Source organism: Manis pentadactyla, chromosome 13 (genome assembly GCF_030020395.1).
Source record: "Manis pentadactyla isolate mManPen7 chromosome 13, mManPen7.hap1, whole genome shotgun sequence".
Lineage (NCBI taxonomy): Eukaryota > Metazoa > Chordata > Mammalia > Pholidota > Manidae > Manis > Manis pentadactyla.
The window spans coordinates 94,403,959-94,630,584 of record NC_080031.1 but is presented as its reverse complement, the minus strand read 5'-3'; the positions used below and the strand labels follow the sequence as shown (position 1 = coordinate 94,630,584).

At 38.3% G+C, this 226,626-nt stretch overlaps 5 protein-coding genes across 9 annotated transcripts; 3 read left to right on the top strand and 2 right to left on the bottom strand.

Annotated features, from left to right (window-relative positions):
• The first annotated feature begins 20,536 nt into the window (after positions 1-20,536).
• Positions 20,537-60,780, top strand: ZCCHC10 (zinc finger CCHC-type containing 10). 2 transcript variants are annotated; one of them, XM_036907040.2, is made up of 4 exons: positions 20,537-20,664; positions 34,591-34,755; positions 36,161-36,202; positions 58,956-60,780. In XM_036907040.2, the coding sequence occupies exons 1-4, from the start codon at positions 20,624-20,626 to the stop codon at positions 59,221-59,223; spliced, it is 516 nt and encodes a 171-aa protein (XP_036762935.1). In that variant the 5' UTR covers positions 20,537-20,623; the 3' UTR covers positions 59,224-60,780. The 2 variants fall into 2 exon arrangements, with proteins under 2 accessions (XP_036762935.1, XP_036762936.1); XM_036907041.2 differs by having other exon boundaries at positions 20,588-20,664; positions 34,535-34,755.
• An 11,347-nt stretch (positions 60,781-72,127) lies between these two features.
• On the top strand, positions 72,128-164,575 carry AFF4 (ALF transcription elongation factor 4). Of its 4 annotated transcripts, XM_057490861.1 has the most exons (22): positions 72,128-72,476; positions 103,466-103,557; positions 104,026-104,152; positions 106,250-107,044; positions 108,367-108,411; positions 112,030-112,116; positions 135,630-135,666; positions 137,030-137,075; positions 139,194-139,248; positions 139,698-139,735; positions 140,143-140,305; positions 140,934-141,851; positions 144,792-144,880; positions 145,474-145,714; positions 150,720-150,814; positions 151,419-151,482; positions 151,599-151,735; positions 151,997-152,068; positions 153,544-153,637; positions 154,445-154,488; positions 155,741-155,961; positions 158,883-164,575. In XM_057490861.1, exons 3-22 carry the CDS (start codon positions 104,030-104,032, stop codon positions 159,008-159,010), a joined length of 3,492 nt encoding a protein of 1,163 aa, XP_057346844.1. In that variant the 5' UTR covers positions 72,128-72,476; positions 103,466-103,557; positions 104,026-104,029; the 3' UTR covers positions 159,011-164,575. The 4 variants fall into 4 exon arrangements, with proteins under 4 accessions (XP_057346844.1, XP_057346846.1, XP_036762937.1 ...); XM_036907042.2 differs by lacking the exon at positions 103,466-103,557 and having other exon boundaries at positions 72,129-72,476; XM_057490862.1 differs by lacking the exon at positions 103,466-103,557 and having other exon boundaries at positions 72,131-72,287.
• Positions 164,576-165,146: 571 nt separating this feature from the next.
• On the bottom strand, positions 165,147-173,536 carry LEAP2 (liver enriched antimicrobial peptide 2). Its single transcript, XM_036907046.2, has 4 exons — positions 173,399-173,536; positions 166,081-166,158; positions 165,741-165,880; positions 165,147-165,425 (listed from the first exon to the last, which is right to left on the bottom strand). Exons 2-4 carry the CDS (start codon positions 166,135-166,137, stop codon positions 165,389-165,391), a joined length of 234 nt encoding a protein of 77 aa, XP_036762941.1. The 5' UTR covers positions 166,138-166,158; positions 173,399-173,536; the 3' UTR covers positions 165,147-165,388.
• On the bottom strand, positions 172,589-173,558 carry LOC118923343 (cytochrome b-c1 complex subunit 8). The gene is made up of 2 exons (XM_036907045.2): positions 173,399-173,558; positions 172,589-172,789 (listed from the first exon to the last, which is right to left on the bottom strand). The coding sequence occupies exons 1-2, from the start codon at positions 173,550-173,552 to the stop codon at positions 172,695-172,697; spliced, it is 249 nt and encodes an 82-aa protein (XP_036762940.1). The 5' UTR covers positions 173,553-173,558; the 3' UTR covers positions 172,589-172,694.
• A 2,341-nt stretch (positions 173,559-175,899) lies between these two features.
• GDF9 (growth differentiation factor 9) lies at positions 175,900-178,851 on the top strand. The gene is made up of 2 exons (XM_036907036.2): positions 175,900-176,303; positions 177,524-178,851. The coding sequence occupies exons 1-2, from the start codon at positions 175,922-175,924 to the stop codon at positions 178,486-178,488; spliced, it is 1,347 nt and encodes a 448-aa protein (XP_036762931.1). The 5' UTR covers positions 175,900-175,921; the 3' UTR covers positions 178,489-178,851.
• Positions 178,852-226,626: the final 47,775 nt, after the last annotated feature.

Genomic DNA, 226,626 nt, shown 5'->3' with positions numbered 1-226,626 from the left:
TAAGTAGCGGGATTACATGAAGCTAATGAATCTTAAATTTAAGGGTCCCCCACTTGCAGGGGCACCTGGGAGAACAGGGAGTCAATGAAGAGTTACGTCGTGCTCAAGTGCAGAGGGGAAGCCAGCTTGCGAACAGGAAACAATGTAAACAAGCATTTTTGATAAATTATTTAAAGGTAAGAAGAAGAGGAATTTGAATCTCCAAGTCCCCAGTACTTTGTGATTTCTTGTTTTAAATATTTACTTTGTAGTTTGTTAAGAGCCTTCCAAAACTTTATAAACTTAACACCCCCCACCCACCACGTCCCCCAACCTGAATCCAACCGGTCTGGAGGGTAGCTAAACATGTAAAATGGATCCCAGTACAAGGTGGCAAGCGTTACGTGCACCGAATCGTAGAGACTAGGAGGACCACCCAGTAGAGCGAAAGTCTGCTTTCAAGTTTTAAAACTATCAATAAGAGAGGTACTCTGAGGAGAACTACAGAAGTTTTGCATAGCTGGAGAGTAGACTGAGTTGAAGATTTCCATCACAGAGCTAAAACAATTTCATTGGACCATTTAATGGATGAGCAAAGAAAGTACATTTTTCAAATCTCTGCATTCCGAAAGAGGCACCTTAGTCCCTTGGCGCAATTCCAAAACCCAGATTGTTTGCCCTTAAACTTGCAAATGACCACACAGACCTGACATTTCTTTCCTAAACCAAACCTGTTTGTCTTCAAGGTTTTTTTGCCACAGGGTTGTTACAGCATGAAAAAGCGGATGAAAAAAGAACAAGGATGAACAGATCCTTGCGCACCATGTTCAAAGCAGCATTATTCACAATAGCCAAAAGGTGGAAACGATCCAAGTGTTCATTGGTGTATGAATGGATTTTTAACGTTGTATATGCATACAAAGGAATATTAAGCAGGCTTTAAAAGCGTTAAAGAACCAAATTCCAAGACGTGCTGCAACATGGAGGAACTTTGAAAACATTATGCTAAGTGAAAGAAGCCAGACTTGAAAGGACCAATTTTGTATGATCCAGGTATATGAGGCACTTGGAATAGGTAAATTCATATACACAGAAAGTAAAACAGTGGTTACCAGGTGTAAGTCCGGGGAGAGGAAATCCCGGGGCAAAATACCTCTAAAACCAAAATCAGTCAAAGGTAGAAATAAAATTTTAAATCTGTTTATTGCTTACAAACTGCAGTCCAGGATCTTTTCTCTTCCCTACTGGATCAGAAGTAAAACCAGCCCTCCCCCTCACCTCTCAGGTACAGATAAGCCCTCCATTGCCCAGGTAAACACCCATTGATATGGAGATGAACTTCTCTCCATTCCTGAGGAATGAAGCAAATGCACTAAAGCCGTACTTCTTTCCACCTCTGAACGTCTGTTGATATGCAGATGTACTAAAGCATCTAGATATTCTGTAAATATTACAATTTTACCCACACCAGGGGCTTGCAGGTACAGGGGAATGGAGAGTTATTGTTTAATGAGTACAGCATTTCAGTTTGGAATGATGAAAAAGTTCTGGAGATGGACAGTGTTGATGGTTGCACCATAATGTGAATGTACCTAATGCATTTAAAAATGGATAAAATGATAAATTTTATCATGTCCATTTACCACAATAAAAAAGTAAAAAAAGTTAGGTTGACCTTGACCTTCCTGTTTCTATCTCCTTTTCTCCTACATAGGAGGATGTCAATAACATTCCAAGGGCAGTATTGGCCTGAATGACAAAGAATCCTTTTGTCATTTATCTGTGTCTGGGTTATTAAGCACTAGGCAAATATAGAGAGGCCAGGCTGCCCCAGGCTGAAGTGTCTAATCTACCTTAAGATCACTATATCTGGGTTATGGATTCTGTCTCTGCCTTCCTTCTAGTGGATCCATCCAGCCTTTATAAAGCTAAACTGGCAAATCACATTCCTGTGTTTTTATGTTCCAGCTTCATACCTACCTGTCTTATTTGCCTTGTGGTATTGCTTTTAGATTAAAGTATCTTCAGCCCTATCCATCTTTTTGAGAAGGATTTGTCCTTCTCAAAACATAAGTCACAGAAAGTACTCATCCTGCTATAAATAGTTTCCTGGATCATCAAACTTATAGCTGGAGAGTCTATTCTGGGATATTTAAATAAATGAAGTCAGAAAAAGTTATTTAAGAATTCTGAATAATCTAAACTGACAAGTTTCCGAGAATCATAATTGTGAAGCAATAAAGTTGCCAGAAAATTTAACACTGACAGTGATGCCGGGGTTCTTGTTCACAAAGCCTAAGAATGAGCTTCACAAACACTCAAGGTAGGGGAGCAAGGTACAGGCTTTTATTTAGAGATAAAGTGAAAGGACAGAGCTCCCGGCTCACGCCAGGAGGGGACAAGAGAGTCCTTAGGGGTGTGGACTTACTAAGTTGTCCCAGAATATTTAGAATTAACACAAGTAACTTCCTGCTCTGATGATTTCTCCCTGAGACACCAGCATCTTGGTCTAGGGGCATATGAAACAAGGCCACTTGCTCAGCCCCCAAGGTGATCTGAGGTATTGTTTGCTAAAGAGTAAGTTAAGAATTTCTAACATTTTAACTTCTTGGGTATTAAAATGCAATCTTATCTTTAAGGTGGAATCCTTCTTGCCTTTTACTGTGTTGTTTATGCCTGGGCCTACTTGCTAAATTAGTTGCCCAGTTTGCAAAATAACCTCATCAGATCTGAAGGAGGAAAGACAGCACATAGGCCTGGGCCTTTTAGCTTGTTAAAGTGAATCTTACACATGATTGTAAATGATTAACATAATATAAACATGTGCTACTCTTCTATATTTGGGGAATATTAACTGATCTCACTGAAGAATGACTCTAGAGGTGAACGTTTAACACAGAGTTTTAGTAGGGGGTTTCCTTGCATGTAGTTACATTGGTCTGACTGCAAATATCCTGCCTTGCTTTTTCCGGAGGCCCTCACCCTATCTGCCTACGCCCACGGCCCCTGTCTCAACAGCAGTTCTTTTGATTCAGCACTACATCTTGAGTATTTTACAAGAAAGAAGTTGTTAAGTGCCTTTCTCTGGTACAATGATTAAATTTAGTTCTAAGCTATCAGGAAGGTTTTTTGTGTGTTTTGAATATGCAGTGTTCATAGGTTGTACCCCATGAGACTAAAAGTTCTGTCAGTTGAGAATTCATAGTCTTCCTTGGTAAGCATCCAAGGTAATCCTGTCCTACGCTCTGGAGCAGCTTCTACAATTCTTTGCTTTACAGGGAAGTCATAAGCTCAGATAATGGTGTTTTCTGGTCTCCCTGATATCACAGTGAGTGGATCAGTGTCCTTAGTCAAACCAACACTCCTTCCTGAGACTCTAAAACTAGTAACTCAATAATAATGGTAATTACCTCATGTCTAGCTCCTACCTTAATGCTAAACATTGTGCTGAGTGATTTCGATATCATAATTCATTTAGTCTTCATAGCAAACCCATCAATGATGTGGGTGTTATTTTCCAGTTTTAAAAGTGAGAGAACTGAAACCTGATGAGGTTAAGGAACTTGCTCAAGATCACACAGTTTTTTAAAAGTCCTACTTCAACACTGGTCTACAGCTATACCTCTGCTTTCTCTAGACCCATGTCTCTTGTAAAGGCTCACTAAAGTAAATATGACAAAAACACAAAAGAGAAAATTCATCTGGAGTTATTCACTGTTGACATTTTGGAATACTTTCCTTTCAGTATTTTTGTCATATGTGATGGTTGGATTTGGTTGTGCCTTTTTTAACATTGGTTAAACCAGCCCTTCTCAAACTGTATTCCACAGGACAGAATTCTATGAGATATTAATAGGTTAATATTACCACTTTAAAGGCTCTGAGAAGTCCTATAGAAAACCTACTTAACTTTAATCATAAATACAAGTAAAAATATAAGCAGTATTGGCTAAAGAGTAATGGAGCACAATTTAGTCTCCTGTTTTTTTCTAATCATAATGCTTTTCTGGTATAAAAACTACCATTACACCTCTTGGAGCACTAAATTATGCTTTCTATCTTTATCTTGCATCTACCTACCACTTCAGCATTTTATTTTAAAAAAAAAAGAAAGAAGGGAGAAATGTGGGATTCACATATAAATCAAGTATAAAAATCAAATGAATAATAACATCTGACTTGATTGTTTATAGTTCATGATGTGTGATCAAAACCGAAAGTTTCTGTGATATGACTGCCCTTGCACTGTTCACCATGTAAGAACTTATTCACCATGTAAGAACTTGTTTGTTAGGCTTCAGAAGATTGGAGACTGTTGACAGTTAGGCTTGGGGTTGATTAATGATTGTGCATTGAGTCCCCTATACAGAATTTTATTGTTGTTAACAACCATTTGATGAGAGATGCCCTCTCAAAAAAAAAAAAAAAAAAAAACTGGTTAGATGTCTCACCACATTCAGGATGTCCAAACGGGAGTAGAGTGGAGAGTGAGGAGAATTTTGTTTTAATGTGTATTTTTTGATTAAACACCTTAAAAATAGGGAGGAGAGGAGGTACCTGATCTCACCTCAAACTTGGCGGGGAGTGGTTTTCAGTAGGATCACTCAGAATTTTCATAAGTCCCCTGCAGGGGCATATTGAATGGCAGATGGTCTGGAATCTGAGTCTTCTCTGACAAATCTGAGGCTGAGCAGCGGCACCTGGGTGAACTGGCTGGGTAGTGGGTGGGTATTGGCTATGTTGGGTATCCTGCACTCTAAGAATTTCTCTTGTGACAAAGACAGGTGAGTGCTGTCCATTGACAACATGAGTGCCATGATCGAGCGAGAACTGACGTGGAGTCTTTTAGCACCGGACCAAGATGGAGCTTGGAGGGGTGAAAGACCTTTGCCAAGAGAAGACAGAGAAGGTAGAAAGGCCAGAGGAAGACGAGGGCATCACCCACATCAGAGAACTTCAGGGAGAAACCCCCAACAGTGGAGGCAGGGATGAGGGGGCTTTGAGGTTGACCCTCTTTTGGACACCCCAATGCCCTTCCTATGACTACCAAACCCAGACCACTGGTTCACCATGGTATTGGCCAAACGGGAACTTTCCTGTCACCCTCTCTTTCTCTCCCTTCTCCACATGCTCTAAAACTAGAGAGGCAGACGCTTGGGAGAGTGGCAGGAGGGAGTGGGAAGGAGGGGGGAGGGGAAGGCCAGCTGGAGCCCCCTTCCTGGACCAGCCTCCCTACTGTGCGAAACGGGAGGAGGCAGAGGCTCTAAACCAAAGTTGAAATCATTTAAATAATTTTGTATTTAAGTTGGAAATACAGGTTTTTAATAGTAAAGCTGAGATTGTGCTTGTGACCTAAACTGACTGGAATATCTTGTATCACTTAAGAAAGACTAGAGGCAGGACCATGGAAAATACAATCATTTGGAACATACAGAAGATATGTTGTTCAAATGGCTAAATATTTTCTTTTGGATCAATATGCAAAGGGTTATTGTTTTGATTTGTAGAAATCTCAGGTTCAAAAATCAGGATGGCAGCTGGTATTTAAACATCCTTGGGTCCTTATATCTCTTAATCTAAAGTGTTTTAAATAATGCATTCATAGTGTTGTGTGTGTGTGTGTTGTTTATTTTCATGTTTATTCCATGACTTGGACGGTAAGATATTCGAGATATCAATGGAAAATTCACCCTAATTAACAAAATCCTAATTTTACTTTTTAATCTTTTATTAAACCGTCAAAACATGAAAAAAAAAAACTACCATTACAGTATACTTTTAACTCCAAATTGGCTGAAATCCTAGGGTCCTTCCTCACTTTACCAGGCTTGTCTTGTGTACATAGTAGCACTATGATCTCACACTAAGGTCCCTCCCCATAGCCCCATGTTTTTGTGTTTTTTGCCCTTATTTTGGCTGATAGCACTGAAACAAATGACTTGCAATAATATTATCAATTCCAGCCCTTTCCTTCTTTATAATTTTTAAATGCTAGGTGAGCTTTGCACTGATTTCCCCAGGCCACACAAGCTGATAAGGATCGTGGAAATTTTACCCCTTCATCTAAGTTCCTTGATAACCAATAATTCTCTTAACCTGACTCCTGATTTTCTTATCAGCTTCACCCTCTCCTCAAGCGGCCTCAGACTCAGCTCTCTTCTACCTGGAGCAGCTGACATTTCAACTCCGCCCGCAAGTCCTGCCTGTTGGTCTGGTCGCTGAGAGCAGAAATGTGGCTCTGACCTGCTCAGCCCAGCTCTGTTCTGGCTTCTCCAGTTCCTCAGTGGAGAGAGACCCCTGCAGGGAGCTATCCTGCCTACAAAGTAGCAGCTGCCATTGCATTTCTAAAAACTACAAAACTTTCTTTACCATCTTTTTAACTATCAAATTCACAGGAGTCAGTGCATGCTGTGCTCGTTTCCCTCCAGCTACAGCTCATTTGTCACAGGACAGAGTGTTCTTTTCTTCTTGCTCAAACACTCAACAATTATTTTAAAAGGCTGTGTGGTCTTTGGTAATAATTCATTTTTTAGGTTTCCTGATTAAAGAGGAATCTGAAGTGTGAATATTTGTAATTTGATAAAGAATCAGTGTTTAATTGAAAAATGTTAACTATCAGCAAGTTCATGTGGCATTCTGCCCATACATTGCTTCACAACCAAAGGAGGATCATATATTTTCTTGTTGACATGTAGTTAACGTTCAAATGCAATGTGAGTTCAACATCTAAATATATCACAGACAATTACAGTCTGGCTCTTGAATGCCAGCAGAGCAAGCCCTGCCTCTGAGGAGAGTGACTAACATGTTTTCCTGGTGGTGACACCAGAATCCATCCCTGTGGCCAAAGGCCAAAGGCGGTGGCAGCTGAAACAACAGCGATGATCCAAGTTCACCAGAGGCGTCAGAGGTTCTCTTCTAGACAAGACAAAGATGAGCCTGGAAAACATGACCAGAAAAAGCTTCCACTGTGGACAAACTGTGAAACTAAAAGCTTAATAAGAACTCTATGTGTTCTTGAAATGCTTTGAAAGAATAAGGTACTCAGCAGAGAGTAGAAATGTAGTTTATTAACTCTTTCTTCAAAACTGGATGACTGGCCCTTTTAAGAATACTAGTTAGTCTATTAAATATGGACATATTTTGTGTCATTTCCACTAAAAGCATAAGTTTATTTTTGTAGAAAGTGCAGTGACCCTACAGCAGAATATCCTTACTGGATTCAGCAGTCCATGCCGGAAAGCAGAGCTGAAGATCTATCTTTTTTTATTCCAATAGTATTAGCACATTTTGTGAGTAGTCAGGATACACATACTCATCTTTGACATGTCTATGTAACCCCTAAATGAGATGAGGTTCAGGGGCCCAAGAAAACCCCACGGGCTAAAAAGATCTCTTCCAGGCCGTTAGAAAGCCTGTGGAGTGCCTAAAATAACTCCTAATGTGAGGCATTTAATGTTCTTTCCTAGGACTTCTGTAAGTAGAGTCCCCTTCCAAAGGGAGAGGAACACAGTGGCAATCTGGCATCTCCACATAAATGAACAGAAAGTACAAATGGATGAATGAGCTCTCCCCCGAAGCACATCTTTCTCCCTCTCTCCTGTCTCTCTCTCTCTCTCTCTCTCTCTCTCTCTCTCTCACACACACACACACACACTCACTCAGCATGTATTTTTCAGATTCCTTGGGTAAGTGTCTTTCTCTAGAATTTTCAGAGGAGTTTCCTAAAGCAGGCAACACATTTTCGCTCCAGTATTTGAGAGTTGCTCCTGCTTATGAGGCAGAGCTGGCCACTTGCCACTCCTCTGTAAGAAGTATCTCTTAACTAAAGGTGTCTTGCTGGTAGTAGAGCACCTGTGAGAACTTAAAGAGGAAACACAGTGTAATGAACCAGTAATAATTATAACTGTGATACTCGCGCTAGAGAAGACAAAGATAAACAGAAATAAAAGTCTGGAAACAAACCCAAATATGAGAATTCACTATATGATACATGCCATTTCAACCAAGTAAGAGAGAGTGATGTTGGGACATTAGCTAACCATTTTGGGGGAAAATTTAGATCCCTACCCCAACCATATGCAAGAATATATTCCTTAAATTTCAAATATTTAAAGGTTTACAAGTTAAATTTCAAAAATAAAACCGTATAATTACCAGCAAATAAAGGTGAACATATACATACATGTTTATACAAACACGTGCGCACCCACCCACACATACATATAATGAACTTTTGGAACATAACACCAAAGCACAAAAGAGTAAAAACAAAGACATAAAAATGAGTGCAAGAAAAAATAAGCAAAATGAAAGGCAATAAAAACGAAGTTAAGAAAAATTACCAAAAATTGGAAATAAGGCAAAAAAGATTACTGCTTCCTCTTTCAATATCATACTAAAATATTGTCTAACAAATCTAACTGCAGATCCTATGATTCTCTAGGAAAATGTAATTTTGTTTGACTTGGCATTGTCTATTGTTTAGGACACAGACACTGTAAAATAAGATGTTAACTTAGAGAAGATTGCTCAATTGCCAGTAGTGTTTGTATGGGAGAGATGCAAATGATTTCTGTGTGGTAGAAGAAATTATTCCAGAGATTATCCTTTTATTGCCCTGAGAAAAATAACAAGTTTTGTATTTCCAATTTCAGCATTCTTTCATTTCAATCTCTTAAATTCTCCATTGAATCAGCTGTACTCTTCTCTTGGTCCCCTCATTAATGAGTTAAATAAATCACTGACATATCCCTACTATATATATTTGCATGTTTTTAACTTCTTTTAAATTTCTACTTCATCCAGGAAAAGCTAAATATAGAATTACTATGATCCAGTAATTCTTATTCTAGGTATATACCAAAAGGAATTGAAAGCAAAGTCTCAAATGGATACTGTCTTGAGAGTGGGTTTCAGCCCCAGGCAAGTTCACTCTTGATTTGGTGACACAGAAAAATAACAATGGAAAGTTCTTGGAGTGAAAGGGTTTATGCATGCTATCCTATCTACCTCAGGGCAAGTCTGCAGGCAGCAAGCCAGTCTCTGCCTCTGGGCATCTCCACCCCGGCAGTTGCCTCAGTCTTTGCCGTAGGCGCTGCCACCATCCAGCCTCTGCTATCCTGCAGCCCTACTGTCCAGAGCACTAGGCGGAGCCCTTCATAGGGTCAGAAATAACCTGTTGCCCACACATGTGCAGGGGCAAGCAGAATGGGGTCATTTTCTCTACACTCCACCCCTCCAGGATTCCTGCCTCACAGTCTACACACCCTCAATCTTCGGTTATGGTCCCAGTGCAAGAAAGCTGGAACATTGTAACCAGATACCACAATGTAACTCCAGGGACAAGAAATCCTGGGGTAAAATACCTCTAAAACTGAAATCAGTCAAAAGGAGAAATTAAGTTTAAAGCCCGTTTATTGCTTACAAATGGCAGTCCAGTGCCATTCTATTTCCTGCTCCCACAGAAGCAAGCAAGACCTCCCCCCAATCTCTCAGGTTCAGATAAACCCTCCGTTGCACAGGTAATTACCCACTGATATGGAGATCAACTACTTCTCAAATATTATAATTTTACCCACACACAATAACAACAGAGGTTACAACGATATTCAACTAACAAAAATTATGATCAGATAACAGAAATTATAATAACCCTCAAGGCTGAGGAGACCTGTTGCCACCAAGTGGTCTTTCCAGCTGTATTCAAACCAGTTCTACTCAGATAAGTTTGTGACTCACACTCTGTGCACATACAGCAAGCAGCAATTTTTGCTAGGGTGTGTGCCCAGTCCAACAGACACAAGGGGAGATTAACCTTAAGGGCAATGACACATGTTTTAGTGATACCACATAGGCAAATCTTGTTCATCAGGGCTGCAATAGAGGGGACGGCAGCATTCAGAGGTGGCATGACTCCACTCAGTTCTCTGTAACCCAAGGTCGCACACCAAGAGCCATCTGGCTCTGTCACTGGCCACACCAAGGAGCCAAAAGAACCATGGGCGGGCCTTACAATACCCACCTTCTCCAGCCTCTGGAGGGCTTCTCCCAACCTCTCCAGCAGAAAGTCTTGTAGACACACAGGCCAGTCTTGTGACTTTGTCTTCAGCTTCCATTTCTTGGTCCTCAGCTTCCTAAACCATTGCTCTGGCTTCAGTTGTTACCACAGATCCAGTAAGATTTTATTTGACTTCCCATCCAATTTCTCTCTCTCTGCTCCTGCCCCTATTAAATCAACCCGCAGCTCTGTCCTCATGACCTTCATGGAGACCTTTAAATTCTTCTTCTGAGTAGCAAACCATATGTTCTTCCATGCTTTCATTGCTTCAGCCTGTCCCAAGTCTGCTACCATATGCATAACCTCACTTACGGGCTGCTCTAAGTAAGAAGCAAGAATAGCACTAAGGACCCAAAGGGGGATGTGGGAGCCATTTGAAGCACCACATTTCTCATCCCTGCAGTAAAAGGCTCCTCATCTGGCCATAATTCTGTGGACTATAAATGGCATTTTTCATGCCTAACTCCCATAACACCGTTGGAGCTCAGCATACATCTGTCATCTAGCAAGGAAAGATGGTAAATCATCCTGACTGGGCCATACATCATGATGGCCATAAGCCAATTGAGGAGGAAGTGATTTCCTGGTATCTGATGTGCATTTTGTAATTGCTGCCTTAAGGCAGAATGAACTCTCAGGGAAGCCAGTTTTCCCACCTCTAATCCAGACAAAACGATTCCATCCCCCCCTACATTCCAAAGAAGCAGAAGCCAAGCTGATATCGACTCCAAGGGCTTCTGCCAAAGCCATGAGTCCAAATCCACCAGCTCAGCCTGAGTATGGGGGCAAAGTGTAGTATGCTCCATGACCTGGGGAGGGAGCTGCACCTCTCCCAGGGGGACCCACAGTTGCTGTATCTTTATTTTCTTGACTACAACTGGGTGGGTTTTCAATAGTAGAGAGTTTGGTGCCTCCAGCACCAACCCTTCATTCTTCCCTGGCTCTTCTTCCATTTCCAGGGCCGACAGCACCTTTCTCTCCATTCCCCCAAGTGCCTCCTCTGCTACGCCCTTTACCTTTTCTACAGTGCCTTGCAACACTGCTAGCTCAGTCTTCAACAGCTCTCTTACCTTCACCTAATACCTCACAGCTGGCATTCTCATGGCACCTCTTCTTGTGCTTCTTGCAGGAGTACATCTCCTTTTCCCTCTGGCCTTTCTTAACACTGTGAGAAGTAGCAAACTCTTAGTTCCCTCCACCTTGCGGGCACTCTGTTTCCTTAAGGAAGCCCCTGCTTTGCTGAGGGCCAACTCTAATGCCTCAAGCACCACCTCCACCTCTTTCCAGTCTTGGGGTGAGGCCCAGTCCACTAGAAGGCAAGCCACCTCAGACCACATGTCCATTGGGGGACACTAGAATGTCTCCCCATCCACAGAGGCAGGCCACTGAAGCACCCCTCCCATAAGGACAGCCTGTCCCTTTCTTTGGTGTATAGCAAATCTTGCTGACATTGCCAGTTGTCTCATCAATGGGTTTCAACCCTGGGCAAGTTCACTCTTGATTTTGTGAGACTGAAAAATGCAAATGGAACATTCTTGGCGTGAAAGGGTTTATACCCAGGTTTATTCTCATGGTGGCAGGTCAGGTGCTAGAATTCCACCTGTCTCAAGGCAAGTCTGCAGCAGCAAGCCAAGTCTCTGCCTCCATGCCTCTCCACCCTTGCAGCCCTCTCAGTCTCTGTCCTAGGCACTGCCACCACTCCAGCCTCTGCTCTCCTGCAGCCCTGCAGCCCAGAGCACTGGGTGGAGCTCTTTATGTAGTCACTAATAACATGTTGCCCACACATGTGCAGTGGGCAAGCCGACCTAGGTCAGGTGAGAATCCTGGCCATAGGAACTTTCATTTTCTTTACAGATACTTAGTTCACCAATGTTTATTGCAACATTATTCACAGTAATCAAAACACAGAGATAAGCAAAGTGAAGTGTCCATCAATAGATGAATGGATAAACACAATGTAGTACATACATGAAATGGAATATTAACCATGAAAAAGTAATGAAATTCTGCTACATGTTACATGAGTGAATCTTTAAACATTGTTGTCTTGCCTGAGGGTGTCAGCCCCAGGAAAATTCACTATGGATTCAGTAAGACTGAGATATGATAATGGAAGTTCTTGGGGTAAAAGGGTTTACACCCAGCTTAATTCTCCCAATGGTAGAGCACTAGAATCACGTCTGCATTCAGCAGTCTGCAGCTCCGCAATCCACCTCCATCTCTGCCTCCACCCAGAGCACTGGGCAGAGCTCTTTATATAGTGAGTGTCAGTACTAGCTTATTGCCTACAGGTGTGGAAGCAGTAGCCTAGCAGTAGGCCAATTACATTATCAAGTAGTTTAGGGACAGGTGAGGATCCTGGCCATAGGAACTTCCATTTTCCCCATAATTATGCTAAGTGAAATAAGCCAGACACGAAAGGACAGATATAGGGAAACTATACACTCAACCTGCCACCATGAGAATAAAGCTTGGTATAAACCCTCTTACCCACAATGTCCCATTGTTGTTATTTGGTCTCACCGAACCCAGAGTGAACTTGCCCTGCAGCAATCTCCTCAGGTGCGACAGTATGATTCCACATTTGAGTTACCTAGAATAAGCAAATTCATAGAACATAGAATAAAGGTTACCATGGGTGGGGGTGGGTGAAATCTGGAATTATTTTTTAATGGTACAGAGCTTCTGTTTGGGATGATGAAAAAGTTCTGGCAGTGGATAATGGTGATGTTTGCACAATATTGTGAATATAGTTAATGCCACACAATTTTATGCTTGAAAATGGTTAAACTATACATTTTAGGTTATATGTTTGTTTTTTTTTTTTTTTTTTAGATAATTATTTTTTATTGAAGGGTAGTTGACACACAGTATTACATTACATTAGTTTCAGGTGTACAACACAGTGATTCAACATTTATATACATGATAATTCTAAGTAATATGTTAACATACTTTATAAAATTATTCTTTGACAACTTGGGGAAAAATATTCTTAATATGTATGACATCAAAGAGGTAATATTCTTCATATATATAGTCATCATAAGTCAATCAGAAAAAAATGGACCAAAGATTAGAAGACAACTTCACTAAAAAATAAATACAAATGGCAAATTAACATAGAATGTTCAACTCCACTTGGATAATTAAAACAATAATGCTGACTAACACAACAATGAAATTCCACTTTTTCATACCATATTGGAAAAAATGAAAAATTGCATTTCCTAGTACTGGCAAATGTGTAAGGGTAATTATGATCTGATTTGGTCCTTGTCTTGCCAATAGGGTTTAGCCCCCGACAAGTTCGCTATGGATTCAGTGTGACCAAAGAAATGACAGTAGAATGTTTTTTGGGGGTGAAAGGGTTTATTACCCGGCTTGTTCTCCCAGCGGTAGGTCGAGCACTAGCATCTCTGCCCCCCAGAGCACTGCGCCGAACTCTCTATATAGCGCAATAATAGCTTATTGCCTACCGGTGTGGAAGCGGTAGCCTAGCAACAGGCCAGTTACATCATCAGATGGTTTAAGTTCAGTGAGGATCCTGGTCATAGGAACCCCAACTTCCCCCCAGTCCTCCTAGAGAGCATTTTGGGAAAAATGTACAAAGTCTGTGACAATAGTCCTATTTCAAAGAATGTATCCTTAAAAAATGATGGGCAAGCATGGGGTATTCAAGAGGGAGTATAGTAGACTACTTAATAAAGGCTCTGCAGCACTGCAACCCTGGGCTTGAATACCACTTCCACCATGAATTACCTGAGTGGCTTTAGGCAAGTGGCTTAATAATTTATAACCCTTAGTTTCCTTGCTTGAAAATGGGGAAAATAATAGGACCTACCTCATAGAATTGATGAGACAATTAAATAAGACAGTTACTGTGAACAGTATATTGCCTGACACACTGCAATTGCTCAAGAAATATTAGAGATGGTTGTTATTGTTGTTATTCTAACAGGGTATTGCATGAGATTTTTTTCCCTGTTGTCCCAGAATTGGTGATTAGGGCCCCCAGGTGAAAACAAAATGTGCTGACTAACCCACATCCTTAAGAAAATTGCCAGTAATTGGAGCCAGGCAGCTCCCCCAAGAGGGTAGACAGAAACAGCTCAGATGTTTCCAGCCTCCTCCTCACTGCCAAGACCCCAACCCTTCAATCCGTGGAGAAGTAGGAAGCAGTGAAAGGGAGATGGTGATTTGCTTTGTGAGGAGTGCAGAACTACTTAATCATGGAAAAGCATTTCCTCTTCCCAGTATGAGAGGGGTGGAAGGTGCTGTCTCTCTGGGGAAGACAAATGAGAAGGGAGGTTCTTGTAAAGACCAGAGAGAGGTGCCTACAAGAAGGGGAGATGCCCATTGTCTTGCCAATGGGTTTCAGCCCCGGACAAGTGCGCTATGGATTCAGTGTGACAGCAAAACATTCTTGGGGTGAAAGGGTTATATCCAACTTTATTTCCAGGTAGCAGGTCAGTCACTAAAATCATGTTCACTCAGAGCAAGTCTGCATGTAGCAAGCTGGTCTCTGCCTCTGGGCCCCTCTGTCTACACAGCCTTCCCACACAGTCGTCCCGCACAGCCGTCCTCTGGGCCTCTCTGCGCAGTCGTCCCACGCACCCGTCCTCTGGGCCTTTCTGCATAGTAGTCCCACACAGCCGTTCTCGGGGCCTCTGTCCTTGGCGCTGCCACCACTCCAGCCTCTGCTCTGCTCTCCTGCAACCTTGCGGCCCTGCCACTGTGTCACACCCAGAGCACTGGATAGAGCTCTTTATATAGAGTCAACAGCCATGTATTGCCCACAGGTGTGCAGTGAACTAGTCAACCACGGCCAGGTGAGAATCCTGGCCACAGGAAGTCTCAGTTTATCCACACCCATTCTATGCCTTAGTTGGCTGCTGCTGAGGCAGTATGCCAATTTCATCCTCTGAACAAAAGAGAGACAAATATGAACAAAGGAGAAGAAAAGCAGAGAGGGCTGGCTAGAAGGGACCAAGAGAAGAAAGTAGTCCTCTAGCTGGGCAGCTGCATCTAGGGAGGTCTCTCCCTGTGCACTAGGATGGAACCTCAACCTGGATGGGGGAGGATTCTTGACCAATCAAGAGAGAATTAATGAACAGGTCAGACGTGTGTAGGTAAGGAAGAAATTCATTAAAGCAAGAGTACTAGTAAATGGCAGCAGTCATGCCAGCAGTAGAGAGCAGGGACGAGCAGAAGAGGAAAGGAAAGTTCATTGAACTCCTCCTCTGCATAGGGCAAATTCCTTGCCAACTCCTGAAGCCAGGGTCACCTGTCATCCAGTGTCCACCTGAATCTGCACAGTGTGGGAACTAAGCCCCTACCACCCCAGGATTTGGGGGAGCCGCAGAGCACTGGATTAAGTGAGATTATGTTCTGAGAACTTGCCAAAGGCAACAAAGGTAATTTAGGCAGGTTACTAAAGAGCATGACTGCACAGCTGCAGTCTCGTCTGGGTCACCCAGGTAATGGGAACTTGCAAGCTCAAATCAGAGATCTCAGCAGCACTTGCCTGCTTGTCCGAAGTAGGACAGAGAGGGAGAAGACGTGTGCTTAAGTCTAGAAAAATGAATGAAATAGCAAAGTAACAAAGACACTTACCACTGGAAGAGCTCAGAGACAAAATGCAGTAAATTGAGCAATGAGAAGGCTTTATTTAAGGCAAAATACACCCTCGAAGAAAGAGGAGTGCAGAGAGGAGGCACAATTAAAGGCTTAGGACTCCTGTGTTATGGATTTTAAGAATAGGGCAAAGGGCCAAGTGGTCATAGGCTTGACATGTGGTCTCATGATGTCTACCTCTGGTGAGAGACATGTCATCATCCTTAGTCCTCTAGGTATTATGTAAAATAAACAACACAAGGAATTTATTGATCCTGTTCTTCTCCAAGATAGTGGTTACCCTCAAGCAATGGAAACATACCATCTAGGACCGCTTGTCCTGCCTTAAGATAGGGTTCAGTTGTTGGATAATAACCATAAAATATTCAAGGAATCTTACCTCCTAACTCCCTGGTTTTTAAAATGGAATCTTAGTCTTAAGATGGAAACCCTCCTGTTCTTACTATACTATTTATATCTCTGTATTTTTCATCATAGGCAGGAAAAACTAATCATGATTCTTGTCCCATGTCCCTGTTCTACCTCAGTCTCTTGTGACAAGGAAATCTATCTTCCCCTGATCCACTGTACACTGGAATAGGTGGCTGAACTTGGACTATCTTACCAAACCTTACCCAAAAAAACTGCTGGCTAGGAGAAGGGACTCCTGCAGTAAGAGGCAGCAGTTGGGAAGGGAGTGGTCAAACCAGAGCTGGAATCTCCCTCATTAGGGAACTGTGGAGTGGGAGGCCCTGTGTAAGCCTTTGAGGACCCCTATACTGGACACTTGACACACAGAGGCCCAGCAGCATAGACTAGAGAAGCAGGGACAGCCAACAAAGACAGCATTACAGACACACTCAGACAAGTATGAAACCTTTTGAGTTTTCTATTATTTCTAGCTGAAAGTATTTTAATATACTTTCTCTGTAGACCAAATTTCTCTCTCTTCATGTGCTGGCTGCTCCTCAGCTCAGAATGTACCTGCTTTAAGCCCAGCCCTATACAGAGATGAAAACTGAAGGCCTTCAATTATAATATAAAATTCTCAGGTAAGAGACCCTAATTGGTCAAGCTTGGATGAGTCGAGCTGACTCAGTCAAGTACAGCTGAGCATAGTCACGACTCCCAGTCTCTCCATGAGCTAGAAAGGTGCCCCAACAGATGGTGGTGTGCCCTAGAACACAGGAGAGCTGAGGAATCTAGGCTGAAATAAACATGCATATGGCGGGTATTTACTATACTCGCTTTTCAGAGAGTTTCACAGAGTGATGTGCAGGGACCGTGAGTTTTGGAAACAGCAGAGGGAACTTAGTCTGAGAGGAAGTAAGGAAGGTCATTGATTGCCAGAGAGAGAGAGAGGTCATGTCATCTACAATGTGACTACCTTCCACTGCAGCCCCCAAATCCTCAATAAAATCCCAAGATGCTTGGTGTGATGGGATTTCTGGTGGGTACAAGGGGGACACAACTTCAAATTGAGGCAGGATGTGGGGCAGGGACCAAGACAGAGAACCCTAAAGGATTGAACCGCTCAACGTGTAATCTTTGAATTACCCCACACTGGCTATTTGAGCCAAGTTAACCCAATTCCATAAGTGCCCTGAAGCCCCTAGGTTACATTTGGGTTACAATTTTGATGACAAAAAAAAAAAAAAGGAAACCACAAAGATTTCACCAACAGCTGCCTGATGAAATAACCTGTGATTTAATCCAACCAAGTACAGGGTAAAATCCTGATCCTTCACAGGATGGGTTTTCTGTGCTATTTCCCTGTCTGCAGTTGGGCTGGTGAAGTGGAAACCTAAGGAGTTTCAAAGCTCTTAAATGTTCCTTAGACTCTGAGACTTCCACTTTATATATGGTCTTTGTGCACCAGCTGGTCTATATATATATACCTTGAGGTCTTAAAGTTCTTACGTGGTGGGAACAGGGATTTGTGTGACCTCCAGCCCACATTAAGTCAGATTTGGCTTTGAAGTAGCATAGGAGAGTGGCAAGTACCTTGAAAAAAAAATGTCAAAAACAGAATGAGTAACTTGAAATATTACTAAAGGCTCTTAAAAATTGCTATTTCAATTTTATTGGAACACTAAACGGTTGGAAAGAGGGAGGAGGAATTTTTCTGAAGGAACATCGGATATCATTGAGACTCCTTGGACTATTAGGTCTACAAAAAGGATTCATGGTAATTTACCAGTATCATTATTACAGTGCCATTATTTAATTTTGAACAAAGGTTTGTGTCTTCTTCTGCATTAAGGAAAGTTCTCACATTTAGCTCCATTGGAATTAAATTGTGACAGCTCGCCCACTGTGGAGCCATTTTCTTGACCTGTGCAGTACCCCTGCTCTTCACCACTCCTACAACACGAGTAGGTATGACCCAGGCTGACTCATTTACATCTCCGCCTCCCACTGATCCACAAAGACTGAACCATAATAGATAGGCAGACGAGCACATGGTGCTCTTCCTAGAGGTTCATCTCTTGCAGCTGGAGGGGAACTTCCTCTCTCTTTTCTCTGTCTTGACTTTACCTAAGCCCTGTGTTCCTGGAAAAATTGAAATGGTTAAGAAATGCTGTCCACCCTTTATGTTCTGGCTTACTGTAAAAAAAATCACCTTTCCTCATGTGACTTAGATAAGACTCACAGATGACCTCCTTGTTTACTTATGATAAGGCTAGACACAGACTCTCCAAATTCCCATTCACTGTCTCATAAGTGATAATGTGAACTGTCTGTCCCCCTGAAACTAGCTAGACACAAACATTTCCTGTTCAGCTGACAGACTAAGACCCCCAATTACAGAAACAATTCAGCTGTAAAATCACCTCACTTAGAAGCCATCTATTCCCTATAAAAATCTCCAGACAAAACTTTCCTGCCAAGACACTGTGATCTCAGATCTGGGGTGCTCTCCCTATTACAACAGCCTAAGTAAACTCAGTTTGCTTATTTGTTTGGTTTTTGTTTTTGACCGGTTATGGAATTGTAAGGATGTGTCCCCAAGTTCCAGTGGTCATATTCCCAGACACAGAGGGAGGCTGGAAGGAATGAGGTCTCTACTCAGAGGAAGGTAGAGACTAGCTGATCTTGGCAAAAGGCATTACATCCCTGGTTCTGGGCCTACATTTCTAGAGCTGACCTGCTGTGCACCTACTAGTATCCATCCCTTAAATGCCCTTTTTTATAAGGGTTACTTTGTTTTTGGTTTCTGTCACTTGCAATCTGAGTAGCCTAATAAATGCACCACATTTAAAACTCACCTTCCAAGTGCAGTAAGTATCCTCATTAAAGATGCTGGGGATTACATAGATCAATGGAACAGAATAGAGAGCCAAGATACAAACCCACACGTATATGGCCGATTAATATACAATAAAGGAGCCATGAATATACAATGGGGAAATGACAGCCTCTACAACAGCTGGTGTTGGCAAAACTGGACAGCTACATGCAAGAGAATGAAACTGGATTATTGTCTAATTCCATACACACAAGTAAACTCAAAATGGATCAAAGACCTGAATGTAAGTCATGAAACCATAAAACTCTTAGAAGAAAACACAGGCAAAAATCTCCTGAATATAAACATGAGAAACTTTTTTCCTGAACACATCTCCTCAGGCAAGGGAAACAAAAGCAAAAATGAACATATGGGACTACATCAAACTAAAAGCTTCTATACAGCAAAGGGAACCATCAACAGAACAAAAAGGCATCCTACAGTATGGGAGAATATATTTGTAAATGACATATCCAACAAGGGTTAACATCCAAAATATATAAAGAACTCACATGCCTCAACACCCAAAAAGCAAATAACATGGTTAAAAAATGGGTGGAGGATCTGAACAGACAATTCTCCAGTGAAGAAATTCAGATGGCCAACAGACACATGAAAAGATGCTCCACATCACTAATCATCAGGGAAATGCAAATTAAAACCACAATGAGATATCACCTCACACCATTTAGGATAGCCAACATCCAAAAGACAAGAAACAACAAATGCTGGCAAGAATGTGGAGAAAGGGGAATTCTCCTACACTGTTGATGGGAATGTAAATTAGTTCAATCATTGTGGAAAGCAATCTGGAGGTTCCTCAAAAAACTACAAATAGAAATACCATTTGACCCAGGAATTTTACTCCTAGGAATTTACCCTAAGAATGCAAGATCCCAGTTTCAAAAAGACAGATGCAACCCTATATTTATCACAGCACTATTTACAATAGCCAAGAAATGGAAGCAACCTAAGTGTCCATCAGTAGATGAACGGATAAAGAAGATATGGTACATATACACAATGGAATATTATTCAGCCATAAGAGGAAAGATTGATTCTGAATTCCAGGCAAAGTATGTATTTCAAAAAGCTATTATATATTTCAAAGAATGTGGATTTAAGAGAATAAAATCTCCATGATCTGACACTAAATTTTAAAAAATATACTAAAATAATATTTGTATAATCTTTTTTCAGTGGCAAAACAGCTTTTCTATATAGTCTTGGTTTTTGTAACGTCCCTATGAAATGTATAAATAGAAATAACATATATTTGCACTTTACGTTTGCTGAAGTCAGTCTTTCAATAAATGGTGACAATCTTGTTCAACTCATTCCTTTTTAAATTTTGCTCTTTCAGACTTGTTTCCTGAACACTGCAGTTTTATTTTATTATGAAGTTCTTCATTTCCTCATTCAAGAATGTTCTTTCCTGCCTCTCCGTGCAATATACGTGTACCCATGCTACAAAACCCTGCTCAGACCGGAACACGGCCTCACTCGCCTTCCTCAGGCTTAGAGACCCACACCAGCTACGCAACACCTCAGACCCCACCCACTGCCTGCACCCGCGGGGCAGGCTGGCTCCGCCCACTCATGCAGCGCCAGCGTTCGGAGTCCCCGCCCCTCCGAGGAATTTCCCAAAGCCCAGCACTGCAGAAATCAGCTGCGCTAAGATGGCGACTCCCATGCATCGGCTCATAGCCCGGAGACAGGCGTAAGTGGAGGGCCGGTGGGGCGGCGGGGCGGCGGGGCGGGCTGGGGGCGGGGAAAAGCGCGTCAGCCGGTGGGTGAGCGGGCGCGGGGATGCGCGCCGCGTGTACCATCCTCGGTGTGGACAAGCAGGGTGGCTGTTTTTCTCATGCGTTGCCTGCTCCCTAGGGGCTCGGCCCGGGCGATACGTTTGGTGCTCCTGGGTTAGCAGTTTCGAGGAAGACAGCTGCGTAAAGTCAGCGGGGCGTGACTTAGGGGGATCCGAAGAGGGTCTCGCGTTTGGTTCCCGCTTAAGGGAATCCCAGGAGTTGGTCACTCAGGTTCATACCGTTTGTCCGCCCAGCCTCCCATCGCACGCGTATCCTGGGGAAGCTTGAACCCCTGAGCCGGCACCCCCAACTCGCCGAAGTAAATCTTCAGCCACCTGTGCAGCCCGCAGCCCAGCTGGCTTTCCCTGCCGCCTTCCCATCACCTTCTCTAGGAACAGCCTCGACTGTATCGCCGACTTTTCTCCCAAGCCATCTTTTCACTTTGTGCTCATGCTGTTAAGTCAGTATTAATTTATTCATTACCTACCCCTCTGTGCCGGAATTTGATTATAAAGAAAAAGAAATGTTCAAGACAGAATCCCTGATTTCAGGGAGCTTACATGGCAGTGGTGGAAAGAGTCGATAATCTAAACATTTTAAGTAATAAATCGGTGATAAGAGCTTTGAAGGAAGTAAGAGATGATGGAAAGAAAGGCCCAGATGATGTTAGTTGGACAGGAAAAGCATCTCTGAAGAGGTGGCATTTCAACAGTCTTTGAAAGTGTGCCAGTGTTGAGCATATTTGGAGAAAGAGCATCCAGGCAGCGGCATAACTGTGTTGCGACAGTGAAGAATTTACTTTTTAAGAACTGAGAGATGGCTGTTGTGGCCAATGAGGGAGAGAGAGCGAGCGGCACAAGAGGTTTGTTGTGCACAGATGATGCAAGGAGTTATCCTAGATGCCCAGGTCTCCTAAAGCCTTTTTTTCCTACCAGCCTGCACACCCAAACATCTGCCGCTTTTTCATTCTCTCAGCATTTCATGCCATCACCATTTGCATATCTGTAATATATCACTCACAGTCAGCTCATGTATATGTTCATATTTCTTTTTATATATATTTTTTATTCTAAAATACAGGTTCCTTCTTTTCTTCTGTACATTACACTCTGCCTCTCACGCCGATGAGAAGAGTTCCTTGAGCATAAGGATAAAGACAGGAGTCAGTGGAGGAAGTCGGTGGAGGGATAAGGATTGGAGGCAGTTCTGAGATCAGTAGAGTGATGATACTACTCAGTAGGTGTGCTAAATGATGTTACCAGGTCCACTTCCTCTCAGGTTTGCCCTTTTGGGTGTTAGTTTCTCGCTCAGGGTTCACTCCTTTGTCCCAAGATGGCTGCAGTATTTGGGTCCTTTATATCCTCTCAGCTGCAAGTTGACGGCACCTCATTGGTCTAGATTGGGTTACATACCCAACTCTGAACCATGTTTATAGGATTGTGAGGCTCTGATTGACTTAGATCTCGTTCTCTTTGAAGCACAGTTCAATGGATCTTCATAGATCAATGATAAACTGGGTGGGTAGGTCAGAGGAGGTAATGAATGCTAGATTGGCAAAACCAATTTTTAAATTGTAATTACATCTACTTATGTAAGTAGACTGTAGATTCTTGACACTCTGAGGTCATTTGTTCTATTAAACCCTCCACTGGATTCCATTACTGTCTCTTCAATATCTAGGGTAATCATCTAATTTAGGCCTGAAGACCTCCAATAAGGATATACTTACCTCCCGACGTAGGGTTTTTATATTGTTGAAATCTACCAAGAAGTTTATGTTGAGCTGAAAGAAAAAGAATATGAAACTAAACCCTGCTTCCTTCTAATTTCCCAGCCTTTGATCTAAACTGTGATTTCAGTTAGTTAAAATTCTTAAGTGTTTTCCACTTGAATTGCCATCAACTTGAGCTTCCCCTCTCTTTTACTTGTATTGGTTTTCTGGACTTAAACTTTTATCCTTGTTAAATTTCATCATGTTAGATTCAACAGAGTTCCAGCCTATCCAGATGTTTTTGGATTCTGATTCAGTCATCTCTTGTATTAGCTACCCTCTCAGCTTTGTGTCGGTTGCAGGTTTCATAAAAATGCACATCTGTGTCCTCATCCAAGTCATTTATAAAAATGTTGAACAAGACCAAACTGAGGACCAAACCCCACAGGCCATCACTGGATCCCTCTCTATATATTTACTTCAACCCATCAAACAGTACTCTTTATCCATGATCAACCGATCTACCTAATTATTCTGTTTTATTCACAAGGATACTGTGAGAGACTTTCCAAGATGCCTTATTGAAATACAAATACCGAAAAGGCAATAAGGGTGTTAGTGTGAGGTGATTTGGTACCTAGTGATGGTAGCTTTTCTTTCTGAGTGGATTTAATAAATCCAGCCAAAATTTGCCTGGAATGGATTATCAAATTCACTGGTCTAGTTTAGGAATCTACCAGTCTCCCCTCTCTTTGAAAATCAAAACAGCATTTGCCTGCTTCCAGTCTTTGAGCACCACTCCTGTTTGCCAAGTCCTCAGATGCCCAGCAGCAGTACAGCAGTCTCACCTGGAAAATCTCTGGTGTGTTGGGGAGCAATCACCTGGGCCTTCTGACTTAAACATACTCAGATCAGATCAGAGGGCTCTGTTACCCACCCTTCAACGATCTTGGGCTTCAGTGCTTCTCTTCTTATTCTGCATATAATTGTGTTTTGAGTTAAGACTGAAGTGAAATAAAAACCGTCCTGCTGTTCCCTTAGCCTGTGACATGACAGCATAGGTGGCCTATTTGCCTTGCAGCCAGAAAGTGAGCCTATCCCTTTTTTGATTCTTTGTGCATTAACTATAACTGAAACACAAAGCAATTTTTGATGTACTTGATATTTTTTACTAATGTCAGCTTATTTGGCCAGGAGACTGAGATATATCTCATAAAAGCCTTAACCACTCTTCTGTACTTAGTTCTATGTGTTCCTTTGAAAAATATCCTTTAGAATTTGTTTAATGATTTTACATGCAATCTATGTTCCTTATTAAAAGGTTAAAAAATACAGATAAGGAAAAAAGTATAATTCTACCTCAAAGATAATCATTGTTTACATTTTAGTGTACGGCCTCATGGTATATTCTTCATAGATATATAATAAGTTTTGACCATTTCTTTTGTTGCTTTATAGTTAGGTTTACTCTTACAAACCACATTGTACTTCCTATATTTAAGCAACTAAATTTTTGTATATATTTGTTGTTATCTCTGGGTCAGCTGGTATGAACAATTTTTAAAAGTCAAGTTTATTGAGGTTTAATTTACATATAATAAGATTTATCCTTTTTAATGTACAGTCTGTGCATTCTTACAAATACATAGAGTCATGTAACTACCACCAAAATCAAGATACAGAACTCCATCCCTGCAAGTCTGGGAAGAGGAAATCTTAGGGCAAAATACCTCTAAAACCGAAATCAATCAAAAGGAGAAATAAAGTTTAAAATCTGTTTAATGCTTACAATCTGCAGTCTGGGGCCATCTCTCTCTCTTACTCCAGCAGAAGCAAGCAAAGACCTCCCCCTAACCTCTCGGTTGCCCAGGTGATTATCCACTGATATGAAGATGAACTTCTCTCCACCCATGAGGATATGCAAATGCACTATAGCCAGGCGAGATGTTTCGGAAATATTACAGTTTTACCGACAATCACCTAAAATATTTCTTCGTGACTGATCTTCAGCCTCTGGCAACCACTGCTCTTCTGTTGCTGTAATTTTTACCTTTTCCAGAATGTCATGTGAATAGAATCAGTCTGTAGCCTTTTGAGTCCAGCTGCTTTCACTTAGATAATGACTTTGAGATCTATCCAGGTTCTTGCATGTATCAATAGCACACATTTTCTTTCTTTTTTTTTTGCTGATAGTACTCCATTGTATGGATGTACCAGTTTGTTTATCCACTTACCAGATGAAGGACATTTTGATTGTTTCCAGTTTGGGGTTATTATGAAGAAAATGTATATTATAGGCCTTTGTGTAAATTCCTAAAAGGGGATTACTGGATCACATGGCAAGTTTATATTTAACTTTATTAGAAACTGCCAAACCATTTTCTGAAGTTCATCTTTTTTGCATATTGCTATCCAGTTGTTTCAGTACCAGTGGTTGAGAAGATGTTCTTCCCTGAATTTCTTTTGCACCTTTGTCAAAAAACAGCTCTTCGTGTATGTGTGTGGGTTTGTTTTAGATTCTGTTCTGTTTCATTGATATATTTGTTTATGTAACCCACTCTGTTGTGGTTAACTGTAGCTTCATAGTAAGACTTGAAATAAGGTGCTGTTAGTCTTCTAATTTTGCTCTTTTTTCACTGTTGTTTTGACTGTATTAGATTCTTTGTGTTTTCATATGAATCTTAGGATCAATTTTTGTGAAAGAGCCTGCTGAGATTTCATTTGGGATTGCACTGAGTCTATAGATCAACTTTTGAAGAATTGACATCTTAACTATTGGTTTTCTGACCCATGAATATGTACATCTCTCCATTTTTTTGGTCTGTCTTTAATTTTTCTCACCAATGTTTTATAGTTCATTATAGAGGTTTTGGACATCTTTCATCAGATCTATCCCTAAGTATTATAATAGTATTTTGTTAAGTTTCAATTTCCAATTGTTTGTTGCTAGTATATAGAAATAAACTGACTTTTTATGTTGCCCTTGTATCCGGCAACCTTGCTAAATTCATTTATTAGTTCTAGTAGCTCTATTTTGGATTCTTAGAGTTTTCTAGGTAGATAATCATTATCTCTTTTGTGTTTTTTTTTTTTTTTTGGTATGTATGTTTTTAAGAATTTTGTTGCATTTTATCAAATGGCCCTTCAGAAAGTTTGTGCAACTTAACAGTTCTTACGAGCAGTTAAGAATGGGTATTTTACCATTTATAGAATGCCATTCTCCATCTTTGCCAACAGTAGGCTTGAAAAACAACTTTGCCAATATGACAGACGTGTCCTAATATTTTAGATGTTAAAGGAGATCATTTTGCATAAAAAGCCCGTACCATTAAAAACAGTTCCTTAAGCTTTAGCTTAGGATATAAAAATGGATTATTATTTGAATAGGGTATCTGTGTGAGTAGAAAGAAATGCTAATCTTGTTTATTTTGAAATTATAAGTCTGTCGCACTCAACATTCTATATGGAAGATACTGTGTTCTATTTATAACAACAAAAAATATAACAAAAAAAAATGCAGGTGGGTAATGTTTTTAATGGCTGGGATCCAAGTTACAAATTTCTTAATATTGGGAGAACAACCTGTGAGTTGGAGACTTATACTATTTTTTAAACTTTTTTTATTATTGTGAAATATAACACATGTACAAAGGAATTCAAACAACATACATATGCCACTTAATAAATAATCATAAAGGGAGCATCCCCTGTAACCCCGCCCCCGGATCAAGTAATTAAAACCTGCCGTTATACCAGAGGCTCCCAAGGCCCTTCAACAATCACAGACTCTTCCCTCCTTCCTCAAAGTAACTGCTATCCTAACATTTATGGTAATTACCTCGTTTGTCTTTGTGCTTTCACCATCTAACTATGCACTAGAATTTAATTTTGCATGTCTTTGAACTTTATGCAAAATCAGACAATTTGGATTCTTTTGAATTTGGCTTCTTATACCTAAACTCCATATAAGTTAAAATAAGCTATAGTTTGTTCATTTTTATTACTATGAAGTATGCCACTGTATTCTATACCACAACTTCTCCATTCTACTTTGATATTTTTTCCAATTTTTAGGATATTGCAAATCATGCTGTTAAGAATATTCTTATAGTTCTTCCTCTTCCCTTCTTGAACAGGTCAAATCTAAAGCCATTAGGTGGTGCAGAGCAGGGTAGGCACCCATGCAGAGGGGTGACCTGGCATTGGGGTATTAGAGCTGAAGGGGTGTAGGGAGGGCATCCACATAGGTGCTTGTACAGTGCGTAGGAAGGTCCAGTACAGGGTGTCAGATACAAAACAGGGTGAGGGGGGTGTCTGTACAGGGAGGCAATTTTGCATAAGTTGTCACTCTTGTGAGAATATCTACATGTGGTGGGGAAATTTAATTTGGTATACAGTGTCACAGCCTAAGTAGAAAGAGAAATGTGTTCATGTGAGGGGGACTGGCCTGGCAGTGGGAGTCAGCCCAAGCCGGGTGTGGAGCATGTCCACATGGGGATGAAGGTGGCTAGTGAAGGGCAAAGTATCAGATCGTTAGTAAAGAGGGCATTTTTGGGGGGGAAGGGGTAACAGTGGCAGCAAGTGGGCAATTGGTTACATAAGAAGAACTGACCAAAGAAATAAATCTCTTAAGGATGGTGGGAGCCAGGTTTCTCACTGAAGAAGGAAGTATGGAAAAGGAAAAAATAGAGCAAACCCTGTGAATTTGGATTGGAATTAAATGTATCTATGTGAACTTATGGTTTTCAAAATTTATAATTAAATGTAGATATAAATGTATATATTTGATAAATAGATAGAACTCTGTGTACGTGTGTGTGTTCTCTAGTTCTGTCCACTCAGAATACCTGGGCAGCAGCATTCCAGGAATAGTGAGCACATGTGTGCTCTGATCTGGACCCTAAATCAGCTCCTGCAGGCTGATTTTAGGCTGGGACTGCAAAAGTAGATGAGCCTGGGATTACTTGTTATGCCAGAAAGAAAGGAAATCTTCAGAGAGTGAAGGAGCCACGTCAAAAGAACACAGAATCTAGCTTGAAAGAATTCCCACTGACCAAAATCTAGGACAGTTTGAGCATCAAAATTACTCATGGTAATGGATTATAATTCACTGAATAAAATAGAAAAATTAGTTCTTACTGATAGATGAATAAATGAACCAAACATTTAACATGCAAGATATTTATGTACTTTGAAATACCAACCCACAAAGTACTTACTAATGGCTATATTAGTTATCAATTACAGTTATGTAACAAATTACCCCAGAACTTAGTGGTTTCTGGCAATTAACATTATCTCACAGTTTCTGAGGGGCAGGAATTCAGGAGTGACTTAGCTGAGTGGTTCTGACTAGATTCTCCTGTGTGGCTGTGGTCAGCATGTTGCCAGGGGCTGCAGTCATCTGAAGATTTGACCAGGGGTGGACCATGTGCTCCCATGATGGCTCATTCACAGGGCTATCAAAACCACACTGAAACCACAAAAGACCCCGAATAGCCAAAGCAATCCTGATAAAGAAGAATAAAGCAGGGGGTATCTCACTTCCCAACTTCAAACTCTACTACAAAACAACAGTAATCAAGACAATTTGGTACTGGCACAAGAACAGATCCATAGACCAGTGGAACAGAATAGAGAGTCCAGATATTAACCCAAGCACATATAATCAACTAATATATGATAAAGGAGCCATGGCTATACAATGGGGGAAATGACAGCCTCTTCAACAGCTGGTGTTGGCAAAACTGGACAGCTACATGTAAGAGAATGAAACTGGATCATTGTCTAACCCCATACACAAAAGTAGACTCAAAATGGATCCAAAACCTGAATGTAAGTCATGAAACCATAAAACTCTTAGGAAAAAAAATAGACAAAAATCTCTTGGACATAAACACGAGCAACTTCTTCATGAACAGATCTCCCTGGGCAAGGGAAACAAAAGCAAAGATGAACACATGGGACTATATCAAACTAAAAAGCTTCTGTACAGCCAAGGACACCATCAGTGGAACAAAAAGATCCTACAGTATGAGAGAATATATTCATAAATGACATATCTGATAAGGGGTTGACATCCAAAATACATAAAGAGCTCACACACCTCAACAAACAGAAAGCAAATCATCCAATTAAAAAATGGGCAGAGGATCTGAAGACACAATCTCCAAAGAGAAATTCAGATGGCCAGCAGGCACATGAAAAAATGCTCCATACTGCTAATCATCAGAGAAATGCAAATTAAAACCACAATGAAATATCACCTCACACCAGTTAGGATGGCCAACATCCAAAAAACAAGAAACAACAAATGTTGGCGAGGATGTGGAGAAAGGGGAACCCTCCTACACTGCTGTTGGGAATGTAAAGTAGTTCAACCATTGTGGAAAGCAGTATGGAGGTTCCTCAAAAAACTAAAAATAAAAATACCATTTGACCTGGGAATTCCACTCCTAGGAAGTTACCCAAAGAAAACAGGATCCCAGATTCAAAAAGACATATGCATCCCTATGTTTATCACAGCACTATTTAGAATAGCCAAGATATGGAAGCAACCTAAGTGCCCATCAGTAGATGAGTGAATAAAGAAGATGTGGTACATATACACAATGGAATATTATTCAGCCATAAGAAGAAAGCAAATCCTACCATTTGCAACAACATGGATGGAGCTAGAGGGTATTATGCTCAGTGAAATAAGCCAGGCAGAGAAAGACAGGTACCAAATGATTTCACTCATCTGTGGAATATAAGAACAAAGAAAAAACTGGAGGAACAAAACAGCAGCAGACTCACAGAAGCCAAGAATGGACTAACAGTTACCAAAGGGAAAGGGACTGGGGAGGATGGGTGGGAAGGGAGGGATAAGGGGGAAAAGGGCATTAAGATTAGCCTGTATAATGTAGGTGGCGGGGGGTGGGCATGGGGAAGGCAGTATAACACAGGAGACAAGTAGTGATTCTATAGCATTTTACTGCGCTGATGGACAGTGACTGTAATGGGGTATGTGGTGGGGACTTGATAATGGAGGGAGTCTAGTAACCATAATGTTCCTCGTGTAATTGTACATTAATGATACAAAAAAAAAAAAACCGCACACACTAAGTCAGTCCCTCACATCTGCCTCCGTAGAGGCTGCTTGAGTGTTTTCAGGACATAACCCAATCTTCAAAGTAACACTCCATCCCTCGCTTTACTCTGCTGGAAAACAGGTCATGGAGTCGGCTAATACATTACCACATGAGTGAGCTTGGAAGCAAATCCTCCAACTCAGATTGAAGCACATTCTACAAAATAACTGGCCTGTGATCTTCAAAAACAGTTAAGGTCATGAAAACCAAGACATAACTTGAGGAACTCTTTCAGACAGGAGACTAAAGAGACATGACAACAAATGCATTAATGCCAAATTGGATTTTGCTCAGAAGACCATTATTAGGACATTTTATGAAACTTAAATGGGATCTGAAGATGAAATAGTAGGAATGTATCAACACTAATTTCTTTAAATTGTTATATGGGAGAATGTTCTAGTTTATAGAAAGTATGCAGTAAAGTATTCTGGGTTGATGAGTTATCAGGTTGGCAACTTATAAATGGTTCTAGAAGAATAGCTTTTTGAATTGTACTTACAACTTTTCTATATGATTGTGATTGTTTCAAAAATTTTAAAGCTATATAAAGGAAAGCAATATTCTTAAACATTTTACCTGATATAGTTGTACATGGATTTCTATTGTATAAATACCTACAAGTGAAATTGTTGAACAACAGAGTATGCATCTCTTCAACTATAATAATTTTTGTTTAATGGTTGTATCAGTTTGCATTTGCATCAACAATGGATGAGTGTTCCTCCATATGCATTCTTGCTAACATTAGCTATTGCCAGTTTCTTAGTTTAGTCTTTCCGGTGGGTATCTAGTGGTATCTTATTGGGGTTTTATTTTGCTTTTCTTTGATTAGTAATGAGCACCTTTTCATACATTTACTGTCAATTTCTGTTTCCTAGTCACATTTTTGTATGGTCTGTCCATTTTCCACATTTTTAAAAATTGAAGTATCCTTATATACAATCTTATGTTGGTTTCACATGTACAATACAGTGGTTCAACAGTTACCCATGTTAGTAAATCCTCACCCTCTCTAGTGCGGTTACTGTCTCTCAATGTAGAAAGATGTTACAGAACATTGACTATATTCTCCATGCTGTACTACCTCCTATGACAAACATATTGTGATTGCAAATTATTGTGCTCCTTTATCCCTTCCCCTCCCCCTACCTGAAGCACTCCCCCTTGGTAACCACTAGTCCCTTCTCAGTGTCTATGAGTCTACTGCTGTTTTGTCCCTTCAATTTTACTTTGTTTTTATACTCCACAAATAAGTGAAATCATATGGTATTTGTTTTTTTCTGCCTTGCTTATTTCACAGAACATAATACCCTCTAGATCCATCCAGGTTCTTGCAAATGGCAGAATTTCTTTTCTTTTTATGGCTGAATATTATTCCATTGTGTACATGTACATCTTTATCCATTCATCTATTGATGGACACTTAGATTGTTTCTGTAGCTTGGCTATTGCAAATAGTGAGGCAATACACATAGGGGTGCATATGTCTTTTTGAATCAGGGATTTTGTTTCATCAGGTAAATTCCTAAAGTGGGATTACTGGATCAAATGGTATTTCTGTTTTTAGTTTTTTGAGGAACCTCCATACTGCTTTCCACAGTGATTGTACCAGTTTACATTCCCACCAACAGTGTAGGAGGGTTTGCATTTCTCTGTATCCTCGCTAACATTTGTTATTTCTTGTCTTTTGGATAGTGGACATTCTAAATGGTGTGAGGTGATATCTCGTTGTGGTTTTGATTTGCATTTTGCTGGTAATTAGCGATGTGAAGCATCTTTTTATGTGTCTGTTGGCCATTTGTATTTCTTCTTTGGAGAAATGCCCTTCAGGTCCTCCACCCATTTTTGAATTGGGTTATTTATTTTTGGGGTGTTGAGCAGTATGAGTTCTTTATGTATTTTGGATGTTAACCAAAATATGTAAAGAATTTTCTTAATTTATGACAGTTAAGATGAGTCATTTACAAATATATTCTCCCATACTGTCAGGTGCCTTTTTGTTCTGCTGATGGTATCCTTTGCTGTACAGAAGCTTTTTAGTTTCATGTAGTCCCACGTGTTCATGTTTGATTTTGTTTCCCTTACTCAGGGAGATGTGTCCAGGAAAAAGTTACTCATACTTATGTTCAAGAGGTTTTCGCCTATGTCTTCTAAGAGTTTATGGTTTCATGACTTACATTCAGGTCTTTGATCCATTTTGAGTTTACTTTTGTGTATGGAATTAGACAATAATCCAGTTTCATTCTCTTACATGTAGCTGTCCAGTTTCCCAACACTGGTTGTTAAAGAGTCTGTCTTTTCCCCCATTGTATATTCATGGCTCCTTTATCTTGTATTAATTGACCAAATGTGCATGGATTTATTTCTGGGCTCTCTATTCTGTTCCATTGATCTAGGGATCTGTTCTTGTGCCAGTACTGTTTTGATACTGTGGCATTGTAGTAGAGATTGAAGTCAGGGAGCGTAATCCCCCCCTGCTTTGTTCTTCCTCTGCAGGATTTCTTTGGCTATTGGGGTCTTTTGTGGTTCCATCTGAATTTTAGAACTATTTGTTGAACAACTAGTTCATTGAAGAATGCTGCTGGTATTTTGATAGTATTTGCAAATTTGGTAGGGATTGCATTGACTCTGTGAATTGCTTTGGGCAGGATGGCCATTTTGACAATATTAATTCTTCCTGTCCATGAGTGTAGGATAGATTTTCATTTATTGGTGTCTGCTTTAATTTCTCTCATGAGTATCTTGTAGTTTTCAGAGTATAGGTCTTTCACCTCCTTGGTGAGGTTTATTCCTAGGTATTTTATTCTTTTTGGTGCAATTGTAAATGGCATTGTTTTCCTGATTCTGCTTTCTGCTAGTTTGTTGTCAGTATATAGGAAGGCAACAGATTTCTGTGTATTAATTTTGAATCCTACAACTTTGCAGAGTTCAGTTATTAATTCTAATTCCACTTCATCTTATTTTTGTTAACCCATTTTCTTACTGATTTGTTAAAGTTCTTTGTATATTCTGGAGATGAGACTGTTGGTTATATATTGCAAATATCTTTCACTTTTTGGCTTCCCTTTTACTTTTTTCATAGTACATTTTGACAAACAGAAATTCTTAATTTGAGTATAATCTATCAATCTTTTCCTTTATGTTAGTGTTTTTCTTTCTCTCCCTCTCTCTTTTTTTTTAAAGAATTCCTAACTCAAATATGTCACTTTTTTAATACTATCTTCTAAGACCTTTTTTGTTTGTCTAGTTCTGTAATCAGGTTTGCATATAATGGAGAGTAGAGGTTATATATTATTTTTATATATGCATAGCCAGTTTTCCTACACCATTTATAATTTCTTTTTTCCCCCATTGCTCTCTAGTGCCATGATTATCATAAATTAAGTATTTGGTTATACATATAGTCTAATTCTGTACATTGTATTCTGTTCTTTTTGCTTATTTGTATATCTTTGCTCCAGTCTCACATTCTTGATTATTATAGTTTTATCATAAGTCACTGTGTTTCAATCTAAGTCTTCTCTTATTCCTTTGCAAGGATATTTTGGCTATTCTTGGCCTTTTGAATTTCCATATATATGTTAGAATAAGTTTGTTAAGTTCTACACCAAACAAACAAACAAACAAACAAACAAACAGAAACCTGTTGGTATATCTTTCTATTTAGCTATTTATTTAGATGTTTAATTTCTCTCAGTAATATTTGTTCTCTGCATAGAAGTGTTGCTCATATTTTCTTCAATTTGTTTCTAGGTATTTGGTATTTTTCAGGCTGTTATAAATATCACTTTAAAAATTTTCATTTTTAACTGTTTTTATTATATAAAAAATCAACTGACTTTTATGTGTTGACCTTATATCTAATACAGGGTTCAGCAATCCATAGTCCACTGAATCCTACCTGCTGACTGTTCTCATAGGCTTGCAAGCTAAGAATGTTATTTACATCTGTATATACATGATGGGTTTATGATACAGAACACTAACTTTGAACCTCAGTCAAGTGAAATGTTATCCTCCAGAAAAAAATTCCTTTCTTTTCATTAGTAAACCTCTTTTATATAAAATACTTTAATTAATAAAATATTTGTGGAAATTTATTGTCTCTCATATAGGAGCTACATAATATCATTAATTTTGCCTCTGAGTCTGAAAAATCTAAAATATTTACTGTCTGACTTTTTATAGGCAAAGTTTGCTGGTGCAAGTCAAAAGCCTTGCTAAACTTGATTATGAATTCTAATTACATCAAAATATTTCATCTGTAGATTCTTTGTGATTTGCCATGTACATAATCTGTCAATGAGGAATGGCTATTTTATTTCTTCCTTTCCAACTCTGTCATCTATTTTTCTTTGCTTGCTGCATCCTAATCCAATTTCAGGGATTGAGATTTTTCTTAGTCTTCTGGTGGCTAGAAGCTGGGTTGCACTCCATATATAGTTGGTTTATTCTTAGGGTGTATGTAGCCCATCAGAGTCCTAACTCTGGAAAAACAATTAGTCTCCCTAGCTTGTTATAAGTGAGGCTTATCCTGTTGAGTTGGGTGGACACCCCCAGCACAAGAGTTGACCTAAACGTAGGGATGACCACTCTGGATTTCCATCTTTTTCCATATCTAAGCTTGGTTATTGTTTACCCCCCTTGTATGTTCTTTGATGCCTCAAGCAGATTGTTAAAATTTTTTGGCCACCTTTTCTAGTTCTGAGCTGAAGAGTTGGTCTGAGTTACTTAGGTTGCCGTTACTGGAATAGAATTGAGGAATGAAGATTGGAATTCACTTTTATCTAACTCCAAATCCATGTTCTTAACCACTTACTATACTGCCTTGTGATGAAATCTCACATAAACAATTTTAAGTGTAAAATGGTGTTTATTTTTGAGATGGACCTTAAAAATTAACATCATTTTATGTTTCATATTGTTTATGTTTTTCAGGGCAGAAAATGTCAAGTCAAAATTTTAAGGCCCATGTTCTATTTTTTGCTCTGCAGTGAAGCAAATAAGCAACATGTAAGATGTCAGAAATGCTTGGAATTCGGACATTGGACTTATGAATGCACAGGAAAAAGAAAATACCTACATAGGCCTTCAAGAACAGCAGAACTAAAGAAAGCTTTAAAAGAAAAAGAAAACAGGTTGTTATTATTACAACAAAGGTAAGTTTACATGTGGTAGCCAAAGGAATATTTTTAATTTATATTTATGGAATTTATTAAGGGACTTAATGTCTCGTGGTTATCTAGATTTAGATCATAATACTAGCCAGTGTTTAATGAGTGCTATTTGCCAGACATTTTACTAAGCTCTTTACAAGTATTAGCTTATTTAATTGTTATATCTATACCATTAAGGTAAGTACCATTATTATCCCCATTTTACATAGGAAGACGCTGAGGCATAGAGAGGTTCAGTAACTGGCTCATTGTCACACAGCTAGCAAGTGGAAAAAAAGTGTTAAACCATTCAGCCTGTCTCCAGAATCCATGCTGTTAACCATTTTGCTTTATTGCTTTAGCTGCCAGTGAAATACAATAGAATACTGTGAGGTAGGTTATATGAGCTGTCAACCTTAAAAACAAAATGGCCAGTTATTTTACCAGCAAAATGAGTTTATTCAGGAATAGCAGAAGAATTGCAATTTAGGACAAGCTGCCAGTGGCAAACCATGGGCAAGTCCAAAGAATGAAGCAGAGGGCTTGCTTTTATAGAGAACTGGAGAAAACTGGGAGGGGCCGTTTAAGATGAAAATCCACTGCAGGAGAGTAAAACTTCAGATTTCTCTTTGGCTGCGTGTGGCAGTTTCTCACTGGCTGTTGCTGGTGAAAAATTTCCTTCCTCCTGCCTGGGGGGGTTGTGGGTGTTAGTAAAGTAGGCTTCTTCCTGATGAGGAATGTTGGGTCTGTAATTGATGAGGAATAGTACATGGGAGCTCCCCCTTCGAGGGGAGCTTGTTATTTGGCAGAAATAGAGTAGCAAACCATTTGTGTATTTCATTCAAAAATTGCCAGACTTCCTTCTTTATAAATAATGTGAGGGAGCACAGTCTTGAAGAGTTAAGGGCCTAGTTTTTAAACAGTAAATGACTGAACATGTAGGGGACATGCAGAAAAAGAAATGGTTATTTTAAATTAAAGGCTGTTTTTTTAATATGAAATGGACATTCATAATATGACTCTGGAAAGTTATTACAGCTGTTGTTGTCATAATATTTTCTTTATTCTGTTGTTCAGTAAGTGGTTCATTTAGCCATATCAACCTAAGTTAAAAACTAAAAAAGAATCAAATTGGTGCATTCAGTCATCTTAACTATTAACTTACTTACCTGGCTTTAAAGATACAGTTGATAGTATCTGGCTTAACTGTCAGTTACATTGACTGCATGTACCACAACCTACAGGAAACATTGCATGTGGTTATAACATACACTGGACTCTGAGTACATGTTATGAAAGACAAAGTGTTTCATTGATGTAGAAGTTTTGGGGATAGTAGAAGGGTTTGTCTGAGCTGTGTATAATCAGTCCATTAACAGGCGCCTTTTTCTTCCCTCATGTTTATCAGCGTTGGAGAAACTAAAGTAGAAAGAAAGTCCAAGAAAAAAAGGTATGTGTGGCTTTAGGAGTATCATGTACGTAATCTGTAATACTAGTTGGAGGGATGGGGAGAGGGATTTTAAAATAATAGTTCTAAGATTTGAATCTGAAGTCTCCTGTTTGCAGTTCATGATTAAATATCATCCTGTTTTCTGATGTTTGTCTCTTTACCGGTCTGGAATTTATGCCTTTATTTCTTCTTTTATATATATATATATATATATTTTTTTTTTTATTAAAGTATTGTTAATATACAATCTTACATTGCTTTCCAACGTACATCACAGTGGTTCAACAGTTCCTGTGATCGGCTTATATTGTGATTGCAAATAACTGTGCTCTTTATCCCCCTCCCCTTTGGTAACCACTAGTCCCTTCTCAGTGTCTATGAGTCTACTGCTGTTTTGGCCCCTCTGTTTTGCTTTTTTTCTATTTTATTTTATTTCATTTTTAGAAATAGCTAAGTGTTTATTAAAGGTAATATGTAAATTGTTATATTCATACAATAGATTATAATAAGCATTGAAGATAACTGAACTTCTACCATAGATTAGTGGAAAAAAGGATATGGAAGAAAATACATACAATATAATGTGTTGTTTTTTTTAATTGAGGTATAATTGATATATAATCACATGAGCAGCATTGCGGTTACTAGATTCCCCCCATTATCAACTCCCCACCACATACCCCATTAGAATCACTGCCATCAGCATTGTAAGATACTATAGAGTCACTACTTATCTTCTCTGTGCTATACTTCCTTCCCAGTGCCCCGACTATATTACATGTGCTATTCATAATGCCCTTAATTACTTTATCCCTCCCTTCCCACCCACCCTGCCGAGAGCCTTTCTCTTTGGTAACTGTTAGTCCATTCTTGGCTTCTGTGAGTCTGCTGCTGTTTTGTTCCTTCAGTTTTTGCTTTGTTGTTATACTCTACAGATGAATGAAATTATTTGGTATTCGTCTTTCTCTGCCTGGTTTATTTCACTGAGCATAATACCCTCTAGCTCCATCCATGTTGTTGCAAATGGTAGGATTTGCTTTCTTCTTATGGCTGAATAATATTCCATTGTGTATATGTACCACATCTTCTTTATTCATTCATCTACTGATGGGCATTTAGGTTGCTTCCATATCTTGGCTATTGTAAATAGTGCTGTGATAAACAGGGATGCATATGACTTTTTGAATCTGGGATCCTGTTTTCTTTGGGTAAATTCTTAGGAGTAGAATTTCCAGGTCAAATGGTATTTCTATTTTTAGTTTTTTGAGGAACCTCCACAATGGTTGAACTAATTTACATTCCCACCAGCAGTGTAGGAGGGTTCCCCTTTCTCCATATCCTCACCAGCACTTGTTGTTTGTCTTTTGGATGTTGGCCATCCTAAGTGGTGTGAGGTGATATCTCACTGCAGTTTTAATTTGCATTTCTCTGATGGTTAGCAATGTGGAGCATCTTTTCATGTGCCTGCTGGCCATCTGAATTTCTTCACTGGAGAAGTGTCTCTTCAGATCCCCTGCCCATTTTTTTATCAAGTTATTTGTTTTTTGGGTGTCGAGGCATGTGAGCTATTTATGTAATTTGGATGTCAGCCCCCTTTCAGATATGTCATTTATGAATATATTCTCCCATACTGTAGGATGCCTTTTTGTTCTATTGATGGTGTTCTTTGTTGTACAGAAGCTTTTTAGTTTGATATAGTCCCACTTGTTCATTTTTGCTTTTGTTTTCCTTGCCCGAGGAGATATGTTCAGGAAAAACTTGCTCATGTTTATATTCAAGAGAGTTTTGCCTATGTTTTCTTCTAAAAGTTCTATGGTTTCATGATTTACATTCAGGTCTTTTGATCCATTTCGAGTTTACTTTTGTATATGGAGTTAAGACAGTAATCCAGTTTCATTCTCTTATATGTAGCTGTCCAGTTTTGCCAATACCAGATGTTGAAGAGGCTGTCATTTCCCCACTGTATGTCCATGGCTCCTTTATCATATATTAATTGGCCATATATGTGTGGGTTTATATCTGGTCTCTCTATTCTGTTCCATTGATCTGTGGGTCTGTTCTAGTTCCAGTACCAAATTTTCTTGATTACTGTGGCATTGTAGTAGAGCTTGAAGTTGGGGAACGTAATCCCCCCTGCTTTATTTTTCTTTCTCAGGGTTGCTTTGGCTATTCAGGGTCTTTTGTGGTTCCATATGAATTTTAGAACTTTTTGTTTCAATTTGTTGAAGAATGCTGTTAGTATTTTGGTAGGGATTGCATTGAATCTGTAGATTGCTCTAGGCAGAATGGCCATTTTGACAATATTAATTCTTCCTAGCCAAGAGCATGGGATGAATTTCCATTTATTAGTGTCCTATTTAATTTCTTTCGAGTGTCTTGTAATTTTCAGGGCATAGGTCTTTCACTTCCTTGGTTAGGTTTATTCATAGGTATTTTATTCTCTTTGAGGCAATTGTGAATGGAATTGTTTTCCTGATTTCTCTTTCTACTAGTTCATCATTAATGTATAGGAATGCAACGGATTTCTGTGTATTAATTTTGTATCCTGCAACTTGGATGAATTCAGATATTAGTTCTAGGATTTGTTTTGTTTTGTTTTGTTATCATTAATCTACAATTAAATGAAGAACTTTATGTTTACTAGGCTCTCCCCTACACCAAGTCCTCCCCACAAACCCCATTACAGTCACTGTCCATCAGTGTAGTAAGATGCTGTAGAATCACTACTTGTCTTCTCTGTGTTGCACAGCCCTCCCCTTTCCCCCACCCCCCACATTATACATGCTAATCATAATACCCCCTTACTTCTTCCCCACCCTTATCCCTGCCTACCCTCCTGTTCTCCCCAGTCCCTTCCCTTTGGTAACTGTTAGTCCCTTCTTGGGTTCTGTGATTCTGATGCTGTTTTGTTCCTTCAGTTTTTCCTTTGTTCTTATACTCCGCAGATGATTGAAATCATTTGGTATTTGTGTTTCTCTGCTTGGCTTATTTCACTGAGCATAATACCCTCTAGCTCCATCCATGTTGTTGCAAATGGTAGGATTTGCTTTCTTCTTATGGCTGAATAATATTCCATTGTGTATATGTACCACATCTTCTTTATTCATTCATCTACTGATGGGCACTTAGGTTGCTTCCATATCTTGGCTATTGTAAATAGTGCAGCGATAAACATAGGGGTTCATCTGTCTTTTTCGAACTGGAATGCTGCATTCTTAGGGTAAATTCCTAGAAGTGGAATTCCTGCATCAAATGAAGTCTATTTTGAGCATTCTGAGGAACCTCCATACTGCTTTCCACAATGGTTGAACTAATTTACATTCCCACCCAGCAGTGTAGGAGGGTTCCTCTTTCTCCACAACCTCGCCAACATTTGTTGTTATTTGTCTTTTGGATGGTAGCCATCCTTACTGGTGTGAGGTGATACCTCATTGTAGTTTTAATTTGCATTTCTCTGATAATTAGTGATGTGGAGCATCTTTTCATGTGTCTGTTGGCCATCTGAATTTCTTCTTTGGAGAACTGTCTGTTCAGCTCCTCTGCCCATTTTTTAATTGGATTATTTGCTTTTTGTTTGTTGAGGTGCGTGAGCTCTATATATTTTGGATGTCAAGCCTTTATTGGATCTGTCATTTAAAAATATATTCTCCAATACTGTAGGGTACCTTTTTGTTCTATTGATGGTGTCCTTTGTTGTATAGAAGCTTTTCAGCTTGATGTAGTCCTACTTGTTCATTTTTGCTTTTGTTTCCCTTGCCCGGGAGATATGTTCAAGAAGAGGTCACTCATGTTTATGTCTAAGAGGTTTTTGCCTATGTTTTTTTCTAAGAGTTTTATGGTTTTATGACTTACATTCAGGTCTTTGATTCATTTCGAATTTACTTTTGTGTATGGGGTTAGACAGTGATCCAGTTTTATTCGTTTACATGTAGCTGTCAGTTTTGCCAGCACCATCTGTTAAAGAGACTGTCATTTCCCCATTATATGTCCATGGCTCCTTTATTGAGTATTAATTGACCATATATGTTTGGGTTAATGTCTGGAGTCTCTAATCTGTTCCATTGGTCTGTGGCTCTGCTCTTGTGCCAGTACCAAATTGTCTTGATTATTATGGCTTTGTAGTAGAGCTTGAAGTTGGGGAGTGAGATCCCCCCCACTTTATTCTTCTTTCTCAGGATTGCTTTGGCTATTCGGGGTCTTTGGTGTTTCCATATGAATTTTTGAACTATTTGTTCCAGTTCGCTAAAGAATGTTGTTGGTAATTTGATAGGGATTGCATCAAATCTGTATATTGCTTTCGGCAGGATGGCCATTTTGACGATATTAATTCTTCCTAGCCAAGAGCATGGGATGAGTTTCCATTTGTTAGTGTCCCCTTTAATTTCTCTTAAGAGTGTCTTCTAGTTTTCAGGGTATAGATCTTTCACTTCTTTGGTTAGGTTTATTCCTAGGTATTTTATTCTTTTTGATGCAATTGTGAATGGAATTGTTTTCCTGATTTCTCTTTCTATTAGTTCATTGTTAGTGAATAGGAAAGCCACAGATTTCTGTGTGTTAATTTTGTATCCTGCAACTTTGCTGTATTCCAATATCAGTTCTAGTAGTTTTGGGGTGGAGTCTTTAGGGTTTTTTATGTACAATATCATGTCATCTGCAAATAGTGACAGTTTAACTTCTTCTTTACCAATCTGGATTCCTTGTATTTCTTTGTTTTGTCTAATTTGCCATGACTAGGATCTCCAGTACTATGTTGAATAACAGTGGGGATAGTGGGCATCCCTGTCTTGTTCCCAGTCGCAGAGGAAAAGCTTTCAGCTTCTTGCTGTTCAGTATGTTGTTAGCTGTGGGTTTATCATATATGGCCTTTATTATGTTGAGGTTCTTGCCCTCTATACCCATTTTGTTGAGAGTTTTTATCATGAATGGATGTTGAATTTTGTTGAATGCTTTTTCAGCATCTATGGAGATGATCATGTGGTTTTTGTCCTTCTTTTTGTTTATGTGGTGGATGATGTTGATGGATTTTCAAATGTTGTACCATCCTTGCATCTCTGAGATGAATCCCACTTGGTTGTGGTGTATGATCCTTTTGATATATTTTTTGAATTCGGTTTGCTAATATTTTATTGAGTATTTTTGCATCTACGTTCATCAGGGATATTGGTCTGTAATTTTCTTTTTTGGTGGGGTCTTTGCCTGGTTTTGGTATTAGGGTGATGTTGGCTTCATAGAATGAGTTTGGGAGTATTCCCTCCTCTTCTATTTTTTGGAAAACTTTAAGGAGAATGCGTGTTATGTCTTCTCTGTATGTCTGATAAAATTCCAGCATAAATCCGTCTGTCCTGGGGGTTTTGTTCTTGGGTAGTTTTTTGATTACCGTTTCAATTTCTTTGCTCATAATTGGTTTGTTTAACTTTTGTGTTTCTTCCTTGGTCAGTCTTGGAAGGTTGTATTTTCTAGGAAGTTGTCCATTTCTTCTAGGTTTCCCAGCTTATTAGCATATAGGTTTTGATAGTAGTCTTTAATAATTCTTTGTATTTCTGTAGAGTCTGTCATGATTTATCCATTCTTGTTTCTGATTCTGTTGATGGGTATTGATTCTCTTTTTCTCTTAATAAGTCTGGCTAGAGGCTTATCTATTTTGTTTATTTTCTCAAAGAACCACCTCTTGGTTTCATTGATTTTTTCTATTGTTTTATTCTTCTCAATTTAGTTTATTTATTCTCTGATCTTAATTATGTCCCTCCTGCTGACTTTAGGCCACATTTGTTCTTCTTTTTCCCGTTTCGATAATTGTGATGTTAGACTATTCATTTGGGATTGTTCTTCCTTCTTTAAGTATGCCTGGACTGCTATATACTTTCCTCTTAAGACTGCTTTTGCTGCGTACCACAGAAGTTGGGGCTCTGTGTTGTTGTTGTCATTTGTTTCCATATATTCCTTGATCTCTATTTTAATTTGTTCATTGATCCATTGATTATATAGGAGCATGTTGTTAAGCCTCCATGTGTTTGTGAGCCTTTTTGTTTTCTTTGTAGAATTTATTTCTAGTTTTATACATTTGTGGTCTGAAAAGTTGGTTGGTAGGTTTTCAATTTTTATGAATTTACTGAGGCTCTTTTTGTGGCACAGTATGTGGTCTTTTCTGGATAATATTCCATGTGCCCTTGAGAAGAATGTGTATCCTGTTGCTTTTGGATGTAGAGTTCTATAGATGTCTATTAGGTCCATCTGTTCTAGTGTGTTGTTCAGTGCCTCCGTGTCCTTATTTATTTTCTATCTGGTGGATCTATCCTTTGGGGTGAGTGGCGTGTTGAAGTCCTCTAAAATGAATGCATTGCATTCTATTTCCTCCTTTAGTTCTGTTAGTATTTGTTTCACATATGCTGGTGCTCCTGTGTTGGGTGCATATATATTTATAGTGGTTATATCCTCTTGTTGGACTGAGCCCTTCATCGTTATGTAATGTCCTTTATCTCTTGTTACTTTCTTTGTTTTGAAGTCTATTTTGTCTGATACTAGTACTGCAATACCTGCCTTCTTCTCCCTTTTATTTTCATGAAATATCTTTTCCATCCCTTGACTTTTAGTCTGTGCATGTCTTTGGGTTTGAGGTGAGTCTCTTGTAAGCAGCATATAGATGGGTCTTGCTTTTTCATCTATTCTATTCCTCTGTGTCTTTTGATTGGTGCATTCAGTCCGTTTACATTTAGGGTGGCTATTGAAAGATATGTACTTATTGCCATTGCAGGCTTTAGATTCATGGTTACCAGAGGTTCAAGGTTAGCTTCTTTAGTATCTTACTGTCTAACTTAAGTTGCTTATTGAGCTGTTATAAACACTGTCTGGTGATTCTTTATTTCTCTCCCTTCTTATTCCTCCTCCTCTATTCTTTATATGTTGGTTGTTTTATTCTGTACTCTTTTGTGTTTCCTTTAACTGCTTTTCTGGGTAGTTGATTTTATTTTTTGCCTTTAGTTAGTATTTGGTTGGTCTGTTTTCTGTACTGTGATTTTATTTTCTCTGGTGACATCTGTTTAGTCTTAGGAGTGCTCCCGTCTAGAACAGTCCCTCTAGAATACCCTGTAGAGGTGGTTTGTGGGAGGCAAATTCCCTCAACTTTTGCTTGTCTGGGAAGTTTAATCCCTCCTTCATATTTAAATGATAATCGTGCTGGATACAGTAGTCTTGGTTCAAGGCCCTTCTGTTTCATTGCATTAAATATATCATGCAATTCTCTTCTGGCTGTAAGGTTTCTCTTGAGAAGTCTGATGATAGCCTGATGGGTTTTCCTTTGTAGGTGACCTTATTTCTCTCTCTAGCTGCCTTTAAAACTCTTTCCTTGTCCTTGATCTTTGCCATTTTAATTATTATGTGTCTTGGTGTTGTCCTCCTTGGGTCCCTTCTGTTGGGAGTTCTGTGTATTTCTGTCGTCTGATCGATTATTTCCTCCCCCAGTTTGGGGAAGTTTTCAGCAATTATTTCTTTCAAGACACTTTCCATCCCTTTTGCCTTTTCTTCTTCTTCTGGTACCCCTATAATGCGGATATTGTTCCTTTTGGATTGGTCACACAGTTCTCTTAATATTGTTTCATTCCTGGAGATCCTTTTATCTCTCTCTGCGTCAGCTTCTATGCGTTCCTTTTCTCTGGTTTCTATTCCATCAATGGCCTCTTGCATCTCATCCATTCTGCTTATAAATCCTTCCAGAGATTGTTTCATTTCTGTAATCTCCCTCCGGATGTCATCCCTTAGCTCTTATATATTTCTCTGTAGCTCCGTCAGCAAGGTTATGACCTTTATTTTGAATTCTTTTTCAGGAAGACTGGTTAGGTCTATCTCCTTCTCAGGAGTTGACTCTGTGATTTTGGTCTGTCTCAAATTCTGCCTTTTCATGGCGATAGAGATAGTTTGCGGAGCTGGTGTGAGTGACGGCTGGGAGAATATCCCTTTTTATTGGTTTGTGGCCTTCCTCTTCTGGGAGAACAGCGACCTCTAGCGGCATGTACTGGGAAGCTGCGCACAGACGGGGCTTCTGATTCTTGCCCGGCCTCTATGGAGTTTAGCTCTGCAGTTGCTGTGGGAGTGGCCTGCCTCCGGCTGCTGTCCTGATATGGCAGACCGTGTTGGAGGGGAAACAGCCGGGAGGCTTTTTATCTCCATGAGTGGCCTCTGAGGTGCGCTGCTGCCCAGGGGGTTGGGGTGCCCCACGTTCCCCAGGATTCCCAGCTGCTGGGCTAAGTGACCCAGGATGCTTCCGTCCAGCTGTGGGGTCCCTGTCTCTTTAAGACTTCCAAAAAGCACTTGCTTTCTTTGTCCCTGGGGTGTTGGCTGTGGGGACCCACTCACAGGTCTTACTGTCTTGTTTCCTTTGTTTTCAGCACCCTATGCATGCACTGTGTCTGCGCTCTAGTGCGAATGGCTATGGCTGGGTGTTCAACAGTCCTGGGCTCCCTCTCCCTCCCCGCTCTGACTCCTCTCCTCCCACCGGGAGCTGGGGTGAGGGGCGCTCGGGTCCCACTGGGCCGTGGCTTGTATCTTACACCCTTTGCGAGGTGCTGGGTTCTCGCAGGTGTGTATGTAGTCTGGCTGTTGTCCTATGTCTTCTGGTCTCTCTTTTAGGAAGAGTTGTATTTGTTGTATTTTCAAACATACATGTGGTTTTGGGAGGAGATTTCCACTGCTCTGCTCACGCCCCCATCTTGTCCCCATGTAGTTCTAGTATTTTTGTAGTGGATTCTTTAGCATTTTTTATGTACAATATCATGTCATCTGCAAACAGTGGCAGTTTAACTTCTTCCTTACTAATTTGGATGCCTTTTATTTCTTTGTGTTGTCTGATTGCCATGTCTAGGACCTCCAGTACTATATTGAATAAAAGTGGTGAGAGTGGGCATCCTTGTCCCTGATCTTAGAGGAAAACTTTCAGCTTTTCAGTGTTAACTATGATGTTTGCTGTGGATTTGTCATATATGCCTTTATTATGTTGAGGTACTTGCCCTCTATACCCATTTTGTTGAGAGTTTTTATCATGAATGGGTGATGAATTTTTTTTTTTATATAGTAAATGTACAGTTACTTGAACAACATTATGGTTACTAGACTCCTCCTATTATCAATTCCCCCCCAACAAACCCCATTACAGTCACTGTCCATCAGCCTAGTAAGATGTTATAGAATCATTACTTGTCTTCTCTGTGTATACTGCCTTTCCCCTGTCCCCCCCTGCTACATTACTTGTGCTAATTGTAATGTCCCATTTCCCTCCTTATCCCTCCCTTCCCACCCATCCTCCCCAGTCCCTTTCCCTTTGGCAACTGTTAGTCCATTCTTGGGATCTGTGAGTCTGCTGCTGTTTTGTTCCTTCAGTTTTTTCTTTGTTGTTTTACTCCACAGATGAGTGAAATCATTTGATACTTGTCTTTCTCTGCCTGGCTTATTTCATTGAGCATCATGCCCTCAGGCTCCATCCGAATGGGTGATGAATTTTGTCAAGTGCTTTTTCAGCATCTATGGAGATGATCATGTGATTTTTGTCCTTCTTTTGATTGATATAGTGGATGATGTTGATGGATTTTCTAATGTTGTACTTTCTTGCATCCCTGGGATGAATCCCACTTGATCCTGATGTGTGATCTTTTTGATGTATTTTTTAATCCAGTTTGCTAATATTTTGGTGAGTATTTTTGCATCTATGTTCTTCAGTGTTACGGGTCTGCAGTTTTGTTTTTTTGTGGTGTCTTTGCCTGGTTTTGGTATTAGAGTGATGCTGGCTTGTAGCATGAGTTTGGAAGTATTTCTCCATCTTCTATTTTTTGGAAAATTTTAAGGAGAATGGGTATTATGTCTTCCCTAAATGTTTGATAAAATTAAGTGGTGAAGCCATCTGGTGTGGTGGTTTTGTTCTCGGGTAACTTTTTGATTACCGATTCAATTTTGTTGCATGTAATTGGTCTGTTTAGATTTCTGTTTCTTCCTGGGTCAGCCTTGGAAGATTGTATTTTTCTAGAAAGTTGTCCATTTCTTCTACATTATCCAGTTTGTTAATATGTAATTTTTCATAGTATTCTCTAATAATTCTTTGTATTTCTGTGGTGTCCATAGTGATTTCTCCTTTCTCATTTGTGATTCTATTTATGTGTGTAGACTCTCTTTTTTTCTTGATAATTCTGGCTTGGGGTTTATCTATTTTGTTTTATTTTCTCAAGGAAACAGCTCTTTGTTTTATTGATTTTTTCAGTTGTTTTATTCTTCTCAATTTTACTTATTTGTTCTCTGATTTTTATTATGTTCCTCCTTCTACTCTTCTACTGATTTATTATGTTCCTCCTTCTACTCTTCTACTGACTTTAGGCCTCATTTGTTCTTCTTTTTACAGTTTCAATAATTGTGAATTTAGACTGTTCCTTTGGGATTGTTATTGTTCTTCCATCTTTAAATAGGCCTGGATTGCTATATATTTTCCTCCTATAACTGACTTCATTGCATCCCTCAGAAGTTGGGGCATTGAGTTGTTTATTTAATTTGTCTCCATATATTGCTTGATCTGTTTTAATTTGGTCATCGATCCATTGATTATTTAGGAGCATGTTGTTAAGCCTCCATGTGTTTGTGAGACTTTTTGTTTTCTTTGTAAAATTTATTTCTAGTTTCATACCTTTGTGATCTGAGAAGTTTGTTGGTACAATTTCAATATTTCTGAAATTGCTGAGGCTCTTTTTGTGGCCTAGTATGTGATGTATTGTTGAAAATGTTCCATGTGCACTTGAGAAGAATGTGTGTGATTACTTTTGGGTGGAATGTTCTGTAGATGTCTGTTAGGTCCATCTGTTCTAATGTGTTGTTCTGTGCCTCTGTCTCCTTGCTTATTTTCTGCCTGGTTGATCTGTCCTTTGGAGTGAGTTGAATGTTGAAGTCTTCAAAAGTGAATTCATTGCATTCTATTTCCCCTTTTAATTCTGTTAGTATTTGTTGTACATATTTGGGTGCTCCTATGTTAGGTGCATAGATATTTATAATGGTTATATCCTCTTTTTGGAATGACCCTTTTATCATTATATAATGTCCTTCTTTGTCTCTTGTTACTTTCTTTGTTTTGAAGTCTCTTTTATCTGATATAAGTATAGCAACTCCTGCTTTTTTCTTCCTGTTGTTTGCATGTAATATATTTTTCCTTCGCTTCACTTTTAGTCTGTGTATGTCTTTGGGTTTGAAGTGAGCTTCTTGCTTTTTTCTCCCTATTGTTTGCATGAAATATCTTTTTCCATTCCTTCACTTTTAGTCTCTGTATGTCTTTCGGTTTGAAGTGAGTCTCTTGTAGGCAGCATATAGATGGGTCCTGCTTTTTATCCATTCTGTAACTCTATGTCTTTTGATTGGTGCATTCAGTACATTGACATTTAGGGTGATTATCAATAGATACGTACTTGTTGCCATTGCAGGCTTTGGATTCATGGTTCCAAAGGTTCAAGTGCAGCTTCTTTACTATCTAGCAGTCTACCTTAACTCACTTATTACACTATTATAAACACAGTCTGAAGATTCTTTTTCTCCTCCTTCTTTTTCTATCTCCTCCTCTCTTTATATGTTAGGTGTCATATTCTGTACTCTTTGTGTATCCCTTGACTGATTTTGTGGGTAACTGATTGAATTTTGCATTTGCTTAGTAATTAATTGTTCTATTTCCTTTACTGTGGTTTTATGTTCCCTGGTGCCAACTATTTTGCCTTAGGCACACTTCCATCTAGAGCAGTCCCTTTAAAATACACTGTAGATATGCAACGACATGGATGGAGCTAGAGGGTATTATGCTCAGTGAAATAAGCCAGGCGGAGAAAGACAAGTGTCAAATGATTTCATTCAATCTGTGGAGTATAACAACAAAGAAAAAACTGAAGGAACAAAGCAGAAGCAGACTCACAGATCCCAAGAATGGACTAACAGTTACCAAAGGGAAAAGGATTGGGGAGGATAGGTGAGAAGAGAGGGATAAGAGAGGAAAGGGGGCATTACAATTACCGTGTATAATGTAGGCAGTGAGGACATGGGGAAGGCAGCATAACACAGAGAAGAGAAGTAGTGATTCTGTAGCATCTTACTACGCTGATGGACAGTGACTGTAATGGGGTATGTGGTGGGGACTTGATAATAGGGGGAGTCTAGTAACCATAATGATGTTCATATAATTGTACATTAATGATAGCAAAATTTTAAAAAATACACTCTAGAGATGGTTTGTGGGACGTAAATTCCCTCAATTTTTGCTTATCTGGGAATTATTTTAATCCCTCCTCAAATTTAAATGATAATCTTGCTGGGTAGAGAATTCTTGGTTCAAGGTGCTTCTGTTTCATTGCATTGAATATATCATGCCACTCCCTGCTGGCTTTTAACATTTTTGCTGAGAAGTCTGATGATAGCCTGATGGGTTTACCTTTGTAGCTGATCTTTTTTCTCTTTCTGGATGCTTTTAATACTCTGTCCTTGTCCTTGATCTTTGCCATTTTAATTATTATATGTCTTGGTGTTGTCTTCCTTGGGTCCCTTGTTTATGGAGATCTGTGGACTTCCATGGGCTGAGAAACTATTTCCTTCCTCATTCTGGGGATGTTTTTTCAGCAATTATTTCTTCAAAGCCACTTTCTATCCCTTTTTCTCTCTCTTCTTCTTCTGGTACCCCCATTATGTTAATATTGTTCTGTTTGGATTGGTCACACCGTTCTTCTTAGTATTCTTTCATTCCTAGAGATCCTTTTTTCTTTCTCTGCATCAGCTTCTTTTTTTTTTTTTTTTTAATAATTATTTTTTATTGAAGGGTAGTTGACACACAGTATTACATTACATGAGTTTCAAGTGTACAACACAGTGGTAGAACATTTATATACATAATTCTAGGTTCCAGCTATCACCGTATCAAGCTGTTACAATATCTTGGCTATATTCCTTATGCTATACATTACATCCCGGTTACTAATTTATTTTACCATTGGAAGTCTGTCCTTTTTTTTTTTTTCTTTTTTTTTCTTTTTTTTTTGTGAGGGCATCTCTCATATTTATTGATCAAATGGTTGTTAACGACAATAAAATTCTGTATAGGGGAGTCAATGCTCAATGCACAATCATTATTCCACCCCAAGCCTAATTTTTGTCAGTCTCCAATCTTCTGAGGCATAACAAACAAGTTTTTACATGTAGAACAAATTCTTACATAATGAATAAGTTACATAGTGAACAGTACAAGGGCAGTCATCACAGAAACTTTCGGTTTTGCTCATGAATTATGAACTATAAACAGTCAGTTCAAATATGAATACTCATTTGGTTTTTATACTTGATTTATATGTGGATACCACATTTCTCTCTTTATTATTATTATTTTTAATAAGATGCTGAAGTGGTAGGTAGATACAAGATAAAGGTAGAAAACATAGTTTAGTGTTGTAAGAGAGCACATGTAGATGATCAGGTGTGTGCCTGTAGACTATGTGTTAATCCAAGCTAGACCAGGGCAATAAAACATCCACGTATGCAGAAGATTTCTCTCAGAACGGGGGGGTGAGGTTCTAAGCCTCACCTCTGTTGATCCCCAATTTCTCACCTGATGGCCCCCCTGCGACTGTGCCTGTCTTAGGTTGTTCCTCCCTTGAGGAATCTTACCCGTCTCTGGCTAACCAGTCATCTTCCGGGGCCATACAGGGAAATGTGAAGTTGGTAAGTGAGAGAGAAGCCTTATTGTTTGAAAAAGTTAGCTTTTTACTTCTTTGCATATTTATGCCCTGTGGCTTCTATGCCCAGCATTTGTCTTGAGGTATCTTTACCACTTGGAAGAATTATGATACTCGGTAAATTTGATATGAGGCACGAATTCTATTTAAGGGTTGTAATTAGGAAGGAAGAAGAAAAGCTATAGAAGTAGCAGGCGGAAGAAAACATGGGAAGATTGATTATTTCTTTGATATATCTTCTTGTAGAGTAACTTCAGCATGTATAGGTTTTAATCTACTACTTAAATTGCACACACACATTAACATAATAGGAGTATAGTTACATAACCAAAGCATATCTGTAATTACCAGCCATCTGCAGTGAAACCAAGAAAACCAGTTAGGCACCTTAGGCATTTGTGAAAACTTATCTATGATATGGTGGATATTGTCCAAATGAACTTGAACAGTCTGAGGGAAATCAGACAAATTAAAACAACCCATTCCTGGGGACTGTTCACATGCCATATGTTCTTTTAACAATAAATAGTTTGTAGTTGTAAGACTTTGGAGCGCTACAATTTGCACTTCTCCAAATTCTTGGTTGAGTTCCAACAGTATAGATCCAGTCCAATTTTGTTGTTTTACTGTATGCACAGGCCAGCTTAGATATCTCCTTTCTCATTCCCATGGCAGGTCCAGGAACTGGTGGGATGAGTGCATCTACAGCTGTAGCAGTGCGTGGATCTTTGTTGGGGTTTTTTGATGATCATCTTCTGGCATGAGTCTTCCAGAGGGTGCTGATGTTGGAAGTTCTCTTTCATATCGTATCTTAGTTCATTTTCGGGGTAGCCCAATTAGGCTTTGATCCTCTGTATAAACACAAACAGACCCTTTGCCTACACTTTTATATGCCCTTTATACCCTTGTGTAGAACTCGTTGGAGGTTACCACACAGGAGCTGCCCTTTTTTTTTTTTTTTTTTTTTGCTATCACTAATCTACACTTACATGACTAATATTATGTTTACTAGGCTCTCCCCTATACCAGGTCTCCCCTATAAACCCCTTTACAGTCACTGTCCATCAGCATAGCAAAAAGTTGTAGAATCACTACTTGCCTTCTCTGTGTTGTACAGCCCTCCCTTTTCTCCTACCCCCCCATGCATGTTAATCTTAATACCCCCCTACTTCTCCCCCCCTTATCCCTCCCTACCCACCCATCCTCCCCAGTCCCTTTCCCTTTGGTACCTGTTAGTCCATTCTTGAGTTCTGTGATTCTGCTGCTGTTTTGTTCCTTCAGTTTTTCCTTTGTTCTTATATTCCACAGATAAGTGAAATCATTTGGTATTTCTCTTTCTCCGCTTGGCTTGTTTCACTGAGCATAATACCCTCCAGCTCCATCCATGTTGCTGCAAATGATTGGATTTGCCCTTTTCTTATAGCTGAGTAGTATTCCATTGTGTATATGTACCACATCTTCTTTATCCATTCATCTATTGATGGACATTTAGGTTGCTTCCAATTCTTGGCTATTGTAAATAGTGCTGCAATAAACATAGGGGTGCATCTGTCTTTCTCAAACTTGATTGCTGCATTCTTACGGTAAATTCCTAGGAGTGCAATTCCTGGGTCAAATGGTAAGTCTGTTTTGAGCATTTTGATGTACCTCCATACTGCTTTCCACAATGGTTGAACTAACTTACATTCCCACCAGCAGTGTAGGAGGGTTCCCCTTTCTCCACAGCCTCGCCAACATTTGTTGTTCTCTGTCTTTTGGATGGCAGCCATCCTTACTGGTGTGAGGTGATACCTCATTGTAGTTTTAATTTGCATTTCTCTGATAATTAGCGATGTGGAGCATCTTTTCATGTGTCTGTTGGCCATCTGTATTTCTTTTTTGGAGAACTGTCTGTTCAGTTCCTCTGCCCATTTTTTAATTGGGTTATTTGTTTTTTGTTTGTTGAGGCGTGTGAGCTCCTTATATATTCTGGACGTCAAGCCTTTATCGGATGTGTCATTTTCAAATATATTCTCCCATACTGTAGGGATCCTTCTTGTTCTATTGATGGTGTCTTTTGCTGTACAGAAGCTTTTCAGCTTAATATAGTCCCACTTACTCATTTTTGCTGTTGTTTTCCTTGCCCGGGTAGATATGTTCAAGAAGAGGTCACTCATGTTTATGTCTAAGAGGTTTTTGCCTATGTTTTCTTCCAAGAGTTTAATGGTTTCATGACTTACATTCAGGTCTTTGATCCATTTTGAGTTTACTTTTGTATATGGGGTTAGACAATGGTCCAGTTTCATTCTCCTACATGTAGCTGTCCAGTTTTGCCAGCACCACCTGTTGAAGAGACTGTCATTTTGCCATTGTATGTCCATGGCTCCTTTATCAAATATTAATTGACCATATATGTCTGGGTTAATGTCTGGATTGTCTAGTCTGTTCCATTGGTCTGTGGCTCTGCTCTTGTGCCAGTACCAAATTGTCTTGATTACTATGGCTTTATAGTAGAGCTTGAAGTTGGGGAGTGAGATGCCCCCTACTTTATTCTTCTTTCTCAGGATTGCTTTGGCTATTCGGGGTCTTTGGTGTTTCCATATGAATTTTTGAATTATTTGTTCCAGTTCATTGAAGAATGTTGCTGGTAGTTTCATAGGGATTGCATCAAATCTGTATATTGCTTTGGGCAGGATGGCCATTTTGACGATATTAATTCTTCCTAGCCACGAGCATGGGATGAGTTTCCATCTGTTAGTGTCCCCTTTAATTTCTCTTAAGAGTGACTTGTAGTTTTCAGAGTATAAGTCTTTCACTTCCTTGGTTAGGTTTATTCCTAGGTATTTTATTTTTTTTTTGATGCAATTGTGAATGGAGTTGTTTTCCTGATTTCTCTCTCTGTTGGTTCATTGTTAGTATATAGGAAAGCCACAGATTTCTGTGTGTTGATTTTGTATCCTGCAACTTTGCTGTATTCCGATATCAGTTCTAGTAGTTTTGGGGTGGAGTCTTTAGGGTTTTTTATGTACAGTATCATGTCATCTGCAAATAGTGACAGTTTAACTTCTTCTTTACCAATCTGGATTCCTTGTATTTCTTTATTCTGTCTGATTGCCGTGGCTAGGACCTCCAGCACTATGTTAAACAACAGTGGAGAGAGTGGGCATCCCTGTCTAGTTCCCGATCTCAGAGGAAATGCTTTCAGCTTCTCGCTGTTCAATATAATGTTGGCTGTGGGTTTATCATAGATGGCCTTTATTATGTTGAGGTACTTGCCCTCTATTCCCATTTTGCTGAGAGTTTTTAACATGAATGGATGTTGAACTTTGTCAAATGCTTTTTCAGCATCTATGGAGATGATCATGTGGTTTTTGTCTTTCTTTTTGTTGATGTGGTGGATGATGTTGATGGACTTTCGAATGTTGTACCATCCTTGCATCCCTGGAATGAATCCCACTTGGTCATGGTGTATGATCCTTTTGATGTATTTTTGAATTCGGTTTGCTAATATTTTGTTGAGTATTTTTGCATCTACGTTCATTAGGGATATTGGTCTGTAGTTTTCTTTTTTGGTGGGGTCTTTGCCTGGTTTTGGTATTAGGGTGATGTTAGCTTCATAGAATGAGTTTGGGAGTATCCCCTCCTCCTCTATTTTTTGGAAGACTTTAAGGAGAATGGGTATTATGTCTTCCCTGTATGTCTGATAAAATTCCGAGGTAAATCCATCTGGCCCGGGGGTTTTGTTCTTTGGTAGTTTTTTGATTACCTCTTCAATTTCGTTGCTGGTAATTGGTCTGTTTAGATTTTCTGTTTCTTCCTGGGTCAATCTTGGAAGGTTATATTTTTCTAGGAAGTTGTCCATTTCTCCTAGGTTTCCCAGCTTGTTAGCATATAGGTTTTCATAGTATTCTCCAATAATTCTTTGCATTTCCGTGGGGTCCGTCGTGATTTTTCCTTTCTCGTTTCTGATACTGTTGATTTGTGTTGACTCTCTTTTCTTCTTAATAAGTCTGGCTAGAGGTTTATCTATTTTGTTTATTTTCTCGAAGAACCAGCTCTTGGTTTCATTGATTTTTGCTATTGTTTTATTCTTCTCAATTTTATTTATTTCTTCTCTGATCTTTATTATGTCCCTCCTTCTGCTGACCTTAGGCCTCATCTGTTCTTCTTTTTCCAATTTCGATAATTGTGACATTAGACCATTCATTTGGGATTGCTCTTCCTTTTTTAAATATGCTTGGATTGCTATATACTTTCCTCTTAAGACTGCTTTTGCTGTGTCCCACAGAAGTTGGGGCTTAGTGTTGTTGTTGTCATTTGTTTCCATATATTGCTGGATCTCCATTTTGATTTGGTCATTGATCCATTGATTATTTAGGAGCGTGTTGTTAAGCCTCCATGTGTTCGTGAGCCTCTTTGCTTTCTTTGTACAGTTTATTTCTAGTTTTATGCCTTTGTGGTCTGAAAAGTTGGTTGGTAGGATTTCAATCTTTTGGAATTTTCTGAGGCTCTTTTTGTGGCCTAGTATGTGGTCTATTCTGGAGAATGTTCCATGTGCACTTGAGAAGAATGTATATCCCGCTGCTTTTGGATGTAGAGTTCTATAGATGTCTATTAGGTACATCTGCTCTACTGTGTTGTTCAGTGCTTCCGTGTCCTTACTTATTTTCTGCCCAGTGGATCTATCCTTTGGGGTGAGTGGTGTGTTGAAGTCTCCTAGAATGAATGCATTGCAGTCTATATCCCCCTTTAGTTCTGTTAGTATTTGTTTCACATATGCTGGTGCTCCTGTGTTGGGTGCATATATATTTAGAATGGTTATATCCTCTTGTTTGACTGAGCCCTTTATCATTATGTAGTGTCCTTCTTTATCTCTTGTTACTTTCTTTGTTTTGAAGTCTATTTTGTCTGATATTAGTACTGCAACCCCTGCTTTCTTCTCACTGTTGTTTGCTTGAAATATGTTTTTCCATCCCTTGACTTTTAGTCTGTACATGTCTTTGGGTTTGAGGTGAGTTTCTTGTAAGCAGCATATAGATGGGTCTTGCTTTTTTATCCATTCTATTACTCTGTGTCTTTTGATTGGTGCATTCAGTCCATTTACATTTAGGGTGACTATTGAAAGATATGTACTTATTGCCATTGCAGGCTTTAAATTCGTGGTTACCAAAGGTTCAAGGTTAGCCTCTTTAGTATCTTACTGCCTAACTTAGCTCGCTTATTGAGCTGTTATATACACTGTCTGGAGATTCTTTTCTTCTCTCCCTTCCTGTTCCTCCTCCTCGATTCTTCATATGTTGGGTGTTTTGTGCTGTGCTCTTTCTAGGAGTGCTCCCATCTAGAGCAGTCCCTGTAAGATGTTCTGTAGAGGTGGTTTGTGGAAAGCAAATTCCCTCAGCTTTTGTTTGTCTGGGAATTGTTTAATCCCACCGTCATATTTGAATGATAGTCGTGCTGGATACAGTATCCTTGGTTCAAGGCCCTTCTGTTTCATTGTATTAAATATATCATGCCATTCTCTTCTGGCCTGTAGGGTTTCTGTTGAGAAATCTGACGTTAGCCTGATGGGTTTCCCTTTATAGGTGACCTTTTTCTCTCTAGCTGCCTTTAACACTCTTTCCTTGTCCTTGATCTTTGCCATTTTAATTATTATGTGTCTTGGTGTTGCCCTTCTTGGATCCTTTCTGTTGGGGGTTCTGTGTATTTCCGTGGTCTGTTTGCTTACTTCCTCCCCCAGTGTGGGGAAGTTTTCAGCAATTATTTCTTCTAAGATACTTTCCATCTCTTTGCCTCTCTCTTCTTCTTCTGGGACCCCTATAATACGGATATTGCTCCTTTTAGATTGGTCACACAGTTCTCTTAATATTGTTTCATTCCTGGAGATCCTTTTGTCTCTCTCTATGTCAGCTGCCATGCGTTCCTGTTCTCTGATTTCAATTCCATCAATGGCCCCTTGCATTCTATCCATTCTGCTTATAAACCCTTCCAGAGTTTGTTTCATTTCTGCGATCTCCTTTCTGGCATCTGTGATCTCTTTCCGGACTTCATCCCATTTTTCTTGCGTATTTCTCTGCATCTCTGTCAGCATGTTTATGATTCTTATTTTGAATTCTTTGTCAGGAAGACTGGTTAGGTCTGTCTCCTTCTCTGGTGTTGTCTCTGTGATCTTTGTCTGCCTGTAGCTTTGCCTTTTCATGGTGATAGGAATAGTCTGCAGTACTGGGACGAGTGACGGCTGGAAGGACTTCCTTTCTTGTTGGTTTGTGGCCCTCCTCTCCTGGGAGAACAGCGGCCTCTAGTGGCTTGTGCTGCGCAGCTGCGCGCAGACAGGGTTTCTGCTTCCTGCCCGGCTGCTATGGAGTTAATCTCCGCTGTTGCTGTGGGCGTGGCCTGGCTCGGGCAGCTACTCCAAAGTGGTGGAGTCGCGTTGGAGCAGGAGCTGCTGGGAGGCTATTTATCTCCGTAAGGGGCCTCCCTGCTCCCTGCAGCCCAGGGGTTAGGGTGCCCAGAGGTCCCGGATTCCCTACCTCTGGATTAAGTGGCCCGCCCTGCCCCTTTAAGACTTCCAAAAAGCACCCGCCAAAACAAAACAACGACCACAAAAAAAAACAAGAAAAAAAATTTTTTTAATTAAAAAAAAAAAAATTTTTAATTAAAAAAAAAAAAAGGTGGTCGTTCGTTTTTCTTTATTCTCCGGTGCCAGCCTCAGGCCTCTGCTCACCGGTCTTTCTGCCCTGTTTCCCTAATATTGGGGTCCCTGTCCCTTTAAGACTTCCAAACAGCGCTCGCCAAAACAAAGCAGCAAAAAAGCAAAAAAAAAAAAAAATGGTCGCGCGCTTTTCTTATGTCCTCTGTCGCCCAGCCTCCAGTGCCTGCTCACTGTTCTTGCTGCCCTGTGTTCCCAGTATCGAGGGCCCTGCACTCTGGCCCGGATGGCTGGGGCTGGGTGTTCGGCAGCCCTGGGCTCCGTCTCCCTCCCGCTCTGCCTGCTCTTCTCCCGCCGGGAGCTGGGGGGAGGGGCGCTTGGCTCCCGCGGGGCCGGGGCTTGTATCTTACCCCCTTCGCGAGGCGCTGGGTTCTCTCAGGTGTGGATGTGGTCTGGATATTGTCCTGTGTCCTCTGGTCTTTATTCTAGGAAGGGTTGTCTTTGTTATATTTTCATAGATATATGTTGTTTTGGGAGGAGATTTCCGCTGCTCTACTCACGCCGCCATCTTCCGCCCTCCCTGCATCAGCTTCTTTTTATTCCTGTTCTCTAATTTCTTTTCCATTTACTCTCTCCTCTACCTCATCAAATCTGCTTTTAAATCCCTCCATTGTTTGTTTCATATCAGTTACTGCATTTTTTAAGGTGTCTGTCTCCCTCCTGAATTTGTCCCTTAGCTTTTGAATATTTTTCTGTAGCTCCATTAGCATGCTTATGACTTTTATTTTGAATTATGTTTTGGGACAACCGATGATTTAACTTTCACCAGCCTTCTTTCTGGTGTTTGAGGGATTTTGAATTGAACAAGGTTCTTCTGCCTTTTTATAGTCCTGTGGGAGTGATTGCAGGCAAGTGGCACAGGTGTCAGGTGGGAGGACAAAGTCCCCTCCTGCTTCCCGGTTGCAGTACCTGTCTCCGCTGTCTGTGCCAGTTAACTGCATGTAGGGAGCAGCCTCTGGGTTAATCCCCTAAGCTGCCAAGGGCGGGAAGGCCCTTGGGATGTCCTAGGGTGATGGCAGGGGTCACAGGCAGGCGGTGCATGTGTTTGGAGGGAGGGCAAAGCCCTTTTGTGCTTCCTGCTTGCCATGCCTGTATCTGCTGTCTGGGACGTTTGGCTGTGGGAAGGGAGAAGCTTCTGCGTTAAGCTGTGTAGTTGCTGTAGGCAGGGCTGCCCTCCCGCTGGTCTGCAGCAATGGTGGGGACAGCTGGTTTGTAGACAGGCACCAACGGGGAGGAAGGAACAGCAGGCTGCTTATCGTGGTGAGGAACCTTGGGGCTGCATTGCCAACCAGGGGGTTCAGCACCTGAAGCTCCTGAAAGTTCCCAACCTGCTGGGCTGAGTGTGCCGAGACTATTTTGTCCACCTGTTCCTTCTTCTAACCCCTTGCCCCTTTAGCAGCCTTCTGACTATTGAGAAGTCTTTCAAAGTGCCTGCTTTTCTTTTGTCCCAGAGCAGGTGGTTGTGGGAACCTGTTGTTAGTCTTAGTGTCTGACTTCGGTTTTTAGCCCCTCTACTCTCCAGAGCACCATGCAGTGTGGGTCTGTGTTCCCAGAGTAGATTTCTAGGGCTGGGTATTTAGCAGTCCTGTGCTACCACTCCCTCCCTGATCTGATTTTTTTCCTCCTGCTGGTGAGCTAGGGTGGGGGGAGTGCTTCGGTCCCACTGGGTCGTGGCTTTTTTCTTTACCCTTTTCCGTGAGATGTTGGCTTCTCACAGATGTAGCCTGGCTGGTGTACTGTTACTTCTGGTCACTCTTTTAGGAATAGTTGTATTTGCTATATTTTCAAAATATATGTGGTTTTGGGAGAAGATTTCCACCACACTTCTCATGCTATCATATTTTTTCCTCCCCGTTTTGCTGTGTTTTTATACTCCACAAATAAGTGAAATCATATGGTATTTGTCTCTCTCTGCCTGGTATTTGACAGAGCCTAATACCGTCTAGATCCATCCATGTTGTTGCAAATGGCAGGATTTCTTTTCTTTTTATGGCTGAAATAATATTCCATTTTATATATGTATCATATTTCCTTTATCCATTCATCTGTTGATGGACACTTAGGTTGCTTCCATAGATTGGCTGTTGCAAATAGTGAGGAATACATACAGGGGTGCATATATCTTTTTGAATCAGGGATTATGTTTTCTTCGGGTAAATTCCTAGGAGTGGAATTACTGGGTCAAATCATTTCTTGTTTTTCTCCAACTTCTAGAATCCTTATACCTGGAAATAGTAAATAATGTTTCTTGGCTTAGAATAGGAAATGTTATTAGATTGGCAAGAAGTTACTGACCAGTTATATCTGGTTAGTAGTGAAATGTCAGCTTCCCTTTGTCTGATAGGTCGAAGAGTGTAACCAGTTCCAGTAGCAGTAGCAGTGACACTTCAGCCAGTGATTCTTCATCAGAGAGTGAAGAAACATCCGCCTCGTCCTCCTCGGATGACAGTGACAGCGATGCAAGCCACTCCAGCTCATCATCTTCAGCCTCTTCCACAAGCTCCTCCTCATCCTCTGACTCAGACTCGGATTCCAGCTCTTCCAGTGCCGGCAGTGCCAGCACAGACAGCACCTCTGAGGATGAACCACCGAGAAAGAAGAAAAACAAATAGAACTGCTGCATCCTGAGGGACTAAAGACGTTAATGTGTTTCTCAAAAGGGAATTTAGAATATATTAAGGCCAAATAGGTTAACTGGTCAAATTTTCTAGAGTTCAAAAGTTTTCCATTGTAAAGGCATAAAGACTATTAATAATGGATCATACCAATAAGCCTTTTTTTATTGTAAGGGTGAATCTTGTTTTTCATTTGTATCTTTAAGGTGTACCTCTAAAACTTAGAGCTGAAATCCAGAAAATATGTTTTTTGTGATGAAATTTATCTTTTCTCCCTGTGAAATAAATGCCATACTTTGTTAATATGTTAGTGCCATGCATCAGACATGTTTTCAGGAAAATGCGTCAAGTATCTGGCTGTGAATTTCTAATTCTTTGGGCTGTGTATTATTATGTAAGATTTCATACATTGTTATGATAAGTTGAGGCGTTTTCCTATTGTTAAAAAATGTGCTCTGTTTTTGTTTATGTTCAGCAAGTTATTCTGACTTGTCCTAAATGAAAAGTTCAAGGAACCTGTTCATATATTTATACCTTTTGGATGGTACAAGTTTCAACTCACTGTGTTGTGTCATTCATTTTATTCTGGTTCTTAGAGTTACCCTCTCTGAGGAAAATCATTCTAGAGGAACCTAAAAAGGAACAAACTTCTGAAATACTACTTAGGAGTCTATAATCTTGGTGACTTTTGATAAGTTCAGTGTCAAAAAAGATAACAGTCACTTAAAAGGCTAAATTAAGTAAAAGTAATATAAATGTCTGTATCCTATAAAAGATACCATTCAACAAGAAAAAGAAGGTAGAAGATGAGGTAATTTTTGCAGAAAATTTCGGTGATGTCAGTTGCCTTTTATTGAGATTTTTTTTTAATTTCATAAAGATTTCCTTTTCCCATTTTTTCAATTGCAGTATGACAGTTTATATGGTAACTGGTCATATGTGACAGTATACTACCTAAATATGAGTAATGGGTTAATCTGGTATGTTTACATAGTTGAAATCTGGTGTGTATACATAGTATACACAGTTGAAATCTAGCATGAAAAGTTAAACACTGCACAATATTTCTTATAAGTAAAATACTTTGCTGTGGTGAAATTATTTGGATTAACATCACAGTATTCTGTGATGTCTTTTAAACTTTTTGGAAAGCTATTGTAGAAAAGTCTTGATTTGGGTTAAATACAGGTTTTTAAAATTAGATGTCTTTTTTTTATATTTTTATGGGAAAGTAGGAAATTACTTTAGAAGAAAATGGGCTTCTATTTAAATGTTGAAATATATGTATGTTGTGAGTTTCAGGAGCCTATAATTACCTGTAAGGTTTATGCAACCATCTGCTTTTAGTGACTGTAAATTAACTCTCAAAACATTTCAAAGGCTTCATACATAAAGTATCAATTGACAGGTAAACTTAATAAATTACTAATTGAACACATTTTACAATGTTTGCTGCCTCTATTACGGTCCTTTTTGCAGTTAAAGAACTTGGAAGAGAATAAAATGTGTACATAGGTTGCATTACTTGTAATTAAATAAAACCCATAGTTTGTGCTCACTGCTTAAGCTTCTATTATCTCCTTGCTAGCTTAATTTATGCCAGTTCTTACTCCTTTTTAGGGCAAAGACATTTAAACTAATTCTGATTATTTCTTTTTAGTACAACTGTTAAAAAGTGTGGTTGGAGAAGTAGAGGGCAGGAAGTGTATTCTAGTCAGACAGTTCACTTAAAAAAGCAGCATCAAAAAAAAAAAAAGCAGCATTAATGGCTGAGTAGAGACTAACTTGCAAAGTTTTCCCCCTTCCTGTCTGGAAGCGGAGTCCCCAGCAAATGTAGTAAATGTATTGTTTCTCAGCTGCAGCCATATCAAGAGGAGTCGTTAGATCATGGGTTTACATTCCACAAAAATTTCATTTTATGGCTGTCAATGTTGCAATTTTGTCCGAGAAGCAAAATACAGCATTAGGTTACAAGTTAACACTAAAAATGGAAAAAAATGCAGAGAAGGTGTACTTCATAGTCATGCTTTTTTTTGTCAGTTATTTTGGCCTTTTATTTTGAACTAATTGCAGATTTACAGAAAAGTTGCCAAAATCTTAAGGTTTCCAAATATACCTCACCTAGCTTTGCCTAATGTTAGTGTCTTACATAACCATAGTACAAAGATCAATACTAAAGAAATTGGTACTTGGTAAAAAACACCATTAATCAAACCAAGAACCACTTTCAGTTTTCACCAATTTTCCCACTGTCCTTTTTCTATTCCAGAATATTGCTCAGAAAATGCATGTAGTTAACTTCTGAGTCTGCTACTGTCCGTAACAGTTCCTTAGTTTTCCCTTGTCTTTCATACCCTTAACACTTCTGATAAGTAGTGATCAGTTATTTTGTCTAATGTTCCTCAATTTGGGTTTGTCTGGTGTTTTCGTATGGAACTGAGGTTTTGGTTTTGGAAGAGTATCACAGAAATGAAGTTATGTCCTCAGTCCATAATGTCACAGAATTCCTGACATCTGTGTCTTATTGGTGATGCTGACTTTGATCATTTGGTGAATTTCACAATTCAGAGCTATTTTAAATAGAGTTGGCCATTATTTGAAAAATGTTACCAGCTTTGATGTTATAAAAACAAACTCATACACTGATGGCAGGAGAATTCTACCAGGCTTTGTTCTTGCCCAAACTCCACCAGCACCCTGTAATAATTAACAAAGGTGGTTTCTGTCAGATTTTTCCATTGCAAAGTTACTGTCTTTCCCTTTTTAGTTAGTAGATATCCTAGGAGAGTTACTCTGAGACTATGCAAATTGATTCTCCTCACATTTACCCTAGTTTTAAAGGTTCCAAACTACAATTACTAATGGTGCAGTCTTGCAAATGGTGAATTTCTATTTCCCTCTATACTTCTACACTACTTAGTATTCTATTAGGAAGAGCTGTCTCTTCTTCCCCTTTTATTTAATTATTATACTGTGGATGCACAGATGTTCATTTTGTTCTGTGGGTTAAGATCCAGTTATATTGTTCCATTGCTCAAATTATTCCTCCTTCAGAGAGCTCCTTCAGGTTGGCTCCTTTGTTCTTTCAACAAAGCCTCATCCTTTTTTAGCATACATGTATTTAGCATATTAAATATATGTGTACTTAGTATGTATATATATAATATAGCTAGACCCTGGATTATGATGCCTTAATTGGAAGAAATGCCAAAGCAATATTTCAAATTGTGTTTTTGTATGCTGTCCTGCAGGTTTTTACACCCTGTGAAAGTTGTGACATAAAAAGATTTAGGGGTGTGTGTGTGTGTGCATGTTTGTGTGTGCTAAAGAGGGAGAAAGGTGTTATGAAAAAGGAAGTGAGGAAGGAAAGCCAATGTACCTGGGCGGCAGACATTCTCAGATGAGTTTTCAGAGAGGGAAAAGACAGAAGTTGAGGACCTATGCCAATGTACATTAAAAGTCTTATGTACCTCCAAGGGTACTTTTGTGTGCTATTCAAGGTAATTGGTATTATCAGCTACAAGCATTCATAGAACACCTATTCAGAAGACACTGTACAATGATGTATAAATAACACTTCAACAGCAGATTCCTTGGAGCTGACCAGCTAGCTAGGGAGACTAGATACACAAAAATATAAAGAACAATGAAAAGAGGACTTTCATTTAAACATGGCAAATTGAACCATGTCTTTATTACCACTCCTCATAAAATCTAAGATAACAAGAAACAAAAAACTTAAACCCAGGGGAGGAGCCAAGATGGCGGTGTGAGTAGGGCAGCAGAAATCTCCTCCCAAAACCATATGTATTTTTGAAAATACAACAAATACAACTATCCCTAAAAAAGAGACCAGAAGGTAAAGTACAACAGACAGGCTACATATACACCTGCGAGAATCCAGCGCCTCATGAAGTGGGTAAGATACAAGCCACGGCCTGGCAGGACCCAAGTGCGCCCCTGACCCCAGCTCCCCGGCAGGAGGAGAGGAGTCAGAGCCAGGAGGGAGTGGGAGCCCAGGACTGCTAAATAGCCAGCCCTAGTCATCCGCACCAGGAGTGCAGACACACAGTGCGTGGTGTGCTGGATACTAGGGAAACGGAATAGTAAAACCTGCAAGCGGGTTCCCACACCTGGCCCCCCTGGGACAAAAGAAAAGCAAGTGCGTTTTGAAAGTCTTAAAGGGACAGGAGCCTCACAGCTGGACAGAAGTGTCCCAGCACACTCAGCCCAGCGGCTGGGAATCAAGGGGAACTCTGGGCGCCCTAAACCCCTGAGCAGGAGCGCAGCTCTGAGGCCCCTCACGGCGATAGACAGCCTACTGCCCATTCCCTCTCTGGTGCAGCCCCGCCACAGCAGGGGAACAGCAGCCTGAGACTGGCCATGCCCACAGCAGCCACACGGAGCCGCCTCTGTAGCTGCCTGGGCCAGACTAAGAGGCCCCATTGGTGTGCAGCTGCCCGGCACAAGCCGCTAGGGGTCGCCATTCTTGCAGGAGAGGAAGGCGACGAGCAAGCAGGAAGGGACTTTGTTCTCCCAGCTGACACACGTGCCAACTGCCCACGACTACCTCTATCGCCATGAAAAGACAGAAGAATTTGATACCGACCAGAATAACCCAGACATCCCCTGAGAGGGAACCTGGGGAGACAGATTTAACCAATCTTCCTGGAAAAGAATTCAACATAAAGGTCATATCCACACTGATGGAGCTGCAGAGAAAAATGCAAGAGCTAACAGATAAAGTTGGGAGGGAGAATACAAAAATAAAGCAATCTCTCGAAGGACTTAAAAGCAGAATTGACGAAGTGCAGCAGACTGTTAATGGAATAGAAATCAGAGAACAGGAATGCAAAGAAACTGACGCAGAGAGAGATAAAAGGATCTCCGGGAATGAAAGAATATTAAGAGAACTGCGTGACCAATCCAAATGGAACAATATCTGCATTATAGGGGAACCAGAAGAAGAAGAGAGACAAAAAGGGATAGAAAGTGTATTTGAAGAAATAATTGCTGAAAACTTCTCCAAACTGGGGGAGGAAATAGTCGCTCAGACCACGGAAGTACACAGAACTCCCAACACAAGGGACCCAAGGAGGACAACACCAAGACACATAATAATTAAAATGGCAAAGAACAAGGACAAGGACAAAGTATTAAAGGCAGCCAGAGAGAGAAAAAAGGTCACCTACAAAGGAAAACGCATCAGGCTATCATCAGACTTCTCAACAGAAACCTTACAGGCCAGAAGAAAATGGCATGATATATTTAATGCAATGAAACAGAAGGGCCTTGAGCCAAGAATACTGTATCCAGCACGATTATCACTTAAATATGAAGGAGGGATTAAACAATTCCCAGACAAGCAAATGTTGAGGGAATTTGTCTCCCACAAACCACCTCTACAGGGTATTCTAGAGGGACTGCTCTAGATGGAAGCACTCCTAAGGCTAAATAGATGTCACTAGAGCAAATAAAATCAGCAAAGAAAGCAGACCAACCAAATACTAACTAAAGGCAAAAAATAAAATCAACTACCCACAAAAGCAGTCAAAGGAAACACAAAAGAGCACAAAATAAAACACCTAACATATAAAGAATGGAGGAGGAGGAATAAGAAGTAAGAGAAATAAAGAATCATCAGACTGTGTTTAAAATAGCTCAATAAGCAAGCTAAGTTAGACAGTAAGATAGTAAAGAAGCTAACCTTGAACCCCTGGTAACCACAAATCTAAAGCCTGCAATGCAATAAGTACATATCTTTCAATAACCACCCTAAATGTAAACGGACTGAATACACCAATCAAAAGACACAGAGGACTAGAATGGATAAAAAAGCAAGACCCATCTATATGCTGCTTACAAGAGACTCACCTCAAACCCAAAGACATGCATAGACTAAAAGTCAAGGGATGGAAAAAGATATTTCATGCAAACAACAAAGAGAAAAAAGTAGGTGTTGCAGTACTAGTATCAGACAAAATAGACTTCAAAACAAAGAAAGTAACAAGAGATAAAGGACACCAAATAATGATAGAGGGGTCAGTCCAACAAGAGGATATAACCGTTATAAATATATATGCACCCATTACAATTAGCATGTATAATGTGGGGGGGGGGTACAGGGCGGGCTCCACAACACAGAGAAGACAAGTAGTGATTTTACAGCATCTTACTATGCTGATGGACAGTGACTGTGAAGAGGTATGTGGGGGGGACTTGGTGAAGGGGGAGCCTAGTAAACATAATGTTCTTCATGTAATTGTAGATTAATGATACAATATATATATATATATTCAGTTAGTATTTGTTTTCTGTTAGTATTTTCTGTAACATTATATTCTGTTAGTATTTGTTTCACATATATTGGCACAGGAGCACCAATATATGTGAAACAAATACTAACAGAATTAAAGGAGGAAATAGAATGCAATGCATTCATTCTAGGAGACTTCAACATACTACTCACTCCAAAGGAGAGATCCACCAGATAGAAAATAAGTAAGGACACAGAGGCACTGAACAACACACTAGAACAGATGGACCTAATAGACATCTATAGAACTCTACACCCAAAAGCAGCAGGATACACATTCTTCTCAAGTGCACATGGGACATTTTCCAGAATAGATCACATATAAGGCCACAAAAAGAGCCTCAGTAAATTCCATAAGATTGAAATTCTACCAACCAACTTTTCAGACCACAAAGGTATAAAACTAGAAATAAATTGTACAAAGAAAACAAAAAGGCTCACAAACACATGGAGGCTTAACAACATGCTCCTATATAATCAATGGATCAATAAACAAATTAAAGTAGAGATCAAGGAATATATGGAGACAAATGACAACAACAACACAAAGCCCCAACTTCTGTGGTATGCAGCAAAAGCAGTCTTAAGAGGAAAGTATATAGCAATCCAGGCATACTTAAAGAAGGAAGAACAATCCCAAATGAATAGTCTAACATCACAATTATGGAAACTGGAAAAAGAAGAACAAATGAGGCCCAAAGTCAGCAGAAGGAGGAACATAATAAAGATCAGAGAAGAAATAAACAAAATTGAGGAGAATAAAACAATAGAAAAAGTCAATAAAACCAAGAGCTGGTTCTTTGGGAAAATAAACAAAATAGATAAGCCTCTAGCCAAACTTATTAAGAGAAAAAGAGAATCAACACCCATCAACAGAATCAGAAACGAGAATGGAAAAATCACAACAGACTCCACAGAAATACAAAGGATTATTAAAGACTACTATGAAAACCTATATGCTAACAAGCTGGAAAACTTAGAAGAAATGGGCAACTTTCTAGAAAAATTCAACCTTCCAAGACTGACCAAGGAAGAAACACAAAAGTTAAACAAACCAATTATGAGCAAAGAAATTGAAGCAGTAATCAAGAAACTACCCAAGAACAAAACCCCTGGGCCAGATAGATTTACCTCGGAATTTTATCAGACATACAGAGAAGACATAATACCCATTCTCCTTAAAGTTTTCCAAAAAATAGAAGAGGAGGGAATACTCCCAAACTCATTCTATGAAGCTAGCATCACTCTAATACCAAAACCAGGCAAAGGCCCCACAAAAAAAGATTACAGACCAATATCCTTGATGAACATAGATGCAAAAATACTCAACAAAATATTTGCAAACCGAATTCAAAAATACATCAAGAGGATCATACACCATGACCAACTGGGATTCATCTCAGGGATGCAAGGATGGTACAACATTCGAAAATCCATCAACATCATCCACAACATAAACAAAAAGAAGGACAAAAACCACATGATCATCTCCATAGATGCTGAAAAAGCATTCAACAAAATTCAACATCCATTCATGATAAAAACTCTCAACAAAATGGGTACAGAGAGCAAGTACCTCAACATAATAAAGGCCATATATGATAAACCCACAGCCACCATCATACTGAACAGTGAGAACCTGAAAGCTTTTCCTCTAAGATTGGGAACAAGACAGGGATGCCCACTCTCCCCACTATTATTCAACATAGTACTGGAGGTCCTAGCTATGGCAATCAGACAAAACAAAGAAATACAAAGCATCCAGATTGGTAAAGAAGTTAAACTGTCCCTGTTTGCAGATGACATGATATTGTACATAAAAAACCCTAAATACTCCACTCCCAAACTACTAAAACTAATATCGGAATTCAGCAAAGTTGCAGGATACAAAATTAATACACAGAAATCTGTTGCTTTCCTATACACTAACAATGAACTAGCAGAAAGAGAAATCAGGAAGACAATTCCATTCACAATAGCATCAAAAAGAATAAAATACCTAGGAATAAACCTAACCAAGGAAGTGAAAGATCTATACCCTGAAAATTAAGACACTCTTAAGAGAAATTAAAGAGGACACTAACAAATGGAAACTCATCCCATGCTCTTGGCTAGGAAGAATTAATATCGTCAAAATGGCCATCCTGCCGAAAGCAATATACAGATTTGATGCAATCCCTATCAAATTACCAACAACATTCTTTAGCGAACTGGAACAAATAGTTCTAAAATTCATATGGAACCACCAAAGACCCCGAATAGCCAAAACAATCCTGAGTAGGAAGAATAAAGCTGGGGGGATTATGCTCCCTGACTTCAAGCTCTACTATTAAGCCACAGTAATCAAGACAGTTTGGTACCGGCACAAGAACAGACCCATACAGCAATGGAACAGACTAGAGAGCCCAGATATAAATCCAAGCATATATGGTCATGTAATATACAATAAAGGAGCCATGGACAGACAATGGGGAAACAACAGCCTCTTCAACAACTGGCTTTGGACAGCTACATGTGAGAAAATGAAACTGCATTATTGTCTAACCCCATACACAAAAGTAAACTCGAAATGGATCAAAGACCTGAATGTAAGTCATGAAACCATAAAACTCTTAGAAGACAACATAGGCAAAAATCTCTTGAATATAAACATGAGCAACTTTTTCCTGAACACATCTCCTTGGGCAAAGGAAACAAAATAAAAAATGAACAGATGGGACTACATCATTCTAAAAAGCTTCTGTACAGCAAACGATACCATCAGCAGAACAGAAAGGCACCCTACAGTATGGGAGAATATATTTGTAAATGACAGATCCAACAAGGGGTTAACATCCAAAAAATATAAAGACTCACACACCTCAACACATAAATGGTAAATAACACTATTAAAAAATGGGTGGAGGATATGAACAGACACTTCTCCTAAGAAATTCAGATGGCTAACAAATGAAAAGATGCTCCACATCACTCATTATCAGGGAAATGCAAATTAAAACCACAGTGAGATATCACTTCACATCAGTTAGGATGGCCAACATAGAAAAGACTAGGAACAATAAATGCTGGCAAGGATGCGGAGAAAGGGGAACCCTCCTACATTGCTGGTGGGAATGTAAGCTAGTTCAACCATTGTGGAGAGCAATATGGAGGTTCCTTAAAACTAAAAACAGAAATACCATTTGACCTGGAATTCCACTCCTAGGAATTTACCCAAGGAAAACAACCTCTCACATTCAGTAAGACATATGCACCCCTGTGTTTATCACAGCACTATTTACAATAGCCGAGATATAGAAGCAACCTAAGTGTCCATCAGTAGATGAATGGATAAAGAAGACGTGGTACATATATACAATGGAATACTGTTCAGCCATAAGAAAAAAACAAATCCTACCATTTGGAACAACATAGATGGAGCTCGAGGGTATTACGCTCAGTGAAATAAGCCAGGCGGAGAAAGATAAATACCAAATGGTTTTCCTCATTTGTGGAGTATAAAACGAAGCAAACCTGAAGGAACAAAATAGCAGTAGTCTCACAGACTCCAAGAAGGGACTAGTGGTTACCAAAGTGGAGAGGTTGGGGAGGGCGGTGGGGAAGGTGGGAGAACAGATTGTGGGGTATTATGATTGTTGCACATGGTGTGTGTGGGGCCATGGGGAAGACAGTATAGCTTAGAGAAGACAAATAGGGACTCTGTGGCATCTTAGTACATTGATGGACAGTGACTGCAATGGGGTATGAGGGGGGACTGAATAATAAGGGTGAATGTAGTAACCACATTGTTCTTCTTGTGAAACCTTCATAAGAGTGTATATCAACGATACCTTAATAAAAATTTAAAAAGCAACAACAAAAAGAAGAAGTCTTGTAACTGAACAATATACATTGAATATTTTGTGAAAATCTTGCATGTTAATAAAACAGCCATATTTTTCATTGAGATTTTCCCCCATATAGTTTCATGGTCAGTATTTTCTGTTATTTCTCCATTTTCTTTAGTTGACTTACATTGTCCTAGAGCATGAAGTTAGACACAGAAAATTCATTTTGTCAATATTGATGCATCTGATTAAATAAAATGATAGTGTATTCAAATGTTACAAATTATTTTAGGGATTTTTTTTCTCTCATTGCTGAAAGGGAAGGAAATTCTTTTTTATAGGATAAGCAAAGAAAACTCTATATTTTCCAACCCCAAACCCCCCTTTTTGGTTTTTAAGTAAGATCTCAATATATATTGAATAATTATCATGCAGCTTTATGGAACAAAATGCTTATCATTTGTCACTTGGTTAGCTAAATAACATTTATTCCAAAGTAAGTAAATGAACCTTCTTGTAAAGTTTATCAAATTATCTTCAATTTACATTTTATTACTTTTTAAATTATTGGGTAAAATGATAATCTTCCTTGTTGCCACTCTTCATCCCAACTCCCTCTCAATGCAGCCTTGTAAATCTTCCTAGGCAGAATTTGAAAGAAAGGAAATAAAATTGACACAACTTCCATGGAGGACACTTTGGTAATACCTATCAAAATTAAAGATACCTTTTGATCTGAAGACTCCAATCATAAAGATTTATTGGCATAGTTGCCCCTTGTATGGGGTTATTAGCTATCAGTTGCAGCTTAGTTTGTAATTGTAATGGCTTGGCTACAACCCAAATGTCTGCTTGCAGGGAATAGGTGAAATAAGTCATGTTTACATACAATGGAAAATTATACTGCCCCTAGGAAGAAAGAGGCAGTTCTTTATGTAGTGATACGGAAGGATATTCACGATATTTCAAGTGAGAGAAAGAAGGTACTTAACAGTGTATATACCTTGTTTTATTGCACTACAGATACGGTTTTTTACAAATTGAACGTTTGTGGCAACCCTGTGTCAAGTGTCTGTTGTCATTTTTCCAACAGCATTTGCTCACTTGTGTCACATTTTGGTAATTCTTGCACTATTTCAAACCTTTTAATTATTATTATATTTGTTATAGTGCTGTGATCAGTGATCATGACTCACTGAAAATTCAGATAATGGTTAGCATTTTTTAGCAATAAGGTATTTTTGAATTAAGGTATGTATTATCTTCTTAGACACTGCTATCACACATTTAATAGACTATGTATAACCACAACTTTCCTATGTACGAGCAAACCAAAAAATTCACTTGACTCACTTTATTGCAGTATTTGCCTTATCACAGTGGTCTGGAACCTAACTGATGATATCTCCCAGGGGTGCCTGTACTTTATCCTTTATGTAAAAAGAAGTATAACTGTAATCTAATATTAATTTATATCTTAGGAAGAATATACTAGGAAATGCTAAGTGACTTCCTCTAGGACTGGAGTAGTTCAAGGGCAGGGATGGGAGTAGGAATTTTTTTTTCACTATTTTGTCATAGTTCCTTTTTAGTGTTGCATTATTAATACCTTTCCTATTTATATAGATTATATAAAGTCTATAAAAATAATGAGGCTTAAAAGAAACAATAGGTAAAGATTTTAAAAAGGAAAAATATTGCACTTCATTTATGTTGAAGTTCCAGCTTTTAGGGATGATAAAAACATTTCCATATACACATCCCCTATAATAGTTTATCATCAAGCTCCTCAAACCCCTTGACTTTTATTGAAAACAATCTTAGTGAATGTAGTAACCACAATGTTGCTCATGTGAAGCCTTCATAAGATTGTATATGTCAGATGCCTTAATAAAAAAAATTCTTAGTGCTTGCATCAAAGTAAAGAATAAAAAAGCGGCTTAATGAGGCTTCTTCATAGAAAGAAAACAGGTTAAGAGTCAAGATTATAAAGCGTTTTCAACTAGTGAATCAGAGGTAGTTTCTCTGTACAGTTACTGTATTGGGTTCAGTGAGACCTTTTGAAAACCCTGTCTAGTCTGTATTATTTTACTCTCAATTAACTATAGCTTGCACTGACTGGAAGGATGTGAGAGGTGAAGAAAAGTATTCAAAATGAAATTCTGTAGAAGTTCTCTACGGCAGAAATGTGTAGACGAAAAAGGCTGGCTTGGCGTCTTGAGAGAAGTTCAGGCGAGGTTCTAAGCGGCCTCGGCAGAAATCCCTGCAAGACTTCCTTTTTCGACGGGACCTACTGAGGGCTGCTGGACTCGAGGCTTCAAGGCCAGCGCCGGGCAGCAGACGTGGAGGGCCTCGGGTCCGCCCAGACCCAGGAAGGGCGGACGACCTGATCGCCTCTACCTGTGCGGCAGAACCGGATGATCCGGCTCGGGCGGGCCCCGCCCTTCCGAACCTCGCCAGCGGCTACGCGTACGATGCGCGCCAGGACGTGCAGTCCCGGTCCTGCCCAGCCGGCCCTGCCTTACCGGCCCTGCCCGACGGGGCCGCAGGGTCCCGGGGTTGGGGCCTAGGCCACGAGGGCCGGTCCGCGGCCTGCCCTGGGTCCTCAGACCTGACAGAAACGGACGCCACCACCCCGCTGTCCCCGACAGCCTCTCACCGTCTCAGCAGGGAGGGGCCTGGCGTCTCACGTGACGCCCCGCCCTCGCCCGTTCCTGGTCACGTGGGTGGCGCGGCCACTGCGTCAGTCACAGTCCTGGCTGCGGGAGTCGAGCTGTCGTCGCTGCCGCCGCCCGCGAACGGGGCGGGGATCCCGGTTCCAGGTCTTCATCGTCCCGCCCCTGTCTCCTCAGTCGGTTGTCCCGGGCTGGGCCCGACCGTCATGGAGCGGGGCGGGACCTCTGCCTGGTCGGTGTGAGGTGCGTCGCCACCGCCGCCTGCGCTTTTCGAGACCCCCGAACCCCCGCCGCCGCCCGGAGCTCTTAGCCCTTGGCAGCCTGTCGCCGCCGCCGGGCGGGCTCGCGCGCGCGTCCGGTGAAGGTGCAGGCCCGGCGCCGCCGCTGCCGCAGCTGGGAAATGGTTTGGGCCTAGCGGAGCCGGGACTGGAGGTGAGAAGGGCCAGCTGACTGACTGAGGGCCCGGCGCGGCCGCGGGGTGGGGGCGGGGCGGGGGGCACCGGGCCGCCAGCCCTCGGGGAGACCCTTCGGGCCAGGGCTGCTCAGTGCGGCTTCTCCCCTCATCTTCGCGTTCCCCCTCCATCACCCCTCAAGAAAATAAATAACCTAACCCAATCCTAACAAATTCCCAGAATCCATCTTTAACCGTTTCTCCTTTCCCCTTCGTTCTTTAATTCGCTTCTTCCCTCAGAAATTCCATTGACTTGATTTATTACTTAAAAAAAATACCCTTCTCGATTTCAAGGTATTTCTACTTAAAGAGAAAATAGGCCTAGATTCTGGCTATCATCACCCAACTAGTTCTCGCTTTCCTTCTCGCGATCCTGCGCACGTCTCTCCTCCCCCTTCCTCTGCGAAAAAAAAAAAAAGGAAAAAAATTTCCGCCTTCGACTAGCGAAGGAGGTTGACTAAAAATGGGAAAGTGGGGGTGTAATACTTAAGTGTCCCCCAAAAGTTCTGAATTGGCCTGCTCGCTAGTTGTCGGGATAGCTTGTATTTGGATATTGATGTTTAGGCCTTTCCTCCAGCTGCCTGTGCCCGGGGTTAATCTCGTAATTGACGTCAGTGCTTTGTTCCTTCCACTTTGCTGTTCCTTCCACTCTTTGAGGATGGATCCTGGGGCATAGGAGTTTGAGGAGTATCCTTAATTGCTTTTCTTTTACAAATGATATCATTTATAGGAAATTGAAAGTACAAATTGAAATACTTGTGTATGGAGTTCAGACTAAGATGAAGAGTTCGAGTTAGGGTTCTTAGAGTCAGTTGCAATTCAGAATTGTGCGATTTCTTTCCTGGTGGCCATATGGAGATTTTAAACTAAGGCCAGTCGCTTTTCCGGGGACCGGCATTTTCCATGACAGAATGTAAACTGTAGGTGCCTGTGAATAGGATGTCTGTAAATGTGACGTTAAAAATGTGTTGTTGTTTTTTTTTAGGTCTTAAATGTTAAAAGCTCAAAGCTTTGTGTTCACATTGATTCTGTAGAGCTTTGTAAAGTGCTTCTTTTCTTTAACTGTCTTTTGACTTACAAAGATTGAAATATTTATGAGAATTTTCTTAATCTGGTATTTGATAAAGAATCTTTTGTGGCCTGTAAAATCTGTTTAAATCATCTTTGGTCATACGTGCATAAAGAAGTGTTGGCAGTGGCCACTTGATTTTTTTAACAAACCTGGCTTCTTTAAATTTCTGTTTTATTTTCTTTACTCGTCACTGCATTTTTTAGTCTCCAAACATTAAAACAAAATCTTGTTATTTTTAATTATCTTTTAGAGTTAACTTACCTGGAATGAATCAAATTTTCTTTGTTTTTAATGCCAGCAGTTTCATTCAGTTTATGGTAGCTTGCAAGCAGATGACTTTTGTTTTTGTTAGCTCTACAGGAATAGTAGGCAAATTCTACTTTAAATAAAAATCTTTTGTGTAAAGTGGGGACAGGATAGGATGCCTGTGGATGACCCTACCTTTATTGTTTAGTTTAAAAAAAAAAGCTTATCTGTGTTAATTGGAAAGTGGTCTACAATTTTGGGGTGTAAAGGTGATTCTACAATGCTTTGGTGAAGCTGTGGAATTAAGAATTCTTAAAGACGGTATTTTCATTCAGATTCACTTTTTACCTGTCAGATGACATTTTCTTCTCTGTGTTCTTGAGTTATGATGTCCCCTTTGTAACAGTTAATACATTCTGCGTTGTGTTGTAATTTTCTTACAGATCTATTGTAGTGTCATTAGAGCAAGAGATGTGTTTGTACCTCTATGTATCCTTCCCAGTATTTTATACAGTTATTAGATGGAATTTGAGTGTGATATCCAACCTAAGAGTTCACAAAAGGGTAATATAAAAAAGCTGTATGAGCGAGTGGAAGTATTTAGAAGGAGAAAAAGCTGACTATCAGAAGAGAACAGCAGATCATACATTCTGTAAGATATGTATCTTATCTTTTTTGAAGAGTTAAGGCAAATGTTATGGTTTTATGTGTACCTGAGAGGAACAAAGACAACAGGTGTTTCTTCTTTTGTGGTCATCTATAAATCAGAAAGGTAATTTAAATATTGAAGGTACACCTGGACAATGATCCAGCGTGCAATGTGTGTGATAAAAATTGATGACTTAGATTTTATTTTTTATTTTAACTCTGTCCTAAAGGTATCTTATTATAAAAACTTTCCTATATAATGTAAAGGTTTCCCAGCTTTTGAACCCTCAATCCTCATTACGTTTTACCCATTTTCTTTTTCATTTCCCTTGGTATTTGTATTTGATTTCTGGGAGGGTGTTTGCCAGTCTCAGTTATTGTGAAATAAGGTGTAGTCAGTGACTAAAGACTGCTTAAAGCTAACCTGACCTGTTATCTTGCTGCTTTTTTCTTCAGTTTAAGAAAATCATCCCTTCTTGTAGGAATTTCCTATATTCACTCATCTTGGTTATTTGAAGTGATACTCTAATACATGGAAGAAGGTAGTAATAAACATTCCAGTTACTACATTTTGGCTGATCATCTGTATTCCTGTTTGTCTTGATGTTCATCTTCACTAGCATCATATTCTGAGAATTTTAATGGTACTCATACACAGAAAATGTTAGAACCACTGAATTCATTTCCAAAATAATCCAAAAACATTGTAGTATTGGCGCTACATGTTAATTCTATTTTTGAAGGAAAAAAAGTCTTTTTAAAATATCCCTGCTTCATCAGCTATACTTTATTTTTAAAAATCTGTAACCTGAGGAATGTTCTGAGGGAAAGCATTTCATGTAACTTGATCTCTCTTGGAGTGCCTACTGAACCATGGTGGTGGCTCTGAGGCAGATAGACAAGATTATTAACAGATAGGGTTTAAAACTAATTATTTTGATAATTTCCTAGGATAGGTGAAAGAACTTCATGCATTCTTTTGCCAAAGTATGTGGGGGTAAAGTCAGGAATTGACATGAATAGACTGCCCTAGAAAGTCATATGGTTTGGCTCTCCAGATGACATGATCTGACCTGGGACTGGGCTCCCTGGGACTGCTTTTGGCCTGAATGGGTCTCTGATAATTTTGTCAATTTGGAGCTGCCTAGTGGATTATGACATTTCACTTTGACTTTTCCTTTTCTTGTCATCATTTGGGTAGGGACAGCTTTATGGAGAGGTGTGTAAAGGCTAATACTCTGCATAGACAATCTTTCCCACCTATTTGCATTTGCTTCCATTTCAGCCGGAATACCACTTTTTTGCTCTCGTTGCCTAGCTATTAAAATTTTACCATCTTTTAAAAATATATTCTTTTTTTAATAGAAGTATCATTGGTACACAATCTTATATTGCTTTTAATTATACAACACAGTGGTTCAGCAGCTACCCGTATTATTAAATCTTCACCCCCACTAGTGCAGTTACTATCTGTCAACGTACGAAGATGTTACAGAATCATTGGCTGTATTCTCCATACTATACCACCATCCCTAGGACCAACTTAAATTATGATTGAGATTTTTGTATCCCTTTATCCCCCTCACCATCCCTTCCCACCCACCCCAACTCCTCCCCTTTGGTAACCATGAGGAACTTATCATTGTCTATGAGTCTACTGCTGTTTTGTTTCTTTTGTTTTTACATTCCACAAATAAGTGAAAACATGTTATTTGTCTGCCTGGCTTATTTTACTTAGCATAATACCTTCTAGATCCATCCATGTTGTTGTAAATGGCAGGACTTTTTTTTTATGGCCGAATAATATTCCGTTTTGTATATGTACCACATCTTTATCTATTCATCTACTGATGGACACATAGGTTGCTTCCATATCTTGGCTACTGTAAATAATGTGGCATTAAACATAGGAGAATATATCTTTTCAAATCAGGGATTTTGTTTTTGGGTAAATTCCCAGAAGCTGAGTTACTGAGTTGTATGGTATTTCTCTTTCTAGTTTTTTTGAGGAACCTGCATACTGCTGGTCATAATGGCTATACCAGTTTACATTCCCACCAACAGTGTAAAGAGGGTTCCCGATGGTTGTATCTTTTTTGATACAAATTTTTTGATTATAAAGTATCTCTCTTTATCTCTGGTAATATTCCTTGTTCTGTAATTTTCCTTGTCTGATAGAAGTATAGCCATTCCAGCTCTCTCTCTCTTTTTAATTGAAATTTTATCATCTTTTTAGGCCCAATGCCAATTGCCTTCCTAAAAATTTGCTTGATTCCCTACCCTACTCTACTTGTGACCTACCTCTGATTCCCTGCATCACTTGTATTTCTCTTAATTATTTGTTCTGCACTTAACTGTCGGACTATAGCCTGCTGGGTGACATTGAGCACTATGTATCAGGAAAGACACACTAGTAAAACAGACTGTGTTAATACTGTGCATTAATTATGTATCTAAAAAATAAAGATTAAAACAAATAACCCAACCTAAGATTTCACTAAAAAAATTAACACAAATTCCTTAATATCACCACATATCCGGTCAGTGTTTAAAATTCCCTGATTATAGCTTTTGTTTTAACAGTTAGTTTGAATTGGTATCCAAGTAAGGTCTGTATGTTACATTTGTTACATTGGGTTGATGTGTCTCAGCCTTCTTTATTTTTCTCTGTAGGTTCCTGTCTATCTTTTGTTCTTGTTCTTGTTCTCAAACAGTTGGTCTATTGTAGAAACTAGGTTTTTGCCCTAAGAGATTTCTTATATTCTAGATTGTGCTGATTGCATTCTCTATGGTTTCATGTAATATGTTCCTCTGTCTTCTTTTTCCTATTACTACTAATTTATTCGACTCAAACTTGAATTTTTTTTTTCTGGTGGCAACAATACTTAGTAAATAGTGTTCTTTACTCCCTACGCACATGTAAAATTTCAGCCTGGCTTCTCATCCTACCATGCCAGTGAAATTGCTCTTAACCAAGGCTATGTGTGACTTCTACATTGCCAAATTCTATAGTCATTGTTTACTTATTTACCTCTTTCTATACTTGACATGTTAACCTTGATATTCTCTTTGATAATTGTTTTCTTCCTTATTTTTTATGACTCTGTCCCTTCCTGCCTTTCTTTCTACTAGCTGCTTCTTTGCAGACTTTTAATTATCTGTTAATCCTTTGATATTGATTGTTCTGGATTTTAGTCTTGGCCTTCTCTTTTGGGTGATCTCATCCATTTGTATTCCTTTAGCTACCATCTCTTAAGTGTTTTGTGGGCACAAAATTCTTTCATCCACCTGAATTATCCTCCTTTAGATTGTCCAATAAGCACTTTGTTTTAGTTAGGAGAGTGACACATACCTAACCTAAGCAAAAAGAGAAATTTATTGGTAACATACTGAGTATCCCATTAATTCTGAGAAAGGCAGTCAAGCCATAGGAGGGCAGCTAGAACTCCAGAACAGCTGGATCCACGGATTCCAGATGTGGTCAGGAGTACCTCTTTCTCTCTCATGAGATGCTGTTTGTGTGTTCAGTTCTCTTTCACTGCAGACCAACTTTAACACTAAACTAGTATCTTCTAGTTTTAAATCTTACATCTTCTGCACTGATCTGACCCTCAATCCCAAATCCAGGAGAGGGACTCATTAGGTTAGATGTTCACCACTTTGACTAGGGGGCTACGTTGTAATAACATGCTCTGGCCACAACATCCCAGAGAGAAGTGGAGTAAAAGAGCACCCTAAAGCACAGTTGTCCACTGTGTTTAACTCATGGCTATTTAGTAGAACACATGCACAGCCCTACCTTTCTCTCTCTCTTTCTCTCTCTCTCTCTCTACGTATATATATATATATGAAAGAAAAACTTAATATTATCAAACATATATACCAGCAAACATCTTCATTTCTTTCATGGAGACAACCCAAATTCATGTCTTGTACCACATCTAGAGGTCATTGTTCTCTGAGTCCAGATTGTAAAGGTGATACCCTTTGTTAAGCCTAGATATGCCTTGATACTTGTCTGAAAATTGTGAGCTAAATACTGAATTTAATCATCCCTAACATAACATACACAGTGGGGGGAAATAATTAAACTCTTTACAGGGCAAGGAAGAGGAAGGTATCATTGTTTTCAAAAGTTAGAACCATATCTTACTGGACAGGTACAGTATAAAGTAAATGTAGAAACAGCAAATTGCCTAGGCCTTCATTGTCTGCTTACTTCCTTGCAAATGAAGTGACTTCTTCGGTGAGCCAAATGAGGATTTTTAGCTCTGTCCACTAGGAAATAGGAAAATTATCCTTGTCTAATGTGTTACGTTAAGGTTAACATTGACCTCTCTGTGTCATTTGGGAGGAACTCTATGGGAAGGCAGTTCCATGTTGCTTTATCACAGCACTTAGCAAACTGTGGTTGGTAGGCCCAGTGTGGCCTACTTGTATATGACCTGTGAGCTAAGTATGTTTTTTTTTTTTAAATATTGGGAAAAAAATCAGTATTTTGTGGCATGTGAATATTACTTACAGTAAACTCAAATTCCAGTGTCCATGAATAAATTATTTTTTAATTTTTAATTTTGGTATAATTAATGTACAATTACATGAGGAACATTATGTTTATTAGACGCCCCCCATCACCAAGTCCCCCCCACAAACCCCATTACAGTCACTGTCCATCAGTGCAGTAAGATGCTGTAGGATCACTACTCGTCTTCTCTGTGTTGCACAGCCCTCCCCGTGCCTCCCCCCACATTATACATGCTATTCGTAATGCCCCCTTTCTTTTTCCCCCCCTTATCCCTCCCTTCCCACCCATCCTCCCCAGTCCCTTTCCCTTTGGTAACTGTTTCTGGGTTCTGTGTTTCTGCTGTTGTTGTGTTCCTTCAGTTTTTTCTTTGTTCTTATACTCTACATATGAGTGAAATCATTTGGTATTTGTCTTTCTCTGCCTGGCTTATTTCCCTGAGTATAATACCCTCTAGCTCCATCCATGTTGTTGCAAATGGTAGGATTTGTTTTCTTCTTATGGCTGAATAATATTCCATTGTGCATATGTACCACATCTTCTTTTATCCATTCATCTACTGATGGACTCTTAGGTTGCTTCCATTTCTTGGCTATTGTAAATAGTGCTGCGATAAACATATGGGTGCATCTGTCTTTTTCAAACTGGGCTGCTGCATTCTTAGGTAAATTCCTAGAAGTGAAATTCCTGGGTCAAAAGTATTTCTATTTTGAGCATTTTGAGGAACCTCCATACTGCTTTCCACAATGGTTGAACTAGTTTACATTCCCACCAGCAGTGTAGGAGGGTTCCCCTTTCTCCACAACCTCGCCAACATTTGTTGTTGTTTGTCTTTTGGATGGTGGCGATCCTTACTGGTGTGAGGTGGTATCTCATTGTGGTTTAATTTGCATTTCTCTGATGACTAGCAATGTGGACCATGAATAAATTTTTATTGGAAGACATACAACACACCTATTTATCTGTTTATGTATGGTCTGTAGCTGCATTTGCTGCTTACTAAGGCAGAATTGAGTAATTGTGACTATATGGCCTGCAAAGCCTGAAATATTTACTGTATGGCTTTAAAGGAAGTTTGTCAACTCCTGTCGTAGCACATCAAATGGGCTTTAGTGGATACTTGGGTCTGAGGGATTGCTTGAGGGCTGAGCAGTTAGTTACAAGATTCCTATCTACTGTAATGGTGCTTAGAGGTTTTTTATTTGATTGTAGAATCCATATATATGTGTGTGTATATGTATAAACAGGTGGGGTCTGGGCATTGGCCTAGCTTTAGTTAGGGATTCAGACTTCACCAGTCAACTGTACCATGAAGGTAGGATCATACTTGTAGGTTACATTGTAACGTGGTTGCTCTTACTACCGCTGTGTGAGTAGGGAGAGAACTTCCAGAAAAGCTGGGTGTGAGGTGAGACTGAGACTAGAAGCTAATCAGATAGTTCCTGTGTTATGTACAGATTAAGTCGTCTACTATTTCTCAATCCGCTAGCCCCCACATTCTGCCTTTTCCTTGCCTTGGAGAATATACTACTATCATTACTTTTTCCAAAAGACTGCAAGGTGTCCTTGATTCTTCTGTTTTTATTTCTCCCTGTCCCCAAGATTCTACTTCCTTAACATCTTTAAATCCAAACCCTTTTTCTACATCATTTACAGTTCTACTATTTATTACTGTCTTGATGCAGGCTTTCATTTCTCACCTGGGTTATTGCAGCAGTCTCCTTGTTTGTTTCTTTTTCTTTTTTTTTTATTAAGGTATTATTGATATACACTCTTATGAAGTTTTCACATGAAAAAACAATGTGGTTACTACATTTACCCATATTATCAAGTCCCCACCCATACCCCATTGAAGTCACTGTCCGTTAGTGTAGTAAGATGCCACAGATTCACCATTTGCCTTCTCTGCGCTACACTGTTTTCCCCGTGATCCCTCACACCATGTGTACTAAACATAATACCCCTCAATCCCCATCTCCCGCCCTCCCACACCCCTCCCCTTTGGTAACTGCTAGTCCCTTGTTGGAGTCTGTGAGTCTGCTGCTGTTTTTGTTCCTTTAGTTTTGCCTCACTGTTATACTCCACAAATGAGGGAAATCATCTGGCACTTGTCTTTCTCCACCTGGCTTATTTCACTGAGCATAATATCCTCCTGCTCCATCCATTTTATTGCAAATAGTAGGATTTGTTTCTTTCTTATGGCTGAATAGTATTCCATTGTGTATATGTACCACATCTTTATCCATTCATCTACTGATGGACACTTAGGTCACTTCCATATCTTGGCTATTGTAAATAGTGCTGCGATAAACATAGGGCTGCAAATGTCTTTTTGAATCTGAGAACTTGTATTCTTTGGGTAAATTCCAAGGAGTGGGATTCCCAGGTCAAATGGTATTTCTATTTTTAGTTTTTTGAGGAACCTCCATATTGCTTTCCACAATGGTTGAACTAGCTTACATTGCTACCAGCAGTGTGGAGGGTTCCCCTTTCTCCGCATCCTCACCAGAATTTGTTGTTCTTAGTTTTTTCGATGCTGGCCATCCTTACTGGTGTAAGGTGATACCTTATTGTGGTTTTAATGTGCATTTCCGTGATGATTAGTGATGTGGAGCATCTTTTCATGTGTCTGTTGGCCATCTGAATTTCTTCTTTGGAGAATTGTCTCTTCATATCCTCCACCCATTTTTTAATCAGGTTATTTGTTTTTGGGGTGTTGAGGCGTGTGAGTTCTTTATATATTTTGGGTGTTAACCTCTTGTCGGATATGTCGTTTACAAATATATTCTCCCATACTGTAGGACTTGTTTGTTTCTTAATTGCCAGTCTAATCTACTTCACACTATAGCAGAGTGATTTTTCCCTTTAAATTGCAAATCTGATTTTGTCACTTCTTAAAACTCCTTGGTAGTGTTGCATCTGCAGTGTTTTTCTCACTGGGGATTCTTGGACATTAATGAGTTTTATGTGATTCTGAAGGACTGCTTTAAAAGCCAAATATTCCCTTGAGAGTATAGTTGCTATGTTTGATTTTGTTTATTATTGTATTTGTGCCAAGTTATAATGTGTTTTGCTGATGATAATTTTGCAGTGGTTGAGGGAAAGATGGTGAGTACAACTGGTCTTGTCTGGTATATGTTAGTTTAGGCAGGGAATTAGTATAGGCAGGTGAAACCTGAAGGAACCTTGGCATAGTGGTTAGTATCACATTTTCATTGTATCTGGTGGTTCCCATCTTTGTAGTTAATCAGCATGAAACTGTTTGTTTGCAGTATAAGTGTTCCAAACTTCAGCAGTGGCTGTATTAGATGTACACCTTGTTTGTTTCTTTTTTTTTATTTATTAAGGTATAGAGAGGGCTCAAACATAGAAATACAGTTAGGGGAGTGCAAAGTAGTATCAGTCTGGTTCTGAATTTTTAAACCTGATACTCTGAATTTATTGCCAGAGTCCATAAGTGATGCCTCTCTTAGACTGACATTTAAGGACTGCTAGCTGGTATAAAAAAACTTATAAGCATTTTCTGCATTAATATTATTGAAGTCAAATTGCAGAATTGTTTTAAAAATTTAAAACCAGACCTGGTACTACATGTTTTCAGGACTGAATACATCATTGGTCTAGCTTCTGCAAAACAACATAGTCTGTCACATTTTGAATTTTGTTTTATGTTTAATTTTTAACTTGTTTTAGTCTTACAGTTATATAAGAATTATAAACATAATGAGTTCCTACCTAATGTTATGTTTAAAGTATTTTATTAACAAAACACTTTATTATAATTTTTAAAAAGTTAATCCCTCCAAATCTGGGAGATTTCCTTTTCTTTGAAAAGATGTCCTTATATCTTTCAGATTTGAGAAACAAGCCCACAGGTCTGGTGTCATCCCATATATCTGTCTCTCCAGTCGTATCTTATTTTGCACTCCCCTAACGTATTTCCAATTATGTTTGATCCCTCTCTATTCCTTGGGGGTTCTGTGCTCTCTCTTCTGGGCTGTTGCACATATCATTATCTGCTTAGAACCAACCTCTCTCCTTTCTCCTTCCTTCCCTTCCTTCCTCCTTCCCTCCTCCTTGCTACCTTTCTCTAGTCAGGCTAGCTGCAACCAAATCTTGGAGATGAGGGGTACTTTATTTTTTATATTCTTAGCCCTAGTGCAGTGTCTCGCATAGTGAACGTACTAGCTAAGGCCAGAATGAATGAACCAGTTGTTAAATGAACTACAGTGTTAACGTTGTACCTTATATGTAGTATAGGTCTATACTGAAGAGACAAATTTTAAAATCAAAGTGGTTAATCTTTCAAATTTTTTCTGCATTCTTTTTAAATATGTTACAAGACTGAATTAATATTTTGAAAGAATGTTTACACTTATAAATTAATCTTTCAAAGTAAGTATTTTTTGTGCCATAAGAAAGAATTCATAAGTTTGTATTCCAGTGATTAAAGAGCAATAACCTTGTTGAATGGCCTTAGCTTCTTAAAGTAATATTCTTGTTTACATTTTAGCACATCCTTATTAACAGAATTCAGGGTAATTAGCACAGGGGCTGATTTAAGGTCGCAAGCCTTGAGGCATATGCTTTCTTCATTCAGTACATTAGCATTCTTCTCTAACCTTTTTAGTAGTATTCTAAGGACTAAATACATTTCAAGGAAACCAGGTCTAAACATCATCTTCCATACATGCAAATTAAATTGAAATTAATGAGAAATTATTCCTTTTTAGTGTAAACTCTAAGGAGCCTTCGCTGCATGTTTTTAAACTTCTATTTAATTTTGCTGCATGCATTTTTAGTAACAGAATTGCTTTAATTCTGCCAATTAGATTTACATTATTTTCTCTTGGCTTCCTCAGGTACTACAAATGAAAGCAGTCTTGTAGGGCTCTGTTCAACAGATCATTTCTGGATGTTATAAACCAAACATTTTGTTTTTACACCTCAGTTTGCCAAGTATGAATCTGAGATTTTACAGTCTAGCACTTACATTCGGTGAACATTTGAGAATACAGGGTATAAGTAAAAATAGAAGTTGATCATTTTTTTTAAAGATGGTTTTCTTTTAGATAAAGTATTTTGGAAAAATTGCTTTAAAACAAGCAGAATTCATTTAGTGTCAATGTTACTGCTTTTATTGGATTGAGATATGTGTGTGTGTGTATATATATATACATATATATATATATATATATAGATATCATTAATCTACAGTTACATGAGGAACATTATGTTTACTAGGCTCCCCCCTTCACCAAGTCCCCCGACAAACCCCATTACAGTCCTGTCCATCAGGGTAGTAAGATGCTGTAGGATCACTACTTCTCTTCTCTGTGTTGCACAGCCCTCCCTATGCCCCCACCCCCCTCCACATTATACATGCTAATCATAAGGCCCCCTTTCTTTTTTATTTTTATTTTGGTATTATTAATCTACAATTACATGAGGAACATTATATTTACTAGACTCCCCCCTTCACCAAGTCCCCCCCACATACCCCATTAGTCACTGTCCATCAGTGTAGCGAGATGCCATAAAATCACTACTTGTCTTCTCTGTTGCACAGCCCTCCCCGTGCCCCACCCCCACATTATACATGCAAATTGTAAGGCCCCCTTTCTTCTTCCCCGCCCCCCCCTTATCCCTCTCTTCCCACCCGTCCTCCCCAGTCCCTTTCCCGTTGGTAACTGTTAGTCCATTCTTGGGTTCTGGGATTCTGCTCCTTTTTTGTTCCTTCAGTTTTTTCTTTGTTCTTATACTCCACAGATGAGTGAAATCATTTGGTACTTGTCTTTCTCCACCTGGCTTATTTCCCTGAGCATAATACCCTCTAGCTCCATCCATGTTGTTGCAAATGGTAGGATTTGTTTTCTTCTTATGGCTGAATAATATTCCATTGTTTATATGTATCACATATTCTTTATCCATTCATCTACTGATGGACACTTAGGTTGCTTCCATTTCTTGGCTATTGTAAATAATGCTGCGATAAACATAGGGAGCATCTGTCTTTTTCAAACTGGGCTGCTGTATTCTTAGGGTAAATTCCTAGAAGTGGAATTCCTGGGTCAAATGGTATTTCTATTTTGAGCTTTTTGAGGAAACTCCATATTGCTTTTCACAATGGTTGAACCAATTTACATTCCCACCAGCAGTGTAGGAGGGTTCCCCTTTCTCCGCAATCTTGCCCACATTTGTCGTTGTTTGTCTTTTGGATGGTGGCGATCCTTACTGGTGTGAGGTGATACCTCATTGTGGTTTTAATTTGCATTTCCCTTATGATTAGCAGTGTGGAGCATCTTTTCTTGTGTCTGTTGGTCATCTGAATTTCTTCTTTGGAGAAGTGTCTGTTCAGATCCTCTGCCCATTTTTTTATTGGATTATTTGCTTTTTGTTTATTGATGTGTGTGAGCTCTGTATATATTTTGGATGTCAACCCCTTATCAGATCTGTCATTTATGAATATATTCTCCCATACTGTAGGATGTCTTTTTGTTCTACTGATGGTATCCTTTGCTGTACAGAAGATTTTTAGTTTGATATAGTCCCACATACTCATTTTTGCTTTTGTTTCCCTTGCCCAGGGTGATATGTTCATGAAGAAGTTGCTCATGTTTATGTCGAAGAGATTTTTGCCTATGTTTTTTTCTAAGAGTTTTATGGTTTCATGACTTATGTTCAGGTTTTTGGTCCATTTTGAGTTTACTTTTGTGTGTGGGGTTAGACAATAATCTAGTTTCATTGTCTTACATGTAGCTGCCCAGTTTTGCTAACACCAGCTGTCAAAGAGGCTGTCATTTCCCCATTGTATTTCCAATTCTCCTTTATCATATATTAATTGACCATATAGGCTTGGGTTTTTATCTGGGCTCTCTATTCTGTTCCACTGGTCTGTGGCTCCGTTCTTGTGCCAGTACCAAATTGTTTTGATTATTGTGGCTTTGTAGTAGAGCCTGAAGTTGGGAAGCAAGATCCCCCTGCTTTATTCTTCCTTCTCAGGATTGCTTTGGCTATTCCATATGAATTTTATAACTATTTGCTCTAGTTCATTGAAAACTGCTATAGGTATTTTGATAGGGATTGCATTGAATCTGTAGATTGCTTAAGGCAGGATGGCCATTTTGATAATATTAATTCTTCCTAGCCAAGAGCATGGGATGAATTTCCATTTATTAGTGCCTTCTTGTTTGTTCTTTATATTCCACAAATAAGTGAAATCCTATGGTATTTACTTTCTCAGCTTGGCTTATTTCACTTAGCATAATACCCTCTAGGTGCATCAATGTTGTTGCAAATGGCAGAGTTTCTTTTTATGGCCAAATATTTCATAATGTATATGCATAACATTTTCTTTATCCATTCATCTGTTGATGGACACTTTGGTTACTTCTGAACAACTCCATTTTTCATAGTTGTTCTAAGACACCAGTTTAAAACCATTGTAACAGATCTTGAACACCACTTGAAAGAGGGAAGTTTAAAGGTCAAATTCTACTCTTTAGACTTTTAAATTTTAAAATTAAGGTTATAAAACTAACACATGTGTTTATTGAAAAGATTACAGAAGATGAATTTCTGGTTCATTTGGAATGCACATGAAGTTTTTTTTATTACCTGCTTACTACAGTTTTTTTGTGGTAAAATATATATAACATAAAGTTTATCTTTTTGATAATTTTAAGTGTATAATTCAGTGGCAGTAAGTATATTCACAATGTTGTACAACCATCACCACTGTCCATTTCTAGAACTTTTTCATCAGTTCAAACAAACTGTACTCATTTAAACATAACTCCCCATTTTGTATTCCCCCAGCACCTTGGAACCACCATTTTATTTTTTGTCTGTATGAATTTGCCTCTTATGTATACCTCAGATGTAGAATTATAAGTGTAATTATGTGATATTTATCTTTTTGTGACTGGCTTATTTCACTTAGCAAAATATCTCCAATTTCATCCATGTTGTACATGTGTAGGAATTTCATTCCATTTAAAGGCTGAATAATACTCCATTGTATATACCACATTTTGTTTATTCATTCATCTGTTGATGGAGACTTGGGTTGCTTGCATCTTTTGACTCTTGTAGATACTGCTGCAATAAACATGGATGTACAAATAATTCTTTGATTTCCTGCTTTCAGTTCTTCTGGGTATGTACATAGGAGTGTAATTACTAAATCATACTGTAATTCTACATTACACTTTTTGAGTAACCACTAGCCTGTTTTCCACAGCAGCTGCACCATTTTACATTCTTACGAGCAATGTGCAAGGGTTCTAATTTCTCAACATTCCTGCCAAAACTTACTTTTCTAATTTTAATTTTTTTGGTAATAGCCACTATCCTATTGGTTGTGAAGTAGTATCTCATTATAGTTTTGATTTTCATTTCCCTAATGACTGATGTTGTTGATTGGCCATTTGTTGTTGTCTTTGAAGAAATGTTTATCCAAGTCGTTTGCCCTTTTTTTGATTGAGTTGTCTTAGCACTCCTGGGGAAAGTCAATTATAAATGTGAGGTATATTTCTGAACTCTTCAATTCTATTTTTTTTTAAATTAAAGTATCACTGAATATACAGTCTTATGATGGCTCCACATAAAGAACACTGTGGTTTCTGCATTCACCTATATTGTCAAATCCTTTCCCCCTATATTGTGGTCACTGTAAGATGTTATAGAGTCATTAATTGAGTTTTCCATGCTGTACTGCCTTCCCCTGTGATCCACCTATATTGTGATTGTGAATTATAATGCCCCTTAATCCCCTTCTCCCTCCCCAGACACCTTACCCAACCCCTCCCCTTTTGTAACCCTTCTCTGCCTGTGAGTGTGGACTCTCAATTCTATTTAAATGATCTGTATGTTTGTACTAAGTTTTGAAATTGGGAAATGTGTGTCTTCCAACTTGTTCTTTTGCAAGAATTATTTTGACTTCTGGATCCTTTGAATTTCCATATGAATTTTAGGATCAGCTTGTCAATTTCTACAAAGTAGTCAGCTGCAATATTGTGAGGGATTGTGTTGAATTTGTACATCAATTCAAGGAATATTTCCATCTTAAGTCTTCTGATCTGTGAATATGGGACATCTTCCCATTTATTTAGGTCTTCTTTAATTTCCTTCAGTACTATTTTGTACTTTGTGTAAATTTTGCTGTTACGTTTATTTCTAACAGAACCCAAGAATGGACTAACAGTTACCAAAGGGAAAGGGACTGGGGAGGATGGGTGGATGGGTGGGAAGGGAGGGATAAGGGGACTAAGGGGTATTACGATTAGCACACATAATGTAGGGAGTGGGCATGGGGAAGACAGTATAGCACAGAGAAGACAAGTAGTGACTCTATAGCATCTTACTATGTTTATGGACAGTGACTATAATGGGGTATGTGGTGGGGACTTGATAATGGGGGGAATCTAGTAACCACAGTGTTGCTCATGTAATTGTATATTAATGATACCAAAATAAAAAAAATTATTTCTAAGTATTTTGTTACTTTTAATAATGTAAATGGAATTGTTTTCTTTAACTTTTGGTTTCTTTATTGTTACTCTTTAGAAATGCATTTGATTTTTTGGTATATTGGTCTTGTATCCTGCAAACTTGCTGAACTCATTTAACTCTAGTATAGTTTTTTTGTGTGAATTCTTTAGGCTTTTCTATATACAAGATCATCATTTTATTGACTCTTTTCCAATATAGATGCCTTTTATTTCTTTTCCTTGCCTAATTGCCCTGGCCAGAACTTCCAGTACAGTATTGAGTAAAAGTGGTGAAGGGACATCTTTGTCTTGTTCCTGATCTTAGGAGGAAAGCATTGTCTTTTGCCATTAAATATTGCATTATCTTTGGGTTTTTCATAATGTACTTTATTAGGTTTGGGAAATTCCCTTCTATTCCTAGTTCATTGACTGTTTGATCAAGAAGGATATTACAATTTGTCAAAGCTTTTCCTGCATCTGTTGAGATGATCGTATGTCTTTTGTCTTGTATTCTATTGGTATATGGTGTATTATGTTAATTGATTTCTGGATGCTAGGCCAACTTTGCATTTCTGGGATAAATCTCACTTTGTCATGGTGTATATAATCCTTTGTATATATTGCTGGGTTTGGTTTGTAAGTGTTTTGTTGAGGATTTTTGTTTTCATAAGGTTTTTGTTTATCTGTAGGTTTTTTTTCCTCTATCTTTGTCTGGTTTTGGTATCTGAGCAATACTGCCCTCATAGAATGAATTGGGAAGTCTTTCCTCCTCTTCTTTTTTTAGGAACATTTTGTGAAGGATTAGTGTTAATTCTTCTTTAAACATTTGTTAGAATTCACCAGTTAAGCTGTTCAGTTCTGGAATTTTCTTTGTAGGAAGTTTTTTGATTACTAATTTTGTCTCATTATAGATCTATTCAGGGTTCATATTATTTCTATTACTTATTGAATCACAGAATTTTGTGTCTTTTTAGGAATTTTTCTATTTCATTTAGGTTGTCCAGTTTGTTGGCATACAATTTTTCATTGTATTCCCTTAAAAGGTTGGTGGTATTGTCCCTATATTCCTGATTGTAGTAATTTGAGTTCTCTTTCCCTTTTTTTCTTGGTCGTTGTAAATGAAGTCTTGTCAGTTTTCTTGATCTTTCCAAAGAACTAATTTTGGGTTTTGTTAAATTTCTCTATTATAATTTTTCTATTCTCTAGTTAATAGGAATTTCTACTCAAATCTCTATTATTTCCTCCCTTCTGCTTGCTTGGATTTATTTGGCTCTTCATTTTTTAGTTGGTTAAGGTTAGGTTAGTGAAGATTTCTCTCCTTGTTTAATACCAGTGTGTAGTTATAAATTTCCCTTTAAGCATTGTTTTAGCTGCATCTCTTAAGTTTTGGTATAAGGTTTTGTTTTCATTATCTCAAAGGATTTTCTGATTTTCTTGTGATTTTTTTTTCTTGAACCAGTTGTTATTTAAGAATGTATTAATTTCCACATATTTGTGAATTTCCCAATTTTCCTTCTGTTCTGATTTCTAAATTTCATCCCATTGTGATTCAAGAACATACTCTGTATGATTTCAGTCCTTTTAAATTTATTTAGATTTGTTTTATGGCCTGACATGTAATCTATCCTGGAGAATGTCCCATGTGCACTTGAAAAGATTTGTATTCTGTTGTTGAGTGAAATGTTCTGTACTTATCTGTTAGGTCTGGTTGGTTTATTACAGTGCTCTTCAAGTTTAATGTATCAAATCCTGAGAGTGTAATATTTGATCCATTCATATCCTGTCTCGAATAAACTCCAAATTATTTTAATGATACGAGACCTCAGTTGTTTCTGATAGGGAAACAGGCAATTTAAGCAGAATGTTGGGAGCCTCAGTTACTTAAATTTAAGGGAATGTGTGGGGCAGAAGCCCATCAGTAAGGTCAGTCTATCAAGTCTATCAATAAGATAGAGGAAGAGTTGACAGTAGTAATCAGGGGTCCTTATCAAGCTGATAATATTCCTTTATCCTTTTTTAAAAGAAACAGCCTTATTGAGGTATAATTTGCATTACATAAAATTCACTTGTTTTAAAGTATGTAATTAAGTGATTTTTAATCAGTTTACAGAGTGTGCAACTATCACCACAGTTTAATTGTAGAACATTTCCATCACCCCAGAAAGATCTGTTGTGCCCATGTGTAGCCTTATATTCTTTGTTTTACCTTTTATTCTTGGCATAGTGTTAAATACTGAAATGCATTTAAATACTTTTTAAATGTATCAGATTAGTATGGGCATTTTATAAAGTGAGGTTTTTGGAGGTTACTTAACCTAAGTCATCTATCTAGTATATTATATAAACCAAACCAGAACTAAAATTCAGGTATCCTTGATTTATCCCATTTACTAAATTACAGTGCCCCAGTGGTTTATAGTTTAATTGGAGTTTGGGACTTTACTTTGTTAAGATATTTAAGAAGTTAATTAAGTGGTAATTGCCTGTGTTGGTTTTTGGTTACTAGACATTTCATGCTTGAGAATTTTCATTAGCAAGAAGAGCCCTCTACATCTAAATTATCAAATAGTCTTTGCTTTTAACTAAACCACCTGGATCACCTATGATTTCAGGAGCTGTATATTGTGAAATAAAGGGTCATCTTGAGAATTAATACCTTAGCCTCTCTGATACTGATTATGGAAAAATAAGGGAGGACCTCTCTTTTTCCCCCAGATAGTCATCCAGTAGATAGTTATTATACATGTACCATATGCTCTGAGTTATGCTTGATAGTCTTCTGAGATTGTTATTCTTAACCCCTCTTTCATTTCCTTCCTTTTTTCCCCAGAAGGTCCTAAGGATATTCAGAGAAAGTGGCTGAGAAGTGACTGCTTTCTAATTTGCCCAGTTTCTCTCTAAATGCAATTCCACTTGCTAGTAGTGAGTGGATAAGATTTATAATAACTGCAGTAACTAGTAGATGCTGCCTATCAAAGCCAGACCTTCTTTCATATTCTTAGTACTGCAATCCCGTGTTGTCCATAGTAGAATTCACTTTGGGTCTCTTTGGATACTAGATTACTGAGAATAAAGATATACACAGTGTCTATAGTATAGAAATTTAAAATTATTTGTTTATTTAGCTTAATTATAACTATCTCACAGGAATAAAGAATGGAAAACTCCAGAGAGGCTGAGCAGATATAGATCAAAGTGAAAGGAAAGACGACAGACAGAAATCAGAAGACTTGGAGAGACTATTAACAAATTTCGGCCACTGTAGTGTGGTTTATAAAATCTTACTGTGAAGGGATTGAGGAGAGTTTAGGCATGGCCTGCCGTTAGAATTTGGGAGTGGTCCTGGAGGAGGAGGTAGAATACTTGAAGAAATGATAAGTAGAGTTAGGGTGCTTGGTTTAATGTAAGATTTAATCCTAACCATATATTCCTCAGTTAAGACACATGACAAATTGGGAAAGCATAGTTGTTACATAATCAAAAGATTATCAACTTCAATAGAAAAATGGACAAAAGATATGGATAGATGGTTCACAATGGTTATGTAACATGAAAAGAACATGCTATCTAACAGAGAAGTTCAGTAGAATGCAGTTAGCTGACTGTGAGCCCTATAAGGTCAAGGACCATCTATGTGTCATTCTCCAGCTCCTAGCACAGTGCTTAGCAATAGTAGGCTCATGTATTTGTTGAATAATGAAATAAAAGTCACTGGAATCATTTTTTTAACCTCTTAGATTGGTGGCACAATTATAATACTTAGAATAGAAAATGGCATGGTTAAAGGGCAGTCTTACACTGTGTTGGTAGAGGTGCCAGTTGACAGTCTTTTGGAAAGCAGTTTAATGATATATATTAAAATAGCATAGGAGATACCTTTGACTCAGCAATTCCACATGTAGATACTTACCTGAAGCTAAAATAGAGTGTGCATACACACACACACACACACACACACACACACACACAATTTATTGTACTGTTTGCAATACCAAATTCTAGATACAATCCAGTTGTCTCTCAGGGGCTTTCTGGTTAAATGACTACTGTGTAGCCCATTAAAAAAAAAGAAAATCCAATATGTATTGATGGGGAACTGTGTTGCTTATTAAATAAAGTAAGAACTGTATATGTAATAATTTCTACATGGGTAAATTATGGTGAGTTTTACTTTCTACTAACCATATTAGAGGTTTTGAGCAAAGAGTATTGCATTTATAGGTGAAAAAACAAAACCATCAAAGTTTCTCTCTTTTGAAAAATATATAGGTAAAAGAATACTCCTTATTCATATTTATGAGAACAGCCATTTACTGAGGGCCAAGAAAGAAGATGTAGCTAAATAGAGAGACATCTTGTGTATGAAAACTGGATAGTCAGATTTCAGTTTTCTTGGGTTTAACTTGTGAGACTGTTAGTTGGCACATTCTGACATGAGTTAGTTATATCCAATTCTTATCTATATATCAACACCTAATAATTCTGATGAGTTTACCATAAAGAAATAATGAGGTGATCAGTTATATTACATTTATTATGTTACATCTACTTTTTCTCACGTAATGGCAATTACAGAAATTCCTCCAGATTAATTGGCAAAGATCTACCTAATTTGTTTTAATAAACTATGGTTTATTTAGCCATTTCTCTGTTCTTCAGCAGTCAGTTATTTTCAGTGTGGACACTAAAACAGTGCTGCAGTAAACATCTTTGTGGCTTCTGGTCTACATCTATTAACAGCTTATGCTTTTAATTCTGTAGGTCCTATGAAAGAGGCTGAGGGATTTTTTTTTCTGGCTAAGTTTGACACATGAATTCACCATTTTAATAACTTATCACCTTAGAAAAGTATTACTATTAAATAAAATATTTTAAATAAAACATTCTTACTGAATTGGGTTTAAGTCTTAATATCCTGTGTATCTTTGGGTTTATTTCTGGCCTCTGTTTTACTGATCAGTTTGTTGACAGTGGTAATGGCTTTATACTAAGTTTTAATATCTAGTGTGGCAAATTCTTCTTGTTCTCTCTCCAGTGCTAGATATATAACAGATGCTTGTTGCATATTGAAAACTACACAATAAGTATTAAATCTTGCTTTAGATAAATTTGGGATGCCCATTGACTTTAGAACACTGAAACTGACATTTTGATGGTGTCTCCCCTCCTAGCCAAGAATGGTGTTACATTTTCTCAACTGTAATAAATAATTAAACAGGAGGAGTTAAAGAGCATTCGATGATCAGTTTGAATTTGGATGTAGGAGGGTGTACACCATAGGCATGGGAGAAATACTTCATAATAAGGAAGAGACGGTTTGGTAATAAATCCCAAGGCTGAAAAATGCTGGAAAGCACCCAAAAGTGTTCTAATATGTAAACATTGCCTTCCGTCTTTTATATTGAAAATTTTCAAACCTATGAAGGAATTATGTATTATGTCATCCTTTTGTAACTGCTGCTGCTGCTACTCATCCTCCTCTTGTCTGTCTGTCCCTCCCTCCCCCCTCCCACATTTTACCAAAACTGCTGCTGCTGCTACTCATCCTCTTCTTGTCTGTCCCTCCCTACACACACACACACACACACACACACACACACGCACACCATTCAGTACATACTCGGTGTGTAGGTGTGTATTCTGATGGGTGCGGAACCATTTGAGAGTTGCTGATATGGTGTTTCACTCATGTGTGCCATGTACTAAGAATCAAGGACATTCTCCTATGTAACCAAATATGATTATCACTGTTGAGGAACTTAACATTGATTTGATTATCAGAAATACTATCCATATTCATATTTATCCAAGTTTCTCAATATTGTCCTTCACAATCATTTTTTCCTTCCCAGATCCAGGATCTGGGAAATGAAGGATCATGCATTACATTTACTTGTTGTGTCTCCTTGAATGTAGAAGAATGTAGAAGTAGTCCCCCAGCCACTTTTTTGAGGTGGGGGAATCTCATGATACTGACATTTTTGAAGAGTCCAGGCCAGTTTTGTGATACGATTTCTCTATTTGTCTGCTGCTTACTCATGATTAGGTTGAGTTAAATGTTTTTAGCAGGAAGATAACCTAGGTGTTGATATTAAGTCTTCAGTGCTTCACATCCGAAGGTACATGATGTCAGGTGTCCTATTATTGATGAAAATTAAGTCTGGTCATTTGATTAAGGGTATAAAGAAGGACATTTGCTCCCTATTTTATTTCTCTTTTTATTTTTTTCTTTGCTATTATCACTGGACTCAGGGATTCTTTTTTTTATTCAATTGATTATATTTCATTTTGATACTCATATTTCTAAATCTAAGTGATGAGAGTCCCTAAAGGCTGGTTCCTGTGTCTTTTTGGTATGTCTCCATCAGTTTTTGAACATTTCCTTGCAGTTACAAGATGTTTTGGGGTCAATTTGTCATTTTTCCAGCTGGATCCTTTGGAATTAGCTATTTCTCCAGAAAGTCCTGTTCCATTTTAGTGAGGAATGATACTAGAAATCAAAATTTGGGTGCTGAAGGTTCTGCTTTCTACTGGGGTTTCACTGCTCCTACACTCTTTCAGTGGATAGAGCTAGAGACTATATAAATATATGTAAAATAGATATAAAATGTGTGTGTGTGTGTGTATATATATTTATATGATTGACCCTTGAATAACACAAGTTTAAACTGCATGGGTCCACTTACACACTGATTTTTTTCAATAAATAAATATATTGGAAAAAATTTTGGAGATTTGCAACAGTTTTAAAAACCATTGTCTGTAGCTTACTTTATTGTAAGAATGCAGTATATAATACATATATCATACAAAATATGTGTTAATTGATTATGTTACCTGTAAGGCTTCTGGTCAATAGCAGGCAGTTAAGGCTTTGCGGGGGTTCAGAAGTTATATGTGGATTTTCGACTGTGTGGTGGTGGGGTTTGGCCCCCCCAACCCATGCACTGTTCAAGGGTCAATTGTATAAGCGTGAGTTTATAGTACTACTACTAATGCCTAATCCCTAAAGGTTCTTTTTCTCCTTATTCCACTCTATATTTGTATCTTCTTTTTTCTCATAGTAAGATCCCTAGTTCCCCAAAAGTATCAATGTGTTTATTCATTTGCTCAGTCTTGACTACTCAGCAATGAAATTTCTGTATAATTACCACCAGCAACAAACCTTAAGTAAAGTTGAAGATCCTTTGTTTCTTTTTATCAATAGGATGTTGTTTATAATGGTGATACATCATCCTAATGTAAATACTTGATGGATACTTAACACAATTTACCTTAAGTAATAAAAAACTTTAGAAAGAGAACTCTCTACTTGCTAATTTTTTAAAAAAACTTTTTTATCTAGTAGTCCCACAGATACTGTTTTGCTAATTTTAACTGAATCCTGTTTCAGTATACAGTTGCAAATATCCTAAGGGATATGCTATAAAATAGTTTTGCCATTCTGAGGCGGAGCCAAGATGGCGGTGTGAGTAGGACAGTGGGAATCTCCTCCCAAAAACATATATATTTTTGAAAATACAACAAATATAACTAATCCTAAAAGGGAGACCAGAAGACACAGGACAACAGCCAGACCACATCCACACCTGCGAGAACCCAGCGCCTGGTGAAAGGGGTAAGATACAAGCCCCGGCCCGGCGGGATCCGAGGCCCCTGACCCCAGCTCCCGGTGGGAGGAGAGGAGTTGGAGCGGGGAGGGAGAGGGAGCCCAGGATTGCTAAACACCCAGCTCTAGCCATCCGCACCAGAGCACAGACACAGTGCATGCGTGGGGTGCTGGAAACTAGGGAAACAGGGCAGCAAGATCTTTGAGCGGATCCTGAAGCCGGCACCCCTGTGACAAAGAAAAGCGAATGCTTTTTGAAAGTCTTAAAGGGACGGGGACGCCACAGCTGGAAGGAAGCATCCCGGGTCACAGTCCAGCAGCTGGAAATTCCAGGGAACTCCAGGCACACTAACCCCCGGGGGCAACAGCTCTGAGACCCCTCACGAAGGTAAACAGCCAAACAGCCCCCCGTCCATTACCCCTCCGGGGCCCTGCCATAGCAGAGCAGCAGCCTGAGGCTGGCCACGCCCACAGCAAAGGAGCTTCCTCCATACAGGCCGGGCAAGATACACAGACCCAGTCTACACGCAATTGCTGAACAAGAGCCACTAGGGGTCGCAGTTGTCCCAGTAAAGAAAGGCCAGGATCAAGTGGAAAGCCTTGGCTCTCCCAGCTGACAGAAAGTCAATCTCACCATTGCACCTATCAACATGAAAAGGCAAAAAAATTTGATCCAGACAAGACTAACCCAGACAGCTTCGACATCTTCTACATCTTCCCCTGAGAAGGAACCTGGGGAGATAGATTTAACCAGTCTTCCTGAAAAAGAATTCAAAACAAAAGTCATAACCATGCTGATGGACTTGCAGAGAAATATGCAAGAACTAAGGAGGGAGAATACAGAAATAAAAGAAGCTCTGGAAGGACTTCAAAACAGAATGGACGAGATGCAAGAGACCATTAATGGACTAGAAAACAGAGAACAGGAACGCAGAGAAGCTGACATAGAGAGAGATAAAAGGATCTCCAGGAATGAAAGAATTTTAAGAGAGCTGAGTGACCAATCAAAAAGGAATAATATACGCATCATCGGAATAGCAGAAGGAGAAGAGACAGAAAAAGGGATAGAAAATGTCTTTGAGGAAATAATTGCCGAAAACTTCCCCAAACTAGGGGAAGAAATGACCTCTCAGACCACAGAGGTACACAGAACTCCCATGACAAGGGATCCAAGGAGGGCAACACCAAGACACATAATAATTAAAATGGCAAAGATCAAAGACAGGGAAAAAATATTAAAGGCAGCCAGAGAGAAAAAAAGGTCACCTACAAAGGAAAACCCATCAGGCTACATCAGACTTCTCAACAGAAACCCTACAGGCCAGAAGAGAATGGCATGATATACTTAATGCAATGAAACAGAAGGACCTCGAACCAAGATTACTGTATCCAGCACGATTATTATTTAAATATGAAGGAGGGATCAAACAATTCCCAGACAAGCAAAAGTTGAGGGAATTTGCCTCCCACAAACCACCTCTACAGGGCATCTTACAGGGACTGCTCTAGATGGGAGCACTCCTAAAAAGAGCACACAACAAAACACCCAACATATGAAGAAGGGAGGAGGAGGAATAAGAAGGGAGAGAAATAAAGAATCATCAGACCGTGTTTATAATAGATCAATAAACGGATTAAGTTAGACAGTAAGATAGTAAAGAAGCTAACCTTGAACCTTTGGTAACCACAAACTTAAAGCCTGCAATGGCAATAAGTACATACCTTTCAATAATCACCCTAAATGTAAATGGACTGAATGCACCAATCAAAAGACACAGAGTAATAGAATGGATAAAAAAGCAAGACCCATCCATATGCTGCTTACAAGAGACTCACCTCAAACCCAAAGACATGCACAGACTTAAAGTCAAAGGATGGAAAAAGATATTTCATGCAAACAACAGAGAGAAAAAAGCAGGTGTTGCAATACTAGTATCAGACAAAATAGACTTCAAAATAAAGAAAGTAACAAAAGATAAAGAAGGATATTACATAATGATAAAGGGCTCAGTCCAACAAGAGGATATTACCATTATAAATATATATGCACCCAATACAGGAGCACCAACATATGTGAAACAAATACTAACAGAATTAAAGGAGGAATAGAATGCAATGCATTCATTCTGGGAGACTTCAACACACCACTTACTCCAAAGGACAGATCCACCAGACAGAAAATAAGTAAGGACACAGAGGCACTGAACAACACACTAGAACAGATGGACCTAATGGACATCTACAGAACTCTACATCCAAAAGCAACAGGATACACATTCTTCTCAAGTGCACATGGAACATTCTCCAGAATAGACCACATACTAGGACACAAAAAGAGCCTCAGTAAATTCCAAAAGATTGAAATCCTACCAACCAACTTTTCAGACCACAAAGGCATAAAACTAGAAATAAACTGTGCAAAGAAAGCAAAAAGGCTCACAAACACATGGCGGCTTAACAACAAGCTCCTAAATGATCAATGGATCAATAACCAAATCAAAATGGAGATCCATTAATATATGGAAACAAACGACAACAACAACACAAAGCCCCAACTACTGTGGGATACAGCAAAAGCAGTCTTAAGAGGAAAGTATATAGCAATCCAGGCATATTTAAAGAAGGAAGAACAATCCCAAATGAATGGTCTAATGTCACAATTATCGAAATTGGAAAAAGAAGAACAAATGAGGTCTAAGGTCATCAGAAGGAGGGACATAATAAAGATCAGAGAAGAAAAATAAAATTGAGAAGAATAAAACAATAGCAAAAAATCAATGAAACCAAGAGCTGGTTCTTTGAGAAAATAAACAAAATAGATAAGCCTCTAGCCAGACTTATTAAGAGGAAAAGAGAGTCAACACAAATCAACAGAATCAGAAACGAGAGAGGAAAAATCACGACGGACCCCACAGAAATACAAAGAATTATTAGATAATACTATGAAAACCTATATGCTAACAAGCTGGGAAACCTAGGAGAAATGGACAACTTCCTAGAAAAATACAACCTTCCAAGACTGACCCAGAAAGAAACAGAAAATCTAAACAGACCAATTACCAGCAACAAAATTGAAGCGGTAATCAAAAAACTACCAAAGAACAAAACCCCAGGGCCCAATGGATTTACCTCAGAATTTTATCAGACATTCAGAGAAGACATAATACCCATTCTCCTTAAAGTTTTCCAAAAAATAGAAGAGGAGGGAATACTCCCAAACTCATTCTTTGAAGCCAACACCACCCTAATACCAAAACCAGGCAAAGGCCCCACCAAAAAAGAAAACTATAGACCAATATCCCTGATGAACGTAGATGCAAAAATACTCTACAAAATAGTAGCAAACCGAATTCAAAAATACATCAAAAGGATCATACACCATGACCAAGTGGGATTCATCCCAGGGATGCAAGGATGGTACAACATCCGAAAATCCACCAACATCATCCAACACATCAACAAAAAGAAAGACAAAAACCACATGATCATCTCCATAGATGCTGAAAAAGCATTCAACAAAATTCAACATCCATTCATGATAAAAACTCTCAACAAAATGGGAATAGAGGGCAAGTACCTCAACATAATAAAGGCCATATACGATAAACCCACAGCTAACATCATACTGAACAGCGAGAAGCTGAAAGCTTTTCCTCTGCGACTGGGAACAAGGCAGGGATGCCCACTATCCCCACTGTTATTCAACATAGTACTGGAGGTCCTAGTCACGGCAATTAGACAAAACAAAGAAATACAAGGAATCCAGATTGGTAAAGAAGTTAAACTGTCACTATTTGCAGATGACATGATATTGTACATAAAAAACCCTAAAGACTCCACTCTGAAACTACTAGAGCTAATATCGGAATTCAGCAAAGTTGCAGGATACAAAATTAACACACAGAAATCTGTGGCTTTCCTATACACTAACAATAAACTAATAGAGAAATCAGGAAAACAATTCCATTCACAATAGCATCAAAAAGAATAAAATACCTAGGAATAAACTTATCCAAGGAAGTGAAAGACCTATACCCTGAAAACTACAAGACACTCTTTAAGAGAAATTAAAGATGACACTAACAAGTGGCAACTCATCCCATGGTCCTGGCTAGGAAGAATTAATATCATCAAAATGGCCATCCTGCCGAAAGCAATACAGATTCGATGCAATCCCTATCAAACTACCAACAGCATTCTTCAATGAACTGGAAAAAATAGTTCAAAAATTCATATGGAAACACCAAAGACCCTGAATAGCTAAAGCAATCCTGAGAAGGAAGAATAAAGTGGGGGGGGATCTCTCTCCCCAACTTCAAGCTCTACTACAAAGCCACAGTAATGAAGACAATTTGGGACTGGCACAAGAACAGAGCCACAGACCAGTGGAACAGATTAGAGACTCCAGACATTAATTAACCCAAACATATATGGTCAACTAATATTCAGTAAAGGGGCCATGGACATACAATGGGGAAATGACAGTCTCTTCAACAGATGGTGCTGGCAAAACTGGACAGCTACATGTAAGAGAATGAAACTGGATCACTGTCTAACCCCATACACAAAAGTAAACTCGAAATGGATCAAAGACTTGAATGTAAGTCACGAAACCATAAAACTCTTAGAAAAAAACATAGGCAAAAATCTCTTAGACATAAACATGAGTGACCTGTTCTTGAACATATCTCCCTGGGCAAGGGAAACAAATGCAAAAATGAACAAATGGGACTTTATCAAGCTGAAAAGCTTCTGTACAGCAAAGGACACCATCAATAGTACAAAAAGGTATCCTACAGTACAGGAGAATATATTCATAAATGACAGATCCGATAAAGGGTTGACATCCAAAATATATAAAGAGCTCACATGCCTCAACAAGCAAAAAGCAAATAATCCAATTAAAAAATGGGCAGAGAAGCTGAATAGACAGTTCTCTAAAGAAGAAATTCAGATGGCCAGCAGACACATGAAAAGATGCTCCACATCGCTTGTCATCAGAGAAATGCAAATTAAAACCACAATGAGATATCACCTCACACCAGTAAGGATGGCTACCATCCAAAAGACAAACAACAACAAATGTTGGCGAGGTTGTGGAGAAAGGGGAACCCTCCTACACTGCTGGTGTTAATGTAAATTAGTTCAGCCATTGTAGAAAGCAGTATGGAGGTTCCTCAAAATGCTCAAAATAGAAATACCATTTGACCCAGGAATTCCACTTCTAGGAATTTACACCAAGAATGCAGCATTCCAGTTTGAAAAAGACAGCTGCACCCCTATGTTTATCGCTGCACTATTTACAATAGCCAAAATATGGAAGCAACCTAAATGTCCATCAGTAGATGAATGGATAAAGAAGACGTGGTACATATACACAATGGAATATTACGCAGCCATCAGAAAAAAACAGATCCTACCATTCGCAACAACATGGATGGAGCTAGAGGGTATTATGCTCAGTGAAATGAGCCAGGTGGAGAAAGACAAGTACCAAATGATTTCACTCATATGTGGAGTATAAGAACAAAAGAAAACTGAAGGAACAAAACAGCAGCAGAATCACAGAACCCAAGAATGGACTAATAGTTTCCAAAGGGAAAGGGACTGGGGAGGACGGGTGAGAAGGGAGGGATAAGGGTGGGAAAAAAAGAAAGGGGGCATTCCGATTAGCATGTATAGTGTAGGGGGTGCACGGGGAGTGCTGTCCAGCACAGAGAAGACAAATAATGATTTTACAGCATCTTACTATGTTGATGGACAGTGACTGTGAACAGGTATGTGGGGGGAACTTGGTGAAGGGGGGAGCCTAGTAAACATAATGTCCTTCATGTAAATGTAGATTAATGATATCAAAATAAAAAATTTAAAAAAATAGGTGTACCTGTACAGTAAAGATATACTACTTCAAATTGACTTATATTTAAATTTTGTGTTATTTTTAGGGTAACTCAGATTACTGGAATTACTGCTTTGGGGGAAACTTAATTTTATCTTACGCAGAGATATTGATGCTCAAAAAAACAATAGAAAAAGTGGAAATGATAAATTAGATGTGAAAGTAAGTCAAATCAGAAAAAGAATTAAGAGCTACAACTGGGATATTAGTCCTTACAAGCAGTTGATTTAATTCTCAGCTTCTTGGCTATTATGTTAAAAAAAGAAACACTCAGTTGGATGACTTCCATTATTTAAGAAAATAGTTTTTTATTATTGGATTTTAGAGGGAATTTATTTGTGGGAATCATACCTATTTTTGTAGTAAATGTACAAGTGTTTATTGCATGATAATTTTTGTGCTGTGGAATACATAAAATTATATCATAGTTTAAAGAAGGCATTTTTGTTTTCTGATCACTCGGGAATTGAGTTTAGGAAATGGGTAGTTAACACGTCCCTTAGACTATTAGACTTAAAATAACTTTGCTGCAGCACTGTAGCTGTAGAGGTCTATTTAAACCTTGTTTGTTACTAATGTACAATTTTTAGTTGGTTCATGTGTGCTGGAGGATAATCTATATTCTTTGGTTTTATTCTCTGAATACCAAAGTATAGATGTCTTTAGGGTATTTAAGAAAGATCCACATTTTTTTTGTGTGGTTCTGTATGGTGCTAAAAATATTAGACCAGAGAAAGTATAAACTATTTCCCTAAGAATAGCTTATATTTTTGTCTTAAGTTTGTTACAACACTATGCAAATAAGAAATGACTCAAGTGCACATTTGGAACATTTAGAATATTTTTTAAAATACTGTGTTGCTTTATTTGCATGATACTAAATTGTGCAAATCAGGAATTTTTATCTTTGAATTACTTGCACTATTCTAACTACTTACAAAAATCTTCAGGATTTTATTGGTTTTGCTCTCCATTCTTAATTTTATGATTATTGTTTCCCCCAATCTTGATTGACTTTAATTTTCTGATTAATTTGATTTATGAATCATAAGGTTAGAAATGCTATACAAGTATAACTTGATTTTTCCCTTTTACCTTCAGCAGGACTTTTTTTTTTTTTTAAACCCGAGAAAGATGGTTTAATCTATCTTCAGGGAAGAGTGTTGCAGAGTCCCTTGTAATCCCATGTCCAGGGTTTGACAGCCTTTTTCATTATTATCTATTTAACCAAAACCCCTGCTGCTGTAAATAAACTATTATCCTTGGTTTTTCATAGTGAAAATACAACACACTGTCATGATGATAGAAATGACACCCTCATTTTACCCTTCATCCCCAAAGACTTTTTCTTTTTCAATAGTTAGAACTACTGTTACTAACCCAAGTTAATTTTATTTTCTATTGCTGAAAGCCTCCGTTTTGCCATTTATTGAGGTATAAATTGAAATATTAATGTATTTAGAGCAGAAATGTCATTTTTTAGGGAATCTAGAACAACAGCAAAGCTGAGGTCAATCTGCCATAAGGATGGACACCAAGGAAGCTGTGTTTGGGACAAAAAGAAATCAAGATAAGGTAGATGCAAAGTAGAGAAAAGCACTGGACTCTGGGGGAAAGGGGTGGTAGGTGGGCGTGGGTTGTATGCCTCTAATAGCAAAGAACAGTTAGATTTCCAGAGGAAGCCATAAAAGGCTTATTAGAAAATATTAAGGATTTGGATTTAAGTACTGTCCTCCTTCTGACTATATAAGTTTTAGCTGACTTATAGCTAGCAGACTACTTTAAAAGTTGATACGGTTAAGTGTTTCAGTGGGATGGATCTTAATATTCTGGGCTAGTGTGTTCTGTCTGGATAGTTGTGGAAGATAATATTGGTGTTAGTTGATAAAACGATTCCCAAAACCCAGCTTCAGCACTAATGCTTGTTATTACTTGGAAGTCTAAAGGGAATCTCCACTTGATGTACTAAACTGATGAAATTAGTACAGAACATTTAATTTTTCCTTTCTTTTTGTGATGTAAAGATTATGTTTCTCTTCATAGCAACATGAACCGTGAAGACCGGAATGTGCTGCGTATGAAAGAACGGGAAAGGCGGAATCAGGAAATTCAGCAGGGCGAAGACGCCTTCCCACCTAGCTCTCCTCTCTTTGCTGAGCCATACAAAGTTGTAAGTTGTAATTCTTTAAATGTTTTTTCCTAATAATGTGACATCTTTGCTTTTAAAATGTTTAAACTCAAATTTTTATATTGGAAAAGCATTGCCATATATACCATTTAACGTTTTTTCCTTTCCTCTAAATAGAATGTATTTTTAGGGGTAAACGTTTCATTGGAGTATAAATACATGCAGAAACATACACAAAATAAATGTTATAGTTGAAAGAATTTTCATATGAACAATTTCATATAATCAGGACCTAAATAAAAAAATAGAGCATTATTAGCACCCTCCTGTCATCCAACCCTACCCCTCTCCCTGTTGTTATCCTTTACTCTTGAAAATGTGGACTGGATTATATCATTCATCTCTATATTCCTGCCTCTGCCGCTAACCCTGGGCAGCCATTTCACCTTTCTTAGCCTTGTATGAAGTTAAAATTTTGTGAATCGATATGCATCACCTGCTGTTATCTAGATTCTTTCAGTATAACATAGATCAGAGATAAATATGTTGTAGATTCTTTTGTTTTCCCCTATTTCTTGCCATGAACATACTTAGTTTACTAAGTTTCAGTGATTATTAGTATGTTTGAAAAAATGTGCCTTCAGCGTCAAATCTGGTTCTTTTTCTCTTCTGTACTCAATACTCTGATTTTCTAATATATTTAATACTTAATTAGTATCAGATTTAGATTAAAATATATTTGTTAAGTTAAACCAATTGCTATTTTTAGAACTATGATTTTACTTGATTTGGGATTACATAAATCACTGAATGGTACTACTTCTAATGACTCTAGTGTCGCTGTAGGGGCCACAAATGTCTCTTTAATACTGTATATGGTTCTGGATTTCATTTGAAATATTCTTAAAATTTAAAGGTTTATATCGTGTATAATAGTTACATATTATGTATATTGCAGCAGTATTGACCATTGTTGGTTTATAGTATGAGACTGAGAGTGTTAGACTATTTTCTGATGAGATATAAATGTAACAGAATACCCTAGGTTTACCCTTACAATATTTGGTGTTTGTAGAAACTATGAGATCTATAAGCCATTTTTTAAGAGCTTTTAAGGATTTCCCAGTTATAGACAGTTCAGCTGACATCATTTATATGAGTATAACACAAAGCCGCCTGGGGTATGGGATTAGGGAGTAAACGCATTTTGAAAAAACAGGAGCCTGGTCCAGAATCTTCAAATCATACTACCATTTATTTTGTAATTACGTTGTAATGATTGGATTTAACTTCTGATCTTGATGTTGTTTATAAATTGCTGTACATTTACTTCTTGTTTAATCAGACTGCTTTTCAAATAATCCAAAGTCATTATTGATTTATGCTAACCTCAGAATAATGGCGCTTCAATCTTGATTCCCTTTAAAGTGTAATCGGTAGACTTACTATCTTATATGTATATGAATGTGAGAGAGTCTTAAAGCTTGTAGGCACCTTGAATCTTCTTACTATCCAAGAGTAATTACTGAAATTTAAGGCATGTATCGCTGACTTCAAAAGTTGGAGCATTTGTTGGTCAGAATTAATAGCCATTGAATTACCCACACTTAATTTGTTGCTTAATTTGTTATTGACTTTTACTACCTTAATGAGTAACAGTAATAAAACAAAAAAGTCAGTTGGGTACAGCTGTTTGACTTTTGTTTCTGCTTTTAACTATAACATTGAGTTACAAGGAGTATAATGTTTTCTGCCAAAATAATGAGTGTTGACTAATCTGCTGACTTGAAACTTAATTACATAAAGGCAGATTACTTTTCTTGCTCTTCAAAAGATTTTTGCTACTGTTCCAGGCTATTTATTGGTGAAATTGGGATTTTTCCCCTCCTGAAATCTATTTACATATTTCTCCTAAAAATATTTTGTTTTAGCATGATGTTACTCACTCTCAGTGCATTTTTTTCTTCATAAAAATTATGTGTTTGGAGTTTGCTTTGATGTATTAACCTTAAGGTAGAAGATGAGCCCTCCCTTTGAAAAGCCCTATTCCATTTGAGGTTTGGGAAGTCAGTTTAGAAGAAGCGTCTTTTATTTCCAGTTAGGCTAAACTGTTTAATTTTATTTTGAATTTTTTTGTAGACTAGCAAAGAAGATAAGCTATCAAGTCGTATTCAGAGTATGCTGGGAAACTACGATGAGATGAAGGATTTCATAGGAGACAGATCTATACCAAAGCTTGTGGCAATTCCTAAGCCTACAGTACCACCGACAGCAGATGAAAAATCCAACCCAAATTTCTTTGAACAGAGACATGGGAGCTCTCATCAGAGTAGTAAATGGACTCCAGTAGGACCAGCACCCAGCACTTCTCAGTCTCAGAAACGGTCCTCGAGCTTACAGAGTGGACACAGTAGCCAGCGGACCAGTACAGGTGGGAGTGGTGGCGCTAATAGTAGTGGCCAGAGGCATGACCGTGACTCATACAGCAGTAGTGGAAGCAGTAGCCGGAAAAAAGGCCAGCATGGATCAGAACACTCCAAATCACGCTCTTCCAGCCCTGGGAAATCCCAGGCTGTTTCTTCTTTAAGCTCTAGTCATTCCAGGTCTCATGGGAATGATCACCATAGCAAGGAACATCAGCGTTCCAAATCACCTCGGGACCCTGATGCAAACTGGGATTCTCCTTCCCGTGTACCTTTTTCAAGTGGGCAGCACTCAAATCAATCTTTCCCACCTTCACTGATGTCAAAGTCGAGTTCAATGTTACAGAAACCCACTGCCTATGTGCGGCCCATGGACGGACAGGAGTCCATGGAACCAAAGCTGTCCTCTGAGCACTACAGCAGCCAATCCCATGGCAATAGCATGACTGAACTGAAGCCCAGTAGCAAAGCACATCTCACCAAGCTGAAAATACCTTCCCAACCTTTGGATGTAAGTCACACCTTTAGAGCTTTTAACATTATTACTGTGGAAGCTATTTACTATGAAATTATAATTGAACTTGAACACTTTGTCTTAATAGTAAGGAATGTAAAAGTTTAAAGAAACATTTACGATCTCCTTCCAAGTTCTCTCCTGGGCATTAGAGCAGCTTTCTCACTGTTTTCAAATATTAAAATGACAAGTCAGTTACAGAATAAAAGTGTGCTCTATCAATACCTTAGATTTCCTCCTTTTGATTTTATGGAATAGTCTTGTGCTCTTGTTTTTTTTTTTTTAATTAATTTCTGTTCTAATTGTGATACTCATGAATGAGATGTGGGCCATGGTTTGTTGTGGTGAATGTTAGGATTATTTTGGGTTATGGAGATGGTTATGTATGGTTTGGATGCTGTGTTTTCTTTGATTACATTTAAAATTTTGAGGCAGCTACTCTGGATTCACAGTGGTGGTTTGAAATTTAGAATATTTATAACGGCATACCAAAATGTGATATTCAGAATAACCAAGGAAGTTGGCATTCATTGTGAAATAACTGAAATTTTATCTTTTAATGTAGATTTTGCAATAAAAAGTTTCTTAAGTAATACCAGCAGCCTAAAATCATAGCTCATAGGTTAAAACAGTGGGGAAGAGAGGTCAGGGTTAGGTAAAATACCTTTCTGAGAACATTTAAAAATCTTTCCTGTGCCTTTGGGAAACTCATTGTTCATGTCATTTGTCATCAATTACTCCAGAAACAGTAAAGTGATAACTTATTTGTTTCTTCTTCAGACAACATGCTCCTTCAGTTAGACTGTAGCTAATTCCTGTTTGTGCCTTAGAATAAATAGTATACTTCCATGATTTAAGAAGTGCTGTGTAAAATGTCCATCATGTTCCAGATAAGTAATCTTTCAATACTGTTAATTTTATTCTGTTTGTTAGGTTATGTGAAATGATGTATCTCAGTGTTATGGTATATTTTGTATATAAATAAACTTAAAAATTTTTTAAGTTGCTCACTTGAAATATTATATTTTAAAAATTATTTATCTAAGAAATATGAGATTTTTGAAAACTTATGGAAAATATAAAGTTCTTTAAATCATGTACAGTGTGATTAAAATTTTTTAGTGCTTGAAAAATTTGTATTTAAGGAAATTAGTCCAAACATTCTAATTAATGTTCTGATTCAGAGTAGTAGGGTCTTTAATACTTTTTGAAATTTAATTTTATTCCTAATAATACTGTTAAATCTGTGCAACAAATGATAAAAATCTAATAAAAAATGACTCCAAATCTAATGTACGTTTCTTTTCCTTTTTCTTAAGGCATCTGCTTCTGGTGATGTGAGTTGTGTGGATGAAATTCTTAAAGTAAGTTTTTTTTTATAGTTTCAGTCTCTCTCATTTAATTAAGTTCTGGTACCATCTTACTCTTTCCCTCTATATTTTACAGAGGACTTGAAGCAGTACACAGCTTGCATGTGTAACCCAGTTATGTCCATCAAAAATAATTGACTGTATTTTTCTTATATTCATACTTAGGTTCTGAATGACTTGGGTTGTTTTACTATTTGCCTTGAAGAGCTGTTTATTGTTTGTTAGTTTTTGTTTTTAGGTAAATAAAACAAATTCCAATCTTAACAGTTTGCCTTGAAAAGAGGAAGAAACCAAATATAATTGTATTTTCTCAGGTTATCAGTTAGTTGAAGTGCTGAAAAGCTCAATGATTATCAAACCACTACATTAAAAATAGCTTGCTTTGTAATACATCTTTATGTACTGGTTAAATCCTACAAAGAGAAATCTCTGAATATTGCACATTTTGTGTGTTTAATGGAATATGTTTAAGATTAATACATGATCAAAAAGTACGTTCCTCTGTTACAAAAAAAAGGTGTCGTAAAAAGAAAAAGTCTAGTGAATTAATGAGTGACAGTGACTGTTTTAGGCTCAGTAGATAAACCATCAGTCACATGTTACTTGTACTTTTTGTGTAAGCTCCTGAATTTTTGTGTCTACACTTGGTTTCACCACAGATAAATTTTGAAAGACTGCTTGCCTTGGCTGCTTCTACTTTATTCTCTCCTCCCGTCATTTAACCCCATATAATCTCTCTTGTACCTCTACCATTCTATTGAGCCTTTTTCTCTAAGCTCATTGTCTTCCCCTTCACTGGGGGCTTCATTTGAGTTCTCTACTCTTTCTGCTAATTGTAAAGAATTTTTATTTTTTCCTTCTGGAAACATTCTTCTTTCCTTGACTGTTGTTACGCTTCATTGTTTTTCTTTCCTATCCACCTTTCTTGTCTCTTGGGAACACTTTTGTCTCCTTTTATTTCTTAAATATGGGTGCATTTTCTATCTTATTCTCTTCTCTTTCTGCTCTTTGTCTTAATTTTTCTCCATTCTTACGACTTTATCAGACAGCTATTCCCTCTCTGTCTCCTGCTTGGTCTCCTTTGGGTTTTGGTTTGTGTGTCTTAATTGCTGCTTAGCTGGGTCTCCGTTTGGATTTCTCCCTGCAGCTTTCTTCAGGCTCAACATGTCTAAAGCCATATTTATTAGACTTCATTTTACTAGTATTACCTCAATCTCTGTGCTTGTAAATTTAGAATCCTGGCTTTCTTTCATGTTCCATTTAATTACAAAAATATGTTAGACTTTAAAAAGTCTTTGGAAATATCCATTTCTACCACCATGAGCTGTGATAATTGTAATATACAGTTCTCTGCCTTTCTGCCTCCAGTATCCCTGCTCATCTGTCTTCTGTATTGCTACCAGATTCTTTGCTTTAATCCTTTGTCCTCATAAATTAATTTCCTTCTTAGAAATTTTCAGTGGTTCTCTTAGACCCATAGAAAGAATAATGTCCAAACAATATTTCAGAACGTCCACAGGCCAGACCTAACCTCTCCCACTATTGATTGACCACTTTTGCCACACTGATTTCTCTGAGCCATACACTTTATGCTGTTTTACCTTTTAAAAGTAGTTTGATTAAGTGTGTTTCTCCTTCCTCTTCAGTTGTATATTGATTTTGTTTTTTCTTAGAATCCCTGTGACATCTTTCTTCCCCATTTATCAGACTACAGTGATAAATCTTCCCTTTGAATCTTATGTACCATTCATTTTTTCAGATGTCATGTATATGAAAAGTCAAAGGGAGCATATATTGCTTACCCTGAATTCTCGAAAATGCATGGCATTTTCATACATGCAAGAAATACTAGGTTTTCTTATATTTAGTCATCTCTTTGATGTTTCTGACCATTTATTCAGCATTTTATATGTATAGGGATTGGTGCACAGGTGCTCCATCATTTGATGATGGAGAGTTAAAAAGGTTTTCTGTTGAGAGGATTTTGGTATTTGAGGTGTAAAATACCAGCACTGAAAACCTGGGACATACTGACTTTCTATTTCCTTTCCCCTTCCCTATGTGCAACATGCAAGGGACTTCGGGTCCGCATGTTCTTCATGTTTTCTTGGTATTTGTAATCGTACTGTTTCTTAGGGACCCCATCACAAACTTAAAAAAAAATTTTCTGACCTAAAAGTGATACATGTTTATTTTAAGAATATGATTGATTAATTCAAGGCTTACTAATTGAGCATTTACTATGTGTCAAGCCCTGTGTAAAGTGTTGTACTTGAGCTGACATTCTAGCACAGAGTGTAGGAAATAATCAACTGTATTATTTCAGAAAGTGAAATGCTATTAAATAATAAAGCATTGTAAGAGGCTAAAGAGCAGTTACAGTGCAGGTGGCTTGAGTAGTAGAGACTGTATCATGTGCTCCTTTCTCTTTCTCCTTATGTCATTCTGTTGCCCAAGGTAGCTACAGTTAACTATCGTCCAGAGATTTTTTACATAATAAACATTTCCTAGGACATAGACTATGAATTGTGTTTGTCACTTAACAATATACTGTGGGCATCATTTCATAATCACTAATTAAATTTCTCATTTCACTGTTGGCTTCGTGTTCCATTGTGTGGATGTCTGGTAATTTATTTAAAATACCTGTGTTGTTGGACATTTTTGTTTTCTCCATTTTTTAATCATGAGCACTTTGAACATGTGTCTGTACATAACCCAAGTATAGCTATAGGGTAAATTCCTAAATGTTGTATCACCTTTAATTTATTGTGTTTTCTCAGTCTGTCTGATGACTTGACTTTAAACTAAATGCCAGAAATAAAACACTCCCTCCCTGTTCTAAATCATATGTTTCTCTTCCCTGCTTCTCTACTACATACATTGTGATCATATCCAAACCTCCATTTGCACATACTTGCGTGTGATTAGGCAGGAGGCATTCAGTGAAATCAGACTTATAGCCTTGCTTGTCTTCCTCATGTGTTTTTAATGTCTGTCTTCTGATTTCTTTCACTTGACCAGAATTCTCCATCCATGTATGGGCTCTGGAGCCAGATTCCTTTTATGAAATTCTGTGTCCATTACTTACTAAATGTGTAACTTTGAATAAATAACCTCTGTGCTTCAGTTTCATCCTACATGGGGTTACGATGTATTAAAATAATGGTATCTACCTTCTAATGTCATTGTGAGTATGAAATGAGTAACAGACTTGTAAAACAGCACATTATCTGGCTCATTTAAAGATACACAATAAATGTTAGATGCTTTTATTATTATTATCCCCCTCCTATCACTCCTACAAGCAGGCTCTTCCTCAGAATCATGTTACTATATGCCTTATAGTAGAGTACAGGCTTATTTTGGTAACACCTCACAGGTCTCATCATCTTAACTCTAAGCTCCTTGAAGCCAGGGAGTGTTTATTATTTATCTGTTACTTACCCCATAGTGCCTTGCACACAATTGTGCTTAATTTTTATTGATTAAATATGTAACTTTTGGAGGAGCAATCATGAAACCAGCATTTATAATACAGGTCTGGTTTTTAGCTGTGTAATTTTTATCCTTGACCTGGTTGAAAACAAACTTGTAATAATTACATTTCAGGAGATGACGCATTCATGGCCTCCCCCTCTAACGGCTATTCATACACCTTGCAAAACAGAACCTTCTAAATTTCCTTTTCCAACTAAGGTAAGTAAATGAAATGTCTTTGATACTGTAAGGAAACTCTATAAATGGCTTGACTAAAGTCACATAAATACAAAATTGTCTTGCCGTTCCCATTCTAGTGGGAGACAGACAATAAATAAGTGAGTAAATAGTGCAGATAGTGATAATTGCTATGAAGAAAACAAAGCAATAGAATGGACTTGAGAGTGACTTCGATTGAGAGGTACTTGAGAAAGCTTTGAAGGCAGTAAGGGGAAGAGACTTAAAAGGCACCATTTTTGCAAACTGTTATGGTATTCTATGCCCAGGTATTTTCAGACTTGTCTGAGGAACTCCTTTCCTTAGATGAAGTAACCACACTTTTGTTCTATAGAAAGAGGTTCCTCAGATGGCGGTTCTGAGATAATCTAAAATCAGATTTTTTTTTTACGTTAATTTATACTTACACAATACAAGAATACATTTTCCTTGTGAAAGTTTTACTAGGACACCTAATTATAGCCTTCCCCAACTCTGCCGCCTCTATCTCACCAGAGCTACTGTCATATATACCTTTGCAAGTCCTTTCATATTCATTTACATACATATATATATATGTAATCATTATATATAACCATTTTCTCATTTATTTTATTTTGCCAGATACATTGTTCTGTAGTTTTAATCAGTTAGCAATAGGTCTTAGAGACCTTTCCATGTTGTTATATATATATATGTACATATATAATGTACATATATATATATAAAATATATTACATATAGAGGTATTTCCTTTATTTTAATTGCTCTGTAGTATAAATGTATATTTATTTAGCCATTTCTCTTTGGTATTTAACTTGTTGCCAACTTTTCATTTCTATAAACATTGCTTTAGTGGATATCTTTTTGTTCATGTCTTCTTGTGTGCAGACAAGTTTCTTTTGGGTAAAAGTCAAGAGGTAGAATTGCTAAGTATTGAGAATATATACTGAATGTATCCTCTCAACCTCCCTCCAAAGTGATCGTACTAGTCGGTACTCTCACTTGTATTCTCTATTATTCCTCACATGCCCACCACCATTTGGTATTTTAAGCACCAATCTTTGGAGAGAAAAAATGGCCTTCCATTTCCTAGATTGCTAGTGAGGTTCAGCATCTTTACATATTTGTCATCCATTTGATTTCTGCCTGGATGATTTTTCCTGTTTCCTTTGGGTTACACCTTTCACCTAATGGGTTTTAGGAAGATTTTGTTGTTGTTTTTGAATTCTAGCTTCTAAAAATGCCTTTTTAAGTTTTATGGTCTAGAAGATTCTAATTTTGATTAAAAAAATATGTCTTTCTCTTCTATAAAGCTTTAATGTCTTGTTAAAGAAGGCATTTCCTTCCCCAGGATCATAAACATATCCTCTTTTCTTTTACTGTAATTGCTGTTTTGTTTTCTGTTTATCTTTAGCCCAGTTTATTTTTGTGAATGATGGGAGGTAGAGATACAACTTTCTGCCTAAATGTGTGCCATAATCACTCTTTTACTTTTTAAGTCAACTCTATTTACACATAAAGAAAGCATGTGTATTTAATGCACAGTTTGAGTTTTGTTCGGTTTGTAACTACCAACCCTAATCAAGAATTATTCCTGTCATCCTCAAAGTTCCCTCATGTTCCTTTGTAGCCCACCTCACCCAGCCACTAGGCCTACATAACTCATCTGTTTTATGTCACTATAGACAAGTTTTGCCTTTTCTGCCATTTCATATAAATGGAATCCATAGTGTGTACTACTTTTGTAACATTTGCCTTGATTTGCTCAGCATGTGTTTTGGAATTCTTTCATGTTCTTGCATGTGACAATAATATGTTCCTTTGTATTCCTGAGTTCCTTGTCATTTCTGTTGTATAGAAATACCAAAGTGTGTCTATCCATTTACCTGTTGATGAACATTTAGGTTGTTTTGAGTTTTGGGCTATTAAGATAAAGTATCTATAAATATTCACTTACATGTCTTTGTGTGGACTTGTGTTTTCTTTTCTCATGAGTAAATACTAAGTTGTATGGTAGAAAGTAGAATTGTTGGGTCATATATTGAATGCATGCTAAAACTGATATTAAACTGAAAACTATTTTCCAGAGTGATTATATCATGCCCTACCTCCCTCAACTCCCATCCCCTAGCAGTGTATGATAGTTTCATTTGTTCTACACTTTTGTCTACATTTAGGATTGTCTAGTTTTAATTTTTTGAGATTCTGTTTAATTTTAATAATCTCATTTTGGTTTTAATGTGCATTTCCCTGATGACTAATGATGTTGAACTTTTTTCATGAGCTTATTGGCCATTCTTTTTGAAGTGTCAGTTCAAGTCTTGCCTGTGTGTGTGTGGTGGTAGGGGAGAGCTGGTGGTGGTAGGGTTGGGAGGTGTTATTTGTGGTTCTCTTACGTCTTTGTTTGGTTTTGATATGAGGGTAGTGCTGGCTTCTTAAAAGGAGTAAGAAAATACTCCCTTCATCTCTGTTTTCTAAATGTTTGTGGAATACTAGTATTAATTCTTCCATGAATGTGTAATATAATTCAACAGTGAAGCTTTCTGGGCCTGTAGTATTATTCTCTGTTGGAAGGTTTTAAATTACAAATTTGATTTCTTTATTAAAGTTTATTCAGAGTTTCTATTCATTCTTGTGTCTTAGTAATTTGTTCATTTCATCTAAGTAGTCAAATTTATTGATAATAAAGTTATTTATAATATATACTTACTCTTTTAATGTCTGTAGGTTCTGTAGTGAAGTCCTTTATCCTCTGACATCAATGCGTATTTTCTTTCTTTGTTTTTTGTTTTCCTTGATCAGTCCAGATAGAGGTTTATCAGTTTTAATGATCATTTCCAAAAACATCTTGTTTTTTGTTTGTTTGTTTTGTTTTTTCAGTTTTCTGTTTCTTTGATTTTTGTCTTTATTCTGAATATTTTCTTCTTTGTGCTTATTTTGAGCTTCATTTGCTCTTCTAGCTTCTTAAACACATTTTCTACTCTTTTTGATCTATCTCTGTTCATATTTAAAATGTTTCTTATAGACAGCATATAATTGGGTCTTGCTTTTTATATGTAGTCTGCTAGACTCTACTCTTTAATCATGGAGTGTTTAAGCCATTTCCTTTTAATGTAATCATTGATATTCCTTAAGAAGTGGAAGCTTAGATCATAGATTGTAAATATTTCTTGTTGTAAGTATTTAAAACTATTAATTTTCCTCTAAGCCCTGCTTTAAATGTATCTCACAAATTGTGATATATTGTGTTTTCATTATTGTTCAGTGCAAAATGTTTCCTCCTAATTTCTTATTTGACTTCTTTGATTCATGGGTTATTTAGAAGTATGTGGTTTTATTTTCAAGTATTTGAGGATTTTCCAGATATTCTTTTGGTGCTGACTTGTAATTTATTTATGTTCTTGTCAGAGAATATATGCTCTATAATTTTAGTCCTTCTAAATTTTAAAAAATGTTTTATGGCTTAGTATATTCTCTCTCTGGGTGACTATATTCTATATATTAATCAGATCAAATTGGTGGAGAATGATAAGTCATCTGTTTTTTTACTGACTTTTCTGTCTACTTGTTCTGTCAGTTACTCAAAGGAGACTGTTGGCATCTGCATCTGTATTTGTGAATTTGTTTCCTCTTTCAGTTTTGTCCATTTTGGATTCATGCGTTTTGAAACTTTGTCATTAAGTATATGTAGATTTAGGATTGCTATGTCTTTCTGATGAATTGATCCCTTTTTTCACTATGAGATGTACCACTTTATATCTGATATTACTGCTATTTCTGAATCTACTTTGACATTCAAGTCTACTTTGATATTCATATAGTCAGTGTAGCCTTTAATTTATTGTTAGCATGGTTTAAAATTTTATACTCTTTTTGGTCTATCTCTGTTCATATTTAAAATGAGTTTCTTATAGACAGCATATAATTGGGTCTTGCTTTTTATATGTAGTCTGCTAGACTCTACTCTTTAATCATGGAGTGTTTATGCCAATTTCTTTTTAATGTAATCATTGATATTATAGGATTTAAATTTATCATTTTGCTATTTGTTTTCATTTGTATTCCCTTTTTTGAGATTCTTTTAGATGAAATAATTATTTTTTTATTCTGTCTTGTATTATTTAATAGCTTTATCTCTTATTTTAATAATGAAATTAAAGCTTGAATTTATTAGAAGATTTTGAAGAGAAGTTCATAATTCTGGCTAATACTTTCCTTTTCCTTTTTTGGTGGGGGGGTAACAGTTTTATTGAGATCTACATACCATGTAGTTCATCCATTTAAAATATACAATTAACTGGTTTTTAGGGTTTCAGAGTTGTGTAACCATTAAACCACAATTATTCTTAGGACATTTTCATCACCTTAAAAAGAAACCCATTATCCTTTAGCAGTTACCTCTCTATGTCCCAAGCTTCCTCGGCCTGCATCCCCAACACACACACATTATCACGTTAGGTGACTACTAATCTACATTATAGAATTTACAGATTTGACTATTCTGGACATTTCATATAAATGGAGTCACACAATATGTGGTCTTTTGTGACTGGATCTTTCATTTAGCCAGAGGTTTTTCAAGGTTCATCTGTGTTACAGGATTTATCAGTACTTTATTCCTCTTGATGGCTGAGTATGTTCCACTGTATAGATATATCACATTTTGTTTATCAGTTGATTGACATTTGGGTAGTTTTCATTTTTTGGCTATTATGAAAATATCTGTTATAAATGTTAGTGTAGAAATATTTGTGTAGACATGTGTTTTCAATTTTTTGGTTATACAACCAGGAGTGGAATTGCTGGGACATATGGTAAACTCTGTATTATAATTTTGAGGATTGCATGATAATTTTCCAAAGTGGCTGCTCTGTTTGACATCCCCACTGGCAATATATAAGAATTTAAATTTCTCCAACTTCTGCTAATCTGTTATATATTTCTTTTTTATTATAGATGTTTTACTGAGTGTGAAGTTGTATGTCATTGTAGTTTTGATACTCATTCCGTGATAGCTGGGAATGTTGAGAACCTTTTCATGGGCTTACTGGCCTTATTATATATATCTTTTAGAGAAATAGCTATTAAGATATTTTGCTGATTTTTAAATTAGGTTCATCTTTTTGTCATTAAGTTATAGTACTTCTTGATATATTTTAGGAAAGTAGTTCCTTATCAGATGTATGATTTGCAAAACATTCTCCCATTCTGTGTGTTGTGTTGCTGCTTTCTTGATGGTGTTCTTTAAACCACAAAAATCTTTAATTTTGATGAGGTCCAATTTATCTGTTTTTTGTTGTTTGTGCTTTTAGTGTCACTTCTAAGAAACCATTGCATAATCCAAGATAACAAAGATTTACATCTATATTCTAAGAGTTTTATAGTTTTAATTCTTACAGTTAGATCTTTTATCAGTTTGAGCTAATTTTTTTATTTGATATGAGATAGGTCTCCAACTTCATTCTTTGTCATGTGCATTTCCATTTGTCCCTGCACAATTTTTTGAAAAGACTGTTCTTTCCCCATTGAATTGAATTGACACCTTTGTGGATCAATTGATCATAAATGTGAAGGTGTTTTGTGGACTCTAAATTCTGTTTCACTTGATTACTGTAGTTTTGTAGTAAGTTTTGAAATCACAAGGCGTGACCTGTCTCGTGTGTGCGTGTGTGTGTGTGTTTGCTGTAGGGTTTAAAATGTCACATATTAATAGTTTTTACATATCACAATTAAAGTAATACATTCACATAACAGCTTAATTGCCTTACAGTAGTATAACTTTATTTCCTTACTTTTATCATACATGTTACTTATCTGTACATTAGAAACCTCAAATGCATTTTAAACAGGTATCTTTTTTTAAACAGCTTTATTAAACAGGATTAATTGATACTCAGTAAATGACATGAAGTGTAAAATTTGATGTTTTGATATAATGTACACCTCTGAAATCCCCCAATGAACACAATTGACATACCAAGCACCTCCAGCTGTTTGTGATCCTTTATCATGGAGTCTTCCTTGCATTCTCTACACCACTCATCCATAGGCAACCACTAATCTGATTTCTCTCACAATAGACTAGTTTGCATTTTTGACAGTTTTATGTAAATAGAATGATGCTATATGTACTCTTTTGTGTTGTTCTGGTTTCTTTCACGATTATTTTGAAAATCACCTGTAGTATTCTTGCGTGTATAATTCATTTTACTGCTAAGTAGTATTCCATTTTGTGATTATACCACATTTTGTTTATCTTCAATTATTGGTGGACGTCTGGGTTGGTTCCAGTTTTGGGCTATTAAAAATAAAGCTACTGTGAATATGTGTGTGTAAGTCTTTGTATGGACATATGCTTTTATTTCTCTTTGGTAAATACCTTTGAGTGAATACCTTTGGGTATATGGTAGATGTATAACTTTTTAAAAAAAATTCATATTGCTTTTCAGAGTAATTGAGCCATTTTATAGTCCTAACAGCAGTATCTTGAGAGTTCCAGTTGTTCCATATCTTTACCAACATTTGGTGTGGTCAGTCTTTTGAAATTTTAGCTTTTCTAGCAGTTGAATGAGATGCTTCAATGTGATTTTAATTTACATTTTTCTAGTGACTAATGATGTTGAGTATCTTCTTGTGTTCTTACTTGCCATTTGTGTAGCTTCTTTGGTGCGATGTCCAAATCTCTTGCCAATCTTTTATTAGATTGCTGTCCTCTTCCTGAGTTTTGAGAGTTGTTTGTATTTTGTGGGTGCAAGTCCATTATTAGATACGAGATTTACAGATGTTTTTCCTCAGTCGGTGGCTTACTTTTTCATCCACATAACAATGTCTTTTGAAGAGCAGAAGTTGCTAGTATTAATGAAGTCTAATTCATCAGTTTTTTCTTTTATAGGTTATGTGTTTGATGTCAAAGAAATCTTGCCTAACCCAAATTCTCCTGTGTTTTCCTAGACTTTTTAATAGTTTTCGGTTTTCTATTTATGTCTATGATCCATTTTACACTAATTTTTGTATATAGTGACAAGATATGGATCAAAGTTCATTTATTTGCATATGGTTATCCAGTTCTAGCATCATTGGTTAAAAAAGCTTGTATCTTTGCACTGAATTGCCTTAGCAGTTGCAGTTGACTATATGGGCGTAGTGCATTTCTGTGTTTTGTTTCATGAATCTTTTTGTCGTGGTGCCAGTACCACCCTGTCTTGATTATCTGACATCAAGAATTATTTATGTGAATGTATAAATCCTCTGATTATATTTTTACTTTTAAAAGTTGTTTTGGTTTTTCTAGGTCCTTCACATTTTCATGTGAATTTTAAAATAAGCTCGCCAGTTCCACCATAAAAGCTTTCTGGGATTTTGATAGAGATTGCATTGAATCTGTGGATCAGCTTAGGGAAAATTGGTAACAGTACTGACCCATGAGTACTTCCTTATCTTCTCTGATTACTAAGATAATTTAATTTCTATCATTATTGTTTTGTATCTTTCAGTGTCTTGGTCTTGCACATTTTTTGGTCAGAATTATCTTTATATCATTTTTAATACTATTGTTAATAGTCTTTTATTTAAAATTTTTCACTGTCTGACTTTTTCTTCCTAGTTTATAGAGATTCATTTGATTTGTAATTTTATCTTTTACCTTGCAACCTTGATAAATATACTGAATTCTAGTAGCGTTTTTGTAGCTATCATAGAATTTTCTAATTAAATCGTCATCTGTGAATAAAGAGTGTTACACCTTTGATTTCAAACCGGATGCCTCATTTGTTTATTGCTTTACTGCACTGGCTAGAATATGTAATACATGGTAAATGGAAGTGGTGAGAGTAGACATTCTTGACTTATTTGTGATTATAGAGGGGAAAGTGTTCAGTTGTCCACCATTAAGTATGATGTTAGCTATAGGATTTTCACAGATGTCATTTACCATGGTAAGGAGGTTTGCTTCTATTCCTGATTGTCTTAGAGTTCTTACCAGGGATGAATTCGGATTTTGTTGAATGTTTTCTTTGAATCTATTCGTAGAATCATAGAATTTTCTCTCTTTTTTTTTTTTTTGGTCTGTAATATAGCAAATTACATTTGTTAAATATTTAAATTTTAAATCAATATTATATTCCTTGTAAAATCTTTACTTGTTAATTATATATTATCTGCTTTATATAGTGTTGAATTTGGTTTCCAGAAACTTTATTTTTTTTTTTTTTAAGAATTTTTGCATTTATGTTCCTGAGGGGTATTAGTCGGCCATTTTCTTTCCTTTTATATATATTTGGTTTTGTTATTAGAGTACTACTGGCCTAATAGTAGTACTATTAGTACTCTTAATATAAAGTATTAGGAAACATAACTCCCTCATCCTCCATTTTTGGGAGTAGTTTGTGTAGAATTGGTGTTCTTTCTTTCTCAAATGTTAGAATTTACCAGTGAAGTCCTTTGGATGTTGAGCTTTGTTTGTAGGACAGTTTTCGAGTAAAAGTTAAATTCATCTAATAGATACAGGGCTATTCATGTTAATCTATTGCTCTTTGAATATGCTTAGATAGTTTGTGTCTTTCAAAGAATTTGTCCATTTTATCTACTGATTGTCAAAGTTGTCAAATTGATTAATACAAAGTTTTTTATAATACTGCCTCTTTACACTTTTTATATCTGCTATGCCACTTTTCTTATTCCTGTAAATTGGTAGTTTCTTTCTTTTTTTACCTCTGGCTAGAGGTTTGTGAGTTTTATTGCTTTGATTTCCACTCTGGTTTTTATTGTTTTTTTGTTCTGCTTTTGTTTGGTTTAGTTTGCTCTTTTACAAAAATTCTTAAACTGGAAGCTAAGGTCATTGATTTGAGATCTTTCTCACTTTCTAAAATAGGCTTTTAGTTCTATAAATTTCCCTCTAAGTAATGTTTTGTCTGTATTCCACAAATTTTGGATACATGTTATTTTCTCAGTTTTATTCAGTTCAGAATACCTTCTGCTTTTTTTTTCTTTTTCTTCTGTAGTTATTTTGAAGTGTCATTTAGTTTCCAAATATTTGGAGATTTCCAACATACTTTCTGTACTGATTTATGCAAGAGAAAATAAAATGCTTTTTCAGATTGTCACAAGTCTTCCAAAATTTTCTAAGGTATGTATATATGTATTTATAAAATAAGTTAATTAAGGTATCATTGACATACAATCTTATGAACGTTTCATGTGAACAACATTCACCCATATTTTCAAGTCCCCCCCCCCACTGCCACCCATGCAGCCACTGCTGTGTGTCAGTGTAGTATGATGCCATGGAGTCATTACTTTTCATCTCTGTGCTATACTGCCTTCCCTGTGACCTACCTATATTGTGAGTGCTAATTATAGTGCCCCTTAATCCCCTTCACCCACCCTCCCCAACTCCTTCCCTTTGGTAACTTCTGATTCCTTCTTGGAGTCTCTGAGTCTGCTGCTGTTTTGTTCCTTCAGTTTTGCTTTGATGTTATACTCCACAAATTTGTGAAATCATTTGGCACTTGTCTTTCTCTGCCTGGCTTATTTCACTGAGCATAATACCCTCTAGTTCCATCCATGTTGTTACAAATGGTAGGATTTGTTTCTTTCTTATGGCTGTATAGTATTCCATTGTATATATGTACCACATCTTTTTTATCCATTCATCTACTGATGGACACTTAGGTACTTCCATATCTTGGCTATTGTAAATAGTGCTGTGATAAAACATAGGGGTGCATATGTCTTTTTGAATTAGGAATCTTGGTTTCCTTGGGTGAATTCCTGGGTCAAATGGTATTTCTGTTTTTCGTTTTATGAGGAACCTCCAGCTTTCGACAACAGTTGGCACCAATTTACATTCCTACCAACAGTGTAGGAGGGTTCCCATTTCTCTGCATCCTCGCCAGCATTTAATTTTTATCTTTTGAATAGTGGCCATCCTAACTGGTGTGAGGTGATATTTCATTGTGGTTTTAATTTGCATTTCCCTGATGATCAGCAATGTGGAGCATCTTTTCATGTGCCTGTTGGTGATTTGTATTTCTTCTTTGGAGAAGTGTCTGTTAGGTCCTCTGCCCATTTTTTTATTAAGGTATCATTGATACCACTCATGAAGGCTTCACAAGGAAAACAATGTGGTTATTACATTCACCCTTATTATGGAATCCCCCCAATACCCCATTGCAGTCACTGTCCATCAATGTAGTAAGATGCCACAGAGTCCCTATTTGTCTACTCTGAGCTACACTGTCTTCCCCGTGACCCCACACACACCATGTGCACCAATCATGATACCCCACAATCCCCTTCTCCCTCCCTCCCCACCCATCCTCTCCCACCCCTCACCTTTGGTAACCGCTAGTCCCTTCTTGGAGTCTTTGAGTCTGCTGCTACTTGGTTCCTTCAGTTTTGCTTTGTTGTTATATTCCACAAATGAGGGAAATCATTTGGTATTTGTCTTTCTCTGCCTGGCTTATTTCACTGAGCATAATACCCTCTAGCTCCATCCATGTTGTTGCAAATGGTAGGATTTGTTTGTTTCTTATGGCTGAATAGTATTCCATTGAATATATGTACCACATCTTCTTTATCCATTCATCTACTGATGGACACTTAGGTTGCTTCCATATCTTGGCTATTGTAAATAGTGCTGCAATAAACATAGGGGTGCATATGTCTTTTTGAATCTGAGAAGTTGTTTTCTTTGGGTAAATTCCTAGGAGTGGAATTCCTGGGTCAAATGGTATTTCTATTTTTAATTTTTTGAGGAACCTCCACATTGCTTTCCACAATGGTTGCACAATAGTTTACATTCCCACCAGCAGTGTAGGAGGGTTCCCCTTTCTCTGCATCCTCGCCAGCATTTGTTGTTCCTAGTCTTTTCTATGCTGGCCATCCTTACTGGTGTAAGGTGATATCTCATTGTGGTTTTAATTTGCATTTCTGTGATGATTAGTGATGTGGAGCATCTTTTCATGTGTCTGTTGGCCATCTGAATTTCTTCTTTGCAGAAGTGTCTGTTCATATCCTCCACCCATTTTTTAATCAGGTTATTTGCTTTTTGGGTTTTGAGGCATGTGAGTTCTTTATATATTTTGGATGTTAACCCTTATCAGATGTGTTGTTTAGGAATATATTCTCCCATACTGTGGGATGCTTTTTTGTTCTGCTGATGGTATGCTTTGCTGTACAGAAGCTTTTTAGTTTGTTCATTTTTTAATTTTGTTTCCCTTGCTTGAGGAGATGTGTCCAGGAAAAAAGTAGCTCATGTTTATATTCATGAGCATTTTACCTATGTTTCTTCTAAGATTTGTGTATATGTGACTTATATTTAGGTCTTTGATCCCTTTCAAGTTTACTTTTGTATATGGAATTAGACAATAATCCTGTCTCATTTTCTTACATGTATTTGTCCAGTTCTTCCCAGCATCAGTCGTTGAAGAGGCTGTTATTTCCCCATTGTATATTCATGGCTCCTTTATCGTACATTAATTGGCCACATATGTGTGGGTTTACATCTGGGCTGTCTGTTCTGTTCCATTGATCTGTGGGTCTGTTCTTGTGCCAGTCTGTTTTGATTACTGTAGCTTTGTAGTAGAGCTTGAAGTCTGGGAGCGTAATCCCCCCAGCTTTATCCTTCCTTCTCAGGATTGCTTTGCCTATTAATGGTTTTTGTGGTTCCATATGAATTTTGGAACTATTTGTTGTAGTTCTCAGTGTAATATCTCTGACACCAAATGAGATGGTATTTCTTCCCACACATACTTACACCAAGCATTTCTCAAAACACCAGCAGGGTGTTGCAGAACTGAACTCAATTCTGATGCTATCTGCCCAGAGACATCACCAGATTCCCAGGTTTAGGGCTCCGTCCTACAAGACTGCCCTCCACCCCCCACTCAAGACACCAGTCCCAAGCCTCAGGCAGTTACCTGTGCTTCTGATTACTGGGTACACATTGGAGGTTCCTATGACCTCCCCCTTAGGTTTGATTAATTTGCTGGGGCAGCTCACAGAACTCAGGAAAACATGTTTACTAGTTCATAAAGAATACAAGTTAACAGCCAGATGAAGAGAGACATAGGGTAAGTTCCCAAATAAAGGAGCTTCTATACTCGTGGTGCTTGGGGACTGGCTTGGTGATATGTGGAGGTGTTCTGAGTTCCTCAAGCATAGGAAGCTCTCTTCAACCAAGAAGCAGGATCCAACTGAGCAGAGCAGGCAAAGCAGAGCAAAGAGAGAGAGAGCTCTTCTCATGGATTTTGTGAGGGCATAATTGCAGTCATGATTGACTAAATTATTATTATTTTTTTTATCAATATGTTAGGCTTATTATCGACAAAGATTATTCCAGTTCTCGGATAAACCTCCAGGAGACTAATTTTAAAATACTCTTGGGGAATTTTGGGATAAGTGTTTTTTTCCCCAAATAGTCCATTTGTCTTATGATATTAGTATGTAATTGTAATTTCTAGCACACTTCTGATGCACAGTGTTCATGGGGCAGGTCCTTGAGGAAGGACAGGAAGAATAGATATTTTTTAGTGGGTGTTTCTGCTGCTTAACCTAATATGTAGAAATATTCAAAAATTGGTCTTCAAATATTTAATTATCCAATAATTTCCAATTCCTGAAGAATGTTGCTAAACATTTAGGGAAAAAAATTGGACAATTATGTCAAAGTTTAAATTGTTTAACAATGGCAATAAAATGATATTGTGCCACCTAGCACATAATAAATTCTTAATATTTCTGAATGGGTGAATTACCTACATTAGAAAAATATATTCTTTACATACAATTGTTGGACTTGGTTTTCTCCATTACCAATAATTGACTTTTTTTTCAACTTTCTTGAGGAATAATTGATATATAACACTGTATAAATTCAACATGTAGGACATGACATGATGATCTGATATACATGACATGATGATCTGATATACATGTATATTGCAAAATGACTTCCACAATAAGGGTAGTGAATACATCCATCACCTCACATTGTTACCATTTTTTGTGGTTTTGATGGGGAGAATTTTTTAAGATATACTCTCTTAGCAGCATTCAGGTATTACAATAAGGCTCTGTGTTAGATTCTCAGAACGTGTATCTTCTGCTGAAACTGTTACCCATTGACTACCTTCAGCTATCCCCTCACCCACAATCACCAATCAACTCTCTGTTTCTATGATTTCAGTTTTTAAAAATTCCACATATAAGTGAGATCATAAAGTCTGTCCTATTCCATTTAACACACCGCCCTAAGGTTCATCTATGTTTCTGCAGGTGACAGGATTTCTTTTTATGGCTGAGTATTATTCCATCACACACACACACACACACACACACACACACACATTTTCATTGTCCGAAGGGCACACACACACACCCCACATTTTCATTGTCCGAAGGGCACACACACACACACACACACACACACACACACACACACACACACACATTTTCATTGTCCGAAGGGCGGGCACACACACACACACATTTTCATTGTCCAAAGGACACTTTTCCATATCTTGGCTATTGTAAGTAATACTGCAGTGAGTATGGGGGTGCAGATCTCCCTTCTGGGTAATGATTTCATTTCTTTTAGATGCATACCCAGAAGTGGGATTGCTGGCGTGGTATTTCTATTTTTTAATTTTTTGAGCAGTGCCTGTACAGTTTTGCATAGTGGTAATAGCAGTTTACATTCCCACCAACAGTGCACAAGGGTTCCCTTTTCTCTTCCTCGCCAGAACTTACTATCTTTTCTCTTGAAAATAACCACTCTAACTGGTATGAGATGATATCCCATGATGGTTTTAACTAACATTCCCTTGATGATTAGTGACATTAAGCATCTTCTCATATACCTGTTGGCCATTTGTTTATCTTTGGAAAAATGTCTATTCAGCTCCTTTGCCCACATTTCTAAATAAGATTATTTGTGTTTTTGCTATTGAGTTATATGAATTTCACATATTTTGGATATTAACACCCTATCAGAGACATGGTTTACAAATATCTATTCACATTCTACAGGTTGTCTTTTTACTTTGTTGCTTGATGATTGACTAAATTATTGGCCATTGGCTGATTCAGCATCCAGCCCTGCCTTTGTGTAGGGATCCAAACGTCTCTCGTTAACATGACAGAATACCTGTTGAAACCTTTAATTTCTCTCATGAGTGTCTTAGAGTTTTCAGAGTACAGATCTTTCACCTCCTCGGTTAGGTTTATTTCAAGGTATTTTACTCTTTTTGATGCAATTGTAAATGGAGTTGTTTTCCTAATTTCTCTTCCTGCTAGTTCATTGTTAGTGTATAGGAATGCCACAGAATTTCTGTGTGTTAATTTTGTATCCTGCAACTTTGCTGAGTTCAGTTATTCTAATAGTTTTCTGGTGGAGTCTTTAGGGCTTGCTATGTATAATATCATGTCATCTGCAAATAGTGACAGTTTAATTTCTTCCTTACCAGTTTGGATGCATTTTATCTCTTTGTGTTGTCTGAGTGCTGTGTCTAGGACTATGTTGAATAAAATGGTGAGAGTGGGCATCCTGGTCTTGTTCCTCATCGTAGAGGAAATGCTTTCAGCTTTTCACTATTAAGTATGATGTTGGTGTGGGTTTGTCATATATGACCTTTAATATGTTGAGGTACATATCCTCTATACCCATTTTGTTAAAAGTTTTTATTATGCATGGATGTTGAATTTTGTCAGATACTTTTTCAGCATCTATTGAGATGATCATGTGGTTTTTATACTTCTTTTTGTTAATGTGGCGTGTGACATTGATTGATTTACAAATACTGTACCATCCTTGCATCCCTGGAAAAAATCTCACTTAGTCATGATGGATGATCTTTTCGATGTTTTGAATTTGGTTTGCTCAAATTTTGTTGAGGACTTCTGTATCTGTGTTCATCAGGGATATCTGTGTCCTTAATATTTAAAATGTATTTCCTCTAGGTAGCATATAATGTCTTGCTTTTTAAAAATCCAATTTGACATTCTTTTCTTTTATTGTGGTGTTTAGTATTTATATTTAATATGATTTATATATATATATTTTTCTATTTATATTACATTTATATTTAATATGTTTATTGATACAGGTTTTGATATCAAACCCATCTTGCTTTTTTTAATATCTACTTCTACCATCTGATCTTTTTTCTTTTTCTTCCTCTTTTCTTTTCTCCCTTTTTAGCCTTCTTTTGGATTGACTATTTTATTGTTACGTATCATTTCCTTCTACCTGGAGAACTTCCTCTAACATTTCTTTAGTGTTAGTCTGCTAGTGATGAATGCTTTCAGCATGATGTATGAAATAAATCTTTATTTCACCTTTTCTTTTTAAGTTATTCAGATATAGAATTCTAGTTGAAGGTGTTCCACCATCTTCCGACTTACATTATTGTCTCTGATAAGTAATTTTTTGTCATTCTTTCTTTGTATGTAATGAATTTTTTTTTAGGAGTGCTTTTAAAATTATTTTTATCTTTAAGCTGTTCAACTTAACAGTCTTTGTATGGTTCTCATCAGTTTTGCTTTTTTTTTCTTGGAACTTTTGGTTCATATTTTTCATCACATTTAGAAAATTTTTGTTTCATTTTCTCAAATAATTTTCTATGCTCCTTTCTCAAACCCTTTCCTTCTCTTCTTTGTTGCCAGTTACATGTATTTCAGGCCTCTTAAAGTTGTTCCACAACTTGGAATGCACTCTTCCTTTTTTTTCAGTCTGTTACTTTTTTATTTTTTCCATTTTGGGTAGTGTCTATTGCTGTGTGTTCAGGTTCAGTAATGTTTTGTTCTATGTCTAGTCTGTTAATCCCATTTAACATATTTTTTATCTCAGACATGGTTTTCATTTCTATAAATTTGATATGTTTGTGTATTTCTTTATTCAAACAGATATTATTAAATTCTTCCTATGTTTCAGGTATAGAATTTGAGAGAATATTCTTTCATTGACGACACAAACACTTTTAGGAAACTGAGGGCAAAAGAATAATTACAGTGGGTTCAAAAGATACTGAAAACAGTGAACATACAATAGAAGGTTTCCTTTTGAGGCATTGTCTATGAAAGAGAACAGGGAAAACATCTTGGTGGTGTCAGAAAGGGTATGATGATGTCAGGGGGAGATTTTGTGGGTTTTTTTGTATCCTTAATCTACAATTACATGAGCAACATTGTGTTTACTAGAATCCCCCATCATCAAGTCCCCGCCACATACCCCGTTACAGTCACTGTCCATCACTGTAGTAAGATGCTATAGAGTCACTACTTGTCTTCTCTGTGTTGTACTGCTTTAGGAACCTATCTCCACAAGAGGCTTTGAGGTTCAGTGTCCAAGTAGAGGATATTACCATAGAGTAGAGCACAATTAGGTCATTCTTTGTCACAGGGAGGGAAGTAGAATGCATGGGCATGTAGTTGGGGTAGGTTGCTAGATTTTCCAGTAATAGTTTGATGCATAGTAAAGCTTTTGACTACTCTTGCATATATTTATTCACTGTATGTTTGAAACAACCCCTGGCAATATTCTAGGTGCTGCTGGTATAGCACTGAACCATTTAAATGTTGCCCTGCCCTAAGATTGGTATTTGTAGGAACAGTTAGAACAGTATGCGCCAGTACCTAGAATAGTTCCTTTGCAATAAATGCTAACTAAATTTGGATATATGTTATATCAGGTAATTGTGTTTAGGTTTTGGGTATTTCTGAAACACCTCAGTTAGCTACTTACTGATTATTGCTTTGATGGGGTTGCTTTTACAGGTTGACTTTGGCTTTTTTACAGCTCATTCCATTCTCTGAATTTTCAGTGAATACCACTTCGTATATGATGTAGTTTAAAGCTTTATATGAAGCTTTTAATATAAGATACTTAGTCTCCTTGTACACTAACCATATTGACTAGGCCCAACGTCCTAGTGAAGATGACACCAACTGGGGTGAGAAAGAGAAGTATATGAGTGCTAGTAGCACATGAGAAGATGAGCAACACAGAGAGGACTTCACAACTATTAACAGGTCTACGAGCAGTTAACAGGTGGATAGTATTGGGGGAGAAAATGAGTTTAGGAGCATGTTTGGAGAGCTAGATTAGTAAATTCATATCATTCACACAGACATACTTGATCTGTCCCATTTTAAAACAGCACAACAAAAAACCCTGTCTGTTCCACGTTATTCTTTAGCCACAACTCTTTCAAGTTAAACTTAGTAGAGTGGTTCATATTTGCTGTCTATATTCTTTCCTTCACTCAATCCTCAGTCCAGTCTGATTTTCCTTCCACCCTTAATACCTCACCAAAACCATTTTCATTAAGGTCACCAGTGACCCATTTTGGCAAAACCAATTAACATTTCTAATTTTTTATCTTCATTGGACTGCTCATGAGTATTTAATATTGTTTTAATCTATTTTGTCCTTGTCTTCCACAAAAATTACCCATCCAAATTTACTTTATTTCTCTGCTCCTTTTTCTCCTCTATTTCTGCCTCTACCTGTAAGAGTAAGCTTTCCAGGCAATGTGCTATGTACTGTAAGAGAGTACGAAAGAAGAAATGTGTTCTGTTTCAGTGTGCCAAATGTTTGGTTGTGAAAATGATATAATACAAAAGAAAGAACAAAGAATTACATATCAGTGTTTAGTTGACTGTGCAGTTGCATGCACCGTGCTTGGACCTAAATTGTCCTCTACTTTGTACCCTATTCCTCTTTACCTAGGTGTTTCACAGATTTTTATCTTAATTCCAGACCATATTTGAGTTCCATATACATATATCCAGCTATGTACTTGACTTAAGAGTTTCAGGTGCTTTTGAGACATTTTCCAGGGAGAACTCAATGATCTCCTAGTTCCCATCCAAAAAGCAAATAGAGAAAACAAACATGGTCCTCTTGAGCTGTTGAGCTGTTCCTTATCTTAATGAAACTAGAAAAACCCCGTAGGAGTTAAATTTTGCACTTCCCCCTCCATCATGTCCCATATATAGACTGCCGCCAAGTCCTAAGGATTTTCCCTTCTTTAATGTGTTTCAGTACTATTCATTTTTATCCATCGATATTGTTACCACTGTGGTAAGTCAGTGGTTTCCAAAATAGATACTATATACCCCAGTGTTGTGTGCATTTGGAGAAGGGGGGTGTTGAAAACTTTTATTTTTCATTTCTAAAAATGTCTACTTCTCTGTCTAAAAAAGAGAAAAATCAAATAAGTATTGCTTCTCTTAATCTGAATGGCAGATTGGTCACATTTTATTTCTGGCATGTGAGGTATTGCAAGAGAAGTTTAGGTCTTGTTAGTATGGAAAAGTTGGTAGAAATGCCCTCATTGATTTGTTCTTCCTAACTGTGGCATATTGAGGTTTTAAGTGTGCTTGGTTATGATTTATAGATTATATTAACTGTTTTTAATTCAGCTAATCTTCACAAGTCTACAGGTGGCTTAAAAGGTATACCTGCAATGAAACTACTGAATGAAACTCACACTAAAATGAATTTCTGAGCAAGTGAGACAATAGCAGAGCTGAGTTCCTGCTCGTATGAGTTCTTCATCTACTACAGTACAAAGTAGAAACAAGGATGCCATAAGCAGCAAAAAGAATAAAAGAATCCAGATCATCAACAGTAGTTTAAATATGCATTTATAATCACTAACCTTTCTTTTATTATGTAATGTGCCTTGATATAGTAACTAATGAATCTATGAAAACATAATGGTTCATATCACTGTAATTTTGAGTTATGTGATATTCAGTCCTTAAACATACATCAAGTTTAATAAAATCTTATGAAAACCTCTTGAGGTTTCTCCCAGTGTTTTCTATATCTTTGTCCAAAAACTTTGTCTTTCTGTTTCAATGAAAATGACTGAAACCAGTACAGAGACAACATAACTAAAATGCATTCCTGTGTCAGGAAACAGTACTGAAACAAGCTTAAAAGGCAAGACCAAAGATTCAAGGAACAAATATTTAAATAAATCGTGCAGAGTACAAAGCCAGCAATGTATATATAGGTACATGAAAGTGCAGGTGCTTCTGGTAGTCTCAATTTATGTATTTGTTACATTTTTTTCCAGTTATAAAATGCTTAAAGAGCTATTTTTTTGTGCACCACTCAAGGAAAAATATAAGAGATGAAAGTTAATCCTAAAGCATATATAATTTCTCCTCCTCCCTCTTCTTTCCTCATGGAGAGCCTGTGTGGCACTTGGGAGTATCTTTTATGTTAACGTAGAAGTTCACTGGCTATTTGTTTCATGACATAAGTTATCCTCACTTAAAAATTAGTTAGACTTACCTCCCTCCCTCTCTCTTCCCCCTTTGTTTTCTCTCCTCCTCTCCCTTCCTTGGTTCTCCCTCCCTCCCTTCCTCCTTCTCTCTCTCAATTCCCAAATATGCCAGATCCTTTTAAAAAATTATAAAACTCTCTTATCTTCTCAGGGTAAAGATGATACTTTAGCAGTGAATGAAAAAGTAACTGCCTCATGCTAGGAAAACAAGAAAATAATGTCATTATTATGTATTTTTTATTGTTGACAGAAACTTTGAAGACTATCATATGTGTAAACTTTAAAGACTTGGAAACAATTTTCTAAATTCAGTAGGTTTTGAACCTGTTTGCTAAAAATATTAAAATGATGTAACCTTTTAACTGAAAACTAATTTATTTCAGTGAACATTGGCAATCTAGTTCAGTTTCAGTAGAAAGTTTTGTATAATTAAGGTATAAGATTGAAATTTTGGTATCATGATTTAATGAACATAGCATTTCTAACATTTGTATAGCTATGTCTTTGTGGTATCCAGTGAAACCAAACATCAAATGTGTGTGTAAGAAAAGTGTTCTTACTATTAGTAAATAAAATTTTTTTTTATATCAATCTACAATTACATGAAGAACATTGTTTACTAGGCTCCCCCCTTCACCAAGTCCCCCCCACATATCCCTTCACAGTCACTGTCCATCAGCAAAGTAAGATGCTGTAAAATCACTACTTGTCTTCTCTGTGTTGTAGAGCCCACCCTGTACCCCCCCACATTATACATGCTAATCGTAATGCCCCCTTTCTTTTTCCCCCGTCCTTATCGCTCCCTTCCCACCCATCCTCCCCAGTCCCTTTCCCTTCGGTAACTGTTAGTCCATTTGTGGGTTCTGTGATTCTGCTGCTGTTTTGTTCCTTCAGTTTTTCTTTGTTCTTATACTCCACATATTAGTGAAATCATTTGGTACTTGTCTTTCTCCACCTGGCTTATTTCACTGAACATAATACCCTCTAGCTCCATCCATGTTGTTGCAAATGGTAGGATTTGTTTTCTTCTTATGGCTGAATAATACTCCATTGTGTATATGTACCACATCTTCTTTATCCATTCATCTACTGATGGACATTTAGGTTGCTTCCAAGTAAATATAATTTTTAAATTGCTCAAATACTATTTATTCCATTTTATCTGAGCTCTTTAAATAGTGAATATTTTGATCTTACATAATCCACATAAGTTAAATAATATATACAGTACACATATTTTGGAGCTATAAATGCAAAAGTTCCTTAGTGATGGGGAGTGCTTGCTCAAAAAAGCTCGCAGACCAATTTGTTTAAGCTGTAGTCATCTACTTGGACCACTGCAATAATCTCCTAACAGGTATCTTTACTTAAATTATAGTTTTCTGAAAGCTATTCTCCATTAGCCAGAGTGATCTGTACAATATGCAGGTGTGGTATAATTCTGTTTAATAAACTAAACACACAGAGTCGTACTTACCACAGTTGCCATTTTACATGTTTGCATCAGTAGTTGCAAAGATAGTCATTGACATTATTCAGCTGGGTATTCAGCTCCATGAAGACAAGGCCCTTGTCATGTTTTTGCTTATCATTCTATTTTTTCCAGGACATAGGTGTATGAGTCAACATCATGTCAAGAGTTTGGGTTTATCCCTAGGAGAAACAAAGAGCCATTGAAGGCTCTGTGAAAAATAGAGAAATGATGGCACATACTAAGACTTGGGCTTTAGAAAGATCAACTAGAGGCTATAGTTGAGTAAAGAAATCAAGGAGAGAAACTAGAGCCAGAAAGACCTCTTAGATGGCCCGGGTAGATGAGAAAAGTTGAGGACCCGAAGTCTTTGTGATGGTGTTACATTTAGTAGATGTTTTTGAGACAGAATTCAGAAGCATTTGGAGACTTAGCTGACTGAATATTGTCAAAGTGAGGGAAAAGAGTCAAAGATTACCTGAAGCTTGGGCCACTAATTTTTAGGCCATTTACCAGGTAAATGAGTATATAAGATAACTAGCAATTCAAGGGAGAGGGAGATCTTTTCTAATTTTTAACACAGTTCACAGGAGTATCCTCTTGGCCATTGCTATATTTACAGGATTTTAAAAATAGTTTTATTGACATATGATTTACATACCATGCATTTCACCCACTTAAAGTGTACACTTAAATGGTTTTGAGTGTATTTATATGCATTCAGAACCATCACTACAGTGAATTTTAGAACATTTTTATCATCTCAAAAAGAAAGGTCCCTACCCATTAAGTATTTACCCCTTTTCTCTGTCCTCCTCCCTGTGCAACCACTAATCTGCTCTTTGTCTTTATAGATTTCCCTTTTCTGGACATTTCATGTAAATGAATCATGCCATATGTAGTCTTTTGTAATTCGATTCTTTCACTTTAACGTTATGTTTTCAAGGTTCTTCCAAGTTGTACATGCACACATCAGTACTGCATTCCTTTGCATAGCCAAGTAATATTCCATTGCGTGGCTATATGTCATGTTTTGTTCATATGGTCATTGGTTGGACATTTGGGTGGTTTTGAGCTTTTGGTTATTGTGACTAATGCTACTGTAAACATTGGTGGATAAGTTTTGTGTGGATATGTTTTCATTTTACTTGGTTCTGTACCTGGGAGTAGAATTGCTGGGTCATAGGCTAAGTCTGCTTAATCATTTGAGGAACTGCCAGAATGTTTTCCAAAGCAGCCAGCTGCACCATTTCACATTCCCTTAGTCTTCCAGTTTCTCTACGTCCTTATTAACACCTCTTGTTATCTTTTTTATTCTCATTGTGGGTTTGATTTGCATTTCCCCCAGTGACAAATGATGTCATATGCTTTTTGGCCTCTTGTATATCTACCTTGGAAAAATGTCTATTCAAATCCTTTGCCCTTTTTTTTCATTGGGTTATTTGTCTTTTTATCATTGAGTCGTTAGAGTTCTTTTTATATTGTAGATACCAGTCTTATAAGACATGATTTGCAGATATTTTCTCCCACTCTTGAGTTTTTTCACTTTCTTGATGGTGTCCTTTGAAGCACAAAGTTCTTAACTTTGATGAAATCCAACTTATCTATTTGTGTCTTTTGTGTCTTGTGCTTTTGGTGTCATATGTAAGAATTCTTTGTCAAATCCAAAGTCACTAGGATTTTGTACTACATTCTCTTCTAAGAGTTTTGTAGTTTTAACTCTTACATTCAGGCTATTAATTCATTTTTTAATATTGTCTGAGCTAAGCATCCAGTTTCATCCTTTTACATATGGCTATTCAGTTGCCCCAGAGCATTTTGAAAAGACTATTCTTTCCCTGTTGGTTGGTCTTAGAATCCCTGTTGAAAATTTGTTGACCATCGATACAGGTTTAGAAACTTATTTTAGCATTCATAGGGTTTGGATTTCTGTTTCACAGATAATTCTGTGATAATTCATTAAAGGAAGATTGTGCTTGCTTGTTATTAGGCTTTTAGGGATGTTTGTATAGTTTACTAAAACTGTATATTGTATACCACAGACTTAACCTAGAAAAATGCATGTCAAACAGCTGTTCTGATCATGAAAGTTGAGTTTGGAAATGCATGTTTCTTTTAGTGACAGTTACATTTGTCTTCCTTTTTTACTGAGGTGCTTCCTGAGTTTACTGCACTTATGAACTAGTATATGACAGTCTCTTCCTCAAGTTGCTAATTGTATGATAGTGGAAGTGGGCAGATGAAGGGGGAGAGTACAGTGACACCAGAAAAACCATGTAGGAATTTTTAGTCCATAAAAGTGGTGTATTTTGAGTTTACATAGGTTGTACAAATATTTCCACCCCTAGTATATAGTTTTTAGTACTACTAAAAAAAAAAACTAGCATTTTCTTAAGACCAGGAATTTTACATTGAAATCATTTGCTTTCTCACAGCTCTAAATTAGGATATGAATGAGTACCATGGATGCTGCTGAAAAGAAATGAATGATAAAGACTATTAAGCAGCTTGATGCTTTTTGTATTAAGCTCTGGGAAAATCCATTATCGACCTTCAAATTGCTGAGGCTGATCCTATGGGATCATTAAATTCTTTCAGTGTTTTTCTTTGTATTCATTCTTAGGAACTCAATAGGATTTTTAATTGAATTAGTTGGAATTGAATAGTTGAATTTGGAGTATTTTTCACTAATAAACCTTTTTCTCATAATGTCCCTATATAATTTTATGTACCTTTTTTCATAGGAATCTCAGCAGTCCAATTTTGGCCCTGGAGAACAAAGTGAGTACTTCTTTTACTCTTGGTTTTCAAATTAAGCTGTTTATTGAGCATTCATTTCTCATAGTCACATCATATATTGCTTTAATAATTCTTCTGCATGCCTTATCCCAATTTTTATGCTGTGGTATTACATGGGTTGAACTGAATGTTGGTATTAAAAAATGAACAATTATAGATCAGTGGAGATCAAAATTAACTTTTAAAAAATTATTTGCATTAATAGTTCAGAGTTCATGAATCCAATCTGATGAGCACCTCATATACTCAAGAGCCATTCTACTGTCTTTTTATCTCTCCTTCATGAACATACTTCGTTCTACCATGGTAAAACTCTAAGAAAGCAGCGGGATCATTGTAGCTTACCATGGTATTCTCTTCTCTTCCTGTATTTATTTATTCTGCCTGGATCTTTTGGTCTGGGAAGAAAGTCTCCTATCTGCTACCCAGACCCCCTCCACCTCCACTATGTTGGCCTTCCCACTCTTGAGGGGAGGATAGCCTCAGGAAATTCAAGTGTTGTGGTCCCAAGAGATGATAGCTATGTGAATTGGTAAGGTCTGGGACCTTCAAAATGTCTGGCCTTCACCATATAATTCCGTAATAAAAGTTCTTTTTGCTGAGAACGTTAACTTCTTAATAAGGTAGATTTATACTGGCAATTGGCTTTATTGGGAAGTAAAAATGGGAACTTTTTGATTCTTGTTGTCTTTACTGATCTTAGAGCAGAGACAAAACTAGAATAATACCCCTTTTAATGTTAACAAATACTATCTGTATCTATTTCTTCCTTTCCCAAGCTAACTTGCGGCAAGTGAGATAATAAGCTGTACCTATTCGTTATTACCTGTGTTTTCCACTTAATTTATTTTAGAGTTGTTTCTGTATCAGTATAATGCTCTAACTCATTCTTTTTAACATTACAGTCGTATTATATTGTATGCAAGTACCGTAATTTATTTAACTAGTCCCCTCTTGGTGGGCATTTTGTTTCTAGTTTTTGCTGTTAATAAATCATACTGTAATAAACATCTGTGTATGTATGTTTATGTATCCCTCCAGATATACCTGTAAATTCCTTTTGCTTTAATTGCTAGGTCAGTGGATATGTACATTTACAGTATTGCTACTAACCAGGTTGCCTTCCAAAAAATTTGTGTAAGAATTTATAGTCCTACCACCAGTGAATGAGTGTGCCTGTTTCCACAGGTATCTCAAATTATCAGACTTTAAACTGTCACCAATTTGATGGATGAAGAATTGTATCTCATTTTGATTTATATTTCTTTGAAAGTATATTGATAGATGTTTTACAATCTAAAAAGCTATACTATAGTTGCTGATTTCTGCTTTGTTGTTGTTCTAGAAAGATATAATTCTTCTAAAACTTCAAATGGGCACCAGTCTAAATCGTAAGTTTATTGCTTAATAAATTTGTCTTTTTTGCTCAAAGTTTACCTGTAATATCTGGATATTTATAACAATGCTTAGAAATATGTACATAATCTTTAAAGCCAGGGGTAGGCAAACTTATGTAAAAGGCTGGACAGTGAAATACTTCTTAGGCTTTAGGGGCCAGTGGTCTTATTCCCAACCACTAAGATCTGCCATTATAGCATGATAGCAGCCATAGGCCATGGATCAGGCTGTGTTCCAATAAAGCTTTCTTTACCAAACAAGTGGTGGTCTGGATTTGGCTTTGTTTGCCTACCTCTGCTCTGAAATTACAGTTTTTTTCTCATCTCTAGAGGTGTGTGTTGATAGTTTGTTTTTAATGAGATACAAAAAAAAGGACAGGATCCTTCTTAGCCCTCCATGTAACCACTAAACCTACAATTTTAAAGTAGTGCAGTTTGTACCATCTTTAAATTTTCCTACTTTTTTAGGTAGAAACAGAAATACACATCAAAATGTAACAGGGTCATATATTGGATGGTAATAAATACCAGCTGAAAGAATGAACTCCTGAATTACTGAGACCAAATGCTAACTCAGTGATTAAAATTCTAAAGAAACTGTGGTCTCAGTGCCATCTCTGTGCCATAACCAAAATCTATACTGATAGCCTTTGCCTCTTCAGCTGAGCATAGGGAGAACTGAGAATGAAAATGTATGAATGCAAGAGGTCCACCCACCTCACTGCTGAAGAATTTGAATTCTGTTCTTATTTACCCTATTTATTCATATGCAAAGAACTTATGTGAGCCTACTATACATGTGTATTATCACTTCGGTTGCTGAGAGAACAAAAGCATGTAGGACCTTGAGGGCTGAAATCTTTGACATATTCACATGTGTGAACAGGTTCATTGAGCTGCCATTATTAAATCATAAGGGCTGAGAGAACTCAAGTTACAGTAAGTACATTTCCTTACAGGACATCAGTCATAGAGATGCACTAAGCCCTTGTCCAAAAGAAAACTTTTTTTCTGTCCCACTTAATTGGGCGAGCTTTAAAACACTTTTCATAATTCTGTAATTATCTGGTTACTTGTTTAAGGTGATCTTTTAGGTGATACTCTGAATTTGGGGTCAGATTTAGAAACTCAGGTTAAGCTTTGAGGGTAAAGTATATAGTGATTGGAATGAAAGAAGATTTCCTTCCCACTGGCTGAAGACTCTCATGAAATTTTAAGAAGGTAATGAGAAATCAAATATTTTTCTAGTTGTTTTCCCTAAGCTTTGTATTAACCTTTCCTATCCTGTAAAAATGCAAGGAGTGTTTTGTGGTTCATTAATTAGATTTTAATTTTAATTTGGTTTTATGGCCTTAGGGAAAATTAAATCTGTATCTTTACTTTCAAAATGAATTCCAAAAACTGTCTGTTTATTGTATTTATTTGTGTTTTTTTCAAATTGACTTGAATTTTGATCCAGAAAGATTTGGAACCTGGAGTTTATTTTTAATTCATAATGTCTATTGCTGTTTAATAAGCCAGGGTTCATATCCCAATTTGTTACTTCTACAAAGGTCACTCCTCTTTCATAGCAAGGTGTTTATGAACTAGAACTTTGACTTTGTGTTCTTGTTTTCACAATTACCCAGTTGTACAAATCTCCTCATGGAAAACTCTGGGGACAGTGAAAGAGAATTGCTGGTGCTTTCATTTTATCTCCCTTCTTTTTAGGAGTTCTCTCTCTCTGGTGGACTGTTGAGTATGAGTATGGTAATTTGTTTTAATAATGAATGAGTGTGTGTGTGTGTGTATGCCATTAGAGAAAAATTAGAGATGACAGGTGAGTATCAGTTTGTAGAAGCTGGCTTTTGTTTAATTAGAAAAGAAAGATGAATATTTTACTTATGAAAAAGCTAGAGCTTGTGAAATTGTTAAATTCCTCCTGTCTCAGTTTTCACTTTAGATGTGAACCAAACCAGACAGAGTATGGTTTACTGGTTCTTTTCTTTATTTTTCAATTAAATCTTTGGCTACCATAGTTATTATTTCTAGGATCATTGGTGGGTATTTAATACCCTGGTATGCTATGATAAACTATTCTAAAATAATAATCCTTTTGCCTTTTCCCTCCAGTATGTTAAAAGATGACTTAAAACTAAGCAGCAGTGAAGACAGTGATGGAGAACAGGTGTGTTACTACTCTGTGATTTTTGCCAGTCTCATACAATATTTACTTCTGTTGTATTTTATAAGAATCATAATTGATTAATACATTTATGATGCAGTTATTTAAAATAAGTTCCTGACACTGGAATATTGTTTCGTGCTCTCTTTGGACTTCCATTTTTTTCTTATTTTTAAAAAATTGACTTTTCCTTAATATTTAACGTGGATCAGAAAACATACTCATGAAGCATGAGATTGTTGACAAGAACTGTTAACAGAGCCTTTCATCTTATCCTGGCAGTTAGTTATTCTTGAGGTAAAAACAGCATGTCATAAGTTTTAAGTAAATACTGATGCATACAGATGCATAGAGAAGATAGTTTTTCTATTAAAAGTTCAGATATTGTTCACATTAAGCACATAGTGTGCTATTTATTTATTCAGAGATTTCTTCTCATATTTTAATTTTAGGACTGTGATAAGACAATGCCAAGGAGCACACCAGGAAGGTAGGCATTCTTTTATTTCTTGTTTTATTTGGAGGGGTGAAGTTAACATTTTAGTGATATAAAACTGACCTTATAGAGTAAATACTATCACTTGTGATGGTAGTTGTATAACTCCGTGAATTAACTAAAAATCACACAATTGTACACTTAAAATGGTTGAATTTTATGGTATGTAAATTATCCCTCAATAAAACTGTTTTTAAAAAATAAGCACTAATAGCTAAGCTGCATATGAGAAATTTTTTAAGGAAGCATGTATTTCATTAAAGTGGGAGTTATGGATTCATAGAACTGTGACAGCGTAACAAAGTAAATATTTTAAATGTAGTTGGTTTTTGGATTTGGATGTTTTCCTATTGTCATTGCAAAGAAAACTTTTGAACATTTATGTGTTTTATCTCTTTTAGTAACTCTGAACCTTCACACCATAATAGCGAAGGAGCAGATAACTCTAGGGATGATTCTAGCAGCCACAGTGGATCTGAAAGCAGCTCTGGATCTGACTCAGAGAGTGAAAGTAGTTCTAGTGACAGTGAGGCAAATGAGCCATCCCAGAGTGCATCTCCTGAGGTGAGAGGGAGGCGGGGGGAACCTTCCACAGGCCCTTTCAGGACCCCTAGGGATGGCCAGTTATACCTGATTCAAATATAAGAAATTTCACTGTTTATCTTGGAGGAAGACCAGATACTTCAGTTTCCTTGTTACTTGAACAAATCTTTGGTCTAGATCAAGAACTACTTAAGTTCATATTTCAGGTCACTAAAATACTGGATTTATTTTGTTCGGGCTTCATTTTGTTTTTCAGTGTGGTAAATACATGTTGTGTAGTTATTGCAGATAAAAAGACTTAACATAGTATTATTTTTCTGTAGGTTGATAAAATATGGTTAAAAATCTGTCAATACATCATTTGTTTCACTTTCTGGAACTAAATATACTATATGGTCATTTGTAATTCTGCCTTGGATGTTGGATTTCTAACAGGAAAATCTAATATTTAAAGGCCATAAGGCCATATATAACTAAGCTTGTCTTCTGTGAATAAAGCTTATAGTCAATATTCAGCACTTTGCTTTGGTTCAGTCAGAACTATGAAAAACAAATGCCTTCATGGCATTAGTATGTTTTTCCTCTTCCTTGAGACTGCAAAGGAGGGAGAAATCTTTAGTATTGAAAAAAAGCATATTCTGTTTTTCAGCCTGAACCACCACCAACAAACAAATGGCAACTGGATAATTGGTTGAATAAAGTGAACCCACATAAAGTGTCACCAGCTTCCTCTGTGGACAGTAACATCCCGTCATCTCAAGGCTATAAAAAGGAAGGCCGAGAACAGGTCACTGGAAACAGCTACACTGATCCAGGAGGACCTAAAGAAACAAGTTCTGCTACTCCTGGACGAGACTCCAAAACCATCCAAAAGGGATCAGAAAGTGGGCGGGGGAGGCAGAAGTCCCCTGCACAGAGTGACAGCACAACACAGAGGAGAACCGTGGGCAAAAAACAACCCAAAAAGACTGAGAAGGCAGCTGCTGAAGAGCCCCGTGGAGGCCTGAAGATAGAAAGTGAAACCCCCGTAGACATAGCTGCCAGCATGCCTTCCAGCAGACACAAAGCAGCCACCAAAGGCTCAAGGAAACCCAATATAAAAAAGGAATCCAAATTGTCCCCCCGACCTTCAGCAGAGAAAAAGAAATACAAATCAACAAGTAAATCTTCCCAGAAATCAAGGGAAATCATAGAAACAGATACCTCATCCTCAGATTCGGATGAAAGTGAGAGCCTTCCTCCCTCCTCACAAACTCCTAAGTACCCTGAGAGTAACAGGACTCCTGTTAAACCCTCCTCAGTGGAGGAAGAGGATAGCTTTTTCCGGCAGCGAATGTTCTCTCCTATGGAAGAGAAGGAACTTCTTTCACCCCTCAGTGAGCCTGATGACAGGTTTCCACTTATTGTGAAAATTGACCTGAATCTCTTGACTAGAATACCAGGGAAGCCTTACAAAGAAACAGAACCGCCCAAGGGAGAAAAGAAAAATGTGCCAGAAAAGCACACAAGAGAGGCTCAGAAACAAGCCTCAGAAAAAGTTTCCAACAAAGGCAAGAGGAAACACAAGGTTTGTAAAGCGTTTTTGTTGTTTATGTTTGTAAACATCAGAATCTGAAATGCAGTGGAAATCTCAGTAAGCCTGTGATTAGTTGAGTAGTTGAGTCACAGCTATGAGGGGAAGGAGAGAGTGAGCCCATGACCCAGGTGAGGCTACAGACAGCAGTCTTTTGAGGACTACCTATGCCTCTGCCCATCTCCTCTAAGTATTTAGGATACTTTCTAATTAAAAAATGAGCCAGCGCTTCTATTCAGCATTTGTGCTGGCCAGTGTAGAGGTGAAAGTGAAGCCAAGAGTGCAAACTGGCCTTCACGATATTCTTAAAATTCTGGGTTTAAGTGTCTTTAGTAGGATATGTATTCTGCAGGTTGTCACAATCCCCAGCACTCCTTTCTCTCTTACACCAAGTCACATTTTTTAAATTACTAATTCCAGCTAAAAATTAACTCACCAATTTCGATGTGTCCTTAAGAATTTCCCTATACTGTTTGTTGTATATATGTATACCTGTTTCTTTCCTCTTTCAAACACCCATATCTACAAATTCAGAACTAAAAACATCTGCTGGCATATAAGGAAGCTCTCATCTCTGCATACTTTCAAGATAATTTGGATCTAGAGACAAAGCATACATTTAAGGTCAGCTTGTTTTAGAGTCAGGAAATGTGAAAATTCACAACTGCCTATGATTGGAAATAATAGACATATAATGAAAAGAGCTGAACAACTTATATAAAGATTCTTTGGAAAAAACAACTTGATTTTTCAGCTCTAGTGAAGACACTAGAGGAAAATATATTTTAATAAACTATGCTGAAGAAGAGTATGATTTCCCCTGATGCATGTAAAAGACTGAAAGCATGAGCAGGCGAATAGATAGGTATCAGAATGCCTGTACCAGGAGGACTCAACAAAACCCCAATCCCAGTTGACCTTAAGAAACTCACATAGGAGGGGATAGAAAGAATACAGCATTTTAGCATTTTCTTAACATCAAGTGAGCCAGAAGTTTTTCTCCTTTCTTTTTTTTAAAACCACAGTACTATGTGCAGATTATGATGTATATTTGGACAGACTAGAATACTATTACTATTTTTGACATCTTCAAAGTTGATGATTTTTAAAAATTTGAATTATTAGAAAACAGAAGCTTGCTACTTTTAGTGCTGTCACTAGTAAGTTTCTATTACTGTAGTTTAGGGATGCTTTGTTCAACTAGTAAGCTGTTTAGAGATGCTGGCCCTTATAGCCCACAGCTTTAGATTGCCGGACTTGGTTATGGGATTTAATTCATGGAATTGCGTGAAATAAGAACTTGTATATGATAGGCTCTGCTCTTCAGAAAAATAAGGTCTATCTTGTGGAATTAAGAAATGGTCTTTTTCTGATTAAAAAGTATTACATGTTCTTTATAAGATATTCAAATGTTTAAAATATAATATGGAAATTAGAAGTCCTTTTTACTCTTCTGTTTAAAATTTTACAATATATTTAACTTGTAATTTAAAAACCCTCTTCCTCTAAAAGAAGTACCTCATATCTCCTCCCTTCCCCCAGCTCATTAGCATATATTTTGCCCAAGTTCTTTTATATCAGTATCTGTAAGTCAAATTTTGATTTTATAAAATGTACAGCACCAGGAAATTTTGTAATGATTTTTGAGATTAATGGCTTTGGTAAAATTAAGTGGCAGGGACAATTCCTGGAGATAGAACCAGTGTACTAAGGAGAGATCCAGCTAAGAGTAATAAAGAATGTAGATTCCATTTTCTCATGTTGTTCACATGTCCATCTCTAGTTGTGTAAAGGAACGCATTCTTTTGTTATGGCATAATGTTTGCAGTCTTGTGGTCTGATATTTAAAGTAATAGGAAAACTTAGATTCACCCAAGGAAGGAACATTGACAGTTATAGATGGGCCCACAGCTTTTGTTTAAGTAAAAAAGTTTTTCAAAAATCATTAGACTTGGCTGTAGTCAAAAAGACCAACAGTAACAAGTGTTGGCAAAGATGTGGGGAGGAATTGGAATTTTCATCCCATGCTATTAGGAAAGTAAAGTGATGCGGCCACTTTGGAACAGTTTGGCAATTCCTCAAAAAGTTAAACATAGTGTTACTAATGACCCAGCAGTTCCACTCTTAGGTTTATACCCAAGAGAAAAGAAAAAACATGTTCAAACAACAATTTGTATTTGACTATTCATAGCAGCATTATTCATATTAAACAAAAAGTAGAGACAACCCAAATGGTCATTAACTGATGAATGGGTAAATGAAATGTGGTATACGTACACAATGGAATATATTCAACCATCATAAAAAAAGAAACGAAGTACTGATATATCTGCAATGTGGATGAACCCTGAACATGTTATGTTAAGTGAAAGACACAGAAGGCTGCACATATTGAATGATTCCATTTATATGAAATGTCTAAAATAGGTAAATCTGTAAAGATAAAAACATACAGCTTATTAGTGATGCTAGGGCCCTGGGGGTGGAGAGAATAGGGAGCAACTGCTACTGGGTACAGGGTATCTTTTTGAGATGATGAAAAGGTTCTAAAATTGATGATAGTTGTACAACCCTGTGAATATACTAAAAGCCATTGTGTACTTTTAAAGGGTACATTTTATGGTATGTGAGTTATATCTTAATTATAATTTCTTTCCCCCTGCCCCCCAAAATCATTAGACTGAAAAGATACCATCTAAGAGACTGTATGAAATGTGTTTCAGTATTTGGGTCTGTTGATCTAAAATAGGAGACTTCTTTTCAGCCTTAACACCCAATTCATTCGACATTGTTTAAATGAATTCTTTTACTTCACATTTATCTAATTTCTGAAGTTTATCAGGGATAAACTGTTTGGGGTGACTAGTGCTGGAAATTAAAATTAGATGAATAAAATTCAAACCTGGTAGCTACCTTTTTTAATTTTTCATCCAGAATGAAGATGATAACAGAGCCAATGAGAGCAAAAAACTCAAAATGGAGGACAAGAATTCGGCAGGTCACAAGCCATCCAGCAATAGAGAGTATGTCTCCAAAACCAGTTACATGTGTGTTAATATATGTATGTCATTTGCTATTGGGTACTTTCTGATGTGCGTTTAGAATGTTCTTTTTATACGTGTATCTCACATATATGTATACGCATATATATACCAGATAGCGGGACCTTTTGCTTTTAGCTAATTGGGGTGGAAAGCATTTACGATCTAGTCACTTCTCTCTCCTCTTGTTAGTGGAAGGGTTGTAAGTATAGGATAAGAATGAAAGCTTTACCACTTTCTGGCTGGATGATAAGCTTATGTACAACTTTCAAGAGACTAATTGGTAACTTACAAGCATTAGTATCTTCTTTATTAATCATTTTGTTCATTTATTCAACCAATAGTTATTGAATTCTTATGACAGGTTTAAGCACTGGGTGTATAAACATGGGGAGGGGGACCAGACGAAATGCCTACCCTCATGAAGTGTCTAAGTTCTGTTTTGCAGAAATCATGTGTGCTAGTAATCAAATACGGGAAAACAAAATTGTCTCAAAAGCAGGCATAGAGAAGTGGAAAAAAATCCATCACCCTTATATGACTGGAGAAATGAGGACATTTGTTTGGTTTGGCAGGTCATCTAAGCAAAGTGGTACAAAAGAAAAGGATTTGTTGCCTTCTCCTGCTGGACCTGTTGCTTCAAAAGATCCAAAAACAGAGCATGGCTCTCGGAAGAGGACTATTAGTCAGTCTTCTTCCTTGAAGTCAAGTAATAACAGCAGTAAGGAGAATAGTGGCAGCAGCAAAAACAGTTCCTCCACATCAAAGCAGAAGAAGACTGAAGGGAAGACTTCCAGTAGCTCTAAGGAGGTCAAGGTAAGGCTTTGGGGGCCTGAACCTTTTGAAAATAAATCTCAGTGCCATGTGACTTCTCCAAGGTGATGCTGTGCTTTGAAAATCTTGTAAAACATAGAATTAAGTTTATAGGCCTGTGCATTTTTACTCTCAAAATGTGCTAATCTTAATAATACAAACTTACGCAGTGTCTGAGACCACGAAAGCAGCCAATCAGCTGGCCACATGCATGTTAGTGAAGGTAGAAATCCATAACTGGGAAAGTTCGTTAAGAAAAAGAAACAGTTGATTATGATCTGATTATAAATAGCTCTAGTTGCTACAATTGAGTTCTTGTCTATGGTTTGAAACTGGCTTTGGATTTTTTAGAATTAGATTTCACAAGTTACATTATGTAAAGTGACAAAACAACTATTTTGGCTTTGATTCATGAAGAAGAAAAATATTCTTCAGCTGAGTTAGCACTGGATTTATTCCTAGAACATGATTACAATGTAGGGGAATAGTCTTAATGTTTGCGGATGGGAAATTGGATCACAGATGCTTTTTCAAGGCTGTACTTTATTACATTCTCACCCTTAATTTGGTTACCAGGATATTTGCATTACTTACTAAACTGTTCTAATCAGGAGCAAACTCCCTGATAAAATTAAGAAAATACCTAGATTTTAAAGACTATACAATTCACTGGAATATTATTTGCAATTTGAGTAAACAAAGGTTTGAGAGTTGAAAAAATTGTTTCGAGGCAGTTACTCATGCTTATTAATGTGGTAATTAAATCTTTTAAATTGAGATAATTGTGAACAGTGTATCAGATTGAAATATACGGTAGGCTTTTTCTCCAGCTGGACACCCTTCTGTACTTAATTGGAAAGTCAGTCCTGGTGTCCTTAAAGAACCTGACTATTCTCTTGGCCTCTTTCACTCTCCCAGTTCTCTCTCTACCTGTGGAGTGGATTCTGTCTCCATCTTCCATCCTTTAACTGTAGAATTTGAGGCCTGTATGTTTATTTTTTAAAACCTTTCATCTTTCTCTTTTTTTAAAAAATGCACTCACTAAGTAGAGCTCACCTACTCATTTAGATTTTGTTACCTTATAGTTAGAGCTCACTGCCTGTGTCTCTCCTTGCAGGTTTGTCAGTGCCTTGGAAGCAGGGATTTGTATCTTGTTTTGGTTTTATCCAAATGTTTATCCAGTGTTTGACTTACTGGGTAATCAGGAAACATTTTTTGGATCAAATATAGTTATTTGGTACTCTGTTGTTACTGACAAAATATGAAATATAGGCCTTGACCACTTTAATTTCAAAATCTTATGGCACTTAACAGTTGTTCAAAGCATTAATGTTAGTTTTGGCAATTTCCAATTTAGGCAATTGTATATGAGTTGTTAAAGAAAAATCTATAATTTAGTTAGAAAATATGCTGTTATCATATAACTAGAGAAAAATTAGATAATATGGAAAACCAAAGTTACATTATAGTTTTTATTTTGTTTTCTAGGCCTGTGCATTTTTACTCTCAAAGTGTGCTCATATTTGCTCATATTATCAAATTTTAAAAAATACACTGGCATAAAGTTTATTTCAGTCTCTTATTGTGCTTTTAATATCTGTTAATCTCTATTTATGTTCCTCTTTTGTTCTTAATATTAATTCTCTGTGCCAACTCTTTTTTTTCCTTGATCAGTCCCAGCAGAGGCTTACTCAGTCTTACTTGTTTTTTCAAAATATAGCCTTTGTTTTTGTTGATTCTCTGTAGTTTTCTTGTTTTTTATTTTATTAACTTATGCTCTTATCTTTATGATTTCCCTTACTTTTTTTTTAATGTTTTGTTTACTAAGTTTTAATGATGAATATCATTAATATTTAAATTAATTTTAAGCTTCTTTTCTTTAATATGAACAGGCTACGTGTTTTCCTCTAAACTACTGCTTAGCTGCATCCCACAAAATATGTAATATATATATATTTTTGGTATCATTAATCTACAATTACATGAAGAACATTATGTTTACTAGGCTCCCCCCATCACCAAGTCCCCCCCATATGCCCCTTCACAGTCACTGTCCATCAGCATAGTAAGATGCTGCAGAATCACTACTCATCTTCTCTGTGTTGTACACCCCTGCCCTCCCCCCCCACATTACACATGCCCCCTTTCTTTTTCCCCGCCCTTATCCCTCCCTTCCCACCCATCCCCCCAGTCCCTTTCCCTTTGGTAACTGTTAGTCCATTCTTGGGTTCTGTGATTCTGCTGCTGTTTTGTTCCTTCAGTTTTCCTTTGTTCTTATACTCCACATATGAGTGAAATCATTTGGTACTTGTCTTTCTCTGCCTGGCTTATTACATTGAGCATAATACCCTCTAGCTCCATCCATGTTGTTCCAAATGGTAGGATTTGTTTTCTTCTTATGGCTGAATAATATTCCATTGTGTATATGTACCACATCTTCTTTATCCATTCATCTGCTGATGGACACTTAGATTGCTTCCATTTCTTGGCTATTGTAAATAGTGCTGCGATAAACATAGGGGTGCATATATCTTTTTGAAACTGGAGGGCTGCATTCTTAGGGTAAATTCCTAGAAGTGGAATTCCTGGGTCAAATGGTATTTCTATTTTGAGCTTTTTGAGGAATCTCCATACTGCTTTCCACAATGGTTGAACTAATTTACATTCCCACCAGCAGTGTAGGAGGGTTCCCCTTTCTCCGCAGTCTCGCCCACATTTGTCGTTGTTTGTCTTTTGGATGGTGGCCATCCTTACTGGTATGAGGTGATACCTCATTGTGGTTTTAATTTGCATTTCTCTAATGATGAGTAGCGACGTGAAGCATCTTTTCATGTGTCTGTTGGCCATCTGAATTTCTTCTTTAGAGAACTATCTATTCAGCTCCTCTGCCCATTTTTTAATTGGATTATTTGCTTTTTGTTTGTTGAGTTGCACAAGCTCTTTATATATTTTGGATGTCAGCCCTTTATCGTATCTGTCATTTGGATGTCAGCCCTTTATCGGATATGTCATATATTCTCCCATACTGTAGGATACCTTTTTGTTCTATTGATGGTGTCCTTTGCTGTACAGAAGCTTTTCAGCTTGATATAGTCCCACTTGTTCATTTTTGCTTTTGTTTCCCTTTCCTGGGGAGATATGTTCATGAAGAAGTTGCTCATGTTTATGTCCAAGAGATTTTTGCCTATGTTTTTTTCTAAGAGTTTTATGGTTTTATGACTTACATTCAGGTCTTTGATCCATTTCGAATTTACTTTTGTGTATGGGGTTAGACAGTGATCCAGTTTCATTCTCTTACATGTAGCTCTCCAGTTTTGCCAGCACCATCTGTTGAAGAGACTGTCATTTCCCCATTGTATGTCCATGGCTCCTTTATCGAATATTAAGTGACTATATATGTTTGGGTTAATGTTTGGAGTCTCTATTCTGTTCCACTGGTCTGTGGCTCTGTTCTTAAAAATATGTAATATTTTTATAACTCAGTTTAAAATGTTTTCCAGTTTGCATTGTAATTTCGTCTTTGACTCAATAGTTATTTAAATGTGTATTACTGAATTTCCAAACAGGGAGATTTTCTAGTTATCTTTTTTTGTTTGTTTAAACATTTTAAAAAAATTTTTGTTATCATTAATCTACAATTACATGCAGAACATTATGTTTACTAGGCTTCTCCCTTCATCAAGTCCCCCTCTAGTTATCTTTTGGTTAGAGCTTTTACCTTAATTACATTAGGGCTGGAAAGTGGTCTCCATGGTGCAAATCTTAAGAAATTGTTAAGATTCGCTTTGTAAGAGAGTATAGTATATGGTAGATTTTTGTAATGTCCCTTTTTTTTTATTGGAATAAAGGTAATACACAATATTATGTTGGTTTCAGAAGTATAACATACTGACTCAATTATATATACTAGATGCTGTAATGTTCTGTATTTGCTTGAAAAGAGTATGTATTCTGCACATATTGGGGACGAGGATCTATATCTCACGTACGATTTACATAGAAGAAAAGTGTGCTGAAATATCTGGAAAATTGTTTTATTTTCCAAAGCTTCAGTTTTCCTTCAGTAAATCTAAACTTAGGCATTTATAGATCTACTTACAAACCATAGAGGGAAAGCTTGACCTAGTAATATTCAGGAAGCCATTTCATATACATGCAAACTTTACCATAAAGGGCTTAGTATTTTCTCAAATCTCAGCACTTCTATTTCATTCCTTGAAGTAAGCTGTAATGGAAGGAACTGAAGAGCTCTTACACAAGAAAAGAAAATGGTTACGATTGCCTTTTAAATAGACTTTAAGCATATGAAGAAAAATTATATATTACTGGATTTTCTAATGTTGGAACATTCATGTATTTGTAGGGTAAACTCTACTTATTTATAGTGTTTTATTATGGAAATATGTGTATTCATTTTAATGATAGGCTGGGGAAGCAGTTGGGGAGATAGGATCATAACATTTGCATAAAGGGCTGTGCTCATAAGAGGCAGAAAAAGTTTAAGAATGGTCTGAGCTCTGAAATCTGAACTTAGGGAAGTTGCTCAAGCTCCTTGAGATTGCTTTTTATTCTTACCTAATAACAGTACATGTTTCCTAGAGTTGTTGACTCTAGGAAGTCCTTAGTTAACTTAGTACCTGGTAAATAGTAAGCACATAGAAGTGTTAGATATTATTGCTGTTTTCTTGACCAGTAATTACCAATAAATTTTGTCCTTAGTAGTACTGCTATTTTGATACTAGGTTTGTGTCTTCCTTAAGTTTTAACAAAAGCCTAGGTCGGTGCCTGGCATGTGGTAGACCCCTAATATTAGAGCAAATATTTTGGTTATATAAAATGGGTCTATTCTGAAAGGATGTTTAAGTTCTGAAATTTTATTTTACAATAAGGAAATTAATTACAGAAGGCAATGGAATTCTGTTTCTTTTACCAGTGACTCAGGAAATACTTTTAGTTTAATTTTAATCACCTCACAATTTTCAACATAATTATATATTTTTTTGGTCAGGAAAAGGCTCCAAATAGCTCCTCTAACTGCCCTCCATCTACGCCAACTCCTGATGCTTCTAAGCCTCGGAGAACAAAGCTTGTCTTTGATGACAGGTGAGATAAATACAATTTTTTATGTGTTCAAGAAATCATTCTAGTCACTATTTTTAAAGAAACTCATTTTAATTTCTTTCATTGACCAGAAGAATTCATACTTGTGTTGTGAGCCACAGAATATTTAGATTTTAATTTGAAAGGCACCCACTGGTCCGAGTTTTGCTCCTTTAACTTAATTCCATGACTGTCATAGGGAAGTGAATGATGTACCTTCCAGTAGGACCTTACAGCTGCTGATATCACTGTGTAAAATAGGTGCTTTCTTAAATAAGAACAGTGTTGTTTTTTCTGTCCATTTGGGTAAGTTTATTTCTCTTACACATTTTATTTACCTTAAATCTTTGAAACATGGGTATGGTAGTATTTGATACTAGAGAGCTTTGATGTCTATTTCCTAAGTACAAAATTTGCCATTAGTTGGCCAAAATGATTTATTCTCTTAACCCAGTATAAACATTTGTCAGAAAAAACTGAATTGAATGTTTAGTAATAGCTCATTTACCTGAGAACATGAAAACTGGGGGTTGCTGGAGATTAAAATGAACTAATACTATCTTACAAAAATATTTAGCACTATTTATAATAAAAATTTACATTGCAGAAATTATTCAGCAGACCATTATTTACAAGAAGCAAAAAAGCTAAAGCACAATGCAGATGCTTTGGTATGTAACTATTTTCACATTTATGTATTTAGTCAAATTAATTTGAATCTTTGTATGTTGCTTGTTGCCACAGTGTATTGGTGCAGCTCTCGTTACCTTTATTCTCCTTTCTTCAGTCTGACAGGTTTGAGAAGGCCATATACTATCTCGATGCAGTGGTATCTTTCATCGAATGTGGGAATGCATTAGAGAAAAATGCTCAGGAATCCAAATCCCCATTCCTTATGTATTCAGAGACGGTGGATCTCATAAAGTGAGTAGGGAAATTTGCCAATCATGGGCACTATTATATTTCTCTTGCCCATCTGGGCACGGGCTGATATAACTATATATGGTAAAGCTAAAAAGGATGCTTAAATCCTTTGTTATCCTTATCTAAGGAGAACTAGCTACTTCAACGGTATTTTTACCTTTATTTAGGTTTTATTCTAATGTTTTGAGGACTGAGGAAGTAGTCATAAGGTCAAGGTGATGTATTATGTCTTGTGTCATTTGTTTGTTATTTTAATCACAGATACACTATGAAGCTAAAGAATTACTTGGCACCAGATGCTACAGCTGCAGATAAAAGACTCACGGTACTTTGGTAAGTGTTGTATGTTCTAGTCTATGCTAAATGACAGGCAGTTCCATCGTAAGTTGTGCTATGCTCTTCTGAAAGTTATCCTTTAGTCAGCCTTTGGTAACCCAGTCATAAATCTATTCTTGATGGATGAAGTAGAACATAACTCAAAATTTCTACTAAAAGATTTTTGTGGTTGTCAGTCACTGATACATCATCCTCTTGGCAAAAGCCTTGGTAGAGTGGGACTGGTACTAGAATTCTCCATTGTCTTAAGTGGTCACTTTTCCAGACTCTTGTTTCGGTATCCTCTCTCTATTCCCATATATTCCTTTCCTTCGGGAGCAAATGTTTAGCTTGCTCAGAATAAAGAATGTGGCTTGTTACCCTATGATTTCACTAATTTGTGGAATCTAAAAACAAAACAGCAGTAGACTCATAATGATAAGTTCCTCGTGGTTCCCATGGGGGAGGAGTTGGGGTGGGTGGGATAAAGGGGCACAAAAATCTCAATCATAATATAAATTGGTCATGGGGATGGTAGCACAGCATGAAGAATATGGTCAGTGATTCTGTAACATCTTCCTGTGTTGACAGAGACTAACTGCACTTGTGGGGGTGAGGAAGAATATGGGTCAGTCTTGAACCACTGTGTTGTGTACTTGAAACTAATATAGGATTGTATGTCAGGTGCACTTCAGTTTAAAAAAAAAAGAATGTGACTTGTTTGCCAGTCCCAGGTAGGTATTACCAGTTAGTTCTTACTGAAATTTTGAACATACAAAGTATTTACTTTACCTGGCACAGTGTTTAACAACTGGGAGTGCACCTGTGGGTAAAGCTGACATGGTTCTACTTGTCATGGAGCATAGTATCTAGTGTAAAGAGGCAGAAATGAATTAGAGCCACAAAGTATACTAACTTAGTACTCTGAAAGAGTAGGGAGACCTTGTCTTTAGGTAGAGGGAACGTGTACAAGGGCTGGATAGTGGGAAGAAACTGGAAAATGTCAAGGAACTAGGAGACCTTTGAGAAGTGTCTGACAGGAGAGGAGGGCAGCAATGATGAGACAGGGCCTCGAATGCACACAGCCATGTTAAGGTTTGTGTGTGTTACATCAGAGTTGTGAAATTTGTAGTTGAGTTTCCACTTTTTGTTGTTTAATTCAGATTATTTATAATTTGGTCTAGAAATTCTGCCTCTCAGTGGTTTTTTTAATGCATATGTTATAGTGACATGTTGGTGTCCTATGGGTGAAGTTTTGATTCTTGAACATCAACAAATAGGCAGCTAGTTGTCAGTTTGTCCCCCGCCACACCCAGGGAGTATACCATAATAGGAGGACGTCTTTTGGTTTTGCCTAAGGGTTAGTGTTGTTGACCTTATGTCATGGTCCGGTTGTGTGAGCCAGTCCTATACTCTTACACGATACAAAGGTTGTGCACATGTGGCCAGAGTCTGCTGTCCTGGTAAATAAGTTGCCCTTTTCCGTTGGCCAGCCTGCGATGCCAGTCTTTGCTATACCTGAGGCTCTTCAAACTGAAGAAGGAAAATGCCCTGAAGTACTCAAAGACACTGACAGAGCACCTGAAGGTAAGTGTGCAGAGAAGACAATCCATTTCCTAGGAGACAAAAATCCACGAAGTCCTCAGTCTCCACCCCAAAAGTGCCTTCATGGTTTACCTATCACAGCAGGGGAGGAGCTGTTGTTTGGAAACTTTCAAAGAAGTGTGAGGTTTTGGAAAGTTTTTAAACCCACATATATGATGGTAGCCATATACTGGAGCCCTTAATAACAATTCAGTAGATGTATCTATTTTTATCATGAAATCTAATTTATGCTTTTAAAATGGGTTTTTGTTTTCATACCATCCTTCCTTAGACTGTTATCTTAGTTTCCTAAAAAATGTCTTGCTATGTTTTTTCATGACAATACCACATAAATCTTCCTAAAATCCTGCCCTGATTAGCTTACCATTGCCTATAGGGTCCAGGCTTCTTACCCTAACCTTCAAGGCCCTCCCAGTCTCTCTCTCTCATTCCTTATCTAAGTCTCTGCTCCAGGAAAACTGTATGGGTCACATACAGTATTTTTCCTGAAGCCTGTGTACATAGCTTCTCTCTCCTTCCCTTCCCCTCTCCTCTGTGTGTCTCTCATTCTTTGACTCTCCCTCTTAACTCTTCCAGAACACCCCAGCTCTCACCTAAATAACTACTTTCTGTTGCACGTTTATACACACACACACACACACCACACACACACACACACACACACACACACACATTTTGGTTTCTTAAATTTATAAAGCTTCTTAAAAGATCAGTTCTGGCTCATACATATTTAGTACTTCATAAGTAGTGTATTCTTTAAAAATTAAGTACATTTTATTTCCTCCACAGAATTCTTATAATAATTCTCAAGCACCATCACCTGGCTTGGGAAGGTAGGTAAATTTTATTCTATAAAATATTGTTTGTACCAAGTTTATTTTTATGTAAAGGTAGAATGAATGGGTAGCGTCCAGTTTCCAAAAATAGAAAAATGACAACCTTTTAAAAAATTAAAGCCTCTCTAATAAATAAAGTATTTTTTAAAGTTACCATATTTTTCCTGTTTATTTTTTTATAAGCTTAAAATATGGTAATGAACATAATCTTAGAAGGATTTAGAGAGGGGTCATTTCACCAGCAGAAATCTGAGCTTTTAATGGCACCTCAGCCATTCTCGCGATTTGATTTCTCTAGCCACTTGAGCTTTTATCAAGTGGGCTTATCTTTACTCAAGTCTTGATGCTACCAGAATTTAGTAACAGTGGCATGACTGTGGTTTCTTCTCCGTTCCTGCATCACTCCCAGCTCATCCACCCGCAAAAAGGGGGGAAGTACCATGGAGCCTTTTTTTTTTAAAATAAGTTTATCTGTTCAATTATTTTATGTTAGTTGACATTGTCTTTGCCTATATGTATTTTCTTTGCCAAATTTATAGTGCTAAAAGTACAGATAAAAATATTCTGAGGTGGTTTTTACCCCCAACTTTTATTTGATTTTCCTTTTTTCATATTGGGGCATTTTTTTATATGGGGCATTTCCACAAATTTTGATACTGTTGAAGTGAACCTGCCAGATTTTAACATGTGTTTTCTAGGAAATATTTAATTGACAGGAAGCTTGAGATGATTGCAGTTGATCAGGAAAGCTGTACCTCTTTGTCATCTGTGAATAATTTGCTTAAACTAGGAAAGTACCAGAAATTATGGAGTTCAAAATAAGATGTTACCATCTACTATCACAGATTTTTTGTGTTAAATTGTTAATTCCACCTAACTTCCTACAAGATAATTTGAAAAGTGCTAATTATAATGCCTGAATAGATGGGAAGTGTGTTGAGCGGGTAGTGAGGCAATCCAGTTTCTAATTCTTTGAACTGCTGCTAACAAGGTACATGACTTTCTCAGTTCTTTTCCATCTCTTGTTCTGTTGCCATTCATTAAAAACAAGAGTCCAAATAAGGTGATTATTCACAGTACTCTTCAGTGAACTGAGTACTAATTCAGAAGAAATTGTACTTCTCTGGGAACACTTCTAGTTTAAAAGAGTCTCTAATTTGAAAAGTCTTGGAAGAGCCACCAGCAGGACATTGATTTCCTCATGTTCATCATCACCATATGAATGAGCTCCCTGTTTCTGTGTGTGTAGCAAAGCTGTTGGGATGCCTTCACCTGTTTCTCCAAAGCTGTCGCCAGGCAATTCAGGAAGTTACTCTTCTGGGGCCACCAGTGCTTCAGCAAGTGGTTCTTCAGTGACCATTCCACAGAAGATCCACCAGATGGCAGCCAGCTATGTTCAGGTTACATCCAACTTCCTCTATGCTACCGAAATTTGGGACCAAGCTGAACAGCTTTCCAAAGAGCAAAAAGGTAGGGAGAGGTCTCTGGAGAAACTTTGAGGGATGTAACTGTTAAAGGGAGCTTTTATGATCTAGATAAATAAGTGTCTGTTCTGCATTGGTTTACTATTTACTCTAGAATTAATGATAATCAGTTTGCTAATCTTCATTGCTTAGCAGTCCTACTGAATTTGATCAAAAAGTACCTTTCACTATACTGGTGACACAAACTAAACTAAAAATAGTTTTAGTTGAAGACAAATATGCCTTTGTTCTGGCACATTAAATGCAGCTCATACTGTAAATGTAGTATATATGTTCAACTCTCAGATGGTTAAGAGTAGATTTGACTATAGGTGTAGGATTACCTCCAGACATCTTGTACATATAAGAAGTTTAATACAAAATAAAATGCATTCATATGGGATATTTAGGTATATTGGAAGAAACTTATGTGATAAAAGAGATTATAAAAGGAATAGATTTCTAGCATATTATCACTTGAGGCTTTGCACCTGAAGTTTATCTCCCAAACTAAGAACTTTGAGAATTACAATAAAGTATTTATAAATCTTAGGAAAAAGTACTATATAAACACTATTTTATTTTAGTAATGTGATTTGCAAATACGTGTGTTAAGCATCTATTCAGATAGGCCCTTTGTAGAGAAACACTAACACTGCCTCTCAATCAAGTGTTCTTCTGTCACAGAGTACATTTAAATGCTTCAAGTATAAACCGGTAATTAGATGAAAACAAAAGATTCTTATCCCTAAGGAAGAGTAATGGTGAGAGAAAGATAGAAGGGGATCTAACATAAAGTTGTATTTTTAAAAACATTATTTGTTCCTAAAATTTTAAATATTCTCAGTACTGCTCAGGAAAGGTTACAAAACTGAATTCTTTCAGTCACCCCTATTTACCTTAGTTTCCATTCTTCAAGTGACACTGTTTTTCTAGCTACATTTTTTTTTTCATCTTTTTCTCTTTTTATTGTTGTTAACTTTTTGTATGGCAGTTTTCAAACAGGGACTGACTAAAGGAAAGAATGGTGTAATGAACCTCATGCACCTTTTACTCAACCTTTAGTTCCAACAACACAGCATTTTGCTAATCTTGTACTCTCTCTCTCTCCTAGACTTTTCTTTTCCTTGGAGTATTTTCAAGCAAATACCAAATTCATGACATTTCACCCAAACATACTTTGTATATGCATCCTTAGGTGATAAGGGCTTTTAAAAAACATGACCACTGTACCTTTGTCACAGCCACCAAAATGAACAATAACTCCTTTATGTCATCTAATACCTATTCTACGGGATTTTCTTGTCTCAAACATGCCTTTTTAAACAGTTGGATTGGTTTCAAACAAGATCCAAATGTTCATTGATCAGTCCCATAAGTATTGGCATCCTTCCACTTTTTTTTGGCCGTGCCATTGCTATCTAGTGGAAACTGTGCTATAGGATGTGCCATATTGTGGATTTGACTGATTATCCTTCCTGGTATCAGCTGGCTTGATTAGGTAGAAATTTATTATTTTAGATTGGAATGTTTTGTAGGTGGTGCTCTGTGTTTCCTATTATATCGTATTAGGAAGCATGTAATGGTTCTCTCTCTTTCAGTGATAATTAAGATTTTACTGTTGATTCATTCAGGTGGTGTCGGCATGACTCATTTTGATGTTAAAGTCCTTATTAAACTTTGATTTATGCCTTTGCCATCTATTGGTGATCATATCTGTGTCCCTTTTCCAGAAGAAACAGGAAATTCATCTCAAGAATTTCTTACTCTGATATTCCTGTGCTGGCTGAATTCTGTAAAGACTCTTTTCTCCTCAGCTGTTTGATTACTTTTTGCCTTGTTTGAGTAGGCTGAGATCTTGACCATGAGAATGACTTTCTCTGTATGTGTAAAAACACTCCTTTACTGTCTGTGAGTCCTGCCTCCCTTTCTCTTCTCCCAAAATTGCATTTTACTGTTAGGATCAGATGTTAGGATATTGTCTTCCCCCTTCCTCCCTACACCTGTCCTCACATGCACATCAGCCTGTATTTGTTCACATAAGGAGAATCCTTTCATTTTTATCCCTTGCATTTTTGAACTACTGTCTAAAGCATGGGATTTAATTTATCAGTACTGCGTCACAGATGATAACAGGCTGGTTGGATACAGGGTCCTGTCATAAGTGTTTAACCTCACAGGGGCTGTTATGGGGAAACATGCAAAGAACATCCTCCTTGCTTCTTATACACCAACGGACTATCTGCTTTTTTATTATTATTATTATTAAAGTATCATTGATACCCAATCCCAATCTTACTTACGATGGCTTCACATACACAAAACAGTGGTTCAACATCACCCATATTATCAAGACCTCCCCATCTCTGTTGCTGTCAACTATCACCATAGTATGATGTTATAGAATCATTAATTGTATTCTCTGTGCTTTATTACTATGCCAGTGACCTACCTATGTTGTGATTGCAAATTATTGTGCCCCTTAGTCCCCTTCTCCCTTCCTCCCCACCCTCTCTAACTCCTCCCCATTGGTAACCACTAGTCTCTTCTTGGTGTCTATGAAGACTACTTGCTTCTTTCACAAAAGCAGTACACAGAGAGTTTAGTAATGAATAATTGTGGCACTGAGCCCCATTTTAATAGTGTTTACTGCATACTAACAATTTATAATTTCTGTTACGTAATTATGCTTATATGTATAACAATTAACTTCTGACCATTCAGGAATGTTCCATGACTTAGGGAAAAATATGTAACTTGAAAGGTTATGGGATGGATGGCTTGTTCTGAAATAGACAGTTACCATTTTTGTGTAGTGGGAGTGTTTTTTGACTTTATATGAATACTGTTCTACAGTCTAGACTAAAAATTTTAAAGCAGTGATTCAAAAAAGCATGCATCATTTAATGAGTGTTTTTGGTTTTCCAGAATTCTTTGCTGAACTGGATAAAGTAATGGGTCCTCTCATCTTTAACACAAGCATCATGACAGACCTAGTTCGGTATACCCGGCAGGGACTACACTGGCTGCGCCAGGATGCCAAGTTGATATCTTGAACTGAACATATTCTCGTTGCCTCTGATTTTCTCCACAACACTGTGTCACATCACGAAGGAAAACTGCCATAACATGCCACCTAGTCAACACTAAGAATGAGGAATGGTTTTCTCCTCCCTGGTTTATGTGGTGTTGTTTTTTATAATCCAGAGCCATGTCAGTTGATCCCTTCAATATTCCCAAGACGTAAAATGATTTTAGTGCTTTTAAATTTGCAGCACATTGATAAGGTGGTTTCAGTGATCTATAATGAGATTGAAATTCCATTTGGAATTTATGATTCATCAATTGAAGTTCTATTTATTTTAATTTTTTTTAAGTCCCCAGTTTGGGGCTGGCTAGTTTAAAACTTAGTTATTTCTGCCTAAGAATTTGCTCCATTGGATATTTAGCGTAAATTTAATGTAGGCATTTTTATTTATATATTTTGGGAGATTTGTTACCTAATAATATCTTTTTGTGGTAGCTCTTCTAAGAGCAAGAGTTGGTTCATCTAAAATATGGACATGTTCTTTCTGCACCTACTACCTGCTGTTATTTCAGATCTTAGCTACATTTTTATTATTGCAGAATTTATACTTAGTATTAAGGATATTCTACACATGAACAATATGAGAAGATGGCATTCTACATGGATGTAAAATGAAATGTGTCTGATTGGGTATTCATTATTTCAAGAACTGTGAATGGGTTAACACTAGCGATCACAAGGTGACTATAACTTGCATTTAATGTATTACAAAAGAAGGCAGGCAGACTTTCTAGAAGCATATGTGAAGGGTTTCGGAAAAGGACAATCTTGAACTTTATGAATTTTATTCATACCATGTGTTCTTTTTTGTTGCTAATAATTTGATATTTCATTGAAACAGTGAGTTACTGTTGAACAAAGGCTGATCCAACTCCTGAGTGTTGCTGCCCGTATCTCTTTCATTGATGATATTTGAAGGGTAAAGTCACTCTTCACAAGTCTTACCTGAAAAATCTTTCCCCACACTAGATTGTGGTGCTCTGATAGGAGCATGCTGCGACCCATGTAGGGGTGGATGGACTGGAGCTTTGATGTGTGTGCTTTGCTATACAACTTGCAGTTCTAATGCCTGACATGGAGAGGATGAAATTCTCCTTTTAAACCTATCTTGTCTTTACTCGCTTTTACTATGAAGGCCCTCATCAATGATGAGATCAGAGAATTCACACTAAGAAAGTACCTAACTGGGTTCATTGTGAGCTCTCTTGGGAAGGAGAGGGGAGCAGACCTGGAGCTTAAGAAGCCAGCTCTGTAAGACTTGTATATCAAAGCACCTTTCCCTATAAAGGTACATAGAGGAATCAATGATGAGAAATGTACCTTCTGCTTTTGTTTTTAGTTCCCCTATCATGTCTGGTGTGCCTTAAACCTTAACCTATAAACGAAGACCCTGTGGAGTGTTTACAGATAAAGTTTTACACTAGGACCAGACCACCCATACCTTTGGTCTTCTGCAGTAATAGTGCTAAAATTCTCTTTCCTTTTCAGTCTTCCTTTAGGGTCCCATAAAAATAATTCAGAAAAGCTAATTCTTTGATACATGACTTAGTCTAACCTGTTGGGTAATGCTGCTTCAAATAAGAGTTTGCCCTTGTCCCCCCATTCCAAAAGTGAATCAAGCCAGCCACAAAAAAAGGATTGCCCTGCTATTTATAGATGATTGCTGAGGCTTGAAATGGGAGAAGAGGGATAGAATATCTCCAAGCCCAGTGGTACAGTGAATCTTCTGTGTTTGAGACTCTTTCACATTTCTGAAGCTAGTGAACTTTCATTGTCCTGTGGCCTCCTATTTATAGAGCTTCTTAACTGTCTTGTACTGCAGGTTGTTTTTATGAATCATTAAAGATTAGAATCTGCAAATTATGTTGAATTTAACCTTTTCCCTTGGATAAATTGCCTCTGATATCATTCTAACTTAATCTTACTGTATTTTAGGAACAGGTTTCCTTAAGAGGACAGCTTCTCAGTGTTCATAGTAATTATTCAGTTAGAAACTTGCCACTGTTAATCAAGTAGGTGTATGTCCTATGCATCTCTGATTTCTCTGACTCTGATTTCTTAATTTGCAGTGATGTCTTAGAAATGGAAAAAGTATCCTCTGAGCTTTTAGACCTTCAGCAGCAGTAGCCAGTGGGGTGCCTCTGAGTTCTAGCATGCTCGCTGAAAGGCAGCAGGGGCATTTCTGGGGTCATACCGACATTTTGTTAAAGCAGAGTTGCGGGCATGTCTTATGGTGCTGCTCTGAGATATTCTCTCTATATAACTGTGCTACTTCTTGGAGAATGAAAGTTTTCAAGCTTTTGAGTATGGAAGGTTTTTCCCACTAGGTGGTGGTGGGCAGTGGATCGAAGTCCTATCCTAAATAATTGAATTCTCAATGTAATAGTCTATGAAAACACCACTCCCTCTCCTCTGTGTTCCTCTCCTCAGAAGTTCTGTCTGTGTCTTCATCTGCTCCAGCATATACGTGGGACTCCTTTACAAGTGACCATTCCTCCTTCCTCAGTAGGTGTCTTCGATGTACTCTAACTGTTTAAAACTGAATTTGACGAGTGGCTAAAAACTTACTTCATCTGAGACTTGTACTTAATATATAGTTAATTATAAAAGTAGCAACCATTTAACAAATTACTCTGTTGACTGCTCTTTAAAACCACACTTGTATGCCAGGAGGCAGTAGCCTATACCATTGGACTCTTTACAGGCAACAAACCAATAGATTGCTGTGGGTAAAGTTGTCACATGGTAGACTAGCCCAGGCCCAAACTCTAGCTGGGGAGCATTCTGCCCATTTCTTGCCCCAGTGCCACCTTTTCCTGGGCAAGTAACCAAGAACTGACTTCCTAAGCAATGAGTACTTCAGATAAATTTACAGCTATTGTTGCTGAAAAGTGGAGAAAGTTGACCATCACTAATTCTCCAGTGTAAAAGCAATCTAGAGTAATGTGTGCACATGCCCACATGTGCCTGTGCTCTGGGGAGCTCTTGCACTGATGGATCCATAGGCATCTGGGCTGCACTTTGAATGACACACTTTGTGGCTTTATTAGATTCACTATTGTTGTTTTTTTAAATTGTTGTTTGTTTCTTTTCATTAAAGAGAAGTTTGATCAGCTAGATCAGACAGCATCATTTTGTATTTTGTATACAGAAACTTTGGAAAATTACCTTTATTGAATAAGCTTGTATTGTGAAGGAAGAACCTACAAAAGGCACCTGTTCTATGTGAAGTTCTGGTTGTGTAGGCCAGCAACACTCTTTGGAGTTTCAGAGCAGCCAGTGGTTGCTCCGGTTAGTGATGCCTGGTTGTGTAAGAGGAGAGGTACGCTGTGCACTCTTCCAAGTGTGAGGGTATGCAACTTTGGATTTAAAATTATGTACACATACACACTTTATATATATGTATGTATGTATGAAAACATGAAATTAGTTTGTCAATAATGTGTGTGTTTAGTATTTTAGCTTAGTGCAACTATTTCCACATTATTTATTAAATTGATCTAAGACACTTTCTTGTTGACACCTTGAATATTAATGTTCAAGGGTGCAATGTGTATTCCTTTTAGATTGTTAAAGCTTAATTACTATGATTTGTGGTAAATTAACTTTTAAAATATATTTGAGCCCTTCTAGTATAATAGGGCTCTTACAGGGTGGGAAGGATTTTAATTTTCCAGTTGTTAATTGAACAAAGTGGCCTCATTAGTATTTTGATTCACAGGCATTTGCCTCTGGGCCCCAGAACCAGCTCTGGGAAGGCTGTGGGGGCACACGAGGGTGGTGGTGGTGGTGTTGGAGTGAACTGGGAGGCAAAGCATTTCAGATCCATATAGGCGCCTGTAGATCACATTGCCTAATTACATGGAACCCAGATTTCATTTCAATTTAATGTGTCATTGTGTTGGGCAGACTTTTTTCCAATAATAAAATAATATTGTCCATCTGAGGTTGCTGTTCAGTATAAATATTGAATGACTTGGAATTTGTTGTGGCAAGAGGCCAAATTGGTCATATTTGTGAGCCTATCTTTCACATACTCACTAATGGAGAAATTCGTTCATACCCCCAGACCCTAGAACCAAACTGGCAAGTGACAGGAAGTAAGTTATCAGTAGTTGGTAAAGCAGATGCTGATTCTATTCACTTGAACCCTGTGGTTAATTTAAAAGAACTACTGTCTCCAGAAAAATGAATGGAATGAATATCTAAATCTCTTATTTTCTATGGAATTTGGTCATTAAATAGTCATTAAAGTTAAGTCTAACCAAGTCTTAGAGATGTTAAGCATCATCAAATAGCAGCCCAAAGCAGCCACCCTGTCACGAGGCTCAGTGGGGGAATGCCAGCTTTTCTCCCGCTGCTGTCATTGTTCAGCAAAGCCTTAATTGCAGCTCTTAAAAAGAAACCAACAAGAAAGCTCTCTAAATGAGCATGGAAAAAAGCTCCCACCCAGGAATTCTAGTTAATACTCAGTTCTCACCACCTACTGCTTTCACATGGGGTTTCTTTTCAGATTTTAATCATTGGAATTTTCTACCTGTTATGTTTCTCTCTGGAAGGTATCTGTTTGGAAACACTGCCATTCAAATCAGTGCCATGATTATCTATACTGTTGAGTTTGTTGTTCAAGAAGTGTCCCCTTTTTACAACTTTATGCACAAGCCTGGCAAGTCACTGACCTGAGCATTCAACAGTGCTTGGGGCGGGGTGGGGTGGGGCTCACCAACGAGGCTGGCGCCGTCGGCAGTGCCTGAAGAGGCACCACCTTTGAGGACCAGACGTGGGGTTGGTAAGCGTGGTTATGAAAATTTCTGTCTAGCATCTATTTGGAATAGTCTTAAGAAATTTTGTATGTGGAGGATGGAAATGCTTATATATTTATTGAATCGTTTAATCTTATTTGAAGGTAAAATTAATTGGTGAAAAATGGTTTGATATTTGGGGAGGGTTTTAGAGGGGAAGTAACGCCACTGATAAATTAAAAGCCTTGTTATTTTGCAGAAAGGTACTGTTAGTGTCTGATAGGATGTCTTTGTTTTGTACATGATTCAAATCTTTGTTTTACATTTCTTTTATCCAAAATATTTAGGCATCTGACATTTGCAACCAAAATTTCAATTGAATACTGTGATTTTTATTTGTTGCAATACATTAAAATTTCAGAGGTACTTTGGGGCTCAAAAGCTAGGATTTCTAAGTCAGTATGTGCATTTCACATAAGCTGTTCATGGTGAGCAAAGTATTATATACTAACTAGATTTTTCCACATCTGTATAGTATATTATATGTATTTTGTGGTATTGAGATTATAGAAAGTTTAGACTGTCAAACATGCGTTTAATGTGTATTTTTAAACAAATTTATGGCAATTAAAATATTTGGAGACAAGGGTATCACATTTCAATTTGTAAAAATCTTTTTAACTCTACTGTGTCATTAAGATGCTTTGTATAATGCCAAACCATAGCTGGAGAAACTAAATTTAATAAATATCAAATAGATTTTCTGTATTAAAGTTGATAAACACTGTGCTCTTTACACTTCCTCAACTCTTGTCCTGCCCTTTATGTAATTGCTGTTCTGTATTGCATGGTCCAGTGCTATTCTTCTTTAAAAGTCTGGTCCCACCAGTCCGGGTCTCATTTTCTGAATTCAGAAATTCTGAACTTGCCATGGGTCCTTTTCCATAGATCAGAATTTGCCCTGCTTGAACAGAAATCTTAAATCCTTTCTGCTGCTGTTGGTGGCTTGGGCTTTTGTTTTATTAAAGGCGGTTTTTTCATGCAGCTCTACCTCTGTTCCCGTCATAGACAAACAGGCAGATGATCAGGTAGCAGGTGCCAGTGCTGCCTGTCACTGTCTCTACACACAGCCAGGGGCGATCCAGGGCCAGAGCTCACGAGCTTGCCAAAGTGGATCGCATGGCTGGTTCTAAGTTTTTGCCTTTATAAAGCCTGCCATTGTGTTATTTCTTGAAAAAATGTTAATTCTCACCATACTTACCAGAAGGAGAAGTTAACACGTCATTAAGCAACACCGTTTTTTTCTTAGTATACAAAGTGAATCTTCTCTCCCTCAAGAACTTGAATTCCAGACTGTCAGAATTTCAGTTTGAGAATTTAATAGTATAGGTAGAAAAATAAAGCCTGCATTAAATTTAGTTAATGCATATCTACATATCAGTGTTCTGAGTAGTTATGGAGACCAATTGAAAGCATACATCTACCTTTAAATATTAAAACACAAGATTGCTTCCCTTGTCTCCAGCCAAAATTTAGTTAAACAATATTCCACAAAAGAGGGCACTGTTGGACATTGAGTATATCATCTTCCCCTGGTATGCACATCATTCCTGGGCCACACTTAGGGAACAGCGTCTATTCCTATGGGGGAAGAAAAGGTGGTTTTAAGACAGGTGTGCCCGTGCCCAGAGTCTCCGCCGCCGCATTTCCTCCCTCTGCTTCACCTGATCAATCTACGGGGGGACCGAAGAAAGGAAAGGCGCCACTCTGTTGGCACCCATGCGGAGTTGTTCTGGGCTCTTAATTCCTGAGGCATTCTCTTCCATGGAGCTTCCAGCCTCAGCCCAAGCAGTCCTCTGTCCCAACTTTATTCTTAGATCCGTGTGTGTGCTTATCCCTACTTCGCCCAAATTCCCAGGCCTCTGGCCCAGCCCTGCTCTCAGGGTTGTGGAGTACCTGCAGAGCCTTGCGATGCACTCAGAGTCGTCCCGGCAAGAGGCTCCAATGGGCCTGAGGGAAACTCCTCTCCAAAACGGGGTCATTCTCCGCAGCCTTCTCTTTGCCGAACTTGGTGCCGGTATTGGGGAACCATCTACCTGTAGGGCCGAAACAGCTTCACCTCAGGTATGGCAGAGTTGGCACCCTGCAGCACTCCTTGGAAGAATGATCCCCTCCAGGACGCTGCAGACTCAGAGCAGCAGACCCATTCCTCAGGACCGAGTCAGACTCTCCAGTTCTGCTTCAGTTTTCCCATCACCACCGTCCCCACACGTCCACCCAATTATCCTTTCCTTACCTGGCCCAACAGCAGCAAGCAGGTCATGAGCACTGCAAAGAGTTTGAGGTGCCACATCTTGACAGGGGATGTTGGAACCTGAAAGCCAGGGATAGTTTCCACTTTGTTATAGACTGAAATCTGCCTCTTACGGTTGCCAAGGGAGATGGGGGCAAAGTTTATATTTGCAGTCAGGTTCGATTTAATAAGTTAATGTCTACCAGAGGAATGTGCCCAAGGCCTGCCTTTCAGGCACGTTGTATTTACTGATCTCTCATCTGGACTTTGAGTGATGCTGGCTTGGACCCTTTCACCCATTTTACCAAAAGTCAGCACTATGGCCTCCTTTCCCTTTAAAAGCCATGTTGAAGCCATTGAGGGAGACCGGGCACCTAGCCACATTTTGATTCCAAAATAGCTCAGTGAGATCACTAATGAAAATAGAATTCTAATAATGAGATCTTCACACATAGTGTTGATCCCTTTCAGCCTGTCTAGGAGAGAAGCGCCTTTGTATTGTGTTACAGGTAATTAGATGCGGCTCATATCTCCCTTGTGTGGGTGGATGCTTCAGTGGACAAGGTCTCTGGTGCCCCAGATCTTCCATTTGTATAAATGGACTGCCACCCTAATTACCTGCTCCAGGTCATCTCCCTGGAAGAATGGAAACCCAGCTGTGGAAAGTTCAAATTCTGGCCTCTCTCCCAGGGGAAGGGAGTTACTTGAACTACAGGTGAATTGAATGGATGAGTGTAGGTTGATTTTTTTGTTCTTAAAAACATGAATGAAGAGGTAGCAGGGGCCTCTTAAGTCAGTGGGAGTTTGGTGGTAGTAACAAATCACACTGCAAGACTTGAATTAGGGGCTTTCTTCCCAGTAGTTGAGTGGGGCCTTCTACAGAGCATATCCTTCCAGCAGGATTGGTCTTTCTAGACCAAGAAAGAGCATGTATCTAAACTGAATAGTTATGGGTACTCATTAAATGACATGAGTATTTTAATAAATTTGGGGGGAAAGGTATAAATTCTGAGTAAGGAGATTTATAGGGCACTAGTTCTTCCTGTGATTTGTAAGAAAAAGCCAACAAGACAAATGCAACAACACTTTTCACCTGGTGTCTCTGAAAACTTGGCTCCTATCTCTTCCCAAGGCCCTTAGCTTCACAGGTTGGATAGTTGGTAAGTGCCCACTCATTCCCCAAAGGGAAGTGAAGGAGATGCAGCACAGCTGAAGGTGGAGCAGGATGATTGCCAGTTCTCTTGCCAGAGAAGAGGGTGGCATGGTGGGCCTCCGACCTGGGGTTGGGCAGGGTGCAACACCAAAAGTGTGACATGGTTCTGGTCCTCTCGGGACCACGAAGCCAGGCCTAGAGACACCTCCACTGGCACTTTAGCAACACTGAGCAGCAGACCTATGCCAAACCCACCTAACCAATACTGCAACTTTTAAGACTAGTTTAATTACTCCTTCCCTTTACTCCGGAGCTTCAATCCCAGATGACCCTAGGTAGGGGCTTAACTAGGACCTTTTGGTGAATAAGAGGCTGAGTGGTGACCTCGTGAACATTGGGTAAGAACACAAATCTGATTAGATAAGCAAAAGCCTGAACAACGTGATGTCCTAGGGCTTGTTGGGTCTGTGGACTCAGTGCCAGCCTCCCCTTAACCTGCCTGGTGGGATGTGCCAAATGGGATTTGGAAACCACTACTTCCAAAGATGGTTACTTTCTCCTAATCCTCCATTTCTGCCTTCCTATACTCCAAGCAAAATTAAATTAGCCTTTTGTGTCAGTTTATAAAGCCAGTACTGCAGCCAAGGGAAGGGCCTAAAGCCAGAACCCCTGAATATGGGAAAAATTCATCAACATGGGTGTTTTAACAGCAGAAGCCTTTACCCCAAGCCTCTTATCTTGTATGGCATTCTTCTTCCACAAAGAAAAGACCCATTAGTTGCTGTCTATGGAAAGAACCACTATTAGAGAAGGTATTTTAACATAATAGCTACACTAACTACTTTTACTCAAATTAAATATGGAGTAAGTAAAAATCATGCTTTTAAAAGCAAAGTGGCAAGCAAAACAGCAGCAAACTCAGACTCCAAGAAGGGACTAGCCGGTTACCAAAGGGGAGGGGTGGGGGAGGGAGGGAGAAGGGCATCGAGGGGTATTATGATTAATAGACATGGTGTGGGGGATCATGGGGAAGACGGTGTAGCTCTAAGAAGACAAGTAGTGACTCTGGCATCTTACTAGGGAGGACTTGATAATATGAGCGAATGTAGTAACCACATTGCGTTTCATGTGAAACTTTCAAAAGAGTGTATATCAATGATACCTTAATTAAAAAAAAAAGTGGTCCAGACAGCATTAAGCTGTAGTGACAGCAGTCATCCACAACTATCCACACCCCTTGAATAGTTGTGAAGGGCTATTCCTGAAAAAAAAGGAAGGCTCTCTACAATCAAATACTTTGCTGAATGAATAAACACATAACTACATCTTTCTTCCTCCAGCAGAAAGGTCTAAGCAGCCTCTAATTTCAGCCGTAAGGAGGCAGGAGCCAGGGGTCTAGGTAGGGTAACTGAGGACAGGCCAGCCCATCCCTCTGTGGGCTTGTCCCATCAAAAAAGATGGGAGTAGATCTCTGAAGCCTCTCAGGCACTGAGATTTAGGGGTTAAATGATTTATTTATAAGAAGAAAATGAGACCGAAGCATGTTTGACAGCTTACAGCTTGGTAACTCTGAATACAGCTCCCTGGGATTTTCTGCTCGGGGAAGTGTCTGGGATGAAATGGGAGCATGTACACATTAAAGGCTGTTTGAAACACATTCCAGGTAGAGAGATCACTGGGTCTTGGCAAGTAATTGGAAACATTTTTGCTGTCTCTGAGCAGGAAATGCCTAATAAAACAGGAGATTCTGAAATGGAGAAACTTTTCCAGGTAGAACTCCCAATATAGGGTCAAAGTGTATTTGCTTTTTTGCCAGCTGGAACTGGCAGACTTCTGGGCTTGCACTTAGATAAGCCTGCACCTCACGGACTGTCTGGCAGTTCTCTTAGTCACATTCTGCCACCCAGATAAAAGCCCTGGTGGCAGGAACACTGTTGGGGGAAGAAGGGCTAAATGAGCAAGAGGTTGTGTCCCGGCAGGAGGGAAGGAGCCCCGCATGCAGAGCTGGACACTCCAGGATGGTTCCTAGGCACTGAAGCAGGGGTCCCTTTGCAAGACTCTGCTCCAATTTTCCTTTTTACAGATTTCTGCAGATAGGTTAGTCCCTAAAATGATCTGATTCCATATCATGTACATGAGCAGTACAACTCCCCACATTCCACGCCAACTGCCTCAGCACCCTGCTACCCAGAGCTCCGTCCCCAAGCTTAGAGAGCAAAGCCCTTTGGTGAGACAGCTTAAAACAGCCTTTAACAATGTCACGGAAATGCTGCAGCTCAGCACATAACAAGGCTGACAGCAGGGGCTTCTCAGGAACTGTGGAATTAAAAGTATTCAGACCAACAGGCTCAGTGCCTGGCCTAGGCAGAGAAAGGGTAAGTTTTTGAGCTGGTATCTCCAAATAGGCCAGCCGACCAGGAATAAATAAAGTCTAAAGGTAAACTGAAGCCAAGATGGGAGGCTCCCTAGGAAGCTTGGGGCTAAAATCAGTGGAAGCCTGAGATTAACCACCTATCAAGGTAGTGGTCGTCCCCTGGCCCTCAAGACTTAAAACCACAAATTTTAGGATGGGTGGTGCATTTATACCTCCAGACCTGCAGCTTTTCATTAGATTCTTACAGGAGTCTATGACCCAAACAACTTGCAGATCAGGCACAAGCCCTGCGAATAAATTTGGATGAGACAAACACAAAAATTGGACATTTGGTGAAGCGACAGTGCATCATATAGCTGTCCTTGGTTAAAACCTGCACCACCCTCGCAGACTCAGCTATCACTCATTTTACTGTCACTGCAACCCTATGACTTTGTATTAACATGTCTACTTTATGGAAGAGAAGTTAAAAACTCAGGAAAGCAGGTTTCTTGCCTGTATTGCACACTGAGGAAGCAAGTTAAAGGATACGGGCCCAAGCCTGTCAAGTCTCAGCTGTTCCTCCTTACCCTGCCTCACAATCAATGCAATTTGCCTTACCCCCTTTTTTAAGTATTTTAATTTTGGTTCCTAAAAGGCAAGAAACCACCATTAAGGGTAAGAAGGAAAGATACAGGCTGGGCTGGGAGCTGAGCCACACTGACAGTTGATGCTCCAGACCAGCAGGAAGTGTCCTTAGAAAAAAGGATGTTTGTCAACAAATTTGACTGGATCTATACTGTTGGAACTCAATCAAGAATTAGGAGAAGTGCAAATTGTAGCGCTCCAAAATCTTACAACTACAGACTATTTACTGTTAAAAGAACATAAGGGATGTGAACATTCCCCAGGAATGGGTTGTTTTAATTTGTCTGATTTCTCTCAGACTGTTCAAGTTCAGTTGGACAATATCCACCATATCAGATAAGTTTTCACAAATGCCTAAGGTGCCTAACTGGTTTTCTTGGTTTCACTGGAGATGGCTGGTAATTACAGATATGCTTTGGTTATGTAACTATACTCCTATTATGTTAATGTGTGTGCGCAATTTAAGTAGTAGCTTAAAACCTATACATGCTGAAGTTACTCTACAAGAAGATATGTCAAAGAAATAATCAATCTTCCCATGTTTTCTTCCACCTGCTACTTCTGTAGCTTTTCTTCTTCCTTCCTAATTACAACCCTTAAATAGAATTCGTGCCTCATATCAAATTTACCGAGTATCATAATTCTTCCAAGTGGTAAAGATACCTCAAGACAAATGCTGGGCATAGAAGCCACAGGGCATAAATATGCAAAGAAGTAAAAAGCTAACCTTTTCAAACAATAAGGCTTCCCTCTCACTTACCAACTTCACATTTCCCTGTATGGCCCCGGAAGATGACTGGTTAGCCAGAGACGGGTAAGATTCCTCAAGGGAGGAACAACCTAAGACAGGCACAGTCGCAGGGGGGTCATCAGGTGAGAAATTGGGGATCAACAGAGGTGAGGCTTAGAACCTCACCCCCCCCCGTTCTGAGAGAAATCTTCTGCATACGTGGATGTTTTATTGCCCTGGTCTAGCTTGGATTAACACAGTCTACAAGCACACACCTGATCATCTACATTTGCTCTCTTACAACACTAAACTATGTTTTCTACCTTTATCTTGTATCTACCTACCACTTCAGCATTTTATTAAAAATAATAATAATAAAGAGAGAAATGTGGTATCCACATATAAATCAAGTATAAAAACCAAATGAGTATTCATATTTGAACTGTTTATAGTTCATAATGCATGAGCAAAACCGAAAGTTTCTGTGATGACTGCCCTTGTACTGTTCACCATGTAACTTATTCACTATGTAAGAACTTGTTCGTTATGCCTCAGAAGATTGGAGACTGACGAAAATTAGGCTTGGGGTGGATTAATGATTGTGCATTGAGCATTGACTCCCCTATACAGAATTTTATTGTTGTTAACAACCATTTGATCAATAAATATGAGAGATGCCCTCACAAAAAAAAAAAAAAGTATACACTTCCAGTGATAAAATAATAAGTAACCGGGATGTAATGAATATAGTCAAGATATTGTAACAGCTTGGTATGGTGATAGCTGGTACCTAGAATTGTCATGTATATAAATGTTGAATCACTATGTTGTACACCTGAAACTAATGTAATACCGTGTGTCAACTACCCTTCAATAAAAAAATAATTATCTACAAAAAAAAAAAAAAAGAAAAAGAAAAAAGGATGTTTGTAGGAATAGACCAGGAAACCAGAGGCATAAAACTGCCAAACCTATCCTTACCTGTTCTACTAAAAGTAATTCAAAGACTCTAGAACAGGGGCAAACTTCTTACATAAAGGTCCAGAGAGTAAATATTTAGGCTTTCTGGGCCATATATGGTTTTAAACCAGTTAGCAGCCTGGTACAAACAGGGCCAAAGGATCCCTCACCCACTCCTTTTATAGCTAACTTCCCCACAGGCTAAAGAAGGTCTGCCTTAGGAAGAAAGGCATTAGCACAGCTTCAAGAACACAAACTTTAGTGCCAGACTCCACTGTTCACTAGCTGCAGATTACTTACCCTATCCATGCCTGTGTCCTCTGCAAACTGAGTGTAATGATGATACTTAACTCCAAAGGTTTAGAATAGCTTGTAAAGGACTAAGAAGAGTACCCCCACACATAATAATTGCACTGTAGCTACTAGGTTTCACTATGGTAGGAGAGGGCAGGGAACCACCACTCCCAAAGGTCCATGCTACAGACAACTGATAAGCATGGCTGCAGTTCCTTTCTTGTAGATTAGAAGACAAAGTGTGAGCCCTGACCCTTCACCAAACTCCCAGACTAGCCACAATTGTTTAGGGACTCAGGCTGGGGAGAGGAGTTTATACGCTTGAATATTAGCAGTCACAACAAGGGTTCCACTCACAAAAATGAAAAATCACAACAGTGCAGCCCACAGTTTATTGTGTTTTCAATGCACTATCATGTAGACTCCTTTCCCAAAGAAGGGTCTTGCAGAGACAGGGAACCATTATCCAGGTGAGTTGCTCATTTGTCATTTTCATATGCAGCTGGGTTCTTCCTCTTGGATTTCTCAAACTCCTCGGTTCCCCATGTGTAGAGGAGATAAAATGCCACAAATGCTTTAAAAATCAAAAGAGTAAGCAGTGAACACATATAAGACACAGGTCCCAGTTCACTTTTCTGACTCACAGCAGATTCTGCTCCTGGTCTCCAATTTTGAGTCTCCACTTTTAAATCAGATGATCAAGCAAGGCTACATTACACACTCATTTTACAGGTGACCGAAGAAAGGGATCTGCTCAGGAAAATCTGTTGCCAAAAGTTCCCTATCTCCCCCTGCTGCATATTTCAATGAGCTAATTGACATAAATTCACATAACATGTCACCATTTTGAAGTGTACGTTTCTGTAGTTGGTAGCAAATTCACAATATCGTGCAACTACCTTCACTATCTGCTGCATATTTAACACAAAACAGTTCATAGTAAGAAAGAAGTGGGTAAAGATGACCTCAGGAGGAGACAAGTGATTTAGGGCCAAGGAGACAAGTTCTCCGTGACTCAGTTTCCTCATCTGTAGTACGAGGAAGGTGATAGGACTAGTCCAGGGACTTTCAGAACTGCAGAGTGCCTGCCGAGGGAGGGCGCTCACTGAGGGTACCCGCAGTCACTACTGTGCATGGGCGTGCAGCACCCCCCACCCACCCCCGTCCCGGCCAGGGCACTCACGGGGTGCGACCCGAAGGATGCATGCCCGAGTGCGGCGCAGCATGTTGGGGATGCCCCTGGTGAAGTAGTGCGGGAAGGCGCGCTGCTCGAACGGCGACAAGCTGTAGGTGATCACATGCCGCATCCGTGTCAGATGTCCAAACTCGAGGCCCATAGTCGCTGCGGCACCTGCAGGACCGAGGAAGCACAGGCGCAGGGCTCAGTCCGGGGACCCACCGCCAACCCCGGAGGTCCGGCCCCCCTCCCAAGCACCACCAGAATAGCGTCACCGGCCCTCACTCCGCACCGGGGTCACGACGCCCTCCACAGCTGCGGGAGCCTCGTCATCCGCCCGCCACTTCCGGGAGGACCCGAAGCCGCCGCGCGAGGCGGTGAAGTCACTTCCGGGAAATACCACTTCCTTGCTGTTTCCAGGGGGTTGCGCCGGGCCGGGTGGGCGGACGGGGCCTCGGGGGCCTGAGCGACCCTGGGCGCCGGGCTCCTCGCCCCGGGAGGCTCTCACACTTGCCAAGCCCCGGCCTTTCGGGGGAGCGGCTGGAAGCGGCCGGGGCCGAGGGGCGAAGAAGGGAAGAGAAAGGGGCCAGGCGCCTGAGGCCGGGGCGGCGCCACAGCGCGCCGCGTGGGCTCTGGGCCCGCTGAGACGGCGCCCCGTTGTTCTCAGACCATCAGCCACCTCGCCACCAAAACCCGGAACGCAGACACGGGGCTTCTCGTGGCAGCCGCCGTCCTAGAGTCCCCCGGCAGGGTGTAGAGCTTCTGAGACGGAATAAAAGCTTTTCCTCAACAGCAGCCACTAGAGCTCTCAAATAATTGTTAAGCGGTTGGTAAAAGGCTGCTAGTGGTGGCAGGAGGGAAGCAAGAAGCTACCTCCACAGCCGCCAGCTGCCCCCGAGACGGCTTGGCCTGGGGGCGGGGAGGGATGGTGCCCAAATTAACTCCTATTCCCAGAAACGCCAGGAGGCGTTTTCGGAAAGTGCTTTCTTTCTACTGAAGGCAGCTGCTCTCCTGAGTTTTCTACCTGATATATAGAGTGCCTGTAAAATCTCATTTAACAGTTTGGCTGGTTTTTTTTAACCCTGCTTACTAGCCACAGGTCAGGGAGGCTTACCGGGCAATGAACTTAAAATTTGTAAGCGTAACTTTTATTATCAACCTGGGTACTGCACAAACTGGTTCTGTATCTTGTACCATGAATAGAGGTTGACTTTCTTCGAGCATGTCGACTCAGAGGTGGCACTGGATATCCCGACATTTCAGCTATTGATGATGCACTTTTGTGTCGTTTTTCTAAAACCTAATCACCAGCTGGGTCTGAAAGGGTATCTCGCCGCGACCCTCCTTACCCAGAAGGACTCCGGAGACACGGGCCCACGCAATACACTTTATTATCTAAAAGAGAAAGTGGCCGCCCCTAGAGAGAGGGAGAGAGCAGCTGCGTGGTGCAGTCTTATGCCTTTTGTAGGGGCGGAGTGGAAATGTACCCCTTGGCCTGTTGCCTTGGGGGCGGGTCAGAATGTTTAGAAATAAGGTGAGGCCAATCCAGGCATGATTTTCACCGGCTTATGTGCTTGGGACCATGGGGTAAATGGAAGATAAATTACTATATTCTTATAGGGTCTCAGCTCTAAGGCAAGAACATAAATACCTATAATAGTTCAAAACGAAAATACCTTAGCAAATTCTACCACCATTTGAATGATTATTAAAAATAAGACTTTCATTTGTTTTGTACACCTGCAAACATCTCTAAACCAAAATACGTGTAAGACCAGACAAAGTAGAGACATCAAGACATTATATTTAAAAATGAGTCAAGGTTAAAGGTAATGTCCTCCTTTTTAAAGAACCTTGCAGGATTGCAATCACATATACTATATACTCAGTTACCTGGGAGAACCTGGCAACCTAACGGTTCTCTGCTCTCTGGAATTTCAATGCCAATTGGGATTTTCTTTCACCTTCTAAATCAACATGCAGTAAATAATAATTCTAAGCACCTTGAAGTGGGAGAGGCAATGAGGATGAAGGGACAGGAAGAGTAAACCCAATACCATAAATTGATTACCAACAGATCTGCCTGCCGTGGTGAATAATTAGCTAGCTTTCCACATGCCTGGGAAGTTTCAACAAGCACCTAAGGAACATTTTAAGAATCCTAATCTGTCTCAAAAAATGGGTGATTTTATTTTAAGATCATTCTTCAGTGTCTCTTAGCCTTTTAGCTACATAGTTCATTAGTATAACAATAACTTAAAAGATTTTAAATAAATGATAGGAAAAAGATGAAAGCAAAAATAACCAAATAAATCCATATCTGATGAGGACAGATTGAATGAATAGGGTGTTATCAGCTGTTTGATATGCAGCTGATATGAATTATCTTCAGCTGGCATCCCTGAGGTCTGATTGTAGAAGTGATGCCAGCCCACACACCTAAAATTTATTTAAGAGATCAACCCAGGCTCTTCCAGGCTTTTAGGAGGAAGACTGGTACAGGGAGATGCGCTCCTTGCTAGCCAAGCCATGGCACTTCCCAGCAAATTCTTCCTTTGGTTTTGCTGTTTTTCCTGGTTGTATTTTCCTATTAGCCATGGTTCTCAGACTTCTAGAGAAGTTCAGATTGCCGCTAGTGCTGAGTCGGGATCTGAGGCTGAGCTGCAGTCTCTAGATGGGAGAGACCAGTCTGGCCTCCTTCCCTCTCTCTTCAAGACTCTGTACGATGGGCAAGGTGGGGCCCCTAGGCTGCAGCCAGACTCCAGAGCTTTGCGCTACATGAAGAGACTATACAAGGCATATGCTACCAAGGAGGGAATCCCTAAATCCAACAGAAGTCACCTCTACAACACTGTTCGGCTCTTCACCCCCTGTTCCCAGCACAAGCAGGCTCCTGGGGACCAGGTGACAGGTTTGTAGGAGCAGATTGTTTAATGGGTGGAGGGAAGTTGGTAGATCTTTCTGCATTTCAGTTATAGAACGAAACTTGGTTTTACTTCTAGAATTGCATTTTATTTTGCCTGATACTCATCCAAATTCAAAGAAACCTGGTGCTTGACCTTGTGTTGTCTTGCTAATGAATTAAGGTGGGCTAATATGATAGAATTTTAGAGCTAGAGATGACTTAATGGCGCTAGAAACGAGGAAAACATGCTGGACAAGGTTAGCATCTTGTCCAAGGTCATAAAATCGAGACTGGAAATCAGGTATTTTGACCTCCAGTTGCTTTTTCTTGCCATTCTACTAATGCTAGCCTGGAAATGTGCCTAAAACATCTGGTAACTGTTGGTGTGCTCTGTTGAACAGTATATTTCCCTTTGCTTGGTGCTTTCTGTAAGAATGCTTAAATCCCCATCTGGAACAATAGGTCCTTACAAGAGTGAGGTGTTAGTCAACAATCTGACATGACAACCTTGGTGTTCTGTGTGTGTGTGTGTGTGTGTGTGAGTGAGAGAGAGAGAGAGAGAGAGAGAGAGAGAGAGAGAGAGAGAGAGACGGAGAAAGAGAAAGGTGCAGTACTTAAAAAAAAAATCTATATTCACTAGCTCATGACTTAAAACCCTCCTAACCCAGCAGGTCGGTTGGGGCTGTTTGAAACCCTCTTTCCGTTATGTTCTATTTATTGTAGTGGTTTTAAAGTCTCCAATTGTTGTCAATCTCAAGCTTTCCAAATTAATTTAGACAATGAAGGTTTCTTTATTGACTCCATTCATTAGTGTTTAGAATGTCTTCTTAGCAAGCATAGTGTTTTATTACAGTTTTCCCTCTAGAGGCTCTCCAATGGAAAAATACTGCATTCCTTATGATCTTCCTCTGTTTGGAGCAAATTATTAAGATTCTGAAATTTTAGAATACAATGGTTCCCAGTTGTTTTAATTCACCCCTGGCTGTTTTGACTTTCTGATGATTTAAATAGCCAGTTGTAGTTGCTGGGAGTTAGTTATAGTGCCGACTACCTGCATTTTCTGTATAACCGCCCTCTCCACCCGCCTCCTGAGGCTTTTCTGAGACTTGAGGAAGTGGGAAAAGAGACGGGAGAAATCACATTACAAAGTAGTAATTCTTTGATTTCACTTCCTATCATGTTGCATTTGTATTCAAGCTCTCCTGGTGGGTTGTTTTTCTTCTCAGGAACCCTTTGGTCAGTGGACGTGCTGTTTAACCTGGATCGTGTTACCGCTGTTGAACACTTACTCAAGTCAGTCTTGCTATACACTTTGAGCAACTCAGTTTCTTTTCCCCTTGCTGTTAAATGTGTGTGCAACCTGGGGATCAAGGGACCAGAGGTTTCTACCAAGGCTCTCCCTGGAGCTCCATACTCACTTACCTTTAACTCGCAGCTGGAATTTAAAAAGAAATACAAATGGGTTGAGATTGATGTGACCACTCTCCTTCAGCCCTTAGTGGCCTCCAAGCAGAGAAGTATTCACATGTCTGTAAATTTTACGTGCGTGAGAGACCAGGGACGGCATCCTTCAGCACAGAACAGTTCCTCTGACAGGACTCCTCTGGGGCCCCCGTCACTGCTTCTGTATTTGAACGACACCAGTGCTCAGGCCTATCACAGCTGGTACTCCCCGCGCTACAGAAGGAGGCCTTCACAGCATCCTGACCCCGAGAGAGGTCTGTCTGCCTATCCTCTGGGAGAAGAGGCTGCTGGGAGTGTAAGGGCTTCCCGTCACCGGCGAGGTCAGGAAACTGTCAGCTCTGAATTAAAGAAGCCTCCCGTTCCAGCTTCTTTCAATCTGAGTGAATACTTCAAACAGTTTCTTTTTCCCCAAAATGAGTGTGAGCTCCATGATTTTAGACTTAGCTTTAGTCAGCTGAAGTGGGACAACTGGATCGTGGCCCCGCACAGATACAACCCTCGGTACTGTAAAGGGGACTGTCCGAGGGCAGTGGGCCATCGCTACGGCTCTCCAGTTCACACCATGGTGCAGAACATCATCCACGAGAAGCTCGATTCCTCAGTGCCGAGACCTTCATGCGTACCTGCCAAATACAGCCCTTTGAGTGTTCTGACCATTGAGCCAGATGGCTCGATCGCTTATAAAGAATACGAAGATATGATAGCCACTACGTGCACCTGTCGTTAACACAGGGTCCTCTAAGCTAAAACCTTGAGCCTTTTTGGCAAAGTAAATACAGTGCGTGTGCCCATCTGCCCTTTCAGGAGAAAACTTCCTTTGTCAAATCTCTAAATATAAAGCAGTGTGTGTTGTATAAGGAGAAGTCTGGGTAGATGAGCACATTCTGTGGCATCTATCCATGTAAAGGGGCATTATCTGCCTTTGTATTTCCAAATGTAAATGAAATGTAATTATTTTGGGAGAGCTTTCTTTTCCCTGAGTGATTATTTTTTTTCTTTTCATGGGAGTCTGGTTTTTGATGTAAGAAAAAAAATCTTAACTAGCATAAATCTGGATTGAAACTGCAGTGCTAAACAGAGTGCAGAGTGCTGTGACTTCATTCAACGGAATAAATGTCTGTCAGTGGCATGAATTTTCTTTATGTGAGTGTGTTTTTTATTACTAAATAGAGATTGCTTTTAAACGGTCATTTAGGAGGGAGAGGAAGTGTATCTAAAAGCTAGTTTTGGCTCAACTTTTCCCCTTTTTTCGGAGTAAAAGGCTGACGTGTCTACCTAAATCCTGATCTAGGGAGGCCTGACCCACTCCCGCCGTACCTATGACTGGAGCACAGGGCTAACTCAGCTCGTTAGGTGCCTTGTAGGAATCAGTTGATTCACATCAAACAACACATTTGTCCCGTTTATTTAAAGGAGATTGGCTTGCAGATTTTTCCAAGAAAATTCAATGTCCAAGATTTTTTAAATGTATTTTCTCCTTTATAGATTTAAAACCTCTGACCCTCCTTTGGAAGAAAGTCAAAGAGCCTTTTTCCTTGTCTGTTTTGTTCTGCCCTTCTGCGGATTTCCCTCGGCTCCCATCACCCCACCCCCTGGGTTTCTTCCAGGTGGTTTTAAGGCTGCCCCCACTACCCTACGCTGGCAGTGACTGTGACATGGCAGAGCACGCCTGGCTAGGATACGAGGGCTTTTTCGTGGGTTTTCAATAAATCAACCTTGACAGAGCCCTACGAGGCACAGAGTCAGGGCCCAGGCAGTGACTTCTGATTCAGAGTTTCTAAAACCCTCATCTATAAACCAAAATTAACTCCTAAATACAAATCTTTTTCATTCTTGAAAAGGATCTTTTCTTAGTGCTTAGTGTCTAAAGATGGGATCTTGATGAAGATTGGGTTGAATCTGCAGATCAGTTTGGGGAACTGTTGCCATCTAAACAATGTTAAGCCTTCCAATCCATGAATGTAGGATGTTTTTCCATTTATTTCCATCTTTCATTTAACAGTGTTTTGTAGTTCTTGACAAATCAACAACTCCAGAGACCAAGAGATCTCTGAAATAAAAGGGTTAATCGAACCTTTACAGATGCAATCAGATAAGGACTGAGTCCTGGCCCAGGAAGTTTCTGCTCAACAGAAACAAGTCACCAGCCTTAGGAAACAGGAGACAATTATGAGGGGTCTCGGGGAAAGCAAGTTCTCTGAGTTTATTTGGTAGAAGGAAGGTGGGCTAATGTGGAGTGGGGAAAGTCCAGGCTGGTTAGTCCACAGAGAAGGCTGGTGGACGGGTTGATGATGGTCAGACAGTGTCGACGCAAGGGGGATGTGGTGCTTTGGGGGACCTTCCAGAGGATTGTTGAAATCTTTTCATCCAGGAATGTGGAGTTCCTGACTAGCTACAGCCTAAGGCTATTGACTGATGACCATCCATTGTCTCTCCCTAATTCTCTGGCCTTAGGTCACTTAATTTAGGACACTTCAGAATTTTTCCTTATTCTCAAGTGTAAATTTTGCACTTTTATTACATTTATTTCCATGTATTTTGTTTTTGATGCTATTGTGAATGGAATGTCTTAATTTCATCTTCTACTGCTGACTTGCACACACACTTCTGACCTGCACGTACTGACATAAATGCTCTGTTATCTGCTTATGATTTTTTCCTTTCAGAAATGTTTCTCAGAAAAATGAGACAGAAGTTTTAGGTGGCCCAGTTTTCAAATAACTTTGCCATCTTGTGTAACTCATTAGTCTTTTGTAAATGAGGCTGCAACTCTGAGGTGATGGTGTCCCAAAGGTTTATGTCCTGTCTGTCATTCTTAGGAGTAAAAAATAATGGGAAGGAAAGGGCATGAATAGTAGTGGAAATATACAATCAAACTTATTTGACGGCACATTTCTCTAAAATATGGCTGTTTTCAAATGGGCCACATGAGAGAGATGTCAACTTAAATGATTTTTTTCCTGAAACAGGAATTTATTTTTCTTTTTTTCATGGCCTAGTTTTGTGGCTGAACGTGGAATGCCATGTGCAAGATGAAGGTTTCAAAAGGAAGGAAAAAAAGGTGTAGTTCTGATGAAACTATGGGTCAGTGCCAAAATTAGCTGAAAAATAGTTTGTTGGTAGGTGAACTCTAAAATGGACTTAACTTTGAAAACTTTTGCATGGTGGTTTGATGCCACAGCTGAGTAATGATAACTTGAATGATAAGCTTGACATTTTTTTCTTATTTTTTAGGCTTTCATTGTAAATTAGTTTCTTTTCATTCATAGGACACTGTTAATATTTAGAGCTGATATATCTGCTAAATTTAAACTTAAAAGATTCTTTTCTACACAATTGAGGAGGATGTACTAGTCTCCCAACTGCTTCCTGCATGTGAAACCTGTTTTCTTCAGTTACTCTTATAAAACCTGCTACTTTAGAAACTAAATGAGAAAGGACACCAGAGATTTAAATCTGGAAATTCAAGGATGAGGTTACATTTGCCTTAAATAGATGCATTCAGCTTTGGTATTTAGTCCAGATGAGATATGAGGTCACCTAATGTGATGAGCACCTCAGTAGCCAGGGAACAATGGGCAGGTCAGGAGCTGGCTTTACCTTCAGCTCTGAATTTCTGGCTCTTTTATCAGTTTAAATCAACTCCTCTGCTATGTGGAATACTTTGTGTTTTACTAATCAGCTTCAAGGGCAGCAGCCACTCGATTTAGAGCTCAGTTGAGACAGTCCGTGGGAAAAATAAAGTTGCTCTTTCATGCGATAAAAGAAGTTTTTGTGGTTATATGTGTGATAAAAGAAAAATAGCCGGAAGAATTGGTTTATATCAAAATTTTAAGTGCTCAATTTTATTTTATTTTTTCTTTTTTTTATTAAGGTATCATTGATATGCAATCTTATGCTCAGGTTTCACATGAGAACACTACATTCCCCCCTATTCTGAAGTTCCTACCACATACACTGCAGTCACTGTCCATCAGCATAGTAAGATGCTATGGAGTCACTACTTGTCTTCTCTGTGCTATACTGCCTTCCGTGTGTCCCCCCTATATTATGTGCACTAATCATAATGCCCCCTTTTCCCCCTTATCCCTCCCTTCCCACCCATCCTCCACAGTCCCTTTCCCGTCGGTTAGTCCATTCTTGGGTTCTGTGCATCTGCTGCTGTTTTGTTCCTTCAGTTTTTCTTTGTTCTTATACTCCACAAATGAGGGAAATCATTTGGTACTTGTCTTTCTCCACCTGGCTTATTTCACTGAGCATAATACCCTCCAGCTCCATCCATGTTGTTGCAAATGGTAGGATTTGTTTTCTTCTTATGGCTGAGTAATATTCCATTGTGTATATGTACCACCTCTTCTTTATCCATTCATCTACTGATGGACACTTAGGTTGCTTCCATATCTTGGCTATTGTAAATAGTGCTGCGATAAACATAGGGGTGCATATGTCTTTTTTTATTATTCCGACTTTTTAAAATTAAGGTATTACTGATATACACTTATGAAGGTTTCACATGAAAAACAATGTGGTTACTATATTCACCCATATTAACGAGTTCCCCCCGATACCCCATTGCAGTCACTGTCCATCAGTGTAGTAAGAGTCACTACTTGTCTTCTCTGTACTACACTGTCTTCTCCATGATCCCCTCCACACCATGTGTACTAACCATAATACCCCTCAATCTCTATCTCCCTCCCTCCCCATCCGCCCTACCTCACCCCTCCCCTTTGGTAGCTGCTAGTCCCTTCTTGGAGTTTGTGAGTATGCTACTGTTTTGTTCCTTCAGTTTTGCTTCATTGTTATACTCCACAAATGAGGAAAATCATTTGGTATTTCTCTTTCTCTGCCTGGCTTATTTCATTGAAAATTATACTCTCTAACTCCATCCATGTTGTTCCAAATGGTAGGATTTGTTTCTTTCTTATGACTGAATAGTATTCTACTGTGTATATGTACCACATCTTCTTTATCCATTTATCTATTGATGGACACTTAGGTTGCTTCCATAGCTTGGGTATTGCAAATAGTGTTGCAATAAACATAGGGGTGAATATGTCTTTTTGAATCTGATAACTTGTATTCTTTGGGTAAATTCCTAGGAGTGGAATTCCCGAGTCAAATGGTATTTCTATTTTTAGTTTTTTGAGGAACCTCCATATTGCTCTCCACAATGGTTGAACTAGCTTACATTCCCACCAGCAGTGTAGGAGGGTTCCCCTTTCTCTGCATACTCGCCAGCATTTGTTGTTCTTAGTCTTTTTGATGCTGGCCATCCTTACTGGTGTGAGGTGATATCTCATTGTGGTTTTAATTTGCATTTCCCTGATGATTAGTGATGTGGAGCAAATTTTCATGTGTCTGTTGGCCATTTGGATTTCTTCTTTAGAGAACTGTCTCTTCATATACTCTGCCCATCTGTTAATCAGATTATTTGCTTTTTGAGTGTTGAGGCGTGTAAGTTCTTTATATATTTTGGATGTTAACCTCTTGTCGGATATGTCATTTACAAATATATTCTCCCATACTGTGGGATGCCTTTTTGTTCTGTTGATGGTGCCCTTTGTCATACAGAAACTTTTTAGTTTGATGTAGTCCCATGAGCTCATTTTTGCTTTTGTTTTTCTTGCTCGAGGAGATGCATTCAGGAGGAAGTTGCTCCACATCCTCGCCAGCATCTGTTGTTCTTTGTCTTTTCGATGCTGGCCATCCTAACTGGTGTGAGGTGATATCTCATTGTGGTTTTAATTTGCATTTTAGTTTGCATTATATTCAGAATATTTTTGCCTATGTTTCCTTCTGAGAGTTTTATGCTTTCATGACTTACTTGCAGGTCTTTGATCCATTTTGAGTTTATTTTTATGTATGGGGTTAGACAATAAACCAGTTTCATTCTCTTGCATGTAGCTATCCACTTTTTTCAACACCAGTTGTTGAAGAGGCTGTCGTTTCCCCATTGTATGTCCATGGCTCGTTTATCATATATTAATTGACCATATATGCTTGGGTTTATATCTGGGCTCTCTAGTCTGTTCCATTGGTGTATGGGTCTGTTCTTGTGCCAGTACCAAATTGTCTTGATTACTGTGGCTTTGTAGTAGAGCTTGAAGTCTGGGAGTATAACTGCCCCAGTTTTATTCTTCCTTCTCAGGATTGTTTTGGCTATTCGGGGTCTTTTGTGGTTCCATATGAATTTTAGAACTATTTGCTCTAGTTCTTTGAAGAATGCTGTTGGTATTTTGATAGGGATTGCATTGAATCTGTAGATTGCTTTAGGCAGGATGGCCATTTTGACAATATTAATTCTTCCTATCCATGAGCACAGGATGTATTTCCATTTATTGGAATCTTTAATTTCATTCATGAGTGTCTTGTAGTTTTCAGGATATAGGTCTTTCACTTCCTTGATTAGGTTTATTCCTAGGTATTTTATTCTCTTTGTTGCAATTGTGAATGGAATTGTTTTCCTGATTTCTCTTTCAGCTAGCTCATTGTGGGGTATAGGAATGCAACAGATTTCTGTATATTACTTTTGTATCCAGCAACTTTGCTGAATTCAGATATTCTAGTAGTTTTGGAGTGGATTCTTTAGGGTTTTTTATGTACAATATCATGTCATCTGCAAACAGTGACAGTTTGACTTCTTCTTTACCATTCTGGATGCCTTTTATTTCTTCATGCTGTCTGATTGCCATTGCTAGGACCTCCAGAGCTATATTGAATAAAGGTGGGGAGATTGGGCATCCTTGTCTTCTCCCCAATCTTAAAGGAAACGCTTTCAGCTTCTCGCTGTTAAGTATAATGTTGGCTGTGGGTTTTTCATGTATGGCCTTTATTATGTTGAGGTACTTGCCCTCTATACCATTTTGTTGAGAGTTTTTATCATGAATGGATGTTGAGTTTTGTCAAGTGCTTTTTTGGCACCTATGGAGATGATCATGTGGTTTTTGTCCTTCTTTTTGTTGATGTGGTGGATGATGTTGATGGATTTTCAAATGTTGTACCATCCTTGCATCCCTGGAATAAATCCTACCTAATCATGATGGATGATCTTTTTGATGTATTTTTGAATTCAGTTTGCTAATATTTTGTTGAGTATTTTTGCATCTATGTTCATCAGGGATATTGGTCTGTAATTTTCTTTTTTTGTGGGGTCTTTGCCTGGTTTTTGTATTAGAGTGATGCTGGCTACATAGAATGAGTTTGGGAGTATTCCCTCCTCTTCTATTTTTTGGAAAACTTTAAGGAGAATGGGTATTAGGTCTCCTCTATATGTCTGATAAAATTCAGTGGTGAATCCATCTGGCCTGGGGGTTTTGTGCTTGGGTAGTTTTTTTATTACTGCTTGAATTTTATTGCTGGTAATTGGTCCGTTTAGATTTTCTGTTTCTTCCTTGGTCAGCCTTGGAAGGTTGTATTTTTCTAGAAAGTTGTCCATTTCTTCTAGGTTTTCCAGCTTGTTAGCATATAGGTTTTCATAGTAGTCTCTAATAAGTCTTTGTATTTCTGTGGGGTCCATCGTGATTTTTTCCTTTCTCACTTCTGATTCTGTTGATGTGTATAGATTCCCTTTTTCTGTTAATAAGTCTGGCTAGAGGCTTATCTATTTTGTTTATTTTCTCAAAGAACCAGCTCTTAGTTTCATTGATTTTTTTCTATTGTTTTTTTCTTCTCAATTTTATTTATTTCTTTTCTGATCTTTATTATATCCCTCCTTCTGCTGACTTTGGGCCTCATTTGTTCTTCTTTTTCCAGTTTCAATAATCGAGATTTTAGACTATTCATTTGGGATTGTTCTTCCTTCTTTAAATAGGCCTGGGTTGCTATATACATTCCTCTTAGAAGTGCCCTCACTGCGTCCCACAAAAGTTGGGACTTTCTGCTGTTGTTGTCATTTGTCTCCATATATTGCTTGATCTCTATTTTAATTTGGTCATTGATCCATTGATTATTTAGGAGTAAGTTGTTAAGCCTCCATGTGTTTGTGAGCCTTTTTATTTTCTTTGTACAATTTATTTCTAGTTTCATACCTTTTTGGTCTGAGAAACTGGTTGGTACAATTTCAATCTTTTTTAATTTACAGAGGCTCTTTTTGTGGCCTAGTATGTGGTCTATTCTCGAAAATGTTCCATGTGCACTTGAGAAGAATGTGTATCCTGTTGCTTTTGGATGTAGAGTTCTCTAGATGTCCATTAGGTCCATCTGTTCTAGTGTGTTGTTCAGTGCCTCTGTGTCCTTACTTACTTTCTGTCTGGTGGATCTGTCCTTTGGAGTGAGTGGTGTGTTGAAGTCTCCTAGAATGAATGCATTGCATTCTATTTCCTCCTTTAATTCTGTTAGTATTTCTTTCACATATGTCAGTGCTCCTGTATTTAGTGCATATATATTTAGAATGGTTATATCCTCTTGTTGGACTGAGCCCTTTATCATTATGTAATGTCCTTCTTTATCTCTTGTTAGTTTCTTTGTTTTGAAGTCTATTTTGTCTGATATTAGTACTGCAACACCTGCTTTTTTCTCCCTATTGTTTGCAGGAAATACCTTTTTCTATCCCTTGACTTTTAGTCTGTGCATGTCTTTGGGTTTGAGGTGAGTCTCTTGTAAGCAGCGTATAGATAAGTCTTGCTTTTTTATCCATTCTATTACTCTGTGTCTTTTGATTGGTGCACTCAGTCCATTTACATTTAGGGTGATTATTGAAAGATATGTACTTACTGCCATTGCAGGCTTTAGATTCGTGGTTACCAAAGGTTCAAAGGTAGCTTCTTTATTATCTAACCATCTAACTTAACTCATTTATTAAGCTATTATGCACACAGTCTGATGATTCTTTATTTCTCTCCCTTCTTATTCCTCCTCCTCCATTCTTTATATGTTAGGTGTTTTATTCTGTACTCCTTTGTGTTTCCTTTGAATACTTTTGTGAATAGTTGATTTTATTTTTTTGCCTTTAGTTAGTATTTGGTTGGTCTGCCCTCTTTGGTGTGATTTTATTTTCTCTGGTGACATCTATTTAGCCTTAGGAGTGCTTCTATCTAGAGCAGTCCCTTTAAAATATCCACTGGAGGTGGTTTTTGGGAGGCAAATTCCCTCAACTTTTGCTTGTCTGGAAATTGTTTAATCCGTCTTTCATATTTAAATGATAATCGTGCTGGATACAGTAGTCTTAGTTCAAGGCCCTTCTGTTTCATTACATTAAATACATCATGCCACTCCCTTCTGGCCTGTAAGGTTTCTGTTGAGAAGTCTGATGATAGCCTGATGGCTTTTCCTTTGTAGGTGACCTTTTTTCTCTCTCTGACTGCCTTTTATACTCTGTCTTTGTCTTTGGTCTTTGCCATTTTAATTATTATACATCTTGGTGTTGTCCTCCTTAGGTCCCTTGTGTTGGGAGATCTGTGGGCTTCCATGGTCTGAGAGACTGTTTCCTTCCCCAGTTGGGGAAGTTTTCAGCAATTATTTCTTCAAAGACCCTTTCTATCACTTTCTCTCTGTTCTTCTTCTGGCACCCCTTTAATGCAAATATTGTTCCATTTTGATTGGTCACACAGTTCTCTTAAATATTCTTTCATTCCTGGAGATCCTTTTCTCTCTCTCTGCATCAGCTTCTCTGTGTTCCTGTTCTCTGATTTCTATTCCATTAAAGGTCTCTTGCGACTCTTGCGACTCATCCAGTCTGCTCTTAAGTCCTTCCAGAGATTGTTTTACTTCTGTATTCTCCCTCCCAACTTGATCCTTTAGCTCTTACATATTTCTCTTCAGGTCCATCAGCATGGTTATGACCTCTTTTTTAAATTCTTTTTTTTTTTTTTTAGTTTTGCGACTTATTTGTTTATTTATTTTTTATTATTGAAGGGTAGTTGACAACAGCATTGCATTACATTAGTTTCAGGTGTACAACACAGCGACTCAACATTTATATACATGATATTTCTAGGTACCAGGTAGCACCATACCAAGTTGTTACAATATTTTGACTATATTCCTTATGCTATACATTACATCCCGGTTACTTATTTATTTTACAATTGGAAGTGTGTTTTTATATATATATATATATATATATACACATATATATATTGTGAGGGCATCTCTCATATTTATTGATCAAATAGTTGTTAACCACAACAAATCTCTGTATAGGGGGTCAATGCTCAATGCACAATCATTAAGCCACCCCAAGCCCATTTTTCGTCAGTCTCCAATCTTCTGATGCATAACGAACAAGTTCTTACATGGAGTACAAATTCTTACATAGTGAATAAGTTACATGGTGAACAGTGCAAGGGCAGTCATCACAGAAGCTTTCGGTTTTGCTCATGCATTATGAACTATAAACAGTCAGTTCAAATATGAATACTCATTTGATTTTTAAACCTGATTTATATGTGGATACCACATTTCTCTATTATTATTATTTTTAATAAAATGCTGAACTGGTAGGTAGATACGAGATAAAGGTAGAAAACAGAGTTTAGTGTTGTAAGAGAGCAAATGTAGATGATCAGGTGTGTGCCTGTAGACTATGTGTTAATCCGCACTAGACGAGGGCAATAAACATCCATGTATGCAGAAGATTTCTCTCAGAACATGAGGGGGGAGGTTCTAAGCCTCACCTCTGCTGCTCCCCACTTTCTCACCAGATGGCCCCCTGCGACTGTGCCTGTCTTAGGTTGTTCCTCCCTTGAGGAATCTTACCCATCTCTGGCTAACCAGTCATCTTCCGGGGCCATACAGGGAAATGTGAAGTTGGTAAGTGAGAGAGAAGCCTTATTGTTTGAAAAAGTTAGCTTTTTACTTCTTTGCATATTTATGCCCTGTGGCTTCTGTGCCCAGCATTTGTCTTGAGGTATCTTTACCACTTGGAAGAATTATGATACTCGGTAAATTCGACATGTGGCACGAGTTCTATTTAAAGGTTGTGATTAGGTAGGAAGAAGAAAAGCTACAGAAGTAGCAGGCAGAAGAAAACCTGGGAAGATTGATTATTTCTTTGACATATCTTCTTGTAGAGTAACTTCAGCATGGATAGGTTTTAAACGACTAATTAAATTGTGCACACACATTAACATAATAGGAATATAGTTACATAACCAAAGCATACCTGTAATTACCAGCCATCTCCAGTGAAACCAAGAAAACCAGTTAGGCACCTTAGGCATTTGTGAAAACTTATCTATGATATGGTGGATATTGTCCGACTGAACTTAAACAGTCTGAGAGAATTCAGATAAACTAGAACACCCCATTCCTGGGGACTGTTCATATCCCATATGTTCTTTTAACGATAAATAGTCTGTGTTTGTAAGATTTTGGAGTGCTACAATTTGCACTTCTCCTAATTCTTGGTTGAGTTCCAACAGTATAGATCCAGTCCAATTTTTGTTTTACTGTATGCACAGGCCAGCTTAGATATCTCCTTCCTCATTCCCATGGCAAGTCCAGGAACTGGTGGGATGAGTGCATCTACACCTGTGACAGTGTGTGGATCTTTGTTGAAGTTTTTTTTTTTTTCTGATCATCTTCTGTCATGAGTCTTCCCGAGAGTGCTGATGTTGGAAGTTCTTTTTCATATCGTATCTTAGTTCATTTTCGGGGTAGCCAAATTAGGCTTTGATCCTCTGTATAAACACAAACAGACCCTTTGCCTACACTTTTATATGTCCTTTATATCATTGTGTAGAACTCATTAGAGGTCACCACATAGGAACTGCATTTTTTTTTTAATCATTAATCTACACTTACAAGACGAATACTTTGTTTACTAGGCTCTCCCCTATACCAGGTCCCCCCTATATACTCCTTTACAGTCACTGTCCATCAGCGTAGCAACCTGTTGTAGAATCACTACTTGTCTTCTCTGTGTTGTACAGCCCTCCCCTTTCTCCTACCCCGCTATGGATGCTAATCTTAATACCCCCCTACTTCTCCCCCCCTTATCCCTCCCTACCCACCCATCCTCCCCAGTCCCTTTCCCTTTGGTACCTGTTAGTCCATTCTTGAGTTCTGTGATTCTGCTGCTGTTTTGCTCCTTCAGTTTTTCCTTTGTTCTTATATTCCACAGATAAGTGAAATCATTTGGTATTTCTCTTTCTCCGCTTGGCTTGTTTCACTGAGCGAAATACCCTCCAGCTCCATCCATGTTGCTGCAAATGGTTGGATTTGCCCTTTTCTTATGGCTGAGTAGTATTCCATTGTGTATATGTACCACATCTTCTTTATCCATTCATCTATCGATGGACATTCAGGTTGCTTCCAATTCTTGGCTATTGTAAATAGTGCTGCGATAAACATAGGGGTGCACTGATCTTTCTCATACTTGTTTGCTGCATTCTTAGGGTAAATTCCTAGGAGTGCAATTCCTGGGTCAAATGGTAAGTCTGTTTTGAGCATTTTGATGTACCTCCATACTGCTTTCCACAATGGTTGAACAAGTTTACATTCCCACCAGCAGTGTAGGAGGGTTCCCCTTTCTCCACAGCCTCGCCAACATTTGTTGTTGTTTGTCTTTTGGATGGCAGCCATCCTTACTGGTGTGAGGTGATACCTCATTGTAGTTTTAATTTGCATTTCTCTGATAATTAGCGATGTGGAGCATCTTTTCATGTGTCTGTTGGCCATCTGTATTTCTTTTTTGGAGAACCGTCTGTTCAGTTCCTTTGCCCATTTTTTAATTGGGTTATTTGTTTTTTGTTTGTTGAGGCATGTGAGCTCTTTATATATTCTGGACGTCAAGCCTTTATCGGATGTGTCATTTTCAAATATATTCTCCCATACTGTAGGGTTCCTTTTTGTTCTATTGATGGTGTCTTTTGCTGTACAGAAGCTTTTCAGCTTAATATAGTCCCACTTGTTCATTTTTGCTGTTGTTTTCCTTGCCCGGGGAGATATGTTCAAGAAGAGGTCACTCATGTTTATGTCTAAGAGGTTTGTGCCTATGTTTTCTTCCAAGAGTTTAATGGTTTCATGGCTTACATTCAGGTCTTTGATCCATTTTGAGTTTACTTTTGTATATGGGGTTAGACGATGGTCCAGTTTCATTCTCCTACATGTAGCTGTCCAGTTTTGCCAGCACCATCTGTTGAAGAGACTGTCATTTCGCCATTGTATGTCCATGGCTCCTTTATCAAATATTAATTGACCATATATGTCTGAGTTAATGTCTGGATTGTCTAGTCTGTTCCATTGGTCTGTGGCTCTGTTCTTGTGCCAGTACCAAATTGTCTTGATTACTATGGCTTTATAATAGAGCTTGAAGTTGGGGAGTGAGATCCCCCCTACTTTATTCTTCTTTCTCAGGATTGCTTTGGCTATTCGGGGTCTTTGGTGGTTCCATATGAATTTTTGAATTATTTGTTCCAGTTCATTGAAGAATGTTGCTGGTAGTTTCATAGGGATTGCATCAAATCTGTATATTGCTTTGGGCAGGATGGCCATTTTGACGATATTAATTCTTCCTAGCCATGAGCATGGGATGCATTTCCATCTGTTAGTGTTCCCTTTAATTTCTTTTAAGAGTGACTTGTAGTTTTCAGAATATAAGTCTTTCACTTCTTTGGTTAGGTTTATTCCTAGGTATTTTATTTTTTTTGATGCAATTGTGAATGGAGTTGTTTTCCTGATTTCTCTTTCTGTTGGTTCATTGTTGGTATATAGGAAAGCCACAGATTTCTGTGTGTTGATTTTGTATCCTGCAACTTTGCTGTATTCCGATATCAGTTCTAGTAGTTCTGGGGTGGAGTCTTTAGGGTTTTTTATGTACAGTATCATGTCATCTGCAAATAGTGACAGTTTGACTTCTTCTTTGCCAATCTGGATTCCTTGTATTTCTTTGTTTTGTCTGATTGCCGTGGCTAGGACCTCTAGTACAATGTTAAATAACAGTGGGGAGAGTGGGCATCCCTGTCTAGTTCCTGATCTCAGCGGAAATGCTTTCAGCTTCTCGCTATTCAATATAATGTTGGCTGTGGGTTTTTCATAGATGGCCTTTATTATGTTGAGGTACTTGCCCTCTATTCCCATTTTGCTGAGAGTTTTTATCATGAATGGATGTTGAACTTTGTCAAATGCTTTTTCAGCATCTATGGAGATGATCATGTGGTTTTTGTCTTTCTTTTTCTTGATGTGGTGGATGATATTGATGGACTTTCTAATGTTGTGCCATCCTTGCATCCCTGGGATGAATCCCACTTGGTCATGGTGTACGATGGTTTTGATGTATTTTTGAATTCGGTTTGCTAAAATTTTGTTGAGTATTTTTGCGTCTACGTTCATCAGGGATATTGGTCTGTAGTTTTGTTTTTTGGTGGTGTCTTTGCCTGGTTTTGGTATTAGGGTGATGTTAGCTTCATAGAATGAGTTTGGGAGTATCCCCTCCTCTTCTATTTCTTGGAAAACTTTAAGGAGAATGGGTATTATGTCTTCCCTGTATGTCTGATAAAATTCCGAGGTGAATCCATCTGGCCCGGGGGTTTTGTTCTTTGGTAGTTTTTTGATTACCGCTTCAATTTCGTTGCTGGTAATTGGTCTGTTTAGATTTTCTGTTTCTTTTTGGGTCAGTCTTGGAAGGTTGTATTTTTCTAGGAAGTTGTCCATTTCTCCTAGGTTTCCCAGCTTGTTAGCATATAGGTTTTCATAGTATTCTCTAATAATTCTTTGTATTTCTGCGGGATCTGTTGTGATTTTTCCTTTCTCATTTCTGATACTGTTGATTTGTGTTGACTCTCTTTTCTTCTTAATAAGTCTGGCTAGAGGCTTATCTATTTTGTTTATTTTCTCGAAGAACCAGCTCTTGGTTTCATTGATTTTTGCTATTGTTTTATTCTTCTCAATTTTATTTATTTCTTCTCTGATCTTTATTATGTCCCTCTTTCTGCTGACCTTAGGCCTCATTTGTTCTTCTTTTTCCAATTTTGATAGTTGTGACATTAGACCGTTCATTTGGGATTGCTCTTCCTTTTTTAAATATGCATGGAGTGCTATATACTTTCCTCTTAAGACTGCTTTTGCTGTGTCCCACAGAAGTTGGGGCTTAGTGTTGTTGTTGTCATTTGTTTCCATATATTGCTGGATCTCCATTTTGATTTGGTCATTGATCCATTGATTATTTAGGAGCGTGTTGTTTAGCCTCCATGTGTTTGTGAGCCTTTTTGCTTTCTTTGAACAGTTTATTTCTAGTTTAATGCCTTTGTGGTCTGAAAAGTTGGTTGGTAGGATTTCAATCTTTTGGAATTTACTGAGGCTCTTTTTGTGTCCTAGTATGTGGTCTATTCTGGAGAATGTTCCATGTGCACTTGAGAAGAACGTGTATCCTGTTGCTTTTGGATGTAGAGTTCTGTAGATGTCTGTTAGGTCCATCTGTTCTAGTGTGTTGTTCAGTGCCTCTGTGTCCTTACTTATTTTCTGTCTGGTGGATCAGTCCTTTGGAGTGAGTGGTGTGTTGAAGTCTCCTAGAATGAATGCATTGCATTCTATTTCCTCCTTTAGTTCTGTTAATATTTGTTTCAGGTATGTTGGTGCTCCTGTATTGGGTGCATATATATTTATAATGGTTATATCCTCTTGGTGGACTGAGCCCTTTATCATTATGTAATGTCCTTCTTTGTCTTTTGTTACTTTCTTTATTTTGAAGTCTGTTTTGTCTGATACCAGAATTGCAACACCTGCTTTCTTCTCTCTGTTGTTTGCTTGAAATATCTTTTTCCATCCCTTGACTTTAAGTCTGTGCGCGTCTTTGGGTTTGAGGTGAGTCTCTTGTAAGCAGCATATGGATGGATCTTGCTTTTTTATCCATTCTATTACTCTGTGTCTTTTGATTGGTGCATTCAGTCCATTTACATTTAGGGTGATTATTGAAAGGTATGAATTTATTGCCATTGCAGGCTTTAAGTTTGTGGTTACCAAAGGTTTAGGGTTAGCTTCTTTACTGTCTTACTGTCTAACTTAACTCGCTTGTTGAGCTATTATAAACACAATCTGATGATTCTTTATTTCTCTCCCTTCTTATTCCTCCTCCTCCCTTCTTCATATGTTGGGTGTTTTGTTGTGTGCTCTTTTTAGGAGTGCTCCCATCTAGAGCAGTCCCTGTAGGATGCCCTGTAGAGGTGGTTTGTGGGAGGCAAATTCCCTCAACTTTTGCTTGTCTGGGAATTGTTTAATCCCTCCTTCATATTTAAATGATATTCGTGCTGGATACAGTAGTCTTGGTTCGAGGCCCTTCTGTTTCATTGCATTAAGTATATCATGCCATTCTCTTCTGGCCTGTAGGGTTTCTGTTGAGAAGTCTGATGATAGCCTGATGGGTTTTCCTTTGTAGGTAACCTTTTTTTTCTCTCTGGCTGCTTGTAATACTTTGTCCTTGTCTTTGATCTTTGCCATTTTAATTATTATGTGTCTTGGTGTTGCCCTCCTTGGATCCCTTGTCATGGGAGTTCTGTGTACCTCTGTGGTCTGAGAGGCCATTTCTTCCCCTAGTTTGGGGAAATTTTCAGCAATTATTTCTTCAAAGACATTTTCTATCCCCTTTTCTCTCTCTACTTCTTCTGGAATGCCTATGATTCTTATATTATTCCTTTTAGATTGATCACTCAGCTCTCTTAAAATTCTTTCATTCCTGGAGATCCTTTTATCTCTCTCTGCATCAGCTTCTCTGCGTTCCTGTTCTCTGTTTTCTAGTCCATTAATGGTGTCTTGCATCTCGTCCATTCTGTTTTGAAGTCCTTCCAGAGCTTGTTTTATTTCTGAATTCTCCTTCCTTAGTTCTTGCATATTTCTCTGCAAGTCCATCAGCATGGTTATGACTTTTGTTTTGAATTCTTTTTCAGGTAGACTGGCTAAATCTATCTCCCCAGATTCCTTCTCAGGGGAAGATGTAGCAGATGCTGAAGCTGTCTGGGTTAGTCTTGTCTGGATCATATTTTTTTGCCTTTTCATGTTGACAGGTGCTATTGACTGTCAGCTGGAGGGCCAAAATTTTCACTTGCTACTGGCCTTTCTTTACTGGGGCAACTGCGACCCCTAGTGGCTTGTGTTGGGTAATTGCGTGTAGACTGGGTCTTTGTGTCTTGCCTGGCCGGAAGGGAGAAATTTCCCTTTCTGTGGGCGGAATTTGTCTCAAGCTGCTTCTCTGCTTTCGCAGCGCCCGGTGGGGTGATGGATGGGGGGGCTGCTTGACTGTTTGCCTCCGTGAGGGGTCTCAGAGCTGTTGCCCAGGGGGTTAGTGCACCCGGTTTTCCCTGTAATTTCCAGCTGCTGTACTGTGACTTGGGTTGTTTCCGTCAAGCTGTTAAGTCCCTGTCCCTTTAAGACTTTCAAAAAGCCCCCGCTTTTCTTTGTCACAGGGGCATCAGCTTCAGCACCCGCTCTGAGGTCTTACCCCCTGTTCTCCCAGTATCCAGGGCCCCCTGGGCATGTACTGTGTCTGCGCTCTGGCCCGGATGGCTGGGGCTGGGTGTTCGGCAGTCCTGGGCTCCGTCTCCCTCCCGCTCTGCCTATTCTTCTCCCGCCGGGAGCTGGGGGGAGGGGCGCTCGGGTCCCGCCGGGCCGGGGCTTGTATCTTACCCCTTTCACCAGTCGCTGGGTTCTCGCTGGTGTAGCTGCAGTCTGGCCACTGTCCTGCGTCTTCTGGTCTCTCTTTTAGGGCTAGTTGTGTTTGTTGTATTTTCAAAAGTATATATGTTTTTGGGAGGAGATTCCCACTGTCCTACTCACGCCGCCATGTTGGCTCCGCCCTAAATTCTTTTTCAGGAAGATTGGTTAAATCTATCTCCCCAGGCCCCCTCTCAGGGGTTGTCTGGGTGATTCTGGACTGGACCAAATTCTTCTGCCTTTTGATGGCAATAGAGGTAGTCGTAGGCAGGCAGCGTGTGTGTCAGCTGGGAGAACAAAGTCCCTTCCTGCTTGCTGGTCGCCCTGCCCCTCTTCACTGTCTATGTTGATTCCCACACACTGGGAGCAGCCCTCGGGGCAGCCCAGAGTCCTGCAGGGGGAGGCAGGCACGCCCGGTGTGCTCTCCAGCAAGAACTGTGCCCCTCTGCACCCTGTCCAAGCTTCCTCTGCGTGCCGGGAGGAGACACCGGGCGGCCGCTGTGGTGGGGCCGCACCAGTGGGGGAATGAACGGCAGGCTGTTCATCACCGTGAAGGGCTTCAGAGCTGCATTGCCACCCAGGGGGTTAGGGTGCCTGAGGTTCCCTGGGATTCCCAGCTGCTGTGCTGAGTGTGCTGGGACGAGTCCATACAGCTGTGAGGCCCCTGTCCCTTTAAGACTTTCAAAAAGTCCTTGCTTTTCTTTTGTCCCAGGGGAGCCAGCTGTGGGAACCTGCTCGCAGGTTTTACTGTTCCGCTTCCCTAGTATCCAGCACACCACGCACTGTGTGTCTGTGCTCCTGGTGCGGATGACTAGGGCTGGGTGTTCAGCAGTCCTGGGCTCCCTCTCCCTCCAGGCTCCGACTCCTCTCCTCCCACTGGGGGGCTGGGATGGGGGGGAGTGCTCAGGTCCCACCGGGCTTGTATCTTACCCCCTTCGTGAGGGGCTGGGTTCTCGCAGGTGTAGTTGTAGCCTGGCTGTTGTACTGTATCCTCTGGTCTCTCTGTTAGGTGTAGTTTTATTGTTGTATTTTAAAAAATAGATATGGTTTTGGGAGGAGAGTTCTGCTGCCCTACTCATGTCGCCATCTTCCCAGAATCCAAATTTTGGCAATTTTGAACCAACATTTCTTCAAATAACTTTTCTGTTCCAAGATCTCTCTTTCTCTACATCTGAGACACCCTTTATATTTATGTTGCATTTTATCACTAAATTTTGTCTTACAGAAGTTTGAGCCTCTGTCTATGTATGATTTTTTTCTGTTCTTGTAGACTGGATAATCCTTTCTCTTCTTTTGTTTTCAAGCTATGTTTAATGAATTCATTGACTTTTTTATGTCCATCTGTTCATTTTTTGACCATATATTTATTTAAGTCTCTGAGTATATATGACTACATATTCATGTTATCTACTTATTCCAACATCTAGGCCTCCTTGTGGTCACTTTTTGTTGCCTTTCTTTGAGGAGTGTTGAGTTTTATGTTTGCAGGCAGGCATTGATTTACTGGTGAATAACCTTGATCTTTTTGAGGCTCTTTTAAAACTTTGTTAGGGTGAGTCTTTATTTGCCATTCTAGGACTAGTAAGGGACTTTCTGGGTGTTAGCTGAGTATCAAGAGTGTTCAGCAAAGACATTTCATTCTTGCTGGATTTCCATGTCTCTTAGCATTGCACAGATTTTGAAATCTCCATTTAGCCCACAACTCCCACTAGCTGTTCTCTTCCATGCCTCAGAGAGTCTTAATCACAATACATACAACTTAGTATTTGATCAACAGAGTAAGGGTATCTCCATGCAGATCTCTGGGGCTCTTTTCCGTTCAGATCCCTCCTGACTGGTATCCTAATGCACAACCTCCAGCCAGTCTAGTAGCCCTTATCTCCAAACCGTATTTCCCCAATTTAGCAAGACTGCTGCGCTCTGCTTGTCCATTGCTTTCCTGTGTTGAGGAAAGTGCCTCCAGGAAGAAAGCCAGGGCTATTGTGGGACTTCATGCATTCCCAGACTTTCAAGGATTGCTCTCTTGTGTCCCCTTGGTCCAGTGTGTACAAATAGTAGCCTCAAAAAATGAAACTATAAAACAGTAGTTTAGTATTTTATTTTTGATGGGTTAGGCTGATACTAGTCACATCTCCACGTGTAGGACCAATGTAAAATTATATTTTCAGTATATTTTTAGTAATTCCACATAGACTACAAAGCTTTGGGAAAACACTAAGTAACTGTCTCTTGTAATCCAGGCTCCTCCCCTTAATTTCCTCTGTATGTTCTACAGATGGGAAACAAAACAATGATTTGATAATGAGAAAAGCATCTAACAGCATTTCATGTGTTATTTGCATAAGACATAAGGCCTTTCCAAGTTGAGCATGAATGACCTACATTTGGGGCTCTGGATAAATGCTATCTCTATTAAAACTAAATGTGTCAGTATGTAATTTGGTATATTAAATTATGTTAAGAGCATAAGTATATGACTGTATTTAGAAGGACTAATTTTTCTGAGCCTGATCAATAGCTCTTTAGTTTATAACAAACAAAGGAGATAAAGTAGGGCAGACAGAAAAGGAATGAATACATATGTAAATATGTGTGCATATGCACCTGAGGAGTGTTGAGTGTTTCAATATTTCCAATTGTATAAACACTAATATAGATTTGTGACTCTGCTTATCAAATTTAACTATGCCCATGTCCTTGACCTCCCCCCAGGGAAGTGCTTTGAATTTTTGCATTATAACTTCGTGCCACAACTCAAGTACACAATCACTTATTTGAAATTTTGAACTCTAAATTTTGTTGCAGAAACATATATCTTATACTGCTGTATATATTAATTTATAACTTATAACACAGTTGATATTTAGGGCAGATGCTACTACTTTAAAAAGCCTGTTCTTCTCCTTTATTTGTATCTACTCTATAACATCTAGTAATTTTTCCTCCTTTTTCAACAACTTATTTTTTTTTTGTAGATAATTATTTTTTATTGAAGGGTAGTTGACACACAGTATTACATTACATTAGTTTCAGGTGTACAACACAGTGATTCAACATTTATATACATGATAATTCTAGATACCAGCTATCACCATACCAAATTGTTACCATATTTTGACTATATTCCTTATGCTATACATTACATCCCGGTTACTTATTTATTTTACAATTGGAAGTGTGTACTTTTTTTGTTTGTTTGTTTGTTTGTTTTTTGTTGTGAGGGCATCTCTCATATTTATTGATCAAATGGTTGTTAACGACAATAAAATTCTGTATAGGGTAGTCAGTGCTCAACGCACAATCATTAATCCACCCCAAGCCTAATTTTCGTCAGTCTCCAATCTTCTGAGGCATAACAAACAAGTTCTTACATGGAGAACAAATTCTTACATAATGAATAAGTTACATAGTGAACAGTACAGGGGCAGTCATCACAGAAACTTTCGGATTTGCTCATGCATTATGAACTATAAACAGTCAGTTCAAATATGAATACTCATTTGATTTTTATACTTGATTTATATGTGGATACCACATTTCTCTCTTTATTATTATTATTTTAAATAAAATGCTGAAGTGGTAGATAGATACAAGATTAAGGTAGAAAACATAGTTCAGTGTTGTAAGGGAGCAAATGTAGATGATCAGGTGTGTGCCTGTAGACTGTGTTAATCCAAGCTAGACAAGGGCAATAAAACATCCACGTATGCAGAAGATTTCTCTCAGACAGGGGGGGTGAGATTCTAAGCCCCACCTCTGTTGATCCCCAATTTCTCACCTGATAGCCCCCCTGCGACTGTGCCTGTCTTAGGTTGTTCCTCCCTTGAGGAATCTTACCCGTCTCTGGCTAACCAGTCATCTTCTGGGGCCATACAGGGAAATGTAAAGTTGGTAAGTGAGAGAGAAGCCTTATTGTTTGAAATGGTTAGCTTTTTATTTCTTTGCATATTTATGCCCTGTAGCTTCTATGCCCAGCATTTGTCTTGAGGTATCTTTACCACTTGGAAGAATTATGATACTCGGTAAATTTGATATGAGGCACGAATTCTATTTAAGGGTTGTAATTAGGAAGGAAGAAGAAAAGCTATAGAAGTAGCAGACGGCAGAAAAAATGGGAAGATTGATTATTTCTTTGACATATCTTCTTGTAGAGTAACTTCAGCATGTATAGGTTTTAAGCTACTACTTAAATTGCGCACACACATTAACATAATAGGAGTATAGTTACATAACCAAAGCATACCTGTAATTACCAGCCATCTCCAGTGAAACCAAGAAAACCAGTTAGGCACCTTAGGCATTTGTGAAAACTTATCTATGATATGGTGGATATTGTCCAACTGAACTTGAACAGTCTGAGAGAAATCAGACAAATTAAAACAACCCATTCCTGGGGAATGTTCACATGCCATATGTTCTTTTAACAGTAAATAGTCTGTAGTGGTAAGATTTCGGAGCGCTACAATTTGCACTTCTCCTAATTCTTGGTTGAGTTCCAACAGTACAGATCCAGTCAAATTTGTTGTTTTACTGTATGCACAGGCCAGCTTAGATATCTCCTTCCTCATTCCCATGGCAAGTCCAGGAACTGGTGGGATGAATGCAGCTACAGCTGTAGCAGTGCGTGGATCTTTGTTGGGGTTTTTTGATGATCATCTTCTGGCATGAGTCTTCCAGAGAGTGCAGATGTTGGAAGTTCTTTTTCATATCGTATCTTAGTTCATTTTCGGGGTAGCCAAATTAGGCTTGGATCCTCTGTATAAACACAAACAGACCCTTTGCCTACACTTTTATATGCCCTTTATACTCTTGTGTAGAACTCATTGGAGGTTACCGCACAGGAACTGCCCTTTTTTGTTTGTTTGTTTTCTTTTGCTTTTGGTATCACTAATCTACACTTACATGACGAATATTATGTTTACTAGGCTCTCCCCTATACCAGGTCTCTCCTATAAACCCCTTTACAGTCACTGTCCATCAGCATAGCAAAATGTTGTAGAATCACTACTTGCCTTCTCTGTGTTGTACAGCCCTCCCTATTCTCCTACCCCCCATGCATGCTAATCTTAATACCCCCCTACTTCTCCCCCCCCTTATCCCTCCCTACCCACCCATCCTCCCCAGTCCCTTTCCCTCTGGTACCGTTAGTCCATTCTTGAGTTCTGTGATTCTGCTGCTGTTTTGTTCCTTCAGTTTTTCCTTTGTTCTTATATTCCACAGATAAGTGAAATCATTTGGTATTTCTCTTTCTCCGCTTGGCTTGTTTCACTGAGCATAATACCCTCCAGCTCCATCCATGTTGCTGCAAATGGTTGGATTTGCCCTTTTCTTATGGCTGAGTAGTATTCCATTGTGTATATGTACCACATCTTCTTTATCCATTCATCTATCGATGGACATTCAGGTTGCTTCCAATTCTTGGCTATTGTAAATAGTGCTGCGATAAACATAGGGGTGCACTGATCTTTCTCATACTTGATTGCTGCATTCTTAGGGTAAATTCCTAGGAGTGCAATTCCTGGGTCAAATGGTAAGTCTGTTTTGAGCATTTTGATGTACCTCCATACTGCTTTCCACAATGGTTGAACTAACTTACATTCCCACCAGCAGTGTAGGAGGGTTCCCCTTTCTCCACAGCCTCGCCAACATTTGTTGTTGTTTGTCTTTTGGATGGCAGCCATCCTTACTGGTGTGAGGTGATACCTCATTGTAGTTTTAATTTGCATTTCTCTGATAATTAGCGATGTGGAGCATCTTTTCATGTGTCTGTTGGCCATCTGTATTTCTTTTTTGGAGAACTGTCTGTTCAGTTCCTCTGCCCATTTTCTAATTGGGTTATTTGTTTTTTGTTTGTTGAGGCATGTGAGCTCTTTATATATTCTGGACGTCAAGCCTTTATCGGATGTGTCATTTTCAAATATATTCTCCCATACTGTAGGGTTCCTTTTTGTTCTATTGATGGTGTCTTTTGCTGTACAGAAGCTTTTCGGCTTAATATAGTCCCACTTACTCATTTTTGCTGTTGTTTTCCTTGCCCGGGGAGATATGTTCAAGAAGAGGTCACTCATGTTTATGTCTAAGAGGTTTTTGCCTATGTTTTCTTCCAAGAGTTTAATGGTTTCGTGACTTACATTCAGGTCTTTGATCCATTTTGAGTTTACTTTTGTATATGGGGTTAGACAATGGTCCAGTTTCATTCTCCTACATGTAGCTGTCCAGTTTTGCCAGCACCACCTGTTGAAGAGACTGTCATTTCCCCATTGTATGTCCATGGCTCCTTTATCAAATATTAATTGACCATATATGTCTGGGTTAATGTCTGGATTGTCTAGTCTGTTCCATTGGTCTGTGGCTCTGCTCTTGTGCCAGTACCAAATTGTCTTGATTACTATGGCTTTATAGTAGAGCTTGCGTTGGGGAGTGAGATCCCCCCTACTTTATTCCTCTTTCTCAGGATTGCTTTGGCTATTCGGGATCTTTGGTGTTTCCATATGAATTTTTGAATTATTTGTTCCAGTTCATTGAAGAATGTTGCCTGTAGTTCCATGGGGATTGCATCAAATCTGTATATTGCTTTGGGCAGGATGGCCATTTTGATGATATTAATTCTTCCTAGCCACGAGCATGGGATAAGTGTCCATCTTTTAGTGTCCCCTTTAATTTCTCTTAAGAGTGACTTGTAGTTTTCAGAGTATAAGTCTTTCACTTCTTTGGTTAGGTTTATTCCTAGGTATTTTATTTTTTTTGATGCAATTGTGAATGGAGTTGTTTTCCTTATTTCTCTTTCTGTTGGTTCATTGTTAGTATATAGGAAAGCCACAGATTTCTGTGTGTTGATTTTGTATCCTGCAACTTTGCTGTATTCCGATATCAGTTCTAGTAGTTTTGGGGTGGAGTCTTTAGGGTTTTTTATGTACAGTATCATGTCATCTGCAAATAGTGACAGTTTAACTTTTTCTTTACCAATCTGGATTCCTTGTATTTCTTTGTTTTGTCTGATTGCCGTGGCTAGGACCTCCAGTACTATGTTAAATAACAGTGGAGAGAGTGGGCATCCCTGTCTAGTTCCCGATCTCAGAGGAAATGCTTTCACCTTCTCGCTGTTCAATATAATGTTGGCTGTGGGTTTATCATAGATGGCCTTTATTATGTTGAGGTACTTGCCCTCTATTCCCATTTTGCTGAGAGTTTTTATCATGAATGGATGTTGAACTTTGTCAAATGCTTTTTCAGCATCTATGGAGATGGTCATGTGGTTTTTGTCTTTCTTTTTGTTGATGTGGTGGATGATGTTGATGGACTTTCGAATGTTGTGCCATCCTTGCATCCCTGGGATGAATCCCACTTGGTCATGGTGTATGATCCTTTTGATGTATTTTTGAATTCAGTTTGCTAATATTTTGTTGATTATTTTTGCATCTATGTTCATCAGGGATATTGGTCTGTAGTTTTCTTTTTTGGTGGGGTCTTTTCCTGGTTTTGGTATTAGGGTGATGTTATCTTCATAGAATGAGTTTGGGAGTATTCCCTCCTCTTCTATTTTTTGTAAAACTTTAAGGAGAATGGGTGTTATGTCTTCTCTGTATGTCTGATAAAATTCCAAGGTAAATCCATGTGGCCCGGGGGTTTTGTTCTTGGGTAGTTTTTTTATTACTGTTTCAATTTCGTTGCTGGTAATTGGTCTGTTTAGATTTTCTGTTTCTTTCTGGGTCAGTCTTGGAAGGTTGTATTTTTTTAGGAAGTTGTCCATTTCTCCTAGGTTTTCCAGCTTTTCAGCATATAGGTTTTCATAGTATTCTCTAATAATTCTTTGTATTTCTGTGGGGTCCGTCGTGATTTTTCCTTTCTCGTTTCTGATACTGTTGTTTTGTGTTGAGTCTCTTTTCTTCTTAATAAGTCTAGCTAGAGGCTTTATCTATTTTGTTTATTTTCTCGAAGAACCAGCTCTTGGTTTCATTGATTTTTGCTATTGTTTTATTCTTCTCAATTTTATTTATTTCTTCTCTGATCTTTATTATGTCCCTCCTTCTGCTGACCTTAGGCCTCATTTGTTCTTCTTTTTCCAATTTCAATAATTGTCACATTACACCATTCTTTTGGGATTGTTCTTCCTTTTTTAAATATGCTTGGATTGCTATATACGTTCCTCTTAAGACTGCTTTTGCTGTGTCCCAGAGAATTTGGGGCTTAGTGTTGTTGTTGTCATTTGTTTCCATATATTGCTGGATCTCCATTTTGATTTGGTCATTGATCCATTGATTATTTAGGAGCGTGTTATTAAGCCTCCATGTGTTTGTGAGCCTTTTTGCTTCCTTTGTACAATTTATTTCTAGTTTTATGCCTTTGTGGTCTGAAAAGTTGGTTGGTAGGATTTCAATCTTTTGGAATTTTCTGAGGCTCTTTTTGTGGCCTAGTATGTGGTCTATTCTGGAGAATGTTCCATGTGCACTTGAGAAGAATGTATATCCTGTTGCTTTTGGATGTAGAGTTCTATAGATTTCTATTAGGTCCATCTGCTCTACTGTGTTGTTCAGTGCTTCCGTGTCCTTACTTATTTTCTGCCCGGTTGATCTATCCTTTGGGGTGAGTGGTGTGTTGAAGTCTCCTAGAATGAATGCATTGCAGTCTATTTCCCCCTTTAGTTCTGTTAGTATTTGTTTCACATATGCTGGTGCTCCTGTGTTGGGTGCATATATATTTAGAATGGTTATATCCTCTTGTTGGACTGAGCCCTTTATCATTATGTAGTGTCCTTCTCTATCTCTTGTTACTTACTTTCTTTGTTTTGAAGTCTATTTTGTCTGATATTAGTACTGCAACCCCTGCTTTGTTCTCACTGTTGTTTGCCTGAAATATGTTTTTCCATCCCTTGACTTTTAGTCTGTACATGTCTTTGGGTTTGAGGTGAGTTTCTTGTAAGCAGCATATAGATGGGTCTTGCTTTTTTATCCATTCTATTACTCTGTGTCTTTTGATTGGTGCATTCAGTCCATTTACATTTAGGGTGACTATTGAAAGATATGTACTTATTGCCATTGCAGGCTTTAAATTCGTGGTTACCAAAGGTTCAAGGTTAGCCTCTTTAGTATCTTACTGCCTAACTTAGCTCGCTTATTGAGCTGTTATATACACTGTCTGGAGATTCTTTTCTTCTCTCCCTTCTTGTTCCTCCTCCTCGATTCTTCATATGTTAGGTTTTTTGTGCTATGCTCTTTCTAGGAGTGCTCCCATCTAGAGCAGTCCCTGTAAAATGTTTTGTAGAGGTGGTTTGTGGGAAGCAAATTCCCTCAGCTTTTGTTTGTCTGGGAATTGTTTAATCCCACCGTCATATTTGAATGATAGTCGTGCTGGATACAGTATCCTTGGTTCAAGGCCCTTCTGTTTCATTGTATTAAATATATCATGCCATTCTCTTCTGGCCTGTAGGGTTTCTGTCGAGAAGTCTGATGTTAGCCTGATGGGTTTTCCTTTATAGGTTAACTTTTTTTCTCTAGCTGCCTTTAAAACTCTTTCCTTGTCCTTGATCTTTGCCATTTTAATTATTATGTGTCTTGGTGTTGTCCTCCTTGGATCCTTTCTGTTGGGGGTTCTGTGTATTTCCGTAGTCTGTTCGATTATTTCCTCCCCCAGTTTGGGGAAGTTTTCAGCAATTATTTCTTCTAAGATACTTTCCATCTCTTTTCCTCTCTCTTCTTCTTCTGGAACCCCTATAATACGGATATTGTTCCTTTTGGATAGGTCACACAGTTCTGTTAATATTGTTTCATTCCTGGAGATCCTTTTGTCTCTCTCTATGTCAGCTTCTATGTGTTCCTGTTCTCTGGTTTCAATTACATCAGTGGCCTCTTGCATCCTATCCATACTGCTTATAAACCCTTCCAGAGTTTGTTTCATTTCTGCGATCTCCTTTCTGGCATCTGTGATCTCTTTCCGGACTTCATCCCATTTCTCTTGCGTATTTCTCTGCATCTCTGTCAGCATGTTTATGATTCTTATTTTGAATTCTTTTTCAGGAAGACTGGCTAGGTCTGTCTCCTCCTCTGGTGTTGTCTCTGTGATCTTTGTCTGCCTGTAGCTTTGCCTTTTCATGGTGATAGGAATAGTCTGCAGAACTGGGACCAGTGACGGCTGGAAGGACTTCCTTTCTTGTTGGTTTGTGGCCCTCCTCTCCTGGGAGAACAGCGACCTCTAGTAGCTTGTGCTGCGCAGCTGCGCGCAGGCAGGGTTTCTGCTTCCTGCCCGGCTGCTATGGAGTTAATCTCCGCTATTGCCGTGGGCGTGGCCTGGCTCGGGCAGCTACTCCAACGTGGTGGAGTCGCGTTGGAGCAGGAGCTGCTGGGAGGCTATTTATCTCCGTAAGGGGCCTCCCTGCTCCCTGCAGCCCAGGGGTTAGGGTGCCCAGAGATCCCAGGATTCCCTACCTCTGAATTAAGTGTCCCGCCCTGCCCCTTTAAGACTTGCAAAAAGCACCGTCTAAAACAAAACAATGACCACAAAAAAAAAAAATTTTTTTTAATTAAAAAAAAAAAGGGGGGGGGGCGCTCGTTTTTCTTTATTCTCCGGCGCCAGCCTCAGGCATCTGCTCACTGTTCTTGCTGCCCTGTTTCCCTAGTATTGGGGTCCCTATCCCTTTAAGACTTCCAAAAAGCGCTCGCCAAAACAAAACAGGAAAAAAAAAAATTGGTCGCTCGCTTTTCTTATGTCCCCCGGCGCCCGGCCTCCAGTGCCTGCTCACTGTTCTTGCTGCCCTGTTTTCCTAGTATCCAGGGCCCTGCACCCTGGCCCGGATGGCTTGGGCTGGGTGTTCGGCAGTCCTGGGCTCCGTCTCCCTCCCGCTCTGCCTGCTCTTCTCCCGCCGGGAGCTGGGGGGAGGGGCGCTCGGCTCCCGCGGGGCCGGGGCTTGTATCTACCCCCTTCGCGAGGCGCTGGGTTCTCTCAGGTGCGGATGTGGTCTGGATATTGTCCTGTGTCCTCCGGTCTTTATTCTAGGAAGGGTTGTCTTTGTTATGTTTTCATAGATATATGTGGTTTTGGGAGGAGATTTCCGCTGCTCTACTCACACCGCCATCTTGGCTCCCTCTTCAACAACTTTTAATAGTTATTTTTCACCTGGAAATTATGTTTATGACCTAAATCCCATTAGGAAGTTATGGTGCTGAATTATAGCAAACATATTGTTTTTCTTGTCATTATTTTCCCAGTTTTGGAAATTCTACTTTTTGGCAACAATGGTAGTTCAGAACCATTACTGTGAGGAAATATTTTATGAATTCTGTGCTAAATTCCTCCTGAGACATTTTAAGTACATGCACATATAATCCCAAATCTCATTATTGTGAATGTTATTTAGCTTATTTAAGTACTGAACAAAATGATCTTAAACTGAACACTGTCTTCATTCTTTCTAAAAGTGATATTAACAAGCATTAAAAGAACTCTGAAGAGACACATTGTGACTAATCCAGTGCAATCTATCACATCTGGAAATCCTTGCAACCAGGAAGCTCAGATTCCACAGATGGACTGCTTCCTTTTGAATCCTGGCTCCATGACCTACATGCTGTCACTACTAGTCAAGCCACTTAACCTCTCTGCACCTCATTTTCTGTATACTTAAGATGAGGACAATCATTCACCTATCTCCTCAGAGCATTCTGAGAATGAAATATGGTGATAAAAGTAACAAGTTTAGAAAAATGCCTGTAACTCACAAACATCATAATTTAAAATTATTAGCAAGCATGGAAAATTTATGTGCAAACTTTAATAATGTTATCATTTATGGACATACCCTAAATATATTATTAGGGTTTTTATATCTTCAGGTAGTCTTAGGCACATGTCTAGCTCTCCTAAGTAGTTTCTGATGTACAAAACACTAAGCTGAGTACTTTCTATGTTATGTAATTGTTATGATGCTATATATTATTAACTTTTGCAGAAAAAGAACCACAATTCAAGGAATTTTAATATGTGTTCAGTTTGTTCTGGTAATAATGAAATAGTACTTTCTACCAGTACTTCACAACTGGGGCCATTTTGCCCCCCTTGGAATATTTGGCAATATCTGGGGACATTTTTGGTTGTCACACTGGGAAGTGATACTGGCATCAATGGATGAAGATCAGGCAAGGTGCCACACATCCTACAATGCATAAGACAGTCCCCCCAAACAGAATTATTTGGCCCAAAATGTCAACAGTGTTGATGTTGAGAACCTGTCTTAGACTAGACCTCCCAGTGAGAAAAAACTCTACAAACATTTTAAAACTGAGTTTGAAAAAAACAAAAACTTATCTAGGCAGTTAAGGGTTTGCCAGATCAGTCTCTTGAAAAGGAAAAGAAAGTGGTTAGTCTAGCATCGGGAGTCACCGTTAACTTTTAAGCTAGGATTAGCCGACTATAGCCCATAGGCCAAATGCAGCTGCTGCCGGGATTTTATGGCCCACATGCACCCTCGGGCAGACTGGCATTGTGATCTGTGGAGGCCAAGCTGGGACAACCACTGCCACCTCTTTTCCCTCCACTCTCAGCCCTGCCTCCCCAAAAGATGGCGGTGGGTTCCAGCTGCCCATGGCTCACGTGGATCTGCGCCCAGCAGTTAAGGACTCTGTTCTTGGCAACAGCCGGTCACCTAGAATCTCAGTCTGGGAATCGGTAGCTCAGTGAGTTGGCTCCACTCTGGCCAGCTACTCAGGTGGAGATGGCTGGGCTCTCAAAGGGGAAAAAAGGGTACACAGGGATCATAATTTCAATGACGCAGAGCGTCAAATGGACTGTAGGGCCCCTTCTCCCTGTTCTTCCTGCCTGCCTGATCCACCAGGCTTCTCTGCTAGAGCTGGTCACTCTTCATCTGGAGAATCTCTTCCATATGGCAACTGGGTGCAAGTGTGCTGACCTTCCCTTGAGCACAGATCAGGACAGGTTAAGGATTTCTCCTGGTCTGCAAAGTCTAAAATGTTTACTGTCTGGCTCTTTATGGACAAAGTTTACTGATTCCTGCTTTAAGGCAATAAATGGCCTGTTCTGTAATTATCAGTAGATGAGACGCCCAGATGATCGGAGCTTTAGCAGCCCCAGGGAGGTTAGAAGACAAATATTTGAATTTAGACAGATCTAAGGAAAATTTCTGCTGGTCTGTGCCACAGCTCCCTGAGGGAAATTCCATAAGGCTATCCCTGAGGATTAAGCACAATCAGAAATTATACCAATGGAGCCCGAAACTGAAGCCTAACTGCAAATATAATTCTTGATTGGTGTAATGTTACCTGTCTGTAGCTTGCATAGCAGAAAACAATGTAAATTTCTGGAGGCAAGAACATCTTCCAGTACCTCAGAAATGACCCTATAAAATTTATAGGCACTATCTTTTTTGATAGCTGAAAGCTAGCAGAAACTAATTTCAAAAATAATTAGGTACTGAGAAATTGAGATAATCAAAAATCAAGAGGAAAAAATGACAATAGAAATAGATCCATAGGAATTCTAGATAATCATCAGCTGAAATATTAAAATTATGATTAAAATATACAAGGAATTCAAGATAAGTTAGCAACTTTTCCAGAGAACCAAAAAGATAGACAGTAAATATTAGAATTAAAAATACAAATAATAACTAAAACTATAGATAATGACTAAATTAATTCAAAGGAAGTGCTATCAGCAGATTTCATGAGCCTGTGATTTCTAGGTCTATTTCTGTTGATGAATTTATCTTCTATTAAAGACATCATTTTTCTCAATGTTGTTGAGCACCTAGGTTTTGTATTTTTCTCTTATTAAGGTATTTTGGGGGTTGTTTCTGCTAGCACTTAATTTGCTGCATATCAGTTGTTCCTTTTAAGGGTTGCTTTAAAGTTTCTGTATGGAGGATCTAAGGTAGCCTTAAATTAGGGGCTGTAATAGATTTATATAAGGTGAGCTGCTTACAGGGTCCTCTTAAAATCAGGGTCTTTCCTTGCCCTCTGCATTCATGCCTAGTAGTTATTCAGAGCCCTTTGCATGCTCTGGTAATAATTCGTTCTTCAGCACTTGTTCTTTGCTTGGCCATTTAGACTCTTGCCCTGCAGAAGTGCAGCTTTATATTCAAGCAAAATATCAAGCAGATTCTCCCTGCAGATTTATGGAGATCTTGCACTGCATAATTTCCTTTTTTCAGGTAACCTGCGTCACTCACGTCAGCCATCTCATTAGCCTCAAACCCCAAGCTCTGTCTCCTCAGTGTGGTGAGACTGCCGTGTTCTGCTTAGGCTTTTTCTTCCTGTGCCACATCCAGAAAGGTTCCCTAGGCTGAAAGCCAGAGCAGTCATGGAGCTCAAGGGTCTCTTGAGAATCTTAGTTCTGTGCTGCCTGTAACACAGTCTTTGAAGCAAGTTATCACATATTTTGCCCAGTTTTAGTTATTTATGGCAGGAGAACTTTTTCAACACCAGTTACCCAATTATGGTCATAAGTGGAAGTATGTATTATTAGTGTATTAATAAATATTTTTCTTCTGTTCATTTTCCTTTGATGATATATTCCTATGTACTATTGCTCCTTAAATATAACTGATTTGGATGAAAATAATAATGTAATTTAAAAGCTTGCAAGAGGCATTCAGTTTTAGTTCTAATAACTCATAGTTCATCTTCCTTTTGATATTACAACTGATGCCTGTGTGTGTGTGTGTGTTTAAGAGATGAAATGATGACACTGAGAGTTTTAACTGTATCTCGGCCTATTGGGGCATAACCTCTGTTGTGGGAGCAGAAAGCCTCACTCTCTGCTTTGAGCTCCTTACTTTCAGCTTCCTGGGTAGTCATCAGACCACCGGACCCTTTTGTGTGAATAGTTAGACCAACAGTCCAGGAAAGTAAAAACTGTTGGAAAGTTTGTTTCCCTTGTTCATTATGATATTGTGGTCCTGAATCGTCATTATTAAGATTTTTACCATGCTCTACTTACTTATAAAAAGCAGTAAGTGCAACATAAGCTTTGAACTAAGTTCTGTTTTCCTTGGTTTCCATTATCCAAAGGAATTTTTTGCTGTCATATAATAAAATCATTTATGCCTGAAATAGTTTTTTTTGATGCCCTTCATCTTTTTCTTTAGTTTATAAACCATAATTGGGACTTTCTGAAAGAATATAAATGAATATAAAAATTAAAGATATTTAATTTAAAACATTAAAAAATTATACTAAATGGTGAGCATCTGGAAGCTTTCCCACTAAGATAGGTACAAAGCAAGGATGTCCCCTCTTACCTCTGCTTTTCAATATCATAATGGAAGTTCTAATGCAGTAAGACATGAAAAGGAAATAAAAGGTGTACATATTGGCAAGACAGAATAAATTATGTTTGTTCACAGATGACATGATCATCTATATAGAAGATCAAAAAGAATCAACAAAAAAAACCTCCAGGAACTAATAAGTGATGATAGCCAAGTTGTAGGATACAAAGTTAATATACAAAAGTCAATTGCTTTCCTGTATACCAGCAATGAACAAGTGAAATTTGAAATTAAAAATTCAATGTCATTTACATTAGCATCCTCCAAAATGAAATATGTATAAATCTAACAAAATTAGTATAAGATCCATATGTGGGAAAACTACAAAACCCTGATGAGTGAAATTTAGAATGAAGGAAGAACTAAATTAATGGAACAATATTCCATGCTTTTGGGCAGGAAGACTCAACATTGTCAAGATGTCATTTCTTTCCATCTTGATGTAGAGATTTAATGCAATATATCCCTGCAAGTTGTTTATGGATATCAACAAACTGGTTATAAAGTTTATATGGAGAAACAAAAGACCTAGAATTGTCAACACAATATTAAAGAAAAACAAAATTGGAAGACACACTACCTCACTTAAAGACTTATTGCAGTGCTACAGTAATAAAAACAGTGTGGTATTGGTAAAAGAACATACCAAAAGATCAATAGAGCAAAACAGAGAGCCCAGAAATAGACCCACATAATATATGGTCAACTGATCTTTGACAAAGGAAAGGCAATATAGTGGAGCAAAGTTGGTCTTTTCAACAGATGTTGATGGAATAACTAGAAATCTATAATGTAAAGAAATGAATCTGGACACAGACCTTACATCCTTTGCAAAAACAAAACATATCACAAACTTATGCAAAACTATTAACTCCTAGAAGATAACATAGGAGAAAACCTAGCTGACCACAGGTGTAGTGATGCCTTTTTAGATTTATCACGAAAGACATGATCCATGAAAAAATTTATAAGCTGAACTTAATTAAAACAAAAAACTTATGCTCTGTAAAGAAATCTTAAGAGAACAAGAAGACAAGATACAGACTGTTAGAAATGGTTTGCAAAAGACACATGAAGGACTGTTAATCAAAATATACAAAGAATTCTTAAAATTCAACAAGAAGAAAACCAACAATCCAATTAAAAAATAAGCCAAATACTTTAACAGACATCTCACCAAAGAAGATATACAGATTACAAATAAGCAAAAGATGTTCCACATCCTATAGTATCAGAGAAATGCAAATTAAATGATAATGAGATACCATTATGTATCTTTTAGATTGGCTAAAATCTGGAACAGAGACACCACCAAATGCTGGTGAGGGCATGGAGAAACAGGAACTCTCATACATTGCTGGGAGGAATGCGTAATGGCCTAGCCACTTCAGAAGGCAGTTGGCAGGTTCTTATAAAACCAAATATACTACTCATCATGAGATCCAGCAATCTTGTTCCTTGGTATTTACTGAAAGGAGTTGAAAACTCACATGCACCCAAAAACTTGCACACAGATGTTAATAGCACTTTTATTCATAATTGCCAAAACTTGGTAAGATGTATTTCAGGAGTAGCAAATGGATAAGTAAACCCTGATACATCCTGACAATGGAGTAGGATTGAGCACTAAAAGGAAATAAGCTATGTATCCATCAAAAGACATGGAGAAACTGTAATGCATATTACCAAGTGAAAGAAGCCAATCTGCAAAGGCTACATACTATACGATTCCAACTATATGACATTCTGGGAAAGGAAAAACTATGGAGACAGTAAAAAGATCAGTTGTTGCCATAGTTTGGTGGGTGGTGGTGGGTATGACATGACTAGCTAGAGCCCAGAAGATTTTTAGGGCAGTGAAAAAACTGTGTGATATGATAATAATGTATATAAATCATTATGCATTTGTCCCAAACTCATAGAATGTGCACCACCAAGAGTGAATTGTAATGTTAACTATGGGTTTTGGGTGATTTTGATGTGTCACTGTAGGTTCATCATTGCAACAAATGTTGGGGATGTTGATAATGGGGGAGGCTATACACATGTGGAGGCAGGGGGAGGTATGGGAAATCTATGTACCTCCCCCTCAATTTTGCTGTGAGCCTTAAACTGTTCAAAAAAATAAACTCTTAATTAAAAAAAAGAGAAAAACTTAAAGGAAAAAAACCCTTAATAAAGACTGTAAAAAGAGAAAAATGAGTGAAATATATTAATGTTCCAATATGAAAGCAATATAATAGCATCACCAGAATTAATCTGATCTCCCAAACCTAATATTTCTTTTGGATGATATTTTTACCTTTACAAAAATTAAATGCTATTTACTTAAAAGAAATGCTAGGTTGGAGAATGTGGGTTCATTCTTTGACCCACTAGATGGTAAGAAATCTGTCTCATCTTTATATAGTCAACTAATGTTTTAGAGTCTGATCCTCTAAACACCCAAGAGACCTGAGGCAAATTGCCTAATCCCTCCAGATTTCCATTTACTTATCTGTACAATGAGGGATAATAGCATAGGGTATTATAGTATAAGGTGATTGGAAGATTTTGTTATATTTAACCTTTATTGAATATGAAAAATCATTTAACCTCATGTGATTTTAAGGTTGTTACAATTCCTGTTCTTCTCTATTCTGTCTGATAATCTTATGCCCCTTGTGTTATATTCCTGGTATCTTAGTAATGCAGGTTTTTTTAAAGATGTTGATATATGTCTACCCGTAATCTTTTGGCACATATTTACATTGTCCTTTTACCCACCCCACCCTTCATTCCTTAGACCTTCAGGTGTCCAGCCCCCTGGCAGGTTACACAGCTCCAAGGCCCCCCACTGTGATGCGCAGCCTGCTGTGCCTTCCTTCTGGTGAGCCCGCACCTGGCTCACAAACCAACAAATCCTGCCCTAGCATCAGGTCAGCCACAGGGAAGCCCCGTCTACAGCAGCTACAAATGCAAAGCATAGAGGCTTATACCTGTGTGCTCGGCCCACTGGTTCTGGCAGTGGAGACAGGCATAGCAATCGGGAAGCAGGAAACAGCTCTTTCCTCCCCGCAGGCACCAACGCTGCTCCCCTGCGACCACCGACATTGCTCCAGGGGCTGAGCATCTCCAGAGAGTAGAGCTTCTAGGCACCAGAGGGTGCCACATACAGATATGAAATGTCAAAGGAACCAGTTTCAAGGAAAAATCATAAGTACACCAAAAGTCAAATGAAATCGAAGTCATGAATCCTCCTGAAAGAGAATTTTAAAATAAAAATCATAAACATGCTCATGGAGGTACAGAAAAATATTCAAGAACTCAGGAATGAATTCAGGTCAGAGATCCAGTCATTACAGAACACAGTATCAGATATGAAACATACAATGCAAGGTTTTAAAAGCAGATTAGATACGGTGGAGGAGACGATAAATCAACTAGAAATTAGAAAAGAGGAATACAAAGAAGCTGAGTCTAAGAGAATAAAAAGGATTTCTAAGAATGAAAGAATGTTGAGAGAAATGTGTGACCAATCCAAATGAAACAATATTTGTATTATAGGGGTACCAGAAGAAGAGAGAGAAAAAGGGATAGAAAGTGTCTTTGAGGAGGTAATTGCTGAAAACTTCCCTAATCTGGGGGAGGAAATAGTCTCTCAGGCCATGGAGGTGCACAGATCTCCCAACACAAGGGACCCAAGGAAGACAACACCAAGACATATAATAATTAAAATGGCAAAGATCAAGGATAAAGACAGACTAGTAAAAGCAGCCAGAGAGAGAAATAAGATAACATACAAAGGAAAGCCCATCAGGCTATCATCAGACTTCTCGGCAGAAACCTTACAGGCCAGAAGGGAGTGGCATGATGTATTTAAGGCAATGAAGAAGAAGGGCCTCAAACCAAGAATACTTTATCTGGCAAGATTATCTTTTAAATTTGAAGGAGGGATTAAACAATTTCCAGATAAGCAAAAGCTGAGAGAATTTACCTCCCACAAACCATCTCTACAGTGTATTTTGGAGGGACTTCTGTAGATGGAAGTGTTCCTAAGGTTTAATAGATGTCACCAGAGGTAATAAAACCACAGAAAAGAAAGTAGAAGAGTTCATTACTAAGCAAATGCAAAACTAAATCAACTACCCCCAAAGCCAGTCAAGGGATAGACAAAGAATACAGAATACAGCATCTAATATATAAAGAATGGAGGAGGAAGAAAAAGGAGGATAAAAAAAGAACCTTTAGATTGTGTTTGTAATAGCATACTAAGTGAGTTAAGTTAAACCTCTTAGATATTAAGGAAGTTAACCTTGAACCTTTGGTAACCACAAATCTAAAGCATGCAATGGCAATAAGTACATAACTTATCAATAATCATCCTTAATGTAAATGATCTGAATGCACCAATCAAAAGACATAGAGTCACTGAATGGATAAAAAAACAGGACCCATCTATATGCTGCCTACAAGAGAGTCACTTTAACCCCAAAGCACACAGAGACTAAAAGTGAAGGGATGGAAAAAGATATACATGCAACTAATAGGTTGAAAAAAGCAGGAGTTGCTGTACTTGTATCAGACAAAATAGACTTCAAAACAAGGAAAATCACAAGAGACAAAGAAGGACATCACATAATGATAAAAGGGTCAATCCAACAAGGAGATATAACCATTATAAATATCTATGCACCCAACACAAAAGTACCTACATATGTGAAACAAATACTAACAGAAGTAAAAGGGGAAATAGAATGCAATGCATTCATTCTAGGAGACTTCAACACTCCACTCACTCCAAACACAGAACAACCAGACAGAAAATAAGTAAGGGCACAGAGGCACAGAACAACACTCTAGAAAAGATGGACCTAACACACATCTACAGAACTCTACACCCAAAAGCAGGAGAATACACATTCTTCTCAAGTGCACATGGAATATTTTCAAGAATAGATCATATACTAGGCCATAAAGAGAGCCTCGGTAAATTCAAAAAGATTGAAATTGTACCAACCGACATCTCAGACCACAAAGGTATGAAACTAGATATAAATTACACAAAGAAAATGAAAAATCCCACAAACATATGGATGCTTCCCAATATGCTCCTAAATAACCAATGGATCAATCACCAAATAAACACAGAGATCAAACAATATATGGAGACAAATGACAACAATAATTCAACACCACAAAATCTGTGGGACGCAGTGAATGCCATGCTAGGAGGGAAGTATATTGCAATACAGACCTACCTCAGGAAAGAAGAATAAACCCATATGAACAGTCTAAACTCACAACTAAGGAAACTAGAAAAAGAAGAACAAATGAGGCCCAAAGTTAGTAGCAGGAGGGACATAATAAAGATTAGAGCAGGAATAAATAAAATCAAGAAGAATAAAATAGAAAGAATCAATGAAAGCAAGAGCTGGTTCTTCAAGAAAATAAACAAAACAGATAAACCCCTACCCAGACTTATCAAAAAAAAAAAAAGTCTACACACATAAACAGAATCAGAAACAAGAAAGGAAAAATCACTATGGGCATCACCAAAATACCAAGAATTTGTAGAGAATACTGTGAAAAATTATATGCCAACCAACTGGATAACCTTGAAGAAATGGAAAATTTTCTAGAAAAAGGCTGACCCAGAAAGAAACAAAATCTGAGCAGACTAATTACCAGCAATGAAATTGAATTAGTAATAAAAAAAGTACCTAAGAACAAAACTCCTGCACCAGATGGCTTTACCGCTAATTTTATCAAACTTTTAGTGAAGACCTAATACCCATCCTCCTTAAAGTTTTCCAAAAAGTAAAGTTTTCCCAAACTCATTCTATGAGACATCATCAGTCTAATATCAAAACCAGACAAAGACACCAAAAAAAAAGAAAATTACAGATCAATATCCCTGATGAACATAGATTAAATAATACTCAACAAAATATTAGCAAACCAAATTCAAAAATATATTAAAAAGATCATCCACCATGATCAAGTATGATTTATTCCAAGGATGCAAAGATGATACAATTTTAGAAAACCAATCAACATCATCCACCACATCAACAAAAAGGACAAAAACCACATGATCATCTCTATAGATGCCAAAAAAGCATTTGACAAAATTTAACATCCATTCATGATAAAAACTCAACAAAATGGGTATAGAGGGCAAGTACCTCAACATAATAAAGTCCATATATGACAAACCCAAAGCCAATATCATACTGAACAGCAAGAAGCTGAAAGCCTTTCCTTTAAGACTGGGAACAAGACAAGGATGCCCACTCTCTTCCCTTTTATTCAACATGGTTCTGGAGGTTCTAGCCACAGCAATTAGACAGCACAAAGAAATAAAGGGTATCCAGATTGGTAAATAAGAAGTTAAATTGTTACTGTTTTCAGATGACATGATATTGTACATAAAAAACCCTAAAGAATCCACTCTAAAATTACCAGATCTAATATCTGAATTCAGCAAAGTTGCAGGATATAAAATTAACACACAGAAATCTTTTGCATTCCTATACACTAAAGATGAACTAGGAGAAAGAGAAACCAGGAAAACAATTCCATTCACAATTGCATCAAAAAGAATAAAATACCTAGGAATAAACCTAACCAAGGAAGTGAAAGACCTATACTCTGAAAACTACAAGACACTCATGAGGGAAATTAAGGAAGATACCAATAAATGGAAACACATTCTGTGCTCATGGATAAGAAGAATAATATTGGTAAAATGGCCATCCTGCCTAAAGCAATCTACAGATTCAATGCAATTCCTATGAAAATACCAATGGCATTCTTCAATGAACTGGAGCAAATCATTCTAAAATTCATATTGAACCACAAAAGACCCTGAATAGGCAAAGCAATTCTGAAAAGGAAGAATAAAGCTGGGTGGATTACATTCCCCAACTTCAAACTTTACTGCAAAGCCACAGTAATCAAGACAATTTGGTGTTGGTGCAAGAACAGTAGACCAATGGAAAAGACTAGAAAGCCCATATATAATCCCAACCATATATGGTCAATTAATATATGATAAAGAAGATATGGACATACAATAGGGAAATGACAGCCTCTTCAACAACTGCTGTTGGCAAAACTGGACAGCTATATGCAAGAGAATGATATGGATTATTGTTTAAACCCATTCACAAAAGTAAACTCAGTATGGATCAAAGACCTGAATGTAAGTCATGAAACCATAAAACTCTTAGAAGATAACACAGGCAAAAATCTCCTGAATATAGACATGAGCAACTTCTTCCTGAACACATCTCCTCCAGCAAGGGAAACAAAAGCAAAAATGAACACATGGGACTACATCAAACTAAAAAGCTTCTGTACAGCAGAGAACACCATCAACAGAACAAAAAGGCATCCTACTGTATGGGAGAATATGTTTATAAATGACATATCCAACAAGGGGTTAACATCCAAAATATATAAAGAACTCACATGCCTCAACACCCAAAAAGCAAATAACCTGATTAAAAAATGGGTGGAGGATATGAAGAGACAATTCTCCAAAGAAGAAATTCAGATGGCCAACAGGCACATGAAAAGATGCTCCACATCACTAATTATCAGGGAAATGCAAATTGAAAACACAATGAGATATCACCTCACCCCAGTTAGGATGACCAGCATCGAAAAGACTAGGAACAATGCTGTAGAGGATGTGGAGAAAGGGGAACCCTCCTACACTGCTGGTGGCAATGTAAGCTAGTACAACCATTGTGGAAAGCAATATGGAGGTTCTTCAAAAATTAAAAATAAAAATACCATTTGACCCAGGAATCCCTCTCCTAGGAATTTATGCAAAGATACAAGTTCTCAGATTCAAAAAGACATATATGCACCCCTATGTTTATCGCAGCACTATTTACAATAGCCAAGATATGGAGGCAACCTAAGTGTTCATCAGTAGATGAATGGATAAAGATGTGGTACATATACACAATGGAAGATTATTCAACCATAAGAAGAAACAAATCCTACCACTTGCAACAATATGGATGGAGCTAGAGGGTATTATGCTCAGTGAAATAAGCCAGGCAGAGAAAGACAAATACCAAATGATTTCCCTTATTTGTGGCGTATAACAACGAAGCAAAACTGAAGGAACGAAACAACAGCAGACTCACAGACTCCAAGAAGGGACTAGCAGTTACCAAAGTGGAGGGGTGGGGGAGGGCGGGTGGGGAGTTAGGGAGAAGGTGACTGAGGGGTATGATGTTTAGTACACATGGTGTTGTGTTTCATGGGGAAGACAGTGTAGCACAGAGAAGGCAAATAGTGAACCTGTGGCATCTTACTACACTGTTGGACAGTGACTGCAATGGGGTATGGGTGGGGACTCGATAATATGGTGAATGTAGTAACCACATTGTTTTTCATGTGAAAAATTCATAAGAGTGTATATCAATAATACCTTAATTAAAAAAAGAATGTTTTTAAATGTAAAGATTATTTGGAATGTGGGCTCTTCAGATTTTAATCTCATGTCAGGCTGCTCGTATGTTTTTAATACATGCCTGGCCTCTGAAGGCATTTAAGTTTATGGGAACCTTAGCTATTATTGTCTGTAAAAAAGTACTTTATGATTAAGAATTTATATTGTCCGTCTTTATCAGGAAGTGAAACTAGGGCTTCTGGAGGCGTGTTAGCTGTTGGGACCGTTAGGTGCAAAGATGATCCTGTGGGTTTCCCGGGAAGCTAGTAGTGGGATCAGGGAAGGTCAAATATAAAAACAACCCTGGATATTTAAGTGGTATATGTGTTTGTAAAGTATTGGCAGCTTGGGTAAAGGCATGAAGGAATTGTCATTTATTTATTTGGAGGAGGGAGACTTAAATTGAGCACTGCTTATTGGTGTTTAAAACAAAGGTAATCATTTACTCAGAAAGCAGGGCCACGGATCCTGCCAAATTGTTTGGATATTGTTACATTAGTGACATCTACATCATTTTCCAAATTCGTCCCATTTTTTCTCTTTCTCTCTTACTTAGTCCTTATCTCTGACAATGCTTTTTGTTTCCATTGGATGATGGAAGGTATTATATGCAAATGAACAAATTGTACAAGGATGGCTCTGGAAGTCAAGGTAGACTTATTAGGCAGCTATGATTAATGCAGACCTCTTTATTGTCTTATAAATAATTGAATAAAATATCAAAATTAAAGTCAAAGTCATATGGTATCCTAAATCAGATACTAATAAATGTATACTACCTTATCAATGGTCCAAGATCTGCATTCCGTGCCATTGAAGACTTTTAAAGACAACTAGTAGAAAATATTGGACATTTTCTCAAGATGAGTAATGTAAAGATAGGTAGCTTCATGGCTGGCAGCTAAATTATGCTCCAGCAGGACTGCTTTATCCATTGGCCCACACAGACACAATTCCCTGGGCCTAGTAGCTTTTCAAGATCCCATTAAAATATTGGAGGCCTGAAGAACGTCCTATTCAACTGAACATTGGCTTCAAAATATGGAAGGAAAATTGTACATTTAAAATGGATTAAATTAAAGATACACAAAACATAGCAATGTCATCTAGTTGGCTGCAATACACTCCTCCTTAAGATGGCTATATAGAAGCAGTAGGTAGCAAGGATGAGAGTCCATTTAGAGGTTGATACTGTAGTGGGGGCCGGGCATCTCAAATAACTTCCAGAGCCTAAGAAGTTCTTCAGGTTTTCCCTCATTTGGCTTTTCTCCACCTTTCTTTCTCCCCCTTCCCTTCCTCTGTTTATGAATTGTACAACATCCTTTCCTTTGTACTCTTCTGTTCTCTCCACCCCATTCTCATTTAGGCAACCGGTTTCAGGCAAAGCAATCCCATGCCTTGTACAATGGGTAGTGAGGGCTTTGTCACTCATGAAGAATAAAAACATTGCAAATACTTTTGAGCTTTAAAAAAATAAATGTCATGGCCAGTTTTAAAGTGTCCTATGTCCACTGAAGGCTCATTTTGTCTAAGTTGCTTTCTGTGACCAATTTCTTGTTGGATGAGCTATTTTACTCATCAGGCACGAGTGTTGCTGTTCCTTTCTGAATGATATCGACTCACTTTGGCATTTTTGAAAATAGTTTCAGGATAGTTTAGACATTAAAGTAGAAGTTCTCATTATCCCATTTTCAAAGCCACTGAGAGCTTTTGGGAACTGACAAAGAGTGTATTTGCACTCTAATATTCTGAGATGTCCTATCAGAGACTTAGTTTACATTTTTCTTTATAAACATACAAATGAAGAAAAGTCAAATATTTATTTTTAAATACTAAATAATTTGGTAAGGGTCATCAGTAGAAAGAACTTTATGGGGAGAGCTTTTGAGATTCTTTGAGAAACAGTCTAGATGTAGTCATGCAGACCTAGTTCATCCTGCTCTAGAAGTGACAGTTTCTTCTGTCTCCTAAATGACTTCAGCACCACAAAAAACAGTTCTAAACTTGGCGTGATTTATTATCAATCAAATGTAGTTAAGGACAGTATTATACAAATTTTGAACTATGAGTCTCTGTTCCTCTATCAAAATATAAAATTTCTGTCTACTCAAATGCTTTTGAATCATCTACTATGGGTGTCATTCAAGGTCATTCACAAGCTTTATTTTCTAAAGAAAGAGTATCTTCATTAGAAATGCTACTGAGCTACTGAAATGGGTTATCTGTAATAATTTTCATGCTTTGCATTAGATCATATGCTCAGTGAACATGTGACAAAATAGTCCTCAGTTTAATGTTTGATGTTGCAATCACTTCATTAAATGAAACGTTCATTGCATTTCCACACAGTTTGCTTAGAATCCCTAAGCAGGTAATAATGTGGTCTAAAAACTAATGAATCATAGCTATGCAATTGTACCCAGAACATGACGGATGAACTTCTCTAGGAAATTTTTAATTCTCGTGAATTAAAAGACGAAGGAGGGTAACAGTGTAAAGTAAGTCAGATAGACCTAAATGAGATCTGTGAATATATGGAGATAGCCTGCTGTCATTTTATAGTTTGATTTGGTTGGCTACAGGAGAGATGCTGGAGCAGGAGGAGGTAAATGCAATAGAGCATGAGATAGCAGGAGTGTTTGGATAATATATATCCCAGATATAGCGGGATGCAGAGAGCAGACTTGGACTTGGTGTTCTCATTCATCGATGAAGTGTATCACCTACCCAGTAATATCTATCCCTGAGCCTCAGATTTACAAATCCATAAAATGAAAATGATAATACTTATTTCACAGGATTGTTTAAAGGATCAAATAAAACAATGAATGTCAAAAGTGTTATCAATTATATGAAATGCTTTTCAATATAAGAAGCAGTATTGTCAACTAAGAGACACATGACGTAATATTTACAAAGTATTTAGCAATATTTTGTGCTAACTGAAACCTTATAAGCACTTAAAATACATTTGGTAGAAGTAACAATATACAATAATAATTAGTGTTATATTAATCTTAAAATCCAACCTGAGTAATAAAAGACCTAGAGAACAAGATTACTGTATTTCTTTTCCTTGTTCAGTTAGCCTTCTTCCAGAAGAATTAAAAATAAGTTTTTCAGGGAAAACAGTAAGCACATAAAATTGAAAGTAAGCCTTTTCTGTTAATCGGGCTTATTTGAATAGTGAGCTCCTACTTAGATGTAAACTGTATCATTGATAATAGTCGAAATAGCCCATCTCCATCTCATCTCTCTCTCCCTCAGCCCTCCTGGAAGTTTGAGGAAGCATACTTCCTTTTTAGAGTGAGTGTTTGTATGATTGAAGTAATGGATAGGTAGCCTTATCAATGATTGCCTGGATTTACTTAGTTCTGTACAAACTATAAAAATATTTTTTAGGAAAGACAACACTATTTATTCACCAAGTATTTACCTGTGTGCCTACTATGTGCTGGGAGATCAATTCTCTAACAGTCTGATGAACACTCAGTAATCCAAAGCCATGTTGGGTTCTTCTTAGATGTGGAAAGAGATGAGATTCCTATTGACTGATTGAAAAGTTTACTGACTCTGAAGAAAAATATTAGCAATGTGTTCTCTGTTACATATGTAAACATAAGATGTATAACAATAACACAAAGTGTGAGAAGGAGAAATTGGCAATATGTTTTGTTGAGTCTTTACACTATATATGAAGCAAAATAATATTATTTGAAAAGAGACTCAAAGATGTATATTGTAAACCCTAGGATGAAGACCAAACAAAAAATTTAATTTGGTATAAATAAAGTCAATACAGGAAACAAAATCGAATCTTTAAAATGCTCAGTTAACTCAAAAGAAGGCAGAGAAAGAGGAGAAAATATAGTTAACAGCTGGGAAGATGGCAAAGTTTAATAAACCATATCAATATTCATATTAAATACATAGGATCTAAACACATCAATTTAAAAGAGAGATTGTCAAATTGGATTTTTAAAAAGTATGGATCATTCTATGTTGTCTCCAGGAAACCTACTTTTAGTAAATATAGAGACATATATAATTTCCAAGTATAAGGATGAAAAAAGATATACCATGCAAACATACATGAAAAGGCCAGGAGAGCTGTATTTATATCAGACAATGCAACCTTCAGAACAAGGAACATTATCAGAGATAATGAGGGGCATTATATTATGATAAAGTGGTCTATATTCCAAGAAGGTGTAGCAATTCAAAATACGTGTGCACCAAACATCAGCTTCAAGACAGACCAAAAAAAAGAAAAAAAAAAAGAGAGATACCATTTCATATCCACTAAAATGCCTAAAAATAAAAAAGACTGATCATAGTGTTAGCAAGAATGTGGAGGAATTGGAACTCTTTTACATTGACGGTGCGAATATAAAATACTACGATCACTCTGGAAAACAGTTTTGCAATGTCTTTGAAAGACCGTACAGTTCTAATATGATGTAGTCATTTCACATTTAGGTATTAAAGTAAGAGAATAGATAGCATAAGTCTCTACCAAGGCTTGCACACAAATTTCCATAGCAGTTTTATTTGGATTGCCAAAACTTGGAAATAACCTAACTGTTCATCAACTTGTGAATGGATACAAAGAGTGAGCTATTGAAACAGGAAACAACATGAATGGATCTGAACATAATTTAGTTGAGAGGAAAGAGCCAGAAAAGAATATCAGTACTGTTTGTCTCTACTGGTATGAAATCCTAAACCTGCAAACAAGGAAAATTCTAGAAAATGCTGACGAGTTGATAGAGTGTGTGTATCAGTGTTACCATGGGGCAAATGGGAAGGAGGCACTAGGGATGATTATAACAGGACATGGAAGAAGTTTGGGGGATGATGGATAGTTTCGTTATCTTGGTTGTAGTGACGGTTTCCCGGTTGTTCATATGTTACAACTTCTGTAATGTACACTGTAAATACGTGCAATTTATTATGTTAATATTCTCCAAAATGTGAAAAAACGAAACAGTTATCTCAACTTTCCTCAGTGCTTCATCTAGAACTAAGGCACATACATGAGAGGACAGGAGTAACAAATCCCAGTGATGGACATCTCAGTAATTCAACTCTATTACTGGGTTCAGTTGGCCACATTCTTTCTTTAGGATGAGTTCTCATCCAGAAGTCTCTGCGTATAAATGCATTTTTTAAATTGCCTAGACCACCAGGCCACCATTATGCTGGAATGTATGTGAATCCCAGTGGCCAGACTTTGTACAATTCATTCACTTGAGAAAATGAGAAATGTTAGTAAGTATTTAAGGGGTGACATTTAATGAATACAAAATTAAGAATAATATAATTTGTGTCTAAATTCCCCTCTGCAACTAACCATGGCATCAGGTTCAAAATTTTAACTCTAATGTCTCCATACCCACACCTACAAAAAGTAAAAGCTAACTAAATTCCAAAGATATTTCTAATTCTAAAAATGTATGATTCAGTAGCAATACATATGTATGCCCCCTTTACTCTGTGTCTGCCACAGACACGAAGATGAAAGTCACTCGCAGCAAGGAATTCACAGTTTGCTGGAGGAAGAAGTAAGCAAATCATTACAATACAACCTGTTTTCCGCAATATAGACATCAGCACAGGGTGCTTTGGAAACCCAGAGAGAAGAATGCTTACCTTCGGGAGTGGAGAGGACTCCAGTCAGTTATTTTCCCATTATCCACTCACTGCCTCTTTCCTACCTTCCAGCATTCCTGACTACACCAGGTGTCCATATGATTCTAGAGAGGCCAATTCCACCATGCTTCTAAACGACGTCCTGAGCTTTTCCAATCAAAAATCTCAGGAGTTGTGTTGGGAAATTTGGAACACATTCGCAATGAATGCATGCAGCAGAGGAATCCTATTACCTTCATTCTGATTCCCTCGGACACGAGTCTGCCAGTAGTGCAGGCACACCTGTAGAACATTTACACAGTTAACTTTGTTCAGTCATGAAGGACTTGATTGAGCCTGATCGTTGCCTGCCTTCCCTGGACAGCACAGTCATTTTAGCCCACACTAGGGTATCAATGATGTGACTGGATCTCTTTTTTCAAGGCCCTATCAACTTGATGGTCTGTGTGTTTGTTTTTTTAAACCAGATGACTTTTAGGTAGACTCTGATTTTTGGCTGTATGTATGTGTGTGTTAATATTGCACTGAGGTGAACTCTTTCTAGTGTACAATCCCATCTTAAAATGTCTTATCTGTTCATTATTTTTCATTTTTAGGCTCCCAGTGATTTGATATTTCTGTAAAATTCATAGATGCTCACTTACCTTTTAAAAGAGAGGGAACTTACATGTTTGGCTATTATTCAAAGGATTAATATGAGCTTCCAGAACTCCAAGGGAACACAGTAAGTGTTCCCCATGATGCATTTTCTAGAAATGGAGGAAAAAATTTAGTTTCCCTGGAGACACGAAGGTGAGCTAAACAGAGATGACCCTGAGGGCATTGACATCCATAAACACAGACAATTCTATCTTCTTGATCTCAAATGTCTTTGAGGTACTTCTGGCTTCAACTCAGAATGAGAATGAGGGACTTAAACATATTTTTGTATCTTCTAAGGAATAAAAAAAAACTGAGTTTGCCATATATTAATGGAAAGGGGCATATAAAGTAATCTGGGGAAATAAACTTTGGAAATTTGATAATGAAGTTCAAAGCTTATTGTGGGGAAAAGAAGATGCAATAAGACACCTGTGAAATCACAATGTCATTGCTTCTTGGAATTAAAAATAATCTCCTAATTAGTGGATTTTTATTATAGAGGATATTTTAATAATTAGAAGACACCTAAACCAGTGCATATTCATTGTTCTCATGTAAGAATCCCTACACAAAGCCTTTTTTTCACACGTGGAATTCTGTAGGTCCAAGCAGTCAATAATATTCAGTTTGCCAGTAGTTTGTTTCCAATGAGGTAGAAAAATTAATTCCCTCCTTTGTGCATTTATAGTTGATTAGATTTAGGAGATCATATCTATGTGCTTGAGGAAAAATGATAACCATACCATGTGTTTAGCACAGCTCAACAAGAGAAAAAAGCACACATAATAGAGCAGACGAGGTTCATGTTCCACTTCATTAATGAATTAATTCATTCAAGAAAAATGTACTGTGTACATGCTATGTGCTGTGTGTAGTGCACAAAGCCGAGAATACAGAAGTAAAAGAATAGTTCTCTTCCTATGGCAATCTCAAAGGAACAATTACAAAACAACACAGTAAATGGGGAGTTATGAATAAGGAATGGTGAAAATCTATAGGAGGAGTTCTTGTCTCATCCAAGAAGGAGCTCAGATGAGGTGGCACTTGGGGCTTAAGTAAATGTAGGATATTACCAAGTAGGTGAGGGAAAGGGGATTATGTATAAAGTAAGTATATGCACATATAGCTATATGCATATATATCCTGGCTCTGTTTTCTGAAAGGGTCTATGTGCAATGACAGACCAGTAGTAATGTGCACACCAAGCACTCAGATTCAATTTCTAGAAACAACCTTCCACTAAGAGGAACCAAAGC

What these genes read in the sequence shown, in the direction of transcription:
- ZCCHC10 (XM_036907040.2), top strand. Translation starts at nt 20,624, where the DNA reads ATGGCGACTCCCATGCATCGGCTCATAGCCCGGAGACAGGC. An exon ending in TTGTTATTATTACAACAAAG is followed by an intron (nt 34,756 to 36,160) that starts GTAAGTTTACAT and finishes CATGTTTATCAG; the next exon opens with CGTTGGAGAAACTAAAGTAG. An exon ending in AGAAAGTCCAAGAAAAAAAG is followed by an intron (nt 36,203 to 58,955) that starts GTATGTGTGGCT and finishes TTTGTCTGATAG; the next exon opens with GTCGAAGAGTGTAACCAGTT.
- LOC118923343 (XM_036907045.2), bottom strand. Translation starts at nt 173,552, where the DNA reads ATGGGCCTCGAGTTTGGACATCTGACACGGATGCGGCATGTGATCACC. An exon ending in CATCCTTCGGGTCGCACCCC is followed by an intron (nt 172,790 to 173,398) that starts GTGAGTGCCCTG and finishes TGATTTTTAAAG; the next exon opens with CATTTGTGGCATTTTATCTC.
- GDF9 (XM_036907036.2), top strand. Translation starts at nt 175,922, where the DNA reads ATGGCACTTCCCAGCAAATTCTTCCTTTGGTTTTGCTGTTTTTCCTGG. An exon ending in TCCTGGGGACCAGGTGACAG is followed by an intron (nt 176,304 to 177,523) that starts GTTTGTAGGAGC and finishes TTTTCTTCTCAG; the next exon opens with GAACCCTTTGGTCAGTGGAC.
- AFF4 (XM_057490861.1), top strand. Translation starts at nt 104,030, where the DNA reads ATGAACCGTGAAGACCGGAATGTGCTGCGTATGAAAGAACGGGAAAGG. An exon ending in GTGTGGATGAAATTCTTAAA is followed by an intron (nt 108,412 to 112,029) that starts GTAAGTTTTTTT and finishes ATTACATTTCAG; the next exon opens with GAGATGACGCATTCATGGCC. An exon ending in GTAGCTCTAAGGAGGTCAAG is followed by an intron (nt 145,715 to 150,719) that starts GTAAGGCTTTGG and finishes TTTTTTGGTCAG; the next exon opens with GAAAAGGCTCCAAATAGCTC.
- LEAP2 (XM_036907046.2), bottom strand. Translation starts at nt 166,137, where the DNA reads ATGTGGCACCTCAAACTCTTTGCAGTGCTCATGACCTGCTTGCTGCTG. An exon ending in GCTTGCTGCTGTTGGGCCAG is followed by an intron (nt 165,881 to 166,080) that starts GTAAGGAAAGGA and finishes TCGGCCCTACAG; the next exon opens with GTAGATGGTTCCCCAATACC. An exon ending in TGCATCGCAAGGCTCTGCAG is followed by an intron (nt 165,426 to 165,740) that starts GTACTCCACAAC and finishes CTTCCCCCATAG; the next exon opens with GAATAGACGCTGTTCCCTAA.